Source organism: Malaya genurostris, chromosome 3 (assembly GCF_030247185.1).
Source record: "Malaya genurostris strain Urasoe2022 chromosome 3, Malgen_1.1, whole genome shotgun sequence".
In the NCBI taxonomy this organism is placed as follows: Eukaryota; Metazoa; Arthropoda; class Insecta; order Diptera; family Culicidae; genus Malaya; species Malaya genurostris.
The window spans coordinates 297195753-297484110 of record NC_080572.1 but is presented as its reverse complement, the minus strand read 5'-3'; the positions used below and the strand labels follow the sequence as shown (position 1 = coordinate 297484110).

General features: G+C 37.8%; 4 protein-coding genes across 13 annotated transcripts in view; 3 read left to right on the top strand and 1 right to left on the bottom strand.

The window, feature by feature from the left end:
- Positions 1–15653, top strand: part of LOC131434392 (Bardet-Biedl syndrome 1 protein homolog) — a 17885-nt gene extending 2232 nt beyond the window's left edge. Inside the window, exons 2-4 of the mRNA XM_058601059.1 lie at positions 9213–9626; positions 9689–11151; positions 15461–15653. Coding sequence (XP_058457042.1) covers positions 9213–9626; positions 9689–11151; positions 15461–15529 — 1946 coding nt within the window. The 3' untranslated portion in view covers positions 15530–15653. The remainder of the gene's footprint in view (positions 1–9212; positions 9627–9688; positions 11152–15460) is intronic.
- Positions 15654–26153: 10500 nt separating this feature from the next.
- Positions 26154–52941, top strand: LOC131435804 (acyl-CoA-binding protein homolog). Of its 2 annotated transcripts, none has more exons than XM_058604014.1 (3): positions 26154–26298; positions 39499–39554; positions 52504–52941. In XM_058604014.1, the coding sequence occupies exons 2-3, from the start codon at positions 39540–39542 to the stop codon at positions 52750–52752; spliced, it is 264 nt and encodes an 87-aa protein (XP_058459997.1). In that variant the 5' UTR covers positions 26154–26298; positions 39499–39539; the 3' UTR covers positions 52753–52941. The 2 variants fall into 2 exon arrangements, with proteins under 2 accessions (XP_058459997.1, XP_058459998.1); XM_058604015.1 differs by having other exon boundaries at positions 26222–26335.
- A 7083-nt stretch (positions 52942–60024) lies between these two features.
- On the top strand, positions 60025–92641 carry LOC131435523 (protein melted). 2 transcript variants are annotated; one of them, XM_058603515.1, is made up of 9 exons: positions 60025–60331; positions 74398–75018; positions 81998–82246; positions 82315–83396; positions 89657–89829; positions 89887–91061; positions 91356–91529; positions 91609–91791; positions 91854–92641. In XM_058603515.1, exons 2-9 carry the CDS (start codon positions 74914–74916, stop codon positions 91926–91928), a joined length of 3216 nt encoding a protein of 1071 aa, XP_058459498.1. In that variant the 5' UTR covers positions 60025–60331; positions 74398–74913; the 3' UTR covers positions 91929–92641. The 2 variants fall into 2 exon arrangements, with proteins under 2 accessions (XP_058459498.1, XP_058459497.1); XM_058603514.1 differs by having other exon boundaries at positions 60025–60547.
- A 16184-nt stretch (positions 92642–108825) lies between these two features.
- Positions 108826–287920, bottom strand: LOC131436870 (talin-2). 8 transcript variants are annotated; one of them, XM_058605828.1, is made up of 13 exons: positions 278532–278603; positions 277796–278179; positions 243599–243853; positions 164562–165421; positions 163999–164502; positions 158570–158661; positions 157665–157753; positions 156601–157264; positions 152513–156547; positions 152244–152434; positions 128428–129072; positions 126867–128026; positions 108826–110776 (listed from the first exon to the last, which is right to left on the bottom strand). In XM_058605828.1, the coding sequence occupies exons 4-13, from the start codon at positions 165371–165373 to the stop codon at positions 110236–110238; spliced, it is 8733 nt and encodes a 2910-aa protein (XP_058461811.1). In that variant the 5' UTR covers positions 165374–165421; positions 243599–243853; positions 277796–278179; positions 278532–278603; the 3' UTR covers positions 108826–110235. The 8 variants fall into 8 exon arrangements, with proteins under 8 accessions (XP_058461811.1, XP_058461810.1, XP_058461812.1 ...); XM_058605827.1 differs by lacking the exons at positions 277796–278179; positions 278532–278603 and adding an exon at positions 287763–287920; XM_058605829.1 differs by lacking the exons at positions 243599–243853; positions 277796–278179; positions 278532–278603 and adding exons at positions 224134–224490; positions 231999–232321.
- Positions 287921–288358: the final 438 nt, after the last annotated feature.

The following is a 288358-nucleotide window of genomic DNA, read 5'->3' as shown; positions in this document are numbered from 1 at the left end:
GTCTTCACGCTGGAAAAAATTCTGGAACTTGCTGTTAAAGATCAGCTGATAAACTATTTGAACTCTAACAGTTTGCTAATACCGGAACAATCGGGATACCGTAAGGGTCACTTATGTGAAACCGCTTTGAACCTAGTACTGGCAAAATGGACGGAGAAAATCGAAGCCAAAGAGAGTGTTTTTGCTGTGTTCTTGGATCTGAAGAGAGCCTTTGAAACAATTTCAAGACCTTTATTGTTGCAGACTTTACAGCGTTTTGGCATCGGGGGAATGGCACATGAATAGTTTGAAAACTATTTATGTGGTAGATCTCAAAAGACTGTTTTCAACGATGTAGTGTCTAGTTGCCTCGGTAATTCACTTGGTGTGCCTCAGGGAAGTGTGTTAGGTCCTATTCTATTTATTATGTATATTAATGATATGAAGCGAGTCTTACGTGTCTGTGATATAAATTTGTTTGCTGATGATACTGTTCTGTTCATTACGGCTAAATATTTCAATGAAGCTGTTGCACATTTAAACGAGGATCTAAGTTCGCTGGTTCGATGGTTAAAAATTAAGCAACTGAAACTAAACGTCGCGAAAACTAAATATGTATATGGTTATTTCTTTTGTTACCACCGGTCATGACGCCAATGTGGAAATTGATGGTGAAACTATTGATCGCGTTAGAAAAATGAAGTATCTTGGAGTAATAATTGATGAAAAGTTAACATTCAAATCTCATATCAATAACGTCATCAAGATTGCCAAAAAGTATGGTGTATTATGTCGTTTGAGAAATGACTTAATGACCCATAGTAAGATTTTTTTGTATAAAACAGTCATTTCACCACACATTGACTTTTGCCCATCCATTCTGTTTCTTGCTAATAACACACAAATCTCGAGATTATAGCGACTGCAGAATAAGATCATGCGATTAATTCTAAAATGTAGTAGATATACCTCGTCAGGTTTTCTACTGAACGCATTACAATGGCTTTCAGTGAAACAGAGAATTTCTACTTAACCATGGTATTTATTTTCAAGATATTAAACGGCATGCTGCTTCGATATTTGTGTGATCGAATTGAAAGAGGAACTGTTTTGCATAGGTACAATACTAGATACGCATCTGATGCTAGAACACAAAGCTTTCTGTTAGCCAGATCGCAAAACTTATTATTGTACAAGGGAATGAGTTTTTTCAATTCGATGCCAAGAGAAATCAAACGCGCAGCGACATTGGTGGAGTTCAAAAAATTATGTATTTCACACATAAAGTTCGCTTTGTAAGCAAATATTTAGTTAGTTAGTTCAATTTTTTGAGATTTTTTTTTTACGTATTACGAAGATTGTATTTTCTTTTTGTTTGACGAATTAAGTTACTGTGTTCGGTATGATGATGATGGATTTTTAGTTTGTTTGAGAGTTAAAAATAATGAGCAGTCTACAAACGTTTGAGTCTCGCGCGCGAAGCAGGTAGTGACTATTTGGAAAGCGAACAGGACTGGCCGAAGAGCCTTAGCATTCAGTGTGTTAAGTTTGCTCTTGACCTTGATCGCAAGGTTTGATTAATATTTTAAGGAATAGATTCGGGAAACCAATTGGGATCGACAGTTGTTGATGGAATTGGGCTTGGCTCTGCTCATCCGCAGTCTCGTTACTCCATCGTAGCTGATGTGTGTAGCGATGAACTGGTCCGGCGGGAGGGGCCAGGTGAATTACTGTCTGATACTGGTAAAGATATCGGGTTCGATTCCTGATGTGATCAAGGATCTTCCCGGGTTGGAAATTTTCTTGATTAACCCTGGATAATAAATCCTAAATATTTGAATGTTATTTTGTGGTCAGTCGTTCTTTTGAAGAAGACTCAATACCTGCTAGATTAATCAGATCGTTTTCCTTTGTTTGCTGGTTAAGATATGTGCAAAAATATTAATTATCATTTAGATAACTCTTTCTGCTCACACCTTTGTAGGGGTATGAGGTGGGACCATCATCATCATCTTTTATAACGGATGTATTGAAGCCGTCAAGTTGTCCACGTGTTGCATATCACCAATTATGCCAGGTAATATAAAAGTTTAGCTAGCAAATACGAAAAGATTTGGAACAATCGAAGCTTCAAAAGCCCTTAGACGAAAAAAGGTTTACATGTTAACTAAGAAGTTTGATAATTTACAGACAAATTTGCAGACAAGGCATCTTTGCACATCATTGACAATTTTTCGCGATTTGTCGAAAAAAATTAAATGCCGGTAACCGAAATCGGTAGACATTTTGATAATGTCTAGAAAAATTTCGGTTGCGACAATTTTGATAGCATCCGGTATTAAATCACGAAACAGATCGATTTCACTTCCTAAATAATCAATCCACTCACCTTTTCGATTGTTGCTATTCAATTTATGATACCATAAAAAAAGTCATAAAAAACTTTTGTGTTGATTTTCACACAATTTAAAATTTGTTTTATGCGCAGCAAAAAGTACAAGCGTCTGTTTGTCTGTTTATTTGTCGGAATGACGCTATCTGCTTTTTGTCAAAAGTTACGGTGGGGTGCCGGCAACCGAACATCTTCCCCTATGTATCTAAACTTCATGTACGTTTAGCCATCAGATGGCATGTATCCATTTGGACCACTAGCTCCTCGATAACCTAAGGCCAATGTTTTATTACGCATTACTAGTGTTGTTTCCACATACTGTGTTAGCATATATCAATAAAGAATTCCAACTACGTAAATATTTGAACTCTTAGTGCAAAATCTAGCTGTACCCAAAGGAAACTTCTTGGTTCCTTGTGGAACAAGTGTAAGAACTGCTAAAAAATATTCAGGCAAAAATATAGTAAACGATATAAACGATATAAACGATATAAACGATATAAACGATATAAACGATATACACGATATACACGATATAAACGATATAAACGATATAAACGATATAAACGATATAAAAGATATACACGATATAAACGATATGAAATATATAAACGATATAAATGATATAAACGATATAAACGATATACACGATATAAACGATATACACGATATACACGATATAAACGATATAAACGATACAAACGATTATTAAATGTCATGAAAACGGTAGAACAGATAAAAACGATAGTGCTTAAGTTTTTTCATCTATTTTTACATTTTTATTGTTTCAATCGTTAAAATCGTTTTTATCGTTATTTGAGTAGTTTTGCACTGTTCTTCGAGCAGTTTTTTCAAGCAAATTTTTCATCGTTTCTCGAGCAGTTTTTAATCGTTTTTTAAGCAGAATCTGCTAGAAAAACTGCACGGGAACGATAAAAACACTGCTAGAGAAAAATGCCCGAAAAACAGTAAAAAACAATTGAAAAACGATTAGAAAATTGCAGATTTTTATAGTTTTCGAATTAAAACGATAGTTTTTTAATCGTTTTCGAGCAGATTATTAACATTTAACTGCAGTTTTGATTTGTGTTCAAGTAGTTTTTCTAATATTTTCATCGATTTCGAGTAGTTTTACCTTTCTCTATAGAAAGGTATTAGAATTGCTGGAAAAACCGACTTTCGAACGGAGCCTCGGAGACCCATAGTGTTATATACCATTCGACTCAGTTCGACGAGATCGGAAAATGTCTGTGTGTGTGCACTTTTCGAAGATATTTGAACGCGCTCAATTTTCTCAGAGATGGCTGAACCGATTTTAACAAACTTGGACTCGTTTGAAAGCTACTGTCGGGCCAATGATCAAGTTCGAAGATCAAAAGGCTGTGACTTTTGGTACCAGATAGATGATGGTATATGTGACGTAACCGACAAAACACATTGATTTTTACTGCTCTTATATATAAGGGTGCCAAAATTTTGGGATCAACTCTATTTTCGTAAAGTTCTAGTGCTAAAAAGTTTAAGCACCTCGAAAAAAGCCTTCATGCAAAATTTGACCTAAATCGGACATGCTTAAGGGGTGCTGCCCGGTGGTAAAGGTTTGACAATTTTCGATCTTGAAAAAGCACCATAAGGGGAGTACATGAAATTTCCAAAATCGAAATTTTTTTTTGATGCCGAAACTCTTAAAACTGCATGAAACATCGAAATTTAGTGTCATCTCAAAAAAAAACTTTCTGGGACTTAGAAAAATTTTCATATTTTTTTTAAGTCACAAAAAGTGGACTTTTCATAAAATTTTTTTTCGAGATGACTAGTGTGGCATCAAAATTTTTTTATCGATTTCGAAAATTTCATGTACTCCCCCCTATGGTGATTTTTCAAGATATATGAAAATTTCACTAAGTTGACTAAGAAGGCTTTTTTTAGATTAGCATCACTGTTCTCATACAAATAGGCAACGCAAATGTCAAGCACTAGTTTGGAAAAATGATGCTGACTGTGTGACATAAACACTGAAGCATGCTTTTGCGAACTACTCGAAACAATCTGAATCAATTGGTGTCAAAATTAGTATCCAAAATTATTTAATAAAAGTATGAAACATATTTTCATGAGACTGTTATGAAAGAAGAGAAAGGTATTATCACACCCTAGGTGGATTAAGAAGGGTTTTTTCACTTTCAAGCAGCTTTTAGAGTAGTACATTGCTCGACGTTTCATGCAATTCTAAGCCTTTTGGCATCAAAATTTTTTTATCGATTTCGAAAATTTCATGTACTCCCCCCTATGGTGATTTTTCAAGATATATGAAAATTTCACTAAGTTGACTAAGAAGGCTTTTTTTAGATTAGCATCACTGTTCTCATACAAATAGGCAACGCAAATGTCAAGCACTAGTTTGGAAAAATGATGCTGACTGTGTGACATAAACACTGAAGCATGCTTTTGCGAACTACTCGAAACAATCTGAATCAATTGGTGTCAAAATTAGTATCCAAAATTATTTAATAAAAGTATGAAACATATTTTCATGAGACTGTTATGAAAGAAGAGAAAGGTATTATCACACCCTAGGTGGATTAAGAAGGGTTTTTTCACTTTCAAGCAGCTTTTAGAGTAGTACATTGCTCGAAGAAACTGTTTGAGGAATGGTGACAAAATGATCGAAATGGCTTATGGCCGGGTAGGGTCTAACACATTTGAAAAATCATTTATTTTTTTCTTTATATTTTCTTATAGTAAAACATTTCAAGAATATTCTGTGAAATTTTTAAGCCTTTCGGAACAAAACTCAGCAGGTTACGGGCCTTTATCTTTGCTTATATCATACTGCGAAGAAGCAAGAGCTCGGCACACAGGTCCAAGATTTCTGCTTCGATTGACTTAAAAACTTGACAAAACATTCTTGAAATGTTTCATTATAACAAATTATAAAAGGAGAAATATGATTTTTTGAGAATGTTAGACCCTACGGGCTCCCTTTGGCAACAAATTGTTATCATTGATTTTATAGACAAAAAACTTTGACCGCGCTTTTCTCGAAAGCAAGTTTTGAAAGTCCGTGTCCATCGTCATTCAAAAACTGCTGCACCAATTTTTATAAAATTTTGCACACACTACATATAAAAAAACAGACCCCAACGTTTCCATTCTGTTGTTTGTTACTTTGGGAAGGTTTTATAGCTACAGAACAACGACCAAAAATTTTAAAAAAAAAATTAAAAAATCAAATAGAAACGTTGAGGTCTAGAAAAACTTCTACTCTAACTATGCTGCTTTGATTTGTTAACTTCTCATTAGTCTGCGCTGAGATACAGTGGACACCGTAAATCATGATTTTCAAAAATACTTCTTCTCCGACTTATTTCTCAATATTTTTCCACGAAAAAATTACAAAATGTTGTTCGAATGACGCTTTGTATTACGCTAAATGTTTGAGATTATTTTGTTGAACGACAGTTTTCAAAAAAAAATCGAAAAAATGTGTATTTTTTCATCATTTACGAAACGGTTACGGATGTCTGCTACTAGTGTGTGATATTAAAAAAAAACGATAAAAATTTTAGCTATTTTATGATAAGTGGGACCGAAACAACAAAAGATTGTAAAGTCGGGGTAAAAAAAATGATATAGTAAATGTAAATGTCGTTTCATGTTGGTTGCTGGCAAACGAATTAACTTCGACTATTCCGGTTTTGAAAAGAACTTGAAATGGTGATTAAAAACCGCACATCACTCCGAACAAATTTTCCTACTTCTATTCAATGAACAGTTGTTCTTGTGCATTCCATGGTAATATTTATGGTGTTATGAGCAATATGAGAAAGGCAGCATTACACCACTAGGTGGATTGAAACAGTTTTTTTCTGCATGCCATCATAAATATAATCATTATTTTTGACAAAATTTTCAATTGTATGACACAACTACAAATGATTCAAAAATTAAGTTTGCTGAAATTTTTCGTATCAAATAATGACACGGTTGTATCTGTTTTCCAGTATCCAAAATTCAGATACTGAATACTGTTTCAGGTTCAGGTTGTTATCGTGACATGACGGGTTTCATGGAAATTTGAATTAAACAAAGGGGTCGTCAAATGTTGGTTTGATGTCAAATTTCAAATTTGATGTCTTTTGAAAGGTCATCAAATTAAATTAAATGGTATAATTTAAAATTATTACCTTTATTAGTAAGTAATTTTTTCCAATAGATAAATAAGAAATCTGTGAAAAAATGGGGGGGGGGGGGGGTTGAGCCCGAAACCCTTTCCCCCTCTTTCGGACAGGCCTAATTCTAACTCATATTGTAGTCGTTTATATAAAAGACTAATGTCGTTTTCGCTTGAGAAAACCGAAACTGTGTTGATTTCGCACTCAGCAACGTGGGTTTGAGCAAACCTGATATAACAACCAGGTTCGAAACTGACTCGGTTTCCAGTTCAACAATATTAAAACTAGGTTCGAAACTAGCTTCAAACAAACGGTTTGACAGCAGTTAGGGTGGAAACTGGGATAGGTTTGGCATCAAGCGAAAACGACATAAATGATACGGAAGAGAAAAAAAATGTTTGCTCTAGCCAATGCCTACTAAGACTGTGAACGAATAATTTGAATTTTTGGTTAAAGTCGGACAAGTCAGTAGTTGTTTTTTTTTCTTCAGTAGTGTTATTAGCTATTGAAAAGCATGTTTTTAGCAGTTCGATCGTTATATTCAGATACTGAAACTGCACAAAATAAATCCAAAAACCTTTCCTTGAATCAAATTTTTGAATGAGTCATAGTTTTAGTTAATTTTAATTACTCGATAAAAAATATCTACAGTAATGTCAAATATCAGACAAAAGTTTTTCAGTTCACAAAATGGTTTGGTAGTTTTTCTCTTGCATTGATATGTTTTCCATGATACGGAATTTAATTTCGATCTACCGCTAAACGAAAACAGATTATGCCTTATGCATGACGCTAATGTTTATACTGTACCGTTCTGTTAGCTTCGTCAGAAGATTCAAAACATAACATTTTCTTCATGCCCCGCTGGAAAACCAGTTTTCCATCGTAAACACTTTCCTGCTCCGGTAGACCAGCTGACGGCCGTGGCGGTAAAAAGACATCGACAGTAACATATTGAAAACCGCAAATACCCTACCTTCTCCGGTGCGCATCAAATCATGCGCATCATCAACAAATGGTAAATGCAACAGGTTCACCCTTTTCGCGTTACCACTGGCAACCAGATGCAGTCAAACAAAACAGAAAGTTAATTTTCCATACTGGTTTCTAGTTCAATAAAAGATATTTGTGTAGAAGTATAGCAAGAGTTTAGATTCAGTCCGTCCAAGAATAACGCGGTTAAGCCGGCATTATTGACTTAGTTTACGAAGTGGTACAAATCGACAAATTCGCTACCAACGGTCGGGTATCGATCATGTTTCTGAGGTAGGTTACTGGCACCTGGGAAAGATTTTCAGCTTCGACACCTCAGCTGACGGCAGAGAGACCGGGTGGATGGAATCTTTTGCGTGAGGGGCTAAATTGGATTCGTTACGCAACTGCAATATGGTGGCAACCGGCTGCTGTTAGTTATTAATAAACGGTGAAGCCTTTTCTTTGCTCTGCTCGATTGGATGCTTTCTGTTTTGGCACACGGATGGTCATTACGGTGCAAAGTTTACTGTTTTCGAGCGGGAGACTACCGTCCAGGAAAGAAAGTGAATCGCTGTGTGTGCCTGCTAGTGACGGTTGTTGGGTCGTTTGCCCTTCGGGTAAAGAGGAAGCTGTATGAGTGGGACTAAATCACTGTCACCTAGATCTCGTTACTGTTTAACAGTATGCGTGTTTGTGATCGTTCCGAATCCAAGATGGCCTTTTCCTGCCTATTGAAATTCCTTGAAAATACTTACAATACAAATATTTACAGAACAGATTTAGTGTGTAGATACAAAAAAAAAATGTTTGTAGTCATTTTGAAATTCAAGATAGCTTGTTTTGAAAACTCTTATAATTGAGATACATGCAAGAAAATAATGTTTGAGGTTGTTCCGAAATCTAAGCTAACGACTTTCGGTTTAACGATATTTCTGGAAAACCCTTACGATACAGAACCATGATCAATGAATTTTAGTTGGCAAATCTTGAAGATATGGATGTGGACGAAATGTGGTTTCAACAGGATGGTGCCACTTGTCATACTGTAGCCAAAACAATCGACTTATTATTGTAAGAACATTTCAACTATAACATTATTTCGAGGAATGGAACGGTGAATTGGTTTTGACGTTACTCGATTACGTGAAGCCATTGGTTTGTATGAGTAAAACAGCATCGATTGATGTTTTTACAATCAACACTCAACGTGTCATTGCTGAAATACGCCCTCAAATGCTTGAAAAAGTGGTCGAAAATTGGACGAAAAATAGTCGTGGGCCATATGCCCGAAAGCCAAGAAATTATCTATCAAATAAAAAAAATTGGCCGTTTTATAATTTGGTATGCGTTTAATTGAAATTTCAAATCAGCAAGTTATGGAAATGTTTTGTTGTGAAACCGCGAAACAGTCGTTTTCGTTTGATGCCAAACCTAACCCACTCTAACTGCTGTCAAACCGTTCGTTTGAAGCCAGTTTTGAACCTAGGTTGTTGAACTGAAAATCGAATCAGTTTCGAACCTGGTTTTCATATCAGGTTTGCTCGAACCCTCGTTGCTAAGTGCGAAGTTTCATGAAAAGTGTTTGTTTGATGAAACTACCCTGGGTTAGATTCAGTTTACTCAAGCGAAAACGACATTAGATCTCGAATTCAAAGTTATGGTATCATAGTAGGCTGATTTCTGTACCATAGCTGTCAGTAGAACGCCTAGCTCAATAGCCTCAAGGTCGATCAGTTTTACGAACTGCTTTTCGTCTAAAATTCGAAACGAAATTGACAATTATAGTCTAAAGTTTTCTAACATTGGTTGGATCGATTTTCCTCATTTTTTCTTCAGCAAAACCAAAATAACCGAGAAATGGTTGGACGCTCAGAGCGATGGGACGGCTGCGCTTCACACACTCCCGTCCTGTATGTCGTTGTGTGATCTGAAAAACGACAACTACTACCAGTTGGTGGTGGTTGACATTCCACTGTCCGATTTCGACTCCAAACCGAAACTGAAAGTCTACAAAGGAACAAACCTGACCAGTGAACACAATCTCCCCGGAATACCGTCCGCCGTGGAAAGTCTCTACATCAACGATCAGGAACCTAGAACTCCTAGTATCTTACACAGTAAATTCTTAATAGGCTATGGAAATTCTCAACGGTATCTTTCTTTCCAGTAATTGCCGTAGCCATAGGGCCCTCGGTGCTGTTCTACCGGAACATGAAACCCTACTACAAGTACACTATTCCCGGATTGAGCATCGATCCGGTAGAAATTGACCTGTGGAAAAAGTTACCAGCCGAACGTCCGGAAAATGTAGATAAACTGATCGATAATCTACGAACTCTGAACTTCAGTCAATTGACCGAACTGTCGCAAGAGTTACTCGTAATGACAGAAGACAAACGGGACGGCTTCATCCGGGAAAACGCCGATCGTCAACTGGAACGTCTGTCTGTGATCACCGCAATGGCCTCGTTGAAAAAGGCAACCAATGAAAGTAAATCCGTCTGTTGTCTTATTCTGGCTACGGAAGCAGGTGACATCTTGATCCTGGACACGCAAGCATTCGGAGTTCTCCACCAGGCTCGTGCTTGCTCTTTTCAGGGAACCCCGAGTATCATATCGGCCAGTGGTCAGTATGATATCGACTTCCGAATGGTGATCGCCACTCGGGAAGGGTCCCTCTGTCTACTGCGCAAAGGTTGGCTGGTTGGTCAGCACATTGTGAAACTGGAACACTCTGCTTCCGGTTTAACACTGTTGCCAATTGATCAGACAATCGTCGTAGTTTGCATGAACAACAGTTTGCTTTGCTACTCCAAGAAGGGCAGGAAGCTCTGGTCGGTGACGTTGTCACAGCCGGCGGTTTGCATGACTCCGGTTTGTCTGCCGCATCTCGGTATTACTCTGGTTTGTGTGGCACTTCGTGGAGGTCTCGTGCAGTTTTACTGTCAGAAGAAGCTAGTCGATCAGTTTTACGCTCCGGAGACGGTTTCGGCGTTGACTTTTGGACGACTCGGTCAAGAAGAACATGTACTGATTCTTGTGACATCTGACGGGTCGTTGATTGTGAAGATTCTGAAGCGCACGGCCGAATTCGCAACTACGGAAGATCCCTACGAAATCAAATCGGCGAATGAAGAAGCCTCCGGAAACCTGCAGATTCCGAAGAAGACGAAGGTTTTTGTCGAACAAACCTTACGGGAGAAAGAACACGCCGCAGCGATTCACAACTCTTTTCAATCCGAACTGTGGAGGATGCGGCTGACAGCAGCACGCGCAACGGTGGACGTGATCAGTTCAGCCGACAGTAACATTTCGGGAGACGTTGGGCTGGCAGCGATCAAGCTGGCCGCCGAAGTACTGGGATTGGGACCGGTGTTCAAGTTATTCCTAATACTGGAAAACATATCGACCCGGAAGGAAGCTAGCGGGTTGAACATGTTGATACAAGCGGACCATCGTCATTACCAAGTGGAAAGACCGTACTTGCGGCTACCAATGCTGGTACCGGCGGCACCGTTGAAGCTGGACTTCAAGGTGACAGTCGTTATCGATCCCAGCGATGGTCTGGCGCCGATTGATTTGACCCCGGAAAACTCCTTCGTTCGGGTGCTGGTCTTCAAAACTGGACATGTAAGTGTGATTTTTAGATTGATGAATTAGTTTTATGTTTTGAGTTTTAAGATAGGTTCGAAAACTATTCCCTCGGTTCAGTGTTGGTGATTGCCGAAAAATTGACAGAAGCAGCGGTATTGCTATCTATATTGTATACAACATTTTCAATCCGGTAGAAGATGCTACAAGAACTCGTGTCTCTCAATGCATGAACCTTGAGAGAATTTTGCTATATTTCATACTCTGAGTATTTCACGCCCTTAAAAAAAATTTACAGTCTGATAATGATCGTTTCTGTGTGCAATTTCCCAAGAGAGAATCGCAAGTTGACAATTATCGCAGAAAATCGAATCGATGATTCGACTTGATGATTCTCATACTAGGTGGCAATATTTCAAAACTCTTGTGTGGAGCATTCACAGACATTTTCATAGACACAACTTATACAATTGATTGATTCCATTGCAATTATCAACTGCCCATACAGAATCGGATCGCGGAACAAGAATAAGCGACCGTTTGTTGTTTCAGAGAGGAGCACAGCAGCGAACTAACCTTTGATTCTCAGAAATGTCATCGAGAGAAATTCGCTCTCGCACTGGTGTCGATTCTATGTTAAATGAGCCATGCCGGGTTTTTGTTGTTGCGATGATATCCGTCTCTCTTTGATGGCACTGATTCAATCGTGTGAAGAGTTGCAGAGTTCACTAAAAATCATGAAACTTCAATAATTTATTCCAACGCTTGATATATCTATCTATCTATATATATATATATATATATATATATATATATATATATATATATATATATATATATATATATATATATATATATATATATATATATATATATATATATATATATATATATATATATATATATATATATATATATATATATATATATATATATATATATATATATATATATATATATATATATATAAATGCAGAGATCATTCTTTGTAATCGCATCACTTGAGAACGGATGGACGAATTTACACGATTCTTTTTTTGTTTGATCAGTTTTTACCCTCACCGGGTTCGTATATCAAAAAAATTAGGAAAACTTGCCAGAAAAGTGGGAAAAATCTATAAAGTTGTTTTGTATGGACAAAGGAATTTTCCGTTGAAAATGTCGTCTATGCTTGCTAGATCTTCGAACGGATGTTTGACCGTCGAAGAAAAGAATACTAGATCGTTGAAAAAATCGTTTGGCGCGCAGCGAGTAGTTTTGTGTGGAGATTTCACATGCATACTTGATCCATTCATTATTTCGAGCCACGTGCTTAATTGTGTATCAAAATTATTGCTTCTCAATCTACCGAATCAATAATTCTTGAAGAGAAACTCTTCAACATTGTGTTAGGTTTATCAATACAAAATTCTGGTTAGTGAGCTTTTTTATCGATTATCGAAAGCAAGAATCACATCTGGAAGAGAAAACGTTGCACCTTATATCCATTATGTCGAAGCCATTAGAGTGGAATCTCTGTTCAGTGCTTTGATTCAAAGGATGAGATGATAATCTGTACATTTGTTCAATTTTTGTTTAACAGAAGTATTTCACATTTTCACATTAATTTTTGGTGATATTTCGTTTTGAGCTAAAGTGAATGTGTGTCGAATTCCATTGATTTTAGGTTAAGTAATCAGAAAAATAATGGAGAGAAACGTTAACAACTTAGCCGGTTGACAATTCTGCTGTCCGAAAACATAAATTTGAATAAATATTTTTTGGGCGAGACGAATTTCGATGGGTCAGCTAGTTATAAATAGATTTATATAACAGCAGTATTTTTTGTTATGCATGTTATAAATATTCTGATTTCACTTATCATAAAGCCGTTAATTTAAATTTTACTGACACCGACTTCAGTTACAAAAGTCTGGCCCTTGTTTCTGTGATTTTTATTGTCGACCCCGCAAACTATTGAAAATAACCTTGAAGGTACAGAAATGTTCAGGATCGTATAGTGGTTTCTGAAAAGTGGAGAAAAAATGTTATAAAATCAAGTACTATTGAACAGTGGCAGCCCTTTCCTACTCTATGGAAGGATGATAATAAAGTTTACAATACCCTATCTTTGAGAGGATATGGATAGATTTTTTTTTATTCAAATATTTTTATACTTCAACTGTAATCCTTCAGTTATCTGGGAATTCAAAAAAATTAATACAGTGATTAATACAGTGATGGAAAAAATGAATTTATTTTTTGGATTTTTGCCACCATGGCATCACTGTGCGATGCTCTGGTGATTTCAGCTCTCGCATCCTGGTTTTAAAAATATCAATGCACACGTGATCAGCACAAAAAAAATTGTTTTGCTCAATCAATAGCAATTCAAATGGTATTATTTTAGACGATATGGAAAATAGTAAGTTTTTGATCTTTTGCAAATTTTATGGTTTTTGGTTAAAGTTATTGTTATTGTTATTGTTATTGAAACAATAAGAATTGAAGAATTTGGAACATTTCCAGCGAGCATATGGTGGCTCAATATGCAAAATGTGTAAACTTTTTGACTATAATTTGGACATTTTCAGTAAATGTAGAGTGGCTCAATATTATAGAAAGATTTTTTTTTTTTACTTTTGAAAATTTGATGTTCTATTGATTGGTGAGTCAATTCCAGATCGACTTGGACAATTTTAGACATTTTCAAAGAGCGTTGAGTGGTGCAATTTCAAAATAGTAAAAATAGTTGTTTGTTGGATCAATAGTAGTTCGAATTGAATAATTTTAGGCATTTTCGATGTTTCACTTAATAGTGAATTAATAAGATTTACAAATTGTTAATTTTTGACATTTTCAGGGACTATAGGGTGGTTCTACCTGTAAAATTGTAAAGTTTTGATTAATGTCAATTCGATGCTCTAATGGTTGGTGAATCAATAGCAGTTCAAATAAGATAATGTTGAACATTTTCAGCGATCGTTTAATTCAATTGATGAGCGAATCAGTAGCATTTAGAATTGAACGATTTTGGACGTTTTTAGCGAGAGGTTAAGGGTGGTTCAATTTGAAAAATGATGAACATTTTAACTTTTGCATGTTCGATGCTATATTCATTAGTGCATTAATTGTAATTAAAATTTTTAATTTTGGATATTCTCATCGAGCGCTGGATGGTTTGATATAGACACTCGTAATTTTTATACTATTTCCAATTCGATGCCAGTGGTGGTTTCCCCTGAACACCAATATTTTGTACATATTTGTTCAGAAATATTTTCCTAGCAAAAATATGCGAAAGCTGTTCATTCGGTTTACGGTAAAGTTCGCGTGCTGTTCGTCGAAGCAATATGTTCTAAACCATTCAGTTGGCAGACCATCGGCGAAGGTCAATTGAGCTCTATTCGATGCGTAGTTTTATTATTTATGGTCCGATGACATGCCGACCTACAGCATCAAAACTAAAATTCTATTTCGGTTGATGAGCAAAGCAATAGCACGTTAAAACTACAGTCAAAATCACAGGCACTTCGACGATTTGTATTTTTAAATCCAATGGTTCACCACCACTACTATTGAAAAAAATAATCAATATAGCATCCAATTTGCCAAAACAATTCACAATTTCTCATATAAAGCTGCCTCACCACCGAACAAAATGTTTAAAGTTCTAATATTCCAATTGCTATCAATTAAACATTGAATTAGCAAAAGGTAAAATATTCCCTATTCTTAATTCAGGCCACGCTACGCCCATTGAAAATGTCCAAAATTATCCTATTCGAATTTAATTCATTCACCTATCAATAAAGCACCGGATCGGCAAATTCAAACGAAACGTAAACATAATTCAGACGAAACGTAAACATATCAAAATATGCCGTATGCGGTTATGTGCCCTAGCAGAAAATTTGGCTAACCCCTGAATGACCCTACGGTTGCTGAACATGTTCAAAATTGTTAAATTTTAATTGCTTTTGATTCAATGTTTAATGAAACATCAAATTAGTAAAAGTCAAAATATTTACACTTTTTAATATTGCGCCATCCTTTGCTCTTTTAAAATGTTAAAAATGTCCAATACAATCACCAATCAATAGAGCATCGAAATGACATTAGTCAAAAAAAAATCTATTTTCCATATACAGGCACCCTACGCTCGTTGGAAATGCCCAAAATTACTGATTTTTAATTGCTATTCACTCACCAATTTATTCAACATCGAATTAAGGGAGATCCTCGTTGTACGTTTTGTTTTTCTTACAGGGAGCTAACGCTCTTCCACTTATAAGCTTTGTGCTAGAGCGTTTCCGCCATGTCCATGCCTACTTTTAGGCTCATTCGTTATTGTGTTTTCTCGTTTCAGACTAAGCCCCTGATAGCTTCAACCGTGGTGATGCCTCAACCGGAACCGCAACTACTGAACACTTTTTAATCGGAGCAATCGATTTGTCGCGGCGTTCTTCTGATTATTTTACTGCAAAACTACATTTTTTCAAGACAGGCGATTTTTATGTATTAGATATAGGTATATATGGTAAGTGCGTCCAGACAAATAAACTTGGGTGAATGAATTATTACACATCGTTTTATATTTCTTTCAAGATTCGTATCGAGATCCACCCAAAAACAGAAACTCATTTTTTTCATTCTATATTTCAAATCTAATTAAAATAATCAGCACAATGGATATGTTTAATTTCAGACTATATTGGTCTGATTTTCATCTACTTAGCTTTGTGTGGCGAAAGATATTTATTTTCAACCTCGCGAACAATTGAAAACAAAAACTTCAAACAATTCTGAAGAGATTATTTCTTATACTAAAATTAACATCGCTGTCATCCATCCTGCGTAGCTGCCCGGTATGGTGCACCGACAAAATTAAGAAGAACAAATTTTCTATTACGACAATAATTCGGCTAGTTTTCTTTTTCGCAAAGCTAAGCGATTTACTGCCATAATAGCAGAATCAGCCTACTTAGCATGCGTCTCGCGGTAACTGAAACCAGAACTGCCAGCGTCAGTGGTGTCTCTATGGTAACAGTTAAATAACTTCATCCGCTTTCTAGTCGTCGGTGGTGATCCAGTTTCAAGTGTTACGGCAACGCTGTCCTTTCGAAAGTTTTTACTCAATTAGTTCTTGTATAGGCAGTGGTATGCGTAAAATAGCAGTTGGTATAAGCATACCTAATGTACGATATATTCAACATAATATTTATCTATAGTACATCTAATGAGCACATCGAGATTTGATCAAATATTCTCGTAGCATCAAGCTTAATAATTTCTGACGAACACTAAAAATAGACACAGTTCATAATCACTTGACCTTTGGCAACAACAAAATAAAAATTTGTTTTACGATGTGGCTTTATTTAAGTTTCATGATCACTTATCGCCTTTTTATTTACCATACTGCTTTCCTAGGAGGGCCTTAGGGTGCCCTTTTTGTGACACAGCTGGGAGTACCGAAAGCAATTTGGACTTGGTGTACTCAACAGTTCACCTCGTTCATGAACGGCAGCTAGTTTACTAACTATCCGAGGTTGTTTCGTTAAAACCATTTATCACCAATGACGACACTCGTCTCTAGTACCTACGCCACTTAAGAAGACATAAGGCGTAATGTGTAATGAGTACTTTACGCGGTTTATCTCATCACGGATCAGTATGGACGTCATATGCTCGGAGAGACCGTGATTGTCGGAATGGATGATGTAAGACCGTACGAAGGTCTTGGCGATTTATAATCCGGGCGTGAAGTCAGTTTGATCATTGTTTAGATTTGACTAGTTTTTTTTAATACGGTTTAGTCCTAGTAGATTGAACAATTTCAGTATAGTGATCGGTATAGGTGAGTCCGTTCCATATTGGGATACTAGTATTACATGCTGTTTGGATTTTATTAAAAATCCTTGTTGTCTGGACGCAGCTATCAAAATAAGCCAATCAGAAACTGGAACACTTCGACATAAAACTGGATCAAAACCAGCCTTTACAGTTGTCTCCATCTTACACTCTGAGTGTTTCACACTGTGTGGAATTGAGCATTTAGAGAGAATCGCAATAACAAACAACGATCAAAATAATAACAAATGTTACCATCATATCTTGTCTTGATGTTTCTGTGCTGTCATAGCGATACTTGATATTTTCTTCATATCTCACCGCAGGAATCAAGAAATTGTACAATATCAGTTTTGCATCAAAATTAGTTATACTATATCTTACTTCGTTATTGAAGAGTTTGACGTCAATTGATCCATTAGCTTCATCTTCAAATAAAACACTCTAGAATAAACTACATCAGCATCGGATAAGATGAATGCTTATACCAATTAACTGAAAAGTTCGTCTTCTATAAATATTTCGTTCTTGCTTTGTTATTGCAATGACAAAATTTTATATTTTGTTGCTATTTTCTCATGCAGACTTTGTTATCATTTTTGATATTTTAACTCTTATTTCAAACTAAATAATGTTAATTTCTGCCATAGACATGTTTGGGTTTAATAATAAAAATTTGTTGTTGGTTTTCGATTGGATTACTTCTACCCGGGATCTTGACAGTTATTGCAGAAGATTGAATCGATGATTCGACTTGATGATTCTTGATACTAGGTTCCAATATTTCGAAATCCGTGTGAGGAACGTTCACACAAGCATATTCATAGACACAACTTATACATGGTATACTAATACTTATACTTATACTTATACTTATACTTATACCTATACTTATACTTATACTTATACTTATACTTATACTTATACTTATACTTATACTTATACTTATACTTATACTTATACTTATACTTATACTTATACTTATACTTATACTTATACTTATACTTATACTTATACTTATACTTATACTTATACTTATACTTATACTTATACTTATACTTATACTTATACTTATACTTATACTTATACTTATACTTATACTTATACTTATACTTATACTTATACTTATACTTATACTTATACTTATACTTATACTTATACTTATACTTATACTTATACTTATACTTATACTTATACTTATACTTATACTTATACTTATACTTATACTTATACTTATACTTATACTTATACTTATACTTATACTTATACTTATACTTATACTTATACTTATACTTATACTTATACTTATACTTATACTTATACTTATACTTATACTTATACTTATACTTATACTTATACTTATACTTATACTTATACTTATACTTATACTTATACTTATACTTATACTTATACTTATACTTATACTTATACTTATACTTATACTTATACTTATACTTATACTTATACTTATACTTATACTTATACTTATACTTATACTTATACTTATACTTATACTTATACTTATACTTATACTTATACTTATACTTATACTTATACTTATACTTATACTTATACTTATACTTATACTTATACTTATACTTATACTTATACTTATACTTATACTTATACTTATACTTATACTTATACTTATACTTATACTTATACTTATACTTATACTTATACTTATACTTATACTTATACTTATACTTATACTTATACTTATACTTATACTTATACTTATACTTATACTTATACTTATACTTATACTTATACTTATACTTATACTTATACTTATACTTATACTTATACTTATACTTATACTTATACTTATACTTATACTTATACTTATACTTATACTTATACTTATACTTATACTTATACTTATACTTATACTTATACTTATACTTATACTTATACTTATACTTATACTTATACTTATACTTATACTTATACTTATACTTATACTTATACTTATACTTATACTTATACTTATACTTATACTTACTTTGGGCCCAAATAATTTCCAATCGATAGGCTCCGTTAGTTGATGGCCAAATGTATCCATTCCGGCTATAGCAGTCCCCGACTTCCGGTTCCTAAAACACCGGAAATAGTGATCACAAACTCTAAAATGAAACGAATTCAGCGATGGCTTGGTCGATTTTAACAAACTTAGGAAAAAAATGAAGGACTCATGATTTTATACATAATTGCTGAGTTTTATCCGGATCAGACTTCTGGCTCCGAAATTAGAAGGTGCGTCCAAAATTTCAAACCTTCTTATAATGTGCACCAGTTCTACATGCGGTAGAACAAAGCATAATACCGTCTCTACGAACGAAGTACGTTGTGTGTAGTGTTCGATTTCGAACGCGCAGTAAAAAAAAAAAAAAACCAACACCGAAGCTCGATTTTGAAAACACAAGCGAGTCCATCGGCACCGAGAACACTTGAGTCCGGCTTCTTGCAACCGTTTTGAAGGAAACAGAATCAGCAGGGCGGGACACGTATTGAATTCTGATAGCAGATCTATACTCGATATTTCAGTTGGGTGTTGATCAGCTTCAACTGTATAATTTTATTTTATTATTCGAAATCAATGCTACATCATTGTACCTACAATTTTGAGTATTTTATCTTGCCTTGGCGCTTTGGTTTTTAAACCGATAATATAAACACTTTCAAACTCAATTTGCTGGTAATGTTTCTAACGATATGTTCCTGATTCAATCAAAGGAGAAAGTATAATAAGAAATATTTGCTAGTGTGATTCGTATAATATAAACTGTCACTGTCACAACCTTTTGGCGCTACTTCATTTCTAGGGTGACCAAGAGCGATTATTGTGACAGTATGTCTGTTACCGGTGTGTGATTTTTGTTGAGTACGGTGCTGAGGTAGAGCCAAATCATAGCTACCTTACGCAATATGCCCCCGAAAAAAAGAAAGAATTTCAATAGATTCAAGTTTATTTGAAAGGATATTTGCATCGGAGCTGCATGCGATCAATGAAAACTGTAAATAATATTTATTTACATGTGTGATTAATTATCCTATCACAAAGTGGTATTATGCAACAAATTTAAAAATAATACCCTGTTTCGCTACAATTTCATATACAAAAGAAACTGATGTGCAGAATTTCACTTGGTTCGTTTATTATCGAATAATTGTTTTTATCGAAAATCAAACAACTGGAATTAAAACAAGAACTTTGTTTCTTTAATCAACATTCAGAATGAATTATTGAATAACAATAACAATTTTACAATCACTTTTAGTGCCTTTTTGTCTTTCTCATATAGAAAGGTTATGCAATCACTTGAAAAACCGAGTAGTAAAAATTGGCCCGGAGGGCCAAGTGTCTTATATCACTCGACTCAGTTCATCGAGCTTAAAAAAAAAATTAAAATAGAACAGCACAATATTATACATGAGAAAGGCATCATTACACCACTTGTCAGTTATCGAAAGGCGCAGAAAGGTGCTTATGAGACCACTCACATATGAAACTACTTCAAAAGGGCATTCATACCGTGGTTAAGTTACTCGTCTGCGATCGTTTGCAGGCGAGATATGTTCTTTTCAAATATTCTTATTCCGCCACTATGATGATAATAATTTAATAACGAACGAAAAGATACTCGCATATCGGTCCCATCGTAGCATGCTATGCGTGAGACAGCTATGCGATTACTTTCCATAAGGGACAGACCCGACTTGATATTTTTTTTCAAATTTTACTGAACTAACCCCAAATTATTTTTGCGATTTCTGAAAGTAGGGCTAACTCAAAAGAGGCCAAAACCCCAGTAAAGTCCATGGCGAGTATGGGGAGTAAAGTCGCCGTTTTATCTCTCTCGCCTGATAAAATTTTAATGCTGATTCCCACTGAATTGTCATGTTTCCAAACTCTTTGCTTTGTTAAATGTATAAGCAAGAGAGAAACAATTCGACAAGATCGTTATCGCAATTTATCACTGAATTAATGAAAGAGCTCCGGCGTAACAACACAGAATATTGACATGACACAAAACAACAACGATATTTACATTGCTTCTTCGGGATAGAGGAAATTACAATGTACATCTAAACAGGAAGTATTTAATTTATTGGAATTTAAATATGATGAAACATTCATCTACATAAGTTTGAAATCCAACTCATGGATTCTGTTTTTTTAACCCTTCTACAATACCTCAAATACCAGAAGTACATAAGTGAATATAATAAGGATTAGCCTAGATGCAATATAGAATATAGTAGACTTTTATTGGAAAAACAGCTTCAGAAATTGTTTATTATTTATTGGAGATCTCTTGAGTTGACCAACTACTAGTACTTACTCAAAAGGGCGCAAAACCTCCTCATATTTTAGTACCAACAGATAAGGAGTGTATCGAAAAGTAGTTAGCAACATTGATTATTGAATAAAAAAGCGAAAAAAAAACATATTTTGACATCAGTTTTCGATATATTGTAGAAAAATTACATTTTTATGCATTTCACTGATTATATTGACGAAAATTCTAGTTTCTGTGAAACGCTCGCACTTTGGACTTGATATTCTTAATTAAATTCTGCACAGTTACATTTGTGACTTTCTTGGTGGCAGCTGTCCAGTTTTTTTTTTGAACTCCTGTATGTTTTGGGACACTGTACCTTCCTTCCGAAAGTGCGCTTGACAATTGCCCAATACCTTTCAATTGGCCGAAGATCCGGGCACATCGGTGGGTTGATGTCCTTTTCCACGAATTGTACATTATTTTTTGACAACCACTGTAGAACGGAGTTGGCGTTGTGGGCTGAAGCCAAATCCAGCCAGAAGAGATGAGGAGCCTTATGCTTTCTGTACAGTGGCAGTGGCCTCTTCTTCAAACATTCTTCCTCGTACACCTTGGCGTTAATTGTGCCCTTCGTGAAGAAAATCGACGACCGCACACCACAGGTACAAATTGTTTGCCAGACCAACACCTTCTGCCCAAACTTTTTCATCGCCACCGTAGTGTCAGCGTCGTCCAGGTCCTGGTACACCGATTTCGTATAATATTGCGGTCCGGGCAGCGCTCGAGAGTCTTCCTTGGCGTAGGTTTCGTCGTCGATCAGGATGCATCCGTCTTTATTCTGTAGAATCCGGTTATACAGTTTTCGCGCTCTTGTTTTGGCCTGATCTTGCTGTACCAGGGACTTGTTCGGCACCTTCTGTTTCTTGTACGTTTTCAGGGAGTTCCGAACTTTGATCCGTTGAATCATCCCGATGCTGGTGTTGAACTGCTTGGTCAAATCCCGCGTCGACGCCGATGGGTTTTTCCTGATGTACTGAAACCAGGCCGGGCTGGCTGGGGCCCGTTTTCCTACCGGATCGGGGCAAATCCTTCATGGAAAGGGTTTTACCGAACTTCTCGATAATATTTTTGACACTGGTGTGGTGCACCTTCACCCGTTTTGCAATTCAGCACCAAGTGTGCAGAATTTTCTTTCGCGTTTCCGGATCAATTCGACTCATCATTGAAACGAGGAAACATGTCACCGCAAAACACACTGCAAAAAGTTAAGTCATTTCAGAGTAATAACTGTTTGAATGTTTCTAACTACTTATCGATACACTCCTTAATACAAAATCCAAATGATACACTTTAGTTAAAACTAATACAAGCTATACTTAACATACAAACATGAACTACATTACATTGCATAAACGTTTGAGAGTGACACGAGATAGATTAAAATCGAATATTGTATAACACCGATTAATATGCGAGCCATACCAGACAGAGGTTCATTCTTCGCGTAATTTGTTCTAGTAAACTGGATGACGAGGAAAGAGTTGCTCCGGCGAGTTCTGCGTCGGATGTTTATATCCATTTGTCCGTGAAGATCAGGACAGTCTACATGACCAAGTATCAAATCGGAAATAAACATTGCTTTAGGGACGTTGCGTGGATCGCTAAGAAGCTCAAGTCCAATTAGATTACATCTGTGTTAATATCTAGGAAGATTTTAATGGTCTCTCCAAGACAGTTGATGTGGAGCAAACCGGACAAATTTATGCTGCACTGGTTCAATGCATTGTACTCCATTACGGTAATAAGGTGACCCGACTGCTGCCGAGAACTCGAGTACATAGCGAACAAAGGCTAACTAATAATGCTTTTAAGCAGTTGATGTTTCTGTACGACTTCATCATTCGGAAGATAAAACCGAGTTGCTTGTATATTCGTCTACGTATGAGAGCTTAGAGCACTTCAACGTGAGATTTACGTCATTAATGTAAATTAGAAACATAGGGGGTTCAAAGTGACTTCCTTGTGGTACGTCAGATGTAATAGCAAAGGATTGAGAAGTGATGTCTCCAATTTTTACCGACACTTCGCGGCCAATCAGATACGACTTTATCCAGTCAAGGAACAATCCCTGGAAACCGATACGCTCAAGTTTTGCTAGGATGCAAATGCAGCTGATAAATCAGTATAAATAGCATCTATTTGATGAGTTTTTTTTTCATTTCACTGATGATAAATGATGTATAACGTACTAGGAACAATTCTAAGAGAAAGTTAGCAAGCTCGACTTCTATCTTTGACGTACGATTTTTCATGCTTTCCCATCCCCACTCATCATCTAAAGGTTTTCTTAGGGCACTGATTGATAGCTAAGCGTCTCTCGTTGAAACGATATGAATCTTCAAAAGTCACCGGTAGTCCGGCAGCTACTACTTGGCCCGACACTGCCAGGTGGTAAGCCTAAGTACAACCCTAATAATCTATATCACACTTTTTGATTTCAATCTCTCTCTCTCTCTCTCTCTCTCTCTCTCTCACGGTAACTTTGAGCTATCATAGCTCAGTTGTTACTTGACCAATTTCTATAAATTATATACCATCAATTTTCGTATTTGTAGATTATTTTGAGTATATCATTATTGACGATCGATTAGGAAAAACTAATGAAAATCTGATTTTTCCCGTTCCAAGTTTTTTTTCAAGCTCAAAATATGCCCTATCTGCAATTATGCGGTATCTGCATCGTGAATCGGATATTGACAACTTCAACTTTACCGAGTTATAACTTTGTTGTTAGTCAACCGATTTTCGAAATTTGTTCACCATTGGAAAGGTATTACTTCCATAAATAGAATGCACTGAAAAAACCCGAAAAATAGGGTTGTCTACCCAAAGTTATAATTAAAAATGTAGATAGATGACCTCAGAAAAGGTGAGACTTTTTTACAATGATCGTAAATATTTCGAAATTCAAAGCGATGACCTATATATTTTTACACATCATTCGATTGCTAGTGATTTTTTTTTCATAAATACGTTAATTTCAGAGGCAATATAGATAAGTTTTTCTTTGCCGTGGCATCCACAATACATAGTACTTTAAACCTAATACATTTCGAATATCATATTAGTATGTTGGTATTCATTAGTTAATCTAAACACTGTTTTTATCAAACTAGTTGCTATTATAAATTACATTAAATGAAATACATTTATTTTGTGCATGATCTTATACCTATTTCAGGTTTGTTTGTATCAGTTCATCACTTTTATTCAATATAAGATAGCTGGCTATTGGTTGAACTCATGGAAGAGAAAACAGTCTAACATAAAATAAAATTTGAATCGGAACTCCAATGGACTAAATGGAATGATAAAGAAGTTTCATATAAGGAATGTCTCGAACTGGAACATTGGATAGTCTGCCTTGGGTACGCAAGGAATTTATTAGTTGAGATGTCGCATGTCCAATCAACATGGTCAATTTCGCGGTAACCTTCGCCACAAGCACAATGATTAATCTCGGAAAGTCCAATTCGAAGGAGATGTGCATCTAACGTGTAGTGATTGGACATGAGTCTGGACATCACACGAACGAAGTCCCTACTCACATCCAGTCCCCTAAACCATGCCTTTGTCGATATTTTAGGAATAATTGAGTGCATCCACCGACCTAGATCATCTTTATCCCAAGAAGCTTGCCAGCTGGCAAGTGTTCTTTGGCGGGACGCGCTATAGAATTCGTTGAAAGCAATCGGTCTCTCATAAATTTCACCCTCAATAGCACCACGTTTGGCTAAACTATCGGCTCTTTCATTGCCTGGAATTGCCTGGAATTGTCGGTTTTTTTCAGTGCATTCTATTTATGGAAGTAGTACCTTTCCAATGGTGAACAAATTTTGAAGATCGGTTGACTAACAACAAAGTTATAATTCGGTAAAGTTGAAGTTGTCAATATTCGATTCGCGATGCAGATGTCGCATAAATGCAGATAGGGAATATTTTGAGCTTGAAAAAAAACCTGGAACGGGAAAAATCAAATTTTCATTTATTTTCCTTTACCAATCGTCTCCTACAAAGTTTTTGAATCAATCTACGAACTTCACAAAATTCGAGGGTGTAAAATTTATTGAGATTCCTTGAAAAATAGCTGAGCTATGACAGCTAGAAGTTATCGTTCCAACTTATTTTCAGGCTTGGTATTTGGAGTGTTATTGTACTCATATACTTTTCACATGACCATGAATTATAATCAAATTCGATTTTATTTAAATTCAAGCATGTCCTTGTGTTCATGCTTCTGCAACGAGGCTTTTTTGTTTTCATACAGCATCTACGAGAAAGTGAAGGAAATCAAGTTCCTTACGGGGTCGAAAAAAGAATTAAACCAAGCTTCACGCCATGGCATTGGGAATCAACGGTGAAAGTACAAAAGCCGTCGTAACATTCGGTGTGAAGTTTAATATTTTTCTGCTTCTGTACATTCGAATTAGAGTAGGGATCCATCTCAATGATTGCTTTCCATTCAAAAGTGAACTATTTTCAAGACCAATAAAATTAAACTGCGGGTTCCGGCTTCCCAGCGTTTGCCGAAACAAGAAGAAATTCCGATTAAAATTCACTCAATTACGTAAGCAACGGTCCAACCATTTAGAGGTCATCATTCCGGTATCATGCCGCTGTTCTCGTGCAGCGCAAAGAACACGATGGCACGGTGGCCTGATTTCCCTCTCGTTTACTGATATGAGCGCGCACCGTTCAGGTATTGTTACTTAACTTACTTAGAGCATTGCGGATTGAGCGAGAGCATTTCGTATCGCGCACAGCAGCAGCACGATTACTGATAACGGTGTTACGGTCGGTTTCGCGGTGTCCCCGGATATTGCACCGGCTAATGGCTAGATTGGTTTGGTTCTGTATGTACACAAACACAAGTTCAATCAGTAGCAATCAGCCATACGCTCAGACTTCAGTGACCTGGCGTTTACCCGCGGGAAACACTAGCCCCAGTTGCTAGTGGTCTGACAGGCCGAGACCGATTCAGTTCAGCTCAGTACATCGGTCAGTGAAGGTGCGTTTTTTGTTTTGTCTCTTCTTTTTCTACCGAGGTGCAATTATTGTTTCCAAATGTCTAATCATATTCATTACCAGCAATCAATCGATGGTTGGTTATCTCCGATCACTTTACGCACCGATGGCTAGTGCAATTTTTTCCGTTTTGGCCATTATGTCAGTGTGAATTATGTGTACTTTTTGTGTATTGTTTCGAGACGAGTACTGGTGGTGCCGAGGTTTTTAAATTAAATAAAGAGCCATGCGTTTGATGAGTTCTCGGTCGGAGAGCCCGATGATGGTGGGGTAGAATATTCAAATTTAAAAGCGGAAAGGTTACGAGATTCGGACGTCCGAATGAGTATGATCAATCACTTTTGATGTTGTTTAATGACGGTTAATAACGTGCGTATTTCGTTACCTTAACACAAAAATTAGTCCTGTGAGAATGGCATAAACAGTATCTAGACTAGTGTGATTCGTTTCTTGTGGAAAAACAAGAAACTGTGTGTGGTAACAAAAACCTATCAAATTTGTTATTAAAGTTATTTATAAAGTAAAAACTAAATTTTATGTTGAAACGAAATGAAATTCATTCTCAGCAGAACTGCTTAACACAAGAAGTTCAAGTTCGATTTTTTCTGTTAAGTCGCGATTCAGTTGGCATTCATCTCCATACGTGCTCTCAATGGCAAACATCCTGTTTTTTCAGTTAACAATATAATTAACGTTGATGACAAAAAAAAATGTTACCTAACTGTTGAACTAAAAAAAGTGCCCTAAGTAACGAAGACCAGTAAAATAAGACATAAGGTTCTACGCTTGGTGGCGAAGTGATGATTATTGTGACGTAAACAATTTTTTTCCTATCGTTAAGACAGCAATTCATGTCAGAATTAAGTAATCGGATTTAGCCTTCGAGCACTTATCGTTGGCCGCTGCCGTTAACTTTTTGTTTTCGTCTCGTTTATTGATCATGATGTTTCACATTGTTCGATTGACCTCTGCATGCTCTCAATACATGAGAACAATAAACATTAGATGCTTTGTAACAATTGCGAATGTTAAAAACTAAAGCATAGATCATAAAAAATGCAATGAGCTATACCTGATATTGACTAGAACGGTGATTCAAAACTGGTCCCTAGTCCCTACGCAAATAGTGGGTTTCGACACTTAAGGAGTGTATCGAAAATGAGCTATCCACAAATTTTTCATTCAAATTATGATAAAAAACGACATTTCAATCAAACTAAAAATTGATCCTTTATTGTACGAGGCTAAACTTGAGCATAATGGAAACCGGATGAAATTTAAGTTATTCCTTCACGAATTTTCGAACTTTTAATCGAACGCTCTTCATCAAGTTCCGGACAAGTGTTGCATTGCACCCAAGTAGCATGTTAAGTTGCTGTCCTGAATTTTTCTACAGATTGTGCAATTTATCAAATTAGTTTATATTACTATTTTAGTAACTGTTGTGTTATGGAAAAAAAAGCACAATTTTTTCTGTGTTGTGCAACATATCATTAAGTTCTTCCGTTGTAACGAACATTTTCTCAATTATTGTGCAACTGATACCTAAACTCATCCATCGATCCCATTACAAATGCTGCAATTAAATCAGCGAAAAACGATTGTGAATCTCATGGAAACTACTAAGTAATGTAAACAAGAATTGAATTGATGTTTACAAAAATATAGCAAACATAATTCCTAATGAATAAGTTTCACATTTGATTTTCAATACAACTGCCCGTAACACAAATATGGAACTTTAAAAATATTCTGCACATAAATAAATTGAAATTGTAGAATTGAACTTTTATGTTTTAGTAAATAAAAAATCGACAACGAACTGCCTTTTTATGGTGAAACATGTCTTCGTATGCCTGAAATTTTCAAGCGCCTTTGAATGTACGTGTTTTGATGGTTGCACATCAATTTCTATGAAAATAACAATCTATTCTTTTCAATGAATAGTGTTCAAAATATGTAAAGGTTGATTTTTTAAGAGCTTGAGAACTTTTTTAAACAATAAAACGCATAAAATTTGCAAAATCTCATCGGTTCTTTATTTTAAACGTTAGATTGGTACATGACATTTACTTTTTGAAGATAATTTCATTTAAATGTTGACCGCGGCTGCGTCTTAGGTGGTCCATTCGGAAAATCCGCTTTTTTATCGACAAATTTTGTTCAGCGATGAGGCTCATTTCTGGTTGAATGGCTACGTAAATAAGCAAAATTGCCGCATTTGGAGTGAAGAGCAACCAGAAGCCGTTCAAGAACTGCCCATGCATCCCGAAAAATGCACTGTTTGGTGTGGTTTGTACGCTGGTGGAATCATTGGACCGTATTTTTTCAAAGATGCTGTTGGACGCAACGTTACAGTGAATGGCGATCGCTATCGTTCGATGCTAACAAACTTTTTGTTGCCAAAAATGGAAGAACTGAACTTGGTTGACATGTGGTTTCAACAAGATGGCGCTACATGCCACACAGCTCGCGATTCTATGGCCATTTTGAGGGAAAACTTCGGAGAACAATTCATCTCAAGAAATGGACCGGTAAGTTGGCCACCAAGATCATGCGATTTGACGCCTTTAGACTATTTTTGTGGGGCTACGTCAAGTCTAAAGTCTACAGAAATAAGCCAGTAACTATTCCAGCTTTGGAAGACAACATTTCCGAAGAAATTCGGGCTATTCCGGCCGAAATGCTCGAAAAAGTTGCCCAAAATTGGACTTTCCGAATGGACCACCTAAGACGCAGCCGCGGTCAACATTTAAATGAAATTATCTTCAAAAAGTAAATGTCATGTACCAATCTAACGTTTAAAATAAAGAACCGATGAGATTTTGCAAATTTTATGCGTTTTATTGTTTAAAAAAGTTCTCAAGCTCTTAAAAAATCACCCTTTATAAGAAAGCTATCAAACATTCATACACCTTTTCAGACGATTTTAATCATGTTGATGTTTCAATTAATTTGAAAAATCTTGAAATTAAGGCCCTTATTCTGCGAGTCGAGTGACGTGACTCGACAAATCTCACCTCACTGTCACATGACTGTAGTCACCCTATTCTAGGAGTCGACTCGGGTGACGTGACAGGTTCATTCTATGGTGAGTGAGATGGTGAACCTCAAGTGACGAACGATTCATTTTCCCAAACGTCAAAACGAGTGGGAAATGTTGCCGGTTGTGAGGTTAATTTTGGAAATGTTGCCGGTTGTGAGGTTTAAATTTTCTCGATATAAATCTTTAGTGTTGAATTTGTTTTCGGATTCCGGTTCGTTTTTTTTTTAATCACGAGTTCCGTTGCCGTTAGTTAGTATGAATTGCCGTTAGTTGGTATGAATAATTAATGTCGATAATCCTGGAAATCGCTACAAGTTACTGGCCTCAATATATTTCTGAATCGTTTGCAACGATCGGTCTTATTTGCAAAGTACGCTTCTGAGGAGCGAAATATCAACTGTATGATTTGTTTATTTGATTTAAATTAGGTATTAAGTTTACCTACATTGCAGTCCAGACCACTGTCACTCATTCGAATAAAATGCTTACCGGTGAACAAAGACCCGTTGTAACATTCTTGTTCAAGTTGAAAGGATCGTACAGGATTCCTAATTGTATTCTTCCCAGCTAACCTCTCAACAATATCGAGTAGTTAATAATGGCTGTGGTTTAGGCAAAAACGAGTCCAATTGAAGTGTTGGTTTGATTATGGTACAGTGTGCTGGTATTAGAGTCTTCATGAGGCACAGATGCCCTGAGTATAATTTTCTATCTCGTTATCTGAACATCCTTCCTCTCACAAAATAATTCATACCAAGCCACTATGCTGAAGATTGAATATTTAGTTTTCGACTGACTGATGATTGACTTTTAACGGTCAAATGTTTCTGAGAGTTTCGAATGACTTTGGGCCACATAAACTGTTGCATATCATTTATTTAATTCGTGTCAAATTAATACTGGGTAAGAATTCTTAGTTACACTTAAATATTATATATAGTAGCAGGAGCACAGAATAAGCGATGGCGATTTGGCGATCTCAGAAAATACTGCAAACAAACTAGCACTTTGTCTGCTAGCTACTCGAGAGAAATCAGCTCCTGCACTCCTGTTACTTCTACAAAATCAAATTTCTGCTAAATAACTTTTAGTTCGAATCGAAATCGAAATAGTGCATGAGACTAAATCAACAGTCTGGATGAAAAATAAATATATAATGATTAATATTGAGCATGGAATATTTTGTACATTTTTGCAAATTTAGATTTTAATAAAAAGTTTTATGGTCTGCCGTTGACTTTTTTTTATGTCACTTCGGGTTCTAGAACAACAGGGCAAGTGTGTTTAAAATGTATTCCGCCATGTAGAGCAAAATGCAAAAAAAGACAAACTTCTGTAAACTTGCCTTAAAGCTTTTTATAAATTATATAGGTTGTGCTATATGCTTAAACAACTTTCCTTGTTCAAAATTCAAAGCTTTTTTTCCTTAGTAACATTTATGAAAACATGAGTTATATGAGAAAAGCATCATTACACCACATTATGTGGGTTAAAACAGTTTTTTTTACAATAATCTGTGCTTTCGCGCATTTTGTGAGTATTAGTCCTTTCATCCCAAAGTATTATGAGCCTAGTCCATCGTGCTCATAAAGTTGTATATAATAATTTTACAGCTCAATCTCTCTTCTAATTCTCTGGAAGTATACATTTATCCTAATGTATGAGAATTGAATTGTTCATAGGAAATCTAAAAAGTAACAACATAATTGGTACAATTAATTTTGTTGTTTAATAACAACATCAAACCATGTTAAAAAATTCAAAGATTCGAAATTATCTAAGATTTTTCGGTTAATATTCCTCCTGTCACTTGCTTTACCGGTACCGACTTTAAAACTCACTGCGTAGTGACTCTTGTTACCAAGATTCGACTGCAAGAATACGGTGAGTGTTCATCGAAATTCACCCTGGTGACTTTTGTCACTTCATTCGACTGTCAGAATCGCGTGACTCGGGTGACTCGACTTATCTCACCTCACTCGACTCGCAGAATAAGGGCCTAAGTTTTCTTCAATATTTTCCAATATGGCATCGAAGGTAACAGTGTGTTGAAAAGAAAATGGTTTACGTAACGTAATGATTTATTTTATCTAAATAAAAGGAAATATAAACATGTAAAAATTGAAAAGAGAAATTTTTGTTTTTATTTTTATCAAACCAGTTGACTTAATCAACAATACAGTTTAGTCATTCATCGTAGTGAACCCGACTTGTGTGATACGCACTGTAGGTATTATTTTGGTGAGCTCATGTGCTGTAGTTGCAAAAACAAGTTACTCAAGCGGTAATATATAACTATGAGAGTAACTATGATGAACTTAACATTTCGTTCAAAATCTTTAAAAAGTGATGTCAGGTCTGTTCATTTTTCTCGCGAGATGAAACCCGAATACAAATTATCTGATTGATTTTTGTTTTCATTGCATATGTAATGCTGTATTTCTGAAACTTTTATAATAAGATTTTCATATCGGTAAGTTTTGCGTTTTTTTCAAGCAGATAAATCTGGTACAACTTATTTGTAAGCTTCGAATTATTTTTTTTTAAATGAAGAAAACTGTTCACACTGACCTAAAATAGTCTTTACAGTGAGGTTTTCAATTCGACTTATCATTTTTTGCCTTGCGGAGAGCATAGTTTCACTATTTTTTCTCCTTCACATGAGATATAACCAGCCATTTCGGCATATATTGAGTCCGATACAATTATGACAGCCACTTGGAAAATTTTTGATAAGTTGAACAATTGTTTTCGTTACTTCGTTTTTACATGACGATGTGAAAATTTTTGCAGAGCTTCTATAACTGCTAGTGCAACGTGGACAAGTTGGTGATTTGCTGCACAATTGTTTTAGATGTACCTTAAATTGCAGTGATTTTTCGGTAGTATTGTAAAACTTAACAGTGATAAGTTGCACAACCGATTTCAATATATTTAAAAATCTTTTTGAACATATCTAACATCAAAAAACAATTCTAAAACAATTGTACAACATCTTGAAATTTCAATAAGTTACATTTGCTACTTGGGCATTTTTTGGACGCTTGAGCTCAAAATTTGTTTGAACTCCTTCATGTCCCCAGCTGCCTTACTTCACGATTGTCCAGTAACGTTCGATGGGGGTAATTTGGTGGATTGATATTTTTCTCAACGAAATTTATACCCTTTTCCGCAAACCAATTGAGAGTGGTTTTTCGCATAGTGAGCCGACGCTAAATCCGGCCAAAATAGTAGAGGTGTACTATGCTTCTTATACAAAGGCAGCAATCTGTTCTGCATTTATAGTTCCGGTAGTGTATAAAATGGTTGACTTAAAACCACAGGAACATATTGCTTGCCATACCAGTACCTTTCGACCGAATTTCACCACTTGAATCGACCTGTCCGCATAGCTCACATCCTCCCCAACGGCGACAGTAAAGTATTGTGGACCTGGAAGGGTTTTTGAGTCCTCCTTTACATAAATCTCATCGTCCATCAAAACGCATGCATCCGGACACTACAAAAAAAGCGAATACAATATCCGGGTTCATGTTGCTGCTCGCTTCTTCTGTTTTAAACTTTGTTTCGAGATTTTCTGCTTCTTGTTGGTCTTCAGGTGATTTCGCCTCTTGATACGCTGGATCATTCCGACACTTGTTCCTGCTTTTTGGCCAAATCACGTATTGAGATTGATTTGTTCTTCATGATTAGAGATACCACTTTCTGGTCCAGTTTCGGGTTGGAAGAACCGGATTTTCTGCCTCTTCCTGGTAGCTCATCCAAAGAATAGTGTTCCCCAAACTTATTAATGATAGTTTTAACACTGGAATGTTGAATTCCAAACGGATTCGTTAATTTTCGCATAGTAATACCCTTCTCACTTAGCCATGTGTTTAGAACCTTAATTTTCACTTTCTTTTCAACGTTTATTTCAACGCAGAATTTCAACCGCACAAACAAGTAAACAAATAAAAGCTGACAGCCAAACGCACAGCATGCTGTGATCTGAGCATAAAAACCATCACAAATACATACGCACAACACAAATGTATGTGGATAGCTTATTTCCGATACACTCCTTAAACAGTCTTTCTGCGAAAGGCCCTGAGTGAAATGTATGCATGACAAGTTCATATCGACATGTGGGTAAAGTTAAAACGTTTAAAATCGTCTAAAGGAGCTGCGTTGAAAAAATATTCTACGCGTGAACTACGTACACATCAACTTCTCTGACGCTTAGAAAATTTTCGATGTAAAATTTTTTCTGGACGTTTTATGCATTTACAAGACATTTTAAATCAACCAAAATTTCTTCATTTTTTCGTTTTTTTTCTATCGCTTTTCGTTTCGATTTCCATGTCGTTTTTTTTATCAAAAAAAACTATTTTAGAGATTTCACAAAATCTGGACGTTTCATGGATTTCTAAGACATTTGACATCAAAAAAATTGCTTTAGTTTTGCATTTTTTTCTACGCGGATTTCCTAAGTTATCCGAATTTCTTGTTATGTTTTAGAAGTGCATGAAACGTCGAGATGTGGTGTTTTCTCAATTTTTTTTTCAAATCGATTCTGACACTTAGAAAATATTCGATTTAATTTTTTTTTTGATTACATAAGATCTGGACGTTTTATGCATTTCTGAGACATTTGAAATCAAAACAAAAAAATGCTTCAATTTTGCGGTACTTTTTTGCGCCAATTTCCGATGTTACCTGGTCTCAAATTCTCTGTTCTGAAGATGTTTTGTTTCAAAATTTTTGACATAAAAATGCCTTACTCTTTTCTATACAAGGATAAGTGTCAACTTAAAAAATGCAAAATTATCCGCTTAACCTTTTTCTGTAATAATTTTGAACGCTTATAACTCAGTCATTTGTTGATGAATTTATATAATTTAACAACCACACATTTAATTTAAACTTTTAGGATAACGTCGTTTAGGTATTTCAATTGCATGTTATTGCAAAATTAGCTTGAATCGACCTATGTTTTCACGAGCCAATCACAGTAGCATCGCGTGAATGATGTCGTCCTCTCGTCCGATTTGCGAAGTATGAACTATCGCACAAAAGGGAATCTATAAATATATGCCCGAATACATATCTGCTTTAGTTAACCCCTGGCAGTGAGCGAGCATTCCTCGTGGGCCGGTGAAGGTGTTTGAGTAGTGATTGGTTGGAAGTCACATCCATTCGCTCGCTTGATAGTCGCTTTTGTATATGTGCGGTGTGTTGATACCGAATTCACTGTAGTATTGAATACAAGTTAGCAGATTTTTAATTCTCCGGTAACTAGCAGGCCAATTTAGGATGATCGGCGATAGATTTTTCGAACCTAATTTGAAGCGCTTGTATCGTGATGATTTGTTGATGGATTTACCTCATTTAACTTGAATTGAAAAAGTTTAAAAATGCTATAATTTGTCATACTGAAATCTCCATTTACATACGAACAACAAGGTGGCGTGCGAATAGATTCAGTATAAAGTTGTGTTATGATGATAATAATAGATACTTATTTTCCATTAAATGTGACTAAACAGAATGAACAATCGCTTAGCATAATTCCTCAGGCCCTATTATTGAACCAAACAATAATCGTGTAAGATAATTGCATTGTTAGAATTTGATTTAGTTATAAGACTAATAAAATTTTGGTCTAGTCTTGCTTCCAAAAATCTCATAGAAGGGATCCAGAGTAAATGTAGCAAAAACAATACAATGCAAATTGTTATGCAGTATCAATTTGAACAAGTTGTTATCCCACCAGGAATCAAACGCTTCAAAAGATTCAGAGCTTCATCGAAGATAAACTCAAGCGTCTTATCACTGCATGCGTTGTAACTATGACAATATTCGTTCATGTTTCAATAATATCAAGCTAAAATATGAACAATATAAGGGATTTAGTTGTGGTTCCTAATATGCGTAAGTGAAAATCAATAAAAGTAACAAAATACTTTGTGAGGATCGTAATGGATCTTTTAAGTCACTTTGAAATCATCATAATTGACTTCCATTTAAAGGATATTTTTCAAAATCTATAAAATGTGAAACAATCTAATGGTCAATTTTATAAATCACAAAAAATCTAATCGATTAAAGTAGAGTATCTACCAAAATTTTACTGATCCTTTGAGTTCTTTTATAAATGGTAGTACATGTACCTTATTTTTTAGAGCATTCAAGTTCATTTACTTATTTGCAAGTAATCATTCGTAGGAGCTTTAAAAAATCTGGATGGATAGCTAAAAAACTTCTACCAATAATAGATGATAGCAAAATAAGAAGCGAGTCCAAACATTAAGGATCAAGTGTAAACCAAGTTTACTGGTGTTAGTTAATTGTATATCATGTACTTTATGTTTAGGCTGTGAACCATTTTGTGGTTAATTTCAACTTTTAGTTAAAATGTGACACTTGAGTGGTTATTTTGTGTCGAGTAGTTAAATTTAACTAAAATTGCGGCCCATTTCAAAATTTGACGGACGGAAAGTTATTTGGGTTTATTTTCCACTGGAAGTAATTTCAACTAAAGATTAAATATTAGTTCATGTACTATCATACACCTGAACAAAAGCGTTCAGAATCGTTTTATAATAAAGGTACAGCCATCAATTGATGACTTCAGTGGTGTGATACTTTGTTTTCCATTACAGCATAGGACGCTAACACTCATGTGATTCAATCGGCACTTCACCTACTGATTCTGCCGAATTTATATGTTCAGTGCAATCAGTTTGTCAAAGGCGCGTGCACAATTAAATATAAAACATTTTGAACTATTTCTTCAATAGTGTATGCTGTATTTGGGTTAAAATACAAATTTGGATCATTGTTTTATGAAAATCTGCACACATTTTGTTACCTATTAGGAAGTTGAGCAACACTGCTTCAGTGCATTTGTATTAGAATGTTTTATACAGAAAACAAATAAAAGAAATATATTTTGTAATAAGATCCGAATAGTTGTCCGAAAGAATGAAGAATTCTTCGACAACAAGTCGTGCCAATTGCCTTTGCCTTCTTGAAGCAAAGGTTTCTATTTCGCTGGAATAATACATAATATATGTAAATCTTTATTTTGCAACCAAATATGCAGGAAAAAATTCATATTGAAATGTGTTAGTAGTAGAAGGAGTGTGTTAGTCCGTGGAAAATGTAACCAAAATATCATTCACAAGTAGTTTTTAGCAAACTGAAAAGGTTTCGTCAAACATTTCTACTTTTTCTAAATTGCAATAGATCCGTGTTATTTGATCAAATCTGGAAAAAGACGATGGAACTTGTTTTACGCACTCATTGTTCACTTGCAAAGTGTCTTGTTCCTTAAATGCAGTAAGCGTTACTCCTCGAAGCCTTCGTACTACAAACGATTTAAAATTATACTCAACATTCGTTGGAACCAGTAATACATTTCCGCTTGCTTGTGATATATTTCCCCGCAGTAGTACAGCAAATAGAACAAAACGATTATCTATGTTTCTACAGCTATTTTTTTTACTTACTTACTTTACTTACTTTTTACTTCTACTACAGTGATTTTCATTGTTAGTTTGTTTTTAATCGTTTCGAAAAGTAAATGGTAAAAGACTTTAACCTTCACTTTCTGACATATCAGAGACTCGGATGATTTGCATCGATGAGATGCCTAAGCTCGACTCCTCTGGTAGAAGGTAAAAGTTTAGTGACTCTCGTCACGTTTCACCTTTCCGTGCTTTATCTACACATTTCTGCTCACCCTTGAGTGCTATGACTTTATAATTTTCATATTCTTTCTCCTCTTACAGTCTCTAGTTAGTTTGGTATCTACTGCTCATTTTTCGGAATGCCTTGTTTCGCTATATTTTTGATGATAGATAATGCTACAAAAGTGTGCCTCTACGGTAACAATAGTTTGCATTCAATGAAACTATTCACCGTTTACGACTCATTTTATTGTCCACTGAACTGAATGAAATACATCAAATACAAAGCGTCTATCCAGTCCAGATCAGTTCTTGGGTGGTCTCCTCGAACGGACGTGTTGAATAATTACAGTTTGTTTTTATTGATTGATGGTTCGTGTAGAAGGTTTTCGTTTTATAGCATGAAGGGTATTTATGTAAAATTAAACAGATCATTTACCACGTCCTAGCAGCACGAAAATACTATTAAAGTCAAATCTTATCAGGCGGAACTAACCCACCCTGTTTTTCCATCATCAATCAACTAGGGTAACAGAGGTATTTTGGCCACTTCATATATTTTGGCCCACCTTGCAAACTTTATGGATTTAATCGATGTTAAGTAACCCATGTTGCATCAATTTGAAGCTAATCACATCAAATTACCTATTGCGGAAGGGGTTCTCAAAGATATTACAATATTTGGTGGATATTTTTACAAAGTGGGCCAAAATAAAATTAATCCTAAAGTGGGCCAAAATACCTCTGTTACCCTACTGCTGCATCGACCATGGGCGTTATTAAAAAAAAAGTAGTGTTTGACCGCCAGTGTAGCAAAATCCGTTTTCAAATCGAACTTTAGCTTCTGCTTGCCGTGCATATTAATGACTGTATTATTTTGAAAGTCACTATCAGGTCCCCGGTTTTTTTTTTATCCTATCCGTCTTTGAATGCAAAACCGGCTAATGCCATTCATGAAACTTTTTTTTTGGTTCGGCAAAAGTCATTGAATCGTACGATTTTGAAGATCCAACCGTCGCACGTAAATCAAATGACCCCTAGTTCATAAATCTGACTATGACGTACGATTTGTTGATATGGGAAAAGCGCAGCTACCTACGATCGGCGTAAATTAACCTGTCAGTGTGTAGTCAGCAATCTACAGCCGTGTGGACTTTGTTGTGAACCACAATAACTACGCCCCATGATGGCAACCGTAGATTAGTTATTCTAATCATCTGCAAAGAGCCGAGTGCTAGGAACTGTCAAGGTTTTGTTTGTTTCTTTTGTTTTGAACCGGGTGAATATCGGAAACGGGTAAACTGGGTAAACTTGAAAGACTTACTCAGCCGTTGCGTGTGGCGTGAAAAACAAAAACCAAAGTAACCGGCGTGTATGTTTTAATTTGGTCCGCTCGCAGCAACCGGTCCGTTGATGCTCGCGCTTCCACTTATTATAACATATAGCATGACATACTTTGACAGGTCAGCGTTAGGCCAAAGTCAGGCGATTGGGGTCTTTCGAGTGTGCAATTCAAAACGAACATGCGGAAATTTGATAAAGTGTAAAGCTTGTAACTCACCTTCTGTAATTGGAATAAATACTAGTTTCAAATCCGAATTGAACGGTTTTGAAAACAAGAAACATTTGATGAAAAGATTACAATAAAAGGCCAACGAGAGATAACGTCACTGCGCCAGGGTTAGCCAATGTTTGAATATTAACACAACCACAGGAAATTTACACTCGATTGTAATGACGACAATTCCACTGATGGGAATTTAAAATTTGTTTTGGAGAAGGTTGATTTGATTTATTCAAATATCAAATTGCGTTTACATCTCATGGTTTCAAGTTACAAGTTTGTACCCGACCTTATAAGTACCAATCATCTGTCAATCTGAAATGTTTTCAAAATATATCAAACGAGGATAGCGGAGCCAGTTACGTAATCGGTACCGGTTGCGCGTCAAATATTTATTAATTCGCTTATTTAAAACGGCTCCAATTTCTACAAGTTATACCGAACTAGATTAACGCGATCTTATGAATGAGTGTTACTAGATTCCTTCTCTGGTTTGGCTCTATGACTTTCTCATTATTATTCAACCAGAGATGATTGGCAGTTAGTTCACAGATCGCATCTTCGTCCGTTTCTTTTTTTTGTCGTCGACTAACGTGGGTTTATTTTTCTAGGGGTTGGAGTCGATTTGAACTCTAGTAGACATGATAATGGATTGCAACCTACCTTTTTCGGAGGTTGCAATATCAGTTGCATATTTGATCTGAATCGGAGAACGGCAAATATTATTGGTTTACAAGAGTCCTGCCTTACTACTGAAACAAAGCCAAAATTATAACAGATTGATGCAATGACTTGATATTTGAAACCATCCGTTTAGTTATATGATTGCTGTCACAATTCATTCACAAATCATCAAAACCAAAATTTCATTTACGCTCTTATGACGTTACTTTTCTATTCCAGATTCGAAACAATTTGCAACTCCAAAATCCTCTTGCTCAAAAATGTCTCTGGATCAGGTAGGTTATCAATTATTGAATGTAAACATTTCCAATTGCTGATTGAATACAGGAATCGCCACTATAATTTGTGAAATCCGTTTTTTGAAAAAAAAATTTCTGCAGAAAGGTCGGTTAGAAACTTCGGATGGCAAATTCGGTCCGAAATTTTGCTGTATAAAATTATTCACTGGGCTTCGAATTGTGTTGAAACATATTTGAAAGGGGGGCTTCGCTAACTTCATTTGAATTCAGCGAACGACTCAAAAAAATCTAAAATAAATTTAGCAACAAATTCAAAATTACCGTAACTTATTAGTAAGTTATTAGCAACTAATTAGCAACAAATTATTCACTGGGCTTCGATTTGGTTTGAAGCATATTTTAGAGAGGGGCTTCGCTAACTTCATTTGAACTCAGCGAAGTACTCAAAAAAATTTAAAATAAATTTAGCAACAAATTCAAAATTACCCTAACTTATTAGCAACTAATTAGCAATAAATAGCAAAGTTCTCAAAAAAATTTCAAATAAATTTAGCAACATATTCTAAATTACCGTAACTTATTAGCAACTAATTAGTAATAAATAATTAATTGGTCTTCGATTTGTTTCGAAGCATATTTGGAAGGGGGCTACGCTAACTTCATTTGAACTCAGCGAAGTACTAAAAAAAATTTGAAATAAATTTAGCAACAAATTCAAAATTACCGTAACTTATTAACAACAAATTATTCACTGGGCTTCGATTTGTTTTGAAGCATATTTAAGAGGGAACCTTCGCAGATTTCATATGAACTCAGCGAAGTACTCAAATAAGAAATTAAAAAAAATGAGCATCAAATTCACAATTACAGTAACTAAATAGCAACTAATTAGCAACGAATTAGCAACAAATTATTAACTGGGCTTCGAATTGTTTTGAACCTTATTTGGAAGTGGGGCTTCGCATGAACTTATGAACTTACTGAGGTACACAAAAAAATAAAAGAAAAACTTCGTCAACAAATTCAAAATTACCGTAACTAATTAGCAACAAATTATTCACCTATTTTCGTTATCATCGGCGAGCGATGCCTAGCTAAGCTCATGTTCATCATTTTTGTCGTTAATAAGACTTACTTTACTATGGAGCGCCTTTTAAAAATTTACGCTCTGAGAGAGTGATAAGTTTTTGATCGTTGATAGCTTTTGTATCTCTACCGTATCAACACAATTTTTGCTACATGGCATCGGAAATATGATCATCAATTTATGATCACTTTTTCAGTTGTGTGGCAGCCTTCCTCGTACCCGAGTGAAAATTTTACGAATCAGCCCTTTCAAGGGCTGTAAATGTTAACAACAGAACTCTTAAAATTACTTACCTGTTGAAATAAAAATGGAAGTAACGTGGAAGTCAGTATAAACGTTTTAGTGCACCGTTCACAGTGCGAGCTTTGCACCAAAGGGACGCGAAGAAAGTCAGCATTTGACTGCTTCGCGTTCGGGAAAGATGTTTCCAACAATCGGCGCTTCTGAAAACCAGAAATGAGTCCCCCGTACAGCATTTGGTTAGTTTCTTTTACGGAAATATGCAGATGAAATAATCAACATCCAAATTCAGTCTTTTACTATTTTGCGTGCTGCTAGGGTAGCCGATTTGTGAAAAAGCTGCAAACAAAATCACGTAGAAAGAAAATCCTTTCACAAAAGATGCTTCGGTATTGAATCAATCCAGAACAGGAATCAGTTTTGCTGCGGGACGTTTGGAGTGCGAGTTTCGCTTCAACCAATAGCGATTGCGTCGTTCTACGAATCAGCTCTTTTGAGGGCTTCAGATGTTTACAAAAGAACTATTCGAATTACTTATTTGTTGAAATATGAAAATAGGAAGTGAAAATAACCAGTTTAGCGAAGGTTTACAGTCTGATAGATTCTAGTGAAATTACTTATCTGTTGAAATATGAAAATAGGAAGTGAAAATAACCAGTCTAGCGAAGGTTTACAGTCTGATAGATTCTAGTGAAAAGATTTTCGCATACTTTTCGTGGCTTTTTTGAATTGGATTGGAGTTTTTGGATTGAAAACCGACTTTTGAACCGAGGCCCGGAGGGCCGAGTGTCATATACCATTAGACTCAGTTCCTCGAGTACGCAAAATGTCTGTACGTGTGTGTGTGTGTGTGTGTGTATGTAACATTTTTTGCACTCATTTTTCTCAGAGATGGCTGAACCGATTTTCACAAACTTAGATTCAAATGAAAGGTATGAACGTCTCATACAAAGTTCCTGAATTTCATTTTAATCCGACTTCCACTTCTGGAATTACAGGGTGAGTAGTATAAAAATTACAATTTTATATTATTTAATCACTTTTCTCAGAGATGGTGTGACAGATTTTCAAAATGACGTTCAACTGAAAGGTCTCATAATCCTTTACAAAACTCCAAAGTTTCATCCGGATGCGACTTTCGGTTCCGGAATTATAGGGTAAAGTGTGTTAAAAATTTGATACCCTCATTTGAAGTGGTGGAACAAAAAACATAAAAGAATTTTAAACTGACTATTCCAATCGGTAGCAATTATCAGTGGACAAATAAAATAAACCGATTATGGCTATCCTGATTCCCGGTATCCGTTATCCAGAAGCATCGGAAATAGTGGTCATATATTTCAAAATGGATCTCACTCACTTTTCTCAGCGATGGTTTGACCGATTTTCACAAATGAATATAGGTTGAAATGAAAGGTCATCCGGTTGCAGAATTACAGGGTGAAGATTATTAAAATATTTATACCGTTACTAAAAGTGGTAAGTAAGCCACGTAAACTAATTTCTAAACTTACCTCAAAACTATTCCAATCGGTAGTCATTGTCAGTAGACGGCCAAACTTTTCTCGAACCAACTTCGATTGTACCGGTTACCGGATTCCGATTTCGGAAGTACCTGCAAGTCTGTAGGTTATACTAGTTGATGGAATCAAACAAAATTATTTTGCGAAAATCCACACATTTATATATGAGACTGTGAGAGATATGAGAAAGGCATCATTACACTACTAGGTGGATTAAAACAGGTTTTTGTGTAATAGTTTAAATACGTTTTGTTGACTTGAGCGTTCATTGCATCTGCATTAAATTAGAGGAAATTTTTCGAACGACATTGAATAAGGAAGTTTTGGGACGTGTCTTCTTTTTTTTCTTCCCGAACATTTGTATATGATGGTAAACAGGATCCATTAGAAAATATCGGCTTTGTACGCAGAAAAACCTAAATAATAATGAATGTGTTTTTTATATATTGCTGGTGTACTTTTTTAACTTGAGTAAGAAATACATAGTGCCGATGTAGCGATTCCTCATTCTGGCTAGACTATTCATTGGAAGTGTTTGCTAACCATCGCAAAAGGAAGAGACAGATGCCTCCAAAGGAACCTATAGAAGACGAGCCGAGTTGTTTTTGGAGACCAGTGCATTTTTAGCCACTTGCAACAAAAAAACTTACGCTTCGCAATTGTTCAATGTCTCTTGATTGAGTAAAATTTGGGGTTATTGTGTTTGCTTATGTTAAACATAGGTTTTTACCAACGTAGTTTCATAATTATTGTCAAAATTTAAGGGAACACTTGATAGTCAACTATCTGCTGGTTATTTTCTAGTTCTATCTCATAGTAGTCCTACTTGTTTCTCTTCCGTGAGAAACCCCTCTGCGATTGATCTGCTTCTAGCAGATGAAAGTCACATTTGTAGTGAACCGATTACTCATGCTGACTTTGACTCAGATAATCTTCCTGTAACATTCACACTTTCCAACGAAGCTATAGCTAATCCAATTAGTTCTATATTCAACTATCATAGAGCTAATTGGTTCGAATACAGATCTCACATTGAAAATCATGTGGATCATGAAATTATTTTAGAAAATTCTTCGGGCATCGACGCAGCAATAGATCATTTGAATCATTACATTATCAAAGCAAGAAATCTTTCAGTTCCCAAATCTCAAACTAAATTAAATTCTCCTATCATCGATGACAATCTTCAACTGCTCATTCGGTTGAAGAATGTTCGTCGACGACAATATCAACGTTCTCGTGATCCTGCTATGAAAAACATAGTTAAGGATTTACAAAAAGAAATTAAACATAGATTTACTCTTTTGCGAAATGAAAATTTCGCTAATGAAGTTGAACAAATTAAACCATATTCTAAACCTTACTAGAAACTTTCTATGGTTCTTAAGAAACCTCAAAAACCAATTCCTGCTCTCAAGGAAGGAAATCAAATACTTCTTACAAATGACGAAAAAGCTCAAAACCTTGCTCAGCAGTTCGAGAGTGTCCACAATTTTAATTTGAACGTTGTGAATCCTATTGAAAATGAAGTCTCACTGAAATATGATCATATTTCAACTCAAGTGTGAATACAAGATGACATTATTGAGACGAATTTTGATGAAATTAAATCAATTATTAGGAAACTTAAAAACATGAAGGCTCCTGGTAATGATGGAATTTTTAATATTCTTATTAAAAATCATCCCGATGTTGCCTTGAGACTCCTGGTTAAAATTTTCAACAAGTGTTTTTCATTAGCTTACTTCCCAAAAAGATGGAAAAACGCTAAAGTAATTCCTATCCTCAAACCTGATAAAAACCCAGCAGAAGCATCAAGTTATGATGTCTCATATAAATGAAAAAACCGGAGCATTAGCATTCAACCTAAGATAAACTTAGGATGGAGTGGTCTGCGATATCTTATGTATCATTTTCGAATAGGATCCCTCGATGAGTTTTGAAGCAAAACAACAAGCGTCTGATCGCTAGATGCGTCGTAACTATGACAAAGATTGCTTCTGTTTGAAACCATATCGATTTACAGTTTGAATCATATTGATCGAATTCAAATTGATGATTCCACAAAACAAGAAAGTTAAAACTACTTACTATTGCTTAGAATTTATTTACTTTGTTATTGCTCATCCCACGAAGCATTAAAGTCAAATGAAGTAATAAGAAGCTTAACATTTTCAGTATTATTCCGTCAAAATGGAAAATTGCACCAAATGCCACAAAAATGCAGTTTATTATCTTCCCTCACGTTATCAAATTGAATGGCTTGGAATTGACACGGTTTGATCAAGCAAAATTCTTAGATTTAACGTATGACAAAAAACTCACTTTCAAGGATCACATTGCAGGAATCCAGGCAAAGTGTAATAAATATATTAAATGTTTATATCCTCTTATAAACAAAAAATCTAAGCTCTGTCTAAAAAACAAATTGTTATTTTTATAAACAAATTTTCAGACCAGCCATGCTTTATGCAGTACCAATTTGGTCAAGTTGTTGTTCCACCAGGAAGAAAACGCTTCAAAGGATTCAGAATAAAATTCTGAAAATGATTTTGAAGCGTCCTCCCTGGTTTAGTACAAATGAATTACACAGACTCACAAATATAGAACCATTAGATGTAATGCCACATAATATTATAAGCAAATTCCGACAAAAATCGATGTAATCTTCAATTGAATCGATTCGCTCTCTGTATTAGTTAGTAAGTTAGTATATAAGATTCTTTTCCTTCATAAAACATAACAAGTATTAAAAAATTCACAGAATTGCGGAAGCACCAGATGTGACTGAACCAACTGACCCAACTGACCCAATTTACAATTTAATTTTAACTCATGTAACACATTTAAAAGAAATTACAGGGAATTTCAATTTAAAATTCAACCAATCCTGCTAGACAACATAGTTTCATTTGGTATCTATACTCAACGAAAGATAGATATGAAAAAGATGGATGATTGAAATTTCGAAAGTAAAAATTTGCGAAAAAACTGTTCCAGATAAGAATTTATTAAGAATTTTCTCCACCCCATGAAATTGTTCATTTGAAGTGCTACACGAAGAAACACATTTTATTTCCTTTTGTTTGTCCGGTGAAGACAATTTAGAATCATGGTATCTCTTTGATGCTTGAATCAGCAGCAATTTGTTTGTCATTTAGGGGTTTGGTACTTCATATGTACCGGTTTGTGCTAAAGAGCACATGACCATTTTTAATTTTTACGTTTCGAGTAAAGACACGTTCCCAAAAAAAAACATTTTTTAAAGACTTAACAGAATAAACGTTAACCGGAATCCATTCCGTTTCGGAAGAGGCCTTTTTGTAAATGTTTGTAAAGGCAACACTACGAGAAAAACATGTAAATTTACGTCCCAATTTACTTAAATTTACGACCAAAAGCATATACAAATTTACCAAGTCACTAAATTAACTTACAACTTTTAATTTGCCAGTATCGGATGAATACAATTATATTTAGAAATGCAGTTTAAGTATGTATATTTAAATAAAGAAACCGACTTTAAACTTAATATTACAAAAATCGTTTAGAAAACGTCTATAAATCTTATCCACGCTGCGCTCCGGAATGACAGGCGGCCCAAAAGTAATCGCATAATGGCATTTGTTTCGGAAGAACCAGCTTATCAAAAGTTATAAACAATTTTTTGTCGTGAATACGACTTACTTTACTATGGGGTGCCTTTCCAAAATTAGCCATATGGAAGAATGGGCAGAACTTAATCGTGAATATCTCGATTTGTATTAAAGGCAGCAACATAATTCTTTCACCATTTCATCAAAAATATGATCAGGAATTTAGGATAATATTTTGAAAAGTGTGAGATAACCACAAACAACTCAAATATTAAGTTTTCTCAAATTTTGAAAACAACGCGGAAAACTCTTTACTTTTGCTTGGCTTTTTCGCGCAAGGACGACGATTTTGAGGTAGTCAGGCACATATCTTCAACTGACTGCGTATTAAAGGGGAACCGTGGTCGAAATTCGATCATTTCTAGTTGTGCGTTGGATGCAAGCAGACGTCGCGGGACCAGCAGCTTCGGAGAGTGCACCTTCTGCGTGGTTAAAAACCTCAAACGCTCAGGTCGCAACTCTCATTTGGACTTCAGTCGTCAGGTGGAGCTGTCGGCAATGAAAGCAGACTTTTTGCGTTGTATAAAGCCTCAAACGCTTAGGTCGTGCTTTCATTTGAACTTCAATCGTCGGGAGCAGCGGTCGTCAATAATGAGAGCAGACCTTTAGCGTGGTGCCAAACCTCAAACGCTCAGGTCGTGCTCTCATTTGGACTTCAGTCGTCAGGTGGAGCAGTCGTCAATGAAAGCAGACCTTTTGCGTGGTATAAAGCCTCAAACGCTCAGGTGGTGCTCTCATTTGGACTTCAACCGTCAGGTGGAGCAGTCGTCAATGAAAGCAGAACTTCTGTTTTTGGTTCTAAATTTAGTTCTTGAACTCAGGTCTAGTTCCTTATTCTAGAATTCTATTCGGTTCTTTTTAGAACCATAATAATACTCTCAAAGAATTATGCGAAATTTTGCTTTACTGTACTCTATACGGCCCATTTTTATTATAAAGAACTATCTAGTTATTTCATTATATTTAATTGCGTTTCAGAATGATTAATGTAACTAATCTATAATTTAGTCTAGGCGCATCGTTTGAAATTCTAGTAGTGAAAAAGGGGAAAGTTGCACAATTCACACAATCGATCAACTACTAATTCGAATTCGGAAGTATAAAGAAAGTGTGTCAGTTTTATTCGTATTCACGACATCCAGTTATGTCTCTGACATTACACACCCGTACTTTTTTTGTCCGGTTCTAGAAATGAAGAAATTTTCCAACAATTTTGTGCACTAAACATACGATCCGAGTCTGTTTTTACATCCAATGCTTTTATCCGGTGTTTGTATTCAAAAATATTTAAACGAAAATATAACAGAAAAGATGATTTATAGGAAAAAGATACGCCCAGAGACAGGACTTATAAATTCTTATAATAAGAGTGTTTTTCATAAGTGACCGTGAGCTGCGATTTCTATGAATTCTTGAAACATTTCACAATCCATTGCATAGTGGGAAAAAACCCAGGAAACCCGCAAAGAAATCGGGAACCATGAAAAAAGGCGACAAACAAGAATGTTTTTTATGTAAAAAAATCCAAAAAATGGTTTTTAATGGCCGCACGAATCGCCATCCAGCACGTTTTACCTTAAATACCCTGCCGTTTTAGGGTTTTCTGTAGTATTTGTTCTGTAACTTGAAAAGAAATCAAGTGCGGTTTACTGAAATAGCTTGATTTTATGTAAAAATGTCTGGAAAATCGAATGAAAGAGTGTTCATTGACAGCACGAAACGTTTTGGTGGCTAAAGTAACTCCCATCCCCAAACCCGATAAAAACCTAGCAGAAACATCAAGTTATCGACCAATTAGTTTACTTTCTTCTATCAGTGAACTTTTTGAAAAAAATGTCTTGTTAAGGATGATGTCTCATATGAATGAGAATTCAATTTTGTTACCAGATAAGTTTGGATTTCATCATGAGCGTTCAACCAAAGTTAAACTTAAGATGGAGTGGTTTGCGATTTCTTATGTATCATTTTTGAATAGGACCCCTCGATAAGTTCAGTTCACTGTCCGTTTCAGTCTCCTAAAGCAAAGCAACAAGCGTCTGATTGCTGGATGCGTCGTTACTATCACAATGATTGTTTGTGTTGGAAACAATATCAAGTTACAGTACGAACGATATTGAGCAATTTTGCTTCACATCCAGTGATTCTTAAAATAAGAAAGTAAAAACTACTTAGAACTATTGCTTAGATTTTCTTTAGTTTATTAGTGACTCATTAAGCATTAAAGTCAATTGAAGCAATATGAAAGCAGGATGTTAGTATATTTGCTTCCTTCCTAACTTATATTGTTGCCATGGCATTTTTTTTCCGAAACTAGTCCTCGCCGCTTACTAACGAAAGGTCAATCAATTACATTGTTACTGAGCCAACCGGTTCACGATTACTGATCACTGAACCAAATCATGTATAAAATGGGGCTGAAAAGTCATCACTTATGACTGAATTTCTAACTGAAATATTCACATCTTAAATTTAACTGAACAACAAACAAGTAACCCAATTTAGAGGGAATTACAATGCCAAATTCAACCTATCCTACTAGAAAAATTTATTTGACTGTTTCTGTTATGATGTGAAGCCGTATTCACTATGTTTGAAATTTCGAACATAAAAATTGTTCCGGAGAAGAATAACCCAACCCGGTAAACTTTCTCCTCTCCGTGAAATTGTTCATTTGAAGTGCTACACGAGGAAAAAACATTTTGATTTCTTTTCGTTTGTCCGGTAAAGACAATTGAGAATCATGGTATCTCTTCGAACATCAATTTGTCTGTGTTTAGGATCATCAAAAAAAACCTAGTGTTGCTTTTAATAAGTCCCAAATCTGTTAAAGCCTTTGCGGTAACTAATGAGAATTATTCAAAGAAACGAAGTTTACGATCATGTATGATGGGTAAATTTCTAACTGCACTGAACCAGCCATCATGGAGTATTCAGACTCGATCGTTGACTGTATTCGTGAGAAAGCTGGCATTTCACACGCAGAGAAAAATATTGTAAATGTAACGGAACTTGGATTTCACACAACGATTTATTTTATTGAAACAGTGACAAGAGAACATTTAGTTTAATATAGCAAATATTATTTGTTCAAGCTACAAAACTGGATATTGGATTTTTCTTAGTGGATAAGTTTGTTTCAATAAATATTTTGATAAAACTGACAAACATTTTACTTGTGCGTTTCTGTCAATTTCTTGGCAAAACAGTTTCACAGTAAACTCAATTCGCCAAATCAGTTTAAAATGAACTAACTTGAGATACAGGTAATATTCGTAATGCTTTGATTTCATAAATTTGGCGGTTGAAATAAATGATAAAATGTTAACTTAAAAAGATTAGTACTTCAAATTACGCTTTTGTTTGTTAAATTGATTTTTTTTGTTTTGTTGTTAATAGTAAAATGATTTCTTTTGTATTAATTTGAAGGCTTGCTTTTGGAACATTTTTCTTCGATTAATATATTTGTGAACAATTTCAATTACATTTATAATATTCAAAACAGCTGGCAAGAGTGGTGTATTTTTGTATTATCGAATGATTCGGTGCCCTTTCAGTCCAGTTAAGACTGAGATAACATGCATCATATATTTGTGGTGAAGAAAACGTTTTATGGTATGCTACTCTTAATTGTTGAAACGCCCCAAGAAAAATAAATAAGCTGAAAATTTCACTTTTGAAACGATTAAAAAACTTTTCTGTTCATTCACGGTTGAAAAAACAGCTCCGGTGTTCAAGATACAAAACTGATACGGTTCAATTGAACAATAAATTTTGTTGCATAATTACACAAATAAGACAACAGATAAAATGAATCATTCAACTCTACTTTTGTTGATATTTCATCGATAATATCAGCTGATACGGTTCAATTGAATTTATTTTCTTCGTTTAACAAGACCGAAATTTTTATTCACAATAAACAGAGATCATTGTTGATGTTGAAGGCGAAAAATTGTTCGACAGAATCATATTCTAGCTTGAAGTTAACATGAAACCTACTAACTGATTTGTTATTTTAAACCAGCTCCATTTCTCTGCAGGCACTAGAGTGATAAACGAGTGTGTAAGTTTAATGCCTACACTGGGGATGTAACCGACGAACATAGCACAAAAAGAAATGCATACTGGAGCACAGGAGTGTCGACAGATTTTGAGTGTGCGCTTGCGGATAGAGAATCGTTCTCACGTGTGAGCGAACAGTTTTGTGATTTGTATAAATTTATAGAGAGTAGAGTTGGAAGAAAAAACAAAATTCAATGATGAATCACATTTTTGCTGAATATGCAAGCCCCACGCTTTTCTTATGCGAATCGTACACCAGAATTCACACCGCGTGTACACTTGGGTGAAATCCGCGTGTACACCGGTCAATAACTCGAAAAATACATATTTGTGCGGCACAGCAATCCACAAGGCTAGTAATAATGCTACACCCAAACCTCCGTTCACGTAAACTTTTTCTACGTTACCTCTTTTTACGTAACTCTTTTTACGACAAAAATCCCAAATAACGTAATCTTTTTTCACGTTGTAAATTTTAAATAACGTAAACTTTTTTTACGAACCTTCTTCGTAAAAACAGGTTTTTGCATACAATGAAAATCGTTTCCGGCTCATTTATATCCCATGGAAATCCCACAATATTGGTGTTTTTGGAACGGGTTTGATGAGTACATGCTGGAAAACGATGTTTGAGTGTAACGATATGAAGAGGAACTGTTAGTTGCTAATTCAGCTCTGTGAAAAAGTCACCAAAATCATTTTAAAATCTAATTGTTTGACTCATTAGTTTTTTTGTGATTTACCGGAATGAAATTATGAGGAAACTAATCAACAGTTCATGGATTGAAATCAGTCAACGAAAACGAAAATAACAGTTTTAACAGCAGTTCTAAACTTGAATCTATTCAAATAAATCATATATACCACAGTACTAAAAATTAAATATTAACATTTCTTTTACCAAAGAATGAAAGTTAAAATATTTACATCGAAGCATTTTTTTTTATGTATTTGTTTGACAATTCGATTGTAAGTGTCAAGCAAATATTATGTTGAATTTGGAATAAAGTTCCTGAAGTTTATTTGAAACAACTTTCTTCCTAATATTGACACGTAAAATTCATTCCGAAAGTAACATTATTATAAAGTATTCGACAGTAAGTCATAATGACTCAAACAACGTTTACTAAGAACTGTTCTTTAAACCCGTTCCGAAAACATTCGTTTTGCTACGGGTTTCGAGAAACACCATCTTAGATTTTGAAATGACTTCAAATCCGTTCCGAAAATACCCATATTGTAAGGAAGTTGCCATCTTGGAAATTGATGCTGCTTAGAACATCCTTCTCCTGTAAATATTCATATGTATTAACTTCCAGATCATCTGTATACATAACATTAGAGAGATCATTCATGAATAACACAAAAAGTAGTGGTCTCAGATGGCTTCCTAGTAACTTTCTAGGTAACTAAACCAGGATCTATAAGAAAAGTGGAGGGAAAACAACTCGATTTTTCCAGTTGTCTGGCCACTCTACGTATTACTACTTATAAAAGCGATATCTGGTAGTAGAAAAACTATCATAATGAGTAACAAAATGTGACTCTATGCATTTGTGTACGTAGTCAAGGTGCAGCAATAGGAAGTGATCAGTGTGTATTATCTGAATAGATTGATACTTTACCATACTGTTAGTATATTACACGTGAAGCGCGAAAGTTCAATCAACAGAAAACAAACGTAACACCTAGAGTAGCCGTACCCATAAGCTTCTCCTTTTATCTCATTCATTTAAACAGTTTTTTAAGGTGAGATATGCTATCTCTGTTCAATGTATTGAACTTTGTAACTTTGAACTTTGTTCTTCAAAACCACGAATTCACAATTCTCAATCGGTTTGAGGTATAAGATTGACACTTGGTACATTTGCCCTAGACTTTTGAAGTGGCCACTCGTTGGCAGGTAATATCAATCATCCTGAAGGCATTGATGCGTTTTGATGAGTGTCTGTCAGTATAATAAGTAATGGCAACGTTTGTTTGGTTAACAATATCACATGACATTGACATTGATAGTCATTTCCGTACAAATACACTGCTAGAAAGTATGCAGTTGCAGTACAACAAAATTTATTACTTGTGATTATCCGAACGTAGTTAGACTTTGACTAGCTTGAATCATCGCGATAAATCAGAATAGAAATAATACTGATAGCGTACACTTTGACCGAAGCGATAACAATTCATCAAACACTTTATGCCTAGTCCATTGAAGTAGATTATTAACTCATAACGGAAAGCAGCTGATAAGACTGCGACAACGTGTTCGGTTCGACGGTTGATACGACAGAAAACCGGCCGCTGCACTGCACTTTGACAGTAGTTCATAAATTGATAAATTGCCATCGGCGCTTTTTGGTTTGATAAGCGGACTTGTTGCCATGCACTAATCACATCCGATATTTTTTTTCCAACAGAAATTCGACGAAGCCGCCCTGAAGGTAAAAACGTTCACCAAACGTCCCACCGACCAGGAGCTGCTGGAAGTGTATGCCCTGTTCAAGCAGGCCACCGTAGGGGACAATGACACCGACAAACCCGGACTGCTGGACCTGAAGGGAAAGGCCAAGTGGCAGGCGTGGCTTGACAAGAAGGGAACCTCGAAGGATGCTGCCAAGGAGGCCTACATCAAACTGGTGGACGAGATGGCAGTGAAATATCTGTGAGAGTCCTGCTCTTTTTTTCCTGCACCAACCAGAGCCAAATCCAAAGAGGCATCCAATTATAAAATAAATACAACTACCGAAACAACGATGGGTGAATTGTGATGCTCAGCTCAATCATCAAAGCTTTAAAATGTTTCTTCCGTGAGTTTTACGTAAAATATGACAGGGATAAAGTTTTTTATTACATAAGTTTTGTTAATTTGTTATCCGAATCAACTCCTGGGAAAACAATGTTGCTTGTTTATTCATTTGGAGCTTAGTTCATTTACTTGAATCATGATAAAAGAGGTGTCAAAAAATAAATGAATTTAAATTTGGTCACTCGCCGTTTTTGTTACTCTTACAGATCCCTTGCATGCCTCTACCATTTGTTAGATCTGTTCATAATTTGTTCTAGTTCAACTAGGGTAAGGGCTCCCTATTTCATCTCATTTGTAAGAACGTCGCCTCAAAACCTCGATTTAGCCACTAAAATCACTACAACTATTTCATATTACTGCTTCATTCGCCTTGCTCCACGTTAAGAATTGATTCACATTTCTTGAAAATTTACCTAATATTAATAAAACAGCTAAAAACACTTATGATGTCTTCACTACTCTGCTCCTAATATCATCTCAAAGGTTTTATATTCATCCTATCGTTGGTCCTTTATTCACCCCATGAATTAGTAATGGCGACAGCAATCAAAACAAAATATTTCACTATTACACTCTCAGGTTCAAAATGTCGGAATTGTCCTTAAAAACGGCCTAATGCCAACTATGAGACAACACACGATATTTTTAGAACCAGTTTGAAATCATTTCAACGTTTAAAAATTTTTCGGTCGTTTCCGTTACCTGATTTAAATCAATGTACAGATTTTATATAGATTTCCTAAATTTAATGCAGATTTGTACAGGTTCATAAAAAGTGAGAAATAAAAAATTAGACTTTTCTCTCTGAGTATCTATTAGTATTTGATTGCAGTGATTCTTTAAAAGTTTAATAATCAACGGACAAATCGCATGTTAAAGTGGAAATCTTTCATGCAGATAATTGATTATGATTAACACCATTTTATTAGTGAAAACAGATAGAGCAAATATAGACTTTCCATGCAAAGTAATACAAATTTTCTATGAAAATATCTGGCATCTCTGTGCACAGCCGATGATACACACACACTTCACAGCGTTATGTTGACGTATAGCGGAATGAAACCAGTGCTACTAGATTTGCCGCAATGGTTATTTCAACAGTATTTAACACGCTCTTTCTGGTAGTATTCAAAGCCGAAACAGTTTTAATGAAATATTAATATCAATAATATAATTAAACTAAAGTCACGGATACCAAAAACATACTTTTTGATGATAATTTGAAAAAGAAAAACAATTTTTGTTTTGTAACATTATGAGATAACTTGGCAACTTTGCGAAACCAAATGAGATGAAAACAAAGCGCAATCAAGTGAACTAAGTTTCAGGCATATTGACTCTGAGAAAATGTTTTACACGGACGGATCGCGAATTGAAGTTGCGACAGGGTTTGGTATGTTCAACAATAATGTTTCGGTTTCATTCAAGCTTCAAGAACCTGCATCTGGTTATAAAGCAGAGTTAGCAGCAGCTCATTATAGCTTGAATGTAATCGTCACATTATCTCCAAACCATTATTTCCTCTTCACAGATAGTCTGAGTGCAATTGAAGCCATTCGCTCAAACATGACTGGCAAGACTGAACCGTTTTTCCTGGGCACAATAAAACAGTGCCTGAACGACATATTGAACAATAATTATCTAACCACTATAGTCTGGGTCCCGGCTCATTGCTCCATTCCTGGCAATGAAAGAGCCGATATTTTAGCCAAACGTGGTGCTATTGAGGGTGAAATTTATGAGAGACCAATTGCTTTCAACGAATTCTATAGCGCAACTCGCCAAAGAATACTTGCCAGCTGGCAACTTCTTGGGATAGAGATGATCTGGGACGGTGGATGCACTCAATTATTCCGAAAATATCGACAAAGGCATGGTTCAGGGGACTGGATGTGAGTAGGGATTTCATTCGTGTCATGTCCAGACTCATGTCCAATCACTACACGTTAGATGCACATCTCCTTCGAATTGGGCTCTCCGAGACTAATCATTGTGCTTGTGGCGAAGGTTATCGGGATATTGATCATGTCGTTTGGACATGCGTGGAGTATCGTGATGTCAGATCTCAACTAATAAATTCTTTGCGTACCCACGGTAGACTATCCAATGTCCCAGTTCGAGACATTCTTGCTTGTCGTGACCTTCTATACATAGAACTTATTTATCATTTCATAAAGAAAATTGGAGTTTCAATTTAGTAAAGGCCCCTTTTAAGACTTAGTTCTGATTCCAGCAGCGTCTATGAGTTCAACCAATAGCTTAAATTAGAATAGAAATTATGTAATGATACAAACAAACTCAAAACAGTTTATGAAATTATCAACAAAATTTCTGAAAATAACAGCTTATTTTATAATTTATAGAAGTTAATCGTTTGGTTCAAATAATATTTCCAAGTAGATTTCATAATTAATGACGAGTTACATAAGATGATATTTAAGTAATAAGAGGAATATGTTTTAATAAATTCAAATCGTTGTGACTATGTTAGAATTAAATTAGGATAAGAATTTTATGTAAAAGTGATGCTACGGCGAAGAAAAACTTATGTAAACTGCCTTAAGAAATAAACGTATTTATGAAAAAAAAGTGAACTAAGTGAAAAACTTTCATCTCATATTTTTGAAGACTTTTCTGCTTGTCGGGTTATTTTAATCGTTAACTAAACAAGTGGCAAGTAAACATTACTAATTATGAAGTCATCCAGCATTCAATAGTAGTGTAATTGTGAGAAATAGTGATCATGTTTTGAGACGAATCGATTAGTATATAATCAGAAACATGACGAACTGTAATCTTGAGACGAAAATGTGTCTTAAATTGAAACGTGAGTTTATTTTCAATGAAAAAAACGATCACCGAAGAATTTAAAACCATTTCTTTCGATGGGAAAGTGTGACAATAGCTTTTATAATAATTTTAAAACATTTCACAGTTTGGTTCAGGTAGGTTGTAAAATATTATTCATGTTCAAAGTAATGAGTTGAAGGGATAAGATGGAAATATGAGCTCAGATGAAATAGGGAGCCGTTACCATACTACCCGAAGAATGAGTAGAAATTAGCAAGCTGTTACTCCATGTTAATAAAAAACTACTTATTTCCAACATTTAGGGGTACGTTGGTGTGTGAAAAAATCACATATTTTGTTTCGATTTCTTCGCCTGTGCAATATTATTCAAGTGTTGCATAAATAGTACAAACTTTGCGTCTGCTTAGTGGTTTAAATTGAACTACTAGGCGGACATGGCAGCTCAATTTGAACTGCTTTTATGCACTGAGAAGATTCTTACCTCCCGAGGAATGCGCATAAATGACTTTGCTTGTGGGTTCTCCCATCTAAATTTGCCTTTCTGTAAAGCCAATCACTACTAATGCCTTAAACTGCTGGTGGTTTTGCACAAAATTTGATAATCTCTTATTCTTTCTGACAGATAACGATATTGTATCGTCGATTCAAAGATACAAAAAAAAAACGAAACAGCACTACACGGACTTTGAGTACTGCTCCGCGTAATTATTGTTGCTAATGAATTAGAAAATAGTTGTTTCGAAGGGAATAATCCATAACCGAGAGACCCTTTGTGTGCAAGAAACGAAGTATTCAAGCATTTTAGTTAAAATTAAGCAAAATTAAATGAAATTCTCAAAAGTGCTGGTTAAGATCGATAGTTGAATTTAGCTAAAATCAGCAGAAAAATTGCTAAACCGAAGAGTGATTATTGCCAAAATCAAGTGTCAATATAAGTTCAAATTAAACAAATCTAAAATCAACTGTCAATAGCAGTTGAAATGAATAAATATATTTTTGAGCTCAGGCCCGGCAAGGATTTGTAATCGAGTTTCACGTAGGTTTCGTCGTCCATGATTATGCCGTTCAAATTTCCAGCAAGAATCGTATTGTACAGCTTTCGAACCCTCGGCCTGATCGATGCTTCTTGTTTCGGACTACGTTTTGGTTGTTTCTGTTTCTTATAGGTTCGAAGATTCAAACGTTCTTTAGCACAAAGCACATTTGACTTCGAAGTGCCCACTTTTTTGGCCACATCCCGAACTGAAACCTGAAACTCTTTTGCTCGAACGCCTTCAGTATACGTTTATCCAACAAGGGTTAGCGGGACCTTTTTTTATCCTCAAAGGTGTTATCCTCATCGAACTTCCTGATTGCATTTCGCACGGCTTTTTCACTTACTCCCTCCATTTTGTCTCCCTCCATTTTTTCTCAGTGACACAATTTTGCGACGTTGTTCTGCTGAATGTCCACTCATTTCGAAACAAACTAATGAAAACGAATAAACAACTGCACAAGTGGTTGGAGAAGAGTGTAAGCAACAGGACACAGCCATAAAAATTGACAGATTCTGAACCATTGCGAAATGGCAGCGGATTTTGGTTGCGTCCATACTTTCTGGGACAGTCTTTATACTAATTTTTGATTTTCACAAAATCAGTCAAATTTTTCAAACATGTTTTATTTTAATATGAAAAATTTACAGTGTCTTTTTATCCAAAACTAAACTAAACTAAAAGTCACTTTCAACCACCAAGAGTTCAATGAATCGTGAGCATATTTTACAGATAATTCATCAGTAATGAACCAGATAAAGTTTTAGCTAAAAACACTTTTTGTTCCTAAAACTACCCGCCTTACAATAGATGGACGGTTGGACGGGAACATAATAACCTGTTACCTTGGGACAAAGTTTCGTTGAATTCGTTTATTTTTTGTAAATTGACTTTAAATTTTGAAAACCGTTTTTTTTTCTTAGTGTAGGATTCGAATAGACCACTTTGCTCATTTTATTTTTTTTTAAATTGATCTAGACTGTCTTTTGAAGAGGACTAGACTATTGTTTGCAAATAATAGAAGTAAAAATCACAAATCCTTCAAAAAATTACAAATTACAAATTACAAGAAAACGCCATTCTCTATTTGAATGAAAATTTTTCCCGATATCCATAATTATGTTTCCTGCCAACCTTTTATATATTGTAAGATGGACGATTTGAAAGAAAAAACCTTTTTTAATCCACCTAGTGGTGTAATGATGTCTTTCTCATATTACTTATATTTTCAAAAATATCACTAGAAGATTCTTTTTTTTAAATTTTGAATAAAATAAGTAACTTTCTTTGTCTATAAACTAACATAACTTTTTCAATTTGTAAACAGTTATGTCAAGTTAATAAGATTTTTTCTATATTTTGCATCGTCGCACTGAATGATTAAACACACTTTACCCTATAGTTCTAGAACCGGAAGTCGGATTCGAATTAAATTAAACAGCAACCCATGAGACTATAAGTACTTTTATTTGAGCCTATTTGTGGAAATCGATCGAATCATCTTTGAGAAAACTAGAGTGAGTCTCGTTTTGAACTTTTTGACAACTGAAAAATTTAAATTTTTATGTGGCAACCCTGCACGCTCTACGAAATTGAGCAAAGCATGCTGCGAACGGAGCAAAGTCGCACGTACCGTCGCGTACTAGTTTTGCATCGTCATTTTGAATGTCGATTTAAATGTTTTGATACTGATCGCCCTATAATTTCGGAACCGGAAGTAGGATCTTGATGAAATTGCACAATATATTTAAAGACAATGAGAGCTTAAATTTGAATCATGATTCGTGAAAATCGACTTAACCGTTGGTGAGAAATCTAAGTGCGTTCCGTTTTTGGAGATTTCCTTCACGATTATCGGTGCTTTCGGAAGCGGAAACCGAGGACTAGTATTCCCAAATTAGTTTTATGTATTCACTAACTAACAAGATCAACCAACTTGTGCACCTCGTTTCTCTATCGCTTGTGAAAAATACTCATGAAATTGAAAATTTTTACTGTAATATCGGAACCGGAAGTCGGATCTGGATGAACTTTTCGGGGACTTTTTTAGGAATTTTAAGATCTTTTATTCGCTTCCTAATTTGTGAAAATCGGTTAAGAAATTACCGAGAAAATTGAGTGCGCATTTTTTAATAAGTTTGAACACATTTCCTTGTAAATCCGGGACCAGAAGTCGGATCCATATGAAATTCAAGAAAATTGTATGAGGCCATAAGACCTTTCATTTGAATCTAAGTTTGTGAAAATCGATTCAGCTTTATCTTAGAAAATTGAGTGACATTATTTGACACACACACACACACACACACTTTTCTTCCTTGAAATATTGAATGATTGTGACTTTCAGTTTATTTAGTTTAAAAAAAAGACACTGGATAAAAAAAAATCAGTTTGGACAAGAAATAGTTTTTTTTGAAAAACTTTTTTCCATAAATGTGCCCATCTTGCAATATATGATCGTTTGAGAACTTAGTTACCTATCTTGGGAAAAAATTCTATCAAAATCAAAAATGTTTTTGTGTATCCAAATCGATTTTAAATTTCAAAATCAATTCATTTTTGTGTGGAACTCGATAAAGATTTTATTGACTGATTTTGTGAAAATCACTAGTATAACACTTTTTTGTAGGACTCATCATTCGCAACAATAGCTCTTTGAAAATAATTAGTTAAAAATCTTTAGCCCTTTGCAAAAGACAGTCTCGATCAATTTTGAAAAAACAGTTTGAAATGTGTCTTTTTGGGGCAACAAATCGAGTTTAGTCATATTTAGAGAGAAGAGTTTTCATAAAATTATTTTTTTAAGTTACGGGAGGGTTTTGAACCCCTAAAACTACGCGCTTGCAAGAGATCATTTCTATTACTGATGATTTTGTGAGAAAATACCATACAAAATTGCACCATATAAACCACTTTACGGGAGTACGCAATAATGGCCGTACTCAAAAACAGGTAGGTTTCTGATGCGTGTAAGTTTTGTAAGACCAAATGACTGGAAACGCCCAAATGTATACACCTAATAAATGCCATCGCTGATTATGAATGAGTGAGCTTTCAGGTCGGAAAACAAAATAATGAATGAATTAGCCCAAACACGTGCACCGGACGTGAGCTTACGCTCTCACGGGACCAGTTCGGAAAGCATTCATGCAACAAGCAATGCGATGAGAGAGAGATCTGAGCAACACCGGGACGGATCGCACAGGTGTGTGCGAATCCATTCGAAACGGCGTGTGGCTTTCACACCAGACAGCGGCGCAACATCGCTTCATTCGTGCTGCAAATCTCGCCCCAGTGACAGCTCCGGAGTAGTCACTGTCGAGTCCGTCGCGTTGTTCGTCGTCGTCGTGTTGGTCGGTCGGTCGGTCGGATCGCTCATCCTCATGTAAAAGTGCGTGCAAAAAGGTGCCAAAATATTGTTCCTAATTCGCAATCTGGCCTAGTTCGACCGGGAATGGCAATGAATCGGTGCCAAAGTGAATCCCTTTCAGGGCGAATCATCCAAGTTTGAAGATGCAAATCGGATAGAGAAGGTCCCGTTAAAGAGCGAAGAAAAAGAAGTGTATTTTTTTTCTTTCATACGAAGTTGAGGTGTGTAGAGCAAAGCCAGAGGTTGTTTTGGTGTGTGCGTGCGATCTGATACTCACCTGTCAACTTTCTATACACATCGCACGGCACTGCACTGCTGCTGCTGTGAGAATGGTCTAGGAGGCGCACTGTTGTCATATCGAGAAGCTTTTCGTCGTGGGAGCAACTGGCAACATACTGGCCGTGCCTGGATATGCATGCCCGTGGCCAATGCATGAAGTAAGCGCAAGTTGCTTTCCGCAGAATCGGTTTATTATGCCTGTTTGTGTAGGTGTGCCAGCGAATGTTTTGCTGTTTTCATTTTGGCTTAGCTCAGTCAGACCATTCGCGACCGGGGGATGTCTCTAAAACGCTATTCCGCGAGAAGTTTTGGTTCGTTTTAAACCTATAAGTTCTGGAATTTCAATTGATTGATCAATGTGAAATGTTTTTGATGATTGTTAAACAAAAAGTGAGATTGGTATAATTTAAGCATGAATCATATGTGATGAAGTTGTAACGGTACCAACAAAAATGTACATCGAAATCAGTGGTTCCGATGTCATCAGTATTCAAATTGGGAAGTAAGCGGTGAGGCAACTTCAACTATCGCTGCTCCAACCTACATTCTAAATCGCGGCTAGTAGGCTGCTCACGACGAGCCACGTAAATATCAAAGGCGCAACCGTTAAAAACCGGTCCTGCTAGTTTCCCAACAAATTTCCACAGTTTCTACTTCCAGGGTTGTTACGGTCGCGCGGATTTCGCGTTTTTCGCGAATTTCGCGATTTTCGCGGATTTGGCGCGGTTTCTGCTAAGGTTTTGATGCTATGGCGCGGATTTCGCGCGAATTTAAAAAACTTAAAAATCCACATTTGTGAAATATTTGTTCGAATAATAAAAGTTCTTTGCAAATTTTTTAAGCTTGTGAGTTTCATGAAACCCTAAAAAGTTGAAGATGGGCGATCGTTTCAGCAATTGGTCGAGCTGGACAAATTGGTGAATTTTCACCTTGATAAAGCCAAAATCTACTAGAAGGCGGTTCTAGTAAATGTTTTCTTTAGTGGACAAAATTTGGATTTTATGCTCTTCGATTTCGAGTGGTACAAATTTCTATTTCAACAGGAATTACAAAAACGTTTCGATATATGTGATTGCGTTTCCCTATTCCAATGCAGAAATAGAAAGAATATTTTCGCACTCAAAGATATTGATGTCTGATGGAAGATATCGTCTCAGTGAAAACACATTCAATAATGCAAATAACGTAATAAATGGAATGCTATTCTTCAATAATATGGTTACCAATTTTGTGTAGGATCGCATTCTTAAAGCAAAATTTGCATGACAGGCTTACGAAGCGAAGTTGGACAAGAAACGAAACGAAGAAGTTCTGAGATTCCATCCGTGGTGATAGGAAACTGTTCTAATTGTTTGTTAGTTCCTCTATCCAACATTTTCAATTGTTCTATGCGTTCTGGAATTTTTCCTGAAATATGGAAGAAATCCTATGTGAACAAGGGTATAGTATCCAACTACCGTGTAATAGCTGCTTTGTGCGCTGTATCGAAGCTGTTTGAAATTATAGTTCTGGATTTTATAACACATAGTTGCTCTGACTACATCTCTTAGACTCAGCATGGATTCATGCCAAAGCCTTCAACTTCCCCAAATTTAATAACCTACACTTCCATAATCATACGTTCTTTACAAGCACGTTTACAAGTAGATTCTAACAGATCGGCTGAAAAGTTCGTATCGTTTCTATGAGAGGGCGCCACTAGAATTAAATCCATACCATTTTCAGTTAGTACCAACCTTCAAAAGATACGTGTATAAATTTGACAGCTGTCTGATTATTAGTTTGTGAGATATTGCATTTTGAGTGAAGCTACTTTTGTTATTGTGAAAAAAATGGAAAAAAAGGAATTTCGTGTGTTGATGAAACACTACCTTTTGATGAAAAAAAGTGCCGCCGATACCAAAAAAAGGCTTGATGAGTGTTATCCAGACTCTGCACCGGACGAAGCAACAATTCGTAAGTGGTTTGCGAAATTTCGTACTGGTCATATGAGCACCGAAGACGATGAACGCAGTGGACGTCCAAAAGAGGCTGTTACCGATGAAAACGTGAAAAAAATCCACAAAATGATTTTCAATGACCGTAAAGTAAAGAGATAGCTGACACCCTAAAGATATCAAAGGAACGTGTTGGACATATTATTCACGAATATTTGGATATGAGAAAGCTTTGTGCAAAATGGGTGCCGCGTGAGCTCACAATCGATCAAAAACAACAACGAATTGATGATTCTGAGCAGTGTTTGGAGCTGTTATATCGAAATAAAACCGATTTTTTTCGTCAATATATAACAATGGACGAAACATGGCTCCATCACTTCACTCCGGAGTCCAATCGACAGTCAGCTGAGTGTACTGCACTTGATGAACCGAACCCAAAGCGTGGAAAGACTCAACAATCGGCCGGTAAGGTTATGGCGTCTGTATTTTGGGATTCGCATGGTATAATTTTCATCGACTACCTAGAAAAGGGAAAAACCATCAACAGTGACTATTATATAGCGTTATTAGAGCGTTTGAAGGACGAAATTTCGAAAAAAAACGGCCTCATTTGAAGAAGAAAAAAGTTTTGTTTCATCAAGACAATGTACCGTGTCACAAGTCGATGAAAACCATGCTGAAATTGAACGAATTGGGCTTCGAATTGCTCCCTCATCCACCGTATTATCCAGATTTGGCCCCCAGTGATTTTTTCCTGTTCTCAGACCTCAAGAGAATGCTCGCTGTTAAAAAATTTAGAAGCAATGAAGAGGTAATCGCTGAAACTGAGGCCTATTTTGAGGCAAAGGACAAATCGTACTACAAAAATGGTATCGAAAAGTTGGAAGATCGCTATAATCGCTGTATCGCCTCTGATGGCAATTATGTTGAATAATAAAAACGAATTTTGGCAAAAAAATGTGTGTTTCTATTTACTAATTTACTAATTTATTTACTAATATACATAATCAACAGACAAAATATGGTCCTAATGATTATTTCTAAGTATATTTAAAAAACTAGTTTTAATTCGACTGCGCGGGACATGGAAATCGAAACCCGTCGAAACAGCATTGAAAGAACGATGCAATCCAATGATGGCGCCATTGATTCCATAATTAGTGCGGCGTAAAGGCATTCTGAGGAGGTTGTTGTTGCGAAGAGCTCGTGCGCGAACATTTATGTTTATTTGACAAAGAAGTGCTGAACAATCGACATTGTTCAACAAAACATCGGCGATTAGCAATGCACGGGACAGATCACGTCGCACCTTCAGTGTATCGAGTCCGATAAGCAGTCCGCGGCTTTCATAACTCGGCAACTGATGAGGATTATTCCATGGTAACTGGCGAAGAGCGAAACGAACAAATCTGCGCTGTATTGATTCGATTCTGATATTCCCATTATGGTAAAGCGGGTTCCATACCGCCGAACAGTATTCGAGCGTTGAACGTACAAGCGAGCAGTAGAGAGACTTCAAACAGTAGATATCTGTGAAGTGCTTAGCAGTTCTCATTACAAATCCCAGGCAACGTGAAGCTTTTGCAACAATGTACGAGATATGTTGCTTGTAGTTCAGTTGTTCGTCAAGAAAAACCCCAAGATCCTTGGCACATGTGACTCTATCTATCGTAGATCCTCGGAGACAATAGTCGAAACGTATAGGTGTTCTTTTCCGTGTGAACGTGATGATCGAGCATTTACTGATATTTAATGTCATTCGATTAATCTCGCACCACTCCGAAAAAATTTCTAGTTGACTCTGGAGAGAAATGGCATCCTCAGTTGTCTTAATAATTTTGAATAACTCAAGGTCGTCGGCAAATGATAATCGTGGGACACTCAGTAAAAAGTTCACGTCATTGAAGTACAGGAGGAAAATCAGTGGTCCGAGATGACTGCCTTGTGGAATGCCAGAAAAAGCAAAAAAATCATTAGATAGATTATCACCGATCTTAACCGCCAACCGTCGATTGCAGAGGTACGATTCAGTCCACTGAAGAATACAGGAACCGAAACCAAGTCGGTCCAGTTTGGCGATAGTAATAGCGTGATTTATTTTGTCAAAAGCAGCGGAGAGGTCCGTATATAAAACATCTGTTTGAAAACCGTTTGACATAGCATCTGTTATAAACGTCGTAAAGCTTAATAGATTAGTAGCAGTTGAGCGTTTCGGCATGAATCCGTGCTGAGTTTCTACGATATACTGCTTGCAGTGATTGAAAATGGGTTCCAGAACAACCAGTTCGAACAGCTTAGGAATTGCACTAAGTAAGGTAATGCCGCGATAGTTGTCGATATTCTTCCTGTCTCCTTTTTTGTGCACTGGGAACATATAAGAAGATTTCCAAACAACAGGAAATACTCCAGTCGTGAGTGACTGTTGAAACAGTTGACATAAGGGTGTTGCAATACCGCTGGAACATTTCTTCAAGACGACAGCGGGGATGCCATCGGGTCCAGGAGAATATGAAGACTTCATTTTAACGATAGCCTTTTGGACAGAGCTAATATCAACATTGATGAAATTCAACGATTGACTCAAAACAGGAACGTTCCGTGCTGCCTGGGAGATTTGATCCGTTGATAAAAAATCTCTAGAAAAAACCCCAGAGAATTTCTTCATAAACATGTCGCAGATTTCTTGCAAGCTAGAAGTCGGTTGATCGTTGTAGTACATAGACGAAGGAAGATCTGGCTCTTTCCTTTGCTCATTAACGTGCTTCCAGAACGACTTAGGGTTAGATTTTAATTTCCTCTGCACACTTCGCAAATAGTTGGCATAACATCGTTTGGCTGTTTTTTTATAAACTTTATTTATTTCCAAATAGTTTTGCCTAAGCAAAAAACCACCTTTCTTGGAATATTTCCTTAGAGCTGTTCTTTTCAAACTTTTTAATTTTCGTAACTCAGCGGATTGCCACGGTGCTTGTTTGGAAAGCTGGCTGATTTGCTTTGGCACATATTGGTCAATTGCATAAATCAGAACGTTGGAAAAGGTTTGCGCTGCAAAATTTATATCATCATTGTCAAGAATTTCAGTCCAGTCCACGTTTGAAAGAAATGCAACAATACTGTTGTAGTCGGCTCTTTTAAAATTGTATCTGACGGTTTGAGGAACTTTACAGTTATCCAACGTTTGATTTGATTCAAGTACAATGTGCAGGGGAGGATGATATCTAACGGATTTCACTATAGGAATTGCTGCTTCGGAAATTCTGGGTGCAAAATCGGATTTACTTGAAAAGCAAAGATCGAGAATTCGGTTGTGCTCATTTTCGACGTGATTCACTTGACGCAATAGGTTAAGACTGTAACGGTCAAGCAGATGGACGATACCGGTGTGAAAAGAAGAATTCATTGGGTCAGCGAACATAAAGCCGTTGGAAGCAGGGTACCATTTCAGGCCGGGGAAGTTGAAATCACCAACAATTAGAATATCATCTGCCGGTTTCATGTGAACTGAAACTACTTTTTCTAGCGTCTGAATGTGCGAGTCAATCAGTGACAAATCACGTGTACGATCCGGTGGAAAATAAACCACACAAAGAAAAAAGGAACATGTGTTCAGGCAAATTTGAACCCATACCTGCTCGACACTGCTACCAGAAACGTTTGTTATAAGTTGCGCTTTTAAACGTCGGTGAATAGCCGCAAGCACGCCTCCACCGCTTTTCTTCGAACTGTTGCGGGAATCACGATCGCAACGGAACACATCATAGTTCGCACCAAATGCTTGCAAAGACAAAGTACTTTCACTCAACCAAGTCTCTGTCAAGGCGATGATATCGAAACATTCATCCGAACTTGACAACAGGTAGTCATCCAGACATGTATTCATACCACCGACGTTTTGGTAATACAATTGAATATGCGATGACCTTGCCAGAGTGAAAGAATTCGAGCTAGAAACGGGGAAGCAGTCAGTGCATGAATTGTCCACGTTGTTTGTATACTTGCCGACAGCGGCGGGTTGGAAGACCTCTTCGCCACTCGCGCACACAGGACCGGGACGACTGGTGAGCGCTGGCTGCATTGGCACGACTGTGGCGGGGTGCTCAGAGGCTATTAAACGATACGAACTTTTCAGCCGAACTGTTATATACACCGATTTTACTGCTGCGTTCGACAAAATTAATCATCACGATCTTCAAATTAAGTAGACTGGGATTAAACGGACCATTTTTAAATTGCCTTCGATCATATCTAATTGGTTATGAAATGATAGTGAAAATAGGAGACTGTACCGCCTCACCATTTGCTGTTACATCTGGAGTTCCTCAAGGAAGTCACCTTGGACCGTTTATAATTTTATTGTATATCAACGATCTAATTTTTCGATCCAGTGTATGAAGCCATCGCTCGCCGATGACTTTCATATTTCATATTTCAAAATGGGTTTAAATGCCACTCAATTCTCCGTCATCTCTTTAAGTAGCAAAAAGTCTGTATTCAAGTTCGACTATAATATTCCACAAACTGTTCTCGAACGAATCGTCTGTTAAGGACCTGGGTGTTCTTCTGGAATGCCAAGTTAAATTTTAAAGAGCAGATAGAGCTAAGATATTAGGATTTATTTTCCGCGTTATTAAAAAATTCTCTGATGTAGATTGCTTGTAAGCTCTGTATTGCGCATCAGTTCGCTCAACGCTCGAATAAGCTGCTGTTATCTGGTCACCTTATTACCAAAACGAAATCCAACGCATTGAAGCGATTCAACGCTAATTTCTCCGATTCGCTCTCCGACGTCTTCCATGGAGATATCCTTTAAACTTATCATGTTACCATGACCGCTGCAAACTGATTGGTCTCGAATTATTATCTGTCCGTCGCGATGTTTGTAAGGTTAGTTTTGTGGCAGACATACTTCAGTCACAGATCGATTGCTCCGAGCAATTGCAATTGTTACAATTTGACATTCGACGTCGTAATCTTCGATTCTATTTTTTTCTTCGAATTCCCTATGTTAGAACTTATTTTGGATATAACAAGCCCATTGCTAGCATGTGGAGCATATTTAACAAATGTTTCAATACTTTCGGCTTTCATTTATCACGTAATGTTATCAAGAAATCTTTTCTTATGTTACTGTCTCATTAGATTTAGCTACTATAGAAGCACTATATTTAAGGAAATGTATCATTTGAATGATTTTAATCTATTTATACAAAGGATGAGGAGGTTTTATGCCTGCTGGAGAACAAGTTTGACAGAAACTAACTCCATTGGACATTCAGAGTAAACTCTGACAACAGGAGAAGGCGCTATTATGATTGAAACTGAAAATAAAAAGAGTAAATCAGATCATCTTTATGTGGTCTACCTTGTAATTCTTCTTACTAAAAAGGAAATGCTTATCGAGCAAGAAAATGTTGAAGCAAAAAAAAGTCTTCGCTGAAATCTGAACTTTTTTCAAAATCGCAATTGTAAGCATTTTTATTTTTACTGTAACATTTTCCGTACATCAGAGAATATTAATTAACTAAGAACATCCATCTTTTTGGAGAATAAAAATGAAATCGTTTTCATGGAGTTTCTCAAAGTGTCGTGTTATATGCAGACTTATTTATTGTGTTTATATAAAAAAATTTATGCAGATTTTCAAATTATATTTAAGTGAGTTTTCAAGTTCTGCGCAAAGTATCACCTGCATTAAAATAGTGGTGTAATGCTTCGCTCAAATATCGCGCGTTTCAGTTTCCAACTTCGCGCGGATTTCGCGCGATTTAGTTTTTGGCTTCGCGCGGATTTCGCGCGTTTTTATTTTGAAATTTTTTGTAACAACCCTGTACTTCTGTATCTCCTGTCTGCAGTTCTGTAGTAATACTTTATGCGTCGTGTGTTTACAAACCGCGCTTGAACGCGGAGGCCCGGTTCAAAAGAGCCTAGAAGCTGATCCATCAATTGTAGGAATTCCGTGCTGATGTGATTAGCGATATTCAACAGTAATGTATTTTTGTGATCTTTCAAAATTATCCCGAAAAATAATGGGACGACATAACGGGAGTTTTTTTAGGAGGTTTGTTTTTTTTCAATGGGAATTACTCTATTGTCTGAAAATTGTTTTGACAGTGTAAAGTGACGTCTCTACTCAGTATTGTTTGGAAAATCATCATGACCTACAAATCATTAACCTACTCCAGAACAATGCTTCCAAATCGTGGAAAATTATTTTCAAAATTAGTATTCAATTTATAGATTAAATCAAGCTAGTGTCGAAGAAAACGATAATTTATCGATTTGTCGTCGTACGCCGTGGGTTGGATGGCATACAAAATTCAATTGGTGCAAGAATTGAAGTCACACAACCATCGTATGCGCCGTGAATTCAGTAATTGGTCGCTTAATCAATTGGGCATAGATCCGCTGTTTTTCCGTAAAATTCTCCTCAGTGTTGAGGCGCATTTTGGGTTGAATGGATACGTCAACCAGCAAAATTTCCGTATTTTGAATAAAGATAATCCGCACGCCGTTCAAGAATTACCTATGCATCTCGATAAATGTACTGTTTGGTGCGGTGTATGAGCTGGTGGAATCATCGGTTCTTATTTCTTTGAAAGTGAGGAAGGACGACGAGTTATCGAGTGAATGGAACTCGGAATTTTTGTTGCCAAATCTTCCAGATATGGATGTTGACGAAATGTGGTTTCAACAGGATGGTGCCACTTGTCATACTGCGACTGAAACAATCGAATTATTGAAAGATCGTTTCAACGACAACATTATTTCGAGAAAAGGAGCATCCGAACTGTTTATAGCCTAGAAATTTCCAGAGCGCATCGATTAGTCAGAGGTTGCCATCTTGGATTTCGAATTGACCACAAATTTCGGCAATTTCTACAAACAGTTGTAATCCACCCAGTTGTGTAGCGTCTCATAAACGCCAATATTATTGTGACACTTTTTGAAACACCTACTCTAGACTCGCAAATGGTACCAGTCCTAAGTTTGTTTGGGCATCAATTAACTAGACTTCTGCAGGTTTCCTACGTTTTGCCTTTCTCATACAGAAAGCTTATGCAATCACTGTGAAAACCGACTTTTTAACCGAGTTGAAAATCACGGTCTTTTGTAAAAGAAATTCAAATGGAAATAATTGTCGAAGAGATTCTACTGCTGAAAAATTTTTTCCGACCGTATACGTCGAACAACCCACAAACGTTTGCGGGAACACCTTTTCGAAGACTTGTTGTTTGACGTTCCTTTCAGAATGGAAAGCAGCAGTCACTTATTCACTCCGCGAGTCAAACTGCTTTTGTTTCATCAACCCACCGAATCTCAACCAGCGAAGTGACGTGATGTGTTTGCTCTTCTCCAAATTGAAATCATATTCTCGGTTAAAATTAGTCACGTTCTTTTCGGTATTCTGTTCATGAAGCTAGTGTTTTTTTCACATCTCACAAATGGTTACTTCAATCAATCGTGGAAGCGAAAACGAACTAAGCATCCATCTACCGATCGGTTCTCCCAAAAAAGTACATTCAAGAATCATTTGTTCTTTGTTTTGTCCACCGCTGAGAAGTGCTGTTTTAAAATTTGTTGAATGTCATGTACAACAATAGAAATTTGTTCCCAATTTGTTCAGTACGGGCACCGTTTCAAAATTTCCCTCCACATACTTGGATTCCAATTACAAGTTTTATACTCCTAAAGCCTGCTATCAAATTCTAACCGGAAATCGGAACCAGGATAGCTGGAATTAATTTGATAGGTCGTCAACTAACAATGACTAACGATTGGACTAGTTTCGAGCCCAGTTTAGAATTATTTTTAGGTTTTTTGCATCGAGAATCTAAGTTTATGAAAATGAGTCACGCAATACATCTGAGGAAAGTAAGTAATCCGAAATTGAAATATAAAAGCCATATACACTTGTCAACCTTTAATTTTCGAAACCGGACTTTGATATTCTAAAATTTTCTATGGCACCTTAACACCTTTTATTTGAATCCAAGTTTGTGAAAATCGGTTTAGCCATCTCCAAGAAAAAAGATTGCACAAAAATGTGCATACACACACACACAAATTTTGCCCACTCACCGAACTGATTCGAATAGTATATGATACTCGCACAGATCGGTTTTCACAGTGATTGTGTAATCTTTCATTCTGAATATTGATTATAGAGACAAATACTTTACATAAATTCCAATTGCTTCTCTATTCTTTGCGTCTCGTCTTCAAGTTGTCAGTGCAAAGCAGTTCAAATTGAACTGCTTGGTGCAAAAACTTAGACAGTTCTATTTGAACCGCTAAGCAGACGTAAAGTTGACGCTATTTGCGAAACACTTTTTTATATTGCGCCGAAGCGTCTTTTCTGAGGTCCCGAGGGAAACGAATAGGCGACTATACCTTTTTATGTGGTTTTCGGTCAAGATACAAGAATTCCGTGCAAATCACTTGTTACCAATGACAATCAGATAGCCACATGTTAATATTGCCAAAAAGCTGTTCACTACGGAACCACACCAAAGGACAACGGTGTTTCCTTCACACCAAGCAACCCCAGTGACACCTGTGACCAGTGTTGGTGATCGCCGAAAATTTGACAGAAGCTGCTATATTGCTATCTATATTGTATACAACATTTTCAATCCGGTAGAAGATGCTACAAGAACTCGAGTCTCTCAATGCATGAACCGTGAGAGAATTTTGCTACATTTCTTCGCTCCACTTCATACTCTGAGTATTTCACGCCCTTAAACAAAATTTACAGTCTGATAATGATCGTTGCTGTGTGGAATTTCCCAAGAGAGAATCGCAAGTTGACAATTATCGCAGAAAATCGAATCGATGATTCAACTTTATGATTCTCATACTAGGTTGCAATATTTCAAAACCCTTGTGTGGAGACTTCACAGACATTTTCATACACAACTTATACAAAGGTTATATGCACATAGTTAGAATAAGCGGCAATAAAAAAAATGATTCTATCGCAATTGTCAACTGTCTGTATAGAATCGGATCGCGAAACGAAAATAAGCGACCGTTTGTTACTTCAGAGAGGATCCCCATAGCAGCGTGCTAACCTTTGATTCTCAGAAATGTCATCGAGAGAAATTCGCTCTCGCACTGGTGTCGATTCTATGTTAAATGAGTCATGCCGGGTTTTTGTTGTTGCGATGATATCCGTCCGTATAGAGTTGTCAGTGAACGTTCTTTGATACAATAAAAGCCATCCTTGCCTGTGACAGCCACCAATAACAATGAAGCATCCCCTTCAACGAAACCATCAGTATCCCCTATAGAACAAAGTACACCAGCTACAGTTAACAACTTACCCTCCAACCAACCAGCAACTGCAATCAATGTACAACAAGGTGCATCTACAGCAACTAGAAACGAAAAGAAGACGGAAATCGACAACAATACCATCGATGCGCAATGGATGACGAGACGAACCACGAACCACAATCCTCGCAGGAGGAAAATGGAAGCTCCTCTTCTCCTAGAAAAAGGGTGACAATGAGATCCAACTCAAAAAAATCATTTATTTTAAAAATCGGCTCAATCGGCCACGTTAAGCTTGTACGCAAATAGGCCTGAATAAAAATATCTTTTAAATTTTGAACATTGATCTAATTGCCACTTATTATGTGCGCTTAGTGTAAACGCTGTACTACGCTTTTAAGAGTTTTAAAAAATGTGGACGGGTATAATATCACACTTTAAAAAAATAAATCATTCGGAAAACCATGCGTCCCCATCAAATTGTCATATCCGATAGAGACGCATGGTATTTAATCCTAAAATCATATGTCACATGCCTTAGAACTAAATACCATGCGTTTCCATCTACAACTTGAGTTCAGTCTTCTTGAAGACCCTCTTCACGATTGCCCAGTAAAATTCGATGGGTCGAAGCTGCGGGCAATTATGTGATGTGGATTGATATATTTTTCAACGAAATTTATACCCTTTTCCGCAAGCCAATTGAGAGTGGTTTTAGCATAGTGAGCCGACGCTAAATCCTACCAAAACAGTAGAGGTGTACTATGCTTCTTATATAAAGGCAGTAATCTCTTCTGGAGACACTCTGATCGATAGATTTCTGCATTTATAGTTCCGGTAATGTAAAACATGGTTGACTTCAAACCACAGGAACATATTGCTTGCCAAACCAGTACCTTTCGACCGAATTTCTCCGCTTGAATCGACCTGTCCGCATAGCTCACATCCCAACGACGACAGTAAAGTATTGTGAACCTGAAAGGGTTTTTGAGTCCTCCTTTGCATAAATTTCATCGTCCATCAAAACGCATGCATCCGGATACTGCACAAAACGCGAATACAATTTCCGGGCCCTTGTTGCTGCTCGCTTCTTCTGTTCTACACTTTGTTTCGAGATTTTCTGCTTCTTGTAGGCCTTCAGGTGAATTCGCCTCTTGATACGCTGGATCATTCCGACACTCGTTCCTGCTTTTTTGGCCAAATCACGTATTGACATTGATTTGTTCTTCATGATTGCAGATACCACTTTTTGTTCAGTTTCGGGTTGGAAGAACCGGAGTTTCGGCCTCTTCCTGGTAGCTCATCCAAAGAATAGTGTTCCCCAAACTTATTAATGATGGCATGATGAATTCCAAACCGCTTCGCCAATTTTCGCATAGTAATACCCTTCTCACTTAGCCATGTGTCCAGAACTTTATTTTTACTTGCTCTTCAATACGCGACATTTTGAAAACGCAGAATTTCAACCGCACAAACAAGTAAACAAACGAAAGCTGACAGCGAAACGCACAGCCATGTTGTGATCTGAGCATAAAAAAAACCATCACAAGTAAAAAACTCAAAACTCGACTCGATGAAATTCGACGGCCTTGGTTGATAAGTTTTGATTTTCACCCGTTTTTCATTGACCAATCTTTCGTTACGGGAAAGGTGAAATACGTATCACCTGCAGTACAGCCGAATCATTTAGGAAAATTCATTTCGATAACGTTCGAAAACGAATTCGTCACTCGTCTCAATATCTCCCACTAAATGAGTTTGGTTTCATTGAGTGCCCCTTTTTATTAAAACGTCTTCCATCAGCCTGAAAATGAGCCGTAGCGACTGCCTGGTGATGCTTATCTTTATCAACCACGAAAGTGATGAACTGGAAGATTGGGCTGGCGGACTTTGTAGGCAATTACAGCCAGCGGTCAGTCGGTTCTTCGGGGTGAAAGCGAACAGCAATAAACGAGAGAAACAGTTTTCGATCCGCGAGGGAGATTGGAATCAATCGACAATGCTAATGATGTTGTTCCGATTGGACCGCAATGGCATTCCGTGGCTCGAAAGAAAAAAATACGCCCAACTTGTTTTCGTGCGTTGTGCGGATTGATCGTGAAAAAATTTCTCCGCAAAGTTAGTTTGTTTTGCTTCGATTGATTGCAATAAATGCAATTGCAATTTATTGGGATACGGTTTTAGTCACCATTCTACACAGCTTATCGATGCGGTTTTGGTTTTGTAGCTTGCAGCACTAATTCTGTGTTTGTATAATTGAATCCGGACATAAAAATAACCTTGTTATACAGAAAATTTGTAGTGACTTATAACCAACGTGTTTCAATTTCTTCCGTACGTTATTGATCTAGAGATAAAACGTCAACACTGGCAAGGCCTACTAATGTTTGAATAAGCTTACAAATTCTGTATTCTGAAAGACCAGAGTGGCCAGATCTACATACTTTTTATATAATATAATAAACAAGTTTAACAAGCGCAAACTGGTCACTCTGTGGCAGACAGCACCGTACGAGAAGATGTCACATTTTTCACGCAAACATTTCACTCGGTAACGGTAACGCGTGCGTATTGCCGGTATTACTACACAAAATCCGATGCAATGGAATGCCACCGACTGCTGTCGGTCGTGTCGAGATGTTCCTTCGTTACGACCGCGGTAATCGTTCCCCCCCCCCAAAATTCCCATTTCCCAGAGAGCTGCTATAATTAGCCGTGTGCCCGACGGGCCCAAGTGTGCCATCTATCTTCGAAATCTAATAGACTTTTTTCTCCCCTCTCTATTCCGTTTGCAGATTTCGGAACTGTCAGGCCAGGATTGAAAACAGAACAGACAGAAAACTGTACAGCCGACTGGACGCCAGTTCGAATCGCGGGATGTGTTGGATCGGGTTGCTGTGATCGGCACTCCATTAATTTTCTGTCAGTGCTCCGTCGAACGCGCGAAGTGTGAAAAATGCGCTCGGAAAAACAACATCGACGCTGCAGTCTTGCCAGTTGAAATAGTTTCCAGGTTGTAGGGCTTGGTAGAAAAAAAAAGTGAGAAAAGGCAGAAGTATGTGACGAGTTAGACTAGATGATTTCAAATCACGCCCGAGGGCTTGGCTTAGGGATGTTGTTGAGTGAGCTTGAATCAAAAATAAACTCATTTCGATTAGTGGAACTGTGAGAAATCAAAACAAAAAATATTCGGTGGTGAAATTTGTTCAACAGAGAAACATATTTGCATTTTTCGTTGCATTCTGCCGGTTCAGATCGATCATTGGATCATTCGTCGGTGTGAGATGTGACTTCCACCAGAGGCACTAACAATGCACGACTTGTTCACAACGGTTCTATCAAAGCGCGATTTATCGCGGGCCGGTGAACTGTTTTCCGTGGCCGATGTTGAAATTGTCAACGATTTGGGTGAAGTGGTAAGTAGAAAATGTTACAATTTATCTGTTTTTGATTATTTGAAAATTTAGTAATTAAAAGTGTGTTTGCTTGTGTGTCAATTGAATAGAAAAGTAATGGACAATGTTGAAAGTTGTGATTCCCATCTCTCAGACGAATTAAATTTTCAAATAATATTGCTATATTTGCGATCGAATATGAAACATCTCATTCTCTCGTCGTTTTTGGAGTTAAACAGAAAACATGGAATATGACATGAAAGATACAATGAAACTGTTTTCATTCATGAAAATGATCGGCTGAAAGCAAAAATTGGATAAGTGCAACTTAGTTTGGAAAACCCGTTTAAGTATTTTTCAATGCAAAAACCGGATAAAAACATTGAGCGCAAAAACCGGACATGGACTTTGCAATGCACGAATCGTTTAAAAACATCATTTTGCGAGAACCGGGCAAAAACTTAACCGGTTCTTTCAAAACAAACGTATTTATCCGGTTTTTGCATTAAAAGTTTTTACAAACTGCCGCTGTGGGAACGCAGCATAGATCAAGTTGCCCATAACAAACAAGCAAACCATGCTTCGTCCACTGCGACTGTCGGTAAAAACTTTGAATGCAAAAACCGGATAAATACATTTGTTTTGGAAGAACCGGTTAAGTTTTTGTCCGGTTTTTGCACTCAAAGTTTTTCTGTCCGGTTCATGCAAAAAAATGTCTTTAAACGATTTTTGCATTGCAAAATCCAAGTCCGGTTTGTGGTTCATCCGGTTTGTGGTTTTATCCGGTTTGTGATTCAAAAATACTTAAACGGGTTTTCCAAACTAAGCTGCACTTATCCGACTTTTGCATTCAGTCGTTCAAATGAGATTACTTGTTGATTCCGTTCTGGAAATTTTCATGTCATACACCTCGCATAGGCAGACCCGTCGTCAAAAGTGTCGGTAAAATCACAAAGATTGATTGACAGGTTTGAATCATTTGCACTAAACTGTATTCAAAATGAAACTTGATGCTTGTATGCCACTAATGAACACAAAAAAGAGTTTTCGAGCAGTTTTTGAAGCAATTTTTGAGCAGTTATTTAAACAGTTTTAGAGTAATTTTCAATCAGTTATTCGGGCAGTTTGTAGCAGTTTTTCGAGAAGTTTTAGGAATAGTTTTTGGAGCAATTATTCGAGCAGGTTTTTCGAATAGTTTTTGGAGCAGTTTTCGGCAGTTTTGCGAGTAGTTCTTCAAACGGCTTTAGAGTTGTTTTTGAGCAGTTTTTCGAGCAGTTCTTGGAGCAGTTATTCGAATGGAATAACTGCTCGAAATCTGCTCCAAGAATTGCTCGAAAAACTGCTAAAAAACAACTCTAAAGCCGTTTGAAGAACTACTCGCAAAATTGACGAAAACAGCTCCAAAAACTATTCGAACCAGTTTTTGGAGCAGATATTCGAGCAGTTTTCGGCAGCTTATCGAGCAGTTATTTAAACAGTGCTGGAGTAGTTTTCGAGCAGTTTTTGGGGTAGTTTCCGAGCAGATATTCGAGCAGTCTTCGAACAGTATTTTTAAGCAGTTTTTGTAACAGTTTTCGAGCAGTTTTTTTTATAGTTTTAGGAGCAGTTATTAAACGGTTTTAGAGTAGTTTTTGAGCAGTTTTTCGAGCAGTTCTTGGAGCAGTTTTCGGCAGCTTATCGAGCAGTTATTTAAACAGTGCTGGAGTAGTTTTCGAGCAGTTTTTGGGGTAGTTTCCGAGCAGATATTCGAGCAGTCTTCGAACAGTATTTTTAAGCAGTTTTTGTAACAGTTTTCGAGCAGTTTTTTTTATAGTTTTAGGAGCAGTTATTAAACGGTTTTAGAGTAGTTTTTGAGCAGTTTTTCGAGCAGTTCTTGGAGCAGTTTTCGGCAGCTTATCGAGCAGTTATTTAAACAGTTTCGGAGTAGTTTTTGGAGTAGTTTTCGAGCAATTATTTGAGCAATCTTTGAACAGTATTTTCAAACAGTTTTTGTGGCGGTTTTAGAGCAGTTTTTAACAGTTTTAGGAGCAGTTTTCAGGCAGTTATTCGAGCAGTTCTAGGAATAGTTTTTGGAGTAGTTATTCGAGCAGGTTTTTCGAATAGTTTTTGAAGCAGTTATTTGAGCAGTTTACGGCAGCTTATCGAGCAGTTTTCAACAGCTTATCGAGCAGTTATTTAAACAGTTTTTGGGGTAGTTTCCGAGCAGTTTTCGACAAACATTTTAAAATAGTTTTTGTGAAAGTTTTCGAACAGTTTCTAACAGTTTTAGGAGCAGTTTTCAGGCAGTTATTCGAGCTGTTTTCGGAGCAGTTTTCGAGCACTTCTAGAGTGGTTTTCAAGCAATTTTCTTAGTAGTTTTCGAGCAGTTATCCGGACAGTTTTTGTCTCAATTTTTGAGTTTTTGGAGCAGCATCGAATAGTAATTCGAGCAGCTATCGGCAGTTTTTCGAGCAGTTATTTGAACAATTTTAGAGTAGTATGCAAGCAGTTATTCGGGTAGTTTTTGGGCAATTTTTCGAGCAGTTATTTAAACAGTTTTGGAGTAGTATTCTAGCAGTTTTTGGAGTAGTTTTCGAGCAGTTTTTATAGTAGTTTTCAAGCAGATTTTGTTGCAGTTTTTAAACAGTTTTAAGAGCAGTTTTCAGGCAGTTATTCGAGCAGTTTTTTGGTAGTCTTCAAGAAGTTTTTGGAGCAGTTTTCAAGCAATTCTTCCAGTTTTCAAGCAATTCTTCCAGTAGTTTTCGGCAGTTTTTCGAGCAGTTTTTTAAACAACTTTAGAGTAGTTGGCGTGCAGTTATTCGGCAATTTTTGTTGCAATTTTCGAGCTATTTTTGGAGCAGCTTTCGATAAGTTATTCGAGCAGTTTTCAAATCGTTCTTCGAGCAGTTTTTGGCAGTTTTTCTAGCAGTTATTGAAACAATTTTGAAGTAGTATGCAAGCAGTTATTCGGGCAGTTTTAGGCAGTTTTTAGAAGAGTTTTTGAGTAGTTTTTTTCGACCAATTTCGGGGTTGATTTTGGAGCAGTGATCGGCAGCTTATCGAGCAGTTATTTAAACTGTTTTGGAATAGTTTTCGAGCAGTTTTTATAGTAGTTTTCAAGCAGTTTTTGGAGTAGTTTTCGAGTAGTTATTCGAGTAGTTTTTTAACAGTATTTTTAAACAGTTTTTGTAGCAGTTTTCAGGCAGTTATTCGAGCAGTTTTTGGGGTAGTCTTCGAGCAGTTTTTGGAGCAGTTTTCGAGCAGTTATTCGAGCAGTTTTCGAGCAGTTTTCAAGCAATTCTTCGAGCAATTTTTTTATCAGTTTTTTCGCGCAGTTATTTAAACAACTTTTAAGTAGTTGGCGAGCAGTTATTCGGGCAGTTTTTCGAGCAGTCTGGAGTAGTTTTTGAAGCAGTTATTCGATCTGTTTTTGAGTAGTTTTTTCGTGCAATTTCTGGGTTGGTTTTCGAACAGTTATTTGAGCAGTTCTCGAGTGGTTTTGTCAAGCAGTTTTTGAGCAACTTTTTGAACAGTTTTCGGGCAGTTTTCAAGCAATTTTTGAGCAGTTATTTGAACAGTTTCAGAGTAGTTTTCGATCAGTTATTCGGGCAGTTTTCGAACAGTTTTCAAGCAATTCTTCGTGCAGTTTTCGGCAGTTTTTCGAGCAGTTATTTAAACAACTTTGGAGTAGTTGGCGAGCAGTTATTCGGGCAGTTTTTTTAGCAGTCTGTAGAGTAGTTTTTGAAGCAGTTATTCGAGCAGTTTTTGAGTAGTTTTTTCGTTCAATTTCTGGGTTGGTTTTCGAACAGTTATTTGAGCAGTTTTCAAGCGGTTTTTTCACGGAGTTTTTGAGCAGCTTTTGGAACAGTTTTCGTGCAGTTTTCAAGCAGTTTTTGGAGCAATTTTTGAGCAGTTATTTAAACAGTTTCAGAGTAGTTTTCGATCAGTTATTCGGGCAGTTTTTAAGCAGTTTTTGGAGTAGCTTTTAAAACAGTTATTTTAGCAGTTTCCTAGCAGTTCTTGCATCAGTTATTCGAGCAGCTTTCGGCAGTTTTTCGAATAGTCATTTAAACAGTTTTAGAGTAGTTTTTCTAGTAGTTCTTGGAGCAGTTTTCGAGCAGTTATTCGGGCAGTTTTCAAGTAGTTTTTGATCAATTTTGGAGTAGTTTTAGAGTAGTTTTAGAGTAGTTTTTCTAGCAGTTTTCGAGCAGATATTCGAGCAATTTTCAAGCAATTTTTGAAAAAATTTTTGAGCAGTTTTCTAATCAATTTTAGAGTAGTTTTTCGAGCATTTTTTGAGTAGTTAAACAGTTCTAGAGTTGGTTTTGAGCAGTTATACGAGCTGTTTTTAGCAGTTTTTCGAGCAGTTTCAGGAATAGTTTTTGAAGCAGTTATTCAATCAGGTTTTTCGAATAGCTTTCGGAGCAGTTATTCAAGCAGTTTCCGGCAGTTTATCAAGCAGTTATTTAAACGGTTTTAGAGTTGTTTTTGAGCAGTTATTCGAGCAGCTTTCGGCAGCTTATTGAGCAGTTATTTAAACACTTTTGGAGTAGTTTTCGAGCAGTTTTTGGAGTAGTTTTTGGAGTAGTTTTTGATTTGGAGTTATTCGAGCAGTTTTTGAACAGTATTTTCAAACAGTTTTTGTAGCAGTTTTTTAACAGCAGTTATTTGGGCAATTTTTGTTGCAATTTTCGAGCAGTTTTTTGAGCAGCTTTCGAGTAGTTATTCGAGCTTTTTTCCGAGCAAGTTTCAAGCAGTTTTTTGAGCAGTTTTCGGCAGTTTTTCGATCAGTTATTTAAATGACTTTGGGGTAGTTCGCGAGCAGTTTTTCGGGCAGTTTGTGAAGCAGTTATTCGATCAATTTTTTAGCAGCTATTTAAACAATTTTAGAGTAGTTTTCGAGCATTCAAAAAAATGAAATAACAATATATTTTTGTATGTGGCAACTTACTTTATAAAACTTGGCACATGCACGTCGAGCATATCTGTCATAGATGCCATCAATAAAACCACTTCGACGTTGCGAATGAGATAGCCAAGGATGTCAGATATTTTTTTTAATTCGAACCAAAAATCAGTCTGAGCAAAAAAAAGTCGCTCTGTTGGGAACTTAGTTTTCCCTAGCAATTTGAAGATTTTTAGGGGCTCCTTGTCAGTCTGTGATTGATTTCAGAAATCTGTATCATTTTTAAAATTTGTGCAGCATATTCAGAATGTGTGGAAAACACATGCATCAACATGCATAAAAAATCTACCCTGACAATGTCTAGATAATTAAGTTTAGATGCGATTACTGCATACAAACATAGGTATGGTCGCTATAGAAATGAAGCGTATGTAATTTTTGTGAAAGAAAGTCGATTTCCATGCATCCTCCATTTTATCTGCTTCCGTTTTCTGGTATCGTCATGAAAAACGTAAGTTAATTCGAAGTTTGAAGTGTTTTCGGTATTTTACTTTGAATCAAAATTTTGTAATTATATAGGGCTGACTACGACACAAAACTGTTGTGGAGATGATCGAACTGTTGACGTAGGACTACCTAACTATGGAATTTTAATGTTGATCGTAAAACAGGTTTTAAAACTTTCTTCAATTTTGTACCATTTCGAAATAAATTTAACGCAGGGGTAGACTGGTTCTTCATTTTGCTTTATAAACCTTATGAAGAGCTGCCCATTTTGCTTCAATATGATATAATAATATCTAATAATTATATCAATAAGTATTTACTAAAATTGAAAATTTTACTTGAGATAACCTTAGAGAAAAAAGAAATAATGTGTGTTCGTCTTTATGGTGTTTGTTAAAAAATTGGTAGGGGCGATTATTTTTGAGTTTGCCTCGGGCGCCAGAAATGTTCACTACGGTTCTGCATCAGCCTACTGTGGATTTCTATGCGCCGTTCGCCTCGCATGAGAGGCAATGATTTTCGTCGGAATTCCGCTGATTTTCCCATTCGAAATGCTGAACGACCACGATCATCGAGTGCTGAATGATTTTAATCAGGGGTGACACTATGCATCCAAGTAGAATCGACTTGTCCGTACTAAGTGAAGCAAAGTCTTGGCAGTACATTCCTTTTGTGGAATTTGGCCTTTCTGTTTCAACCGTCGAAATAACACCAGATCTCGACATTTTATGCAATTCTAAGACATTTGGCATCAGAAAAGAAAATTCGATGTCGGAGAACCAGAGTCGATTTTTTCCAAAGAATCGATTTTAAGATTAATTTTTGTACATCAAATTAGTTCTCGATTCCAAGACATTTGTCGTAAACAATGTTTCGATTTTGGAAATCTCAAAAATTATTCGAAGTTCCATTGTCGATTTTTTTTTATTTTTTTTTTCGAGATGACACTAAAAATTATTTTTCGATATCAGAAATCTCAAAAATTTTCTATGTTCTAGAGTTGATTTTTTTTTTAAATTTAGAAATTATAGGTCTCGATTCGGCAATTTTTTTCAATTTTTTGATTCCGAAGTTCTAAGATATATATTTTTGATGCCTTCGAAATGTCTGAAACGACGAGATCTAGAGTCCATTTATTTAAAAAGAAGTGGACTGAGAATTTTGAGTTTAACAAGATCGTAAATTTATTTTTGATGCCAAATATCTGAAACCACCGGCCCTGGTCCTCAGTCGGTGAAACGTGTTAAGTCCAGGGGGATTATAATACCGTCCGAAGGCAACCCACTGTTTCAAAGTATTCCTCAATTTTAATGGAAATATTATTTTAATAAGACATTATATATTTTTAGAACGATGTTATTTGTCGTGAATTTTTGGTTTTGATTTGAAACCACTAAAAAGAATTAAAATCTAACTCGAGCCACTATGCAGACTATACATTTTTTACATATCCGGAGTAGCTCAATTAGTAGAGCAGTTTCACCTATTCAATAAGGTATTCAAGATCTCGTGTAAAAGTAAATCAACATTTGGAAATACTATCTCGTAACAATAAATCACAATGTCTGACATCTGAACACTGAATTCGATCATCTTTCTTTCCCACAGCTCGAGGAAATTGCCACCATCATCAGTCACGAAGACTACCTCCAGAACAGTAACGATCAGTCGGTGATCGAGATCTGTATAAACCGCGTGACATCATGCATCAAAAAGTCCAACACCATCGAAAAACACTGCGCCGGGTTGGTGAGTCTTCTCGAGACCTGCCTGAATTACAATCTGAAGCCGTCCAGCAAAGAAACCGATCCGCCACACGCAAAGATTTCCTCCGATATTATTTCCAGTATTTTTCTGGTAAGTCAACGCGTTGAATTAGGCAAATGAATTATTCTAATTTAACAACATGATCACATCTTTTACAGAACTACAACAAAAAGCATGTGATGGAAGTTACACTACCAGTAGCGGTGAAATTTCTCAACAAAGGAAACTTAGAGCTATCCCGAAACCTGGCCAGTTACCTCTCGTCGGCGGCAATCGAGTATTCGTATCTGCTGTCGCCTCACGTCCAACTGATTCTGGAATCACTGCTGAACGGCAACTACGGCCTGTGTCACGTGCTGTCGCAAATCTACGATGCTGCCTCGGATCCGATCAACGCGGAAGCGAAAAGATTCGTAGAAATCATTCCTAAGTGCGAACACCAGGAGCAGATAGTGATCCTGCAGCTGCTGGTTTCGATCGCTAAAACCAAGCCATCCTCCCTGCTCGATAGCATTCCTCAGTTGTTCGAACTAGCCCATAAGCCAACAATCTCCGCGGCCGTAATGCTGGTGATCCTGAAGCTAGCCGAATTCAAACCAATCAAGATGAGTGAATACACGGAATCCGTGAAAATCGTGGCACAAGTGATACCTCCGACGGTTGGTTTCGCAGCACAAATTCTCTCAGCCATTGGAAAATCCAGTAAAGATCGAGCGCAGGTCGCTCTGGATTTTGTGCTGGAGTACCTTCCGAAAGCAGACCGTCCACTGCAAACAATTCTGCTGAACGAAGCTACCAAACTGTGCACCAAGTATCCAGTTCTATTCACCGATAAGGTCACATCCGTAGTCCGGCAACGGCAACTGAACAACAGCAATCAGATCAAGCAAACCGCAGCAGGGGTTACAATAGTCAATCTAAACTCATCCGCATCGATCCCCGTCACGGCGGTATCACCGTCGGCGGTGATTTCCACCCCGGTAACGCTCGATACCCGGTCTATCATTTCCAAAACACCGAACGTGGCCGTCATTAGCAGCAACGGCAGTAGCACCTCGAATGGGGCCAATGCTGGCAGCAGTCTCGTATCGACCACCGTCATAAATACCTCAAACGGAACGACCACTTCAACCATCCATCCGGCGCTGCTGACCAATTTTATGAACTCGGCCAACGGCATACCGACGGTGAACGGTGGTGGCACCAATCCCATCGTTCCGCCGACTCCGCCCCATACCGGGTAAGTTCTAGAGTCAGTCATTTAGATTTCAGGTTCTTATCGCAATGAGATTATAACAAGATTTTGTCCGAGGCATTTTGTGTCGGTTCCAAAGGCTTACAAAAATGCTCTTCGATTGTCTCAGCGAAATGTATCTAGTCTCCATGAAACTAGCAAATTAAATAATTTACTTCCGAAATCGAAGGACTTTCATATCGGTTTCTTAATAACTTCAAATGGTTAAGGTGGTGATGTACTTTCCAGGATGTATGGAGCCATCACTGACAACTGTTCCTGAGACCTTTTCTTGGGCCCTTGCTCGAAGCGTTGTGAGGATTGAATCGGTCAAATGGGCAGTTGAGAGTTTTGCTCCGTACAAGTCTCCTGGAAAGGATGGAGTTTTCCCAGTGTTACTGCAGAAAGGGTATGAACATTTCAAACATGTTTTGAAGAAAATACTTACTTTTAGTCTTGCGACTGGATATATTCCAAGAGCCTGGCAGGAAATAATTGTCAAATTTATTCCCAAAGGCGGTCGCGACACTTATGAGGAAGCGAAGAGTTTCAGGCCTATCAGTTGCTTAGTTCTTAGTTCTTAGCTCATTTCTTCTTAAAACAGTGGAACGCATAGTCGATCACTATATCAGGAATGTTAGTTTGGGCGTGCATCCGCTACATGAAATTTAACACCAGCTTGAAAGGTCCACTACAACCCTGTTACATGATGTTGTGTACAACATTGAAAAAGCTTTCTCACAAAAACAATCTTGCTTGGGAGTTTTCCTAGATTTTCCTAGATATCAATTCTGGAAGCAGCCCGTGATCATGACATACCTTCAAGTATCACAATTTGAATACACGCAATGCTTAGCAATCGACTTCTTTGTTCATCGCTTCGGCAAGCAGAGATTAGAAAGCTGAGTGTCTGTGGGTGTCCTCAAGGAGGTGTACTATCCCCACTTTTATGAAACCTAGTCGCTGATGGTCTGTTCAGGAAACTAAATATCTTTGGATTTCCGACTTACCTTTTTGCCAACTATTATCATATATTGCTGACCGGTATAAGCAATACCACTCTCTCAGATTTAATGCAGCAAGCCCTGCGATCTGTTGAACAATGGTGTTGTCAGGTTGGATTATCTGTAAATCCGGGCAAAACGACAATGGTCATCGTAGAATTATCACAAGAACTCGTCCGTTACAGTTATTTGGTTCAGAGGTTGTTGTGGTTGATCAAGTTTAAAGTTAACAACAATACTGAATTTTTTCAAGTTTAATGAAATGAATATTCGCAGCGGAGCGAAAACAGAAACATCCATATTCCATTACGGACAATATCGTCGTTTTGTACAACCTGATCAGGTCTCCTGGGTGAGAGCCCCACCAAGTTCCGGTTATTGTACGAAGGAAATTGATTCGCTGTAGGCACTTACGTTTCAGATACCTAATGTGACATTCCCAGGTGCCTTTGGAGTCGAACCAGACCCCGAGATATTTAAATGAGAAAACCTGAGCTATGGTTTCACCCCTTAGTTGAAGCTGTAGTTGTGCTGGTTCTCGCTTCCTTGAAAATACAACCAGCTTAGTTTTCTCCGTAGAGAACTCGATACCCATTTGAAGAGCCCATGTTGACAAGTTGTCGATGGTATCTTGTAATGGTCCTTGGAGATCGGCAGCTCTGGGTCCTATAATAGACGCAACGCTGTCGTCGGCAAGTTGTCTTAGCGTGCAAGATGTGTTGATACATTCATCAATGTTATTTACGTAAAAGTTGTATAAAAGCCATGCTCAAAATGCATGTGTTTCTCGGACAATAGATTATAGAAAAAGTTGTTCAAAACTGGTGAAAGACCATGCTGATGCAACTTCTCAGATAGAACTGATGCCATTTGTTCTTTACGAGCAAATGCCATTTGAATTTCTGTTGAGAGCAACGCTAGACAATCGTTCGTTCCTTTGCCCCTGCGGAACCCAAATTGTGTACCTGAAAGCAATCCATTTATCTCGACCCAATTGTCTAGACGGAAGAGAATCATTTTCTCCAACAATTTCCGAATACAGGAAAGCATAGCAATCGGTCGATACGAATTGTGATCGGAGGCTGGTTTCCCAGGTTTTAGAATGGTGATAACTCTCACGTCTCTCCATTCGTGTGGAACAATATTACCCACGAGGAACTTGTTGAATAAATTCAACAAGCGCCTTTTGGCAGAGTCAGGCAAATTTTTCAACAAGTTGAATTTAATTCTGTCTAACCCCGGGGATCTATTGTTACACGACAAGAGCGCAAGTGAGAACTCTACCATCGAAAACGGTGTTTCGTTTGTATTCGAAGTCGCGACGCGGGATTTCTTCTGTTCCGGAACAGAATCAGGACATACTTTTTTAGCGAAATCGAAAATCCAGCGGTTAGAATATTCCTCGCTTTCGTTCGCGTGATTTCGATTGCGCATGCGACGGGCCGTATTCCAAAGAGAGCTCATTGCTGTTTCTCTCGTTAATCCGTCAACAAACCTTCGCCAGTAACCGCGTTTCTTAGCTTTAATCAGACTTTTCATTTGAAATTCTAACGCCGCGTATTTTCGATAATTATCTGGGGTTCCGTTCCTTCTAAACGAGATGAAGGCTGAAGCTTTTTTCGTTTTCAGCTCTGAGCACTCTCTGTCCCACCATGGGTTGGGAGAACGTATACTAGTCTGCGCGCTGGGTACTCGTTTTGTCTGAGCTTGAATTGCGGTGTCAAGAATCAAGCCAGCCAAAAATGTATACTCTTCCTCCGGAGGAAGCTCCTGTGATGTTTCTAGTTTCTCAGATATCGAGCGCGAGTAACTTTTCCAATGAATGTTTCGTGTGAAATTGTACGAAACATTGATTGTTTCCGATGGTCTTACACGGTTGGTGATAGAAACTATGATCGGCAAGTGATCGCTACCGTGAGGATCACAGATCACCTTCCACTTGCAATCTAACTGTAGCGAAGTCGAGCAAAGGGATAAATCCAGCGCACTTGGTTGTGCTGGCGGTCTAGGGTTCCGTGTCATTTCTCCCGTGTTTAGAATTGTCAAATTGAAGTTGTCACACAGATCTTGGATTAAGGAAGAACGGTTATCATCATATAAGCAGCCTAATCCTGTACCATGCGAGTTAAAGTCCCCTAAAACCAACCGCGGTGAAGGAAGAAGTTCTATGATGTCTGCAAGCCGACGATGCCTTATCGAGACTCTGGGAGGAATGTAGATAGAAGCTATACATAGATCTTTGCCTTTAATATTAATTTGGCAAGCAACAACTTCAATTCCCGGTGTCGAGGGGAGGTTAATACGATAAAATGAATAGTACTTTTTAATCCCTAAAAGTACCCCTCCATAAGAGTCTTCTCGATCCAGGCGGATTATGTTGAAATTATGGAAGTCGAGGTTGATGTTAGAAGTAAGCCAAGTTTCACTCAAGGAGAATACATCGCAATTATGAGTATGTATTAAGTGTTTGAAAGAATCAAATTTTGGGATGATACTTCTGCAATTCCACTGAAGCCAGTGATCATATTTTCGATTCTCATTGGTAAATTATCCATCAAAAGATACAATCGCTGCAAGGAGGGTCCATTGTTCAGTCAACTGGCAGTAGAGCATTTAGGAGGCTTTTTAGAGGATCAGTAATATTGAAGGCTGCTAATATCCAGTCCACCATATCAGAAAATTTCAATAATCCAGCGTTTGTTTGTTTTTCTGGTTGTGATTTGCGGTCATTCGGGTTTTTTGATGCACCTGAAACCAGGAGGTGTTTGCTTCGGTTTTGAGTCAGCACTTTTCGTTTTTGTTTGATCATTTTGTAACGAAGAGGACATTCTGAGGCCTTTACGAGGAAGCTTAGGAGAAGCCAGATTTTGTCTTTTCCTGCTTCCTTCAACCTGCGTGTTAGAAGGTCCTTCGCCTGGGTCGTCAGAGGTATTCTCTTCAACTGGCAAGAGTGCAAACGGGTTCTCAGGGTTCGATAGAGTGGTTCGTTTTAGGATTTCCGCGTAGGAACGTTAAGAGCGTTCTTTCACGGATCGCTTCAATTTCTCCGCACGCTGTATGTACGTAGGACACTCCGACAGACCATGAGGATTCTCCCCGCAGTAGCAACACTTTTCCGCTGTTCTTCAGCAGAGATCGTCCTGATGGGTCTCTCCACATTTGCCGCATCGTAGTTTGTTGCAACCATAGGTTGCCGTATGCCCTAGCTGTTTGCAGCTTGTACAATGCCTTACCCGCGGTACATACAGCCGAACAGGTAGACGAACTCCTCACTACCAAATAATTTGGAAGTGCAGATCCGGCAAAAGTCACGCGAAATGAGTCCGATTGGTAAAATTTACCATCAATCGATTTGGAGTGCAATTGCTTGCACTCCAAAATTTTCACTGGCTGAAGGTCGGGGTTTTTGAAACGGCCTACCCCGTCCTTCACCAGATCTTCGATCGTCAGACTTTCGTCACGGACCACACCGTCGATCTCAACCACATGAGACGGGACGTACACGCGGTACTCCTTCGTGAACGACTCGCTGGTAGCAATCCCGTTTGCTTGCTTCAGGTCGGACACAACAACGCGTAACTTGTTTGGCGGAACCTTCTCGATAGAGTTTATTGCCGAGTAATGTTTTGTCAGGTTCCGGGCAATATTCAGGACTCTGAGAGGCTTTGATTTGGGTGATTTGGGCTGGAAATATACCACCCACGGACCCCCCGAGCCATCGTCTTGGTAAACTTTTCGACGAGGTGGCAATATCTCAGAGGGAGATGGAGGCATCGGAGAGGGGGATGGTATCGGAGGGGGAGATGGCGGCATCTCGGATTCAGACTCGGTTTCTAAACGTTCTTCGTTTATTGAAACTTCGCCTTCTTCCGAGATAACCCCATTGTCATCAATATCCATATTTTAAGTACGGGAGAAAAGAGTCTCCCGCACTTGTAATAAGAATTAAAAACAGTGAAAAAGAAAATATATAAATAGAAAAAGTAAAAAGAAAAAGTTTGAAAAAATACTTAACAGTATGGCCCGGCAATCTGTTAGGTGAGTTGATCTTTCACTCCTCCGTTGTGGCTCAGTGTGACCTTGACTCAGGATTGTACGACTGCGATGCGGGTAGCAAACAATGGATGGGTGTCCGCTGCTGCCCGAGTATTGCACAATAGCGTCCACTGTCGATACCGTCGGTGCACAGGTAGAACTCACTTGCGGGGATGCTGCTTTTTATCACTTTTATTTAATGCCTATACTACAGCCTTTGCTGTGATAGGCACCTTCGTTTTGCCGATGTCGATTGTAAGAAAAACGCGTGTGTTCACTTCGAACATTCGGCTACGAATGGGTTGTCTTCTTGTCCAGTTTATCACATGGCTTACCGTAGTGAACAGCTTCTCGGCAATATTGACATGTGGCCATCTGATTGTCATAGGTAACAAGTGATTTGCACGGTATTCTTGTATCTTGACCGAAAATCACATAAGAAGGTATAGGCTTCTTCAATTGTATGCGTAACAAACGTACGCCATTTAGAATACCGGGGAAAAAATTCTTCCACTTTTCTTTTTCGATAGAGAGAATCTCTCCGTATTGGGACATAGTTTTGCGAATATAAGCACTATCTTCCATATATACTGGAATGTTGTACTTAATGTTCTTGTGCTGCACATTGTTATTGTCATTTGCGAATTGAATTGCATCCAACTCTTTATAAAACTGGATGTAAACAACATTAATCGTCTTATTACATTGGAGTAAATGCACACGTTTAATGTCAAGATGCATTTGCTCCCTTAGCAAACCTTCAAGTTCTCGTATCGAAGGTCGAATTTTGCACTGCCTGAAGTCAACATCAGTTGTATTCTTTCGTGTCGGCGGTAGCTTTTGTTCGTTTGGTTCACTCATTTCGAGGTCGTTCTATTGTTCACTACACAATATTGTACTTGGTTTCTTCTGTCCCGAACGTAAGTGATTGTGTTTTATCGACTGACTTGGATGAGATGTGAAAGCGAACTGTGATTGTCCTTGTTTGAAACGAAACTCACACTGCGAACGGCGCACAAAACAAACTCGTCCTGTAGCACAACTGAATGCTTGATTCTGTGTTTGGAACTGAATTCTGAACCAGAAATTATATTCAATTTGGCTGTCAATTACCGGAATAGCTCTGTGAAACAACATTTCAATAAATTCCTGGGACTCGATCAGTTCCAAAAGTTCAAACATACCTCAGAACAATGGTTTTTAACTTTTTCGTATTCTTGGTTTCAGTTACACGCGCCGTGCGAAGCTGGGTGATTCCCGGAGTACCGGCCGGTTACACTCCGGCGGAGGTGGAAACAAAAGCATGACTAGGTTGAACATTGCCGGCGGATCGGTAGGCGGTCTGCACAAATCAATGACGAGACTCAGTTCGTCGCAACTGATTGGTCAGTACAATGGCGGTGAGTGCTTGATCCGATTGTGTCTGGAATTCGATCTGTAATCAAATTCTATTTCAGACATGGTAACGCTGGATGAATCCGGGAAGCCCTTGAACAGTGCGAGTGGTGTCAGCGGAGGTGCTGGCACAAGCAGCGGAGTCAGTGGAGGCGGTGGCATCGATGGAAGCAGCGCTGGCGGTGGTTCCAACTCGAACAGTAATATTCTGAACAGTCATTCCAGTGGCAACGTAGCAATCGCGTTTGCCAACAACAACAACAACAACAAGAACAACAGTACCCAAAACTTCTCCTCACCGGTTCCACCTCCTCTTAGTCAACATGTGACCATTACGGGTGAGAACAAATGGGGCATCCCGCAAACGAAGATCACATCGGGCGGAGTGACGGTAACAACATCGCCAACCCGTGGTCAGAGACCGTATTCGCAAGGTCCCAGCACACTGATGGGTTCTACCGGTGCACTGGGTAAGAATTCCCTGGGCGGACTGAACCAATCCACCGGTTCCATCGGAATGGTTCACGTGCATCACGCTTCACCTGCCTCACCGACTTTGTTCAACAACCATTCCCAACAGACATCACCACAACTGACGACGCTGTCGCTCAACTCGAATGACGATGCCAACAATCAGGTTAGTGTCTCGGGACCAGCCACGGTCACATCACGGCGGAACGACAATCGCAGTGTAACGCTGCTAAATGCCAGCAATCAGCGTGTGAGCGTTTTCGAGCCGTACCCGATGCGTGACACGATCCAGCACTTTTGCGAGAAACATCTGGACAAGATCAAGGCTTTCACGGAAAGTGTTGCCCAGCGAATACCTCCACCGGCGAAATGCATTATCGAAGAACGGCGGGCAAAAAAAACGGCTAAACTGCACTTTGCCTGTCAGGTCCGGGGACCGCATTGTCTCTACTCGAGGACTATGTTCACCATGCGAACACGCAACCCTCGCACTTGGATCCATCTGATGTTCTTGGATCTGCAGGCCAGAGCACCACAGAATGCTCTCAGCAGTTGGGATCCAAGTGTCAGCCGGTTGAAACATTGCTGGGATACGTTGAAATGTGAGAACAAGACTTTCATCACGCTAGTCACCAGTGCGTTCCCGAACTGCAAGGAACAGGAAGCGTTGGTCAATGAACTGCGGAATGCCGGATTCTTCGATGTGTTTGAACTGGGTGCCGTTAGTACACCGGAAGGGGCAAGTAGCGAGGATTTACAGTTTCAAGTGAGTGATTGTTTTTTTTTTATTTTTAATGTTGTCCGCTGCGTTATTGGTCCCGGGTTGGCGGTTCAATGCATAGGACGCTGGTCTTACAAGCCAGTTGTCGTATGTTCGAGCCCCGACCTGGAAGGATTCTTAGTGTCGGTAGGATCCATAGTACTAGCCATGCAATGAATCTGTACACTAAGAATCGGCTGCGAAGTCTGATGAAACAGAAAGGCCAAATTCCACAAAAGGAATGTAATGCCAGGACTTTGCTTTGCGTTATTCAATTCGGTTACTTTTTTTCGATTCCAGTGGGGTTGTTTCCTCTGTAACCATCCGGAGAAGGCGATGGGATTTCTGCACGGCAATAATCAACCGGTCATCGAAGGTCAACTTAAGGAGAAGAAAGGTAAATGGCGCCTGTTTCGTCGGTGGCGCACACGATACTTCACACTGTCGGGAGCTCATCTGTCCTGCAAGGGTTCGGTTAGTAGTTCGCTCGGTTTTTCGGATCTTTCCCAAAACACAACGTTTGTTGATCGTTTGTTTTTGTTTTGTTTTCCAGACCGGTGGCGAAAGTATCGACGTCAACCAGATTCGTTCCGTGAAGGTCTCGCGGGGGGCGAGAAACATTCCGAAAGCATTTGAAATTTTCACCGGTGATCAGACGTTGATTCTGAAACCGAAGGACGGTAACAAAGCGGAAGAATGGGTCCAATGTCTGAGCATTGTGCTGGCACATTCACAGGTTGGTTTGAATCTCCGGAACGAAACTGTACTACTTTCATGAATAAATTTCATTCCACGCAGGCACGCGATAGTCCAACCGCTCGTACCAATAGTTTACCGGCGCGAAGTATCGGCAACAGTCGGACTGTATTCTGAACATATCACACACACACACACACACATCAGTACTTTAAACGTAAAATCTAAAAGACTTAAAATTTTATGGAATATCATGTACTTAAAACAAACACTACGAGAGATAGATTCCATATTGTTTAGACTACATACTGATAGATGAAGGCAAACCCCTTAAAAATGCATGTTGTATCGACAATCGTCTTGATTAGGTGATAAAAAAACATAAGAAACAATATATTTCTAGTAGCTAGTAGCAATAATCGGCCAAACTCAATCAAACAATGTGTCAATTTTAAATTGATTTCAAGTGACAAGTGACAAATCGCATATCAAACTGACAGAACGGAATGAGCTTCGGTTTTCCAATCGAGGGAAGCTCGTTAGTTTTTTTTTTATCTCGAGTATACTTTTAATCGAAATGAAGAGACTATTCGTTGCCTATTTTTACTCTTGAACGTCGTGAACTGAAAACAAGCAAAACTCAGAGAAATCGCTCATCATTTTGCGCTCCACCACCCTTCCAGCTATTGACTAGTCTGTAAGTTATATGAACACAAACATTTATATATATACTAATGATTAAGATTCAATTTTGTTATGTTTTTACATATCTATACTACTGTTGTCTAGAAGCGGGCGACAGAACGCGCGCCGGACAGAATATTTACGATTATTTATTGATGAAAGTGAAAATATATTAATCCTATGAAATAAATGTTTTCCACGTGTGACTGGTTAGTGTATTTTCGTCGGTGAAGAGAAATCCTTTCTCTAATACGGTCGGTATTAAGAGACTTACGCGACATTAACAAAACAGTTTTAAGTCGGCAATGTCAGATACGTAACCGCGAGATTGATATAGGACTATCTTACTATTTTCCATTCCATTCATTAGGTGAAATAAAGAAAATACTTAAACAGGGAACAAGCTATTAGTTTGATAAAACGCTCTGCAAGAGTGAAATTTTGAAAATCCACCCAGTTGAATATAGAGAGGACCGCCAGTTTCTGGAAATTCTGGAAAACTGGTGGGAGAATTTCGTCGACTTTGGTAAACTAAATATTATTACTGGAGATTTTAATATTGATTGGCTCAGTGGTCAAAGTTCGAATCAATTGAAACAGTCAGCAGAATTCTCCAATTTGAAGCAAACTGTGAATTATTTGACATTAATTTCGAGATACAGTAGAACATTGATAGATCACTTGTATTCTAATTTCGACGGTGTTTATTGAAATGTGGAATCCGATTGGAAGATTTCAAATCATGAAACAATTGTAAAACGAGTATCCCTAGAAATGAAGAAGGTACGGTGAAAATGAAGCACTCTTTTACAGTATTCATGGACCCCTGGTTATTTCATCCTATGCAACTTCCTGCACGGCCGGCAGCCATCATTATTCATTGAACTACCTAGCCTGTATGATCGTTCGTCTGTAATAAAGCTGGTGAATAATAAAATCTGGTATAATATAAAATATTGAAACATGGTGTCAGAAGCTGACGCAGGCTTCTAAGTGTTTTCGGCGTCATTGGAAGAAATCGCGAAAATATTACCGAAAAAAATGTGAAGAAAACTTTTGCAACTGTACAGTCGGGAAGGCGGCCATTTTGAAAAAGTGAAGAAAAGTTATCCGAATATCCTCATCGACATGGATGGAAATCAATTTAAGATGTTTTTGGAACATCAAATGAATATTTTTACGCAACTGATGCAAACAGTCACATCGGCAACTCGAGATTATACCAGATCACCTCGAGAACAACCGCAAGCTAGTACGTCTGGTGTTTCCGTTCCACAACCGTCTCCGCTGGCATTAGAAGGGGACATGTCAGAGAACTTTGAGTTTTTCGTGCGAAGATGGGAGAATTACTCAAAAGCAATCGGTATGGACAAGTGGCCGGTAACTGACAACGAGAGAAAAGTGAGTTTTTCATTGTCCGTCATAGGGGAAGCTGCAAGAAAAAAGTTCTATAACTTTGAACTAACGGCGCAACAGCTCCGCGATCCGGTAGCAGCATTGGTTGCAATCAAGGACAAGGTCATCGCAAAAAGGAATATCATTATAGATCGGCTTGACTTTTTCTGTTCCGGACAATCTACTAACGAATCGATAGATGACTTCAGTTGCAGATTAAAGGCGCTTGCTAAAGTAGCTAAGCTAGGAGAGTTAGAGAAAGAGCTATTGACGTACAAGATTGTTACTGCCAATAACTGGCCTCGGCTTCGAACGAAAATGTTGACGATTTCGGACATTATGTTCGAGAAGGCAATTGATGTAGGGGCAGAAGAAATTGCCGCTAAACGATCACAGGAACTTGGAGTGTGCCCGGAAGTGAACAAAATGACAAAAATAAGAGGCTCGTCGAAGAGCAGACCGCCGCGTTGTAAATTCTGTAGTGATCAACACGATTTCGCGAAGGGTATTTGTCCTGCCTTGGGCAAGCGTTGCCACAAATGCAAGGGGAAAAATCACTTCGAAAAGGTATGCAGATTCGCCACTAGATCGAAAAAAACAAAATCAAACGAAAGTCAAGGAAGTAAAGGAAGATGAAGGTGAAACTGATCCGGATTATAGTGGTGAAGTTGATACCCCAAGCAACCAGAAGTTCCACAATTACTTAAAAAGCCCACTTTCTTGCTGCTTAAAAGTACACGTGGAACTTTTGAGAACTTGAAAGTACAGATCAAGTTAAGCGTGAACTTTCTCGCTGCTTAAGAGTGCACGTGGTACTTTTAGCAACTTGAAAGTACAGAACAAGTTCCGCGTGATCTTTTTCGCTGCATAGAAGCTAAACAATGTATTCTAGAAGCAGCTTAGAAGTTCGTTCTGCTGCGTCTCGCGAACTTTCAAGTGTAGATAATTACTTAAAAAATGGGCTGCTTAGAATGCTATTGAATAACTTTGAGAGCTGCTTAAGCCAAATCAGTCCCTTTTATCCGAACTTTTGGTTAGTTGGGACGTCGTCAGAAGAATCTGACAAAGAGTACGAAATCGGTAAGATTTTTGACGATTCGAGTAGTGGAGGTAGTGTTATGGCAGAAGTAAAACTAAAATTTAATGAAACGTGGAAAAACATTTTGTGCGTATTGGATACCGGTGCAAATACCAGCCTCATCGCATACTCAACGCTAGTCAAGTTGTCGGGAGATCAGAAACCACAATTACTATCATCGAAATACCGTTTGCAGAGTTTCGGAGGCAACCCGATAAACGTTCTAGGACAAGTAAAAGAAATTCCTTCTGGTGTTGCAAGTGGTACACGTTGATCATTGCCCATTGTTGTCGGCACGAGCCTCCCGAGAGCTAGGCCTTGTAAAGTTTTGCAACACCGTGACATTCGTCAAACAAGAACCGAATACTCAAATTACTGATTCGAATAGGCTGTTAAACATTTATTGTGTCAAGGCACATGAGATCATCGAACGTCACGAAGAGATATTTGCAGGTTACGGAAAACTCTCAGGTGAAGTATCTTTGGAGCTTGATGACACCGTAAAACCGATAATCCAACCACCGCGTCGTGTACCAATTGCAATGAGAAGCAAACTCAAGGACGAGTTAGAAGTGTGGCATAGGTACTTACAAAAGAAACAAATCACACCGATTGGATTAGCAACATTATCATTGTTCAAAAAAGCGGAAAAGACACAGGAGTTTGGACCCGATTCATCTAAATAAGGCACTCCGACGACCAAATCTTCAATTTGTGACTTTAGATGAAATACTGCCAGAACTGGGGAAGGCGAGAGTCTTTTCTACAATGGACTCTAAAAAAGGGTTCTGGCATGTACTGTTAGACGAGCAAAGCAGCAAATTGACCACTTTCTGGACACCGTTTGGGCGATATTGATGGACACGTCTTCCATTTGGGATCGCTTCGGCTCCAGAGATGTTCCAAATTAAGCTACAAGAGGTTATTGACGGTAAAATTACTAGTGTCCGACATGTTCGGGGATTGAGGACAAAAATCGACGAGATCTTTCTAACGACGAGTGACTGTAACTTTGATGTCATCTTTTTGACCGAGACCGGACTGGATAGCCGAATAAACTCTCAGCAGTTGTTTGGAAATTCCTTTAATGTTTTTCGCTGTGACCGCAGCTCAGCTAATAGTGACAAAGCATCATTTGGTGGAGTTTTGATTGCCATTTCACGCAAACACGTCAGCTCTATCATTGAAACGGTGAATGGTCAGTGTCTTGAACAAGTGTGTGCAAGTGCTACAGTGTGGGGTAGAAAGTTACTGCTATGCGGTGTGTACATTCCCCCTGATAAAAGCCAAAACGTTGATGTGATCGATGCGCACATTTCAACTGTTTCGGAACTGTGCAGTAAAGGTTCTGTGAATGATATTGTTCTGGTGTGTGGTGATTTCTTCTTCTTCTTCTTCCTTTCTGGTTGGCGTCACCTCACTTGAGATGACGCCGAATTGATGGCACAGCAACTAAGGCTATATTGCCAGTTAATTTTCGTTTATAGTCCAGTGGACTTTCTTTTCACTTGACTACAAGCGAAAATCTCGCTGTGTGGCTGCGTCGAATCGTCAAAGTACGGCTGAAAATCCTTTCTTTCTTGCGAAATACTCGAATTTTCCCCGGACTAACACGATGCAACGTGCTCACCCGTTGAGAGTTTCACCGGAAGTGGTGTGGTGATTTCAACCAGCCCCGCATTGTGTGGAATCAACGGCATGAAGAAACACAACCCGCTTGTTCTTTGTTGCCATCCGCTGCTGGTGCAGCGCTGATCGATGGTATGGATTTTTTAAATCTACATCAAGCAAACCAGTGCAGAAATCATCTTGGGCGATTGCTCGATTTGGTCTTTTGTTCTTCGGAGCATCAATTAATAGTTGATTGTAGTGTTACTCCACTGCTACCTGTCGACCCGCATCATCCGCCTTTAGTTATCTCGTTGGCTGCTGACTGCGAAAACAATTCCCGCAACATGGACTCCACGAATGAATCAAGGCCACTAAATTATAGAAAAATTGATTTTGGTGCTTTACTTGAATTCTTGCAAAACGTTAACTGGAGTGCTTTGCAAGATATCGACAACGCAAATGAAATGGCATCTTTTTTCTGTAATAAAATAACTCAGTGGTTAAGTTCAAATTTGCCTTTTGTAAAACGGCCAATAAGTCCTCCTTGGAGCACAGCTTTGCTTCGTAAATTGAAACGAATTCGAAATGCTTGGCAGCGCAAACATCGTCGCTGGAAAAGCGCTGAAATAAAACAAATGTTCAAAAGTTCCAGTGAAAACTATCGCAAATTAAACGCGGGGTTGTACAAATCCTACGTTATGCGGGTTCAAACTGATCTTCGTCGGAATCCCAAACATTTCTGGACTTTTGTAAACTCGAAACGTAAATGCTCATCAATTCCTTCGAAAGTTTGTCTCGATGGTGTTGAATCCAGGTCATCCTTGGAGTCATGTGATCTGTTTGCAAAGTTCTTTGCTTCGGTGTTTGCAGAAAAAACAGCCTCCGGTATCGATGCGGAGACCGCCGCGGTGGATGTTCCTGAGAATTTAGTGCACATTGACACATTTTTGGTTACTCCCGATATGATTGTTGCCGCAGCGAAGAAGTTGAAACGATCGTTCTCGGCCGGACCAGATGGCATACCTGCAGCGGTGTACAGTCATTGCGCTTCTGCTTTAGCTGATCCTTTGTGCACTATATTTAACAAATCATTTGAGCAAGGTATTTTTCCGATGACTTGGAAGCAATCTTTCATGTTTCCTGTATACAAGAGCGGTGATCGTACAAATGTTAGAAATTATCGAGGCATAACCAATTTATCAGCTGCATCTAAACTGTTCGAAATAATTGTGAGCACTGAGGTACTTTTTCGTACTAAAAATTACATCTCTATTGATCTGCATGGATTTATGCCTGGTCGTTCAGTCAGCACGAATCTCTTAGATCTCTTCGAGATCACGAATCTCTTAGAGATCACGAATCTCTTCCAGTTGTTTTTCGAGTTCGGAGAATAAAGTACAAATTGATGCAGTATACACTGATCTGAAAGCAGCTTTCGACCGAATTGACCACCGAATACTCTTGCGCAAGATGTTGCGGCTGGGCGCCACACAAAAGTTTACTGACTGGCTACGCTCTTACTTATGTGGTAGAGTCCTGCGAATTAAGCTCGGCTCTTGTGTATCATCTTCGTTCTCAAATTTATCAGGAGTTCCTCAAGGCAGCAATATGGGTCCACTTTTGTTTTTGCTGTTCTTCAACGATGCTGTTTCGGTGCTTGGAGTTGGCTGCAGATTAGTATATGCCGATGATTTGAAATTATATCTTGAAGTTCGTTCTATTGACGACTGCATCCGGCTTCAAAAATTTCTAGATACATTTGTCGCCTGGTGTCGTAGAAACTGGTTGATTGTCAGCATTTCAAAATGCCAGTTCATAACGTTTCACCGTATACTGAACCCAATTCGATTCGACTATGCAATTGATGGACAAACGCTCCAGAGAGTTGACCATGTTGATGACCTTGGTGTTTTGTTAGATGCCAAACTTACCTTCAATCTGCATCGTTCATCTATAATTTCAAAAGCAACACGGCAACTAGGTTTTATTGCAAAGATCGGGCGGGACTTCAAAGATCCGTATTGTTTGAAGGCGTTATATTGCTCTTTGGTTAGTCCAATACTGGAAAATGCTAGCGTATTTGGAGTCCTTATCAACTTACATGGAACTTATGGATTGAGCGCGTTCAGAAACGATTTGTTCGTCTTGCTCTAAGAACCCTTCCCTGGCAGAACCCGCTTGAGCTTCCACCATACCACGATCGCTGTCGACTGATCGGACTCGACTCATTGGAACGACGCAGGAAAATTCAGCAAACTACTTTCGTGGCAAAACTGATCAACGGGGATATCGACTCACCGAAGATTTTGTCTCAACTGGATTTTCGTGCTTCACAACGATCACTGCGCTCTACCAGTTTATTTCAGCCGAGATTTCATCGAACGACGTTCGGGTATTACGAACCGATAACATCATGCTTAAGGACATTTAGCACCGTTGAACACCTTTTTGAATTTGATGAACCATCACACAAATTCGTGCAGAAAGTACAGCGATCTACAATTTTATGACTTGACTAAACATATTCATTAAGACCATTTTATTGTCAGATGAATAAATTTAATAATAAATAAATAAATAAATAAAAACACTACGTTATTATGACATGAACCAACCAGTCACCAACGAATGCGATGCTAGTTGTATCGGTCTTGGAGTTTCAGTATTCCAAAGAGATGCGATCATTGGATATGCTTCGAGAACGCTCATTTCAACGGAAAAACTACAAGGATCAGCCCCATGGGGTTGTTCGAGCCGTTGATGTGGAACAAGGCAACCAAAATTTCGAATGATCTACAATCAAACAGTTCAATCAATCGTCACACTTTTGAATTCGCAAATGCACGAGAGTCTGCTTAGATTAAACCTTATTAGGAACCAAAACCGAACACGCGAACCCAGAATATAGACTTTATTTGTCGTGATTTGTATTTGTTTTGTAGCCGACGAAATTACACAAATAGCCCAAATGTATGCAATTATATGTTTGTACACGATAAGGATATTCTCTTCGTCAAGCTTGTGTTCAAGTTTTGTATGCAAGCAGTTATTTTTATAGCGTTTCTCTACCATTACAACCATTCTGTGCTTTCGGTTGAAGCGATAAACTTTTTCTTATTATCAATCGAGTTCATCATATATAAATTGGAAATTAATCTTATGCACTCCAAATTTACCCTGGGATAGTTGTCAATTCCTCAGGCGAAACGACATACATAACATGGAATTTCATCCGAACTTGCATGACACACGATCAGAGCATACCAATTAAAGTTTCAAATCGTTTTATGGCACTTTTTGTCTTGCTGTCTAGTAACAACCTACCTCTAGCATGCTACGTGTAGGACTGAAACGTTAGCTATAATTTTGCTTATATTTATAGCTTCGCGTGCTTCCAACAGCTTCGCTTTAGCATCGATTGATCAATCAGCGCGATGCTTTCCCCTTGATATATCGCTTACTCCTTCAAAACCGTCGACTATGGCAGGGAAATCCGGTAAGCCGGAGATTTTTTGCATGGAAAATAGGACACTGCTAGCTATTAATCAACATTTCAATGATATACAATTAGAAATACATGGCTATGAACATTCAAATTAATACGTAGAAATATTTCCAATCAAATGGTGATATAATATTAATAATTCATGCAAAATTGACTGAGCTGTAATTGTTCAAAACCTGACCACATTTCTACGTTTAATTTGCACACCTATATAGAAAACAAAAATGTGTTCCACATTAAAATGCGTCGACCGGTAGACGTGATTTTAGAAATCGAATGATAAACGAAATGTAGGATACAAAATTTGTAGAGGTAGATCGCTTAGGCAAAAATCCGTGTTGCGTTTCAGATATGTAGTCGTTGCAATAGTGGGTTAAAAAATAACTTGGATACAGCGCAAAGTGAAGCTATTCCATGATAATTAGTTAGGTCGGATTTGTTGCCTTTATAAAACACTGGGAAAAGGAATGATTTCTTCAAGAATTCGTGTAGAAAAGTATTGTCAGTGGCGTTGGGAGGCTGTTCAGGAGACTGTTTTCAATACTATTGAAGAAATATCATCTGGTCCTGTGTTACTTGGGACAAGCCGTAATAATCAAATGTTTATGTAATACACAATATTGACAATAATCTTACTACCCTTTCAAATCGTTTAGTGAAACAATTGAAGAAAATACTTAAACGAGGAAAAAATTTCAATTTGATTGTTATGGAAAAAAGTACATTCACTCTCACTAGAGGCGCTGTCAGTGTCTCAGACAGTGGGAAATCTAGGGCAGCTACCAGGCAGCATAAATCAAATAAACATAGATTTCCCACTGTACGGTGACACTAACAGCACCTCTAGTGAGAAACGGGTGTACTTTTTTCCATTAGCTACTGAGATTGTGTTAAATGTGCAGGCAACTTTATGCATGCATTTTAGGAGCATTTACGCACCCATTCTCCACCAGACGGTGCTGTTGCCACAGACTAACAGACAGGACACTCAAATTAGATTCTTCAATCATTTTAACGGTCATTTCGAATATTCCTTTATTTGGGACAGTACTCACATGTGTCATGATGGCGCCACGTTACCCTATCAAAAACATCCTGTCTGTCATCTAGACTGTGTTTATTTTTTTCATTTACCAACAGAGTTGCCATTCATACAGAATTACCTGTAATGTATTGATTTGTATACGTCCATGCGAATTTCATGCAGGATACAGATTTAATACATATTGCCAAAACTATATACATAATTGTGCCTACTTCTCATCCTCCAACGCAATTCAAAATCGAACCCGTTTTGTTACAATATTTACTTGCTTCTGGTCTGCCGCCACTTAATTTCGGGTGAAAACTACCAAAACAATAAAAAATAGTCTAGATGAACAACGTTGAGTCAAATAAATGGTTACCTTCAAACATCGCGAAAAAGTTAAATATATTATCAACGTAATCCAATAATTTATTGTGACGATTCATTTTCAAATATTTTGATGAAATCAGGCATCCCTGCAAGCAGCTGATCGGTGTTGACAAACGAGGGGAAACCAACTAGTAAAAAAACTTTTACATAACACAAGGGGTGTACAGATAGTAAATAGTTCGCGCAGTACAATATAGGTGGAGCTAGTGCATCACGAAAAATTATTTTATATAAGAATTTACTCATACTGTCATGTCTGTTAGTCTGTGCTGTTGCTGTCACGGGTTGCTCAACTACATTACTATTACACTTGGAAATCTATGTTTATTTGATGTATGCAGGCAGCAAGCGTCACGTTAAGGGCATGTTCAGGAGTGTTCTAGTTCTAGATGCATAATTTATGACAGTTTTAAAATTTAAATCTAGAATTTATAACAAAATAAACTTACAGCCCCAGCAGCGTTTTATCTGTGTTTCAAATATAGAAAAAATCGTAGACCAGTTTTAAATTTGAGAGTTGAACTGTTCGAATAAATAACACTAAAACGGCTTGCTGGGGATACGTTTGTTTCAGTTTCAGTTATGCTATAGACCACCCATATAAATCTTGCAGCTGCTGAATTTGCTCTAAGCGATGCAAAACATTTGGATGCTCTTTTTTTTTTTCATAAATACGTTTATTTCTTAAGGCAGTTTACATAAGTTTTTCTTCGCCGTAGCATCACTTTTACATAATATTCTTATCCTAATTTAATTCTAACATAGTCACAACGTTTTGCATTTATTAAAACATATTCTCTTATTACTTAAATATCATCTTAGGTAACTCGTCATTAATTATGAAATCTACTCGGAAATATTATTTGAACCAAACGATTAACTTCTATAAATTATAAAATAAGCTGTTATTTTCAGACATTTTGTTAATAATTTCATAAACTGTTTCGAGTTTGTTTGTATCATTACATTATTTTTATTCTAATTTAGCTATTGGTTGAACTCATGGACGCAGCTGGGATCAGAACTAAGTCTTGAAAGGGGCCTTTATTAAATTGAAACTCCAGTTTTCTTTATGAAATGATAAATAAGTTTCATGTATGAAAGGTCACGACAAGCAAGAATGTCTCGAACTGGGACATTGGATAGTCTACCTTGGGTACGCAAAGAATTTATTAGTTGAGATCTGACATCACGATACTCCACGCATGTCCAAACGACATGATCAATATCTCGATAACCTTCGCCACAAGCACAATGATTAGTCTCGGAGAGCCCAATTCGAAGGAGATGTGCATCTAACGTGTAGTGATTGGACATGAGTCTGGACATCACACGAATGAAATCTCTACTCACATCCAGTCCCCTGAACCATGCCTTTGTCGATATTTTCGGAATAATTGAGTGCATCCACCGACCCAGATCATCTTTATCCCAAGAAGCTTGCCAGCTGGCAAGTGTTCTTTGGCGAGACGAGCTATAGAATTCGTTGAAAGCAATTGGTCTCTCATAAATTTCACCCTCAATAGCACCACGTTTGGCTAAAATATCGGCTCTTTCATTGCCAGGAATGGAGCAATGAGCCGGGACCCAGACTATAGTGATTAGATAATTATTGTTCAATATGTCGTTCAGGCACTGTTTTATTTTGCCCAGGAAAAACGGTTCAGTCTTGCCAGACATGTTTGAGCGAATGGCTTCAATTGCACTCAGACTATCTGTGAAGAGGAAATAATGGTTTGGAATTAATGTGACGATTACACTCAAACTATATTGAACTGCTGCTAGCTCTGCTATATAAACAGATGCAGGTTCTTGAAGCCTAAATGAGGCCGAAACATTATTGTTGAACATACCAAACCCTGTCGCTTCTTCAATTCGCGATCCGTCCGTGTAAAACATTTTCTCAGAGTCAATATGCCTGAACTTACTTGAAAATATTTTTGGGATTTCCGTCGAACGTAGATGATCCGGGATTCCACGCACTTCGCGCTGCATGGATGTATCGAAAAATAAAGTTGAGTCAGGGACATTTAGGAGGCTGACACGGATAGGAATATATCTTGAAGGGTTGATTTCCTGTGACATATGGTTAAAATATACTGTCATGAATTTTGTTTGAGATCGAAGCTCGACTAGTCGTTCGAAATTATTAATTACCATGGGATTCAGCACCTCACATCTTATTAGCAGGCGTGATGAAAGCTCCCAAAATCGATCTTTTAATGGAAAAACTCCCGCCAGAACTTCAAGACTCATTGTATGTGTCGAATGCATGCACCCTAAAGCAATTCGCAAACAACGATACTGAATTCGCTCCAGTTTGATAATATGAGAGTTTGCAGCGGAACGAAAGCAAACGCATCCATATTCCATCACTGAAAGTATCGTTGTCTGATACAATTTTATTAGATCTTCCGGATGAGCACCCCACCAAGATCCTGTTATTGTTCGAAGAAAATTTACTCTTTGTTGGCATTTTGTTATCAGAAACCTAATGTGTCCTCCCCACGTGCATTTGGAATCGAACCACACCCCGAGGTATTTAAAAGTTAAAACCTGTTGGATCATTCTTCCCATCATATGAAGCTGAAGCTGCGCGGGATCATGCTTTCTTGAAAAGACGACCAGCTCTGTTTTTTCCGCAGAGAATTCGATACCAAGATGAACAGCCCAATCGGACAAGTTATCTAAGGTATCTTGCAATGGTTTATGCAGATCAATAGCTTTGGGTCCAGTAACTGAAACCACGCCATCATCTGCCAATTGTCTTAGTGTACATGGGGTTACTAGACAGCTGTCAATGTCATTTACGTAAAAATTATAGAGGAGCGGACTGAGGCATGAGCCTTGCGGGAGACCCATGTAACTATTTCTGAGTGTTGCCAAATCGCCATGTGAAAAATGCATGTGTTTCTCTGACAAAAGGTTGTGCAAATAATTATTTATAACCGCTGGGAGTCCATTTTGGTGAAGCTTGTCTGAAAGAACATCAATGGAAACTGAATCAAATGTTCCTTTAATATCTAAAAATACAGATGCCATTTGTTGCTTTTGAGCGAAGGCAATTTGGATGTCAGACGAAAGTAATGCAAGGCAATCATTCGTCCCTTTATTTCTACGGAAGCCAAACTGAGTATCTGACAACAAACCGTTCGTCTCGACCCAAGTGTCGAGACGTCGTAGAATAATTTTTTCGAACAATTTTCTGATGCAGGACAACATCGCAATGGGTCTATATGAGTTGTGATTGGAAGCTGGTTTCCCCGGCTTTTGAATGGCGATAACTTTCACTTGTCTCCAGTCAGGTGGAACAATATTTTGCTCAAGAAACTTGTTGAACAATTCCAACAAACGTCTTTTTGCGAGGTCGGGCAGATTCTTCACCAAGTTGAATTTAATTCTGTCCAACCCAGGGGCGTTATTGTTACAAGACAAGAGTGCTATAGAAAATTCCATCATTGAAAATGGGTTATTAATAAAACCATTATTTGGAGGAGATTCCCGTATAATGCTCTGCGTAGGAACAGAATCTGGGCAAACTTTCCTAGCAAAGTCAAATATCCATCGGTTCGAGTATTCATCACTCTCATTGCCCACGGTACGATTCCTCATTCGTCTGGCCGTGTTCCAAAGAGTGCTCATTGAGGTATCTCTTGACAAACCTTCGACAAAATGTCTCCAATAGCTACATTTTTTGGCTCGAAGTATGCTCTTGTACTTGGTTTCTAAAACCATAAGTTTTTCAAAATTCTGAGGAGTTCCTCCTCCCCGTTTTAGAAACGTCTTGCAAGCATTTTGTTTTGCGAGTTTAGCCTCTGAGCACTCTTTGTCCCACCAGGGATTGGGAGGCCTTCTGTTAGTCGTTGGCCCAGGAAAGCGTTTAGTTTGGGATTGTTCTGCGGCCTCCAGAATCGAACAAACGAGGAAGTCATATTCTTCAAGTGGGGGGAGCTCTTCCATTGAATTCAAAATACTAGAGATTTTACTTTGGTATTTAATCCAGTCGATATTTTTTGTCAAATCATATGGAATACTAGCTGAATTAGCAATACATTTGTTACAGCTAATTGAGATGATGATTGGTAAATGATCGCTACCGTGTAAATCAGGCAATATTTTCCAGGTGCAATCTAGTCGAATTGATGTTGAGCAAAGAGATAGATCTAATGCACTTGGGCGTGCAGGAGGTCTTGGGATCCGTGTCATGCTACCCATATTTAATACCGTCATGCTAAAATTGTCACAAATGTTTTGTATTAAAGATGATCTGCTATCATTGTAAACGGAACCCCACATCATTCCGTGCGAATTTAAATCCCCCAGAATCAATCGTGGAGCAGGAAGGGCTTCAACCATTTCATTAAGCTGTCGCTGTCCAACTTGTGCTTTTGGAGGAATATAAACCGAAGCTATGCAAATATCTTTGCCTTTAATGTTTATTTGGCAAGCAATAACTTCTATACTAGAAGTTGAAGGGATGTTTAATCTATAAAAGGAATAGCATTTCTTAATTCCCAAAAGCACTCCACCATACGGAGAGTCTCTATCGAGACGTATAATGTTAAAATCATTAAAATTTAAAGCTATGTTTGAAGTAAGCCATGTTTCGCATAAAGCAAATACATCACATTTTTGACTATGCAATAAAATTTTAAATGAATCAAGTTTTGGCATGATGCTTCGACAATTCCACTGCAGGACAGTGATTGTATCATTTGCGGCGGGTGATAAATTATCCATCAAAAGATACAAAACCTGAGACAATTGGCCATTGAGCTGATAACTGCTTCAAAAAATTTCTAGCTATTGGAAGGAATGCCATTATGAGGGTCTTTAAGGGTTCAGATATATTGAATGCTGAGAAAATCCATTCAACAATTTCCGAAAACTTCGGTAATCCTGTTGGTGGCTGTGAAATGGAGCCCACAGGATTATTACCTTTTTCTGTGCTAGATCCTGGATTGGTTTGTGAATTTGACAAACCAGGAGGCACAGTCTTTGGTTTTGACTTTTTTTGTTTAACACGGGGATCTTTTTTTGAAGATGAAACTTTAGGTGTCTTTTTTGGTAATTTGGAAGAAGACTTCTTTCTCTTAACTGACCCTTGAGTAGTGATAAACGAATTACCTTCACTATTTTCGTCAGAGTCAGAGTCCTCTGTTTCCTCTAGATTTGAAAACCCGTTTTCGGTTTCCAAAGGGGGGACATCAATGACCGTTTTAAGCATTTCTGCATATGTGCGCTTAGACCGTGCTTTTAAAGAAAGCTTAATTTTGTCTTTGTGCACTTTAAATGCAGTGCATACTGAAATATCCTCATGAGGACTTTCCCCACAATAAATACATTTTTCAATTTCCTTGTTGCAATCATTATCTTTATGAGGCCCTTCACACTTAATACATTTTGGTTTATTACTACAGTAAGTAGCTGTATGTCCGAATTTTTTGCAGTTCGTACAATTCATTACATTTGGAACAAAAAGCCGAACAGGGAGGCGAATTTTATCGACATAGACATGGGACGGCAACGCAGATCCGGCAAATGTCACTCGAAACGAGTCTGATGGGCGATAAACTTTTTTTCCCTCTTCATAAACTACTGAGTACAGTTGTTTGCACTCCAGTATTTTCACACCCTCAAGCATAGAGTTCTTGAAACGACCAACACCATGCTTGAGTAAATCATCTACCGAAAGACTCGCTTCGGTAACAACACCGTCAATTTCGACATCTTTGGAGGGTATGTAAACTTTATACTCTTTATTGAAATGTTCCGAAGAGACAATATCATTCGCGTGTTTCAAATTATTTACCACAACACGAATTTTATCGTTATTTACTTTTATGATCTCTTTGATTGAAGAGAATCGTGATGTCAAACCTTTAGAAATTTGGTAAATGTTTAATGGCTTTGATATACGTCTAAAAAAGACTATCCAAGGCCCAGAAGAGCTCTCCTGATATTTTTTCGTTCGTGGGGGTATCGGATTCATGCTAGGATTTACGTCCATGGATTCATCCATCACATTAAAATTTTTAATCAAACTTTAAATAAAAAATGAAACCAACACTACACAGTACTCAATCAAAAGGAAAAGAAAAAACTTCTACCTTGAAATTGTTGTCTATCTCCGTTACACTGCCGTGTAGATCCTCGTTGCTCTAGATGTTCTTGTTGGATGCTGATTGTTGGATGTGATGCTACTGCTACCTGACATCCAGCACCACTCGATTTCCGATTTACTTTTGTCTTCGCCAGCTGCAACCAGCGCAGGTCACCGGTGTATACCTGCGTGTTGTATGGCAGTGGAAAGACCGAGTTGTCTTGTCTCCTTCTTCCTAGTGCTCCGCACCGATATGCTTCTGCACCGAAGTGCCTTCGCACCGGTGTGCCTTTGCACTCTCCTGCTTCTGTGTGCCTTTGCACACTTCTTCTTCAATGTGCCTTTGCACTCTCCTGCTCAGCACTTGTGGCTGTATATTGTGGCCTGGGTAGAGCTTGGGAAACGCCCTTTGTTGTTTCCTTCACCAGCTTGGCCCAGCACTAGGGCTCTCTTATGCAGCACGATTTTACGTTTTAACGGCTGTTGCCAACAGGTCTCTACCTGTAGTTCAACCGTTGTCGTATTTAACGCGTGTAAACTAACCAGCGTTATTAAACTGTACGCTTCTATACACAACCTTCTCGGTTGAACGGCTATTACTGAATGATTTGGATGCTCTGGCAGGCTTGCTTTGATCAAATCTCGGTTGATTTTTCATTAGGGCGTATAAGCAAGTGACAGTTTCTCTTTTATCACTCTCTCTTTCGATTATTGTGATGTGATTGAAAAGATTTTCTTTGATATCACTATTCTGTTTGAAAGTCGAAAGTTTCGGGTATCATTTCATGCAAAGAGTTCAGTGATAAACGTAGAAACCGCTTGGTAATTAATAGAAGAGAAAGTAAACTTACCTCTTGTGTCCAAGTTTTAGACGTAATTCATGAAAACCAAAATTAAATTCATCTTTTCCACCAAAACGATTCTGTTTCCGTTTTTCGCTTGATGCCAAACCTAACCCAGTTTTCTCCTTAACTGCTGTCAAACCGTTTGTTTGATGCTAGTTTCGAACCTAGTTTCAACGTTGTTGAACTGAAAATCGAGGTTTTCATATCAGGTTTGCTCAAACCCCCGTTGCTAAGTGTGAACCCAATACAGTTTCGTGAAAAGTGTTTGTGCTTGATGGATCAGTTTAAGTTTGAAACTGTTTGAATTGGGTAAACCGGAAAAACGCAAGCACGTAGACAGATGTGGTTTACCGGAGAGCCTACTGGAAACGACCAAAGCACCCATGCCGTGATATTATCCTACACAGTACTTCACGCAAACTCTGGTACGCAACTCTTGTTTTTTTGGACTAAAGCACTTTATTGGTTAAAATTTACTCGTATTGTATTATACTGCGTTGCTTTGCGTTTTTCTCTTTAGCGATTAGGTGAAACATGTACGGGTATTGAAAAATAAATTGTTACTCTGCTCTGTACCGTTCGATCGGTTCGATCATTCGGTTACAGTTAAATGTTAAAATAAAATAAAATACTCATCTACTTCCGTTTCGTTATTCTTTATGCTTCATGCTATTACTATATGTAGTTACTTTTCTTCTGCTGCGTTGGCTTGAATCGGTTAAAGTTTTTTTTTTCTAAAATTGCTTTTGCTTGTTTTTGTAAAATAAAAAACGAACGGTCGCGAGCTCGCTGCACTATTTTACACGCTGTCAAATTTGGCTTTGTTGTTATTTAACAAACAGTATATAGTTTTTGTTTTGTTTATAAAAGTACTATACAGTTTTGTTTTGATTGCAATAAATTAGTTCTCTTCGTTAGCAGCAGTTTCTGAAACCCGGCAAATGCTACTTAGTAATGTATTTTGTAAAAAATAAATGTGCGTTTTTTTTTCTTCTTCATCGTCGTATTTCTATAAAATTTCTTCAAAACGCACACAAACGAAGAGAATGGCACTCATTTCATGTTGGCATTTAATATAGTTATCGGAAAAAAACTTTCGCGTCTTTCGCGGTTTTTTTTTTATTTTAATTTTTCAATGTTTTGTTATTTCAAGAAAGGCAAACGGTGTTTAGTTTAGTTTCAATTTTTAATAATGGTATACTTTTGATTTGAGAAACATTTTCGGTTTTTCGATTTCGGAAGAGGCACGTTAGTGGTGTAGAAACTCGGCACTGCGAAAACATTTGCATTCAAACCTAGTTAAATTTGGATGGTTCCACGCAAATTATTTACTAATCGAAAACTCGAAAACCAAAAAAAAAACTGTGATTTTTGTGGCACTTTGTGTGATTTTGTTCCTATTCCTGGACAAAACGGCGGTTTTCATTTGCAATGAATAATAACATTTTTGACACTAAGACGCAAGGAGGCACTACTATTTTTCCATTTGTTTTTTATTCTCCCTTCGCCTAGGAGTAAGTTTTAAGTCTATGCTTCTAAGTTAGGTCGTCGAGCTTACGGCGAAGCTCGATTAATGTTTGCGTTCTCTTTCCCAAATGAAAAAATGAAATTTACAATTGTTAAAACTTTCTTTTTTTTTCCCCGACGCAATGGAAGCTATCGATTTGAACCATTTCTAGTTTTACTAATACAATATAATTAATCCGACAATACAACAGGCACATTTGGGGCATTAATATTTATCCCGATCGCGGTTTTTTTTTCGGTCGCTCAGCTATACATCTAGTAACGGATTTTCACCACAAAAAATTACAACAAACTACCGGTTTTATCTCAACTTGAACTTTTACTTCCATCCACTGGAACTGCTGCTGCTCGTGGTTTTCATCGTCGACGAGGACGTGGTCATGTGAATCTTTTTGGTTATGACCTGTTGTTGTTGTTGCTGATGTTGTTGCTGCGTGGACTGACTGGAGGAGGCAATCCGCTGTTCCAGTTTGCTGTTACTGTTACTGCTGTCGAGTAGATTAAGTGTACCATTGTTACTACTAGTTGGTAGATGATGGTTATTACTACTGCCACTAATGGGTACTGATGCGGTGCTGGTGTTTAGTGGGCTGGTGCGATATTGCTGATTGTGATTACTAAAACTACTGCTGCTACTGAATTGTTGTTGTAGGAGGTGCTGCTGTTGCTGTTGTTGCTGTTGTTGCTGTTGTTGCAGTTGTTGCAGTTGATGTTGCGGAGGGTACAAGTGTTGCTGCAATTGCTGCTGCTGCTGTTGCTGGTGATTCTCTAGGTTTAGTTTAGCGAACTGCTGCTCGACATTGATTAGGGTATTAGGGGCTGGATTAGTAGAGGCAGTTGGGAATACACGGGTTTCGTATCTGTTACAGAGAAAGAGAACAGAAAAAAATTATGGTTTTTTTTAGTACTGCTAGTGTCGTGATTGCCGGTTTGTCGACCAACACCCGGATGGATGGATGATTTTATTTTACGAACCAAGAAATGTTAAACATGCTGTATTTGTGTAGAGAAAATTCACATTCTAAGTGATACTTTGACCAAATACAAATTATAATACCCCTAAGTCCCATACAAACGAACCGCCAATGTTTGGTTCACAGCCTGAACAAGTAAGCCTAGCAAATTACTCCCTTTTATTGCGATAGTTTGAAAATGTGCAAGGAGATCGTTTCTGGCAACGCTTTATGCTAGTTGCTACGGTGCAAAACAAACTTGTTTGTTTATGTTTATCGTTGCTGTATTAAACTGCAACAATCAGTCTAAATATCACCGGCACTAGCACAAAAGATGAAAAATGAACACAAACACCCACGAATCTACAAATATCAATACAGCTAGTAGTATATTCATGGTGGCTTTACCATTCTAGATTATTGTTTAACTTACATTTCGCTTGTGATCTTGATTATCAGATACGTAAATTATAAATTGCAAAAATTTGGTAGAGATTATTCATCGATAATTTATTGTCAAGTTTTCGTAAAAAAAGTTTCAAACAATTGGATATTGAAAATTGGGTATTAAAAATTGGAAAATGAAAAATGAAAAATTAAAAAGGGGAAATGGAAAATGGAAAATGGAAAATGGAAAATGGAAAATGGAAAATGGAAAATGGAAAATGGAAAATGGAAAATGGAAAATGGAAAATGGTAAATGGAAAAATGAAAAAATAGGAAACCAGAAAATTTAAAAAATCTACAATTCCATAATGTAGAAACCAAAATTCTTATATTTCAAGAATCCGAAAATACGAAAATCTTTAGATCCAGCAATCCCAATCGAGAAACGAGAAAAATAAATCCACATACCATAAAAATATATCTTGTTCCAAGTGGCAATTTACAAAATCGCCCCAAAATTCTGGAAAGCCATTGTGCGCTTTAAGGAACTCATTCTGCTAGTTCCCGAATACACAGAATCGGAATTTAGATCTAGAATCCAGATCCAGTTCCAAAATTCAGGACCGGAACTCGGAAACTAAATTCTAGACCAGGATTCTGCAATTTGAATACCGTTCCACCACAAGGTGGAAATTCTTGAAAAAACTGTTATTCAGTTGATTTTCTAGTTTTGGTTTCGACGAAATGACGAACTTCTCTCGCCCGTACCTCACAACTTCTTATGGATAGCTTCAACGACCATTTTATCCGATAACGTGTTCTGTCCTTCTCAGTTTACGCTAAATTTCGCTAGATCGGGAAAAAATTACTCGTAAATAGCTCTTTTCGGATGAAATCCGAACACCACTGAACTGCCTCTCGATTGCTGTGGCAATAAGCCAAATTCACCCAAAATTTTACAAACCATTAAAGAAATTTAAGTGTTTTCAAACTCTTATCCTTTCAGTTCTAGTTCCCGAATTCAGACCCAGAGTTCTAGTAGACCAGCATATTGAACCTGAACTTTTGAACAGAATTTGGGGATTTATTTTCAGATTTGAATTTTATAATTGAATTCAAAGTCTGATTCATAGTACTGAATACTGGGGTTTTGGTTTCAGGAACAGAACCTTAAGGCCAGTGGCATACCGAGGAAACTTGGCACCCGGGGCAAAATATTTGCCGCCTCTATCGTTGATTTACTGAGCAAATCAAAAACAAAACTGAACTCCATCTCCGGAAACATGACTTGGGCAAGCAAAAAAAAAGACAATCCCAAAGATTGGTTCGCCGCCCCCCTAAAAACGTTGCGCCAGGGGCGAATGCCCCTTTCGCCCCCCTAGATACGCCCTTGCTTAAGGCTGACTCTGATTCTCAGATTTCACATTTCAGTGTTCGGAATTTAGCATATTTCAGGTCTAGAATTCAGCTCCCGTGTCCGGGTCTAGGATTTAATCTAAGAATTTAGAGCCAAAGTTCTCGAACTGAATGCGGAGCCGAAATTTTGAAACTGAGCTCTTGACTTGGATTTGAATACATAAATCAGGAGGTGAGATTCAGAATCAGACTGCATGTTCCAGAATTAAGGTTGAAAATCCAGTTCCAGAAACCAGACACTCATTATTCAGTTTTATAAATCAGGCTGAGAGTTCAGTTTCAAAATTCTGGTCTGGAATACAATTCCGAATTTCAGTTCAAGAATGCAGATCTCAAATTTATTTTAGAATTCAGTTCCAGAATAGAAGTTCAGAACTCATTTCAAGCTCTGAAATGAATACTATAATCGGGTTCAGAGTACAATCGAGGTCCAGAATTCAGTTATGAAAATCAGGTTCAAGAGATCATTATTAGAATTTAGTTTCACAAGCCATTGCTAAATTTTTTGATAGGCAGAAAATGTAAAAATTTGTTGCTTCATTCATTCTAGTCTGCGTAGTTGATTCGTTGAGTTCTGACCAGATTCCAGGGCCAGAATTGAATTCTAGAGTTCAGTTCTGAAATTCAGTTTCAGAAACAAATGCAATATATTTTCCAGTATACAGATATACAATTCAGTTCCTCGTCCAGAATCCAAGGCCAGACTAGAGTTTCGGAACTTAAATTTATCTATTATATTAATTTAAAATCTGAATTTTGGAACTAACGGAAATTTCGGAATACAGTTAAAAAATTCGTCCCGGAATTTAGTTACCGAATTTCGGTTCAGAATTCAATTCAAGAATGCAGATCTAGAATTTGGTTCTAAAACTCAGTTCTACAATTCCAGAGCCTAACTGAATTCTGGAATTAGATCCAGATGATATTTGAACTATGTTCCGGACCTGTAATCAAAATTCTGCTGCAGACTCCAAAGCGCACTGCTAGGATTCATGGTCTTGAATTCAGTTCCAGAACATAGGTTCAGTGATCAGTTCAATGATCCTGATCCAGAATTCAGTTTTCGAGTACAAGATCAGAATTCAGTTCCAGAATCAAGCATCAAAATGGCATTCGACTCCAAAATACAGTTCTAGAGTTCAGGTTTTTTAACATCAAAGAAATCCATTTTATTAGTATTCACGTCACCCAGCTGTGTCTCTGATATTACCCACCCATCTTTCTAAGAGCTATTCTTAATTCCAATGCAAATCCGAATCTCGGTTCTGTGTGGGTGCAAACGAGTTTATAATAACTAATGTATAGTATGCCATGACAAATTGCGGTAGACATCATTGCACCAGGTCAAGCGAGCTGTAACAGAATTGCTTTGGACATTTCACCACGAACAACCTTACAGGTAAGAAGTGTACCGCTCTGGGTGATTCCGTTTCCGATTAATAGTTATAAAATGCACAATGGCGATCCTGCCAGGAGTTGCAATTCAAATAGCATAGTTATTCAAAACGGAAACGGAATCACCTAAAGCAACAGAAAATTATTCAAATATTTGGCACAAAGGTTTTCATTTTCAAATGAAAAAAAAAGAAGCGTCGGTGGAGATTACGTAACGTTGAAAATAACTGGAACAAGCGGATCATTATGGTCGCGCATCATAAGCGGACCAGGAAGGTCGCGCATCATAAGCGGACCAAGAAGGTCGCGCATCAAAGCGGACCAGGAAGGTCGCGCATCATAAGCGGACCAAGAAGGTCGCGCATCAAAGCGGACCAGGAAGGTCGAGCATCAAAGCGGACCAGGAAGGTCGCGCATCAAAGCGGACCAAGAAGGTCGCGCATTAAAATACATTTAAAAAAATGTTGACGATTTTTTTTAATTGAAAAAGGTGGATTCATAAAATCGCGCATCACATAGCGGATCTGGAAGGTCGCGCAAATATTTAAATATAAACGAGCGAACCGAAAACGTCGCGCATAAACGGAGCAAGCAACGTGGCCGTGCAAATGAAAAAAAAAAGAAAATTAATGAGCGGATTTTCAATAATTGCGCATCGTAAAGCGGATCGTTAGATCGCGTACATTTCAGTTATAAGTTATCTCACGCATATATTTTTGTGTATAATTCCAGACCACAAAAAGGCGTTAAACTAAAGTAATATGGCAAACGACGGAAAATATGTCCGATTGGGCAACTCAAAATATATACCAATATTCGGCTACAATCGTACTATCTGGTACGCAGATTTTCTCGTTCAATTGTGAAACGAAAATGGCCGAAGAGAAAATGAAATGAATGAAAAAGCGGATCACTATGGTCGCGCATTATAAGCGGACCAGGAAGGTCGCGCAATTTTAATAAAAATGGCAGATTCTCGAAATCGCGCATCACAGAGCGGACCAGGAAGGTCGCGCAAATATTTAAATTTAAATAAGCGGACCGGAAACGTCGCGCACAAAATGAAGCAGGCAACGTGGCCGTGCAAATAAAAAAAACGGATTTGAATAATCGTGCATTGCAAAGCGGATTTTGAGATCGCGCACATTTGCTTCGTAAGTAATCTTACGCGCATATTTTTGCGTGCAATTCCAGACCACAAAAAAAAGTGTTAAAAGCAAGATATATGGAGAATAACGGAAAATATGTCCGATGGGTCAGCGGTACGAGCAATGCAGAGAATCAGACGACATTTGACGCATCTGTTGATCAGACTGACGAGGAGTCAACGATTTCAGTAACGCCGTGCAATTTGAGCATGTTATGCTTCAGGTAGTGAAATCGAACTCGAAAACATGTTGATAATGATTTAGAAAATGTACAAACAAATAATGTAGGAGTTTCGCTTCGCCATCATGATACACCACACACACAAAAAAAATTGTATTTTACAGGTGTACTCATAAAGACCTGGAAAATTTCATTTGTAATGGCTTATTTTTTTTTCCATAAGTACGTTTATTTAATAGGCAATATGCTTAAGTTTTTCTTCGCCGTGGCATCCACAATATATAGTTATAAAATGCACACTAACTTCTTCAGACACTGAACCAATTTTTCCAGGCGATGTTTGACACATTGTCGCAAATCTGAATTACCGGTAGAGATACCTGCCAATGAAAAATGGAACCAAGAAAAGGAGGATTCGTCCGAAAATTTTCATATCGGTAGTAGTGATTTGAGCGAATGGCTTCAATTGCACTCAGACTATCTGTGAAAAGAAAATAATGGTTTGGAGATAATGTGACGATTACACTCAAACTATAATGAACTGCTGCTAACTCTGCTATATAAACAGATGCAGGTTCTTGAAGCCTAAATGAGGCCGAAACATTATTGTTGAACATACCAAACCCTGTCGCTTTTTCAATTCGCGATCCGTCCGTGTAAAACATTTTCTCAGAGTCAATAGGACTGAATTTACTTGAACATATGAGTCAGGGACATTTAGGAGGCTGTGACGGATAGGAATATATCTTGAAGAGTCGATTTCGTGTAACATATGGATAAAATATACTGTCATGAATCTTGTTTGAGATTGAAACTCAACTAGCCTTTCGAAGTTATTAATAACTAAGGGATTCAGTACCTCACATGCTATTAGCAGTCGCGATGAAAGCTCCTAAAAACGATCTTTCAATGGAAGAACTCCTGCCAGAACTTCAAGACTCATTGTATGTGTCGAATGCATCCAGCCTAAGGCAATTCGCAAACAACGGTACTGAATTCGCTCAAGTTTGATAATATGAGAGTTTGCAGGGGAACGAAAACAAACGCATCCATATTCCATCACTGAAAGTATCGTTGTTTGATACAATTTTATCAGATCTTGCGGATGAGCACCCCACCAAAATCCTGTTTTTTTTTCGAAGAAAATTTACTTTTTGTTGGCATTTTGTTATCAGATACCTAATGTGTCCTCCCCACGTGCATTTGGAATCAAACCACACTCCGAGGTATTTGAAAGTCAAAACCTGTTGGATAATTCTTCCCATCATATGAAGCTGAAGCTGCGCGGGATCATGCTTTCTTGAAAATACGACCAGCTCCGTTTTTTCCGCAGAGAATTCGATACCCAGATGAACAGCCCAAACGGACAAGTGATCTAAGGTATCTTGCAATGGTTTTTGCAGTTGTCTTATGGCGTTTTCGTTTTTAGTTTGCACTACACCGGTGCAGTGCTACACTGAGGCATGAATAAACGAACAAAAATGACGAAAACATAAACAGTAACCATTGACTACAATGAACGATTCCATTGCACAGAGCTACACCAAACTTTTGATGAGTGCTACACCAGTGGTATCGGTGCAGAAAAAGTGTAGCACTGGTGTAGTGCAATTGGTAAAAACGAACGGTTTAGGTGCAGCTTTCGCTACACCGGTGTAGTGCAATTTAAAAACGAAAACGACATTAGTGTACATGGGGTTAGCTGTCAATGTCATTTACGTAACAATTATAGAGGAGCGGACAGAAGCAAAATCAAATATCCATCTGTTCGAGTATTCCTCACTCTCATGTCCTACGTAACGATTCCTCATTCGACTGGTCGTATTGACAAACCTTCGACAAAATGTCTCCAATAGCTGCATTTCTTGGCTCGAAGTATGTTCTTGTACTTGGTTTCTAAAACAAGAATTTTTCAAAGTTCTGAAGAGTTCCTCATCCTCGTTTTAAAAACGTTTTGAAAGCATTTTTTTTCGCGTGTTTAGCACCTGAGCACTCTTTGTCCCACCAAGGGCTTGGAGGCTTCTTCTGCGGCCTCCAAATAATGGCTTAATATTTTACTAGTTTGATGGTAGTGCATGAATTTTACTAGTTTGATTGTAGTGTGCATTCGGCTAGCGGGTTAGACTGTATGAATACAGATGTGTTCTTCTGTTGCTCAGTCGATCAATGGACGTACTTTGTAATCCGATTATTCTCAGTTCAAGTCACAGCGGTCGCAATCATAACCTTCTTTTTATTTCAATGAATTTCATGTCATGGAATTTTAGCTATAATATTGAATGTTCTTGCACGTAAAATTGCTCCATTAATGTGCATTTGATAAAATATAAAATCACAGGATTTTTTCGAAGTGTGCAGTGTTAATTCTACATCGTGGATCCGAGCGATATACCACTCGATACACCCAGGGATGCCAAAGGTTAAAAAAAATCTGTGCATTGCGAAAAATCTGAAAACTTGAGTGAAACTGTATGATTACACTGAAACGTTATTCCTTCTCTGACATAAATTCTCGTATATCGACCTATAAGATTATTTTATTTGTTTTTATTTTGATTTATTAGAAGTAAAGCTAAGAGAACTAGTATTTCATTTTTTTTTTTGAGAAGAGGGTGGATGTGTGGGTGCAAACGAGTTTATAATAACTAATGTATAGTATGCCATGACAAATTGCGGTAGACATCATTGCACCAGGTCAAGCGAGCTGTAACAGAATTGCTTTGGACATTTCACCACGAACAACCTTACAGGTAAGAAGTGTACCGCTCTGGGTGATTCCGTTTCCGATTAATAGTTATAAAATGCACAGGTTCCAAATCCCGAAAACTCATTTTCAATGTCAATGTCAATCCATCAGCGTTAAATTCTAGCGCGGTTCTAATCCAAAGCCACCAATTCCAATATGAATTCAAATATCAATCCCAGGATTAAAGGGGTGTTCCTGACAGACACCATAACCTAAATTATGGACCAGGATTTAGGAAAAAGCAAAGTCCTGGCATTACATTCCTTTTGTGGAAGACTTCGCAGCCGATTCTTAGTGTACAGAATCATTGCATGGCTAGTACTATGGATCCTACTAACACAAAGAATCCTTCCAGCTCGGGGCTCTAACATACGACAACTGGCTTGTAAGACCAGCGTCCTATGCATTGAACCGCCAACTCGGGCATTAGGAACAGGAACTAAATTCCAGAACTAAGTTCGGAACCTAGGCCAGGCTCAGAATTTGGTCTTAGAAATCTGGAACTGAACTCAATACCGAATTTAGTTCTAGAGCTGAATTCTGAAATTGAATACCGAACTTGGATAATGAAATTGAATTCAGTGTCAAATTCTGAACTGGAAAATTCTCGAAATTCAGGAATTTAATTATAAAATTGAATTTTAATTCAGTAGTCAAAAACGCAGGTTAGGGTTGTCAAAAGGTGAGATAACTAAATGCTCACAAGTTCTATGTATCTATGATGACATTTGGTCAATACAACGGCGTCGACTGGGTGCTATCACCTTCTGCGTTAGTAGCAGAAAGAGAGGGTGTGAATTGGTTTGTATGTTCATTAGAAAAGCGAAAATCATGGAAAACCCTTCAAACAGGTCAAGAATTTCGCTTTGTTTTCGGGGAAACCGTTTGTAGCATTCCTTCAAATTCATAAATTAGCATTTGGCATACCATTTTTATATAATTTGACGCATAAAGCAAAATTAGGACGAAAGAATAACTTTGTGTGTTTGAAAAATAATACAAGAGTGTTTTATACAAAAGCGTCTGTAGAAAAAAAATATTCAGAAGTGTACAATATCCTATTATGTTTCAAGGGTGTAATTGTCTGGTTCAGAAGACTGAAGATTTTTAAAGGTTTCGATAGGGTAAGAAACGAACGAAGCAACAGAAAACATCCGCTGTGAACACTTCGCTTGACATAACTCTCAGGCACAGTAAACACATGAACTAAGCAATCCATGGCAATGCAATGAAATAAAGGGTTCGCTCTCGTTAGTACTGTACGAAAATGAAGAACTTTGCTTCACGGCTTGCTACGGGACGCGAAGCATGCTCATACAGGCATTGTTTACGGTGTTTTTAGGTACATAATGTTCGCACTCAAATACCAAATTTGAACACATTTCAAAAATATTTCAAACATGGTGCAGGATAAATTTTTCATTGGAGGTCATTTTCAAAACGATCGACTTGTTTCTTGGGAATTTACACTGTGTATATATTTTAGAAATGCTAAGAGCAATGTTCTTTAAATTAATATTCATCGGAACCAAAAGTTATGAATCTAGTTTTCTCATAGGTATTTTCAATATGAGAACCATCCATCAAATGCTAACCTCATGAAGTATAATCATCAGCTGGCGCACATCTTCATGAACTAATGAACGAACGAAGCAGCTCTCCTTGCTTGGGTTGTGCTGTGAATTTTACCCGACATTCAAATGTGTGTGAATCGTACAGAGGGTGAAACTCTTTTGTTAATATTCGTGCGATTCAAAATTGTTCAAGTTTAGTTTCCCTACGAAACTAGTTCTGAATCAAAAATTAACAATTTTGAAACACACTATGTCGGATTTCTCGATTGGCATAATCGAAACTAGAAATCATCAATCATGATTATGGCTTTCAAACCAAGATCTAGAATCTGCTATGGGAAACGAGTTTGAAAATGCAACGTCTATTCGAATGTAGGATCAAATTCGCTTGAGTAAATATCAACTTGAGTAATTCTGGAGAAGAACTCTACTTCGGAATCCAGGTTGCAATTTTCATTCTAGAACTGTGTTCAGAACTTGAGCTCTGGAATTAAATTTAAATTCCGAAACTAAATTCAGAAATTAGATTCTTGTTTTTAAGGGAATTCAAAATTCTGATCCGGTGTTCAGATCTAAACTTCCGTTTCAGAATCCACATATAAAATTAATTTCTTGAATATTATTCCGGAATACTGAAGTTGAATTACGAATATCGAACACTAAATTCAGAAACCAGTTCTAAAAATCTACTTCCAGAATCTAGAATAAGGATTCAGTTACATGCAAATTTGCGATTTGTTTTGAAAGCGAATATTTTATGTTTAGTTTGACAATTTTTCAATGCGATTTCCCAAAGTTATGCGGTTTTCATGTTAATTTAAAATTTTCAAAGCCTTGCCATGCCTATTTTCATATTTGTGCGGGTTTTTATGCGAATTTTCAAAGATGTGAAATATCCTCTTCGTGAGGAATGGTTGTCTGGTTTTCTGAAACGACAACATGATGAGCACATATTTTCTTATACGGACGGTTCTCTGTTGAATGGTCGTGCTGGTGCTGGTGTCTACTGTTGTGAAATGAGGCTGGAGCAGTCTCATTCACTTGGTAAATACTGTGCTGTGTTCCAAGCAGAAATCTATTCGATTCTTTGTGGGATACAATTGGCACTTCAGCAGAGAATCTGTGGTGAACGAATTTATTTTTGTTCCGACAGTCAGGCAGCCTTGAAAGAACTCAGTTCGAATGACTCACGGTCGAATCTAGTGATCGCATGTCGAACTCAAATTGAAGGCCTCAGCATTTCAAATGCTGTTTACTTCTTATGGGTACCCGGCCATTCTGGTATTACTGGAAATGAATGGGCTGATGAGTTGGCTAGAGCTGGTGCAACGAATGATTTCGTTGGTCCTGAACCAGCTTTACCACTTTCAACTAGTTGGATAAAGCACAAGATTCGTTCTTGGCTGCATCCAAACATGCCGGCTACTGGCGCAGCTTGCAAACTTGCGCTCAGACAAAGGCATCTTTACCAGATTTGAATCTGGAAATGTCAAAGTGTCTACTGCATTTTTCCTAGCATCATAGTAGTATTCTGATCAGAGCGCTGACTGGACATTTCAAACTCAACTATCACAGCGTGCTGAGTATTATTCGTGTGATTTGTGTGAATGCGATTACGGATTTGCATATCATAAACTGTCCCGCATTGACGCAACTACGTACCCGGGTTTTTGGTTCTCCATTCTTGGTTGAGTCTGTGTATGAGTAGCTAAAATTAAAGGATATTCTATCGTTTCTCACCCAATGTGCCAAGTAGCTATAGTCAGAGGGGTTCATCGTTCTTTCTGTAGTAAATGAATCCTTTCTGTATTGACCTTAAATAGGGTTTTAGCAGATTGTTAGGCATCTCTTCTGCTCATGCACACTGCGAATTGTTTTGCATTCTTCCGGGAATGCAAATAAGTGTCGCTTTTGTAAAATTTCTGTAAAAGTTTTGTTAAATGTGCATTCTGGCACCAGCAAAACGATCAGCATCCTTTCGGGGATGCAGAATGATTTATTTCTTGTTTTTTTTCCAAAGTGCTGTCATAATTATATATACTTAAATGGGGAAAACTCTATTTAGCGAAGAAAAAAGGCGGGTGGGTAATGTCAGAGAGGACGGAATATGAGGACGTGAATATGAACAAAACTGACATGCTTCTTTCACACCTCCGAATATCAATAATTGTTCATTTTAGTTGATTGATTGTGTGAATTATATCCAGAACATGAAACTGTCTCCGAATTTAGTAGGAAAACTCAGGTTCAAAATTCAGATCTAGGATTCAGTTCAGTAATTTAGTTTTAGAATTCTGAAACTGAACCCATTTTCAGAATTCAGGTTGCGAATTTAATTCTAAAACTGAATTCCGAACCTGACTTCAAGCACTGAATCCGGAACTGGAAATCCAGCTCCAGAACGAAAGTTCCCAATTCGATTCCAGCATGCTTAATCTAAATTATGGATATGATTTCAGAAACTGGAATCAAGTATTAAATTCAAGTTCAGCAATCAGTTCTAATTCTAATTTAGATCTTAAATTGTGTTCCAAAATCGAGATCTAAAATTCATAACTTGCATATTGTTTCGGAATTCTGAATTTTTGTTCCAGAATGAGAATTCTGGATACGAATTTCGAAGTCAAATGTAGGTACTAATTTCAATTTCAAAATCTAGTCAAGGAATCAGTTCCAAAAATCTAGCTTCAGAATCTAGAATTAGGATTCAGTTTTCGAGTTTTAGTTTTAACTTTTGAACCCGTATTCTGAAACTAAATTCTAAAACTAAGATTGAGTTCAAAATTCAGGTGGAAATTATTTCCAAAACTGAGTTTTAAGCTGTGAACCATGAATTCGCAAGTAATTTTAACTTTTGGTTAAAAAAAATAAAAATTCCATTCCAAAATTTGACGGACGGAAAGTTATTCGGGTTTATTTTCCACTGGAAATAATTTCAACTAAAGAATTGATATTAGAATTTTCATTGCAAGATTTTTTTCAGTGTCGGAAAATAACTATCGATCTGTCAAAAATAACCAATGTTCTTTAAATTAATATTCATCGGAACCAAAAGTTATGAATCTAGTTTTCTCATAGGTATTTTCAATATGAGAACCATCCATCAAATGCTAACCTCATGAAGTATAATCATCAGCTGGCGCACATCTTCATGAACTAATGAACGAACGAAGCAGCTCTCCTTGCTTGGGTTGTGCTGTGAATTTTACCCGACATTCAAATGTGTGTGAATCGTACAGAGGGTGAAACTCTTTTGTTAATATTCGTGCGATTCAAAATTGTTCAAGTTTAGTTTCCCTACGAAACTAGTTCTGAATCAAAAATTAACAATTTTGAAACACACTATGTCGGATTTCTCGATTGGCATAATCGAAACTAGAAATCATCAATCATGATTATGGCTTTCAAACCAAGATCTAGAATCTGCTATGGGAAACGAGTTTGAAAATGCAACGTCTATTCGAATGTAGGATCAAATTCGCTTGAGTAAATATCAACTTGAGTAATTCTGGAGAAGAACTCTACTTCGGAATCCAGGTTGCAATTTTCATTCTAGAACTGTGTTCAGAACTTGAGCTCTGGAATTAAATTTAAATTCCGAAACTAAATTCAGAAATTAGATTCTTGTTTTTAAGGGAATTCAAAATTCTGATCCGGTGTTCAGATCTAAACTTCCGTTTCAGAATCCACATATAAAATTAATTTCTTGAATATTATTCCGGAATACTGAAGTTGAATTACGAATATCGAACACTAAATTCAGAAACCAGTTCTAAAAATCTACTTCCAGAATCTAGAATAAGGATTCAGTTACATGCAAATTTGCGATTTGTTTTGAAAGCGAATATTTTATGTTTAGTTTGACAATTTTTCAATGCGATTTCCCAAAGTTATGCGGTTTTCATGTTAATTTAAAATTTTCAAAGCCTTGCCATGCCTATTTTCATATTTGTGCGGGTTTTTATGCGAATTTTCAAAGATGTGAAATATCCTCTTCGTGAGGAATGGTTGTCTGGTTTTCTGAAACGACAACATGATGAGCACATATTTTCTTATACGGACGGTTCTCTGTTGAATGGTCGTGCTGGTGCTGGTGTCTACTGTTGTGAAATGAGGCTGGAGCAGTCTCATTCACTTGGTAAATACTGTGCTGTGTTCCAAGCAGAAATCTATTCGATTCTTTGTGGGATACAATTGGCACTTCAGCAGAGAATCTGTGGTGAACGAATTTATTTTTGTTCCGACAGTCAGGCAGCCTTGAAAGAACTCAGTTCGAATGACTCACGGTCGAATCTAGTGATCGCATGTCGAACTCAAATTGAAGGCCTCAGCATTTCAAATGCTGTTTACTTCTTATGGGTACCCGGCCATTCTGGTATTACTGGAAATGAATGGGCTGATGAGTTGGCTAGAGCTGGTGCAACGAATGATTTCGTTGGTCCTGAACCAGCTTTACCACTTTCAACTAGTTGGATAAAGCACAAGATTCGTTCTTGGCTGCATCCAAACATGCCGGCTACTGGCGCAGCTTGCAAACTTGCGCTCAGACAAAGGCATCTTTACCAGATTTGAATCTGGAAATGTCAAAGTGTCTACTGCATTTTTCCTAGCATCATAGTAGTATTCTGATCAGAGCGCTGACTGGACATTTCAAACTCAACTATCACAGCGTGCTGAGTATTATTCGTGTGATTTGTGTGAATGCGATTACGGATTTGCATATCATAAACTGTCCCGCATTGACGCAACTACGTACCCGGGTTTTTGGTTCTCCATTCTTGGTTGAGTCTGTGTATGAGTAGCTAAAATTAAAGGATATTCTATCGTTTCTCACCCAATGTGCCAAGTAGCTATAGTCAGAGGGGTTCATCGTTCTTTCTGTAGTAAATGAATCCTTTCTGTATTGACCTTAAATAGGGTTTTAGCAGATTGTTAGGCATCTCTTCTGCTCATGCACACTGCGAATTGTTTTGCATTCTTCCGGGAATGCAAATAAGTGTCGCTTTTGTAAAATTTCTGTAAAAGTTTTGTTAAATGTGCATTCTGGCACCAGCAAAACGATCAGCATCCTTTCGGGGATGCAGAATGATTTATTTCTTGTTTTTTTTCCAAAGTGCTGTCATAATTATATATACTTAAATGGGGAAAACTCTATTTAGCGAAGAAAAAAGGCGGGTGGGTAATGTCAGAGAGGACGGAATATGAGGACGTGAATATGAACAAAACTGACATGCTTCTTTCACACCTCCGAATATCAATAATTGTTCATTTTAGTTGATTGATTGTGTGAATTATATCCAGAACATGAAACTGTCTCCGAATTTAGTAGGAAAACTCAGGTTCAAAATTCAGATCTAGGATTCAGTTCAGTAATTTAGTTTTAGAATTCTGAAACTGAACCCATTTTCAGAATTCAGGTTGCGAATTTAATTCTAAAACTGAATTCCGAACCTGACTTCAAGCACTGAATCCGGAACTGGAAATCCAGCTCCAGAACGAAAGTTCCCAATTCGATTCCAGCATGCTTAATCTAAATTATGGATATGATTTCAGAAACTGGAATCAAGTATTAAATTCAAGTTCAGCAATCAGTTCTAATTCTAATTTAGATCTTAAATTGTGTTCCAAAATCGAGATCTAAAATTCATAACTTGCATATTGTTTCGGAATTCTGAATTTTTGTTCCAGAATGAGAATTCTGGATACGAATTTCGAAGTCAAATGTAGGTACTAATTTCAATTTCAAAATCTAGTCAAGGAATCAGTTCCAAAAATCTAGCTTCAGAATCTAGAATTAGGATTCAGTTTTCGAGTTTTAGTTTTAACTTTTGAACCCGTATTCTGAAACTAAATTCTAAAACTAAGATTGAGTTCAAAATTCAGGTGGAAATTATTTCCAAAACTGAGTTTTAAGCTGTGAACCATGAATTCGCAAGTAATTTTAACTTTTGGTTAAAAAAAATAAAAATTCCATTCCAAAATTTGACGGACGGAAAGTTATTCGGGTTTATTTTCCACTGGAAATAATTTCAACTAAAGAATTGATATTAGAATTTTCATTGCAAGATTTTTTTCAGTGTCGGAAAATAACTATCGATCTGTCAAAAATAACCATGCAGGGTTATTTTTGACAACATCAAATTAACCGCTCGAGTGTCAGATTTTAACCATAAGTTTAAATTAACCGCGAAATGGTTCACAGCCTTAAGCAGCCCTTACACGAGACAATATTATTGTCAATACAAGGAGTATTGACAATACTTTTGATCGTGTAATGGAAACTTCATTGGATTGACGAAAATATTGTCAAAAAATTAAAACTGCTCATCAATCCAACAATACTTTCTCTCCAGAGAGAAACTGTTAAATATGTGCAATAATCTCTTCTCTCTATATTTTAATATTCATTTGCAATATTTGAAGCTCCAAACGCTTGATTTTCTCGAAAAATGCGGACTCAAGTTACCAAGTCAATTGGATTGACGGTATTGACAATACTTTGGATTGACAATAATATTGTCACGTGTAAGGGCGGCTTTAGAATTCAGTTCCAGTATCCAGAATTCAAATTAGTCGAATAATAGCGCAACCGGAGCATTTGAGACTTTTACCACACAGGAGGTCTGTTTAGGCTGCTGATTGAAGGAGACTGCTCATTTCGCCTGAGACTACCTGAAAACCGTCGTCCCAGAGCGAAAAAGCGTGATCAGTTTTCCTAATTGTTTCCAAAAGTTTGAGAAAACGTTGTTTTTGAGTTATTTATGGTTATCTCACACTGTTGAAAATTTGAACACAAATTCCTGATCATATTTCCGATAGTTTGTAGAAAGAATTATGTCGTTGGGTTAAGTACAATGTGAGATTTTCACGATTGAAATCTATCCATTCTTGAACAGAATAAATTTTGAAAAGGGGCCCCATGGTATAGTAAGTCGTATTTACGACAAAAATGTTGATTGATTTGATTTGTTAAGTGTGTGTGTGTGTCTAGTTGTTATCTACGACCATGCTACATTTAACCATTCCCTAGTTTTGTTAGAATCCATTCTAGTTTTACAAAGAAACTATCAGGTGATCTACGACTTGGACGATGTTGATTCCTTGGATCATACCAACATTGAAGGTTGAGCTTTTCAAAAGAAAGAATTACCTTGAAGTAAATCCTTCGTAGTTCTGTGGTGCCGCTGCTGTTCCATTGCTTGTGACAGTTGTGCTAGTAGATCCGATGGTGCCGTAGTTGGTTTGCTGCTGTTGCATCTGATTCGGTGATCCACGGAACGTGCTCAACGGTTGGACCTTGTTCTGCAGGTCCTGTACGGTGGAATCGAACTGTGCTCGGTTGAATTTGCTTGCGTTCAGGTTGGAATTTTCCACCCGGGTGGTTTCGTACGATCGATTCAGGATCGACGGTGACACCAGTGCCGTCGGTGATTTGAGACTGTCCGACTGGTACGGTTTTGGTACGGCATTGGCCGTCAGTAGCGGTGATCTTTGGAAGGTTGTGCCGCTTGTGTTTGTGCCCGCGGCAGATTGAGAATGCTGTTGACGAGGAAACGTTCCGGTGGCAGACGGTTGAGCACCCGCAACCGGTGACGGTGAGTAGGAACCTGGTTTTGGTAAGGTGTGTGGCTTCGGAGAAGGAGTTTGATAACCGGTAAAGGTAGGTGGTTGGATGCCACCCTCATCGCTGCTGTCGGTGGTGAAACCACCGGCTAGTTTCTGTCGATACTTGGCATGACGAATGGCGATCAGTTTGTTCTTTGCTTCCTCCAACTGTCGTTCGCGCATTAAAATCTCGGACCGGGCGTTAATTTCCTGTGCCATTCCATCAACCATATTTCTGTTCAATCTAAGAGTGTGTTCCTCTTCCCCTTCAATCGCTTGCTGTGCCGCTTGTACCAACTTATCGGTCGATTTGATAACAGCATTTCCGGCCGCCTGTAGCCGTCGCCCAGTTTCTGAATTGGGATCAGATTTAACTTTACACGCGATCAACAGCTGGGCAGTAGAACTGGCTACTTGTTTGGCTGTCGAAATCAACATCTCTTCAGTGCCAGTTCCCTGTACGAAGTGCTGTGCAGCTTCCACCAAGCTGTGAGTGGCCGCCGCCACCAACCGAGCGGCTGATATCAATCCTTCCGACCATTGGCCATCGTCCGACGATGTCAGCGGACGGCGGGCAACCTTTCCCTGATCGACCAGTTCGCGTTGGGCAGCGTTCGCTGCCCTAACCAATGCCGACGAGGCAGCCATGATTCCCTTGGCCGCCTCCAGAATCATCTCGTCAAAGTTCAGGTTCTCGTCCGTTTCCTAGATGAAAAAATAACACGAAGCTTTCATTAGTTTCGAACCAACCAGGTTACAATTTCAACTAACTTAAGTAAACCAAAACAATGCTAAATTCTACGGTTTAGTATGAAAACGTTTGAAATTTTACCATTGGTTATTTTGCGCCTGCGTTTCATGAAGATCAATGATGATCACAGTAATAATATGTTTGATTCCTGGGTGATAATATGAAATTTAACAACCAAGAATATCAAACATATCTTACCGGAATCACCCTCCACCAGAATAGATACAGAAGATACTCCAAGAAATAGAATCATGAATTTCAAGACAAGACCGACCCAATTACCAACTACTGCACTATCCCTTTTCGTACCAACTAAACTAGTTACAAATGAGAGAGTAGGGAATTAGGAACTCACCTTAACTTCAGCCTGCCGGCGAGGTCGCAAACTGGCCAGCTTTTTGGCAGCGGCTTCGATGGAGGCAGCCGCTCCGAGCAGTTCGTTTTCGGCAATCACCGTCGGATCTTCGGGATCCACCCAGTCCGATCCTTTCAGCAGTTGTGCCATGCCGACCAAATCCGTAACACATTTGGCAACGCGCCTCGACAGATGCATCCGTTCGTCGGCGTTACAGTGCGCAAGTACTCCCTCCAGCAAATCCCGATAGGCGATGGCAACGGCCGATCCGGCATCGAGCGTTCTCTGGCGAAGTTCCTGTGTTTCGGCACAGGACCAAGCGACCGATTTGCACACGGCCAACATGTCGGAGATGGTTTTGCGTCCGAGATTGGCCGCCGCCGCAATGTCCGCCTGTAGATTGGAGGCACCGGCCGCCACTGCTTTGGCCGTGGCCGCCGTGACGTGCTTCGTAACCGTGATCAGATCTTCCGGTCGTGCCAGTTGCTGCATGCTGGCCCGGTGCATATCCGGAGCGTACTGCATGCCGCGGATCTCCTGGGAAATGGCATCGACGGTAGCTTCCATTGCGCGGGTACCCCGCGTGTGTTCGTCCTCGACCGCCTTAACAGTTTTCAGCAACGAGGTGACGTTCATCACCATGACCTGAGGGTTCGTGGTTTGCAAAAAAAAAAATAAAAATAAATATTATTGGTTGTCGTTTCGTATCGATCCGATTATACTGGGAGAAGGAATTGATCGGAAATGAAATTATAACGCTTGACAAAGTATTCTAAAACGAGTTCAAGACTGCGAATAACGGAAGAATTATCGGTTGAATAGATTTAGAAATTTAATACATCTATTACAAATGAAAATTTGATAACATTAGAAAAGATTCTAAAAGCGAATGGTAGTTTCTCTTTGTTTCAGAACAATTTGGCTCAAATGGCACGTTCCCCTTGATATTTGGAGATTTGTGCCTCTTCTCTTTGTTTACTCTCTATTTCTAATCTTACGGCACTATCGGTAGTCCTACTCTCTAATTTCTGATATAGAATAATGATTTAAGCCCTCCACTGTCGAACTCCAATTTCGCACTGAAGAAAAAACTACAAGGATCAGCCCCATGGGGTTGTTCGAGCCATTGATGTGGAACAAGGCAACCAAAATTTCTAATGATCTACAATCAAATAGTTCAATCAATCGTCATACAAATACGTCATACAAATGCACGAGAGTCTGCTTAGATTAAACTTTATTAGGAACCAAAACCGAACACGCGAACCCAGAATATAGACTCTATTTGTCGTGACTTGTATTTGTTTTGTAGCCGACGAAATTACACCAATAGCCCAAATGTATGCAATTATATGTTTGTACACGCTTGCGAGACGGATATACCCTGGGGTAGTTGTCAATTTCTCAGGCGAAACGACATAACATGGAATTTCATCCGAACTTGCATGACACAAGATCAGAGCATACCAATTAAAGCTTCAAATCGCTTTATGGCACTTTCTGTTTTACTGTCTAACAACCAGTGATGCCAGAAGTTAGTAGTGCCATTTCCGTAGATTGATTTTTCTCGGAAATTCTCCCGGTGGAAAGCTTTTTGTTTTGCTCGCCAGACAAGACTAGTTCCCGTAGTTCTCTATTGATAAATTCAAATTTCCGTAGGAAAAATCCAATTTCCGTAGATTTTGTCTACGGATCCATAGGTCCGTAGAATATCTTCGAATCCGTAGAACTACGAAAATTTCCGTAGATCTGACATCACTGCTAACAACAACCTACCTCTAGCATGCTACGAGTATCAGGAATCAGGAATCAGAACAAATTGGCTCAAATGGCACGTTCCCCTTGATATTTGGAGATTTGTGCCTTGCCATCAATTTGTTTTTAGCATCATTTTCCCGATATATAAGAGGGAAGGATTGAAAGGAAATGGTAAGGGTTGGACTAGGAGGATGGGAAAAATTGACGACACAAAAACACATAAAAGCAGAAGTAAATTCTGCACCCCTAAGGGATGCCGAACAATCTGCTGAGGATCACATTTAGTGGAAGCAGAAGTAAATTCTGAACCTCTACGAGGTCCCGAACAGTCCGCTGTTAATAAAACCTCCAACCCCCGAGAGGATTTGAAGATCTTACAAAAGCGACACCATTCTGCACTCCCGGAAGAATGCAGAACGATTCGCAGTTTGTACGAGCAGAAGTAAATTCGGCACCCCCTAAAAGATGCCAAACAATCTGCTAAACCCTATTTAAGGTAAATACAGAAGGGATTCATTCACTCCAGGAAGAACGATGAACCCTTCTGACTATAGCTCCTTACCACATTGGGTAAGAAACGAGAGAATATCCTTCAATTTTAGCTCCGCATACACAGACTCAACCATGTATGGAGAACCAAAAACCCGGATACGTAGCTGCGTCAATGCGGGACAGTTACATATCAGATGATATGAAGTACCATAATCGCATTCACACAAATCACACGAATAATACTCAGCACGTTGAATAGTAGCCATGTGATAATTGAGTTTGCAATGTCCAGTCAGAGCTCTGACCAGAATACTGCAATGATGCTTGGAGAAATGCAGTAGACACTTTGACATTTTCAGATTTAAATCTGGTAGAAATGCTTTTGTCTGAGCGCAAGTTTGCAAGCTGCGCCAGTAGCTGGCATGTTTGGATACAGCCCAAGAACGAATCTTGTGCTTTATCCAACTAGTTGAAAGTGGTAAAGCTGGTTCAGGACCAACGAAATCATTCGTTGCACCAGCTCTAGCCAACTCATCAGCCCATTCATTTCCAGTAATACCAGAATGGCCGGGTACCCATAAGAAGTAAACAGCATTTGAAATGCTGAGGTCTTCAATTTGAGTTCGACATGCGATCACTAGATTCGACCGTGAGTCATTCGAACTGAGTGCTTTTAACGCTGCCTGACTGTCGGAACAAAAATAAATTCGCTTACCACAGATCCTCTGCTGAAGTGCCGATTGTACTCCACACAGAATCGCGTAGATTTCTGCTTGAAACACAGTACAGTATCTACCAAGTGAATGAGACTGCTCCAGCCTCATTTCACGACAGTAGACACCAGCACCAGCACGACCATTCAACAGAGAACCGTCCGTATAACAAACTATGTGTTCATCAAGTTGTCGTTCCAGACAACCAGACAACCATTCCTCACGAAAAGGATAGCTCACATTGAATGTTTTGAAAGGAAAACTGCATGTGAGAGTTAGGTCACTAGGAGCGAGTAAATACTCATCCCACGTAACCATTTGAGACCACAAGCGAGTGTGGCTGGTAGCATAATCTAATGGGTTACTGTTCCAAAGCCCTGTAACCTTAAGACGATATGCACAAGATAATGCTTCTTGTTTTAGGAACACATGTAGTGGTTTAATGCACAGTAGCGCCTCTAGAGCAGCAGTAGGAGTTGTCGTGAATGCTCCTGTCATCGCCATTAGGACCATCCTTTGGAGATGATTTAGCTTTGACTGAACTGTCGCGACTTCTCCTTTCTGCCACCATACAAGACATCCATATGCTAAAATTGGTCTAACAATAGTTGTGTAGATCCAATGAATATATCTGGGTTTGAGTCCCCATGATTTTCCAAAAGCTCGTCTGCATTGGCCGAAAGCCATACAAGCTCTCTTAATCCTGAAGTCAATGTGAGCAGACCAATTCAGTTTTGAGTCAAGAATAACCCCAACGTATTTAACGTGATCGACCACAGTGACCTCTGAACCGAAGAACTGTAACGGACGAGCTCCTGTGATTATCCTACGATGAGTGAAAAGCACCATTGATGTTTTGCCCGGATTTACAGACAATCCACCCTGACAACACCATTGTTCAACAGATCGCAGGGTTTGTTGCATTATATCAAAGAGAGTGTTAATGCTTATACCGGTCATCAATATATGATAATCGTCGGCAAAACCATAAGTCGGAAATCCAAGGTTATTAAGTTTCCTTAACAAACCATCAGCGACAAGGTTCCATAAAAGTGGGGATAGTACACCACCTTGAGGACACTCACAGACACTTAGCTTTCTAATCTCTGCTTGCCGAAGCGATGAACAAAGAAGTCGATTGCTAAGCATTGCGTGTATCCAATTTGTGATACTTGAAGGTATGCCATGACCACGGGCTGCTTCCAGAATTGAATTGAAAGACACGTTATCAAAGGCACCTTCAATATCTAGGAAAACTCCCAAGCAAGATTGCTTTTGTGAGAAAGCTTTTTCAATGTTGTACACAACATCATGTAACAGGGTTGTAGTGGACTTTCCACGCTGGTAAGCATGTTGCATTCCATGTAGCGGATGCAGGCCCAAACTAACATTTCTGATATAGTGATCGACTATGCGTTCCACTGTTTTAAGAAGAAATGAGCTTAGACTGATAGGCCTGAAACTCTTCGCTTCCTCATAAGTGTCGCGACCGCCTTTGGGAATAAATTTGACAATTATTTCCTGCCAGGCTCTTGGAATATATCCTGTCGCAAGACTAAAAGTAAGTATTTTCTTCAAAACATGTTTGAAATGTTCATACCCTTTCTGCAGTAACACTGGGAAAACTCCATCCTTTCCCGGAGACTTGTACGAAGCAAAACTCTCAACTGCCCATTTGACCGATTCAATCGTCACAACGCTTCGAGCAAGGGCCCAAGAATCGTAACTACCTGAAAAAGTCTCGGGAAGAGCTGTCGGTGATGGATCCATACATCCTGGAAAGTGAGTGTTAAAAAGATAGTGAAGTACATCACCTTCATCAGACAAGTGTTCACCATCTGAAGTTCTTAAGAAACTGACATTAAAGTCCTTAGACTTCGAAAGTAACTTATTTAATCTGCTAGCCTCGTTGAGACTAGAGACATTTGTGCAGAGGCTTTTCCAACCACTTCGCTCAGACGATCGAAGAGCATTTTTGTAAGCCCTTCGAGCCAACACGAATGCCTCCGACCCATTTCTGCGACGGTGGTTCCAAGCTCTTCTGCATAGTTTCCTTAGTCTAGCAAGTTCAGCATTCCACCAAGGAGTTCCTCTAGTAGCTCGCACAATCCGAAGTGGACAAGCCTCTTCATATGCTGCAACTATGAGTGAGTTTGTCTCGTCGACAACATTTTCCAAATCAATTGGGGTTTCAATTGTTGGTTGGTACCCGTAAAATCTAGTCGCCAAGCCCTCTTCATAGAGGTCCCAGTTTGTAGATTTGGGATTACGATATGTGATAATATCAAATTTAACGTTTGAATGATCAAAGAATATGTACTTATGATCAGACAACGAAGGTTCGAGCTCATCGGAGACGAGCCAATTCACCAACTCATGCGCAATTCTATCAGAGCAGAGAGTTACGTCCAAAACCTCCTCTCTACCTGATCTCGCAAAAGTTGGACGGTTTCCTGCATTGACTATGTGCAGGTTTGTACTGCTCACAAATTCCATCATATCAGAGCCTCTCGAATTAATATCTGTGCTGCCCCAAATGATATGGTGAGCATTTATGTCACTGCCGATTACAAGCGGTAAATCACTTTTGCAGCAGTATGATACAACCTTTTTGAAGTCATCGCTTGGCGAAGGTTGGTTATGCGGCAAATATGCCGAACAATAGACATATTTCCTGTCTATGCCATCAGTAGTCATACCAACTGTGACAGCACAAATATCCCGAGTTGTGAGCTCTGATATGAGAGAGACATCGAGAGCACTATTTGCAAGTATGCATGCTCGAGGCATTTCACGTGGATAAAATAGGAAAAATCCAATTTCCGTAGATTTTGTCTACGGATCCATAGGTCCGTAGAATATCTTCGAATCCGTAGAACTACGAAAATTTCCGTAGATCTGACATCACTGCTAACAACAACCTACCTCTAGCATGCTACGTGTAGGACTGAAACGTTAGCTATAATTTTGCTTATATTTATAGCTTCGCGTGCTTCCAACAGCTTCGCTTTAGCATCGATTGACCAATCAGAGCGATGCTTTCCCTTTGATATATCGCTTACTCCTTCAAAACCGTCGACTATGGTAGGGAAATCCGGTATGCCGGAGATTTTTTGCAGATAAAATAGGACACTGCTAACTAACTAACAGTATAATGATATACAATTAAAAATACATGGCTATGAACATTCAAATCAATACGTAGAAATATTTCCAATCAAATGGTGACATAATATTAATAATTGATACAAAATTGACTGAGCTGTAATTGTTCAAAACCTGACCACATTTCTACGTGTGTTTTTCCTGATTTTCTAATTTGCACCACTATATAGAAAACAAAAATGTGTTCCACATTAACACTGGGAAAATACAGGAATATACCGTAATAACTGAATGAGATAGTTGTGACAGCGGAGTTCAGGCATCCCTCTGTGATCAAGCCAAAAACCTGTCTGTGAAAATTTGTGCACGTTTCCCGTACCATAACAGCTGATCAGAATCATTTTAGTTAGCCAAAAAAAAAAACCCCAACCGCTTTGTACCTTTTTACTCATTTACTCAACCGCTCTGTACTTTTTGGTGTTAAACTGTGATCGTCTTTAAAAATCTGGGAAAATCTGTGATCATTATCAGAAATCTGTGAAAATCTGTGCCATTTTTAAAATCTGTGCAGAAAGTTTATAAATTTATGAAACACAGATTAATCTGTGAACCTGGGATGAATGCGAGAACGCAGATGTCGAGTCCCTCGGCGTGTTGCATCGAGAGCAGACAACGTATCCCTCGGTGTGTGAAAAAGTATAATGTCATTATTACACGTGATCGTTGAAATAAAATACAGATTGGAATCCGTCGAGTTTAACATTTCAAAAAAATTTTGAATGAATCAATGAAAAGATTGTGCTGTAGAAGCACTAAGGTCAAACTGGGCGATTTTCCTTGCAATTTTCTTTCTAATGATTTAGATTAGACTAAGCGCACACAATAAGTGACAATTAGATATCAATGATTAGTTGATAGTTCAAGATGATTACCATAATGGATTGAAACTGTGAAGAATGTTCAAACTGGTAGGATCAATATCAAAATAAAATTTAAGCGTCGATTTTCCGCAAAAAAAGTTCCACAGTACATGAAAAATATCCACTTTAACGCTCTAAAGTACGCGTGGCACATTTTAGCAACTTGAACATACAGAATAAGTTCTGAGAAAACTTTCTCGCTGCTTAAAAACTGTACAAGGAATTGCTTCAAAGTTTGTTATGTTGCGTCGGGTGAACATTCAAGTGTGAGTAATTCCTTAAAAACGGACTGTTCAGAACGCTTTGTATGCTGTTTAAGACAAATCTTTTTTACGAACTTTTGGTTACTTGGGCTAAATATAAATTGTAAATATATCCTACTCTACCGAATGAACAACTCTAGAAATTCTTCCACATTGTGCTAAGTTTATCAATACAACGTTATAGTTAGTGAGCTTTTATATCGTTTGCCTGAAGTAAGAGTCACATCTGGAACGGAAAACGTGGCACTTTATATCCATTATGTTGAAGGCCATTTGAGAGAGATCTCCGGTCAGTGCATTGAATCAAAGGATGAGAGTCGGTGAGGCTGATCATTTGCTCTATTTTTACTTAACACAAGTTTTCCACATTTTCACATTTTTGGGCTAAAGCGAATGTGTGTCGAATTCGATTGATAGTATATTAAGTAATTAGAAAAATAATGGAGAAAAACGTTAACCACTTAGTCATAGGTTGACAATTCTGCTATCCAAAACCAGAAATTCGAACAAATAATTTTTGGTCGAGACGAAGTTCGACGGGTCAGCTAGTTGTTTATATTTCCTTTTTTCTGGAACGTTGGGGACCAAACTTTGTTCAAAATACGTTAACGGTTTCCTATTTCATCGGATTTGTAAGGACGTTAACTAAAAAACCTGGTTTAGAAACTAAAATCAATGTGTTTATTTCATATTTCTGCTTAATTCACCGTGCTTCACATTGAGAATCGATTTACTTCTCTTGGAAATTAAGCTTCTAATCCAAAAACACTTCTCAAATGTTCACTACTCTTTTCTAAATTTCATCTCAATGGATTTTTATGGAATCCATTGAGATGAAATAGCAATTAATGAGCAAATGCGAAAGCAATCAGAAAAAAATATTGCACTATTACACTCCCAGGTTTAAAATGTCAGAATTCTGCTTTAATGAACCTAATGCCAACTGTGAGACAACACACGATATTTTTAGAACCAGTTTGGAATCAATTCGACTTTTAAAAATTATTGAATCGTTTTCGTTTCCTTTTGTTCATTTGAAAAAATTTAAAATTTTACTGTAATGGTAATCTGTACACAGTTAATTGCTTATTCGATGTTTGGTAAAATTTAGTGCTAATCCATCCGTCAAAACTAGTATTTTGCCATACAGTATGCTTTTTCGAATATTTAAACCGTATTCAGTTAATAGAAAGACAAAAAATTAGCACTTGTTCGAAAGATACAATACAATGTTATTTTTGTACTGATTTGATCAGCTAACTAGACTGTATTTGCTGCTGTCAAATTGTTCGGTAAAATAAATGCTGAGCCTGCAGCTAGCATTTTTATTTTGCGGAATGTTCGTTCTTATTTGCCGAATTTTTGTAAACTTGTGTAAACGTGTATCAAATGTGAAGTTAAGTGCAAGTGTTCAACCCGCCATTGGCTGGGTTAAACATGAATAACATCACCATTTAATTATTTGAAAAAAAAACATGGATTCTGCGATTGACGTAATTTGTAAAAGATGCTGATTTGGTCAGTAATGGTTATGTTATATTACATACCTAATTTACCAAAAAATATTGCTAAAAAGTACTGATCAGTCGCCATCGAAACAAATTAGTCGGTAAAATTTAAAAGATGGAAAAAACCGAACACTTTTATTGACATACATTTTTCAACAATATAATTAAACTAATGTGACGAATACCAAAAAAAACACTTGCTGATGGTAATTGAAATATGAAAAAAAAAATATTTTCCATAACCTTGCGATTCGAAATGAGATGAAAACAAAGCGCAATGAAATGAAATAAGTGCAAACTTTCATTTAATATTCTTAAAGATTTTTACTGTCTAGTGGATAATTTAAGAAGTTTTCAGTCGTTGCTTAAATAAGTGAAAAGTCAACATTACTAATTATGAAATCATCCAATATTGAATAGTGGTGGAATTATGTGATATTGACTTTTCTGACAGCTCCCTTACAACCACAAATGCAAATGAGATTGGGTTGTTTACGTCAGAAAATGCCTTCATTAAACACGATGCAGACGATCAATCAACTTCGGTCGACGTCAAGATTAAATTAATATTTTTTTAGCCGAATATTACTCACGTACCCAGCGTCAAAATGTGCCGTGAACTTGACGTTGTGTTCCTTCATATGAATTGCTTACAATTAATGTTGTTATCCCGTAATCGTTTCATGCCGGAGATATGTCACGATGTCACGTGTGAATCGCTTTTACATATTGTTTTGTTTTCATCAGGAAATATATTGGCCACCTATTTTCCACTAGGGTCGTCGTTCATTTTTCACCGGGCATAGAAACCTCAATAGTGATCATGTTTTTTTTTGACGAATCAATTAGTAAATATTCAGAAACATGACGAAATGTATTTTGTAATTTATGGTATTGACTGACCTTTTCGGTTTTTAACGATATCAAACTTACTAGAGATTGTGAGAGGAGAAAGAATATGAAATTATAGAACCATAGTACTCAAGGAAAAGCAAGGATGTGAAGAAAAAGTGCGGAAAAGTGAGACGGGACAAGGGGGTAATTAAACAAGCGGAAAGGCTTCTCGTATCTAAACGTTTCTTTATCCTCTCGCAATCTCTAAATAGTTTGATATTGTTTAAAACCGAAAACTTATTTTTTAATGGAACAAAATCGATCGCTGACGGATTCAAACCCATTTTTTAATGAGAAAGTGTGACAAAAACTAAAAAAAAAAACATTTTAAAACATTTAACAGTTTGGTTCAGGTACGTTGAAATATATGAATCATTTTCAAAGTTATAAGATGAAGGGATGAGATGGAATTAGGAGCCCAGATGAAATAGGGAGTCGTTACCCTATACGCCCTCACTTTCAACATATTTGGTTCATCTCTTGGTAAAAAAAATGTTCACCTTCCATTTAATTTCGTAAATAATCGGAAGTTAGAAAGTGTTGGTCAGTCAGATAATCAGAAGGAGCCAGAACCGCTGAATAGACTAACTATTTAACTATTTTTCGTTATCAGTTACAAATTCGATGCAAAATGCTTCTTCTTTCAAAGCGTAAAACGAGCATTACGAACTGAGGTTTTCGTTCAGTTTGTGAGGAACCCATTTACTAACCTTCCGATTTTCCCCATGACTGTCAGAGGATCGGAAAACGGATTGCCAAGAGACATTCAACTGCTCCGCCATTGTATGTTGTGTTTGAGCCTTCTTCGTTCGATAATGAATGCAGTTCGTCATCTCGAAACTTTTTCGGTATATTTTCGCGTTATTTATCAATAACATTAAAAAATTCTGACGGAAAGACCAAAACCGCCACAAGTCTCAACAAGAATTCTATGGCTTTCCGATGCCTTTTTATTTTTAAATGAACAAATAATCAAATACTACATATGCTCCTCATTTAACTTGAAATTTTACCGTGAACACTTTTTTATTTTTCAGTATAATCTTGATACACATGACCCATCGCACAATGGGGAAAAAACGATCAAAAACGCGACTTTGCTCAATAATTTTATAAAAACATGAGCAAATATTTTCAAAATTAGTATTTCTTATGCAAATTTTTCTGTAGAATCGATTTATGATAGTTAGAAGATCCGCAAAATTCACTATCATGCCCGTTTTGCTCCAATTCCTCTTTTTTAAGACTTTACTTTGAAAACTAACTGTGAAACTCAGGAAAAAATTCAATTCCACCAATCGGAAGGTATTCCTGACATGCTCAAAAGTTTAAGTAAGATTGACAACAACTGTATTCTGCTTTTCCCCCGGGCATCTTCTTCCGTGAATTTACCGAAAAAAAAGTTCTACTGATCGGTGTTTGGACCAATTTTGGTTAAACAAGACAGTTCTATGTTTCGCATATAACTTCAAATAATAATTTACAGATAGTGTTCATGATCGCATGCTTCGTGCTATATCGTTTTACCCCAATTTTTCCACAAATATAATTTTATGTTGAATTCAGATTTACAATCCCGAAGGAGATCCAATATGACCTACCAATATTGGTTCATATTACGTGCAAAATATCTGTGATCCAATTAAACACAATGGGAATGATATTACGAAGAAAGACCTGAAAATAGGATTACAAATGAATTCAATGTGGAGCAAAATCGTAAGACTCAGTTAAAGGATAAATTGGGATAAAACGGTATAACAAGATTCGTGCGGTCATTGAATTTATTTGTAATCCTATTTTCAGGTCTTTCTTCGTAATATCAATCGATTTTCATCAACCGCAATCAGCCTGCTTTCGGCATGCGAGAGAAAGTTTAACCAGAAATACGACTTTTGATATAAATTGGGGTAAACCGGGTAAAACAGGCTAGTACTGTCATTCCCATTGTGTTTAATTGGATCACAGATGTTTTGCACGTATTATGAATAAATATCGTTAGATCGTATTGGATCTGCTTTTGGATTGTAGATCATATTTCAACTGAATATTATAACTAGAAAAGAAATAGGGTAAAACGGTGCAACGAGCTTTCTGCTGTCAATAAAACTATATGCAATCGATTTGTTAGACTTTTTTACATCAGAAACACTCTATTCGCTCTTCTGGAAGTTCTTCGGTTTCATGTTATATAGTTAAACTTGAATACAATGCAGTATAAAAAGGGAACTAGGGGTAAAATGAACATGATAGCGTTTCGTGCGGTCCTTCTTGGTCCATTTTTCCCCACTGTGCATCGGTTCTCCAACATTTTGATGCCCTTTGAAAAAATATTTGTCAAGGCCTTCAAAATAGGCTTCCGTTTCTGCAATGATCTCAGAATTCGACGAAAATTTCTTTCCCTGGAGAAACCTTTTCCGATTTGGAAATAGATAATAGTCGCTAGGGGCTAGGTCTGGTGAATACGGTGGACCAATCCGTACCGCAAATCATTCATCTTCACCGTTGCTTCTATGCATTAATGCGCTGGTGCGACTTTTTCCATAGCTTGAGGAAAACTAGAACTCGTCTGATACGATCAGCTGCTATTCGAACACTAGTGGAGGGATTGTCAGAAAATTTGATTTCGAAATTTTTCAACTTGAACGTGCATTGCAACAACATTGAAGTATTTCAATAGTACACTATTGAAAAGCTTGTCTGATTTAACCCATGTCGGCACCAGCCGCGTTCTGAGTACGAGAACAAAATATCAGAGCAAAGCTTGTCGAAGCGAGACATACGGGAGAGAAACATCGCAGATCTCTCGCTTTTGGAATGAAGCGAGCGCCGAACAGGAGAATTGTGTCGACGCCGGGCCAAAGCCAGTCAGTGGGAGTCGTCAGTAGCGATGTCAGATCTACGCATCTGTTTCATTTTCTTTGGAATCCAATTGAAAATCACAATGAGTTCCTAGTCAAATGTCGGACGAGTTTACCGAGTGTACACGCCTAGACCCATCTCAGTTCTGTCTAAAGGCGGATCCTGTTGGTCGTGACAATTCAAGGCACTTTTCAGTCCAACAGATCATCATTTACAATTAAGTGAATTTTCTCCATTTCCTACCAAAAGCACGAGTTTTATCAAAATGGAAATTGGAAAAAGTTTGCGCCGCCACTAACCCATTCATTTACGATGGGAAACGCTCTTACTCAATGCAATAGTGAAAGCATTGATGGAGAACACATCTTTATACTAGGGTAACAGAGGTATTTTGGCCACTTCATATATTTTGGCCCACCTTATAAACTTTATGGATTTAATCGATGTTAAGTAACTCATGCTGCATCAATTTGAAGCTAATCACATTAAACTACCTATTGCGGAAGGGTTTTTCAAAAATATTGCAACATTTGGTGGATAATTTTACAAAGTGGGCCAAAATAAAATCAATCCTAAAGTGGGCCAAAATACCTCTGTTACCCTAGTATGGGTGTCGTTTCGAAATATGCTCTGCGAAACAGGGTGGCCATATATACAGATTAATCTGTATTTTATTTCTCCCGAAAAATACAGATTTAAATGTGTCGAAAGAAAAGAATTTCTTAATACCGCTAAAATCCACATTTTTTTTAAAGTGTTTGGAGTGAGCGTGATTCAAAATCCGGTTTTGATTGGAAGCCGACATGGTTATTATTATTATTATTATTATTATTATTATTATTATTATTATTATTATTATTATTATTATTATTATTATTATTATTATTATTATTATTATTATTATTATTATTATTATTATTATTATTATTATTATTATTATTATTATTATTATTATTATTATTATTATTATTATTATTATTATTATTATTATTATTATTATTAATATTATTATTATTATTATTATTATTATTATTATTATTATTATTATTATTATTATCATCATTAAAATTGCATAACCAAGATCGTCGATACATTTTAGAGCAGGCCATTGCAATTACGGATAGTTTTCAAAAATAAATAAACTGCAATTTTGTTGTACCTAGCCTACATAGAGAAACTAAACAGGAATTGTTTCAAATTTAGAATATACAGATTTGAAATAGTGGCTGTTTTATGTAACTAATCCAAACTTTAGTGTAGTTTCATCGTTTCAAATTCTAGTAGTGAAAAAGGGGAAAGCTTGTACAATTCACACAATCGATCAACCAATTCGATATTCGGAAGTATGAAGGAAGTGGTGCCAGTTTTTTTTTTCGTATTCACGACATCCAGTTATGTCTCTGACATTATCCACCCGCCTTTTTTCAATGAGGCACATTCGCCCTTATTCTGAATAACGACGTATTGGTTTTTCGATCGAATATGGCTCGGTCGAATCCTAGCTACCTTTGATTTTGCTAGCGTTATTACGAATACGAATGAAATACGATCGAAAAAACGATACGTCGTTATTCAGAATAAGGATGATTATTCTGATCAAAGTCCGTCAGTAAACTATGTTGCGATAACAACTTCAACATTGAAACTTCATTTCCGATCAATTCTCAACAAAGGTGAAAACACTCACACATACGCAATAGTACAGGTACTGAACAAAAAAAGAATTATAATTTACCTATTCGGTCGCTGCATTTTGCTTACTAAACCCGTTGCTGTCTACGCTAATCGCTATTTTTTTTCGTGCTCTTGAACATAGATGTGCATTGGGAGGGCGCTAACGTGGGGGGGAAGTTAAATTAAGGAAGCCAGGAGGGCTCAAACAGTGAAACAGATTCCAAACACGGAACGCGTGACTGAAGCTTTTGGTATTGAATTTAATGATAAGCAGCTTGTTTAGTGACAATACGTGTACTGTGTACTTTGACCATTCAAAATATTGGAGTAAGACTTACGCTAGACATTTAATGACAGAAATGTATTATTGATAATAATAAAAGTTTTTAATACTAATTATATGAAGAGAAAAAAAATCTCTGATTTCATGAATATGGCACTTGGATCAAGACAGTAACTGGTAGGCAGCACTAAGCCACATCGAACGCACATTGGCCTAAAATACTCCGTCGAACAGCGTCGGTGCGGTTGAGAGGACGCGCAAAAATTCCTCTTCCTGATCGGACAGCCACCAAGCGGTACCCGCCCTATACGCCAGTGCATCCTGCAATGCCGCCTGAATAGAACACACGGAAATCATTGGTCACTGCTTAGGGGTGTGCGTGCATCTTCTAGTACTTGTTAGCAGAGCATTTACTAGGGTCGTAATCGAAAACCAGTTGTTGCATGTAGGTTACGTAAGTTGGAAAACACGAACACAAACAACAGACGATGGTCCGGAAAAAACGATTCTTTCACTACTTTCTAACACTAGTGTAAGTGGACGAACTTTGACAGCTCTCTTGGTACTCGGATACCTGAGAGAGACAAAGCCTACTTATCATCTGTGAAAAAAAAACCAATGGGAAAATTACAGCTATAAAAACCGGTTGCTACGGTCGGCGTGTGGATTGGTAAAAGAGTTGTAGAAGGACAAGTATCCAACGTACCCGCGATAGAAGGCATTCCACCGGTTAAAAGATACCATAGGTGCTAGAAGGTAATGCAGAAACCTTTTTCGACCTCTCCTCTGTTCGGCACTAGGTACTACCTCTCAGATCACCTCAGATCACTAAAACTTCACTACTTACTGGGATGCGGTTAGATCTAAACGTTCATATACGGAAGTAACGTTGATGTTAGGTGGTAATAATAGTACTAATAATAATAATAATAATAGCAATAATAATAGTAATAATAACAGTAATATATAAATATTTGCATTGAAATCAGCGAACTGTACAGCATGCACTGGCGCACCATTCCTCGCATCGGCAAACAAGACACCATTCTTCCCCATCCGAATCCGAATTCCAGAACGATGAACGCGCAAGCAATTTTTAGTGTCAGTAAAGAACGGACATGCATCTAATACAGTCTAGAAACATCAGTGTCTGTCAAAAACGCACCCATCCCATGTGCACATGCTGTTGCTGCTGCCCCTAGTGCTAGTTCGAAACGGAGCATAAGTGGCCATCATTGTTGCTCAGATGTATGTACTATGCTAAACGCAAATGCCATATTCCGTGTATGCAAAGATTTGATTACAGTTACTTAACTCAAAAGTTTAGAAATAAATATCTGCGTAAGTTCTCTCTGATCAAATATTGGGTTTTTATTCTGATCTCAAGAAATTCTGATAAAATAGCAGGCTGTGGAATTTTCAACAAATAATAACAAGATGGCTTACAAGATGCCTCGGTCATGTTAAGTGTGTTATCGTCAACAGAAAACAGAAGAAAAAGACGGGTTGGTAATGTCAGAGATATAATTGGTGGACGTGAATACGAACAAAACTGATCGTGTGAATTTTCCATCTTTACTAAAATGACGACAAATATTGTACCACACTTCCAAATCAGGTGGAACAAACGAGAGCAAAAAATATATTATTGATATCTACTTGCCAGCGTGGATTATCGGAAACAGAGCTTAAAATTGTCTCGCATTCTCAATGAAAGAATCCAATCCAACAGTCTCATTTTCAATATTACACTGTCTCATTCGAAAATGACCGACACCAAAGCAAACGAAGAGAGACGAAGCATTTTCGTTTCGCATTAAAAAATGAGAGAGAATAATTGCCAACGTCACACTTTCCTCTATGACAAGACGAAACCAAACTAACGTCTGCAGGGAGCATCAGCAGAATTTCCATTCTCATTCTTTCATCGATGTATTGAAAATCTGTAACGCTTGGCTATAAATAGTGAATAAAATAAGACAAATTGAAGTAATTACATCCCAGAACCTCTTTGGAAATCGAAGCTACTACAAAGTCGAGCACCAACAGGTAAAAGTAATTGTGAAACCTTTTTCTGTCATTTTCGATTCTCACAGCTTCGATTGAATATCGGTTCTGCATACTATGGGATTTTCACTGAAAACTGCAAATGACTGAAAGGGCAAATGAAAGAAAAAACACAATTTTGAAACTACTCTACCGCTTATGTCATTGACTGGACTTGGATTTCGTTCTCATAGTTTGCAGGCGAACCTGAGAATGACAGTAATTTCTCGTCATGATTTTTATTAGCTATGATCGGAACTATAAAAAGACATGGTAATTTTATTCCTATTTTCCGTTCACCAGTTATTCATCCATGAATATTAATTTAATATTGAAAAAAGATCCGATTTGTGAAATTCATCCGATGTTTACAATTGTTGAGTACTTTTTTTCTATTATTTATTTATCTACACCAGAACTGCTACTGAATTTAAGAAATGAAATCGGAAACTTCCACCAAATTAGAACTCAGTTGCAAAATTTAGTTACAATTCAGCTCTAAGAATCTGGAACTGAACTCATTTTTCGGATTCCAGGTTCCGAATTTAGATCTAGAACTAAATTCAGATCTTGAATTCCGAACATTAATTAACCAAAATTTAGTTTCAAAATCCAAATTCTGAAAATAAATTTAGGGGATCATGATAGTTTCGCCGAATGCCGTTTCGCCGAAAGGGTCATTGCGTTTTATTAGTCTTAATATCGTGATTGGAATTGATAAAAAAGATAAATAAATACTAACACTTCTGAAATGATCCTGGATGGAACGTGGAGACGGCGTATGAATCACGAATTGCAACTGCTGCTAGGAGAACCACCCATCGTACGGACAGTTAAAATCGGACGTCTACGATGGGCTGGGCATGTCATAAGGATGTCGGACGACAGCCCAATGAAAATGGTTCTTGAATCTAATCCGACTGGTACAAGAAGAAGAGGAGCGCAGCGAGCAAGGTGGATCGATCAATGATTGATTGAGTGGCTGGCGACGAGCAGCCATGGACCGAGTTATGTGGAGACGTATTCTTGATACAGCAAAGGACACCCCAGGCCTATAGCTGTTAGGTAAGAAGGTAAGGTAAGTCTGAAATGATCCAGAGACTTGAATATTTTTTATAGGTTTATTCATGATCCTCAGAACGGAACTCCCAGAAAAACTTGTTGACTTAATTAGTACACCTATCAGGCAACTGTTTGCGGTATTTTCCGATAACTGAGTGTAGATGAAAAAATATCTAATGTGGCATCGCACATCGTTTTGTTCTTATGCTATCCGACCTCGGTACCGCTCGTTTGGACCTAGCTTTCGTAAAATATGACTCTTTCGGAAAAATGACCCTTTCGGCGAAGTGACCCTTTCGGCGAAACGACTTTCGGTGAAATGGCATTCGGCGAATCGACTTTCGGCGAAATGACCCGCTCCCAAAATAAGGAATTAAATTTTGAAACCGAGTTCAGAAATTGAATACTGGTTCAGAAGTCAGTCCGAAATTCCGGTTCGGAGTTCATATCTAAAAATTAGTTCCAGAATCCAATCCAAAATTCAGTGACCGAATCTAGATCCAGCATCCAGAAGCTGAATGCGTTTACTGATAATATGTGCTGCTACTGGTTGAGAAGGCGAATGCTCGCCACGCCCTCCAAATAGTGAATGAGGGCTAGACCTGAGCGTTTGAAACTTTACTCTACGCTGGTCTGTCTAACGCATAAAAAGAAATAACCGATCTACCATACTTTACTATTTAAACTAGTCCAGTTGAACACTGATTTTTGACTGACTACCTCTAAGAGTTCGAAAAGGGCAAGCAAGTGTAATGAGTTTTCCTCATTGTTTCTAAAAGTTTGAGAAAATGTAATATTTTGAGCTATTTATGGCTATCGCACATTGTCGATTTTTTTTACAAAACTGCTGATCATATTTCTTACGGCATAGAGAAAGAATTAAGTTGTTGCGTTTAGTACAACTCGAAATATTCACGATTGAGTTCTACTCATTCTTCCACGGGGCGAATTTCGAAAAGGCGTCCCATAGTGACGTAAAACGTATTCACGTCAAAATTGTTTGCCATCATTCCTTAAGTAACCAAGTAGGTCAAGACAATCGTTGATGATGCTACAAGCTTTTAGGTCGAAGATGGCGTGGAAAAAAGAGCAAGTGAGAAAAGCAAGTTTATAAATACAGATTTGTCAATGAGAAAACTTTTTTTTCCTACAAACATCGTCTGTAGCCTTTCAAAATCATTAGCTACACGTTTGACAACAGCCAGGAGGAAGGCAAAAACGAATCCCAGGAAGTACCAGAAGGACGCGAAGGTGACACAAATATCACAGAAGAGACCAGATCTTTCAGTACGTACTGTGACTAGAAAAATAAAAATGTGTTCAACTTTCGAGCAAACTTCCAAGCATCGGCAAAGTATGAAATCGTTCAGGATAAAAACTGTATCAAACCGTTATGATAAATGGAATGTGACGATTAAAACCCGGACTCGCATGTTGTATCGCGAATATTTGACAAACTTCTCTTGCGTGATAATTTGATTTGAAATTTATCTTCGATTAAAATAAAATTATCGCACAGACTATTACTATATAACTACTCTCATAAACTTAACATAAATATTTTTATTTTAAATGCGTCTTTGTTCAATGTTCATTGTCACATCCATAGGATTATTTTGACCGTACTGTGTTCGTCGAAGAAAGTCTGTTCTCCGCGATTATCTTCCAGGAATATTGAAATGCAGTCTCTCCAAAAGCGTTGGGCAATCGATGTTATTCGGAAGCAAGACGAAAAGATTATTACTCCGTATTCCAAAATACTGCATACTAACACAAACGAATTTCCAGACATGACAGTCACGATCTTTTTTTGATGCACATCCACGGTCCTCCATGAAACTGGCAACAATGGGGAAAAACTGGTTGCACTGTTGAGTTCCCATCATCACAATTTTCGGTTAATTTTTCACAACGCCGTATAAGCAAGTGACAGTTTCTCTTTGTTTACTTTCTCTTCTATTAATTACCAAGCTATTTCCACGTTTATCACTCAACTCTTTGCATGAAATGACACCCGAAACTTTCGACTTTCAAACAGAATAGTGATATCAAAGAAAATCTTTTTAATCACATCACAATAATCGAAAGAGAGAGAGTGATTAAAGAGAAACTGTCACTTGCTTATACCCCCTAATGAAAAATCAACCGAGAATGATAACTTATATACTTTTCGCGTTGGAAGTAAAGGTAGCGGAAAGCTCGGAATTCCAAGTGCTAACACAGTAGACTTCCGACGTTCCATTATGTACTACGAAAAAGTCAGAGTAGATTGCATAAATGTTAAAAATTCAAAATGAGCATGATGTCCTGGTTTTGGATGCCCATTTTTCGTGCTTTTTCGTTTTGCTTATCTTCTTGGTTATTTTTAACAATTGTCTTTTTTATTATGGCATCGAAATGAGTGACAATGTTGACATTTGATTCTGCCTTACTCATGGCACACTTTAATCGAAATGATAACAATGAAAATAATCTCGCGCTCCACCAAGCGGTGAGTGCGATCATTTTAGAAAGTACCGGGTACGAACCAGATTTTTTTAAATTATTGTTGGCACATACATGTCTTTATTATTTATCTTTGATGCTAATGCGACGTGAACTGTCTTTAGGCAATTCAGATAATCAAAGTTCCTGGTGTTGCGTTCGATTAATCCCAAAACTGCATGAACCTCTTTGACTCGGGGGTGTTTTCCGTGGACCCATACGGACAAGCATACGGCCACTACCATTGAGAAGCAACGTCACCAGTAAAACATGCGAGGCCAGCACCTACACAATCCTAATTATTAGAAAATGCCTTTGGCATCATAGAGCTAACGCATTGTGTCTTAATAAATATAGGCACAGCGATCCACAAGGCTAGTAATGAGGCGACTTCAGGTGACGATAATTATCTGTATAGGTCATTCCCGAACAATACAAAAAGTAGTGGTCCCAGATGGCTTCCTTGTGGAACACCTGACGTAATGTTGAAAGGATCAAAAAGAATAGATCCTACACGAACCGAGGCCATGCGATTTGTGAGATACGAATCAATCCAGTCAGTCAGCCAGTGAGGGAAACCACTGATGGGGAACACAATCGAAAGCTTTCGAAAAAGCGACGTACAACGCACCAACTTGTTGTCGTTTTTCGAGTTTGCCAATCAGTGTAGAAACGAAGCTCATCATATAAGTCGTTGTTGATCGTTTTCTGACAGTGTTTATAATGTGCTTTACTGTGGGATAGAGATACTCCCACAGCATACGTTCGGAAATTTTCGGTAAGCAACTCAGAATGGAAATGGCCTCTGTAGTTCTTTTATAAATGAAGGTGGCAACCGTGCGTTTTATTTTGAAGATAAGACCAAAACTGTTTTGGATCAGATTTGAAATTACTTTCCAGTCGATTAATATAAATCTGAAAACACGATGCATTGAATGAATCGAACTATCAATCATTTTCACATTTTGTTCGAAAAACCGATTTCGAGTTTTCTTAGTCGGTTCCGAAGGTTCTACCAAGGTTGCCTGTTATTTGAGTGTCGTTTCCGAGGAACGAGATGTTGAAAAATAGAATCTAACTCACGGTTAAACTTTTAAACTTTTCATGGTAAAACTCTTAAACTATCTAATGTTTCATGCGTCAGTATATCAACCCAATTTATACGTAAAATTTCAGTATTCAATTCATGGTTACAACAATTGAAATTAAGAAGCGAGTCTTCCGCGACATCCATAAGGAGTGTATCGAAAATAAGCTATCCACATACATTTGTGTTGTACGCATGTATTTGTGATGATTTTTTATGCTCAGATCACAGCATGCTGTGCGTTTGGCTGTCAGCTTTCGTTTGTTTACTTGTTTGTGCGGTTGAAATTCTGCGTATTCAAAATGTCGCGTATTGAAAAGGAAGAGAAAATTAAGGTTCTGGACACATGGCTAAGTGAGAAGGGTATCACTATGCGAAAATTGGCGAAGCGGTTTGGAATTCATCATGCCAGTGTTAAAACCATCATTAATAAGTTTGGGGAACACTATTCTTCGGATGAGCTACCAAGAACAGACAGAAAATCCGGTTCTTACAACTCGAAACTGGACCAGAAAGTGGTATCTCTAATCATGAAGAACAAATCAATGTCAATACGTGATTTGGCCAAAAAAGTAGGAACGAGTGTCGGAATGATCCAGCGTATCAAGAGGGGAAATCACCTGAAGACCTACAAGAAGCTCGAAACACAGATTAGAACAGAAGAAGCGAGCAGCAACAAGGCCCGGAAATTGTATTCGCGTCTTTTGTAGTGTCCGGATGCATACGTTTTGGTGAACGACGAGAACTATGTAAAAGAGGACTCAAAAATCATTCCAGGCCCACAATACTTTACTGTCGCAGTTGGGAAGGATATGAGCGATGCGGACAGGTCGTTTCAAGTGGAGAAATTCGGTCGAAAGGTACTGGTATGGCAAGCAATATGTTCCTGTGGTTTGAAGTCAACCATTTTTTACACTACCGGATCTATAAATGCAGAAATCTATCGATCTGAGTGTCACCAGAACAGAAAACTGCCTTTATATAAGAAGCATAGTACACCTTCACTGTTTTGGCCAAATTTAGCGTCGGCTCACTATGCCAAAACCACTCTCGATTGGCTTGCAGAAAAGGGTATAAATTTCGTTGAGAGAAATAGCAATCCACCAAATTGCCCTCAGCATCGACCCATCGAAAGTTACTGGGCAATCGTGAATAGGGTCTTCAAGAAGACAGCTGGGAACATGTAGGAGTTCAAAAAAATTTGATCTCAAGCGTCCAAAAATGCGATGCAACACTTGTCCGGAACTTGATGAAGAGCGTTCGATCAAAAGTTCGAAAATTCGTGAAGGAATAACTTAAATTTCATCCCGTTTTCATTATGCTCAAGTTTAACTTCGTACAATAAAGGATCAATGTTTAGTTAGAATAAAATATCGTTTTCTATCATAATTTGAATGAAAAATTTGTGGATAGCTTATTTTTGATAAACTACTTATGCGAGAAATGTGAGATTTCAATTGTTAATACGAAGGGTGGATGATGGCGATCCAATTTCAACAGAGACGAAGAGGGTACGAAATTTTCACAATCACTGGCACAGCTAACTAATGCAAGGTCAAGGAGTTAGCCAGTCTGTTTTGTCAAAGAATTTATGTGTTGCAAACCAGAAACGATCTTAATTTCAACGAATAAAATTTCATTCTGGATGATGAAACTTATGTACTGGAAACCTTCTGTCTTTTTTTATTGCCATGCAACGGAACGGCGTATTTGAGGACGAAGACAGACGAATAATCGATTTGGCAGGCAATATGTGGCTGTGGTCGAGCAAGCCAAAGCATCATCATTACCGAAAAAGTTGTTTTCAAAATTTCAAAAACTTTGTAGTTTTTTCATGTAGCCAAATTAGGTAACTTTAATTAGACTTAAGATAATTAATACTGCACAATTAAATGAGTAGAAAATGCATCTTGGATAGAACTAACAGCAAATTGCTTTTCATTCCAAATATAATCTGTACAGATTTTGTTGCAAACTACATAATTTTAAACCCATAAAATATGACTATGACTCGGCGACTGATACTCGTACAATTACGAATTGAATATGTATAAAACGTGTTTTCTGTTACAATAAAACAAACCATTTAATCGCAGTCTTGAACCATTTTCGAATGAAAGTGAAAAACAAATCCCCGTTGGTTAAAGCCGTTAATGACGTTATTCGTTCTACGGTTACTGAGCAATAGCCAATTATTGCAGTACAAGCACGTGAAGCATTAGCCAATTCGATTTTGTTATTGTTTTAAAACTGGTTAAGTACTATATTGAATTTCGAGTCAACGAACAAAAGAAAAACAATTAACGGAGTATTATTTGTTGATTAGAATAAATGTAACTTGCGGTTATCAACCTGCTCACAACCAAGTGACCACCAAGTATTAAAACGTATAGATTAAACACGGAACATCGGAACAGCGGAACAACGTTTTCGTCTAAATAAGTACCTATGCATTGTAGTAAACACTATCACAGAAATTTGGTGAGCGATTCAAGAAAGTATTAAATGACGGAGGAAAGAGAATAGAAGTTGGAAGGGGAAAAATTAATTTCGGAACATTAGAAAAAAAAGCACCAGGTGGCTGGAGAGAGGAAAAAGAAAAGAGAGCAGGGACGAAGGACGGAAACAAAACAGAACAGAAAAACGGATACAAAAAACAACATACCTTAGCGCTATCTTTCAAATCATTCATAGCCGGGTCGTTAATGGGTTTACCGGATGCAAGCTTAGTAGCGTTTATTAGCTCACCGAGTGCAGCAGCGACATCTTTCACCGCATTCATCACCATCACTTGCGAGTCGGGTTGGTTGGAACCGAGCGAGGCGGCACCGTGCTTGACCGCTTCCGCCAGTTGTACTGCGAAAATAAAAAAAAACGATATCAAAAGTGATTCCACGGAGATAATCGGAAAGGAAAAAGAGGGACGATACTCACAAATAGTCGTAACAGCATTCTGTGCCGCGGCCGCTAGCTGATCCTGGGTGCCAGCCGCACCGGCAACCAAAATCTTGGTGTCCTCCACCAAAGCCTTGGCCGTCTTCAGGATGTGCTCTCGATGGTCGGAAAATTTCTCGTCATCCTCGGAGTGTAGTGTTCCGGCCGTGGCGAACATGATCGTCGTATCCAGATCACTGATGATGGCCGAAACGGTACTGGACGCGTTGATACAGGCCTGAGTGCCACGGGAACCGGCCTGCAGGGCTGCCAGCACTTGCGATACTTTCTCCGAAACATCACGAGCACCACGGGAAATTTCCACCAGACCGGAACTGTCATCTTTGCGGATGCCGGCTGTCGACTGGATCAGAACATTAACGGACCGGCCCAAATCCTGTACGGTACTGCGAATCCGGATCGCTACATCCGGCGATGTCGTTAAAGCCGAAGCACCAATCGAATCCTGAGCTAGCTGTGTGTAATGATGCGTCATCTCGACGGACAGCTGAGCCAACTTGGAAGGATCTACGGCGGCCTTAGCATTGATTTCGTTTGCGTAGCGTGCAATTTCCTTGGCGGATTGAACCATGCGTGTCTGATAGTCAACGTAGGTTTCGTTCAGCGAAGCTCCCAGGAACGACTGACGTTTGTCGGTGATGCGGGACATTGAACGGGAGATCTGCTCCATCAGCCCGGTGACGACTCCATTTTCGGTGGAAAGACGCTCGACGGTCGCATTGAGTTCCTGAATAGCTTCGCGAGTTGATTCAACGGCTTCGTCCAGCTCGGGATGTAAATGTGAAGCACGTGGATTTCCTCCGGCATTTTTGGCAACTTGCACCAACTGAGAACAGCACTCGATCACCGATTTTACCTGATCGATCATAATTGTTTGCTGTCCGGAGTGGACAACGTGCGAACAAGCCCCAGTAACTCCGTTGGTCAGTGGAACCGCATGTTTGGCTATCTGATTTACGGCATGACCCAAACTCTCAGCGTTTTTCTTAGCCGACGACTTAACGGGTTCCAAACGATCAATCAATTCCGAAGCGGCGTTCAAAGATTGATTTGTGAATCCTTGCAAATTGTTCTCTTTACGCTGCGGAAGACCATCGACGCCCACAGCCAGTGCCGCCGAGTTAAGATCTCTGGCGCATGCCTTCAACGTTTCCAGGACCTGATCACACTGCAGTTGTCCAGGAGCTTTCTCGCGGATACTGGAAGCTAATTTCTTAATACTTTCGGATACATTTCTGCTGTGAATGGCAAGCTGTTGCCAAACGGGAGGATCGGTCGGAGTCATAGCTAGTACCTTGGCTGTTTTTACCATGTCAATAGCTCCATCCAGGATACCACGACCGGCCAGTAGAATTGGTTCCTGGGCTTTCCTTCCTTCCGCTGAGATACGAGCCGGTATGGAAATGAACTCAGCAGAATTAGCAAACTGACAAAGGGACGAAACTGCGTCCAACAGAGGTTCGGTAGCGACTGCACAACGGGATCTGGAAACCGGACTGTAATCCTTGTCCAGAGCTTTGATTTCTCGAACCAAATCCGCAGTTGAGTTGGCAACTTCCTTAGCTGCCTGAACGAAATGACGCTTGGCCACCGGATTGGTAGTCGTCGAGCTGGCATTGCGGCAGGCATTACACAAAACCGAAGTATGTTTCGCGATGATTGTGGCAGCGGAAAGGACTTGCTGCTGGGAGGACGCTGGTCCTCGCAGTACCTCACAGCTCTGACGAATTGCTTGCGATGCACGAGCAAACTGTGTTTGATCCACCAATCCCTGACGACCTCCAACGCTAGTCGGATTGGAAATACCAACCAAATATGCCGCTTGACCCGCAGATTCAATCAATCCACGTATTGAATCGGAAACGGAATCTACCGAATGTCCAAATTCGGCATGCTTCGATAACTTGGCATTGTTCGCTATCCCCGTCATGCCATCGCCCAAAGTTCTTGATTTCTCCATGACCGTATCCAAACAATCGAAATAACCCTGATCGGTCAATGGTTCCTGAGCTGACTCCAGCAATGGTCTAAGCGATTCAATGCTTCGGATTGCACTGTCACATTCCTTCTGTCCGGGTGCCGCTTGAGTGCACACATCCACCAGACGATTGATGCTTTCGGTAACCATCCGAGCTGCCGAGGAAAGTTCATTCTTGGCGTTCGGTCGATCCGGATCGCCCGCCACGAACTTCGCCGTTCCAAGCAAGCTTATCGACTGATTCGAAACACCTCTCAAAGAGTTTACGATTTCTTCGCGAGCCCGGTCTTCCGGTGTCTGTCCTGCCATTTCCAGCGTAACGGTCAGTAGTTCCTTGTACGAATGGTAGAAGTGTTGGCTGGTGTTGGCCAACTTTATAGAACTGTCGTACGACTGGGCAACCTGACCTCCCGAAGAGTTCAACTTTTCGGCTGCACTTTTCAGTTCGTTCTGTAACTGCCCAAAAGCCCGGCTTGACGGTGGATATTCTCCAGTATCCAAAATCGCACGTAAATCAGCCATATTTTCGTATGCATCGTTGATATCCTTCACCCCCGGGAAACAGTCAATAGTTCTACCAAGTGAACTCTTGGTTCTTTTAATCGCCTGAACCAATTGATCCTGGTTGCCCAAGTTCTGCAAGGTACGTTGAGCTTCCTCGATAACATGCATGGAATCTACGATAACCTCGTCGGCACAGTCGACCACAACCGGGTTCTTGGTGGTAGCAACCACTCCACGGACACTCTTCGTGTACTCTCCCAGGGCCAACGCGGTATCTCGTCCAGCAACTCCGGCGTAAGTACGATTACCCTGCTGAACTGCCGACATCAACTGGTAGAGCGAAGATTCCACACTGTTACTGGCAGCGGCTAGCTGTTTGAAGCAACTGTCGGCCGTCTCTCCGGGAAGAGGTCTCAGATTACCTTCCTGTCCGGCACGGCGCGTATCATTCAAAACGCTGCGTAAGTTACGAACCGCTTCCAGTGCAGTGTCCAGTTCATTTCCGCCGCAAGCTTCCCTAGCTCGGTGAGCAGCGGATCGAAGATCATGAATCGAATGGGACAAATTCAGTGCACATCGGGAAAGTTGTTGTGACGCGGCCTGATCCATAACGGTCGGCTGTAGATCTCTAGCCGATTGGGCAACCTGAGCACCCGGTTCCAGAAACATTTCGGCCGCATCAATCAAACCCAGCTGAGCGTTCGGATCATCCGGACGGGAAAGAGTGTTCTTTACACCGGCAACCAACCGGGGAATCTGATCCGCTACGGCCTGACAATCCTGCAGCAGTATTTCCTTCGTCTGGACATCGTTACTGTGGATTAGGGCATTCTGGGCAGCGGTGATGCACTGAGTAGCGGCGGAAGCTGCCTGTTTGGAACACTGTTCCAGACGGTTGATCAGCTTACGCTTGATGGCCGGAGTGTTGGCGGTGGTTGTTGTGATAACTCTCAGCTCTTCAGCTGCAACCCGCAGTGATTCCTGATGTCCGGAATCGTGGGGATTTCCTGCACACAGGCGGGCCGCTTCAACCATACGGGCAGTTGCATCCGCCAATTGTTTCGCCGCTTCCAACAATTTCCGTTGCATGTTGGAATCATCCTGCCGTTCGGCTTCTCCCTTGATACTTTGAATCAGTTGGGCAGTGGCTTTTCCCAACTGTTGTGCCTGCCGGATCATCTCCTGCGGATCGGTAGAAGACACTAGAATATCTGTTGCGACCAGTACATCTTCGACCGGATTTTCGTCAACCCGTCGAGCTTTTTCGCGGGAACTCAGCTTGATGTGTTCGAGCAGTTCGGCCAACGTTTTCGAAACATCGTGAGCTGCGGCCATCAGATCTCCACGAAGTTGCGGATTGTCGGTTGCTTCATTGCATGCCTCCACCAGATGAGCGACTGCCTTGGCCACTTCCCGTGCCGCTGCTTCCAGCTGTTCACGACAAGCGGGACTTTGAATTGTCGGAGCGACGACTCGGGCACATGCCACCAGTTGACTCGTAGCCAGTGCACACTGACTTGCGGCTGAAATGACTGAAAAATGGGATAGAATGATTTAAAAATTGAATAAGATACGAGAATATTACCTTTATTTCTAGTTCCTTCATCTTCGGTAACGGCCGCAATGGATTTGGCCTTGAGCACCAACGCCGCCGTTGTGTTGGCAACGGCTTTGGCCAACCCCAGTAGCATATCGTGCAGTTCTCGATTCTCGATGGTCTCCTCTCCCATGGTACTGAGTACCTGTCCACTGGCTTCCCCGACACGACTAGCAGCGTTCAGCAAGTTCTGTCGTGGTTCCTTACTTTCCGGTTCGGCCGATTTCAGTAGATCACTGAACGCAGCGCACAGTTTCCTGGTTGCCTCCAGCAGCTTATCGCCGGTGCAATCATCGTCCATCAGTGCCGCAATCAAGCGTACTTCCTTGGTCACTTCCGGAATGCTCTGGGTGATTTGCGAAACGGCAGCACCCACGGCATCGTGATCGATTTCATCCGGTTGCGATGCGGTCACAACCTGAGCCGTAGCCGCATTCATCGTGGCCAAATGGGTCGTGACCGTCTGCTTGGATGTGTCGAGGGTTTCTTCACGCCATTGCAACGAACCAGGATCCGTTCCCAGTGGAGGCAGATGGGCTTTGCTTTCCAGATCTTTCTCTGCCTTGTTGATCGCATCCTGACCGGCCGAAATATAACCGACCAGGGCACGCTGGGGCTCCGAAAGAACCGAACTGATGCGAGTTTGCTGTAACTGAAGAGGGGAGGGAAACGAAAGGACACTCATTAGAACCGGATTATTCCCAGTGGAACTGGTATTACTTTGTCGGTGTTTAGTCAATTGGCTTGGCGCTAGTAATTTCTTGGGTTTTTTTTTCTTATTGGCGTGCCAATTACTATTCTGTGACAAGCCTACTGAGTTTAGAGTATGAGAAATGTCAATTCACCTACGCCTGTGCAGTGACGGTTGCGTTAGTCGGTTTGTTGGTTAGTTTCAAGGCAGCATGTAAAGTAAACAGTTTACTGTGTAAATTTCAATGAAAAGTTCCAACTTGTTTTGTTTAACGGATTACATCAAAGATCGTATATATTTATAAGAACAAAGCTATTCTTAAGAAAACTAAGGAAAGAAAAAAAACTCAAATTCGTCTCACCATGGGTGGTTGATGCGCCAGATTGACCTGTCCCACAATAGCACCGTATTGCATGGACTGCATCTCTCCGGTTCCGTAAGGACGCTCGCCTGCAAACATCGATCCGGACCCACGTCAAATTCAGCCAGAGCAAACCAAAAGTAAAATAAACGGCAACATAGGAGGAAATGATAGAATATCAAATCAGATAAAAATCACGCAAAATCAAATAAAGAATGGTGCTGAAAACTGCGAAAGAAATCTAGATAACGACGTAATGAAACGAGCAAAACATGTGAACACGTACACGGTCGCCCGTGTGTTATCCGGTTTCAAACCAACTACGGAGCGGTTCAAGAAGAATTAAAGCCCTTATAATCCGCATTGTGTCGCGGCACAAGATAACACATGGTCGACGCTGACTGGACGGAAGAAAGGATGTCAGCATGAAGGCCCTGTGAGTGTGTTTGATGGACGGCTAACATCCTTTCCACGATGTATCAGGATCCAGTCCGCACCCCCACCCCTTTTCAGAAGAGTTGAAGCTGAACGGGTGAAACAACGTGGAACGAATCGGAATGACGTCGGTTTGACACTGGTCATGGTTGAGTGATGAAAGCTGCTGCGACACCGGCAACCATACCGGGGGAGGAATCCGCACGACTATCTGAACTATTGTTCCTTATGATGGAATTCATTGTGGGGAAAAGATTGAAGAAAAAAAAATGTTCTGTCATTCCCTCGATGCATATGGAAATTAAATTGAAAAAACACGTGGGTCTTGAATTTTTTTTTCTTCTTCACGCCGTTCAGCTTTAGTTGGCCATGAACATTTCTGTCGCTCAGTTACCCGCAACCGGAGGCCAGATTCAACTCTTCTGGAAAGAAGGGTCAACAGAATAATTGTTCACCGAAACAACACATACCGTCGTATCCGCGCATGATGGCCGGTTTGGCAATCGATTGTGTTTCCACCTTGCCCGATGGAGTCGTTTCTTCATGCTGCAAAAATGTTGCCCTGGAAAGGAAGAAACAAGAGAGCAGGTTTAGCAAAGCTATAGTGTGTGTTTTATTTTCAGTACATTTTCTAAATGAACTAGGCTAGGCTGACATGTCAGTTTATGTCTATTTTAGGTTTTACATCATGAGACTCCTTTTTCAGAAATATTGCTTCAAATGAGAGATACTGCGCCTCCATCAGATGTAGAAATTGAGTTAATTAGTTTTTCGGTGCATTCAGTGTTCAGTCAATCAATTAGTCAGAGTCAAAAACAAATTTGAATACTATGATCTTGCAGATTACACCGTGAGATTGAGTTTTTGAGAGTTTTGTGGTGGTCGAAACTCCACCCCACCGATGAAGCACGCGCAGATCTAACGATGGACAAAACAGTTCATTTCAAAGAAACGTTCAGAACTTGATAGTTTTTTTTCCGAAAGAACTGGTTCTCCGGAACCGTTCATTCGTTCTACAGAAATTTCGAATGTTTCTGTAAGAACTATACGACAGCAAATAATCATATTTCGTTGGTAACAATTGCATGCATTTAAAGTAGCAATCGTTCGCTTTTGTGCACTTTTCAGAGGTCGCCAAAATATACAATTTCAACTGCATTCTTGAAAACTACGACCGTTTCGAAATATACAGTTTTCAATACATTTTCTTATAGAATTCAATCTCTTTTATTTAGTTTGAAAAGATTAGAAAACTATCTTTCTTCAACAAACAACTGTTGTTCACTCATTCTTCCAAAAGACTTCACTCATTCTTCCAAACTAGTTCTTTTGAACCGTTCCCGAACGGATTGCTCATCACCATTAAGGAGCAAGTCTCTTTGCTAGCGTATGAGGAATGTCATCAATGTGTGCGTAAAAACAAATTCCGGCGCATCTTTTCCTGATTTTATTCTATGAATCTTCCATATGGTTGAAAAATAAACCAATCAGTTCATTATGCTTAAAATTGCAATTCAAGAAAAGCAAAAATCTTAGTCTAAAACTCTTCAGTTTTCTTTACCTTTAATTTAACAGACGAAAGGCAATGGATATGGAATTCTGTCGTAAAACTATATATTTTTCCGGAAAACTGCTTTTGCAATAAAAAATATTCAGTTTTGTTTATTTTGTGTAGCGCAATCTACTACAAATGCATTGAAACAGTGTTGCTAACTTTTTTTATTTGGGGATTAAAATCTACATGCATACACAAATTACCAACACAAGTTAACTTGGTTCACTCTTGATCCTTAATTTAGGACTAAAAATTCGAGTGCCTAGAAGGGCCGCTCAATGAATCGAAAAGATTACGTTTTCTGAGATTATCATGGTATACGGAAGATAACCTCAAAACAAACCAAACCTAAAGGCATCAACTGATGTGAGTTTCATTTTCAAATTTGAGACTTCGACTTCCGGAACCTGATACTGAAACCAGTATAGCCAAAGTAAGTTACTACTACAAGGAATAAGAAATCCAGGACCCAACATAAAAAAGTCGATTTTATACCGTGAAAACATTTTTATTCTTCAGTATATTTTCCATTTAGAGCAATACACTTAACCCACCAGTCCTCCAACATTTTGATTCCCTTAAAAAAAAAAAAGATTTGTCAAGGCTTTCAAAATAGGCATCCGTTTCTGCTATGACCTTAGCATTCCCTGGAGAAATCTTTTCAGGTTTGAAAAAAGATAACAGTTGCTGAGAGCCAGGTCTGGAAAATACGGGGGATGGTGGGCCAATCCGTACCACAAATCATTCAATTTTAACGTTGCTTTTATGCTAAGCGCTGAAACTCGTCTTTTCCATAGCTTGATAAAAACTAGAACTCTTTGGTATTGAGCCATCTAGAGGCTTGTTCTCAACAAAAATGTACACGGCTCGAAACTATGCATGTCTATTTAATGAGAAACCCGGGACTTTTCATTACGTGTAGTATCTAAGAAATCGGTGTTAGTTTCATTCCAACGTATTTGATCGTTTTTTCCGGTGCTTCCGGAACTGGTAAAGTCAAAGTAAATGTATTCGGCAAATAACTAACAAAAATCTCAAACTGATAATTTACTGAATAGTTTTAATGTATGTGATTTTTTTTCTGCATCGTCACTTATAAAACACTTTTTTTTTTAAATTGATGGTTTTGAACAGGCCGTCGAGAGAAAACTCGGACCCGAAGGACTTCAATATTACTGGTTCTTATGAGAATAGAAAAAAATGCATTTGACGTGCATGTCAGTGGTTCAGAGAGCAAAGTGCTGGTCAAACAAACCAGATGCTGTATGTTCAAGCCCTGATCTGAAGAGATGTCCGTTACTCCTGCGCAGTCTGTTGAAGCAGAAGGTCAAGTTTCGATTAGAATGTTGAACTATCGAACAAGATTCCTGGATCAGAATACTGAATCTGAATCTAGATTCTTGAAAAAGATTCATTATCCGAATATGGATTCTGAACTTCAAATAGAATTCACTACTTATATTCGGAACATGGATCTGGATTCTTGATCCGGAGTTAGTTTGACTGACAGAGATTCCGAAACTAAACTTTGAACCTATTGTGCACTCGAACTGTGAGGCGGAATTGGATTCTGGACCTGAGTTCTCTAGGATTGCTAAATTCTAAACTTGATCCTAAATTATTGACAGAGATTCTAAACCTAGACCAGGATTCTGAGCCAGGATTCTGGAGTTGGATATCCGACAAGGTTTCTGAATCTGAATACTGAATCTGGACACGGTTTTTGAACCTGAATTATGCTAGAGATTCTGAGCCTGAAGCAGAAATCTACACTTGGATACTGAGCATGGATTTGGATGCTAGACCTGGCCCTAATTTCTTGGCTTGAGCTCTCGATGAAGGTTTCGGGTCTAAATCTGGAGCAGGATTCTGGAGCTGGATTCAGGATTCCAAACAAGATTTTTAGTTAAAAAATTTAACAGAGATACTGGAAATGCACCAGAATCGTGAACCTGGAACTTGATTCTGATTTTTTATTGTGAACCTGAAGCTGAATTTGGAGACATAACTCTGGTCTTGGATTCTGGGCCAAAATTTGGAAGCATGATTAAGGACCTGGTTTTTGGATCTGACCTTGGATCCTGATTCTGTATTCTGAAACTGATACAGAATTGTTTATTTGGATTGGCTTGACGGTTCAATGCATAGGACGCTGGTCTTACAAGCCAGCTGTCGTATGTTCGAGCCCCGACCTGGAAGGATTCTTAGTGTCCGTAGGATCCATAGCACTAGCCATGCGATGATTCTGTACGCTAAGAATCGGCTGCGAAGTCTGTTGAAACAGAAAGGCCAAATTCCACGGAAGGAATGTAATGCTAAGACTTTGCTTACATGGATTCTAAGCCAAGATCTGAATTCCAGACCAGGATTCTGTACTATAACCTGGACTTGGACTTTGGTTCTGGGCCAGAATTCTGACCCCAAATCAGCTCCTGACAGAGTTTTTGAACTTGAAACTAGATCCTGAACCTTGACTCTTCACCTGAACTCTGGACTTGAATGCTGGACCTAGTTTAAGAACATGGAAGTTTGCATTTTGGTCCTGAGTTATAAACCTGTACTCCTGACAGGAGTACATAGGTTTTCGTGTGTTTTGGATATAATTTCTTAACCCAGGCCTAGATTCTTGCTCTGAATTCACTTAGAGAGGTGAAGCAAAAAACGAAAAAAAAATTCTAGACTAATCCCAAAACTACTCCATTCGATGGTCATTATCAGTAGACGGCAAAACAAACTGATTTTGGCTATCCTGGTTCTCAGTTTCCGAATCCGGAGGCACAGAAAATAGTGGGCATATTTTCTCAAATGGATCTCACTCACTTTTCTCAGTGATGGTTAGAGAAATTTTCACAAACTTAGATTTTAATGGAGCGTCCTGTGGTTTTGTACGGAATTTCCGAATTGAATCCGGATCCGAAATCTGGCTCCGGAATCATAGAGTAGAGTGTGTTAAATATTTCATACCTTCACGCGGGCGAAACAGAAAACGTGAAAAATTTTAAATAAGCAAAAAAAAAACTACTCCAATTGGTAGTCATTATCAGATTCAGCAGAAATATAGTTATTTCAAGAATCGAAGAAATCTATTTTGAAGAATACCGTAGTATATATGATAGTATGTTTGATATGAGAAAGGCATCATTACACCACTAGGTGGATTAAAACAGGTTTCTTTAGAATCCAATTCGCATAGCTTGCTATGGTTGTTTAGCTGGTGGGCGGGTTTTCTTCCAATAAACAGAAGTTTGCTAATAAATCGACATTTTTCAGAAATTTCTGTTCTTTGCCAAAAAATTTAATTCTCTAAATGTTATTTAGAACATTTTTATAGATATTTTTTTATTACAATGCACAGTGGTTCTAAAGCCACTTTGATCCAGTTTTTTTGTGGCTCTTCCAAAAAACATGAAAATTTGTAAATATCGTTTATGGTTTTTTGGGCTCAAAAGTTCCCCGACCTTTGCTCTCGAGAGACTGTTAGTGTATTATTTTATTTTGTTTTTCGATCTGATCCGTACATCCGTGCTTTGAAAGAAGACCGTTTTTGACAAAACTCGAACATCGGTTCCAGATCCATTTTGAAAACTGCTAAATTTTATTTGTTCAAATGATAATTTTTGTGTTAAATACGAATGAGTGTCATTTTTCTAGTACGTATCAATTGGAGTTTCGTTTAAATTATTTAAAGCGTTGAGAACTTACAAAACTAAATGAAAATGACCAAAATACTTTAATGAGCAGTGCAATTGTAGTCAGAGTAAACGACTTAAGTTGTATAAATATCCAATCAATACGTAGTCATAATAAAATGTTATTGGATCAAACGAGGAAACCATTGCTGTTTTGTGAAAGTAAGGTATATTATATTGTAATTTATATATCAAAATGAGAAATTTAAAGTGTAAAGGTTTAATACATTATTTTACGGTTTCACAAAGGCGTTATTTAAGATTATTTAACTAACCTCTCGAAAAAATCAAGTAGTCTATTGTCATTGCCTAAAAATAAAAATAGCAAAGCTTCTATTCTGTCACCCAACTGCACTCCAACAGAACTAGAAGCTTTGCTATTTTTATTTTTAGGCAATGACAATAGACTACTTGATTTTTTCGAGAGGTTAGTTAAATAATCTTAAATAACGGCTTTGTGAAACCGTAAAATAATGTATTAAACCTTTACACTTTAAATTTCTCATTTTGATATAGCCTTTAATTTGCTTTGTTTGTTTGGTTTCTTGAATTCACTATTATCGTTATCGAAATTCTCGATCTTGACTTCGAGATCATTTCGAACATCTTCATAAGCAACCTGATAAATAATGCAAAGAAATATTTCTATACTCACTTCGATGGTGCCACGCTCTCTTCCACCATGGTCGATCCTTCGTCCCCTTCGATCCCGAAATGATCCTTGGCTTGTTTCTTCTTCAGAATAATGTCGATGTAGCCGGCGATCAGCTGCACGATCTGTTCCGCTTCGGTCGTCTGCACCGAATAGTACTGATCGGCATAGTCACCGAAATCCAGTGTGAACGTGTTCGGTGAAGCACCCCAGCGACGAACCGTGGTCAGTGGCCAGGTTTTCAAGATTTCCTTCGTATGTTCATCCAACCGGAGCACGGAACTTTTGGTGACACCCAGCAACCGTGGTACTAGCTTGTTCTTGCCGGTCATTTTTTCCTTGACCAGGAAGAACGTTACACCGTAGGTTGGCAATTCTCGGGCGGTTTTCGTGTACAGATATTTGGCATCCAAGTCGGACAGGCTGACGTGACGTCGATGTTCGGCGAAAATTTTCTTCTCGATGTTCTTAACTCGTACGTACGAATTGGGCAGAAATTCACGCAGGCTGTTGAATATCATATTATTTAGCATATACTAACAGAAAATCTGGAAAAAAATACTCACTCTAAAAATCCTGGCTTATGCTTCGCTTCGTTGTGATCACCGAACTGAATCTGCACCTGAATACCGGCAAATTCGCAGGCCTTGTCGTGCGTAACCGGATGGGTACCGTCCAGAATAGCGTCTCTGGCCTGGACGTAGAGCAAATTCAGTTGAACCGGATCCCTCGAATCGATATTCTGATCGGAGTAGAAAAATTTCCTCCTCAGTAAAACCGTTTCCCCTTCGTCGATTCCTTGCTCCCTGAGCGTCTTGCCGACATCGACCCAATTTATCTCGTCGTCCGTGCGGAGTTTCTTCCTCAAACTTTCCATCTTGGTGTCACGTTCCTTCTCGGCATTCTTCCGACGAAGCGTCAACGTTCCCATGTTCGATTTGTTATCCGGAAGATTTTCGTTCTGCGATTCCGGATCCTCACGGACCAAGCCATATTCCTCGTGGTTTGTGATACCGATCTTGGTGCAAATGACCACCATCAGCTGCGACACGGGCTGGGAATCATCCACCAGGATCGTCTTGATTGCACCATCCAGCATCCGAACGCGCAGGTTCCGATGTTTCCGTCTGTATTCCAGCAGATCATGATTCCTCAGCAGATAGTAGCCTAGGTTCCGGGCCGGTTCCAACCACACTCCCTGTCGGGTATCTTCATCCGCCAGAAACAGCCCGAATTCCTGTGCCTGTCCCTGAACCGCTTCGGCAAATTTATCCTTGATGATCCGGCACGCATCGAACACGGTCGTGTTCGGATCGAACTGGATGGTTTTTGTGACGCGTCCTCCCTCGAGGCTGATTCGCAACGACAGCGTCGACATCCTGCCCTGGTGACGGCAACGGCAGACAGCGACGGTACGCGAGTGGCACTGCAAAAAAGAGACAGGAAAACCAGGGAAACGAAAGAAATTAGATTATGAGTGAAAATCAATATTTTTTTCTTCTTTCTCCGTATTCTGGACTGGAATTTCATTTCATGTTTTAGAATGGGAACAAATTAGGCGTGAGCATCGAAAGCTAGTCCTAATGACTGTGCCCGTACCGGAATGAAGCGAAATGGTGAAGGAGGAGGAGGAGGAGGAAGAGATGGTGGACAAGGTATGAATGATGAGAATGGTACGGGGAAGGGGGAAGTGTGTCCCAATAAATCATTATTTTTATCTTTCGTTCTACTCATCGTCTGTCATTATAATGGCCGATAACGAAGAATGGAGTTGACCGAAAATTTCATGGCATGCTGAGATTGGTGGGGGGTTGAAACAAATTTCTGCTCGAATGTAGATCAAAACTGCTTCATGCAGCACATTTAAACAAGTACATAGCCTACTACTTCTGTATAGTTTCTATGGTATTGATGATGCGATTTGGGGATGACAAAATGAAACATCTTCAAGTTTTCTATTTGCAAATGACATATTTTCTTTGGTTAGTTTAAATTTGGTCAATTGATAATTGTTGCATAGGTTTTATTGTGCTCCGGTTTTAACCATTATGGTTTTAAGTTCAACTAACTTTTTACAAATGTTAATAGCTTTCGATCTGCACTAAAAAATTTGTGGTAAAATACAGAAATATGCCGTTAGCGTTGTGAGAAAGCGAACAAATAGAAACGGTCCATTGAACATAGGACAATTTCTAATGTTCCTCGAGATTTAAGCGTAAAACTTTTCTCTCTCTCTTAATGTTGCTTCATGAAAAACGGAAAACCTATCATGAGACGGGAAGTACTACTTTATAATGCAGAAATGACCTTCTGTCTCGAAGTTCTGATTGTGGTTGTGCGTGCATTTGGATTTTAATTATGATAAATGAGGGTTTAATAATCAATTCACTAAAAACTACCTGTCTCATAGAAGCTTTAATAAATGTCAAGCTACATTTTTTGCTTCAGTGTAGTTCGGAAATGATGAAATAAGATTAAAAATGCTAAGAGCTGCTAATATGTATGGCGTTTATGCCAGATTTTAACTGTATAATTTTTAACGAAACGAAGTTTAATTAATACCTAAATAGCGATGAAGTTTTGCAAAAGCCGCATTTATGTTCCAGTGATCAGCTTTAACTATCATTACATTATCGATAAAAATCAAATCGCATGTCTTTTTATAATGAAAATTAAGAAAATAAAAAGTCGTATGAAATTTCTAAGACATTCTTTCATCAGTATCATCTTTTGGAAACGAAATGACAACAAAAGTATTCTGAAAATGACAGTTTATTCACAGCGGATTTCAATTCATTCGAACACATTTATTGTTGACCGAAAATCTGGTTACTAAATTTTCTTAAAACCTAACACACAGGTTTGTGATGGTTCTTAATATTATTCTTTTGACGAACTTCGCGCCTTCTCAGATTAGAATGAAAAGTTCTGGACATACTTTGTTTTTTTTTTTCAAAATGAATTTAGGCTGTCTTTTGAAAGGGGCCAAACTTTTTTTATCTATTTTTTTTTTCAATAGTTATAGTGGAAAAATGACAAATCCTACAAAAAAGTGTCGTACTAGCGATTATTACAAAGCCAGTCGTTTTTGAAAAAAAAATACTGAAAAACAATCTAATCGAGTCCTACTCTGAAAAAATTTACTTAATAAATTTTAAATTGATTTTCGATTTTGATTTTCACAAAAAATTTTCCTCAAGATAGATGATTATGTTCCCTACCAGTCATACATTGCAAGATTGGCATTTTAGGGAAAAAAAATTTTTTTTCTTACAAAAATACTTCTTGTTCAAAGTAATTTTTTTTTCAGTGTCATTTTTATCGAAAACAAAACTAAGCTGAAAAACTGTTTTTCCCTTAAAAATGCCCATCTTACTACATATGGAAGGTTGACAGGGAACATAATTATCTATGATGGGACAAAATTTCGTTCGTAAAAAAGGTGTTTTTTGCATCAAATTTTCATTGTCGATTTTTCAGTGTAGAAATACCCAGATAAGTTTCATTAAAATATGAGAGAGTGTTGCAAACTGCGAATACTATTTGGCACGGAATTTGTCATTCGGAAAATGGTTCACTTGGCTGGAATACTTAAAGGTTTAATTCTGAAATTGTGAAGTAACACTAAAGACAGCTAGAAGTATATATTGAAAATGAAAATGCTACTTGGGCTGGAATCTGAAAGCATTGCTTGTTAGTCGTGGAAGCACTCGGCGTAGTTTGCTATCAGTATCAGAGATAGACGGTACACAAGATAATCAAGCAGAAGATTCATAGATGGCTAAAACGCTGTCTGAAAACATCATTAGATAAGAAACTCATCATTCTTTTTGCGTCACTGAAATATTGAAAATATTGTTACAATTAGAAAAAATCTCAGAACGCAAAGCTACCTTTACAGTTAAATAAATCACTTAAGATTTTTAACAAAATTCGAAATGAAATTCATTTCCAAGGCAACTAAATTAAAACACATCATGTTCTAGGATAAAACGTACATGAACCTTCACTAGATGGCAGCGAAGCGACAGCAAATAAATCTCAGATGTCACGATCCGTCGAAAGATAGAAATAAAAAGGCCCGATGAAAATGTTCACGATTTTTCGAGCAATCGGCTAGAACTGAATTCTGGATCTGAATTCTGAAACTCAATTTTAATGTAGATTCTGGAACTGAACTTGAATTCTGAAACTAAATTCTACAACGGAGCACTGGATTTGTATTGTTGAACTGATCACTGGAATCTGTGTTCTGGAACTAGAGTTTTGAACCGAGTTCGAGACCAGAATTTCTGAACCTGAATTCTCGCACTGAAATCACTCTGGACCTGGATTCTGATCTGAAGATGAATTTTAGATACTGATACCGGTTCAGCAATTAGTTTTCAAATTTAAACTCAGAATTCGGCTCCGAAATTCTGTTCTTGAATCCAAATCCGGAATTTGGTTCAGATATCTAGTTCCTGCATTCTTGAACATTCTGAACCAGGATTCTGGAATGCATTTTAGAACTGAATTTTTGAAAAATAACTGAATTTTGAATCTGAATTCTGGTCCTGCATTTCGGTCAGAAGTTCCAGTACTTAAGGTTCAGAACTCAGTTTCAAAATATTGAACCTGAATTCCGAACAGAAATTTTGGATCTGAATTCTGGTCTAAACCTCAGGTTTTATAAATTCAAAATTTCAAAATTCAGATCCCAGTCCAATTTATTTTTTCGAAATTTAGTTCTAAAGTCCAGATCTATTATAAAGATCCTGAACTCAATTCCAAGGTTTAAGCTCTAAGATTCGGCTTCTGTTCCAGTGCTCTAGAACTCGATTCTGGTTTAGTTTCTTCAATATTGAAGAATGTGGATTCTGGAACCGGTTTTCTGAGCCGAATGCTAGAACTAAGATCTGAAACTCGATTTTAATGTAGATTCTGGAACTGAACTCTGAATCGAAACTCTTGAACTGAGTTCTGAAACTTAATTCTACAACGGAGTACTGCATTTGGATTATTGAACTGGTCACTGAATCTGTGATCAGGACCCAAATTATTGAACTGAATTCGAGACCAGGATTCTGGTGGCGACACTGAATTCTGAACCTGAATTCTCGCACTGAACTTTGGACCTGGATTCTGATCTGCAGATGAATTTTAGATACTGATTCCGGTTCAGCATTTAGTTTTTAAATTCAAACCCAGAATCCAGTTCCGAAATTCTGTTCTAGAATTCGGTTCAGACATCTTGAAAATGCTGCACTCTTGGACATTTTGATCCTGTATTCTGGAATGCATTTTAGAACTACATTCTTGACGAACAACTGAATTTTGAATTTGAATTCTGGTCCTGAATTTCGGCCTAAAGTTGCAGCACTTAAGGCTCAGAACTCAGTTCCAGAACACTGAAGCTGAATTCCGAACAGGAATTTTTGATCTGCATTCTGGTTTGAAACTCAATGTTTGGTCCAGAATTCAGTTTCAAAATTCAGATCCTAGTCCAGAATTCATTTTCGAAAATTAGTTCCAAAGTCCAGATCTATAATCAAGATCCTGATTTCAATTAAAAGGTTTAAGTTCTGAGATTCGGCTTCTGTACCAGTGCTCTAGAACTCGATTCTGGCCTTATATTCTAGTTTAGTTTCTTCAATGTTGAAGAATCTGAACTCTGGAACCGATTTTTTGAACTGAGTTCGAGACCAGAAATTCTGAACCTGGATTCTGATCTGCAGATGAATTTTAGATATTGATTCCGACTCAGCATTTAGTTTTCAAATTCAAACCCAGAATTCAGTTCCGAAGTTCTGTTCTTGAATCCCGATCCGGAACTTGGTTCAGAAATCTTCAAAATCTAGTTGCTGTATTCTTAAACCTTCTGAATCTGGATTCTGGCATGCATTGTAAAACTGAATTATGAAAAAACAACTGAATTTCGGATGTGAATTCTGGTCCTGAATTTCGACCTGAAGTTCCAGTACTTAAGGTTCAGAACTTAGTTTCAGAACACTGAACCTGAATTCTGAAACTGAGTTCCGAACAGAAATTTTTGATCTGAATTCTGGTTTGAACCTCGATTTTTGTTCTTGAATTCAGTTTCAAAATTCAGATCAAAGCCCAGAATTCATTTCCGAAATTAAGATCCAAGGTCCAGATCTAGAATCAAGATCCTGATCTCAATTCCAGATTTCAGTTTTTAAAACCGAGAATTAGATTCATGTTCTGAGATTCGGTTTCTGTTCCAGAATTCTGGAGTTCGATTCTGGCTTTGGATTCTGGACGAGGAGCTAAATTTTAGATCTGAAACTTGGAAAAAATCTGGTCTTAGATTCAACTGAATTTCAAAACTAGATTCTGGACATGGATTCTGGACGAGTCAACTGGCATGAATGAGGCATCAAATTTTTACCTTCTTCATTTATCAAACATTTTAGGAACATTTAATTCCGAGTTATTTGTGGCTATTTCATGCTACCGAAAATTCTATCACAAATTGCTGATCATATCTCCAATGACGAGGAGCAAAAATTATGTTGATACGCTAAATAAAACAAGAGATATTCATTATAAAAAACGTATCACTGATAGGGGTCTCATAGTAAAGTAAGACGTATTTACGTAAAAAGTTATTCGGTTATCAAATGTCAAAGTTATAGAATGTTATAATACCGACATAAGAAATTGTGTACCCTGTCTGTTAATCTTCTTCATCCGAGAATTGGAATTGAATTGAAATTGGAATTAAAAATATCAATATGTACGTGTTTTCCGCAAGTATATCTTTGGCTGAAATTGGACGATCACATTGAATCTACCCAAATATTCTGTGTCCCTATTGTAGATAGGGAGGTACATGGAATTGAAGGAAAACATCGTTAGACAACAAGATTTACCATCCCTCGCCCGGCAGTAGTTTTGGAGAAAAAGATCGTGCTATTGAGGAGAGTTGCTTAATTCAACTTTTCTTGTTATGCCGCAAATATCACACAACCGTTGTGGTGTAATAAATGATGCTAGAAATGTACTTGAGCATTCATTACACCATATTATTTTATTACCATATTATTTGGGACATGCGCATGATTTTGTCTGAGTGGGCTAATTATGGTCTTGACAACAAATTTTCATCCGATGGGTAATCAGATTTCCAGAGACATTTCTCAACTAATCAAAAGTTGTGAGAAAAGGGACTGCTTTGGCTTAAACAGCTTACGAATTTCTTGAATAGCATTCTGAGTAATCCATTTTTTAGTAATTATCCACACTTGATGCAACCGAACGAATCACCAAGCTGCTTCTGAAACTGTTTTAAGTAAATGTGGAGCTTCTGGTTGCTTGCGTTAGCTCTCGAATTATGAGTTCTGATTTCTCATCAGATCGGTAGATTGATATAATTTGTTACTCATTGAAACATTGACCGAATATTCCAATCCATCCGAGAAAGAAAGATTAGCCCAAATGTGAACCAAGTATGTTGTACTTCATTTTAATAAAATAACTCAAAACCAATCATCTTTATTTCAACAGGTTTTGAAAACCATAATATTTTTCTTTCAATGAATCATCCCACAATCTTTACTAAATGCTAAAACATTCTCGTATATGGACTGTAAATCATCGTCTCCTTTTTAGAGAAGATTACCTGCAGTAAACTATAAACCAGAGGTGGAATAAGCAATTTCGTTGATTCACAGTAAATAAAAAAAGTCAGTATTATCTTTCCCTATCACATATTTATTGTAGATATTATGATGAATTTGGAAACGAATGATTTTTAATAAGATACATTTTGGGTTTTACTTTGAATTTAACAGTGTATTCGTCGTTATCAGTATCACTGTCTGATTCAGAATCAACATTTCAATAAAGTTAGGCTCTTTTTAATGCTACTCTTCGCTCATTAAACAGGGTTGAAGTTAAAATGGCGGTCACTTACGGCTTCGGTGTTATTGAGGTTTCTATGCCCGGTGAAAAATAAACGGTGCCTCTAGTGCAAAATGAGTGACTAATATATTTCCCGATGACAACAAAACAATACGTAAGAGCAATTCACACGTGGCATCAGACGACTATCACCGGCATGAAACGGTTACGGAACAACAACACTAATTGTAAGCAATTCATATGAAGGGACACAACGTCAAGTTCGCGGAACATTTTGACGTCGGATACGTGAGTAATATTCGGTTAAAATAATTAATAAATTAATGACGTTGACCGATGTTGATTGATCGTCTGAATCGTATTTTATACAGGCGTTTCCTGATGAATACAAACCAATATCATTTGCATTTATGGTTGTAAGTGAGCTGTCAGAAAAGTCAACAATGCTATAAGTGACGTAAACGTCAAAACTGATTACCACTCTATTTTCTCGGATATGGATTATCCGATATTAATTCGTGATGTTTTTGAAATTTATTCAGCAATACCGCGATGGAGTAGTAACTAAAAAAATTATTATACATGCTGCGATGAATAATTATGATGCCAAGAAATACATTTCCAATCGCAAAGCGTGCTATGCAACTGATTAATATTACCCTATTTAGCTTGAATATCATACACAGAAGTAACAGGAGTGCAGGATTTTGCTATGTCAATTCGAACGCACCATTCAAACGCTGCGCCAAATTCTGCGCTCCTGTTACTTCTATAAATCAAATTCATGTGAAATCGTTCTGTTTTCAGTGCTAATTGAATATATTTTTCAATTTCAATCATTTCATTTCATCATTTGGTTTGGTATCGAAATAAAAACCGTCACAAATGACGACGTTATGAATTTATTGCCCACTATGAGTAAGACTGTCGCATGCGACTTTCATCTGTGTGAACCGCGCGACATTCATATGACTGCCCGGATAGCAGGCAACGTGAAAATTTCCAGCACACGACATTAAAAAAAATGTCATCAGTTTCCTGCACTGGTTGCGATGCCTATTTTCATGCGACTGAAGCACTCTAACCTCGTTCTTGCATAAATGCGCTGAGTACGTACGAAGCGTTGTATATGCATTTCTGCCGCGGTTAAATGCGCGAACGAGTTCCCACAACTTTAAACATAATCACAATTTTAGTTTTGTTACCCAATTTTTTAATTCACGGTATTCGGGTTTTGATTCACAATCGGAAATTTTGATTCACATTTTCGTGTGCAAAACGGACTTATTTCCACCTCTGCTATAAACTACTAAATAATGCATCCCTTTTGATATAAAGAGATACTAGTAAGATTAAACTTACAACTACGAGATATATAAATAAACGACGCCCTATTTAATCGGCTTGTTTGCTGAGACGTGTTATTGGCATCCCAGGATAGTTAAAATAGTAGAACTATTCCAATGAATAAAGAAAAATTGCATGCTCGAGTCCTGTCTCTGGAGAAAACAACCTCCTTAAACTGCGTTAAAAATATTGCATTCATTCATCTTCATTCACTTTAAACATTGTCCGACGCTTCATCATGCTTCGTGTTGCAAATTACTTTATGCCACCAAAAAAAAAATCGATTATTTTAGTTGACTGAATACATTGGAAAAATTGCTTAACTGAAATAAAGTAAACAAGTGGCAACGAGAAAGCTTGCTAGATTAGGGTAATTTAATACCCCCCGGAATCGTCGAAAATGTTCCATCAATTTTCCTTGAAACACACAGCCTACTTTTATCAGCACCCTAATTCAAAATGTCGTCCTCCTGATAGAATACAATGTCAAAAGTGGCAGCCACGGTGTGACGGAACGGTAAAGCTTCAGCGGGAGTCGGATGTGTAATCAAAACTCATTACGATCATCGACGGAAGACAGACACCAACCAACCCTCGGTGTTCTCGGATGGTGAAAATGGAACCGGAGGCAGTAACAGCTTTTCTCACCGTCTCACAGCATAAAGGAAAAGGTTCGAAAAAGCAATTTCTCTTGCGCAAAAGGAAAAACACGAATAGGTACATATTTTCCACCTAGCAAAATTGATCCGACTGCTTGTCATTCATCCGTTCTTATCACGAGTATCGGATTGATTGTATCGTACCGATCAAAAATGGAAATTGAAACAATTCAACAAAGCTGGGAAATTCGGAACTCAAAGGTAGCCCAATTTGTCCCGAAAAATAAAAATAAAAATCCTCTGTTGTAGCTCTGAATGGAAGCAGCACAGCATCAATCATGTCAGATCAAATGAATGATTTTTCCACATCCGGTCAACTGTCGCGATTCATGACATTTCACATATCCACATCAGAAAAACGCGATGATGAATTGTGGGCCACTTTTGTACACATTCGCATACATGACGGTCTCCACCAACCTCTCGCAGCCGGTGCGTGTTTGACCGAAGATTAAGGACGTCAATCCTAGTGACAAAAGGCGCGTCAAAATAACCAGTTTTCCAAACCTCCATGACAAGAGCACCTAACCAGCTAACCCTTGAATGGCCTCGTGACGGATGCGAAAAAAAAATCATCTAACATCTACCCCCCCGGTTGATGATGATGCCAACCAAAGCCTGGGAACAGTCGTAAATCATCGGTTTTATTGTCGGTGCATCCGTTTGGCGTAGGTGTGTGTGTGTGTGTGTGGGGTACGACGGTCATTGGACATTCGACAAACGCACTGCGATAAACAACCGAAACAGTGCCATTTCACTGAATATTTTAGCATGGAATTGACGGTTTACGTTCAGTTCCAGAAGTGGGGAGTGTATGTGTGTGTGTGCGTGTGTGTATGTGGACAGGAGGCAATAACAAGCATAAACATATCATTCTCACGCACCATTGGAGGATATCGCACGGTACTGTCGCAGTGATACTCATCTCCAGTGGGCGAACACGGAGGACCGGAATCAGGAACTCGACGCCATGACCGAGAGGCGCCACGCGTTTCGTGATGTTACTGGCCTAAATTGCTACAGTTTTCGCAGAGTTGTGTGTGCGGTCGATCTGAACCGGGTCCGTCAGTCCAGTCCTCGTTAATTAATATTCCCGCCATCCGAGCGACCGTGACAGACGAGAATGGTGCGGAACCCGATATGTGCTAAACTTGTTGACTGTGCTCGATCATGCCCGATAGCAAATGGTCTAATCTGGGGTTGTAGCCGATTCCGGGTCGATCCGGTCACGAATAGGAAATCGTAGAGGATTCTCTCATGCACTTGAAACAGTATATTTCTGTTAAGAATGTTAGATTTAATGACTCGTGTCAATAGCTTCCACGCATTTGTCAGAAATATTGCGTTGCTGAATTTTCACATTTCTTACGTAATAGCTTGATATTGGTATTTTATGTTGCCAATTTTTGTGAAGTATTTTGAAATTGCTAAGATAAGGATCAAATTAAAATTATAGCGGAATCTCCTCAAGCAACCAAAAGTTTTACTTTCTAGCTGCTTTAAAATAGACGAGGAATTTTTGGGACAGTTCGCTTTCACATCTCATCCAAGTCAGTCGATAAAACAAAACCGCTTACGTTGAGGACAGAAGAAACCAAGTACAGTATTGTGTAGTGAACAATAGACCTCGAAAATTAGTGAACCAAACGAACAAAAGCTACCGCCGACACGAAAGAATACAATTATTGTTGACTTCCAGCAGTGCAAAACTCGACCTTCGATACGAGAACTTGAAGGTTTGCTTAAGGAGCAAATGCATCTCGACATTAAACGTGTGCATTTACTTCAATGCAATAAGACGAATAATGTTGTTTACATCCAGTTTTATAAAGAGTTGGATGCAATTCAACTCGCAAAAGACAATAACAATGTGCATTATGTGGAGCACGAGAACATTAATTACAACATTCCAATATATATGGAAGATAGTGCTATAGAAGTGCGTGTGCATGATCTTCCCTCAAGCGTCATCGATTCTTATATTCGCAAAACTATGTCCCAATACGGAGAGATTCTCTCTATCGAGAAAGAAAAGTGAAAGAACTTTTTCCCCGGTATTCTAAATGGCGTACGTTTGTTACCCATGCGCTTGAGGGGGCCTATACCTTCTTATGTGACATTCGGTCAGGATACAAGAATCCCGTGCAAATCACTTGTTACCTATGACAATCAGATGGCCACATGTCAATATTGCCAAAAAGCTGTTCACTATGGTAAGCCATGTGATAAACTGGACAAAGAGACAACCCCACCAAAGGACAACGGTGCTTCCTTCACACCAACCCCAAGCAACCCCAGTACACCTGTGACAGCCACCAACAACAATGAAGCATCCCCTTCAAAGAAACCATCAGTATCCTCTATAAAACAAAGTACACCAGCTACAGTTAACAACTTACCTTGCAACCAACCAGCAACTGCAATCAATGTACAACAAGGCGCATCTACAGCAACTAGCAACAAAATCAACAACAATACCACCGATGCGGCAATGGATGACGAGACGAACCGCGAACAAACTGCCCCTAAATCATCGCAGGACGGAAATGGAAGCTCCTCTCCCCCTAGAAAAAGGGTGACAACGAGATCCAATACAAAAATTTTTTTATGTAAAAACTCAGCTCAATCGGCCACGTAAAGCTTGTACGCAAATAGGCCTTTATTATTATTAAATTATCTTTCAAATAAAATTTTTTTTTTGGCGACAAGTTGTGAGCTAACTTTCTTGCTACGCTGAGCTAAAGTTCGTTCAGTTGCGTTCGATAAATTTTATAACTGTGGATAATTACTTGAAAACAGACGGCTTAGAATACTTGGAACCAGGACCGGTGAAACATGTTATGCCCAGGTGTGTAATTTTCCGTACCGGGAGGAACAATATTATTGAAATAATATTTATCCCTTAAAAGCGTAAGGTCGATTTTTTAATGTTTTGTTTCGACATAACTTTACTCGTAAATCGCGTAAATTAGAAGTTTGAAGCGTTTTCCGTACTTTGTTTTGAAACAAAATTGCGTATTTAAGGGCAAAATACGACATAAAACTATTGTGGGGTTGTTCGAACTGTTGACGTAGAACTACCCAGCTAGTTTCAAAATCACTGCCAATATTTGTTTTGAATATTAAGGCAGCAGTCTTTTGTATTCCGCAAAAACTTATTTGTGTCTGCGAATTTTCGAAAATTATTCTTTGAGAATTTTCGATCAAAATGCTCGAGAATCGAACGGCGCACAAAACAAATCTACAAATAACCGCTGATATCTATAACACATTGTTCAAAACTGACTTCCGGGACTGAGCCAGAGATGACGTTTGTAATGTCAAACTAACCTCATTTTTCGAAAGTACCAACCTACAGATGACATATGGGAAATTTTCTCGTCAATCGTACCTACCGACATATGTGTGTTGGTAAAACATTGCTTTGTAAAAGGAGAAAACCGTGCCAGCCCAGAAATGGTTTGAGAAATGTTACCCGGATCCACTGAAAATAAAGATTTGTGGTATCCTGATTTGGAACGTGGCGAAATAAAACATTCATTTGGAAAAAAATAAGAAAATCGTCATAAATGAACGCAAAATCAAAGTTTGTGAGATTAGATGGTGCCTCGTTCGCTCACAATCGAATAAAAGCAACAACACATCGAGGATTCAGAGAGCTGATCCGGCACTGTTTAGTCGCAATGAAAAAGAATTTCGTGCGTTGGTGTTAAACAGTGTACGAAACATGGATCCATCGTTTTTCGGAGTCATAGCAGCATTCAGACGGGGAAAGCAAGCCGAGAATATAACATGTAGCTAGAACAATCATGACGTCAGTTTTTAGATGATGATCGAGGTATAATTAACATCGACTATCAGGATAAGGAAAGCATCATCAAAAATTTTGAAGCCATGGGCAAATCATTCTATAAGTATGGTATCGAAAAGTACAAGAACGATTCAATTGCATTTTGCTCAAAAAATGATGTTTATCTGGACTTTTTGATCGATGCGTTAACATCCTTCTCTACGGCAGTATCGAACCGCACAGAGTGTAAGTCGATTCGATACTGAATCTGAAAATGCAAATTGAATTGATCTTTTATTCACCAATTACCTGAAATATATGGATTTATCTACTCGAATCGATGCGTAGAAATATTTCCATGTAAAATATATCAAAAATCAGTTAAATAATGGTTGAGATGTAAACAATAAAAAATCTGACCACTGTTTGTACGGTTTTATTTCCTGTATTTTGAATTTGCACTCCGGTTTCGAAAACAAAGGCGTAGACCTACGTCAAAAGATGTTGAGTGATTTTATTTATGCGAAGATATAAAATGGAAAAATGATACGTTACAAGGTTCATTTGAGCAAGCAGAAATCTTTTAGTAACTAAACTTTCACATTCTACCATAGGAGACGAACGTATAGCTATAAGGAGATAGATAAAAATATCCATACAGTGAAGAACTCATTGTGTATGAGAATGCCGTCGCAAACAGAAAGTGACAACTTCTGGTAACTTTTCTTTTGCCGGTCCGGATAGTAAATGCTTAAGAAGGTACTTTCCGGCATACCAGATACTCGAGTGATTTGCATTGATGAGATGCTGAAGCTAAACTACTCTGGCTGAAGGTTTCTAAAAGATTTCTGGTTGCTCAAATAGCTCTTTTCACGTCTCACCTTTCTATTGAATATCTTTACATCCTTGCTCCACCTTGAGTACAAGCATTCTATAAATTTGATTTTATTTATTCTTAGTTAAAATAAAAATATGCTTGACTTGATAAATAATAACAATATTACCATTGTTTTTTGCTCGAAATTTCAGGGGGGTAATTACCCACCTTAAACATTTTCGGGTGTGAAGTACTACCCACCGTACGCACCTCTTTCACCGGGCCTGCTTAGAACTAACTAACTTAGAAAGTAACTTTAGACAAATTATTCATTTGGATATTCTGTAATCTGCTGGTACAAAGGATGTGGAGGTTGTATGCCTACTGGAGATTGTGATAGATTGATAATAACTTATCTCCAGTAGGCTTTTCTCTGCTCCAGAAATAAAGAAAATAAAGAGAGAACATGATATCTTAAAATTGTTAGTTGCGAGATCTACTGTCTCTTTTCAATGCATTGGCTCAAAAGAAAAGACGACAACTGGTATATTAACTCCACAGTGTCGCATTTTTCTGTTATCGATTTTTAGAAGCAAACTTATAGCCGTTCTCTAATTGTAGACGGAGTACTCAGCAAAATAATGTGGTGACTCAATCAATGATATGACTACACTGGGGTTTCTTTTTACGCGGTTCTTTTTTATGCGGTTTCCTTTTACGCGCCTTTTTTTACGTGGATTTCCGAAGTTAGGCGTTATTTTACGCGGATTTCCAAAGTTATGCGTTTTTTTTTCGGTACCAAAAAAATGTTTGCCTTTCTCATATAGAAAGGTCACTGTGAAAACCGACTTTTGAACCGAGACCCGGAGGGCCGAGTGTCATATACCAACGTTTTTTTGAACTAACTTTTCTGGGAGATGGCTGAACCGATTTTCACAAACTTAGATTCAAATGAAAGATCTTGAGGTCCCATACAAAATTCCTGAATATTATTTGGATCCGACTTCCGGTTCGGGAGTTGTGGGGTAAAATGTGCAAAAAAAAGAAAATATATGTTCTAACTTTTCTCATAGATGGCGTGACCGATTTTCACAAACTTAGGTTCAAATGAAAGGTCCTGTGGTCCCATACGTGATTCCTAAATTTCATGCGAATCCGACTTCCGGATCCGGAAAAATAGGGTAAAGTGGGTTAAAAATTGTATACCATCACTGAAAATGGGGCAAAACCTTAAAAAAATTTCTAAACCGACCTCAAATGTTTTCCAATTGATAGCTTTTATCAGTAGACAACAAACTGATTTCGGTTATTCTTTTAAGAATCGAAGAAAATTATTTTGTAGAATACCACAGTATTATATATGATAGTATGATTGATATGAGAAAGGCATCATTACACCACTAGGTGGATTAAAACAGGGTTTTTCGATTTTGGAAGTCTCAATTTTAGGCGAGACGAAGTTCGACGGGTCAGCTAGTAACATTGTATAACTTTGACATTTGACAACCGATTAACTTTTCACGTGAATACACTGAGGTCTTTTTTTACACGGCTTCTTTTTGCGCGGATTTCCGAACTTATGCGTTTTTTTCTGATTTCTGAAATTAATATGTTTTTCAACGCGGACTTCCGAAGTTACGCGGTTTTAAATTCAAAATCCCAAAGTCGATTCTTTAAAAAAAATTGTTTAAATTACACCAGATCTGGACGTTTCATACATTTCTAAGACATTTCATATAGAAAAAAGTCTTCAATTTAGCGATTTAAGGTCTGAGGACAGAAGGTCACGTGTTGAGTTTTAAATCGACCACGTAGCTCGCTCAATTCCCTTTGCGCATCGTATTTCTCTTGTACTCTCTCGTATATGAGCAAACTGTACCGGGTTGCCAGCATACATTTTATTATTTTGATGAGAAGTTTTATCACAGTAATCTATCGTATGGGTTGGACATTACATGGATTCCAATGAACAATGAAAAAATATTCAACTTTCACAAAGATTGAATGTCTGTGTGTTTGGCAGCCTTGTCGAGCCAATTTTATTTCTCTCTCCTTTTTCAGAATGCTATCAGGAAACCAAAGCGAAAAAAATGGCGGATGCATTGAAACTGACTTTGTTTCACAGAAAAATGCAAGACTTTATTATATGTTAAAGCGATAACATATATGTTTTTATGTACTAATCGCATCTAAACTAAATTATCTAGACTTTGTTACGGTAGATTTATGATACAAGCCTTCAAAGCCGAGATATTCGATGAACAAGTAGAGGTATGCATTTCCGAGCGTTCCAATTTTCAGTAGTTCTTCAGTCAGAAAAAAATACAACACGAACGCTAAACTCAATGAATCATTCTGAAAATTTCACAGAATATTCTTAACTAAATTTCGAAGACATTGTCAGGTGGGTTTTTCTATATTCTGCACCGTTTCCAAAAAAAATTAATTTGAAACGGGAAAATAGCAAAAAACCTACCACTTTACGGTACTGTCCTCAGCCCTTAAAAAGAGACCTCAGTTTACGTCATACTTTACTATGAGGCGCCTTTTCAAAATTTATCAAATGGCTGAGTGATAAATTTTTAACAATGAATATCTCTTATTTTGCTCCTCGTCATTGGAGATATTATCAGCAAGTTGTGATAGAACCTTCGGTAGCATGAAACAGCTTGATAAGTAAAGAAGGTTAATTTAAGTTCAGACCAGAATCCAGGTCTAGAATCCAACTCTAGAGTCCAATTCTGAAATACAGATTCAGCATATGAATCCAGATTTTTTTAAAATTCTGGGTTTTGAAACCTGGAGTTGAGATCAGGATCTTGATTCTAGATCTGGACCTTGGATCTAAATTTCGAAAATGAATGCGGGGCTTCGATCTGAATTTTGAAACTGAGTTCTAGAACAAAAATCGAGGTTCAGACCAGAATTCAGATCAAAAATTTCTGTTCGGAACTCAGTATCTGAATTCAGGTTCAGTGTTCTGAAACTGAGCTCTGAACCTTAAGTACTGGAACTTCAGGTCGGAATTCAGGACCAGAATTCACATCCGAAATTCAGTTGTTTTTTTTTATAATAAAGTACTAAAATGCATTCCAGAATGCAGGTTCAAAATGTTGAGGAATACAGGAACTAGAGTTTGAAGATTTCTGAACCAAATTCTTCCAAGCCTCTGGATGTCCCAATGCCAAATTTCATGATAATCTATCCACTAGTGTTTGAATAACAGCTGATCGTGTCAGACGAGTTCTAGTTTTCATCAAGCTATGGAAAAAGACGAGTTTCGTGTCCTGGTAAAACGGCAACGGTGAAATTGAATGATTTGCGGTACGGATCCATCCCCCGTATTCTCCAGATTTAGCCCCCAGCGACTATTATCTAATTTCAAACCTGAAAAGGTTTCTCCAGTGAAAGAAATTTTCGTCGAATGCTGCGGTCATCGCAGAAACGGAAGCCTATTTGAAGGCGTTCACAAATCTTTTTTTAATTTTTTAAAGGGTATCAAAATGTTGGAGGACAGGTAGGTTAAGTTTTTACATTCAGAAAAAGCATCAAACTCGTAACTAAAATCTAATATATTCATTCTGATTTCATCCTAAATCGACATGACAGTTTTTGGTTTATTAATTGCGGAGTTCATTCCATCCGAATAAATTTTATGTTGATCTTAAAGCTGGTTTTCTTGAATTTCATGAACCATTTCGAAAAAGATTTAACGCAGGATCATGCTAATTCTTCACTCTGCTTTATAGTAGCTGCCAGTAGGTTTTCGTGGAGTTTAAACTTTCAATATAAGATCTATGATGTAGCATTGAAGACAGTTACAAGCAGTGTTGGTGATTGCCGAAAATTTGACAGAAGCTGCTCGATATCTCTCTATATTGTATACAACATTTTCAATCCGGTAGAAGATGCTACAAGAACTCGAGTCTCTCAATGCATCAACCGCGAGAGAATTTTTCTACATTTCTTCGTTCCACTTCATACTCTGAGTATTTCACGGCCCTTAAAGCAAAATAACAGTCTGATAATGATCGGTGCTGTGTGGAATTTACCAAGAGAGAATCGCAAGTTGACAATTATCGCAGAAAACCGAATCGATGATACGACTTGATGATTCTCATACTAGGTTGCAATATTTCAACACCCTTGTATGGAGCATTCACAGACATTTTCATAGACACAACTTATACAAAGGTTATATGCACATAGTTAGAATAAGCGACAATAGTGAAATGATTCTATCGCAATTATCAACTGCCTGTATAGAATCGGATCGCGAAACGAGAATAAGCGACCGTTTGTTGCTTCAGAGAAGATCCCCACAGCAGCGTGCTAACCTTTGATTCTCAGAAATGTCATCCCGAGAAATTCGCTCTCGAACTGGCTTCTATTCTATGTTAAATGAGCTATGCCGGGTTTTTGTTGTTGCAATGATATACGTCTCTCTTTGATGGTACTGATTGAATCGTGTGAAGAGTTGCTGGTGAGTGTTCTTTGATACGATAAAAGCCATCCTTGGTTACAATATTTATTCATATTAAAATATTTATGAATCAAATATTGTTTATTTTCTGCAATTCACTTTGTTGCGTTGATCTTCTGTATGGGAGCTGGCATCACTGATTGAGTCAAGGACAACCTTTGCAAACCATGCACGTACAGAAACAGCATCAATTTATGGTCTTTGTTTGCCCCAGAATAGAGTTAATCAAAAATCCAATTGTCTGAAAATTGCTTAAACACCGACGGTGCAGGAGAGATGATACGACACCGGAAGACAGATCGGAATATGATAACAGAGAGTTCGACAATAGCTCAGCTCCAGGCGAAAGCCATTGACCTCTGCACCGGGCTTCAAGTACGTAAATCCCATCCGATTCCCAACCACCGAGAGCAGCGATATCATACCGAGGCAAAAGGCAAGAGCAAATTAATGGCGGCGCTTATATGGCTTTTTAATGAGTTTAGAACTTAATTAATTTCACTTTCTAATCCGACAGTCGTATCGCTTTGGCTGGCTTTCGGTAACCGTTTACAGGACGGCTAAACTACAAACTGGTGGCTAGGTTCAAGGATCAAGGTAATTACTCATCCGTATAAAACCAGTGGATATTATCTTTACATATACCGAAGCCAAACGGTAAAATGGGGCCGAATGGGGGGAAAAAAGGGGGTACACTGTTTCGTAAGGAAAGGATGCTCACTCACGAACATACCTACAAACGCCCGGTAGCGACCATGAACTGCCTTACGGAAAGCGGGAACCACTCGCCACTTGGCACCGGAGTGATAATCCTTTCCGAAGCTGGAAAAGCACGATTCATTGCAGTTACGATGTGTCGAAGCTATTATGGGATAGACAATTGAGAAAACGGTATCGATCCCACAAAACAGTAGCAGCAGCAGCAGCAGCCGTCGTCAGTGGAAAGTGTCGTCGGTGGTGTAATCTAATAAATGGACTCTTGGGGCTTGATTGGATCCTCTACACATACGGGAAAAAACCGTGTAATAATTATACCAGTATTTTTCATCATGGGTTAAGATTCAACCATTGGACACATGGAACGGTTTGAAAACAACAATAACGACTTGCAGCTGATAGAGAAATGTTCAGCGAAAGATAGTCTTTCATCGGAATAATCGACACCGACGAGGGGGAGGGGATAAAAACAGTGTGACAGTTTTTCACCCTCCTAAAATTGCTTCCGTCTTGACGTTCAGATAAGGTATGGAAAACGAAACGCACACAAACACGTCTGAGCTACTGACTCGAGCACATATTGATGGAACGACAAAAGAATCCGACAGGCTGAAGACGCTCAACCGGGACTTGAAATCCGGAAAATCGAATCTCTATACATCAGCCATGGTGATGGAAATGTGACATAGAAAGTTGGTTGCGAGCGAGGGTGGATTACTAAGATGGAGGGGGAAAGGCGCACGATATTCTGGCGACGACCAGCAGGCTTCGCCAGTCAGTTGTCAACGTTACGACGGCGTTAGGAAAATTTACGTGTTGATATCCATTTTTTTTGTGCTGTATTCGTCGTTGATCGATGTCGATTTTGATAGTGTGTATCGGTATGAAATCTATTATAAAGTGAAATCAGAGCTTGAAAAATAAGGATACTATAAATAGAAAAAAAGGAGAGCGGTGCAGGAAAACTGCTCATAGGTATGCTGCGTGTGGTTTCCAAACTAGAGCTTGGAAATGAAAAACGATAAGAGTATTATCAGTCGAACTAGCCGAAAACAGTTTCACTGTTTGGAATGTCTTCAAGCTAACTATGAGGTCTTTCGAATTCAGTGATTTCCTACATTTGCTCATTTTTAGTAAGCAGTAAATTCAAAATAGGCGGGCTTCACCAATAAAAAAAATCTATCTGAGAAAGGCTCAGAGCTAATGTATTCATGATAGGTTTATGTAGACACGTGGGAAACTTTTCAATAAATCATTGCTAAATCGAATCCAGTATCAAGCCAATCTATTAGTTGCAAATACGATGTAAATCATTCAATTGTTGTGATATCAATAAGAAAGAAAATATAAATGAGCTGATAAAAACAATTGGTGAAATAGTTCATATGTTTTAGCAAAAATTCAAAACCTGTCTACATTTCAAGTTCAGTTCATGCAGAATACAGAACAAATATTAGCTCATGCTTTTCTAGCAAATGCGAATATCCGCCAGTTTGCATGCTTTAGAATACTTGTACTGCTAGAAATTTGAAGCAGAAATATCGGTTGATGAATACGGCCGCGAACTATTAGAATATTGCTGTCTAGGAACCTGTTAAAAATCTGAAAGTCTTGATGTGGATTTCAACACCCTGTACCCAATTCTAGACTATATCAGCTTCTTCAGACTCAAGAAAACATGCCAGATTTTAAGTTCGATACACGGGTGTAGACGACATTTCCTAGGGTAGAGAAGCTGGGGTTCCGCATGTCAAAAGCCACTCTTTATGACGATTATCCGACATCCGGACTTGAATTTCCATCCGATCTGGACTTACAAAAATTCTCCGAATACTTTTATTAACCAGTGTATCGAAAATAAGCTATCCACATACATTTGTGTTGTACGCATATATTTGTGATGGTTTTTCATGCTCAAATCACAGCATGCTGTGCGTTTGGCTGTCAGCTTTCGTTTGTTTACTTGTTTGTGCGGTTGAAATTCTGCGTTTTCAAAATGTCGCGTATTGAAAAGGAAGTGAAAATTAAGGTTCTGGACACATGGCTAAGCGAAAAGGGTATTACTATACGAAAATTGGCGAAGCGGTTTCAAAATTCATCATGCCAGTGTTAAAACCATCATTAATAAGTTTGGTGAATACTATTCTTTGGATGAGCTAACAGGAAGAGGCAGAAAACCCCGCTCTTCCAACCCGAAACTGGACAAGAAAGTGGTATCTCTAATCATGAAGAACAAATCAATGTCAATACGTGATTTGGCCAAAAAAGCAGAAACAAGTGTCGGAATGATCCAGCGAATCAAGAGGCGAATTTCACCTTAAGACCTACAAGAAGCAGAAAATCTCGAAACAAAGTGTAGAACAGAAGAAGCGAGCAGCAACAAGAGACCGGAAATTGTATTCGCGTCTTTTGCAGTGTCCGGATGCATGCGTTTTAATGGACGATGAGACTTATGTAAAGGAGGACTCAAAAACCCTTCCAGGTCCACAATACTTTACTGTCGTCGTTGGGAATGATGTGAGCGATGCGGACAGGTCGATTCAAGTGGAGAAATTCGGTCGAAAGGGACTGGATCAATTTTTAGTTTGAATAAAATATCGTTTTTTATCATAATTTGAAAGAAAAATGTGTGGATAGCTTATTTTCGATACACTCCTTACTAGAGAAAAGAAAACAAACGTTAGTCCAGGTGCTCCGGGACATAAATTTTTTGTTTGATGATTTAAATGGCGCTCATCAAGCCATCGGAACAGATGGCACGAGATATTTCTGTAGCTCAAGATATTTGAAATTCTCTTCCAGGTAGCCGTTGAATATTTCTGTTCGAAAAGGTTTTTAAAATAAACGTTCTTTGTATACTTTTATTGCAGTTAGTTGTGGCTCATTAATCAATTTCGACTGCTTTGCGTGCGAGTAGTTCGATTTCGCGATGAGCGAGCAAAATTATGATTTTAACAACCGAGAATCAAATATCAAAATAAACAGTTTTTATCAGCACATCATTTTTATTAAAATTTTTCTTTGGACGAACTAATGGACGCAGTAGGAGCCATAACTAAGACTCAAAAGATGTCTTGATGAAATGATAAAGAAGTTTCATGTAAGAAAGGTCACGACAAGCAAGAATGTCTCGAGCTGGGACATTGGATGGTCTACCTTGGGTACGCAAGGAATTTATTAGTTGAGATCTGACATCACGATACTCCACGCATGTCCAAGCACAATGATTAGTCTCGGAAAGTCCAATTCGAAGGAGATGTGCATCTAACGTGTAGTGATTGGACATGAGTCTGGACATCACACGAATAAAGTTCCTACTCACATGCAGCCCCCTGAACCATGCTTTTGTCGATATTTTAGGAATAGTTGAGTGCATCCACCGACCCAGATCATTTTTATCCCAAGAAGCTTGCCTGCTGGCAAGTGTTCTTTAGCGAGTCGCGCTATAGTCGTTGAAAGCAATCGGTTTCTCATAAAATTCACCCTCAATAGCGTTTGGCTAAACTATCGGCTCTTTCATTGCCTGAAATGGAGCAATGAGCCGAGACCCAAACAAAATTAAACAGTAGACATGATGTTTGAAGATGTCGTAAGCGACATAGTGTAGTCTAACTACGTAAGTCAACTTTCAATTCCTGCGCAATCAATGTAATTAAGACAAAACCTTTTGAGTTTCACATGCAAACTTTTGAAGTTTGAACGCAAAAGTTAAACAATCTCCGTATCTCTTCCAACGCCAGGCTAAAGATGGACATCGCCAAGAACACTGCACGCATTTAGGATTCTCTCAGAAGGACTGCATTTTGAGATTTGACAATATCTTAAATATAGATGTCCTTCGTTAATATGTGGGGATAATTGTTGATAAAAATCTTCATCTATAAATCGGATCAATTATGAAATCAAAATTATGCAACGTTTGCACCACGGAATTTGCAAATCTAAGCTACTGATTTTTTCGGATGATGTGGAACTGTCAGCTATTATTGTCTCAGTGCTATACCAAATTTTCACCTTCACACATCCAAGCTTGGAGGAATTTTCCAAAGAAAAAGCAGAATTAATAATAAAATGAAAATAACGAAATACGAAACCTAGCGACGTCAATTTTCAAAGACAGTTCCTAATTCGAAACTTTCTCCAATCTGGGAAAATTGTTCTACCAATTGAACTACTCTGGATGTGATGAAACACAACTTAGAGGACCCCTTGATTAAAAAACGAAGTTCAAATATTAGTCTTTTTAAATTTGTGTATTTAAAAATGAAATTCATGTTTTGCCAAAAATGTAAGAAAATGCTATCTTCAATACTAATTGAGTTAGTAACAAATCGAAACAAAATTTACTACAATGCAAAGGCATTCATAGAAAAAATATTGTTGGCAGCATGAAATAAAATTTTAAAATAAATTCACTTTCCATTTACGTTCGAAATCCAGCTCGAAACGGTATGTCATAATGAGAAAGTTTGAAAAGCCTCGCGTGGGTGTCAAACGATTTCCACCGGGCAAAATATGCAATCAGAAATATTTTTTTCCGTAACCATATAACTCAACATCGGCCGCTTTAAGCTTCTCTAAGATCCCACTCGAACAACCCGTCATTCAACATATCACGTATCTATCACGAATCTCTCAACACCCCCCCCCTCAACATCTGTGTGTGTATGTGTGTGGATTCGGCTACAATTTCCTTTATTGACATATTTGTCATCACTGTTTCTCTTCTGATGTAAACGATATTTTACTACGGAACACCGGACGCACCCTCCGAGGATTACAGTGTAAGGGTTTCAGCGTATCAATCTGACCTTAATGTCACGGATATGTGGGATCAACCCTCCCCCCCCTCCCTTATTGTATCGATTGATGTCCTGTGTGACCCATTTTTTTGCTTCTCTCATCCAGAATAATACCGCTACCGTTTTGTGTGCAGATTATCGCACTTTCGAGCTCACGGATCCCCCCCCCCATTAGTGCACTAGGAGCTCTCGTTTGATCTGTAGGTGTTGGGGTGGTTGCCTACCGTTAAGGCAGTCGAAAATAAAAAAAACGAGCAGCACTGCAAATTAAATGGGAATGTGCCGAGCAGAACCTCATAAATCACATGCGAACAAAGGAACAGAAAAAAAGAGCGAAAACAGACGGAAAATAAGGTTGCCTGGAATTATCATAATTGGAAACGTCACAGGAAAAGAACAATTTCACCCGAATGGTTGAAATGCAAAGAAACTTTCTTTTTTTTTTCGCCTTGGTTTGTGACCATTAGCACGGAAACAAAAGTTGCCCCCGTTAATGTTATGTTATGCTCACGTTTGTCACTCCATTCTGGTGGAGATAATAGTCTGCCTGTCTGCCTTTTATGATGTTGATAATGGCAATCACTGTTCTCCTGTTGGGGCGCCATGAGTCCGGAGGAGAATGAAGATGAAATGAGGATACACTAGAGAGATAAAAAAACGCACAAACAAACCACGTCTAATCTAGCTTCTATTCAAAGCCGCATACTACTACTTTTGTCAAAAAAGGCTCCGATGCCTTCTAGCCACTACGGGAGCGGTACTTCCTCCAATTGGTCACCTTGGACGATTGGCTGACATCCTCCCATTCCTCAAATCCACCAGCATCGAGGTCCAGTTCGAGTTCACTATCAAACCTATCATCTGACGCCACATTAGCGGATTTCTGTCGAAACAGCCAACTGCTAGACTGGCGCCGCAAATCTGGGACACTTCGACGACGGCGCCGGGCTGTCCGAAACAGGAAAAGGGGGCCACAATCGGAGCAAGGACAAAGTGCCCGTGCCAAATTTTCCATCGGTGCCGTTGCATGAACACCAAACATCCTGCCAAAAGCACTCACTTTTTTTCACCAATAATGCAATGTCCTCCAAAAAAAACGGTCTGTCGTTTTCACCAGTTTTGCTTTACACTTTTCCGGACTAACAGTCATCCCAAGCATGGCACATCACCGACTGAGCAGATCCCTTTTGGCCTGCTACTGTGGAACAGCCTCTCGGTCAGGATCTAGTAGGCGACGTTTCTGCACAGACTCCGCACTTCGGCTAAATTTTACCACACACACAAATACAAACACAAACACCCTTGTATGAGAGTTATCTGCCATCACAAACACAACCCCGTCCGAAAGCTTCTGGTGAGTGAGATTGTGAGAGGAAAATGCATTTTCACCATTTGATAATTCGACGACGAGGAAGCTGCACATGCGGTATCTCACCAACACTACCAGCCTTGGCCTGGCCTGGCGAAGGAAACACAAATAACTCACTAACCGAGTCAAATGGAAAGAAAAAGAAGATGTATCTCATACCTCTATGTTTACGCCATTCATGGTAGGATTAACATTTTCTCTTACAGTTTAGACTTTGACATTCTAACCCCTAACGGTAGCGCTATCGAATCCAATCTCTTCGGTGAAAAGAAGAAAACCGAGCGCCATCGAATGCCACACTCGGCGAGTGTGAGAATACCGTATCGAGAAAACACCTATTTACCGACACAAAGGAGTCACTTTTCCCAAGTAGATCTTCTTTTGCACGTTTTTTCTTTTGTTCCGTCAAGAGGACGTATGTAATATAACAGTCGTCATAACAGCCATCATCCCCTACAGTAGGCGATTGATTTTCAGCTCATCACGAATTGCATACCCTGCAGGCGGGGGGACGGGATCACGCCTGCAAGATGCACTGCACCGAAACATTTGAAGTCAATAAATTAACTTTCTTTCTTTCTTTTTTGGATTTCAATATAACTGCTTGCTCTACGCCACCGAAAAGGATTGCGAAACAACAATATTTATCATGCCGACATCAGCAATGGCTGATGGGGGAGCCACAGATTTCGGCACAGATTCAGTGCGCCATCTGTCGCAGGCAGGAATTACATTTTCGGTCTCTCAAGAAATGTGCCAGCAGTCAGCCAGCCAGCCGGTAGACAGTGAATCTCACGAAGCGCAACGTGAAAAGTGCATAAACATTACTCATTTGGCGTTGGGCGGAGGGATTGGTGAAGGATTTAAAGAGCCCGACCCGACCAGTGCGGGGTGAACAGAGAACATGCCGGAAACAGGCGCCACTTGAAGTTAAACGACATTTGTCCCCGGCGGTGCTAGTGGCGAACAGAAACACTTGAAGGCGGGTTTCGATAGAGCTAATAAAGCTTAATGATTTACGCCTAAGTGAACTTAATTGCATCAATCAATTAACTAGGCGAAGGGGGGGTGGGCATGGGGAGTGCGGCAGGGTCGGCGATCGATGCTTGTCAGTCAGTTGTAGAATTATGCGTTTATGCAACGTTTCAAGTGAATTAGAATTAGTTACGGCCGATCGTAAAAGTAACAGTTTATGCGGTCCTTATGAATCAGGTTGTTTTGGATCGGATGTTGGGTATAGCGTTAGCGGAAGCTGAATTGAAAATGCAGAAAAAAAGAACATTTTGGACGATATGAAAATGAAAAAAACGAAGTTGCCGTTTGGTGCCACGTATGATGATTTAAAACGAGAAACATTAACGCGAGCGTACTTCGGAAGCGTGTTTGTTTTCGTTTATTCGGAAACGGATGGCCTTTTGGCGTTATTTGGATTCATTATTACATACCGAGGGTCAAAAAGTATAAAAATGTCTTACAAAAGTGTGTCGCCTGTAGATTCCAACTTAAACTTTATAGAATGTATTAATTTAAAACTGTGTTTCTTCGATACTGATACTGAAAGTTTAGCTAAATTGAGCACTGCTCAACGTGATGAAAAATGATTTGAAATTATACTTTAATTACAATTCGATTCTTCATCGTGGAGTAATGAGACTGCAGACTTCACTAGCCACTAATTACTCACTAATCAAGTTGAGAAAGGAGTTTTAAAAAAAATATGGTAACAGAGTCTCAAACAAAAGTAAAATTTATTTACTTATCTCACAATAGAGACAGCCAGAAATTGTGTGAAGTATATAAACGCTCAATTGCAAAATGAGGCCATTGATGGAAACACGAAAAAATAACCGTGTCAACCGCGCATAGCGTACATGTACAGCACTCTATTCAAACGTGTCGCTTCGAGGTATGCTTAAGGTAGGGTCTAACGGATGAAAAATGACACTATTTTTGAGAATTTTTTTAAAGCTACCGTTCCAAAAAATAAATTTAAATGTTTTGCATAAGAAAACGCATCATTGGAGAAACATTTAGTAATAATGTTAGTAACCATTGTTCGTGGAAAAATACTAATGAAATTTGTAATTTTCCACTAATCACGCTTTAGTTCCGGAACCGGAAGTCGGATCCAGATAAAATGTTCTACAATTTTTTTAGGAAACTATAATACCTTTCATGAATCTTAGCTTGCTAAAATCGGTTACGCCATTTCATTATTTGATTTTTTTGTCACCATTCCTCAAACAGTTTCTTCGAGCAATGTACTACTCTAAAAGCTGCTTGAAAGTGGAAAAAAAACTACCCGAAATCGATGGAAATGTTAGAAAAACTGCTTGAACACAAATCAAAACTGCAGTTAAACGGTAATAATCTGCTTGAAAACGATTTAAAAACTGTCGTTTTAATTCGCAAACTATAAAAATCTGCAGTTTTCTAATCGTTTTTGAATTGTTTTTCACTGTTCTTCGGACACTTTTTTCCTAACAGTGTTTTTATCGTTCTCGTGCAGTTTTTCTAGCCGATTCTGCTTAAAAACGATTAAAAAATGCTCGAGAAACGATGAAAAAATAGCTTGAAAAAACTGCTCGAAGAACAGTGCAAAACTACTCAAATAATGATAAAAACGATTTTAACTATTGAAACAATAGAAATATGAAAAATCGATGAAAAAACTTTATCTGTTCTACCGTTTTCATCACATTCAACAATCATATCATATATCGTGTTTATATCGTTCATATAGTTTATGTCGTTTATATCGTTTATATCGATATCGTTTATATTGTTTACGATTATATGGATTATATCGCTTATATCGTTTATACCGTTTATATCGTTTATATCGTTTATATCGTTTATATTGTTTATGTCGTTTATACCGTTTATATCGCTCATATCGTTTATATCGTTTATATTGTTTATATCGTTTATATCGTTTATATCGATATCGTTTATATCGTTTACGATTATATTTTTTATATCGCTTATATCGTTACGGTATAAACGATATAAGCGATATATCGTTTACATTGTTTACATCGTTTATATCTTTTATATCGTTTCTATCGTTTCTATCGATTATATCGTTTATATCGTTTATATCGTTTATATCGTTTATATCGTTAATATCGTTTATATCATTTATATCGTTTATATATTTTATATCGTTTATATAGTTCATATCGTTTATATCGTTTATATCGTTTATATCGTTTTTATCGTTTATATCGTTTATATAGTTTATATCGTATATGATGTTTTTGTCTGAATATTTTAGAACAGTTCTTACACTTGTTCCACAAGGAATCGAGAAGTTTCCTTTGGGTATAGCTAGATTTTGCTCTAAGAATAAAAATAATAATGTAGTTTTCGGAATTCTTTATGGGTATATGCTAAGTCCATCTGCGAAAACATGACCAGTAATGCGTAATAAAACAGTGGCCTTAGGTTATCGAGGAGCTAGTGGTCCAAATGGATACATGCCATCTGATGGCTAAACGTACATGAAGTTTAGATACAGATGCCGGCACTCCACCGTAACTTTTGACAGAAAGCAGATAGCGTCATTCCGATAAATGTCATGTGTGTGTGTAATAGCAGCACGTTTTTTTTGTGCCAAATACCAAAGCAAACAGACGCTTGTACTTTTTGTTGCGTTTAAAACAAATTTTAAATTGCGTGAAAATCAACACAGAAGTTTTTTATGACTTTTTCATGGTATCATAAATTGAAAAGCAACAATCGAAAAGGTGAGTGGATTGATTATTTATGAAGTGATATCGATCTGTTTCATGATTTAATACCGGATGCTATCAAAATTTTCGCTACCGATGTTTTTTTCGTCATTTTCAGAATGTCTACCGATTTCGGTTACCGGCATTTAATTTTTTTCGACAAATCGCGAACAATTGTCAATGATATGCAGAGGTGCCTAGTCTGCAAATTTGTCTGTAAATTATCAAATTTCTTAGTTAACATGTAAACCTTTTTTCGTCTAAAGACTTTTGAAGCTTCGATTGTTTGCAGACATTCGTCAGAAATTATAGACTTTTGAAAATTGGCGCGATCTTTTCGTTTTTGCTAGCTAAACTTATTGTATTACCTGGCATAACTGGTGATGTGCAACACGTGGACAACTTGACGGCTTCAATACATCCGTTATATAAGTAAAAACTTTGGTTATCTGGTTCTGTTAGCCATGGCGACTTCAAGCAAATCGTCCAAGTCAAGGAAAATTAACTTTAATGCACTGTTTAGTGTCATTAAACGTTGCTTAGGGGATAAGAAACCAATAAATTCGACTGCAGCAACATATTCAATGACGCGAAGCCCGTGGAAGACCGGCCAAATCGACACCAAAGGCGGCACCATCCAAGTCATCACAGTCAAGAGAGCCAAGACGAAGTCACCATCAGACAATGAAGACTTTTGTCCTAAACGCTTCCGAAAAGAATAAATTCCATTTTTTCTTCGAAGAATTGCAGTCTTTACCTATATTTTTTCCATTTTTATCGGAATTTCGTGAGGTGCCGGTAACCGAACACCTTTTTTGAAATGGCCAAAATTTATCACTTTACTAAATTGACAATAAATTTTTTTAATCAAATGAATCAACTTAGTTTCTCAATCAGTTGTTAGCTAGGAACTTTAGCTTTCCATTGATGTATATATGTCCGCATAATGTGCACTTAGTCAGAAGTTATAAGCTTAAAACAAAAGGGTGCCGGTAATCGTACGCTCTCCCCTAATGTTTTCGGGAAAAAATATTGAGAATTAAGGCGGCGAAGAAGTATTTCTAAAAACGCTTCTTAGAAATCATGTTTTGCGGTGTCCACTGTATCTCAGTGGAGACCAATCAGAAGTGAACAAAACAAATCAGAGCAGTTTTAATGGATGTTTTCCTAGGTTCCAAAGAATTCATTTACTTTTTTTTGAAAAATCAGTATGAAGTCAAATTAGTCTCTCTCTCCCTACAAATCCAATGCACAATGGTCCGAAATAGGAAATTATAATACTTTTGTTATAAACATTACTTTTCTGTTGTTTGTCATCAACTAATCAAATGACTATGACTTCTAGTTTCGGAGATATGATGGTATGAGTGACGTAACCGACCAAACGATTTGTTTTTTTTTTTTCAATTGCTTTTTCCTCGAAGATAACCAAACCGATTTGAACAATCTTAGAATCGTTTCAAAGCTATTATTGGACCATTGATCAAGTTCAAAAATAAATTGTCTGTGACTTCTAGCTGCGTAGATATGATGCTATAAGTGACGTAATCGACAAAACGCGATGTATTTTTACCGCGCAATTTTCTCGGAGATGACTGAACCGATTGTAACAAGCTTAGACTCATTTGAAAGCTACTGTTAGGTTATTAATCAAGTTCAAAGATCAAATGGCTGTGAGTTCTGGTTCCGGAGATATGATGGTATAAGTGACGTAACCAACAAAACGAGTTGTTTTCGAACCGCGCGATTTTCTAAGGATCGCTGAACCGATTTTAACAAACCTAGACTCATTTGAAAACTACTGTTGGGTCATTGATCAAGTTCAAAGATAAAATCAACAATCCCACCACAAAAGGGCCTAACAACAAATGAGAGTCTCTCTTTGTTTACATTCTCTTCTGATTATTACGGAGCCATTACTGCAACTTCTTGAGAGTTTCCAATATAAATCGAAAGCTTGTGGTTTCAACTTGAAAGTTTTGCGAATAGTAAGGTATCGAATATAAAATCAATTCCGTAAATCGTGAAAGAAAAAGTAAACAACGAAAAACTGTCATTTTTACAGTTAGGCTCTTTTGTCGTGAGACTGCCGAAGTGTCTGTGACTTCTAGTTCCGTAGATATGATGGTATAAGTGACGTAACCGACAAAACGCGTTGTTTTTCACCGCTTTAATACATATGTAGGTGCCAATATTTTGGGGTCATCTCTAATTTCGTAAAGCGGTGGTGCTCAAAAGTTTAAGCACCTCGAAAAAAGTCCCCATGCAAAATTGTAGCTAAATCGGATATGGGTATGGGGTGCTGCCCGGCGGTTAAGGTTTGATAATTTGACTTGACTTTCTGGGAGATTTCCGAAATCGAAAAAAAAATTCATTTCAAATGCTATTTTTGAAGAAATCGACTGGCTGGGACTTAAAAAATGTACACACTAAAAACTTAATGTTTATCTCAGCGAAAAAAAAAAGCTGAAAACGAACGGCAAAGCGATATTTTACTGAAATTTCGGCTAAAAAAGCTCCGATTTTTCGGCAATTCAAAATGTTTTACTGACATTCGGTTTTGTAAATTACCGTGTTTACCAGCAATTGGTCATTTTACCGAAATCAGCAAATTAATGATATCAACTTACCGAAATCTCGGTAAACAACTTTTAGACAACCGAAGTTCGGTGATTCATCAATCTCGGTGAAAGCAAAATACCGAGAATTTCAGTGGTTTCCATGTTTGCCGAGATGATTGCCAAGCACTCGGCTGTTCAAACCTCGGCAAAGTTTTGTCGAGATTCGGGAAATAAATCTAAGTGTGTAATTATGAGGGTATTCAAATTTTTGATCTTGAAAAGTCACCATAGGGGGAAGTACATGAAACTTTCAATTTTTTTTAATGTCTTAGAATTATAGAAAATTCAACGAAGTCTCGAAAAATTTTATTTTTTGAAAAAATCGAGTCACAGAAGCACTTTTTACAAGAAAAAATTTTTTTTTGACTCATACGCTTTAGGTAAAGTGTAATTCGCATTAAGGAAAATTTAATGTCCGCCATTTTGATGTTCTGCCGTTGCATTTATTGACATCAAATAAAGTTCCAAATACAAAAACAAAGTAGGAAATACGATTGACTTTTATGTTTCACTTTCAGAACGCTTGCAACGTAGCTGATTTACATCAAAATAACGATAAATAAAAAGAAATGTATTATTCATTAATCTTATTTTTATCTATGCATTCATGATAAAAATGAAAGCTGCCTAATTCTAGAAAAACCTTACGACTTTGAGGTTATATTCTTACTATGGAATTTTTCCGAGTAATTTCAATGTTGATCGTAAAGCAGGTTTTAAAACTTTCTTGAGTTTTTAATCATTTCGATTTAATGCAGGTTTATGCTGGCTCTTCATTTTGCTTCATAAACCTTATGACGAACTGTCCACTTGGTTGAAATATAATCTTATAGTGGTTTTCAGAAGCCCTTTTGTGGAGTTTACAGTTTCAATGCGAGATTCAATATGTAACACTCAAGTACACACAAAAACAGAAACTATTACTTTAGATAACCTTACAAAAAAATTAAGTAATGTGTGTTCGTTTTCATGATATTTGTTAAAAAAAATGGCGAGGGTGACTATTTTTGAGTTCGCCTCGGGTGCCAAAAATACTCACTACGGCTCTGGCCGGATTCGTTTGAAACACGCTTTGGTCATGGATTGCTCAGTTTTTGCAGTTTACAGCTGTTCGAAATGGACTATACCACGTGGTATGGAAATTGATAGTTGTTAGGAGGAATGGTGGAGTCTAATGGCGTTTTTCATTGAGAAACACTGGTGGCGTGGATTGCTCTGGTTTTGCACCTTCGAGCAGAAATGGCAATGAAACACCGTCAAAATATTGCATTTCTGCTCGAAAGTGCAAAATCAGAGCAATCCACGCCACCAGTGTTTTTCAATGAAAAACGACATAAGCTTGCGTTGATTGAGTGGTTCGATAGTTGTATTAAAATACACACAATTTTTGAAGATAGGGTAAATAGCAAACTGTGCGTATTATTAGAAATTCCAAATCATAAAAGACGAGGTATCGCAGTCTTTGAAAAGTGCCATGCCGAAAATAACAAAAATCGGATATAAAACGATCTTATTTCAATAAAATAATAGTATACCAGTAACATTAGCTGATATCCGACTGCAAATGCTAACTAAATGTTTAAAAACATACGAATCTTCAATCAATGCAGTGAACGATAGTTCTCAAATGAAAAAAAAATACTGCTTCTATAACCAATTGCATCCTGCACTGACCCCGCTATCAATCAAATCAATTGCTCAAATAAACTTTAAATTTGTTCGATTGAGAGCGGCTACTTTTCTGCAGCTGGTACTTGGAATAAATTGAAACCACCCTAACGAAGCCCGGTAAGCTCGGAATAGCCATCGACTATGGCTTCCGCAGATTTACTTCTTGGCCGTACCATCCCCAATTACCATTATTGAGTGTGCTGTGCGGACACTCCGGGAGATTGAACCAAAAAATCTCACATGTCAAAACATTTCCCGGGCACAAAAAAAAAAGAAATCTAGCAGAACTAGCTGGATGCAGCTATCGTGCAGATTTGCCACACAGCAGCAGCAGCAGTGCCAGTGCCTCGGAACAGAAGGCTCCACTTGTCTGGTCAACGTGGTGGTTTCATGCTTTGCACAGTCTGTCCTGTGCGTGTATTTGTGGGTGTGTGTGTATACTTTTCCGCATGTATAACTGGGTGAAAGGATTGCGATGTTCAACGACCCGAACCGAAAATGGAACATAACAACCCTGGCAGGCAACAAACGCGCGAAAGTGTATGCCAGTCTCATTATCATTATTGTCCAACCACCCCCATCTACTTACGGTGACGGCTAACATAGCACATGGCAATACCCGTGATGTCCCTCCCGGCATCTGGCTTCGGTTGGCTATATTCAACCATTCCCCAGCTACCAACCCGTTCTCCTAGTCCGTCAACGAGTACGAGGAAATCATGTTCTGTTTGCCAAATCGGTGATTGAAAATGTACGGTATTTGCAGGTTTGGTGATGCTGTGGTGTGCAGTGGTCCAGTGATGCTTAATGTGGAGCGTGTGCCGAAAATGTTAACCTTGCTGGATGAAAAGTTCGATAGCTAATTCATCCATCACTTGATTTGGTAATTTATCAAATTTAGTATATTCCACGCAGTGTGTACACAGATTCCAGATGTTTAAGTTATATTATCGCTTTTTGTAAAAAATGAAACTGTCGATTTGAAAATTCATTCAGATTATCGAAAGCGGTATTTCCGGAACTGCTTTCCAGGAACCGGTGTCGAATGTCGAAGTCGGTTCGTATGGCCAGCAACTTATATGATTTACACATTGGCATAGTCTCGAGCTCAATTTAAAAGAATTTTTCCCTGTTTTACACCAAATTCAGAAACTTTGTAAAGTACCGTAAGACCATTCATTTGAATCCTAGTTTGTGGAAATCGGTTGAGCCATCTCGGAGAAAAGTGAGTCCCGTTTCGGAAGTTTTGACCACTATTTCCGGTATTTGTGGAATCGTATTACATTATTTCGAGAAACGGAGCAAATCTTTACAGACTCTTCTATAAAAGCTAGACACTATCAGTGCAGTAAAACTTCATTCAATTCAATTGGAACCGAATGTGAAACACACTGATGAAACTCAACTACTGCAGCAAGCTTCACACTCTGACACACACACAACGTTCACTGACGTACCGCGAACCAGCAGCATTCGGTTCTTCAATCGATTCTCTTCAAATCAAAGCTCAGTTTAACCACTGTCAGTTGTTCTCTTGAAGTAACAAAATATCTCTTTCAGTAGTGTGAGAGGGGCCTTCAAATGAGGTTCATGTAATCATTCGAATTGGTGCAAGATAATAGAACAAATTCAAGTAACTGAAATATCAATCACAGAATACACATAAATTTCATTTTCATCTGATATCATTCGATTGCAAATGAAATTTTACCGCACTGGTCATGACACCATACGAGTGGGTGCATGAAATTTCTGAAATCGAAATTATTTTTTATGCAAAATGCCTTTAAATTGTCTGAAACTTTGAAATCAGAAATTTGAAAATTAATTTGTTTTAAATTGACTCTGGAACATTTCTGATTTCCAAAACGAACATGTTTTTTTATATGATAAATGTCTCATAGTTTAAAACTTCGGAATCTAAATGTTTCATTTTTTTTACCTTTTTTATATATATAAAAAATAGGTATAGAATTCGCTCAAACTTTAGAAAAATTTTCCGAGGCCCGGAGGGCCGAATGTCATATACCAATCGATTCAGCTCGACGAAATGAACAAATGTCTGTGTGTGTGTGTGTGTGTGTCTGTATGTGTGTTGTCAACTAAGAGGTCGAGATCTCAGAGATGGCTAGACCGATTTTGATCAAACTAGTCGCAAATGAAAGGTCTCCTCGTCACCCAGAACGCTATTGAATGGTTTTGAGATCGGATGTTTACTTTTTGAATTATACGAAGTTTTATGTCAAAATTTTTGGTTTTTTGACAGTATCTGTCACACTTGACCTTGAAAACAGAATATTTTTCTATAGTTAGATTCCGCACGGTAATAGCTCTCCAACAAGCCATAGATTGTTAAAATCCGTCCACTTTTAACGGAAATATCGATATTTTTGTGTAAGCGACTTTTCCCCCTATTCCATCAGTAGAAATTTTGAGCGTTGTATGACAAAGCAATGTTTGGGAGCAACGTGGAACCCGATTTTTTATACTGCTACATACAATTGTTTCTACGTATCGAAAAGACTGTGTACAGCATCCTTTTTCAAGACATTTTGCCTTGGACCGATTCTAGCACGGTTCGTTTTTGGCAACATAATCGTTCGAATATGACATATGTAAACCAGATGATGGTAGCATTTTAGAGTAGAAGCGATTCCATAGTTATATTGATTTAAACTACTTACATCAATAAATGTTGGAAGAACATAACACCCATATACCATTCGAATCAGTTCGTCGAGATCAGCAATTGCTTGTGTGACAAACTTAATTTCGAGATCAGTAATTGCTTGTGTGACTCAATTTTCTCGGAGATGACTTAACCGTTTTCTACAAACACAGATTCATATAAAAAGTCGTATGCTCCAAAACAAGGTTCCTGAATTATGTTTGGGGTCAATCGTTTTCTCAAAAAAGCGCAAATCGAATGCCAAAAACAAAAATTCAAATTAAAGGATTTATGGCCCCATACAAAATTAATGAATTATGTCCAATTCTGGAATTACAATCGATTGTAACACGTTTAAATTCGATCCGATATGCAGTTTCGACATGACACGGTAATGTCGGAATGACTGAAATCTCGAACTGCGTCTTAAAACGACGGTCATTAAGATAATGTCATGAGAACTAAAACACCAAAGAATATTCATGCAATAAACACATGCGGATTGATAAAAAAAGGTATCATCTCACTGCAAGGTGGATTAAGCACGTTTTAATTTTAATTTTAATCTCGGAAATCTTAAAACTCACAGAGTCGATTTTTTTCAAAAATATTTTTTTCGAGATGACACTAGATCTCGAAGTTTAAAGAAATTTCAAAGAGCATTTCCGATTTCTGAAATTTCAAAATTTGCTACAGTTCCTGAGAATCGATTTAAATCGATGTTTGATGATATGATGAAAGGCCAAATTCCACAAAAGGAATGCAATTCCAAGACTTTGCTTGGATTTGTACGGACAAGTCGATTCTACTTGGATGCATAATGTCACACCCGGATTAAAATCATTCGGCACTCAATGATCGAGGTCGTTCGGCATTTCGAATGGGAAAAATCAGCGGATCTCCGACAAAAGCCATTACCTCTCATGCAAGGTGAACGGCGCGTAAAAATCTACAGAAGACTAATGCGCATAGAATCCTTTTTCACGGCACAAACGAACCACACAGAATGCAAGTCGATGCGGTGAAGAGGCTCAGTTTAAATAGTCGCGTCCATTCTATGCGAAATGTAAAGAGATTTACTGTATACGAAATTGTCGTCTCTGTTAGAGAAAGCTATGAGTACGGCGTGTCGCTGAATGGCGGTTCTGTTTTAAAGATAAATGTAGAATTGCATTTTGTAGCAATATACTGCCCATACTCGCATATCAGTCCTATATCGATTTTCGCCAATACTGAGTTAGCTAGAGGAATGAAATCTATTCTCAATGTACTCTCAGAAAATGCAATAAAAGTCGAGGGTTTGTTCAGTAAATGTGAAAAAAATATCAACTCATGTCTGTCCCATATGCAAAATACTCGCATATCAGTCCCATTCAGTGCTAATTTCAATACTTTTATTTGTTACAATATTAGAATAGCAATTTGAATACCGATATTGCATGTAATAATACCATGATTTAGCATTAGGTAGTACAATAAATCAAAAGATTCGGAAATAAAATTTTGATCGTCTTTTTCTCGACATGCTGATTTTCTATATGGGACTGATTCGCAAGTACGGGCAGTATAATACTAATCTGAAACTTTATCTAATTTAAATAGTTTTCCGGGAAACCCGCAAGAAATTATTGTTTTCATAAACTACATTATACAACAAATTTTGACCAATTCCATTATGGCACAAATCTCCAAATATCAAGGGGAACGTGCCATTTGAGCCAATTTGTTCTGATTCCACCCTCACTACGGCACTGAGTCCGACAATCATTTCGCGCTTGATGTTTAATAGTGGGTACACTTCGAGAAAAAACATAAACACGAGTTTCCGAAGTGTTGCCTCTCAAATCCGAAGTGTTACCTGGCTTACGGATTTCTGCTCGAATCGGGATATCAGCCAAAAATTTAATAGTTTCTAGTGCTAAAGTTTTCAAAAACTGTTTTGTTTCTGCGTTACACTACCCAAGTAAATACGTAAAGTACGTTTAAATGAACTGCATCTGCGAGGCCAACTCGAGACAATGTAATCAGCAAGCTCCGTTTTTTAGATCCGTTGATAAATTTGATACAAACTACTGATTCGGCAAGGAATTCATTAACGCTGACGCAGAGTTTAGGTAGATTGCATTTAATTTACAAAAATAGGTAAGGTAATAGTTGTGTTTAGTCTACAAACTAGTTTTGCTTTTATAAAGACGTGAGGATTACTATCTCGAGACAAACAAATCTTCTTTTCATACGGAGGTGGGAGCGAGAATTAGGGTTTAACCAAATTATTGTAATTACTGGAAAACAAGGAACATTTACGAATAATACTTACAATTGTTGTATAAACTAGTAGATAGATTGTGGTTTAACGTACCTGAAAATAAAAAAAAAGAAACAATTAGGTTGGAATTTTAACATAAAATTTTGGAAATCTTTTCATAACTTAAGGGCCCGCAAATGTTTCCAAAATTGGACTCACATAAAAGGTTAACAATTTCACGACGCCTATTTAAATTCGTTACTTCGGATCACATTTTGAGACTCAAAAAGAGGATGAAAATTAAACATCTAACATTTTAGAAATATATACCAAAAAAGTTATGAATTGCTCATTTGCAGGAAAAAAAAAAGATAGCAGAAACATAGCAGAGATTAAAAGACACTGAAGCCTCGATTCATTTGATGAAATTCAATTGGTCTTAATTTCGAAATTTTTCTTGAAAATTTTTCTAGCATGTTGCTGGTCTGGCAAAGCTTCTGCAGTTGCGGTCGAAACACTCCCATTCTTCATCACGGTGAAATCTTTAAAAGAACAAATCTAGCGGAAGTAATGACTTTAAGAAAGAATTTTATCATTCATGAAGTCAAGAAGCTAAAAACCTTCCAGTCAAGAAGCAAAAAAAAAACATGAAGTCAAGAATCTAAGAAAACTACAATCCCACGAATACTAAAAATTCTTTTTTTTTTTTTTTTTTTTTTTTTAAATAACTATTCATTGGAATATGAGTTAAAATTAAATTAATAAGATTTAAATTGGGTGTTCAGCCACAAGTGGTGACTTTTCAGCCCTGTTATATATATATATGATTTGGTTATTACCATGAAGACATTATTTGCTTCCGCAATTCTGAGATTTTTGTGTAGGGAAAATTCTAAACCTACTTGTATTGTGTAATGGGGAAAAGGAACTTATATACTAACTTACTAACTAATACAGAGAGCGAATCGATTCAATTGAAGATTGCATCGATTTTTGTCGGAATTTGCTTATAATATTATGTGACATTACATCTAATGGTTCTATATTTGTGAGTCTGTGTAACTCATTTGTGCTAAACCAGGGAGGACGCTTCAAAATCATTTTCAGAATTTTATTCTGAATCCTTTGAAGCGTTTTCTTCCTGGTGGAACAACAACTTGACCAAATTGGTACCGCATAAAGCATGGCTGGTCTGAAAATTTGTTTATAAATTAACAGTTTGTTTTTTAGACAGAGCTTAGAATTTCTGTTTATAAGAGGATATAAACATTTAATATATTTATTACACTTTGCCTGGATTCCTTCAATGTGATCCTTGAAAGTGAGTTTTTTGTCATACGTTAAACCTAAGTATTTAGCTTGATCAGACCATGTCAATTCCAAGCCATTCAATTTAAGAATGTGATTATTGTTTGGTTTAAGAAAAGAAGCTCTTGGCTTGTGAGGAAAGATAATTAATTGCGTTTTTGCTGCATTTGGTTTAATTTTCCATTTTGACAGATAATCACTGAAAATATTTAAACTTCTTTGTAGGCGACTGCAGATCACTCTTAGATTTCTACCTTTGGCTAACAGACTTGTGTCGTCACAGAATAGCGATTTCTGACAACCAACGGGTAGATTTGGAAGATCAGAAGTGAAAATATTATACAAGATTGGAGCTACGCTCGAACCCTGCGGAACACCGGCTCGTACGGGTAGCAATTCAGATTTACAGTTCTGATAGCTAACCTGAAGAGTACGATCAGTTAGATAATTCTGAATCATTTTGATCAAATAAATAGGAAACTGGAAATCGGACATTTTTGCTATTAAACCTTTGTGCCAAACACTGTCGAATGCTTTTTCTATGTCTAGAAGAGCAACTCCAGTGGATAACCCAGAAGATTTATTTGATTTTAGCATGTTCGTTACTCTGACAAGCTGATGAGTAGTTGAATGTTCATGACGAAATCCAAACTGCTCTGATAAAAAATTGAATTCTCATTTATATGAGTCATCATTCTTAACAAGATAATTTTTTCAAAAAGTTTACTGATAGAAGAAAGTAAGCTAATTGGGCGATAACTTGATGTTTCTGCTGGGTTTTTATCAGGTTTTAGGATAGGAATTACTTTAGCGTTTTTCCATCTTTTTGGGAAGTAAGCTAATGAAAAACACTTGTTGAAAATTTTAACCAGGAGTCTCAAGGCAACATCGGGAAGATTTTTAATAAGAATATTAAAAATTCCATCATTACCAGGAGCCTTCATGTTTTTGAGTTTCCTAATAATTGATTTAATTTCATCAAAATTCGTCTCAATAATGTCATCGTGTGATAACACTTGGGTTGAAATATGATCATATTTCAGTGAGACTTCATTTTCAATGGGACTCACAACGTTTAAATTAAAATTGTGAACACTCTCGAACTGCTGAGCAAGTTTTTGAGCTTTTTCACCATTTGTAAGAAGTATTTGATTTCCTTCCTTGAGAGCAGGAATTGGTTTCTGAGGTTTCTTAAGAACCTTAGAAAGTTTCCAGAAAGGTTTAGAATATGGTTTAATTTGTTCAACTTCTTTAGCGAAATTTTCATTTCGCAAAAGAGTAAATCTATGTTTAATTTCTTTTTGTAAATCCTTAACTATGTTTTTCATAGCAGGATCACGAGAACGTTGATATTGTCGTCGACGAACATTCTTCAACCGAATGAGCAGTTGAAGATTGTCATCGATGATAGGAGAATTTAATTTAGTTTGAGCTTTGGGAACTGAAAGATTTCTAGCTTCGATAATATAATGATTCAAATTGTCAATTGCTGTGTCGATGTCCGCAGAATTTTCTAAAATAGTTTCATGATCCACATGATTTTCAATGTGAGATCTGTAATCCAACCAATTAGCTCTATGATAGTTGAAAATAGAACTAATTGGATTAATTATAGCTTCGTTGGAAAGTCTGAATGTTACTGGAAGATGATCTGAGTCAAAGTCAGCATGAGTAATCGGTTCACTACAAATGTGACTTTGATCTGTTAGAACCAGATCAATTGTAGACGGGTTTTTCACGGAAGAGAAACAAGTCGGATTACTGGGATGAAGAACTGTGAAGTAACCAGCTGAGAGTTGATTATGAAGTATTTTACCATTACTGTTATTTTGCCTACAATTCCACTGGACATGCTTAGCATTTAAGTCCCCTATTACGAAAAATTTCGATCGATATCTTGTAAGTTTTTGCAAATCGCCTTTAAAGAAATTTAATTGTTCGCCGGTGCATTGGAATGGCAAATATGCTCCAGCGATGAAATAAATTCCATGAATGGTTTCAACTTCGATTCCCAAGCTTTCAATAACTTTAGTATTGAAAGAAGGTAAAATTCGATGTTTGATTTGCCGTTGGACAAAAATGGCAACTCCACCACCCATTCCAGTAAACCTGTCAAATCGATGAACCACATAATGTGGATTACTTTTCAATTTTACATTTGGTTTAAGAAAAGTTTCTGTCACAATGGCAATATGAATTTTGTGAACTTTGAGAAAATTATAAAATTCATCTTCACTCGATTTCAAAGATCGAGCATTCCAATTTAAAATATTCAAATAATTATTTAACATCACTGTTAAATTTTAAATTCATTATAATATTATTTGCAAATTTCCATCCGATTTGAAATGCTTCAAAAAGTGATGAAGTTGAATTCATTTGGATGATCATTTGAAAAAGTTGATCTTGTAGGTAGATCATTTTATTTTCAGTTATATCGCCTAAATCGACTTCATTTAAAGAAGCGAATGGCATTGAAGGAATATTTGTAGGTAGACTGCCATTAGAAGAAGATGATTTGGCCGGTCTACCTATTAACAAATTGTTTTCGTTAGAAGAAGAACTGCAAGGCGGTCCTGTGTTTTGATTATTTACATTAGAAGAAATAGGTGATAGATTTCTACCTAATATACCAGCATAACTGACATTAGAAGAAGATGATGACGAGGTCGATCTACCTGGCAATAAATTGTTTTCGTTAGAAGACGAATTGACAGGCGTACCTGTTTTTTGTTTCGAAGAAATCAGTGCCGAATTAGGCGTGGCATTTGTAACGGTTTTCTGATTTTCAGGTATGTTCTGTAAATTTAAGGTCGTTGATTTGACTTGTTGTCGAAGCGAACGAGCGTTTAAAATTTTTTCCCTGACAGGACATTTCAAATAATTGGATTTATGATTTCCATTGCAATTTGAACATGAAAATTTATCAGTGGTTTCATTCGTTGGACAATCGTCTTTCGAATGCGATTTACCACAATTCAAACACCGTATATCCATATGACAATTTTTGGTTCCATGACCGAAGCCTTGGCAACGACGACATTGCGTTAAGTTTGCAATATGATTATGCCGTTTATAATGTTCCCAATGAATTTTAATGTGGGAAATGAAACGTACTTTTTCTAAAGTTTTCAAATTGTTTACATCACTTCGATTGAAGTGTATTAGGTAAAGTTCATGGGAAATTCCAGAGCGTGGTTTAGAAGTACCATTCGCTCTTTTTTTCATAAGTATTACTTGGGAAGGGGCAAAACCAAGCAATTCTTTTAGTTCATTTTTAATTTCATCAATACTTTGATCATTTGATAATCCTTTCAAGACAGCCTTGAAGGGTCTGTCTGATTTTATATCATATGAATAAAATTTATGAAGTTTCTCGGACAAATATCGAATAAGACGTTCGTAATCTTCCAATCCATCCACCAAGACTCGACATTCTCCTCTTCGTCCGATTTGAAATGAGACTTTTACTTCCGGGAGAAAAGTAGAAAGCTCAGTACGGAATGCTTTGAAGTCGGAAATCATCACCGTCACTGGTGGCATAGATTGATGTTTCTTCCCAGAACGACAAGCGTCCATTTTGGGAATTTTTGAAGAATTTTCTTCTATGTCGCTACAATCGGATTCAGGAAGAATCTCGTAAATATTGTTAGACGGCATAGAATCAACGGAAGGGAAATCCGCCCGTTGTCTTTTATTTTTACATTCAGATTCTATAAGATCGTGAATGTTATTAGAAAAATGTTGAATAACGGATTGTGATTTATTCCGTATTGAATTATTTTTAGCCTTAGGCTTGTTGCCTTTCCGGTTGGACGCAGGCATTTTTGAAATAAATGAAATTTTAAATTAAATTAACTAGGCTAAATTAGTCTTCGATTAGACTCCTAGCTAGCCTTAAAAAAGGCTGATTAATTTCTTAGTCACTCTAATATCACTCTTTGTATCACTTAGTCACTCTAATATCACTCTTTGTATCACTTAGTCACTTAGTTAGTGATTCAGGTAGTCTTGAAAAAGACTGAAGCCTTGAATCAATGAAACTCTAGGTAGCCAGAAAAAAATTCCAGGAGCCAAGAGCTATACGCGTGCGGTGCGAACGACTGTTCAACACCGACTGTACTAAAAATTCTTCCAAGACACGAACATGCGATAACTGGCTCGCAAGACCTACGCTTCATACTCTTATCAAGTCACAATGTGTTGTTATTCAAGTATTGGCAAAATTTTGTGCACTCTTATTATACTAGAAAGGAGTGACTGTGGAATGGAAATAGAGTTGATTGACGTGGATGTGTACAAGGCACGACCGATCATGATGACGTTCAAAATGCAATTTTAAAACTCTTCTATCAACAGATTTAAATTTGAAAAATTGTCAAATAATTGCGAAACACTATCTAAGATTCAAAAGCTAATTTTAGGAAGTTATAACCTTCAGTTACTAATATATCAGCGTCAAGTACGTCCAATAAATATTTATAATAATAATAATAATAATAGCAAAAGTTTCTTTTTGCAAAATTCCGCTTCCGTTAGTAAATAGAGATTTCTGTTCACGATAAGCACCACCGGTGATTTGTATGCTATGCTTGATTCATGTTATTAAGTAACGTTGAATAATGGTCCCGGGTTGGCGGTTCAATGCATAGGGCGCTGGTCTTACAAACCAGTTGTCGTATGTTCGAGCCCCGACCTGGAAGGATTTGTAGTGTCAGTAGAATCGTACCACCAGCCATGTAATGGTTCTGTACACTCCTAATCGGCTGCGAAGTCTGTTGAAACATAAGGTCAAATTCCACTACAGGAATGTAATACCAAGGCTTTGAATAATGTTCGTACGTGAAGTCCACAAAAAATTTAAATTGAGAACTATTTAATCATCATCATACAATTTTTGAATTCCAAATGAAAGAAATTTGTTCCTCTCCGGTTTTTCTTATCAGAAATCTACACTCTAATTGACACCAATATCTACTTTCAGATAAACTGCATTTACCCCTTAGAGATAAGTAGGACATGACAAACCATTTTATTCATCTGTATTTTTCGGGTATATTTCGATTTAATACAAATTGGCGTCAGAAAAAAAACTGGAATCACTGATTCCGTACGATATTCGAAGCGATATTTAAGCTACTCTGTTTGGTTTAAACGAAAGAGTCGTTTCATTCCGACTTCTAATAGCAAAACTAACGGTGGAAAATGTCAGAAACAATAGTGCAGGGTCGACGTGGTGCATTGACCTGCTAGCTCCTGTAGAACCAACAGCTGATCGGTATTCAATATACTCAAACGAACACGATGTGTATCATAAGGAAAAAGACATCCACACACAAACGCAACTATAAAGTGAACGAATGGATAGAACTCAGTTTTGTCATCTACTCACTACACAAGCTACGTGTGAAGCGACTGAAGACCGGTATGGTAAAATGGCATATATTTATAGATTCCAAGCAAAGCCTTGGTATTACATTCCTGTAGTGGAATTTGACCTTCTGTTTCAACAGACTTCGCAGCCGATTAGGAGTGTACAGAACCATTACATGGCTGGTGGTACGATTCTACTGACACTACGAATTAGAGATGAGCAAAACAGTTCATTTTAAAGAACCGTTCAGTGATTCAGAGCTCTTTTAAAAGAACTGCCGAGAGCCGTTAGTTCGTTATTTTCATAGTTAGTTTACTTGTTGAAAGACTAACCGAGACACCAGATTCTTCGGAGTCTAGCGTTCTCCAAAAAGATTGAGCGAGCAAAAAAAAACAAACAAAAAGGTCCACGACTTTGAACTAAAGAACTACTGTTCTCAAGAAAAAGAACTATTGGTCATTCATTCTTTCAAAAGAACTAGTTCTTTTGAACCGTTCGCGAACGAATTGCCTATCTCTACTACGAATCCTTCCAGGTCGGGGCTCGATGATACGCCCACTGGTTTGTTAGACCAGTGCCCTATGCATTGAACCGCCAACCCGGGTACAGTTTTTATTTATTCTCCATTTATGCTAAATTTCATACTAAGCAGAATGATGCGGTGTTTTTTTATGCATGACGCAAAACCTTCCTATAGCAAACGAAGCAGAAGCTACTATATGAAATGTAAACTAACGATCGAAACCGAAAAATCAAGGAATGACATCATTTGCCCTACTGTGACTGGTTCGTGAAAATAAAGGTCGATTAAAAGCACTTTTTCAATAGTATGGTATTGAAATGGTAGTTGGTAGTTAAATTATATAAATCCATCCACAGATCACGGAGTTATTGGCGTTCAATGACAAAAAATCTAATGCAGCTAGTTTTATAATTTTTTATTGACACCCTGTCCCATATAGTGAAGAGTAAGGCAGTTTTAATGCCAAAAGTGAAAAAATTTAAAGCACTGATCAATGAAAACTGACGAGTAACGGAAAAGTGACAAAGAACGTGTCTTCAACGCCCGAACATGCGATAAATGGAAACCATTATCTTCTAATAACATACTCTTCCTAAATAAATAAGTGTAATTAGTTCGTGAACACAAAACCTACGGGGGTTTCTCGATAAGTTTTGAAATGGGATAACAATTATTCCAATACATCAAATCAGACATCAGCATCGAATGCGGGAGGGTGTTCTAAGCGGTACGCGTGCTCAGAACACTTTGTCATTTGAGTCTACGTTTGCTATTTATGGCAAGTTTCAAATTTCGATTTGGCAGAAATTGAAGTTATCTCTAGAAGTTTATTGTGCTAACATTTTTTTGCGACTTGCGTCGTAATTTATCACAACAGCAGTGTATCGATAAACTCGTTTTTATTTTTGGGTGATGAAGAACTGTCGTGGAACACGGCGTTTCAATGATTTGCAAGCGTTTGATACCGTATAATGATGACAAATGATCGAAAAAGACTCGGATCGATTGATCAACCGAAATGCTGAGAGAATTTAATCACATTGCTTCGAAACACGTCTGTACTACATGGTATGAGAAGTTCTGGGTCTAACAAAAAAAGTCGATTTTTAACCGTGAAACCATTATAAATCTTCAGTAACATTTTGATGTCCTTCGAAGAAAAAAAAAAAGATTTATCAAGGCCTTCAAAACAGGCTTCTGTTTCTGCAATGACCTTAGCATTCGACGAAAATTTCCTTCCCTGGAGAAACATTTTCAGGTTTGGAAATAGATAATAGTCACTGGGGGCCAGGTCTAGAGAATATGGTGGATCAATCCGTAGCGTCAATCATCGTTGCTATTTTATCAGGACACGAAACTCGTCTTTTTCCATAGCTTGATGAAAACTAGAACTCGTCTGACACGATCAGCTGTTATTCAAACACTAGTGGATAAATTGTCAAGAAATTGGGCCATTTTGAGGCTTGTTCACAACAAAAAAAAATACGGTTCAAAACTATACACATCGCGCCAATCAAATGGTTTCTTGACGCTCAAAACATAGAACTAACGAGTAATCCGCCGTAATGCCCTGATTCAGCCCCTCCCGACTTTTCTTATTCTCACATCGGTCAATATTTCCTTAAAGAACTGAACTGTATTTTGAATGTTCAACCAGCGAGAATAGATCAAAGTAAATGAGTTAAGCATTAGTCAAATAAAAACACAATTGTTTTCAGTAGTTCTTTCGAGTGTAAATATTTGAATTACTAAGAAAAACAACCTCGCACTACCAATCTCGGCAGCCTTCAATCCAACTTGCTACAATCAGTGAAAAAACGGATCTTCACTATGTTACCATGATTAGCAAAATACAGCTAATTCCATTGCCTAATACTTTTCAGCTTAGTTCAGTAAATTTGTCGTCCGTCTTGTACTTCTACCCGGTTCCGAATTTCCACCGGAGAAAAACAAACTTCTGTAATCACACTCTCGACCTCGGGTATCTGTTTCTTGTCGCCCAGCATGGAGCTCGAAATGAAACTTTTTATTTTGTTTCCTAATCTTATGTTGGCACCTTGAGTTCCATCTCCCGCATCCGAAATGGGTGGGGGGAGGGGGTCACCCGGTCGCACAGTTTCGTACCCGTGGAGCCGCCGATGTCACACTGATTAAAGTAAATTCAATTTTAAGCTAAACTTAATGGAAAAATAATCCTTTTAAAATCAATTCACCCCAAAAACCCGTCGTCCGGGTGTTGTTTGATGGTGCGTCGGCCTAGCGACGAACAAACACAACAAGAAAAGAGCGAAGGTCTCGTCGTGGCATCCTTTGATGAGCTGGACGCCAATTTTTCGACTGATTCGATGAGTTCTGTGAATAACAAAAGCTTAGTCATGAAGCTCTCATAAAAATTGATGAGAAATTTTTAATTGATTAGAAACGAAGTATTTTTTTAACAGAAAAAAATGTTCGACAAACAAACGCTTCAAATTATCAACGCATAATCATTGCGTTGGTGCAACCTCCGCCATCATCGGAATCGCCGCCTACTAGCTAACAGCAACACCAATCTTTTGCTTCTGTTTGGTTTCTCTTGGTAGCCTGGTGACATTTTGCTTTTCCCTGTCAATCTTGATTGATCCAGGAATCAAGTTTCCGGCGATTGTTTTTTTACGGGTGGAAAGAATAAAGGAGGGAATGAAAGACGGTACTCTGCTCACTGTTCTCATCTTCCCCAATTAGCTCGGTTCAGTCTCCTCAGCTTGAGACGAGTTAGTTACGTATCTGGATATTATCACACTGCTGGAGATTCGTTAATTACAGCATTCCCTCGTGGGTCAATCAGCCGTCAATCGGACGGCAGAAAATGACACGTGTCATCACTATGGTGAGATATTGATTCAACGCGCATTCAATCGGCTAATTAGTGTTAGCTTTTTTCTTCCTCTATTGACCGAACGAACAACAAAACAGATCAACTTTGGGGCAATGTGTGGAGTGGAAGGCTGTTTGGTGATACTAATCTACTGTGATTGCAATATAATCTCGACTTCTTCATAAATGACACTGACAAGCATGCTCTAAAATTACATCTCAACTAAATTAGATCCAAGCAAGCGCAGGCACGTAATTAAGTACAGAAAATACCACAATTATAGGGGTTTTCAAGAAGACACATCGCTTTCAGTCGCACACTCTTATAATAGAGCCGATGAAAAGTGTGCTTTCGAGAATTCACTTTCCACTGTTCGGTCTTTCGAAAGGGGGGGGGAGGGGGCCAAGAAAGTTCTACGCGGACTGATCTGAAGTGTTATCGAGTGGTCAGATAGTGTACATGAAGCGAAAGAGGATGATGGTGGCACAGACAAAGTCATTTACTCAGGGGAACATAAATAATGACAGTCAGTGGCAAAAGGATTATGTGCGAAGTGAGTGGAAAACGGCTCGGAAAAACACACCCGAAAGGCAAACACTAACGCCAGTCTGTTTTGGATTTATGCGCTGCAAAGCCACAGGAGACGGGCAAAAAGTCACTGCGAAACAGTGTGGCCAGGGGGGGGAAGTGGAGCTTTAAGCGGTTTTGGGGTCGGAAAATCACCGTTCACTGGAACTCGAACAGTCGAGGTTTTTTTCTTTCTTTAAAATTATTACCGATTATAGAGTAGCAACAGAATCGTTGAGTAGGTCATTAATTGTTTTCGTATGATCAAAGTTAGAACTTCACTATCAGAAACGAAAATTTAGTTGTCATAAAATTGGGCTTCGATTGAGATCGATTTGTTCTGACCACGTGTTAATTCATTTTTTGCAAATAAATTCTCTGACCAACAAGATCAGCGAACTGCGGTTGAGGAAGTTAACAATACTCAATTTTAACGACTAATTTTATCTTCAAGAAACATGTAGAACATGTCATACTATCTTGATCAAAAAGTTCCCGGAATTTATTCAGAAAATTAAAAGATTGTTCATCAAAATCGATTTCGTTCCCTTCAAAGTACTCCCCGCGTTCCACGGAGCGGTTTTTTAAGTCGACCGAATAGGAAAAAGTCGCACGGAGTCAAATCAGGTGAATTCGGTGGTTACTGAATGGTATTCGTTTCGTTTTTAGCCAAATGTTCACGGATAACGATGGCATTGTGTGACGGTGCGATATCGTGGTTCAAGATCCACGAGTTGCTTGCAGAGATGTCCATCTCCTCTGTGTGACGAAGATTAAACGAAATTTCTTTCCTCGCACTGACAACTTCAACTTCTCTTTTACATCACCGTTGTATAAAGTGTGCACGTATCATGAGTTCGCGTATTTTTTTTTTTACCTCTATCACTGAATCGCACCAAAGTGCTTGAGCAGAGCTATCGAGTTCTTTGAGGTGGAGGTGATCACTCTGGTGTATGGTTTGCGTATAAGAAGCATGGGACACGCAAAATCAGCAAAAAAAACCTGTTTTAATCCACCTAGTAGTGTAATGGTGCCTTTCTCATATCAATCATACTATCATATATAATACTGTGGTATTCTTCAAAATAATTCCCTGCTATTCTTGAAAGAATAACCGAAATCGGTTTGTTTGACCGTTTACTGATAAAAACTATCAATTGGAAAAGATTTGAGGTCGATTTAGAATTTTTTTAAAGGTTTTTCCACATTTTCAGTGATGGTATACAATTTTTAACACACTTTACCCTATATTTCCGGATCCGAAAGTCGGATCCGCATGAAATTCAGGAATTACGCATGGGACCACAGGACCTTTCATTTGAATCTAAGTTTGTCAAAATCGGTCGCGCCATCTATGAGAAAAATTAGAACACATATTTTCATTGTTTTTGCACATTTTACCCCATAGCTCCCGAACCAGAAGTCGGATCCAAATAATATTCAGGAATTTTGTATGGGACCTCAAGACATTTCATTTGAACCTAAGTTTGTGAAAATCGGTTCAGCCATCTCTGAGAAAAGTTAGTGCACTTATTTTCACAATTTTTTGCATATTTTACCCCATAATTCCGGAACCGGAAGTCGGATCCAAATAATATTCAGGAATTTTGTATGGGACCATAAGACCTTTCATTTGAATCTAAGTTTGTGAAAATCGGTTCAGCCATCTCCGAGAAAAGTTAGTGCAAAAAACGTAACATACACACATACGCACATACACACACACATACATACACACACACAGACATTTTCCGTACTCGACGAACTGAGTCGAATGGTATATGACACTCGGCTCTCCGGGCCTCAGCTCAAAAGTTGGTTATGTTATATGAGTTAAGGCAAAAACAATTTATCGTTGAATTTTCGTTTTTCCTTGCAAGCTTTACACGACAATGCCAGATATACTCTCTATTCGTTGAAGTTCACAGAAGTGTTCGCTCACCATCACGCGCCAGTGATCACTTGGGAGTATTTAGGCGAGAGCACATGAGAGCGATTCATGCGAAGAGAATGTGGTTCTCTCGCACCGGCTTCGTTCAATACGAGCACACACTCAAAGTCTGTCTAATGGACACTGAGAAGAAGTGCGCTTTCCTTTTTGGGTGGAGTCCACCGACTGCATCCGCAGTGTAGAAATGAAACTTACACATTGGTGTATCACTCTAGTGAAATGCCATCACTGGTTGTTTGCCCACAAATTTGGTCTTTTTCGGGGACTTGCTTCATGCAAACCTCTCATGACTCCTCTGCCATCTCTCTTACAGTTAATAGTCAATATTTTCGTCAGTTTTCGATGTCGATGGCCTACCGCTTCTCTCATCATCATTCACAGACCCACGGCCACTTCTGAAACGTTCGTGCCACGGATAAACGATTGTTTTCTACAGAGTATCGTTGCCGAAACGATAGAAATGAAATTGTTATTTGAATTCTGTAATTCATAAATGACGCGAAATCATGTCCACCTTTTCAGTTGAACCTTCAAATGTTCAAAATTACGTCACCTGAGTTGGAATACTTTTAAAAATTAACTGTTAAGGACTGAGGCCAGTAGGTCGCATATTACCACGTGGTTCGCTCTGCGTATTACATTTCCCTCCATTTTCTCTCGCAAATATGCTAAATGACTCTCGATGTGGCCGGGTTGCCAAAGAAAGTTTTGATATTTTCGGTTACAAGTTTGACTACATCACATAAAATCCAATAAAGCTACCGCTTGTTTGGCAGCCTTTCTGAGCCGATTTTATTTCTCTCTCATGTTTCGTTACGTTACTAGGAAACAAGAGCAGAAAAATGGCGCGAACATAGAAATCGACTAACCTTCACAAGAATAACATTCACTTCATTTTTATCGCGTCAACATATCTGTTTTTATGCACTAATCGCATCTAAATTAAATTATCTAGACATTGTAAGGATAGATTTTTGATCCATGCTTGAGAAAAAAGACTTTCCTGACCGCTAAAGTCAATGAATCAGTCTGAAATTTTCACAGAATAATGTAAACTAATTTTCTTAAAGATTACAAGTTGGGTTTTTTTTTTATTTGTCACCGTTTCTTGGAAAATCATATTTGAAGCGTGAAAATAGCCCTCTAAAACGCCCGAAAACACACTGACCTCAGACCTTAAGTGTTGTGATTCATAAATGGATTTCGCGTCCCGCTGCTGAAAAACTTTTCTTTTGCATGAAATGTATGCTAATTTATTGCGTTTGATAGGGCTTTGTTTCTGGTAAACTGATAACCGATGTTGATAGCACTCTCTCATATTCGAATCAAACTTTCTCGACATATAAGCTTTATCGCCACTATGCATACTTTGTATTTTCCAAATTGATCTAAGTCATTGTCTAAGCTGTCTTTTGAAAATGTTACCGATTATAGAGTAGAAACAGAATCGTTGAGTTGAGTTGGTAACCTTCTACCATTTACTTTTACTTTTAGTTTAGAGAAAGTTTCATTCAAATCTGAGAGGGTGCTGCCGAATCCGAATAGATTCGGCACAAAATTCGTCTATTCGAATCCTACACAGAAAGAAACGAAGTCGTTTCACAAAAATCATCATTTTCGAATCCAATGAAATTTTGTCCCTAGTTAGGTAATTACGTTTCCTTCCAACCGTCCACGTATTGAAAGTTGGGCAGTTTTAGGAAAACAGTATTTCTAACTGAAACTTTTTCTTGTCCTTTACTGATGTGTTTTGCGAACATCGGGAAACTAGCTATAGAGTATTTTTTGAAAACTCCTCACAAATTGAACTTCATTGGATTCTTGGACGGCCAAGACCTTCAGTTTAAATTAGTTTTCGATAAGAAAAAACTGAAAAAAGTGAGTTTAGACAAAAAAAACATTTTTTCTTGAAAGTTTTGGTTGGTGGATAACTTAATTAGCTATCTTGGGACAATGTTCTATTCAAACCTGAGAGAGTGCTGCCAAACGGCCGAATACGATTTAGCGTGAAATTCGTCAACGCCAAAACGTATAATCGAACAATAAGAAAACATAAACGTGCTTTTCGAAATGTGAATCGCAGTAGCCGTGTAAGGGCTGCTTACACCAACATCTGAACACTTGAAGATGAACATTGGAAAAGGTCCCAAGTGCAAATGACAGTTTCTCTTTGTTTACTTTTTTTTCATCGAGTATTACGGTCCAATCAGCGATCCTTCATCTAACACTTCACATAGGATAATAGCAAAAACCATCAACTTTCGATATGCGCTATAGATATTGTTGGAAGTTACTGGAATTTGTCGTAATAATTGAAATAGAAAGTAAACCATGAGAAACTGTCATTTGCACTTGGGACCTTTTCTAATGTTCATCGAGACTTTTCAAGAATTGTTACACAGACAAATACACACGGAAAGGAATGAAATTGATATTTAAATTCCGTAATTTATAAATGAAGCAAAATCATGACCAACGGTTCGGCTAAATTTACAGTTTTAAATCTTAACTGTTGTTGTTGTGATTCATAAATGAAAAGATCAACTAACTGCTGAAAGGAAAAATAAATGAATGCGATAGCGAGCACGATTTTTCAAGCCAAAACCAAATATGCTAGGAAAAGGGAATTGATTTTATAGAAAAATCCACAGTTTTTGTGATAGAAAAAGATAAATCTAAAGTTGAATTACGAACCTTCAAAGCACAATCCTCTTCAAACTGAAATGTAAAACAACAAAAAGCAGTAGAGCAATTACAGCAAATTTTTCATCAGAAAAAAAGTTAAAACCAGGATCAACTTGCTCCGATTTGGACGAAACTTTGACCTTGCGGTTAGTATTACTAACCATTGGGTTCGCAATTATGAAGAGACAAATTCGATTGAGAGTAAAAACCGGACATGGATTTTGCAATGGAAGAATCGTTTAAAAACGTCTTTCCTGCAAGAACCGGACAAAATAACTTTGAATGCAAAAACCGGACAAAAACTTAACCGGTTCTTCTAAAACAAATGTATTTATCCGGTTTTTGCATTCAAAGCTTTTACAAACTGCCGCTGTGGGAACGCAGCATGAATCAAGTTGCTCTTAACAAACAAGCAAACCATATGTATGTTGTAATCTCTCCTGTATAGAGTAGATTCGTCAGTAAAAAAAAACTTCTGCTGTCCCTTCCTACACAATATCTTATACCGTTATTTAAAAAAAAGACCTAAACCTTTTATTTGGGCCACAATCAAATCGTTTCGTCAAAAATGAAAAAAACGGTTCCTTGCCTCTTGTTTGACGGTGTCTCCAACCTTGATATAATCCTTTAAACATTGAGAACAAAACCCGGACAATGATTTTGCAACGCAAGAATCGTTTTAAACAACTTTTTTTTAGAAAACCAAGCCTCTAGATGGCTCAATACCAAATTTCACGACAATCGATCCTCTAGTGTTTGAATAACGGAATCAAGCTATGAAAAAAGACGAGTTTTGTGTCCTGATTAAACAGCAACGGTGAAATTGAATGATTTGCGGTACGGATTGGTCCACCATCCCCCGTATTCTCTAAACCTGGCCCCCAGTGACTATTATCTATTTCCAAATCTGAAAAGGTTTTTCCCATAAAGGAATTTTCGTCGAATGTTGAGTTCATTGCATAAACGCAAGCCTATTTTGAAGGCCTTGACAAATCTTTTTTCTTTTCAAATGGTATCAAAATTTTGGAGGACCGATGGGTCAAGTGTATCGCTCTAGATGAAGATTATACTGAAGACGGAAAAAAGATTTCACGATAAAAAATCAACTTTTTCTTTGTTAGGCCCGGAACTTCTCATTCCATGTAGTATTGCATAAATATGTTCAGAAAAATACAAAATTTACTGTACGTAGAGAAGTGGCTGTGAAATATGGTCGAATCTTCACACTACTTTTTGGGCCAAATGTTTGTTTTTTATAATGCCACACTTTGGCAAAAGTTCAAAAATACTTCTACTAAGTAGCTACTCCTTGAACACAAAATTTACCGATAAAGAACATGAAATTGTTACTTATTGTGACCGGTTTACTTCGACTGGAATAATATTAGGCCAGCTTTAATGCATACCTGAGTTACGAACATTGTTTTTTTTATTTCTGGCTTATGTACAAAATGAATACCAGCTTTGAGAGTAGTTCTAACAAATGATTTTCACATCATAAAAAACAGCGCTATCTTAAGACTATTTTAAATATATCGTTCATTTTCATCCGGCTTCAACTTAATTATGGTCGTTCGCCAGGTATCTAAAGTATTAAAAGTGATTTGAAATATCCAGAAGTAGGTTTTCAGTGCCCTACAAAAGATGGCACCCCCAGTAGATCTCGGACAGTACCCTAAGGTACGCGGGGGATACGTACCGCGTAAATGAAACCGCGCAAAAAACCCGCGTAGCTTCGAAAATCCGGGTAAAAAACCGCGTTGCTTCGGAAATCCTCAAAATTGTAGAATTTCTTTTTGTTGCCAAATGTCTTAGAAATATGAAATGTAGAAATCTTGTGCAATCTGAAAAAAATTTATTTGAAAAAATCGAACTTGGGACCGCGTAACTACGGAAATCGTCGTAGAAAAAAACCGCAAAACGGAGAACATTTTTTTTTGTATGAATGAATAAGAAATGCATGAAACGTCCAGATTTGGTATAATCTAAAAAGTTTTGTTTTTAAATCGATTTAGATCTCCGAAATCGATTTTTTTAAATTTAAATTTAAATTCGATTGAGAGTAAAAACCGGACATGGATTTTGCAATGGAAGAATCGTTTAAAAACGTCTTTCCTGCAAGAACCGGACAAAATAACTTTGAATGCAAAAACCGGACAAAAACTTAACCGGTTCTTCTAAAACAAATGTATTTATCCGGTTTTTGCATTCAAAGCTTTTACAAACTGCCGCTGTGGGAACGCAGCATGAATCAAGTTGCTCTTAACAAACAAGCAAACCATATGTATGTTGTAATCTCTCCTGTATAGAGTAGATTCGTCAGTAAAAAAAAACTTCTGCTGTCCCTTCCTACACAATATCTTATACCGTTATTTAAAAAAAAGACCTAAACCTTTTATTTGGGCCACAATCAAATCGTTTCGTCAAAAATGAAAAAAACGGTTCCTTGCCTCTTGTTTGACGGTGTCTCCAACCTTGATATAATCCTTTAAACATTGAGAACAAAACCCGGACAATGATTTTGCAACGCAAGAATCGTTTTAAACAACTTTTTTTTAGAAAACCAAGCCTCTAGATGGCTCAATACCAAATTTCACGACAATCGATCCTCTAGTGTTTGAATAACGGAATCAAGCTATGAAAAAAGACGAGTTTTGTGTCCTGATTAAACAGCAACGGTGAAATTGAATGATTTGCGGTACGGATTGGTCCACCATCCCCCGTATTCTCTAAACCTGGCCCCCAGTGACTATTATCTATTTCCAAATCTGAAAAGGTTTTTCCCATAAAGGAATTTTCGTCGAATGTTGAGTTCATTGCATAAACGCAAGCCTATTTTGAAGGCCTTGACAAATCTTTTTTCTTTTCAAATGGTATCAAAATTTTGGAGGACCGATGGGTCAAGTGTATCGCTCTAGATGAAGATTATACTGAAGACGGAAAAAAGATTTCACGATAAAAAATCAACTTTTTCTTTGTTAGGCCCGGAACTTCTCATTCCATGTAGTATTGCATAAATATGTTCAGAAAAATACAAAATTTACTGTACGTAGAGAAGTGGCTGTGAAATATGGTCGAATCTTCACACTACTTTTTGGGCCAAATGTTTGTTTTTTATAATGCCACACTTTGGCAAAAGTTCAAAAATACTTCTACTAAGTAGCTACTCCTTGAACACAAAATTTACCGATAAAGAACATGAAATTGTTACTTATTGTGACCGGTTTACTTCGACTGGAATAATATTAGGCCAGCTTTAATGCATACCTGAGTTACGAACATTGTTTTTTTTATTTCTGGCTTATGTACAAAATGAATACCAGCTTTGAGAGTAGTTCTAACAAATGATTTTCACATCATAAAAAACAGCGCTATCTTAAGACTATTTTAAATATATCGTTCATTTTCATCCGGCTTCAACTTAATTATGGTCGTTCGCCAGGTATCTAAAGTATTAAAAGTGATTTGAAATATCCAGAAGTAGGTTTTCAGTGCCCTACAAAAGATGGCACCCCCAGTAGATCTCGGACAGTACCCTAAGGTACGCGGGGGATACGTACCGCGTAAATGAAACCGCGCAAAAAACCCGCGTAGCTTCGAAAATCCGGGTAAAAAACCGCGTTGCTTCGGAAATCCTCAAAATTGTAGAATTTCTTTTTGTTGCCAAATGTCTTAGAAATATGAAATGTAGAAATCTTGTGCAATCTGAAAAAAATTTATTTGAAAAAATCGAACTTGGGACCGCGTAACTACGGAAATCGTCGTAGAAAAAAACCGCAAAACGGAGAACATTTTTTTTTGTATGAATGAATAAGAAATGCATGAAACGTCCAGATTTGGTATAATCTAAAAAGTTTTGTTTTTAAATCGATTTAGATCTCCGAAATCGATTTTTTTAAATTTAAATAAGTGTCAGAATTGATTTGAAAAAAAATTCAGATAACACCTGATCTCGATGCTTCATGCATTTCTAAGACAAAACAAGAGAACCGCGTAACTACGGAAAAAGCCGTGTAAAGAAAACCGCATAAAAACCCGCTGAAAAGAGACCTCAGTGTAATGTCGAGTTAGATTTATATTTGACATAAATCGAATTCCGATTAATTTCACTATATTTGTAATATTGTGTTGGAATTAAATGGAATTGATTTTTTATTTTTAAATCAATTCAGTACAATTCATTAACCGCTTAAAAAAGTAATTCCTGACATTGAATAATTATCTTCGAATTTTTTCTATCGGTGTCGAATACCATGGCTTGTTATGAGCCAAATAAGAATTATTTGCGGAAAAGGCGAGATTTACATTTTTTTTATCATTAAAAGTGCTTCGGAGGCCCATCATTTTGGGAGAATCCTAAGCAGTTAATATGACTCAAAGGTTGGTGGTTTCGACGTTGATGACAAGGAGCGCTCTGGAAGACCGTAATAGAAGAAATTGCCAAGTTTACTGCATGCGAATCTGTACCAAATCCAATAAAGAGCTTTCAGCTGATAAACATTGTACGTGACGTAGGAAGCCAATTTGAGCGGTTAAAAGCATTGAGGTTCATCCAAAAAGTTTTGAAATTTTGCAGCACGCACGAGGTGAACCCAAGAGATCTTACGAAGGAATATTGTATGATCGAAATGTTGATGAAGCGTGATTATAAGATGAAGCGGCGTCTAAAAAAGGAATTTTTTATAACAATCTTAAACGCAAAAAATACTAGTCTTCAAGGAAACCGGAAATTCAAAGAGTCAACTTTTTTTTGCGTTCTTCGTAGCAAAACCAAATATCGAAAATGGAAACGAATTTGGTATGCGAATAATTTGGTTAAAATAGTGTATTTAAAAATCTTTTCATTCGATGATATACCCATGGTCACAATGTTTTATAATTCTCATGTTTTGGGGCCCGTAATATTGCAGTCCTCCTGGGCCCGAAAAGTCTCTCGGCGACCCTGATGGTACTCTTATCGTACTCTCGATTTTCGAGTACCTTTCCGAAAGGATTCTAAGTGTCAATAGGCACGTACCATTAGCCATGCACTGGCTCTGTACGTAAAGAATTGGTTGCAAAATTTATTGAATGGTCAAATTCCACAAGAAGAGTGTATTAGCAAGATTCGCATTAAAATATTACGTTCCCCGAGCTTGACGAACAATTCAAATCAACATTAACATATTTTCATGAAAGGATCACAAGGGAATTTAATACAACTGACATCTAACCATTGTAAAGAACCCAATTACCAAGTTTGACATGAGCCAAAAAAAATGTCAGAATATACTACAATGCAGAGGCTATGGTAAAAATAAACTATTTGGATAACAATTGATTGAAAATCTTATTGCATCCTCACCCGTTATACAGATCGGGTTTGGCACCTTCCGATTACAATTTGTTTCAATCGATGTAGGACGCAGTCAGTCAAGAAAACTAGAAAAAGGATTCAAAAGACTACACATTTTTCGGCTCCGAATCCATAAATTTCCTGAAAAGAACAATATTGTTCGTAAGGTATGGAGCCACAAAAAATCGAAACAAAAACGCCGGGCCGAAATGCATTGGAATGGTATCTAACCATCCGACTGTCCTCCTCTTCACCAGCGGTAGAACGCAAGTCACTGATTAGATTATAAGGATTGGTATGCGATTAAGGTCACAACAGTTCAGCCCAGGTCCAACACTCCGTCAATCCGTTTCCAAATCCGTAACCCTTACCGGTAGCATTGTTACCGCAGTACTAAAATAAAAAAAAAGATAAACGATGTGTGAATTCCCTCCGGTCACATAACGCCTCGAATAACAAGTAGGGTAACCGTACCCATATTCTAGATATGTTATCTCGGCATGAACTTTACGTATTTTCCCTAATGATACTGTAGAATAAATCATAAAGCGAGCTTTGAAAAAACAACTGTACTAAGGGGCGCCTAACGAGACGTAAACAGGCACCGTCACCCTAGCCTGTTATTGTCCGAGGTTTCAACGACTTCGCATCAATAAACGATCAATAGCAAATACCTACATATTCTCGTCCGGGGGGGGGGGGGGTGGGGGGGGGTAAATTCCGTAGGAAACGTGTTTCGCCACACTTACCGGCAATAGAAGCAACTCCGCTGAACTCCGCCATCGTTGCGCTGGGCCACTGCCGTGAGGTGGAAACCCACTTCCTTCCCGTACACAAAAAGCTTTGCCGTCACGTGGTAGTGTGCGTGTGTGTGTGTGTGCTGCCTGAACCCGCCGTTTGGCTTTTTATTGCATCTTCCGGTTTCCGACTGTCGTCTCCCCCATCTAACCCATGCTTAACCTATTTATTTACACCCTGTCTTCACCCTGGTCGCATGACGAAAACAGCGTGCTTTGGAAGAAGAAGTTTAACGATTTACGCAAAAATGTAACATAAGGCACTCTGCAGTATTTGTAACGTTGATCCTGTCGACAAACATTCCTAACCTGTGAATGTAACAAACGACGGAAGAGAATGATAGATATATCGAGGTAGAAGAAAAAAAAAACGATGGGAAATCAAACAAACAGGAATGACAAAGAAAGGATGTCGAAGTTTAGCGCAAACTGTTTTTTTCCGTTTGTTCTGTTCGAACGAGGAGGAGACAGCAAAAAACCAGAAAAGTGTAAGCCGCCCACAAAAGGTTCGTTGTGTGGAAAGTTGTTTAATTTTGCGACTTTGTAGGAGAATTCGATCTCACCCGGCTTGGTTCACTTGTGACTGTGGAAAACTGTCTTGAGAGCAAGAGAATGATTTTTTGTTTGGGTTTTAAAACCTTCAACGCAGTAGGCCTGTTGAAGTCTGTGTGTTCGAATGGAAAACCAAAGATGAGAATGATGACAGTCTTTGAACTTCAATGGATTTTTCAGCGCTGCTACGAGGGCCGATCGAAGTAGCCCGCAGGAAGGTGAATTTAGGATGTTTGGAGTGCACGATAATAATATTGAGCAAAGAATCGATTCAAATTCCGGGTTTCGCAATTACAATATAGAAAGTTGTTTCATTATTTTCTGAAACTTTTAAAAAATTATCCAAACAATAGACAATTGAAAGAACACTAAACAAATTAGTTGCCAGTGCTTTCATAGTTTGATAAATTTATTGAACGTTATTTTTGGTAAATTTCTTTGAAAATTTAGAATAATTTTCTATTGACTTGTGCAAAATTCAATTGGAAAATTTGTAACCAAATTCGAATTAAATTTTTAAACTCGTCATAAATGATCTTCGTCAGTATTCGAATACTGATGAAGGTCATAAGTAGTGACCGAAATAAACAACTGTATACGTACAATGTGGGATTTAACTCATTATTATGTGAAAAGTGCACAAACTGTCGAAACAATCATATCTTTAAGCGTTTAAAACCCAGTTAAAACGATTCTACGAACAAAATTTTAGAAAAATTTGAACAAGTTTTGTATAATTTATAAGCAAACTTTACGAACAATTTTTTAAATTCATTCGACGCAAAATATGATATTATATTAAACAAATCTTCAATTAATTTCGAATTGATTTTAAATTAATGTCGAACAAATTCTGACCAAAAGTTTCGAGAGGCACATGAATAAACATTGGAAATGTTTTCAACAAATTGAGAATAATGTATCACAATTAGATGATTATTGCATAACTTGGACAAAAAAAAAAGTTTAGATTAATAAGAATTGAATTATTTTCAGTGTTTCGTCAGCTTTTTGGGCTTCATATTTTTTTCCAAATACAGAAGAATCATCTTTAATCTTCTTTGCAAATATCTAAATTCTAAGGTTCCAAAGTGAAAACAGACGAAATGTTAATATTCGGAACTTATTTTCCCACTACTTTTGAGATATTCAAAACAAAGTTTTGACATTCATCGGCGTAATTTGCGGTTTAATCCTTTTCTCAGAATTCCTCGTGCTAGAACTAACTATGGCTGTAATGAATTGTTTTCGAGTATGTGTCGCGTATTCAATACTTGCTCCGATGAATTTGATTTCAATTTATCTCGCAACACCATTAAAGCCCGTTTTCTCCTAATCTTTTCCCGCTAGTTCAATTGAGATAATTAGACGATATCTATAGTTGTTAGTTAGCTTAGTAGTTTAGATGAGGATGATTTAGGATTTCGTTATGTATCATTTGGACAAATGTTATCTGTTGATACAAAAGATGAGTAGGTTTTATGCCTGCTGGAGAAGGAGAACAAAAAGCAAGGCTTTTTCCTTGCTCCTAAAAAAACAAATGCTGAACAGATTAAATTGGATAAATTTCAATTGAATAGTAAAAAAAAATCACAAAAGGCCAATTCGAATGAACAAACTGTGATCAAACACTGGTCATATTCAAAAAAGCATTGAATAAATTTTGAAATAAATGTTCAATAATTTAAGAGTATTTGACTAAACGTCGGCTTCGACTGGCCTCGGCATCAGAGAGCTTAAGCAGTGTGCCTTATAAATTATATTGTATTATATTGTCCAATAAAAAAAACGTAAAAAAAATTTAAGTGATTTTAGGTTAACTAATTTTTTAACAAATTTTCGTTAAATCCCGATCGTCAACCCGAACCAAGTTTACTATAAAAAGCAATTTTCTTAACAAATGCTGATAGTCTGATCTCGTTCATAATTTTACTTAAGGTCTGAGGACAGAGGGCTACGTGTTGAGTTTTAAATCAACCACGTGGCTCGCTCAATTCCCTTTGCGCATCGTATTTCTCTTGTACTCTCTCGTATATGAGCAAACTGTACCGGGTTGCCAGCATACATTTTATTATTTTGATGAGAAGTTTTATCACATTAATCTATCGTATGGGTTGGACATTACATGGATTCCAATGAACAATGAAAAAATATTCAGCTTTCACAAAGATTGAATGTCTGTGTGTTTGGCAGCCTTTTTCAGAATGCTATCAGGAAACCAAAGCGAAAAAAATGGCGGATGCATTGAAACTGACTTTGTTTCACAGAAAAATACAAGACTTTATTTTTATCGCGATAACATATATGTTTTTATGTACTAATCGCATCTAAACTAAATTATCTAGACTTTGTCACGGTAGATTTATGATACAAGTCTTCAAAGCCGAAATATTTGATGAACAAGTAGAGGTATGCATTTCCGAGCGTTCCAATTTTCAGCAGTTCTTCAGTCAGAAAAAAATACAACACGACCGCTAAACTCAATGAATCATTCTGAAAATTTCACAGAATATTCTCAACTAAATTCCGAAGACATTGTCAGGTGGGTTTTTCTATATTCTGCACCGTTTCCAAGAATATATAATTTGAAACGGGAAAATAGCAAAAAACCTACAACTTAACGGTACTGTCCTCAGCCCTTAATGGATGTTTGTTTTTTCAATTTCTAAAAATTGTCCGATTTGGCCCCGGTCTTCCCTATATTATGAAAACACCTCCCGAAATTTGTTTCTGGATACGCGTCTGATAGTCAGTATTATCTTCTCATATCACATATTTATAGTACACATTATAATGAATTTTGAAACGAATGATTTTTGATTATTTTGGGTTTTAATCAAAACTTAAAAATATCGACATCGTTATCAGTATCATATTTCAACTCGGAATCAACATTTCAACAAAGTTAGGTTTGTTTTAATGTTACTATTAAACAGGCTTGAAGTTCAAATGGCTATCACTTACGGTTCCGGTGATATAACGTCAAAACTGACTACCGCTCAATTCTCTCGGATATGAATTATTCGATATCAATAAATTCAGGCTCGTTAGGTGAGCTTATTACGTCGGTCGCATCGAGATTCCATGTTTTGTGATATATTTGAAATTTATTCAGCAATACCATTGTGGTGGAATAATATCATCAATTAAAACAGCTAATAATATTAATATCCATGCTGCGATGAATAATAATTATAATGACAAGAAAAGTATGTCCAATCACAAAGCGTGCTATGATGCAGTTGATTAATATTACCCTATTTAGCTTGAATATCATACCCAGAAGAGAAACAGGAGTGCAGGATTTTGCTACGCTAATTCAAACGCACTATTAACCACGCTGCGCTCATGTTACTTCTATAAATCAAATTCATGTCAAATAGCGTTTTATTGGGCCTTATCTAAAAACCGGCTGGAAGTAAAACAAAAAATTTTTTTTTCGCTATAATCACTATTCGATGTGGTATTTTTTTTACTAATTTTGCATTGCATACTGCTATTGCGCAGTGAAAACTGATTATTGAACATTATGAATGTGATTACGATCCAAACTGATTATTTTTATATATATATATATATATATATATATATATATATATATATATATATATATATATATATATATATATATATATATATATATATATATATATATATTAATATATATATATATATATATATATATATATATATATATATATATATATATATATATATATATATATATATATATATATATATATATATTAATATATATATATATATATATATATATATATATATATATATATATATATATATATATATATATATATATATTAATATATATATATATATATATATATATATATATATATATATATATATATATATATTAATATATATATATATATATATATATATATATATATATATATATATATATATATATATATATATATATATATATATATATATATATATATATATATATATATATATGTGATTCTGTTTATAAATTCGACATTGAAGGTAATTTGAAATGTATGTGTGGAACCAGTTTTGAAGACTTATAACCTTTTTGTGTTTTAGGTTTTTTGTGGTATTTTTCCGATCCGGAGAGTTGAATTACCATTAGGAAAAAAGCTTCATAGTTCTGGAATATCAGAATCGGAAGTTGGATCAGAATGAAACTAAATTCATAATAACTTTTTTTTTAAATAGATCAATACCAGTTTCATTCTGGAGTTATAGACCACTATAATTCTAGATGTTTTTTACATCGTGATTGAAATGAGCGGCAATAAAACATGACTTCGCGTAATTTTAATGTCCCGCATATATTCCAATGAAAAGTTTTTAATGATTTTGAAAAATAAGATATTTTATGCATTTTTCAATGCATTCAGCGAGTATTTGTTCGTAATTATATGAAATAATTGAAGGTAGTCATACATGATACTCTTAAGTGTTATTCTTTATAGTTAAGATATAGAAATATTTCCATAGAGGGTCGTTTTATCCCATCTACCCCTTACTTCAATCTGTTCAATTGCTCTCAATGTTCAATTGTTGTACCTCTCTGCTCTTTTAGTAAGCACTTGATTTCAATGAAAGTAGAATTTGTCAAACCTATCAAAATCATTGTACAAATAAAGACCAGTAAAGACTGTCCCGGAAAGTATGGACGCAACCAAAAACCGCTGCCATTTCGCAATGGTTCCGAATCTGTCAATTTTTATGGCTGCGTCCTGTTGTTTACACTCTTCTCCAACCACTTGTGCAGTTGTTTATTCGTTTTCATTAGTTTTTTTTCGAAATGCGTGGACTTTCAGCAGAACTACGTCGAAAAATAGTGTACAAATGGTGCACAGAACGCGGACTGTCACTGAGAAAGATAGCAAAAATGGAAGGAGTAAGTGAAAAAACCGTGCGAAATGCAATCAGGAAGTTCGGTGAGGATAACACCTTTGAGGATAAACCGAAAACGGGTCGAAAGAAAGGTCCTGCTAACTCTCAGTTGGATAAACGTATACTGAAGGCGTTCGAGCAAAAGAAGGAGGTTTCAGTTCGGGATGTGGCCAAAAAAGTGGGCACTTCGAAGTCAAATGTTCTTCGTGCTAAAGAACGTTTGAATCTTCGAACCTATAAGAAGCAGAAACAACCAAAACGTAGTCCGAAACAAGAAGCATCGATCAGGCCGAGGGTTCGAAAGATGTACAATGCGATTCTTGCTGGAAATTTGAACTGCATAATCATGGACGCCGAAACCTACGTGAAACTTGATTACAAATCCTTGCCGAGACCACAATATTATACGGTGCGAGAAGGGCAAGTGTTAAACCAGTCCGAGACATCGATTGAAGTCGAAAAATTTGGTAATAAAGCTCTGGGTCTGGCAAGCAATTTGTAGTTGCGGTAAGATTTCGAAACCCTTCATCAACATTGCTTCAATGAACAGCGAAATAAACATCAAGGAATGTTTACAAAAACGACTTCTACCCATGACTCGAAGCCACAAGGATCCTGTTGTCTTCTGGCCAGATCTTGCTTCTTGCCACTACTCGAAATCAACGGTAGAATGGTATACTACCAAAAATGTCACTTTCGTCCCAAAAGACATGAATCCACCAAATTGCCCACAACTTCGACCCATTGAAGAATTTTGGGCATTAACGAAGGCACATCTTAGGAAACATGTCTCGACAGCCGAAATCATTTAACAGTTCGAAAAAGATTGGAAAAAAGTGTCAAAACTTGTCGCCAAGAAGTCTGTACGGAATTTAATGAGGAACGTTCGCAAGAAGGTGCGCCAGCTAGTCTACAATGGCTAAGTAGCAAATGTTGAGAATAATATTCTGTTGTAGTCTAATATTACCAGTATATCGAATAAAATTTGAATATCTTGTAAATTATTTACAGCAAAATCATAGTGCGTCCATACTTTCTGGGCCAGTCTATAATCAATCAATTCTTCATTGATCAGAGTGTGAAAGGAAAACGATTATCAAGTGCTGAGTGTGTTCAAAAAAGGAAAAAACAATTCTAAACTCTGTAGAATGTTGTTAGCGAAAAGTTTAGTTTGAATTCCTTTAGTAAATCGAGCAAAATTGCACATTTGAGTGAAGCATGAACGAGAGTGAGCCAATTAGACCGTATTGACATGGAACGACAATCACTAGAATCAAAAGGGAAGTACGTTAGTAACCGCACAGAGTTCATAATGGTTTTTTTTCAGGAAGGTTTCTACAAAAGATACAGTCTTAAACACTTTTTGTTGTCCAGCAGTTTTGGGCTCATAGACTTTCTCAAATATTTTACACGGATTGTAAGTATTGGATTAAATTTTCATATTAGTTTTAAGCAATCAGCTCTTGTTACAAAGACACTGGGAAACCCCGTTTTTGTTTCCTAGTCAAACCAGATTTAACACACAACGAATATTTACTCTCTAGAAAAATGTCAACGATTCACAAACCATCGGTCGGTCGGCACATTCTCTGGATTGCTCTCGTACCAACACACAAAGACAGTTTCATCCCCAATACAGTTTCGCTCAAGCTTCGGAGAATCGTCACTGTTTGTTTCGGCTCTACTCGAACCCAATTTTTACCCCGTCCAAGAAATGGAACCGCACCGAAAAGTACGTAAAGTTTTAATAAATTTTGTAAATTAGTTTTGAAGCATTTTATTTCTCTTTGTCCATGCACTCACTCACATCGGATGGATCGGGTGGATGAGTCCAGAAATTAACCACCATCACCGTCATCACCCTCCCCCCCACACTAGAAGAGAGATGTATGATTTACTAACGGAAGGCTAAATACAAAAAAAATCGCCACTTGCTGCGTGGAAGCAAAGTTTCCGCTACATGCTCCAAAAATGGGTTTTCGGTAATGTGGGTACAAAGTTTTCGCGCCCCCCCCCATCGCTCTCGATGGTATCATTTATCTTGGGGAGCAACTTTTTCCACGTTACAGTGGCCAGCAAAAAAAAACCAGCAAACCCACGAAAGCAATTTTCCCATCCGAACCCGGAGTACACGAACAATTGACATCAAGCGACTGAAACTGAAGGACCTGGGTGCTTGAAATAAAATCCCGAGAACAATCAATTTCCACATGGATGAATCTTAATTTGAACCGTTTTTAACTTGTCCCTTTTGTAGGCGATGAATGGAAAATGGATGGCCACTTCTCCCGCAGAGGTAGGTAGGCCTGACGGAATGGAGTACAGAAGAAAAGAGAAAAAAAAAACTAAAGAAGAATCACCGGAAAATCACTCACTTGTATAACAGTAAACTATGAAGAGGAATTTAACATTAAGTACACTTGAGGGCTTTACTCTAGGCATCGTGAAAACTTGAACTGTCATTTGCTTTTAGCAACTTGCAACTAAAAAGTGAAAACGACTGGGCACTTTTGGTTAAATTTACAACGTTTGACCTTTCCTTGCACTAACCGCACACTGTCTGGCACTTGGCAGCCTCAAAACTGATTCACTGAACTTAGTTGAACTTGGCTCGAAGAGCGACCCTCCGAACGAAACCCTGAATGGGAATCCAGGGATAAATTAGAATGTCCTCTCGGGACAACGGTTAGGCCTAGAATGACGGTAGTCTAGGGATGCTGACGAAGGGCTCACGTTTTTCCGATTCTTTTCCCGAATGTGTTCCTTCCTATCTATCGTCTATTTACTTGACTGTTACGAAAATACAGACGCACTTTTAAGGTTCCAATTCACGTTTGCATTACATTCCCATTCGGTACCAACACCACCGGCTGTAGCACGCTCACCAACACAAACGCACAACACTGGACTCCCTCCTGCGAGCCTCCGATCAAATGTCATGTGAGTCCAGATTTAGAAAGTAATCTAAACTTCATCTCTTATCTGAACGAGTCAAATATGATACCGGGCCAGCGACACCAACACAGTCGGCAGTCGATACATCCAGTTGCATCCTACTCAGACACATACACAAAAGCCGATCTAACTAGTCACCCTTCAGTAGGGAAGCACATTTTCCACGGGATATCTCTGTCCCACACTCGCATCCTCCTTTGCCAGATCGACCGACCGACCGATGTGTGTAATGCCGTTACATACACAAACGGATTCGTCATTCCCCTAATCGACCCTTCAGGTTCGGTATCCGACTGTGGAAAAATTGGGGTGAAAGCACTCACTCACCAACACAGAGAAACAGTTTCCGTTTTTGCTGACGGCGGTGAAAAAAAAAGAAGGAAAATCCCATTAGCCACTCACACACGCGTAGACTCATCCCACACCCCACCGAAACCACCCGTCTCCGGATTGTCATCCAGGAAACCCCTCGTGGGTGGTGTTGGTGGATATTTTTTTTCCGCCTGCCGTGCTGGAAGCATCAATTTCGGTTCGCTTTTCAGCAGTCGCCTTATAGTCAAAATATGATAATGCATTTTTGTATCCCCTCTTGCTTGGTGGCTCCTCCTGGCCACGATCTTTCAATTCATCAGAGCCTCGGTAGCAGGGTACGGAGCGATGTTTGTTCTCACTTTTGTAGCCACAAAACACAACGATTGATATGGTTGTCATGCCTCCCAACCGGCCGGGGTCTCAGCGAGAACGCACTTTTGTTTTCCATCCGGTACGAAATTATCAACCTCCAATACCTGCTGAAAACTGCTGAACTGTTTTAACCTGAAAACGATATTTTTTGTTGCTGTGCTAAACACGTGAAATGTGCTGCACTCGTGAAAAAATTGACACTTACACATGACGCAAATCAAAGCATGCCGTATTTTTCGAAGTGACCCGCATAGCGTTTTGGCTACCTGGGCAGCCATGGCCACCAGACGGCTACCAAAATTGATTCAGTGACGGTTGTCAAATCATATTTGACAAAACAATGTCGCCTGTATCTAAGTTAGCCGAGCGTTTTTATCTTCTCACCTTCGCTGAAAATGTCAAAGATTTCAATGTGGAAAAATCCTGGTGGATACGGTTGTATCGTTTGAGTTGTATAACTGCCAGCGGTGAGGCAGTCGGTCACCAGAATGTCTGCCAGCTATATTTTTCCAGCTGGCAGCGTTTAGTCAGCCGTCTGGCAGCCATGCGTATGCGGGGATGACTCGATATCACACGATTTGACACTTAAATCTCGCTGAACATTAGAAAAGGTCCCAAGTGCAAATGACAGTTTGCTTTCTCTTCAAACTATTATTTTTCCAACAATTTCTCAACTCACACACTTCGAAAAAAAACCCTGTGATTTTACTTTTTTTTAGATGCACATAAATGTAGCGTCGCAGCTTACGCGAATTTACGTGGAAGAACATTCAATACTGTGTCTTAAATTCCATTACATACACGCATGGAAACAGAACACATTGGATTCTAATATATTGAGTTTTTAAGTCAGTTCTAAACATTTGTTAGAATCAAATAGAGCTGTATTTGCATCATAAGAAACTCTCTTTGAACTAAATTTAGTGTAATAATGTATATTAGATTTAAATATATTAATATATGGATTTAAAATAATTTTTTTTATTAAAATATCTTATTGAATTACATCGTCGTATAGATTCAAATTTTAAATTATGTCCAAGGTAATTTGTAAACAATTTCAACTTGAATTCAAATATACTGAGTCTTAGCATCAAATTTATGGATGATGTATAAAATATCTCGTTCTTGAATCAAGTTCTAGAGAATTTTGATTCCAAAATATTGTCATTAAATCGCCAAGAATAATAAAAACGAACGCGTTCGAGGAAGTAACAAGTTCCGAAACAGTTGATGATTTTGAGCTGTCTGCACTACTGGAATCGTTCGAATTGCGTAATATAACAGTAGAACTTATATTTGTATTCATTTCAGAAAACGGTTCCACTGTAAATTTATTGAAAATGTAGAGGATGTAGAGAAGTTAATACCACAGGCAATGTTAACTTCTCACCCATACTTGGCTGAGCGTGAAAAACGCATTGATGGCATTGAGAATTTGAGGAACAAAGTTCAAATAAACAAAATTTTATTTTATCCTGGATCTACCACTTTTGAATGAATCGGGAGCGGGTCATTGCGCCGAAAGACATTTCGCCGAAAGTCGTTTCGCCGAAAGTCGTTTCGCCGAAAGTCGTTTCGCCGAAAGTCGTTTCGCCGAAAGCCGACCCGCCGTCGGAAGCGGCGGCCTCTTGCATACAAACCTGTAACCGCCTCGTTTGCCCGGTCTACTCAAAGCTAGGTTTCTTTGCTTTAGTTAGGTCCGAACGAGCGGTAGCGAGGTCGGACAACACACGAATCAAATCGATGTGGCGAAGCCGCATTAGATATTTTTTTATTTAGTAAACGGACAATACCACATAGGTGCATGCAACCGCACAAACAAGTAAACAAACGAAAGCCAAACGCACAGCATGCTGTGATCTGATCATTAAAAACCATCACAAATGCATGCGTACAACACAGATGTATGTGGATAGCTTATTTTCGATGCACTCCTTACTTTATTCTGAACGCCAGAATATAAAGTAACTGAAAATCGTCTTCTATAAATATTTTGTTCTTGGTTTGATATTACAATGACAGAGTTTTATATTTTGTTGCTATTCTTGCTTGCAGGCTTCGTTATGATTTATGTTATTTCAACTCTTATTTCAAACTAAATCATGTTAATTTCTACCATTGAAATGTTTGGTTTTTATAATACAATTTGTTATTGGTTTGCAAATCACTTCGACCCGGGTTGTTTGCTTTGACTAGGTTTGATGGTGTAAGAAGCTCTCTTAGTATTTTTACGGATGTCGGTGAAGCTTTACTGACTTTCAAACAGCTGAACATTCAGTAATCAGTAGTAGTTTTTTGGAAAAATGTATGAAAATACGCATACTCTCCAAAGATAATAACTCTCGATTGCTATCGTTAGCGTTGCAATTTCTGTAGAATGTGATATCATCAATCATATTATTAAAGGTGAAATAAAAAGCTGTACAAGGCTTTTTGAATATATTCATCCAAAGAAAACTCACCGTCAAAAATCAGTATTATCTATTTTTCGCACAGTAATAAATTTGCACCACTATGTTTTCTCTATGAATACCGAAATTTTCTCATCATCACTTCCGAAAATGATGTAATTTAACTGATCTGTATATCTTCTGAATATATAGTGATTATTCATTATTTTTAAATTGGTTTACTAAAAATTTGTGAAACTTTTACTGATTTTGGCTGAAAATGACATTTCTTAGTTAGTAATTTTTACATAGGATTTGCCGATATTCAGTAGTTCTTTTACAGATGCCAGTATGTTGACAAAATTTTACTTATCTTTTTTTCTCGGATGTTTATGAACCAATTATTCCAAGAAGTGATCGATGATCAAGTTCAAATGAATTATTGGCGATCCATTTGGTTTGAGAAGTGTGTTCGATTATGTGACATGAGCGCTGAAACATGTTTTGATTAACTACCCTAATCAATCCGTGTCAAAAAGTGACCCCAAATTTGTGTCAGAAATTGTCGTAATATAAAACAGCCAAAACACACATTATAAAATAATAAATAACATGTGTCGAACATTTAATTCAATAATGTGTATGATTTTTGCTTACAGAACGAACCCTTCATCCAACGAGCTCTCAAAAAAAGACAAAAGTGGTGTCAATGTGCCAGTTGCCACTGCCTTCACATGTTTAAAAACAAAAACGTCCTAGAAAATGAGTACATTGCATGCATTTATCATGCACTTAACAAAAAAAAACCTGTTTTAATCCACCTAGTGGTGTAATGATGCCTTTCTCATGCACATATAATATTGTGGTATTCTATTCAAAAGTTTCTCTTCGATTTTTGAAAGAAACCAAGTGATTGTTTATGCATAACATACAGAATATAACAGTGCTTTGATTGCGTAAGCCATCCTTAAGAGAACGAAATGGGTTTACTATTATATGCACTTCCGGCACCGCAACCTGAGAACCGGTATAATCGAAGTCGGTTCGTACGGCCACCAACTAACATGACAAACAAACTCTTCTAGTACGCACCCTATAACTCCGGATTCGGAAGTCGGATCCGGATGAAATTCAGGAATTCCGTATGGGACCAAGAGACCTTTCAATTGAATCTAAGTTTGTGGAAATCGGTCAAACCACCGCTGAGAAAAGTGAGTGAGATCCATTTTGGTATATATGACCACTATTTCTGGTACTTCCGGAACCGGAAACTGGGAGCCAGGATAGCCGGAATCGGTTCGTTTAGTTGTCTACTGATAATGACTATCGATTTGGGTAGTTTTGAGACCAGTTTAGAAAAATTTTCACGTTTTTTGTTTCGCCGGTTTAAGTGACGGTGTACAATATTGAACACACTTTACCCTATAATTCCGGAACCGGAAGTCGGATCCAGATGAAAATCAGGAATTCCTTATGGGACCGGAAGACCTTTCATTTGAATCTAAGTTTGTGGAAATCGGTCAAACCATCGCTGAGAAAAGTGAGTGAGATCCATTTTGGTATATATGACCACTATTTCTGGTACTTCCGGAACCGGATACTGGGAACCAGGATAGCCGGAATCGGTTTGTTTAGTTGCCTACTGATAATGACTATCGATTTGTGTAGTTTTGAGACCAGTTTAGAAAAATTTTCACGTTTTTTGCTTTGCCGGTTTAAGTGACGGTGTACAATATTGAACACACTTTACCCTATAATTCCGGAACCGGAAGTCGGATCCGGAAGAAATTCAGGAATTCCTTGTGGGACCGGGAGACCTTTCATTTGAATCTAAGTTTGTGGAAATCGGTCAAACCATCGCTGAGAAAAGTGAGTGAGATCCATTTTGGTATATATGACCACTATTTCCGGTACTTCCGGAACCGGATAACGGAAACCAGGATAGCTTGAATTGGTTTGTTTAGTTGCCTACTGATAATGACTATCGGTTTGTGTAGTTTTGAGATCAGTTTAGAAAATTTTTTAAGTTTTTTGTTTCGCCGATTTAAGTGACGGTGTACAATATCGAACATACTTTACCCTATAATTCCGGAACCGGAAGTCGGATCTGGATGAAATTCAGGAATTTCGTATGGGACCACGAGACCTTTCATTTGAATTCTAGTTTGTCAAAATCGGTTCAGCCATCTCCGAGAAAACCTAGTGAGATTATTTGACACATACACACACACACATACATACACACACCCAGACATTGCTCAGTTCGATGAACTGAGTCGAATGGTATATGACACTTGGCCCTCCGGGCCAATTTTCACTAGTCGGTTTTTCAAGTGATTGCATAACCTTTCTATATGAGAAAGGCAAAAAGATTTGAATAATTTCTTCTATGATGATTACATGGCTACTTTGATTAAAAAATGTATTCGACGCAAGCTTGTCAATTGACAATAGTCGAAAATGACGGAAAATTAAAAATGTTCATTTTTATTCAACTATTCAGTGCTACAAGTATATATTTTGTACTAGTGTTTAATTCGTGATCGGAGGTGTAAAAGAAAAAGTACGTTTGTAACATCCGGAAAATGAGAAAAAACAGGTGCTTCTCCTAGATCTGAATGATGTTACCGTTTCACGCTAATTGTCAATGTTTCGAAGGTTTTTTGCTTCAAAAGGTTAGCCATTCAAGCGAAATAAATATTTTTGAGCAACAAGTAAGTCATACCTTAATACAAATAAATGGTTGTACCAATTCCCAGTTTTGTTTAATTATGATTAAATGGCTACTTTGATGAAAAACTGCTGTTGTTGAACAGCTTGTTGATTGACATAGTCGAAAAGTGACATAAAATGCTAGCAGGGTTGTGCTTGAGTAACAATTATATCATATTATTTAGGGAAAACATGTTTCACTGTGACGTTTCTGAATATGAAATAACGCAAAAGTAAAACATGTTATTTAACTTAAAACATGAAATCGTAGTTAAAACTAGTTTTAACTCGTTGTGTGAACATAGTATCAAACACGGTTTTCAATCGTGTTGTATGGAATTAATTCTGAGCATCCTTTTTCATGACGTTTTGCCTCGTTTCGATTTTGAGACGGTTGGTTTTTGGCAACATAATCGTTCGAATATGACATATATATTAGAAAAATGGCAGTGTTTTCGAGTTCACAATAATTTCATATTTATATTGCTTTAAACTGCTTACAGCAATAGTTGCTGAACGAGCATAACTTCTTCACCCATACACCATTCGAATTAGTTCGTCGAGATCAGCAAAAGTGTGTGTGAAATTATTTATCATTTTATTTTGCGGATATGGCATGTTTTCGATTTTCTCCTTCTAAGATTTAATTGCAAAGACTTAAGAACTCATAAAAACTGCTTGTTTTTATTCAGGTCCAATTTCCAATGTTGTTTCACGTCCTGCTGGTTTCAAATAAAATGTTGTTGATTCAACTAACATATCTGTTGATTTTGTCATAACCATCCAGGTAAACAAAATTACTGTATTCAAATGCTGTCACTTGGCGGTGAACGAAGACAGCAAAGCGCAGAACAAAAATCCTCTTCATTTCACCAGAAACGTTTCAAATTGAAAATTTTCAATGAAAAATGAACGTCATTTATGTCAGTTACGTAGTGGCCGTTTCATGGAAGTGAAAGTATGCAGAAGAATATTAAAACAAGTTTCCATGTATAGAATAGATATTCCTACAGTATAAATGTTTTAATCTCATCTGCGAGTAATCATTTTTCGGACAGTTTATGTCAATACAATTAAAAACGCTTAACGCTTAAAATTTTGCTGTTAAAGTGAAGTGGTACTATTTTTATTTTCTTGAACGTGCATAAGGCTTATCAGCAACATTCTTGATAATGGAATTAAAAAGGCTCTTCCAGCGAGCCATTCTGCAAGTGGAGGAAAAAATTCTTAATGTCCTGTGAACATTTTGCTGGTGAATTCCTTCTTGGGAATTTTAACCTTTTGTTGCATTTCTATATCATCTATGAGTTTAGTGATAAAGCTATAAGCAGCTACTTAGGCAAACTTCAAGCGGTAAACGATTAGCTGCCCCCCTAGCAGTAGAAATATTAATCTTAAGGCATCTTAAGCTCAAATTACTGATTAATTGATGGAAACAACTGAGACTTTTGCTTTCATGCATTCAGGTAACTTTGCTGGGATTGTGTCATTGATCAGTTGCACGAATGACACCTTATTGAAACGATTCATTTTCTGCTTAGGATGTATGTCATTGCTCAACTGCAACGTTTCATTATTCGTTTGTGATGCGTGTCTCTGCTGGGTGTCATGGCTGAACTGCCAGCATGATAAATAAAAAATGACGGTTTAGTTAAAACAACAATCGATTAGTTGTATCAAATTTTCACCGATTAAATTCAGAAAAAAACAACTAATATTTTAGTTGCTTTGCGATCGTTGGCTTAACCGTGTAGTGCAGGAAAAGTAACAACTGATTAGTTGTACTGAACTTCAACACTCAGCTTTTAATCTGGATTCAATGTTTAGTATTTTTTGTATTCAGTTACGTTCAACATTTTTAATTGGGTGTATTGACAAAATCAATACTAAAATTGAAAATCTGATTTCAATGGAAAATATTTTCTAGTTTATGAATACCTTCTGTTGAATTGAACCATTCACATAAGTTGAGAACAACATTTTATTTGGTTGATTCAACTAAAACATTAGTTGAATGAAAATTGAGTGTGTCTTTGCTAAGAAATGACAGCATATTTAATGGTTAAATTCAGCTAAAAAATCAGCCGTTTTAACTAATATTTTAGTTTTTTTAAGGGAATGAGAATAACAAATCCAAAATAGCATTACAGGATGGACCATTTCGGGCAACCGAATAACTTTTGACAAAATGGTCAGATTCTCAGAACTTCTCAATTGTGAAAACGAAACGTGCGTTTCGTTTGAAAAACCGATTAAGCAGAATTTTCGGTTCAATGCCACTGAAAACCCTCAGTTAAATGAAGAACTGCTATTATACGCACAAAAAGTTATAGTTTGATGTGATGTTTGTGCAGCGGATATGGTGATTGACCCCTATTTTCTCCAAGGCGTTGATGGAACAACGAAAACTGTTAATGGCGCTCGTTATCGAGCCATGATAATTGAGTTTGTGATGCCCTCTGTCCGTGAAAATGGTTTGAATGGCTACTGGCTTCAACAGGACGGTGCAACATGTCATACAGTTCGACTAACAATCGATTGTTGATGATGATTTTGGTTGACTCATCCGATTTGACGTCACCAGACTTTTTTTTGTGGGACTATTCCAAAGTATACGCTGATAATCCAATAACCATAGCTCAACTCAAAGACTACATACCACGTGAAATAGCCGCCATATCGGCAGATACATTGGCCATACGATGGAAAACGCCGAAAAAAGAGTACGTTTTATACTCAAGGCCAAAGGTGACCATTTACGCAATACTATTTATCAACCCGCATGTGTTTTTTGCATGAAGTTTCTTCGGTGTTTTAGTTATCATAACCATCGTTTTAAGTGGCAGTTTAAGGTTTTAATTACTCATCACCCCATAGTGTCGGAGTGATAATTGATTGAACATTCCATGAGAATTCGTCATTATTTAAGGTATATCCAGAGCCGCTATTCGGGAACCAGAATAACCAAAAACGCTTCGTATGGTCATAAATTTATATGATGAATAAATTAAAATAATTTTGAGCCTAACTTTGAAGCCTTTTAGGTATTGTCATTTTAAAATAAAGCTGTATCATCGACAAAGAGCCTTGGAGTTAAGATTCAAATTGCCTAAATCATTTATGTGTAAGAGAAATAATAAAGGTCCTATAGTACTACCTTGTGGTTCACCAATTTTCATAGGAGCCAGATTGCTACGTTCACCATCAATGGATACAAATTGTTGCCTATTCGTCAAGTAACTACGAATAACGTTGTTGGCAATGCCTCTGATACCATATCATTCGAGCTTTTCCCATGAAATCGTGTGGTTTAACGTGTCAAAAGTTTTTTAAGATCAGTAAATAAGGCACCGACCATCTTCTTACGATCTATTTCACTCAACTAGTTCCATATTAGCAGTTTGTGTACCAGAACCTTGTCTGAAACCGTATTGAAATTGGTAGAAAACGTTTCTGAAATACTGGAAAATTCGTGATTGATTTGATGACGTTTAATGATTTTTTTATCAGTAAAAATTGGATCCTTCTCAGCGAAAGCTCAACAGACGGTAATACTTGAGAATGATCACTAAGTTTATTAAACATAATTGATCGGAAGTCGGAATCAGTTAAAATTACCCAATTTTGTATGGAACTATAAGTCTTTTAATTTGAGTTTTTGTTAATGAAATTCGATCTGGCCTTTTTTAAGAAAACGATTGAGCTTTGTGAAACGATTCGAAACCGTAACCGGAATTCGAAAATCGGTGTGAGCGAAGTCAGTTGAATTCACTTAAGGAGTAGTAGTAGTTTACATCTAATTTAAAATTTTTAAAATTCATTGTAGACATTTTTAAGAAATCGTTACATGAATACCGAATACCGCTAAAACTGAAATGAGTTTATTTGGTTATCGAGTATCCAAATTTTCCAAACCGATAAACCTGATTGATTTATTTTTATACTAAACCGGAAGTCGGATCATACTAAAAAGCAAGATGTTTTATAGAATCTTATGACCTTTCATTTGAATCTTAGATCGGTTCAGCCATCTACGAATTACATTATTTTAATTTCGTTTCACATATCATCCTGTAATTCCGGAACCAGAAGTCGGATCCAAATTAAATTTAGGATCCTTGTTCGGGAGTATACGACATTTCATATGAATCTGAGTTTGTAGAAAACGGTTCAGATGTCAGTGTCTGAGAAAAATGAGTAAAATTATTTCTCACACACGCATTTGTTGATCACGGCGAACCGATTCGAATGGTACCTGGGTGTTGTGTTGTTCAAGCATTTATTGTTTGTAAGTAGTTTAAATCAATATAATTATGGAATTGTTTTCAACTCGAAAAGTCTGCCAGCTTTGTCATCATCTGGTTTACAAATGTCACGATTATGTTGCCAAAAATGAACCGTGCTAAAATCGATCCGGGACAAAATGTCATAGAAAAGCTATAATATAAGTGATTCCGAAACATTTTGTACGAAATTAATCAAGTTTCAATACATTAGGTTAATCTTTGGTACAATGAAATCTAAGTCATAGAACCAGAAACAATTTCTGCTGGCGCGCATTTTCAATAACCTGCCCAAAAAGTGTATATTTTTACACCGCTTCTAACCCGCCGTTGCTTTCTTCCGAAGGCTAGGAGGCAACGTTCGTCCACATGGAAACCACTCTTCGCAAACAACTCCATCCCGTAGTGGCACATTCCGTTAGACCGACCCGAGCCACCGGGGGATACACGGATGCTTGATGCCTCAGCTACTACTAGGATGCCACCGGAGTAGCATCGTTTATTCTACAGAGCGGCAGCGCGTCTCTGAAAAACCGCTCTCGGAAGCTGTGTGTCGCGACCGCGTGGCGCCTGACATCACCGACCGACCGACCGACCAGAGCCCTAGGATCCAGGAGCCCAGGAATTCACGCTCCACTAGCTATAAGTAGAGATACGACCGACGTCATGCACGCCACAAAGACGAACCTCACAAAAAAAATTAAAAAATAAAAAACCTAAAAGACACGGGAAATACATTCTCTCATCCGACGTTCCTTGACAGGGTGAGCAAAGAGCATGTAGGTGGAAAAGTTGAAGGAAAATCAAACTATCAGTCAGTGGTTGGGCGGTTAGATGGTGCTTCAGTTCCTGGCTGCCGGCTGCTGGAACCCGTGGAAAACGAAACGAAAGACGTCGTCTTCGAGTTGTTCGTTGCCCAAAAAGTATGGCAAATACAATTCCACTTACCTTGGGAAAATGTAATAACTTTATCTACTGCCGATCGGGAGCCGCGTCGTCTTCTTCCAGTTATTACTGTGTGTTTTGTTTGCCTCCTATTGCTTGGGAAAAGTTTCGAGTTTTGTGCGATCTCGTATTGTTTTGTATTCGCGTTCTTGTTCTTGTTGTTGTTGTATGTGTTTGTGTGTTTTTGCTATTGTTTTTTTTTTGCTTATTGGTTGCTTTCTCTTAGGAAGACGTTTGACGTGAAGGTTCGTGGAGTTTCTGTAATGAACGGAAAAATAGTTTTGTGGTTAGAAAAGAAGAATTCTATCGAATGGTAATGAATGAATGAATGAGAGATAATGTATGCACAAAACTTGAACACTACAAATTATCGTTCACATCTTATTCTTGATATCTTAATGCAGACGGAAAAAATTGCTACTTATTACGTAAAGAAAATCGCAGTAGGAAATAATTCTGGAACCGCCAGTGGAAAGCTCTTGGCTCTTATTGCCACGTGACGGTTAGATTAGTCCCAACAGTCAAGCAGTTCTACCAAAGCTACAAAGTGAATGCATTTACGCAGTTTTTCCTTCAAACAAATAAAAAAACTGGCACTATCGCAATGCTGCTGCTGACTTCTCCCATGCGGAGAATGGAATGGAAAAACAGAGTATTATGCCCTTCCGATGGCCCCCCCAGTAATCCAACCGCCGACGCAGCGCTTCGAACAGCAACACACATCCGACACAGATTCCAGGATGGCGTAGCAACTATCTGGCGTCCGTCTGGCTGGCGCCAACATATACGGCATCTCCCGGTATCCAACGACACCCAGCAAAGCAACCCAACCCCACCGACGACCGAACCCCCACCCGGAATGGCAAGGTCTATTTTTCCAGCAGAGCTTTTAATGTGATTTTCGGCTGCCTGCTTTTACTGGTCGTGCTGGTTGCCACCCTACCGCTGCTGTTGTGGGTGAATATTTATGTCCTTTCGTTCTGTTCTGTTTTGTTCTCCTACTTGAAAAGAAACAACCGGATAGAAGTGCTGTGTTGTTGTTGTTGCAAACGATTGTTTATATCCGATTGCTTATCAAAATCAAATTTATTCGTTTCTTATCTTTGAAGAATCGTGTCGCCGTTTCTGGAGAATCTATCCACTTTAAACGGTGGACGGAGTGGCCCATTTGGCGCTATTTTATCTCTCTCTCGCTTCAACTATTGTTGTTTGCTATTTATTATTCATAATTATAGCAATAGAAGATAAACATAGTTGTTATGTTAGACTTAACCTTAGGTTGAAGAAATGCGAGTATCTTTTTTTTGTAAAGGGTGATTTTTTAAGAGCTTGAGAACTTTTTTAAACAATAAAACGCATAAAATTTGCAAAATCTCATCGGTTCTTTATTTTAAACGTTAGATTGGTACATGACATTTACTTTTTGAAGATAATTTCATTTAAATGTTGACCGCGGCTGCGTCTTAGGTGGTCCATTCGGAAAATCCGCTTTTTTATCGACAAATTTTGTTCAGCGATGAGGCTCATTTCTGGTTGAATGGCTACGTAAATAAGCAAAATTGCCGCATTTGGAGTGAAGAGCAACCAGAAGCCGTTCAAGAACTGCCCATGCATCCCGAAAAATGCACTGTTTGGTGTGGTTTGTACGCTGGTGGAATCATTGGACCGTATTTTTTCAAAGATGCTGTTGGACGCAACGTTACAGTGAATGGCGATCGCTATCGTTCGATGCTAACAAACTTTTTGTTGCCAAAAATGGAAGAACTGAACTTGGTTGACATGTGGTTTCAACAAGATGGCGCTACATGCCACACAGCTCGCGATTCTATGGGCATTTTGAGGGAAAACTTCGGAGAACAATTCATCTCAAGAAATGGACCGGTAAGTTGGCCACCAAGATCATGCGATTTGACGCCTTTAGACTATTTTTTGTGGGGCTACGTCAAGTCTAAAGTCTACAGAAATAAGCCAGTAACTATTCCAGCTTTGGAAGACAACATTTCCGAAGAAATTCGGGCTATTCCGGCCGAAATGCTCGAAAAAGTTGCCCAAAATTGGACTTTCCGAATGGACCACCTAAGACGCAGCCGCGGTCAACATTTAAATGAAATTATCTTCAAAAAGTAAATGTCATGTACCAATCTAACGTTTAAAATAAAGAACCGATGAGATTTTGCAAATTTTATGCGTTTTATTGTTTAAAAAAGTTCTCAAGCTCTTAAAAAATCACCCTTTATAAAACTTAAGTTTAAAACTTTAAGTCTTTTTGAAGTAAACTGTTTTTAAACCAGAGTTGCACTGAGTCGTGTTCATCATTCACACGTCAAAGCTACGAGATAGTTCTGTCACGAACCCAAATGATCGTCATTCAAAGATGATTGAATTGATGCAGCGTACGGCGAACAGGCACATCAGTGACGCGAGAGTGGCAACACGCTGAGAGTAAAATGATTCGAATGATAGAAGAGATCGGTTATTCTCTGTTTGTTTTATAGTTCTGTACAGTTTTTTGAAATATAAATTGAAAATGGAATGATTAGCAATCATTGGATTGCTCGTAAAGACTTTTTGCCGTAGCAATGGTAGTATTAAGGAGTGTATTGATAAGTAGTTAGCAACATTCAAACAGTTATTACTCTGAAATGGCTTAATTTTTTGCAGCGTGTTCTGCGGTGACATGTTTGTTCACATGTCAATAACAGCTGCGCAATCGATTGGTTTCGGTACGATTTATCGTTTCAATGATGATCTGGAAACACAAAAGAAAATTCTGCACAGTTGGTGCTCAGAAAGTGGTGTCACGTACAACGAAATTGCAAAACGGGTGAAAGTGCACCACACCAGTATCAAAAATATTATCGAGAAGTTCGGTAAGACCCTTTCCATGAAGGATTTGCCCCGATCCGGTAGGAAAACGGGTCCCAGCCAGCCCGGCCGGGACTTAAGTGGTTGAGTACATCAGGAAAAACCCATCGGCGTCGACGCGGGATTTGGCCAAGCAGGTGCCGAAAAAGTCCCTGGTGCAGCAAGTTCAAGCCAAAACAAGAGCGCGAAAACTGTTTAACCGGATTCTACAGAATAAAGACGGATGCATCCTGATCGACGACGAAACCTACGCCAAGGAAGACTCTCGAGCGCTGCCCAAACCGCAATATTATACGAAACCGGTGTACCAGGACCTGGACGACGCTGACACCACGATGGCGATGGAAAAGTTTGGACAGAAGGTATTGGTCTGGCAAGCAATTTGTACCTGTGGTTTGCGATCGTCGATTTTATTCACGAAGGGCACAATTAACTCCAAGGTGTACGAGGAAGAATGTTTGAAGAAGAGAATGCTGCCACTGTACAGAAAGCATAAAGCTCCTCCTCTCTTCTGGCCGGATTTGACTTCAGCCCACTACGCCAACTCCGTTCTTCAGTGATTGTCAAAAAATAATGTACAATTCGTGAAAAAGGACATCAATCCACCGAACTGCCCGGATCTTCGGCCAATTGAAAGGTATTGGGCAATTGTCAAGCGGCAGTTTCGAAAGGAAGGTACAGTGTCCCAAAACATGCAGGAGTTCAAAAAAACTGGACAGCTGCCACCAAGAAAGTCACAAAAGTAACTATGCAGAATTTAATGAAGAATGTCAAGTCCAAAGTGCGAGCGTTTCACAGAAACTAGGATTTTCTTCAATGTAATCAGTGAAATGCATAGAAATGTAATTTTTCTACAATATATCGAAAACAATGTTGCTAACTACTTATCGATACACTCCTTAGCTACTCCAGTAAGTCAAATATCAGTGTAACGTACATTCCAGTTCAATTTAGATTTGATATCAACTGATTTTCAGACAGGTATCTTTGAAGAAGTTTTGGAGGACCTTTTTCTCGCTAAAATAAATCATCAGTTGTTTAAAAATACTCTCCCCACACTGTATGATTGGAAAAATTTCAACAATCAGAGATTTTCTACTACAACATATCCACAACAATTAACATATTACATAACGCACTGCAGTATGAATTTCATTTCATGTAGTATCTAGATGTACCTCCCGTAGTATCTAGATATGTAATTCCTGCGCTTGTCAAATCGGTAAACTTTTATTCTGTCAACATTGGCAACACTTTCATACACATTCTGTCAAATTTTGACGCATATCGTACGATTAGTTTTTGTTTGGCGTCTATACAAAGAAATTGAAAAATTTTCGTGTGGCGATTGTTATAATGGATGAAAATTTAGAACAACGTGCGTGCATCAAATTTTGTGTTGCAAATGGATTTAAGTGTTCCGAAACGTTGAAAATGTTAGAAAAGGCCTTTGGTGAATCGTGTCTAGGAAAAACACAGGCATACGAGTGGTATAAACGACTCAAAGGTGGTCGTACAAACTTGGATCATCCAAAGCTTGGTCGCTCCAAAATCAAAGTTATGCTGACTGTTTTTTTCGATATTCGTGGTGTGGTGCACTATGAATTCCTTCCGGACGGTAAAACGGTTAATAAGAAATATTATTTGGCCGTTATGCGTTGTTTGCGTGAGGCCATTTGCAAAAAATTTGCCAGACTTATGGAAGGAAAACTCATGGATTTTACATCACGATAATGCGCCGGCTCATACAGCGTTGGTTGTGTCGCAATTTTTGGACAAAAACTCAACCAATATCATCAACCAAGCACCGTACTCTCCAGATATTGCCCCGTGTGACTTTTTCCTCTTCCCCAGACTCAAATTGCCATTGCGAAGAACGCCTTTTGAGACCGTAGAGAATATAAAAGAGAATTCGCTGCGTGAACTAAAGGCCATTTTGCGTTTTTTAATAAAATTCCGGTTCTTTTTTTATCATAAGGTACATTTTCCACTTTAGTTGAACTTTGAAGACATGAAATAAACGAAGCAATTTGAATGCAACTGATCACGTACAGTTATTGTATATACATATGAAGTGTTCTTCCCAGGCGCGTATACAGACGGGTGTTTTAGGGGTTGAAACCCCCTCCGAAACTCAAAAATTATTATATTAGAATACTTTTCTCTTTAAATATTGAAGTCAATTATAAAATGATTAATATTCAACAAACGACTTTTTACCCCAAAATTTTTCATATGATCATATACATATTTCTATTCGTATTGATCAACATGTTTTTAAACACCCCCCGAAAAAAATTTCTGGGTACGCGCCTGGTTCTTCCTTTTCTTTTTCTTAAAACTATGCAGAGAAAAATGATTAAACTGAAAGTTTCGGATTCTTAAATATGTATTCATGTTACATCACCTAACTTGCATTGAAAGAAATCCATCAATAATGCACTATTCGATTTCTATCGAGACAAAAGTGTTTTGTTTTCATTTATTTTTAGCTGGAACTGCCTACTACGACTAAAAATGTCATCGTAACACGATCTCGTAAAGAGAGGTGGGATTTTTAGAGCAAATTCAGCAGCTGCAAGATTCATATGGGTGGTCTATAATGCAAATGAAACTGAAACAAACGTATCCCCAGCAATCCGTTATAGTTTTATTTATTCGACCAGTTCTACTGTCAAATTTAAAACTGGTATACTCTGCCGTTCTATTTTTTCTATATTTGAAACACAGATAAAACGCTGCTGGGGCTGCCAGTTTATTTTGTTATAATTTCTAGATTTAAATTTTAAAACTGACATAAATTATGCATCTAGAACTAGAACACTCCTGAATATGCCCTTACACTACAAAAGCTATAAAACAGCCAGTTATTAATCGTTGTAATGAAGCCTACTGTGATGTTCATAATCATTTTCTGACATCACCTATCGTACAAGATGATGCAAGTCTGGTGTTGATATCATTTTCTTAGTAAATCTTCGGTAATGTTAAAATTCTAAGAATTTTATATTATGATCGCAGGTATGAAAATCGGTTTGCTTCAATTTTCATTGGATTACGAATGCATTATTTATTTTCCTTCTATGAACCAAATTGAATCGAGAACGTTGTCACTCTGAGACTCCCATCATATTGATTCGTCTCCAAGTGAGCATCAGACTGAACTGACGGAATATATCTCTCAGTGAAACGCATACATTATTAATGACAATATGTGCAGCTTTTCAGTGAGAGAGCATGCAAGAGAAACGATTTTTTTTGGAACGCTTTTGTCCAGTGTTGATGATTGCCGAAAATTTGACAGAAGCTACTATATTGCTATCTATATTGTATACAACATTTTCAATACGGTAGAAGAACTCGAGTTTCTCAATGCATGAACCGCGAGAGAATGTTTCTACATTTCTTCGCCCCACTTCATACTCTGAGTATTTCACGACCCTTAAAAAATTTACAGTCTGGTAATGAACGGTGCTGTGTGGAATTCCCCAAGAGAGAATCGCAAGTTGACAATTATCGAAGAAAATCGAATCGATGATTCAACTTGATGATTCTCATACTAGGTTACAATATTTCAAAACACTTGTGTGGAGCATTCACAGACATTTTCATAGACACAACTTATACAAAGGTTATATGCACATAGTTAGAATAAGCGACAATAGTAAAATGGTTCTATCGCAATTATCAACTGCCCATATAGAATCGGATCGCGAAACGAGAAAAAGCGACCGTTTGTTGCTTCTGAGAGGATCCCCACAGCAGCGTGCTAACCTTTGATTCTCAGAAATGTCATCGAGAGAAATTCGCTCTCGCACTGGTGTCGATTCTATGTTAAATGAGCCATGCCGGGTTTTTGTTGTTGCGATGATATCAGTCTCTCTTTGATGGCACTGATCAGAAATTTTGAAATTTTTTTTTCCACTGATATCCTATTTCCATGTCGTAAAAGGTCACAACTACAGAAGTTTTTCTTCTTGTATCCGGTTCCGGAACTAAAGTGTGATAAGTAGAAAATCCCCAATTTCATTAGTATTTTTTCACGAACGATGGTCAAAAAGAGGTACAAATAGGACATATATAAAAACAACACCGGTACGTAGTGGTACGGTGGGAGCAGAAAACACAAAACGAACGATGCGTGCTTTGTTCTATTTTGGACACGCTATAAAGAAAACGAAACGGTTACGGATGTCTGCTACTAGTGTGTGATATTGGTAAAAGACGGTGCTGTGGTTGATCAAATTTTTAGCTATTTTATGGTAAGTACGATCAAAAGAATAAGAGAATGGAAAGCCGGAGTAAAATAAATGATATAAAAAAATGTCAATTAATTGAAATTTATTTGAAGACATATGCAATCTTCACGGCCGATGTCCAGCCAGCGACTGACACCATTAAAGAAGGTGACAAGCGATAATAAATACACTCTCCTACTCAATGCTTGAGCGAAAAAATAAGTACAAAGCGAGAAGATTAGTGTTTGATGGACAGATAAGTTGTTTGGATGTAAGGTATTGGTCGGGTGACGGCCAGGATGTAGACCATGTTTGATGTACCTTCTGCCATGTCTGACTGGCATTTTAGAGTGACTAAACCAAGATTCAGAGTGGCGAAATGATAGCGCGTATGCACGGAATGCATAAGAACGCAGGTTCGAGTCCTGTCTCTGAGCGTATCTTTTTCCAATAAATCATCTTTTCTGTTATTTTTTCATTCACTTGGCCTCTCCAATATATGTTTCCGCTCAGTCATTGCAACAACTCAACATAAATGGTTGAATTGGCTTCTGCAATTTGAAGCTATATGGCGCACTGTCACCGAAAAACCTTTAACGCCGTAATGACTACTAGCCACTAGATGGCACACTACTACTGAAAAGAATTTTTCAGTCGTGGTTGTCTTTTCTATATTGGCAGATATAACTACGATGTTGTATTGGAGAAAAAGACATAAACGAAACATAAACTACTATTTCAATTTTTTTCTTCTAAAACGCTGTTTTCTTCATTCGACTTCGCCGAATCGACTCTCTCACTGAAAACTTTGAGCACCCAGAAAACAAAAACCGAATACCGACGATGTAGCCCGGAAAGTTGGAAGATACTAAAAACTTCGTTTGACATATACAATTAGAGTGCGACATTCGAAACTCACTTCACTGTTCCGCGTAAAAACATTACTACGAACAATCGCTTCAAATGCGCACAAATTCTGAATAAATACGCTTTCCACTAAGAGTTTACGTGATTTTTACTTATCGGTTTAGAAATTTATGTATGGATACATCGTAACACATGCGAAAAACATCAAAACAATTTGCAAGCAGTTTCAAAAGACTGTCCTTTTTAGCTTTTTAATGGATTGTTTTTCTTTGACACTTCTCATGAGTTTTTGGCTAATAAACTTGTTAATAAAACCAATTTCATTTTTGTTCTCTTTGTGCTGTCTTTCAGCAATGATGGTGACAGATAAATAGAAACAAATTTTCTGATTTTAATAACAAAATTAGTTGTTAATAAGAATTTCGTGTTGGATTGAAATTTTGCTGGTTTGTGTCCAGGATATTCGCCAACTAAACACATTCTCTAAAAATAAGAGTCTTTTTCCAGCAAAGTGAATTCTCAATTTTAACTCTAATTTCATAGTAATTTTGTAAATTTGGTTGCTAAAATCAACTAATTCAAAAACAATAATACGAATTAGGCGCAGAGCTAATTTCGGTCGTTCCGTGATAAATAATATATAACAAAACAATCGATGAAAGTGTCGGATTTCGGGAGGAGCCAGAGCCCCTCAGACCCCCCTCCAGGTACGTACCTGGCTTAAACATTTACATATCGAACTAAACAAAACAAACAAACTGTATTATTTTATTTCTGAACCACTCGATGAGCGATCGTAGCAAGCGTGTGCCAAAGTTTTGGTAGAAGTGAAAAAAAATACATCGCAAACTTTTCAAGACACCGTCTGGTCATATGCGAGAAAGGCCAAACCATAAATCATTAGACACGTCCAAAATTGGATCTTGGATGCGTGACAGTTTACGTCTGGTTTGGCGACGGTAGCTTGAAACGCCAACCTCACTCAGTTGCGCAGGTTATGAGCATATCTATTTTCAAAACGGTTCAGTTAAAACTAAAACTCTGCCAAATTTCCGAGTCGAGACGCTAGTGAATCGGAAATTTATTTTCGGTTTTGTGTAGGAGTTACCTATGTTGCTAAACTCGGGGCAGTATAATTATGCTCCGAGAGAAACATAACCATGTGCTCCATTTCTTTACTGTTTCGATTCAGCTAATTGCCTATTTTTCATTTCGAATGATCAACAGCCGCGTTACAACAACAAGATTTTCACTGTCTTTCCGGCTCCCGTTTTTTGATGATTTCCATTTGTGATAGAACAGAGAACAGTCCCCGTTTGGTGAATACGCACTTGAAGCTGGCATCGCACACATTCCAGCGTGGGGATTGCTTCTATTGAACACTCGCAATGTGCTTACTGTCGACACCTCCTGCGGAGTGCATCAGCAGTTTACTTTGTGTTTAAAGTGATTTACCCCTTTTTCAGCCACAGCAAATGCCTCCTGCGATCATCGTCTTCGTTATTCGCAGCACGCCCTCTTTTGCGCACGAGTTAAGTTGAACCAGGTCCGGAGGTACTGATTTTCCCGTTTGGACTGAAAGGATGTGCCAATGCCAATGACGGCAAAAACAATGAACCAGATCGTAAAATTGAATGTGTGAAAACCGCGCCGCAAATTCACAGACATATGTTACACTAACAGCATTCGCAAGCTCGGTTCACTAACTGAGTTCAAAACATACTGGCTAGAAGTTGTGACACACTTAACATCCTTACACGGAACGACCGAAATCAGCATTTTCGCGAAAAATTTAGTTGATTTGTTGATTTTAGTTAGTTATTTTTTGAGACAACTAAAAAATTCTTACTTTTGCTAATTTAGATTTTTTATTCTCATTCCCTTAATAATAATAAAACATTTGTTGAAATGATTATTTTTTTTAGTTGAATTCACAGATTAAACGTGCTGTCATTTCTTAGCTAAGGCACATTTCATTTCCATTCAACTAATTTTTTAGTTGAATCAAAGAAATAAAATATTGTTTTCAACCAATATGAATGGTTGAATTGGCTTCTGCAATCTGCAGCTATATGGCGCCCTGTCACCGAAACGGTAACATCGTAATGACTACTAGCCACTAGATGGCACACTACTGCCGAAAAAATTTCAGACGCGGTTGTCTTTTCCATATTGGCAGGTATAAATACGATGTTGTATTGGAGAAAAAGACATAAACGAAACATAAACATCTTTTTGAATTTTTTCTTCTAAATCACTGTTTTCTTCATTCTCACTGAAAACTTTGAGCACTCGGAAAACAAAAACCGAATACAAGTAGTACACCGGACGGCGCAGCTCGGAAGGTTTGAAGATACAAAAAAACTTCATCACAATTAGAGTGAAACATTCGAAATTCACTTCACTGTTCCGCGTAAAAACATTATTACGCACAATCGCTTCAAGTGCGCACAAATTCTGAATAAATACGATTTCCACTAACAGTTTACGACATTTTTACATATCGGTTTAGAAATTTAAATAAAGATATATCGAACACATGCGAAAAACATCAAAACAATTTTCAAGCAGTTTCAATAAGACTGTCCTTTTTAGCTTTTTAATGGATTGTTTTGCTTTGACACTTCTCATGAGTTTTTGGCTAATAAACTTGTTAATAATACCCATTTCAGTTTTGTTTTCTTTGTGCTGTCCTTCAGTAATGATGGTGATAGATAAATAGAAACAAATTTTCTGATTTTAATAACAAAATTAGTTGTCAATGAGAATTTCGTGTTGGATTGAAATATTGCTGGTTTGTGTCCAGGATATTCACCAACTAAACACATTCTCTAAAAATAAGAGTTTTTTCAGCAAAGTAAAATCTCAATTTTAACTAATTTTATAGTTAATTTGGAAATTTTGTTGTTAAAATCAACTAATTAAAAAACAGTAATACGAATTAGGCGCAGAGCTAATTTCGGTCGTTCCGTGTACTGTTTCAAAAGTTGCGAATAGTTACGTGCGGTTTTCACAATTCTGCTGACCCGAACTGATACTTCATTAGAGCTCTTGAAAATCGGTACTCATTTCAGCCAATCATCTATCCATCAGTTAAGCTGTTTACCCGGTTCCGATTAGAAATTAGATTTCTTCCCTCGATGGAATCGAATATCTGCAGTAACAATAACATGTGCAACAATACCCCCCATTCAAGTGGGACACTTGATACCTTTCATCTAAGTAGTAAACAAGCATTGTGCAGATGTACTTTTCGACACAAATCTGATCCTTGACGACCATGGCTGTGCGCTATCGCTTTCAAATGGAAGTTCGGAGCTTGTCCAGCGGTTATTATTGTTAACCTAAAAGGAATTGTCGCATCGTCAGTCGGATGCATGATTCAGAGATTTAAATGTCAAATGATCATGTGTACAGCGTATTCAACGAAACTCAGTTGAATGTTCATTGTTCATTTCATTCAAATTGCAATCAATTTTGTCCCAATTTTAACCCTTAGTCTAAACGCAATGCATCGTTTATTCATATCAAAATCACTTTGTTGATTCGAATGATTTCTTTCGACAGGGTATGAAGTCGTTCAAGTTCAAAACTGTACCGTAATAATGAACCGAATGTGACGGCTAAAACCCGGGCTCGTAAATTGCATCACAAAGTTTTCCTGCGTGATAATGGACGATGAAAACTTTGTGCTGGAAGACTTTAAGTAACTTCTCGGATAATTTTTTTATACTACCATGCAAAAGTACGGTGTAGAGGAGCATTTCAAGACGAAGAAAAAGGCCAAGCTTCCCAAAAAATATTTGGTTTGGCCTGGAAATATGCAGCTGTGTTTGAACAAGCCACTAGCTTCATCACTACCGGAACAGTAAACAAGGAAATATAACAGATCGGCTAAAAAGTTCGTATCGTTTCTATGAGAGGGCGCCACAGAATTAAATCCATACCATTTCCAGTTAGTACCAACCTTCAAAAGATACGTGTATAAATTAGTTTGTGAGATATTGCATTTTGAGTGTAGCTACTTTTGTTATTGTGAAAAAAATGGAAAAAAAGGAATTTCGTGTGTTGATGAAACACTACTTTTTTATGAAAAAAAAGTGCCGCCGATACCAAAAAATGGCTTGATGAGTGTTATCCAGACTCTGCACCGGGCGAAGCAACAATTCGTAAGTGGTTTGCAAAATTTCGTACTGGTCATATGAGCACCGAAGACGATGAACGCAGTGGACGTCCAAAAGAGGCTGTTACCGATGAAAACGTGAAAAAATCCAAAAAATGATTTTCAATGACCGTAAAGTGAAGTTGATCGAAATAGCTGACACCCTAAAGATATCAAAGGAACGTGTTGGACATATTATTCACGAATATTTGGATATGAGAAAGCTTTGTGCAAAATGGGTGCCGCGTGAGCTCACAATCGATCAAAAACAACAACGAATTGATGATTCTGAGCAGTGTTTGGAGCTGTTATATCGAAATAAAACCGATTTTTTCGTCGATATATAACAATGGACGAAACATGGCTCCATCACTTCACTCCGGAGTCCAATCGACAGTCAGCTGAGTGGACTGCACGCGATGAACCGAACCCAAAGCGTGGAAAGACTCAACAATCGGCCAGTAAGGTTATGGCGTCTGTATTTGGGGATTCGCATGGTATAATTTTCATCGACTACATTGAAAAGGGAAAAACCATCAACAGTGACTATTATATAGCGTTATTAGAGTGTTTGAAGGACGAAATTTCAAAAAAACGGCCTCATTTGAAGAAGAAAAAAGTTTTGTTTCATCAAGACAATGCACCGTGTCCCAAGTCGATGAAAACCATGCTGAAATTGAACGAATTGGGCTTCGAATTGCTCCCTCATCCACCGTATTCTCCAGATTTGGCCCCCAGTGACTTTTTCCTGTTCTCAGACCTCAAGAGAATGCTCGCTGGTAAAAAAATTAGAAGCAATGAAGAGGTAATCGCTGAAACTGAGGCCTATTTTGAGGCAAAGGACAAATCGTACTACAAAAATGGTATCGAAAAGTTGGAAGATCGCTATAATCGCTGTATCGCCTCTGATGGCAATTATGTTGAATAATAAAAACGAATTTTGGCAAAAAAATGTGTGTTTCTATTAAACGATACGAACTTTTCAGCCGAACTGTTATACTTTGAAGAATGCTTGAAGCGATTGTTACCATTCCTACGCAGCCATGACGCTCTCTCGCTGTTTTGGCTAGAATTGGCCTTTTGTCACTACGTCAAAGATGTTTTGGAATAGTATGAAGCGAATGGAGTTCATGTTGTACCGAAAGAGGAGAAGGTTTATTCGCGGTTTTTTTTCTTAAAAATGCATGAAACATTGAGATCTGGTGTTACCCCGATTATTTTAAGTCAACTCTCTAACACTTGGAAAACTGTCGATCTCGGCATGCCAAAAAAATTTCCTTTAATTTTGTGATTTTTTTATTCTTGCGCGGATTTCCAACATTACGCGGTTCCTTTATTCTCAAAGTCACAAAGTCCTCTTTTTCAAAAAAAAACTTTCTGCGTGTACACCATATATACGTTTCATGCTTTTCTAAGACATTTAACATAAAAAAAATTCGATTTCGAAAATCCGGTATTACCGGTATAAAGTCCAAAAATCGATTTATTTGAAAATATTTTTTGTTGAGTTTACATCATATCTGGACGTTTCATGCATATCTGAGATATTTAGGCGGTTTTTTGCGCCTTTTTTTATCCCCTGCGAGAACAGAGACCTGAGTGTAGTTTAAAGATGACTAATAATGCACAATTGAATGAATAAAAAATACATCTTGGAGTGAACTAGCAGAAAATTTGTTTTGTTCTAAATTTAATCTGCCTGTCATAAATATAAGCGAACCTTATTTGTCCCAGATGTAAGTGGAGTTTCAAGCTTTTATTGAGAGTGACACAAACAAGTATTTTTTCTGCACTCAAAAATATTCCCTTATAATGATCAATTAATTGATTTTTCTGCGTCGCTCACATTTCGGTGTATTTTTCTCGAAAACGAACGACCAGCAGTTGGATGATGGCTCAATTGCTTATATGTTTCAATATTTCTTTTATCTCAATATTTCAGTGGAAGAAACTATTGAAATGCTGTGCAAGATTCATTTTTTGCAGCAAACTTGCAGAATTCTGTAGGAAGAACCAAATTGTAGAATTGTAGCAACAAATAGTATTTTGATGTTGATTATGTCGTTTCGGATTTGCATATTTCAGTGAATGAAACTATCAAAATGCTACCGGGGTTCATTTCCGACATTCAGAAGGATAAAATTGTAGAATTCTCTACGATAGTAAACACTGTTCGTAACATTTTTCTCGAACCTGATGCAGCAAAATGATAGCTAACGTTCGTTTGGTGGAAATTTCGAATAGAGAAAAGTTGCAAATTTGAAATTATTCGAGATTTGCACGGAACGGCTGATTTTGTATAATGTTCCCCATCGTTGTCCACTTTTCGTTTTCACACTGCGAATGTCCAACAGCAGATATGCTCACAGGAGAACTAGTTGTTGTTTTTTTCTGAGTTTGGCCTTGAGGAACGGAACCTCATATTCGCCATTGACTGGAGCACCAGTTGATTAATGTCGGGTGTAGTTCCACTGTTTTGGTGTAGATGGCAGACTGCGCACTCGATGTTTCTCCGTCGATGGATTATCATAGACTGAAGCTAGCAAACGTGCAACAGAGTCTATTAATAGATTAGGTTGATTTTGATGTTTCGTGTTTGGACAAAGTTTTGTCGTGAATACGACTTACTTTACTATGGGGTGCCTTTTCAAAATTTACCCTCTGAGAGAGTGATAAGTTTTTGATCGTGAATATCTCTTGTTGTATCTAACGAATCAACATAATTTTTGCTACATGCCATCGGAAATATGATCACAATTTTATGATAAAATTTTCAGTTGTGTGACATAATCTCAAATAGTTCAAAATTAAACGAGTATCAAAGAGGATAATTCATAAGGCGCGTTTGCCTTTCTCGTATTTTGAAAGCTCATAGCTCAGTGATCTGTGGAAGGATTTATATAATCGAGCTACCAATAGAATCGAAATTTTTCAATTCAAACGTGTATAGCAAAAGCATTGAAGTATTTCAATAGTAGACTATTGAAAAACCTATCTCATTTGACCCATGTCAACACCAGCCTGAGGAAGAGAACAAAATATCTGCTGCTGTACAACAAATCATTCGAGAAAAATGTTCCGAAAAGTGGTGAAAATCGTAGTGAGTTCCTCAATTTGGTCCTTTTGAATGCTAGAAACGAATCCCTACAGCGTATTGATAGTTTCTTTCAATAAATTATGCAAATCCGAAATGAAATAATCGACATTAAAATTCTGTATGAGGCTATTTTTATAGCCGTTAGGACCGCCCATTAGTGAAAAAGCTACAAACGAAATCACGTAAAAGAAAGCTCCAAACAAAAATTGAATCAGTTTGGATTCTATCGCCACTGCTAGCAGATGTGTTTTGTGTTGTTTGCACAGCTAGTTTTGCTTCCGACAAGAGCGATTACGTCACAGCTGCCAGTCATTTGCATGGATGAAAAAGCAACGGTGGAGAGCATTACACCAAATCAGCCGTTCTAATGGCTCTAAAAGTTTTCTGAAGAACTATTAGAATTTGTTGTTCGCAAATCGAAAGGAAATATCCTCAGTTTAGTGCAAATCTAGAACAGTTTGGTTAGATTTTTGCACTTTTCGCTGTGTGAAATTCACAGTAATCGAAATCAAGTGAAGCCTTTTTTGTTTTTGCGAAAAATGTGGAAAAGGGGAATGCTTGAATAATTCAGACAATTGATCAACTAATTGATATTCGGAAGTGTTAAGGAACATGTCAGTTGTTTTCGTATTCACGACATCCAGTTATGTCTCTGACATTACCCACCCGTCTTTTTTTACTATTCAAACAATCTTTTCGTAATAAACGTTGTATTAACAATAATCTTACATCTCTTTCCATTCGTTTCATGAAAGAATTAGAAAGAATACTCAATCATTGAAAAAGTTATTAAGAAATCCCTTTCGAGTCGTGAAATGTTGAAAATGCACCCAGGTGAGCATAGTAAAGAAAGACGTAGTCCTACGTCAAAAATACCGGAGCTTGCCCTTCATAATGGGCCAGATTTTTTTTTTATTGGGCAATGTTTCTGTGGGCTTGGTGGATTTGCCTTCCCCGGCTCACAAATGGCTCGTTCCAACTTCATACTTTTGGTCGTTGACGGTGCTGGTCGCATGCTACACCGAGTACTTCTTGCTAAATTTATCGATGGTCTTTTTTTCAGAATTTCTCCGGAACATCCAGGTGAGATTTGCTGACGAAACGCTTCAATTTGCGGGGTTTGTTTGGTGCCCGCTGACGTCTCGTCGTCCATTACAAACTTTAGTTAGGCGTATGGTATACTAAATTCGTTTAGCTTTAGTTTCTTAGGATAGTTTTGTGTGAAATGTCCGTGCTTTCCATAAACATGCACTTCAATTTACAGCTATTCAGCAAATTCAGATTGCAAAAGCATTCCTGTGATAAATCTGAGCCACAAAGCAATCGATGCGCAATTCAAATCGGTCTTATCGATTTCCAGGTATGTTTGATATCCAAAAAAAACTGGGACGCATAGCAGCAGGCCGTGAATAACGAATTTGCAAAACGGTCGTAACCATGGCACCACACAGCGCTAATGACCTGCTTTGTTTGAATATCAAATTCAACCGAACTTGGAATAAAAACGATAAACCTGTTCGGACATCTCGCATTCTTCAACGTATTTGATTTGAATGCAAATACCATAGGAGCAAGAACAAATAAAACGTTATATGAGGGCAAGCTCGGTTCGAATCGAAGAGCAGAAAATAACAAAAAAAAAACGAGAACCGGACATCTGTGACTGTTGGAGTGTATTTTATGACGCTTATTTTATCCATTTGCGCCAATGACGATAAGCGTGCTCAGCACGACAACACAGAGTTTTTTTTCTGGTGTTTGTCGTTTTAGACCTTTTGAAAATTTTTGCTGGTCGTTTGGTTGTCACCGATGTCATGGTCGATAATGAAGAGTTTGCCGATACTACGTGCTACTTTGTTGCATTGTGTCAAAATCCTTGAATTGCTGTCTAATAACAACTCGGTTGTCATGGTTGGTTACACAATTACTGACGGCATGTAGTCACTGTTTGTGCATGAAATCATCACTCTTAGCCAATTATCCTCTCTCCGACCATTAAAATTATGCATCTCTTTGATGCCAGAAAGTTGCCAAATCGCACATCATCCGTTACTCAAACGCATACGAATAACTGCGTCTCGGTTGCGAATTTTCGTTTTATGTCGTTTTGTTTCATATTAACTGTCGGAGAAAATTCAGGTGTAAACGAAATTAATACAGTGTCGGCCACCAGACACAGTCAGTAATTGGACGGATTAATTGACCAAGTACATGCCAAGTGGACTGCCTACGCAACGAGAAGTGGGTCGATCCCCGGATCGTAAGCAGTTACGATCCCTGGTCGACAAAATGTGCTGACATCCGATCTATCCACTGTAAGGTTTATTCACTGGCACATTGCTTGTCATCGAAGAACCGGTTCCGTATTGTAACGTCACCATGGAACAGAAACAAACGACCTTGCGCGGTTCACTTGGACCTGTACGTAGGTGCTGATGTTAGATTTTTTATGGCCTGTACCCTTAAATAGTATCAGAGTGCCATCAGTCGGTCGGTCAGTTAACAAGATATTCAACAATGTTTGCTTAACCTTCGATAATTATTACTGTACTTAATTAAACGCTGCCATATTGGCCTATTCACTAAAGTAAGGTAGGACGCCACGAAAGGATGACCAGTTAAAAGTATTTTTTTGTCATGGGACCTTTTTTTTCGCTCACCTTTTCTACTACTTATGTAGAAGAGATATTGATACCGATATGATACAGATAGATTTTTGCGCCGACTACATATTTTTGGAAAAATGACCTGGCAACGCAGATAGGTACAACCATTTTTCTTAGTGTGAACAGTGCGGCTTTAACTTTATATTACTATCGTTAAAACATGTTATTTTCGGCCAGTGTGATACCACGTTCACACTACGAGTTAAAACGAGTTTTAACTCTGATTTCATGTTTTAAGCGAAATAACATGTTTTTCTTCCGTGTTATTCCATATTCAGAAACGTCACATTAAAACATGTTTTCCCAAAATAACATGATATAATGATCAGTCAAGCACAACCCTGCTAGCATTTTCCGTTATTTTTCGACTATGTCAATTGACAAGCTTTTATCGAAACAGTTTTTCATCAGAGTAGCCATGACAAAACAAAACAAGAAACTTGTACAACCATGCTTGTTTTTTATGTTTAAAGACATGACTTTTTTGGTCATTTATTGCTGAAAATATTTATTTCGCGTAAATGGCCAAAGTTTCGAAGCAAATACTCTTCGAAACGTTGACAGCTAACGTGATATAAACATTTAAAACCAACAAACGGCCAAAAACGACTTTTTAATACGTAGAAGAAAACTTTCTGAGTGAAGAAGTGGAAAAATTGATGCGATTGACATAATATTTTTACCAATTTTTCGACACATTGTGAAATGTGTCATGCTTCTTGAAATTGGGAATGCAATCTTCAATTTTTTCACTGTAGATTTTCCTATTCCGAAGAACTACAAACTATTCTATGAGAATTCCTGAATCCAGTAAAGTTCCACAGTAATTTATCTTCGTAACAAGTGTTGTTTATAAACAAGCAATATGTCATGCGTATAACATAATACAAGTGTGAACAGTTAGGTTTTAACTTTATATTACTACCGTTAAAACGTGTTATTTTCTGCAGGTGTGAACATAGTATGAACATAGTATAATTAACATGATATAATCGACGACACGACCTGCCACTCGCCTATCAAAACTGTATCGCAAATTTAACTACCCCTCAGTAACTGGTAATGTCAAAATGAAATTATCTGAAAAACTATTAAAACTAGCAACACAAGTTGATCAATTATTAGTTTTGAATAACAAAACTAACCAAAACCTTGGTTACTGCATGTTGAAGACTTGAAGAAAGTAAACAAAACAAACTGCCTCGAGAGGAAGATCCTTATTTCGCGGCAAGTTGCAAATTCTGGATCATCATTACGCGTTAGATTAGTAGATTGATTAGCTTAGCTAGGGCTCGAGCATACGAAAAATTTCTTGAAATACCAGCGTAATCAGGTTGCCGTATGCGACCGAGAACTTTTGTATTGGGTACTGCGTTGTTGGTATGACGCAACGTTTCCATATCCACCGATGCTATTTAAATAGTTTAACGTAATCAGACATAGATCTTACAGTTACGAGTTACAAAATGGTAACAAACTTTGCAATCATTAAATTCGTCAGTGAGAAACTTTTTATCATCAAAATTTAGAAACGGAATATGAATGATATAGCTGAGTCGATCTGGTATATCAGTGCTATAGTCCAATCCACGTGCGAATGTGTTGGTGTGGCTATTCTCAGCAGTTGAAAAGTTAATGCTAGTGTGAGTATGTCGAAATAACCCAGTGAATTTTGTCGAGCCGCATCGTGTCAATTATTGAAGACATATATGCAATAAAAAACACTGCAATGCCAAGAGAACAGTTGAGAAAGACAAAAAATCGTTCATGAAACTCTATATCACGTAATGGAACTGTCTTCTACTTGGTTCATTAGTTCATAGCTTACGAAATTCAATATGCATTTTTCGCAGTGTATGATTATGAATCAAAAATGTTTTACCTCAGTGTAAAATTGAACCCACAACAAACTTTGACTTCGGCTCGCACACATTCTAATTTCGTATATGAATAGATCCGCGCACTCTGCATCGGTGTGAGTAACAAAGACGTCAAATTGCTCAATTGTACGAAATGCAAGAAACTCATTTGCAGCAAATCAAAGATACTTGAATATTCGAACTTTATTTTTTGATCCATGCCAAAATCGCACTTCATATGCAGGTACGAATATATTTATAAACAAAATTTATATTTATTCTTTTCTAATGACTTCCTAAACTAAAAATATTTCAATTGTTCCCCGATTCATTGTATATTCGTTACTTCTGAATTTGTTTCAAATTATTCAACTCTCGTTGCTAATCAGTGTACATGTTGTAAAACAATACGCCGTCATATTTTGGACAGTCGAGAAACTCCTCTACATCTACTCTCAGTGATTTTAAGTTCTTCGCAAAACGGATGGTAAAATTTGATGAACATGAAAGACATTTGTAAAGCTCGGGGATCAACTTTCTTAGGATATGGAATCTGATCGTAAAACAAGTTTCCTTCAAATAATTTGATAATCGATTCTCAAGCAGAGAATATACAGTAACTACAATCTCCCGAAAGACGTCTGGAACCTGAAAGTAATCGAGTGTCAAGAATGTCGGATACAATTCAACAAAGTTTTATCTTCGTTTCGTGCATACTGGACATGAAATTCCGAATTTGTTGTCAGTATATCAAGCAACCATCATGTGTTTCGGAAAGTCGAATGGATATTCCTGTCTGTGGCAAAAATACACCTAGTGTCAGATTTGACATTGTGCTTCCAGTTCCGGTCACCGTAAATCCATAAAAAACGGTGTAACATTAGCTTGATAGTATCTTACATTTTTTTTAAATTTGTTCCAATACATGATAAACTGTTGAACCTGGCTTTGGTGCAGGATAATTCTGCAATTCGGAATAAATGAATTCAGTAAGCCAAATTTTATTCCTCGTGCCTAGCGTGTTGTGAAAGCGTCTAACTTCGTCATATTTAATAATTCCATTTCATGGGCATCTGTTTATATTTTAGAAGTAAATGTTAAACGAGAGCCGGAATATAACCAATGAAATGGTCCCCCTAGGGGAATATAACTTCCCCTAGGGGGACCATTTCACTGCCGATGGTTCGTACAGCTTTCACAATCTCGATTTCTTCACAATAATTTTAAGTTTTTTAATTTCGTTCTGATGGCACAAAATTTAAATTAATAAAAGTGTTTCAACGTTTTCTCAAATGGTTTGTTTATTTATTATGGGTCTCCGTGGAAACTAGTTCGTAGCAACTTAAACAGTGTTGCGCAAGAAGATTATTTTTATCATTATCAAGGGGTCGCTATATTTATGATAACTGGTGGTAAATCACTCACGAACACTTTTAATTCCTATCTTCCTTCGGAGTGCCTGGTCGTGTCGTCGATATAATTGTCAGTACAGCACAACCCTGCTAGCATTTTCCGTCACTTTTCGACTATGTCAATTGACAAGCTGTTCCATAACAGCAGTTTTCCATCAAAGTAGCCATGTAATCATAATAAAACAAAACTGGAAACTGGCACAACCATTTTTGTTTTTTTTTTTGTATTAAGAGATGACTTTTTTGGTCATTCAGGCATTATTGAAGTTTGTTTCTAAACAAACACAATAACAAGTAATATGTCATGCGTATAACATAAACCTAGTGTGAACAGTGCGGTTTTGACTTCATATTACTATCGTTAAAACATGTTATTTTCTGCAGGTGTGAACATAGTATAATTCTGATGTAAAAAATACCGACTAGGTAAGTTGAATTTGAATGTGCAGTTAATCCTAAACGGTCTTCAACTGAGAATCGGAAACAGAGAATCGTCTCAAATCGGCCGCTTGTTGAAACTCTTGACGATGGCGATAGCGCACAGGTCTTGCTCAAACTACCTCAACATAAATATTGTTTCAGACTTGGCCAAAAGTAAACACTCACGTCATTCATTCGATGCCTGCGGACTACGACTGCTACTGTTTCATATGAACCAACAAACCAAGCTGTCACACAGAGCATAGTTTCCACACTAGGGCACTGCCAGCTGGAGCACGAATCCATCCGAGATTGCGTCGGTTCAAACGTCAGTAGCAGCAGCAGCAGCTTCCGTCGAAAGGCCGAGATCACCGCAAGCTTTAAAAATAGACTACATTCTGTCAGACCTGGATGCGAAGTGTCGTCTGTCTTCCTGCCCCTTTTCACGACCCCGTAGAGACACGTTTTGTGAGAATCAAAAAAAAAAGTCACGCAAATAATGTTACGACTTCCTGCTACCTTCACCCACAGACTCACAGCTCAATGGCAGTTCTATAGATTAACGCCATCAGCTGGCCGCGTGTGGGCAGGTTTGAGGTCCCCACTTCAACCGATTCCGAACACACGAACCGAGCAGAGTCGCGAGCCAAGTGATGCAATTTGTGCGCATTATGTGGTTTATTTTATAATATTTTTGTTTTTATTTCGATGTTCGTCGTTGGCCGACGTCAGGTCAGATCTAAATTTCAGCTGGCGTCGCAAACCTCATCAGTGGCTGTGAACTACTGATTTATTGCATCAAGTCAAACAATTCGTCGATGAGTAGTAGTTGATTTTCACCAGCGATTGTGAATTCATCTGACTGAAATTTGTTCCGAGAAAAGTAACCGTGACGTCATTATAAACGTGTACTGGCTGAGTAATGAGCTGGTTCAAAGAACCGAAAAAGAAAAAGAAAATACAATTAATGATTCATCACCTTAAGCGAAACTGAATAAGTCCTCCGTTTTTTGACCGAGAGCCAACAGTATTGAACGCCGCAGTCTGCCGTCGACTCTCGCGTTTCGGTTCACTATTTATAGTGTATCCAAATGAATTTGGCTATGTTTATCAAAACCGTCGGTAAACAATAAAACAATAGCTCCAAGTGTCCATTGATCAATTGACGACTCAATAAAGGGGGACGCTATTGTTAAATGCCGTGAATGATTAATTTATGATCGCACTTTCAATTGGCAACAATGCGATAGCTACACGGATGACGGCACGAAGATACTGCGAGAAAGGAAATCGAATTGTCAACACTAGCGCCACGCCTTGCAACAAAGCAGGCCATTCAACCATTTTTATTTTGTGTTTGCTTTTCACATTACGATGACGGCACGCGGAATAGTTTAACAGTTGTCGTCAGTTTTCTGTGTAGTTATCGCAGCAATATCCGGGGTGTTATTAATTGGCCATAATCGCTCCCGGTCGCTGATATGGTATCGTAAGCGTTAGCCATGTTATTTGAGTTCACACTCTTTTAGAAAATAGAACGTGTATCAAAATAACACACGATCACAGAAAACATTATTATCAATATCGTTTATTTATACCCGGATTTAACATATTGTTGTCGTTCGTCGGGATCACAGAAAACAGTTTTACAATACAACTAGAATTGACATGGTCTGATCAAGCAAAATACTTAGGTTCAACGTATGACAAAAAAACTCACTTTGAAGGATCACATAGAAGGAACTCAGCCAAAATGTAATGAATATATTAAATGTTTATAAGGAGTGTATCGAAAACAAGCTATCCAGAAACTTTTCTTTAAAATTCTCATAAAAAACGATATTATATTCAAACTAAAAATTGATCCTTTATTGTATGAGGATATACTTAAGTATAATGAAAACAAGATGGAATTTAAGTGATTCCTTCACGAATTTTCGAACTATTGATCGAAGGCTCTTTATCAAGTTCCGAACAAGTGTTGCATCGCATTTTTGGACGCTTGTACAGTGGAGGTGTACTATGCTTCTTATATAAAGGCAGCAATTTCTTCTGGAGACACTCAGATCGATAGATTTCTGCATTTATAGTTCCGGTAGCGTATAAAATGGTTGACTTAAAACCACAGGAACATATTGCTCGCCATACCAGCACCTTTCGACCGAATTTCTCCACTTGAATCGACCTTTCCCCATCGCTCACATCCTCCCCAACGACGACAATAAAGTATTGTGGACCTGGAAGGGTTTTTGAGTCCTCCTTTACATAAGTCTCATCGTCCATCAAAACGCATGCATCCGGACATTGCAAAAGACGCGAATACAATTTCCGGGCCCTTGTTGCTGCTCGCTTCTTCTGTTCTACACTTTGTTGCGAGATTTTCTGACACTCGTTCCTGCTTTTTTGGCCAAATCACGTACGTGCCTCTTCCTGGTAGCTCATCCAAAGAATAGTGTTCCCCAAACTTATTAATGATAGTTTTAACACTGGCATGATGAATTCCAAACCGCTTTGCCAATTTTCGTATGGTGATACCCTTCTCACTTAGCCATGTGTCCAGAACCATAATTTTCACTTCCTTTTCAATACGCGACATTTCGAGGGCGCAGAATTTCAACCGCACAAACAAGTAAACAAACGAAAGATGACAGCCAAACGCACAACATGCTGTGATCTGTGCATAAAAACCATCACAAATACATGCGTACAACACAAATGTATGTGGATAGCTTATTTTCGATACACTCCTTAATGAAAAAAATCTGAACTGAGCTCTACACAAAAAATACATATATTTGAAAAATTTAAACCGATTTACAAGAAACGCTATTTTTTATATGGATAATGTTACATCCATAAGAAATTGGTATTTCTGTACTATATTTCATACACGTAGAGGAATTTGCCTAGCTGGAAACAACTATTTATATGGTTGAAGTTTAAACTCGTGCTTTTATTGAATCAATATTTAAAATATGTTCCAAACCAATGACTGAAGTTGATCGAAATGTATTTTTCAATCGGTTATCAGTTATTTTGAGTGAAACTGAAACTGTGGAAAGTCCGTGTTGATTAGTGAAAAGTGTTAACAGTGTTATTTTTAACTGAGAATATACCACTCAACAGTACACGATGTTAACCGATCGGAGCGCCATCTGCCTATCATTGTCGGTGTTATCATATTCAAACATAACGAAAATTGATGGTGGTCGTTGTGCAAAGACAGCAAAATATGGAGAAGATTTAATAGAAAGTTCATATGGAAAGTGTGAAAATTTTCAAATCAATCAAGGGATACTAGCTGAAAATCTAAAATTGGTTTGCAGCAAACCTATCCGCGAGTTATTTTATTTTGTTAAGTAGTGATGTGTCATCTCAAGGTCACCATGTTTTGTTTACAGCAATGCGAATAGGGGGAACAGGATGCTTATATTTTTTTCCTTTTTCGTATTTACAATGCCCTATTATATTTCTCCTTACTACAAATAGGGCCAAACTAAACTCCGTCGATTATTCGGGGAACGTTTGATCAATGGATCTATTTTTCTTCGGGTTAAACGCCAAGTGCAAGACGCGCGCGTGAAGTTTATAGCCGTGCCGATATTCCTTACGGCCGTGCTAAACTGGGCCGTATGTAAATATAGTTTAGACTTCGATCCATTTGATATTTTATTATTTTGGCAAGGAAGTAGATATCGAACATTACTTCGTATGGTGTAAGGCACTATTGTTCAATTGATGATGATCGAGTGATACCTAACTAGTATTACGGCTGTCTATAAAAAAAAAGAACACAATGAATTAAATGTATGAATTGATAGCGACTGATTAGACGATGATTAGATGTGGGCATTGATCCCGACAGTCGGTTGTCCGAAGTTTAACGAATATCGGAAGGAATTTCGTATTTTACTAAGAAGCTGAAGTCTTTTTGTACGCGGTTTTGTTTATGCGTTTTTTTTTTCGCGGCTTTTTTTCGAAGTTATTCGGTTCTTTTTTACGCGGATTTCCGACATTACACGGTATTCACGCGGATTTTCAAGGGAACGCGGTTCTTTTACGCGGATTTCTGAAATTATTCGGTTTTTATGCGGATTTTCGATGTTACTCGGATTTCCGAAGTAACGCGGTTTTTTTTAACACGGATTTTCGTAGGTACGCGGTTCTTTTTTACGCAGATTTCCGAAGTTACGCAAAAAAACTTTGCGTTGGTTTTCGAAGTTACGCGTTTATTTCACGCGAAATTCCTACATTATGCGTTTTTTGCGCGCTTTTTAGGCAGTTTTATACACGGTTTTTTTTAACGCGGATTTTCGATAATACGCGATTCTTTTTTTTCGGATTTCCAAAGTTGCGCGGTTTTTTACGCATAGGTTTATTTTCACTCAGACTTTCGAAATTACGCGTTTTTTGTCGCGGATTTCTGAGGTTCCGAAGCTTCGCGGTTGCTTTCACGCAAATTTTCAAAGTTATCCGGTATTCTTGTTTTGTCTTAGAAATGCATCAAACTTCAAAATCTGGTGTTGCCCTGATTTTTTTTTAAATCAACTCACTGACAAAATATATTTTTCGAGATTACACCAGATCTTATTGTTTCAAGCTTTTTAAAGACATTTGCCATAGAAATAATTCGATTTCGGAAATCTCAAAATTGAAAGTTTCAGAATCATTTTTTTAGATTACACCAGATGTAGACGTTTCGTGCATTTCTAAGGCATTTGGCATCAAAAAAAAAATTTCCTCAGTTTTACGATTATTTCTACGCTGATTTCCGAAGTTACGCGGTTTTTTTTAACGAAGATTTCCAAAGTAACGCATTTGTTTAACGCGGGAGGTGCGCAGTTCTTTTTTGTGTGGTTTTCCAAAATTACGCGTTTTTTAGCGGTTTTTTATGCAATTTTTTTACGCGTTTTTTTACACAGATTTTCGAAATTACGCGGATTTCCGAATTTACGCCGTTTTTTTACGTGGATGTCCGAAGTTATGCGGTAATTTTTGCACGTTTTTTCCGAAGCCGTTTTTTACACGTTTTTACGGTTCTTGTTTTACGCGGATTTCCGAGGTTACGTAGATTTCCAATTTACGCGGTTTTTGTTTACGCGAATTTTCGAAATTACGCGTTTTTTTTTTCGCGGATTTACAAAGTTACACGGATTTCGGAAGGTTCGAAGTTCTTTTTTGTGCGGATTTCCGAAGGTACGCGGTTGCTTTCACGAAAATTTTCAAAGTTATCTGGTATTCTTGTTTTGTCTTAGAAATGCATGAAATGTCGAAATATGGTGTTTTTTCCCGTTTTCTTTTTAAATCAACAAAGATATTTTTGTGATTACACCAGATCTGGACGTTTCATCGATTTCTAAGACATTTGGCATAAAAAAATTCGTTACTTTAGCCGTTTTTCCTACATCCCAAAGTCCCGAACTCGATTTTTTTCAAATTTGTTTTTCAGATTACACCAGATCTATACGTTTCGTGCATTTCTAAGGCTTGTGGCATCAAAGAAAAACCACACATTTTATAAACAATTGCAAGATGCTCCGATGGGTAATTCTCTGTCCTCGTTTTTATGCGAACTGTTCACGGCAAATCTTGAGGAAAGTTTAGAAAAACAGGAATTATTACCTAATCGCTGGTGGAAATACGTTAATGATATTTTCTGCATCATCAAACGTGATTGTTTAACAAGTTTTTTGGAAATTATTAACAACCTTCATAGAAACATTAAATTCACTTGTGAAACAGAAAAAGAGAATAGTCAATGAAACAATGATGAAGGATTCAAAAAACATACCGAAATACTAGTGTCTGTCAGTACTTTGTGACATTGGTGGCGAAATAGTAAAGAGTTTTTTTTCTAATATAGTGCAATTAAATGGAATTTATTTTCTTTAAAAGTGACTCATTTCATTCCACCAGGTCCGGTAAAAATTTATTTTTGATTGAAAAAAATCAATTAAGAAAAATAATAACTCAACAATCGAGCCTAAAGTATCTTCACATGTCTTAGAATCACTGACTAAGTAAATACGTGGACTTCGTAGAGTTCATACACGGATCCGTAGTTCCTTGATTGTAAGGGGTTTTAAGGAATATCATTATGCCGAAATTGATCGCCACGAAACATAACACACCTTAACTTTTACCATTTAAGTGTCATAGTGCTATGGGAAAAAATGTCATGCAAGAAGATTCTTGCTTTCCTGTAGCTCACCAATACCAACTGGAAACCCATCGTTTTCCGCTGACACAGGCAAGAAAATTGAAACACGTTGGTTCGACAAACCAAAGCCCTTTGGCACTTGAGATGTACTCCGCTAGATAGAAGCATATTTAGCACGTAGAGCACCATCTCTTTTCTCCACACAACGTGCAGTCAATCAGTCACTCGGGGCAATCAGACAGCCCCTTTCGTAATGTGATAGTATGTTTATCTTTTTGCCATTAAGTAAATATGTGGATCAAGCAAACTCGGGCCCGTTCACTGACTTATTGTGCCGCGTTCGATGGGCCCTGCAGCACATCAGAATCGGAAAAAGTAAGTTAACAGAAAAATAAATACACTCTGCGCGGTCCGATCGTTGCTTTGAAATATGGAAATCTCCGGACGTGTTAGTTCTTCAATGATAAAATATGAGCTTCAGTTGAGTATGAACTATGAAGTGGCGTCCCTCGTTCGTTCAGTGCGATGCAATTTATGTCGACCCGAGATATTAATGCCGCACATAACCCAAGGAATTAAGATAGCACGATTAGTACGGCACCGGTCACTGGACGGATAACCGTTATCAGCATGTTTCCGATAAGTATTTGTTGCGACTAGAATTTATGTGCCCATTAGATTTGGTGCCATATTTGGTATAGTGAACAGTAGATAAATGGCTAACAATAATTCGTTCAATATATTTCGGTATTTCTGACAGTAAACACAATCTTCTTCGAACCGATAAACAGTTGAAAACTTAAATTACACTTAGTTCGAAAGGAAAACCCGCCTTTTCCGGTTTCCAAGAAACAGTTGGTTTGAATTTGCACCAGGCTGAATAACAGAGGCATAAATAGAACACATTCATTCAAAACTTGGTCGGGCACTACCGAGTAGGTGATATCACCTTTGCATATTTCCAGTCACAAACCATCTCATTCATAACTAACTCGTACACGGTGGGTCCCAACGTAGTTCGCCTCTGCGCAAAACTCCGCAAAGGGGGCGATCGATCGCATCTTGCAGCAGCACCAGCAGCATTCGAAACGCAAAATTGTCAATCGATCGCAACCCACGACGAAAAAGGTCGGTGGACGGCGGCTGCTCCAATCCAGTCAATTGAGAAATATCAACAGGCCTCTTGGACAAGTATCCAAAGCATGTAGGCCCTTGACTTGAACCCAGTGCACACAAACATGAAAACCAATCGAATCACCGCGAGTAGGAGAGTTTATTTTTTTGTGTGTTTCAGCGGAACCGAGACTATTTTCAGGAAATTTATTTCCGATCGAATTATAATTCTAGTCCGAGCTGCTCATCAAGTCAAGCTTATAAATATTCTACCCATCATCATCATCGTCATCGTCATCTCACCGCGTTTCGATGTCAGATCGAACAGACCCGGGCAAGTCTCAGTAGGCGATGACGATGGACGCGAATGAAAGTGAAATCGAACCAAGGGGTTTTTCACTGGTTAGTGTGAAATTTTAGAAATACAAACTTAATGCAACACTAATTTGCGGTTTTCTGTTTTCAGAAAATGACGAATGAAATAAAAATGAAATAAGGTTATTAATCGGGTTAAATTTCAAGAAATTGTATATTTCTTTAATAATTTGCCTAGACATATGACATTAGCTGGGAAACCAATAAATATTGTATGTAAATAAAATCCATGAGCACTATGTATTCCTACCATATCTCGTTTATTTTTACTACCATCCAATGCCATTTGAGGAATGGAATGTACAATTTTTGGTGATGCTACAAGCTTTTAGATCGAAGCTTCTTATACTGCCATGCAACGGAACGGCGTAGAAGAGCATTTCAAGACGAAGAAAAATGCCAAATTTCCAAAAAAAAAACATTTGTTTTGACAAGCAATATGCAGGTGTGGTCGAGAAAGTTTGGCTTTGGCTTTATCACTATCGAAACGATAAACAACAAGAAAGTATACCATGAATAATGCCTGAAGAAGCGATTGTTACTATTCCTACGCAGTCATGAATCTTTTTCAACTTTCTGGCTTGATTTGGCTTCATTACACCAAAAACATTTAGGAATGGTATAAAGCGCATGGAGACCATGTTGAACCGACGAATCCACCTAATTGCCCGGAGTTTCGACCTATCTAGCGGTATTGGACTCACGTGAAGAGCTACAACTATAGAACAAATTCAAAAAAGGGCACTGAATCGGTTGCAGAGAAGTCTGCACAGACATTAACGGATGTAGTAAACTCAAAAGCTCTTAGTTTCTTCATGAAGCCTATTCAAGTAACTGTAATTAGTTCTAAGATGTATAATTAAAAGAATTAAAAACGCATCTTGGATTGATCCAACAGCAAATTTGTTTTATTACAAATTTAATCGATCCAGATTTTGTCGCAAACAAGCCTTAGTATTTCGATTGATCAACAATCAGTAAAGGCAATAATTTTTCCACAAGCATCGGGTCGTTTTGCGGTCTTTGAAGAAAGGTTTCCTTTCACAATTTCCTAACCGATAAGGGGTACGAATTAGGATACTGAATTCTTATTGGAAAAGGTAAGTGTTATTCTATGTAAAATATAGTTCCAGCGATTGAGCTGAAATCACATGGTTATTGTATGATTCATAAGTCCTCCCTAAAGCATACTGGAACGATTACAGTGTATTTTTTTTACCCTATTGAAAAAAAAATCCCTCATAACCGATTCTAGTCCAGAACTTTTCGGGTCGATGAAATGTATTTTTACTGTTATTCGCATACAAACGACCAGCAGCTGAATGATGTAATTGCGGGGTTCGTTTCAGGCTTTCAGAGGGTTCGGAGCATTTTTCTCAAATGCGAAGCAGCGAAATGCTGGATTTACTTGCACTCGTTTGGTGCGAATTTGCGAAAAATTGTGAAAAGTGTACAAAGCTTGTCAAATTATTCTAGATTAGCACTAAACTGATGATTTCTTCCTTCGATTTGCAAAGAAGTAATTTTAATAGTTCTTTAGATAACAATTAGAGCTATTAGAACGGCTGATTTTGTATAATGTTCCCCATCGTTGTCTTTTTCTCCAATGCAAACGACCAGAAACTGAATGACGCAAATACTATTATTTGAAGCGAATTTCCAACAGTAGATATGCACACAGAAGAACTAGTTATTTTTGTGCGTTTAGTCTTGAGAAACAGAACATTATATTCGCCATTGACTGAAGCACCAGTTGCATTATGCCGGATGCAGTTTCACTGCCTTGATGTAGATGGCGGTCTGCGCACTCGATGTGTCTTCGTTCCTGGATTATCATATACTAAAGCTAACAAAACAAAGCAAAGTAAAGTCTTGGAATTACATTCCTTTAGTGGAATTTGGCCTTTCTGTTTCAACAGACTTCGCAGCCGACTCGTAGCGTATGGAATCATTACATGGATAGTACTACGATCCTACTGACACCAATAATCATTCCAGGTCGAGGTTCGAAAATACGACAACTGGCTTGTAAGACCAGCGCCTTATGCATTGAACCGCCAAACCGGGTCAAACAAACGTCTAACAGGGTCTACGTAATAAACATGATAGTAATAACAATCTTACACCTTCTACCATTCGTTACGTGAAAGAATTAGGGAAATACTCAAACAGGGAAAAACATATTAAGAAATCAAATCTGAAGCAATTTCGTTACACGTTCGTGTTGTGGAATTTCGAAAATGCGCCTAGGTGAGCATAGTAAAGAAAGACGTAGTCCTACGTCAAAAAAGTTTTCATCGAAATACGAACCTCGAACTCAACCATCGGATTTCATTTTGGATCGAGTTTTGGATTGAAATGCCGAAATCTCCAATTGATGACTAGTGCTACTACTAGAGCGTATGGAAAATTGGGGAATTTGTCCTTCTGTGTTTCAACAGACTTCGCAGCCAATTTATAGCGCCTAGAAACGTTGCATGGCTGGTGCTACGATTCTACTGACACTAAGAATTCTTTTTCAGACCGGGGCTCGAAAATACGACAACTGGCCTACAATTAAAAACACGACTCATGGTTATTATATTTTGCATAAAAATAGGAAGAAGTGCTCAAGTTCTTAAAGTACCCTGTCTCTTCACCATCTCGATGGCAACTAATTAGATCTCTGTCGTTTTCAGACATTTAGCTCCCGCATCCCCTTTTTACCACGTTTTCCACAATATTTACTTCTCTTTCATTCTCTTCGGCAATATCATCATCACCGCCCACGGAAGACCGCTCCAGTCGAAAACCAGCATGCGGGCCACCCGCCGGGCCTTCGCAGCCTGGGGGTGTTTCCCGCTGACCCCCACGGACCAACGCCAGCTGGAAGACTCATGCAACACTCAATTCATTGACCACTGCCGATCGCCTGCTGAAAGCTGGACGGAACCACCCGCGATCCCATTTCAACCAGAATATTAGTTGATTTTCTGAATTCGATTGGTTAAAATTTGGTACAACTAATCGATTGTTGTTTTAACTAAACTGTCATTTTTGTTTTTCGATTAGCAGAAGCGATGGTTGGAACAACTAATTTAACTGTTTAAAAAAAAATGCTGTCAATTAGTGAGGACACATACCTTTCAATTTCAACCAATATTTTAGTTGAAATAACTGGCGTTGTTATTGAAACAAAATTCTGTTAGTTGAAAAATAAATCGGTTTTATTTGTTTTAGACATTGCAAATAGTTGAATCAACTCGAACAATGTTATTGATTTGCGAAAATAATCGAAATATACTCACTGATACACGTCATGATCTATTTGAAATAAGTTCGGTATGTTGAGATTCATGAAATAAATTTCGTTGTTAAAATATAAACAGTATTTTATATTGACATGTAATAACATTAGGGCTGGGAAAACTACCGATCACTGCTGATTTCAAGTGATCTTAACCAAGGAATAAATTATCATTACGAAATCAGAACTGATCTGATCTCTAAGTGATTTTGATTTTTGTATGATCATGATCATGTCAAGTCGAGATCAGTAAAGATCTAAATTCTAAAAAAAAACTTCTGATTCGATCGGAAATGATTGATGTAGAAAAACGTTTATAATCAGCAAAAGTACCCGAAAGGGCGAGTAAATTAGCGAAATTATTAAATTTACCTAAAATGAGTATTGAAAGATGATGCCTTGAAACGGTTGAACTAAAGTTATGCACTGATAATTTTAGTCAATTTATATGAGCTTGGGTGCATCAACCGCTGGGAATTGGAATTTTGCGACGCAATTCAAACGCGCCATTCAATCGCAGCGCGTTCTGTGTGTTTGAAACCCTTCGCTCCTGTTACTTTTATAAATTAAATTCATGTCAAAAAGCGTTTTATTGCTAATGCATGAACATCATCATCGGTATCAAACAGCTGGAAGTAAAACAGTCTGCTGGAAGTAAATCAATGATCGAATTTGAAGCATAAAATTTTTGCGCATACCTGAAAGATTACGAGATGGTCATTCATTAACATTTTCTAATTTGTCACCAAATCTTTTTCATCTTAAACAAGGTTAACTTTATCACAACACCGCTGTTAGATAAACACTTGTTATCATAAATTTTTCAAATCAAATGAACACAATTACTCCAAACGCTTTAACCATCGATTGTTTGTTTTCATTGACATTTTGAAGCGACGCGAACAGATTTCAACTAAAAAAGTTCTTGATTTTGCATTGCGATTATTGTTTTGCTTTCAACTGTCTCCGGCATTTGACAGCATACAAAACAACATATTTTTTAACTACTTGAATATATGCAAATCAAAAACCATATTGGTTGAATCAAAAAGAAATTAGTTAAATCAACTATCGCAAAAATCAAAAACTGCAATATCGCAATTTTATGATCGAAGGGTTCTCCTTTTGGATTTACAAGAACCCGAGATGACATAGTCTAATGATACTATTCTACTTTTAAGTTAGTCGTTAATTAAGATTAGAAAATACCCTTGGCATCTTAGAGCTTAGGCAGTGTGCCTAAAATTATATTACATTATTGAATAAAAAAAAAGTTCTTAAAGTGACGCAAAAGTTCTAATCCACGCCTCCTCAAATTTTTGACCGCTGAATTGTGCGACCATTCCATCAGATTCTTGGTTTTTTGTAAAGTCTTGATCAAAACAACAAGGCAACGGAAATGCATCCGCGTACCCCCCATTCGTATAAACAAATGGAGCACGGAAAATGCACCAAATCGATCGAACGATTGAACCCATGCATCAAAGTATGCCGGGGGAAGTGAAAAAACCGGTAGCCCAATGCGGGTTATCTGGAATGCTGTGGAAAGAAGAGGGAAAAAAAGACGGTCGAGCTAATGGAGAACTCGTAACGACACGGAAAATCGATAATTTCCATACCGCAGGCGGTTGGTAGTTTTGAACCATCCCAAAAACACAGAAGCTGAAATCGGTAACTTACTCGTTTGTTATTTTTTTTTCAAATCGGTTAGGGATGAAATTTTCCGCTGTTTTGGTTCGATTCAATTTTAATCGCAGTCACGGCACGCCAATCCGATCACCTTCGGATGCGTGGTAGGATCTCCGGATCGGAGTTCTCGGCAGATACGACGGTGTTTTACGTGGGTAACCTCGCCGGCCCGAGTGTGCCCGATTTGTGTAGGAGGTGTTTTGATTTGTGTCGATCTACTCCTGCACAGAATTTATTCCACGTTTATTTTTAATTTTTAAATTTGCTCTCACTAAATTCACTGAAGGTTAAAAATTTTCTATCACCTCTAACTCTGGTTAACAATGTATCACTTCCACACACACACACAATTTGAATTCGATCAACGTCGGAAACCTGCAAATTTCAAAATACCCACAAAAACACAAAAATGACGTCACCGTTTCAAATAGCAAATATAGCACTAAACAACGATATCTGACTGATATGAAGCTCCAAAACACGTCATTCACAACACGATTTTCATCGAGCTCAAGGACACAATTTACTGAGGTCAACTCGAAGGAAAAACTGTTAATTTGCCGACGCCTCCATTATCGCACAGCACCATACTCCATAAGTGCACCACGATTGCTTCACTGTACTGAGACGCGTACGTCTAGAACGGAAGGGGTTGTAGGACTAATTACGGTGTATGTGTGGGCGGATGTGCGGTCGTACAAACAAACCAAAAAAAAATAAACATTACCGAGTTTGTGCGGAGCAGCGAAAATCGCGCGCGACTTACTGTACGTGCTGGCAGTTACTGAGCGCGGTTCCGATCGCACTCCGCTGACTTACTGGCGGTGGCGGTTTGGCATTGAGTCGATGACGATGACGGCGATGACTTAGCGCGTGGTTGCTGAGTAGTAGTAGTAGTAGTAGTAGTAGCCTAGGATGAGACCAGCTGTCACTGTGAGTTTGAGAATTTAAGTCTTTGGAACGTTCTTGGAAGCGTTCACCATAGCGCACGGCTGCCCACCTGGGTTATCTCTGGGCATTATATCGTTATCTTTTTTGGTGAAACATAGGTAATCTCTAAACGAATGAAAATAAAAGGTTTCTAGTTGACATTCCGAGCCGGATGAATATCACGCACAGATTGAATAGCAATCATTGGAAACTTCAGAATCGAACACGTAAAGTCACACGATCCTGTACGATCGCGCGCAAAAATGTTGAGTGTACTACATTCCTTCATAATCTGATATATGATATCATCGCGTGGCGTCTGTACGCTTCTACGACCACCGGCTTGAACGCACCCAAGAATTCCGTTTGCACTTATGACGCCGCGACAAAAACAATCAACCGCCCGGCCCGGCTTTGCATTCTCGGGCTGTCTGTGAGCTGTGGCAGCTTCCTGCTACAAGCGCTTGCAAATGTGACTTAATCAACGCGACGCCGAACCCGATGGAATTCTTTCGAATCAAGATATTGACAGCTCCACCGAAAGGCGTTTCCTACAGCCGAAAGGTTCGGCGGAAAGCGTGGGATTTCATATGTGCTGACTCCCCCCAACCAAAAAAAAAACTCGTATCCCCTATCCGTATCCAATCATCCAAAAGACGTCACCGGAGGAATTTGATTTCGCTCCATATCAATAGAAGAAACGATTTTCTCGAGAAATTCCACTCGGCTAGTCGCGCAAATTAGTTTCTACCACGGAGCATTAACTGAGTAGGCCGGTTATCGCGATTGGATCAATATCCTACACACACACACACACTTCAGTGTACGCGTGTTGCCAAAGGAACAAGTGCAAGTTCGCGAGAAGTACGGTTACGGAATCTAACACCACCCTGTGCTAGCCGGCACATCGGTTTCGCGATCGCATCTTGCCCCCTCGGCAAATGGGGTCGACTCTGGGCTGTACAGAGGGAAAAAGTGCTCCATTCATAACCGATCTACAAACTCTCGCGCACACTCACACACACACGCGTCGGTCATAAAGTCAGTCTGTGCGTCTGTGCAAAGCATGTTCCATATGGCGATGGAAAGTTGTCCATGTGGCCATATGAGTTCATAAACTAAGGCGAAAACATATGCATCGTTGTTGCAACTGGTCCGCTGTTTGGCCCTGACAAGGCGAACCGGTCTGTGTCCGTTTTTCGCGAAAAAAGTGATAGTTTCATCCCGGTTTCGGGTGAGATCTGGAGTGACGGATAGCGGTCAAAAATCGGTCAAGCTTTTGATTCAGTCCATCGACTATTGGTCATTGTTATCGGTTGCTAGTGGTTTGATCAGGACTTGAAGATTTTATTCTAGTTCTGCTGTTTGAATTTTTCTATTTTTACGATACTATTTCAACAGCAGATCATAAATTAGTTATGTTTCAGCTGCATCTGTTATATTTTATTAGAAATTTTTGTTATTTTTATCACTAGGAAGACATTGTCATCAAAATTGGCATCAGTTATAAACATTGTATTGCTTGCTCATCGGATAACAAAGCAAGTTCAAAAATATAGTCAAGTAAAACCTTTACTTTGAAGTTGACAAACCATTTTATCGATCCTCTCTTTGGATTGAATTCAGTGTGGTAATGCATATCAGATTTAAATATATTGAGATATGGATTCAAACCGGAAAATTTTATTATATCAAATCAAAAATTTGTTTGATTCCAATGCTTGTTACTGTACGTTAAATGTATTTGAATCAAATAAGTTTTTTTATTCAAATACATATTATACGAGGTTATACGATATATCTATCTCTATATATAAAAATGCAGAGGTAATTCTTTGTAATCGCATCACGTAAGAAAGGATGAACGTATTTACATGATTCTTTTTTTACTGGGTCAGTTTTTATCCCCACCGGGTTCGAACATCAAAAAAATTAGGAAAACTTGCCGGGAAAGTGGAAAAAAATCATAAAGTTGTTTTGTATGGACAATAAAATTTTCCACTGAAAATGTCGCCAATGATTGCTAGACCTACGATTGATGTTTTATGCAACGAGTTGCATAAGTGCTTTGCCGTCGAAGGAAAGAATACTAGATCGTTGAAAAAATTGTTTGACGCGCAACGAGTTTTTTTGTGTGAAGTTTTCACATGCATACTTGATTCATGTGATTCGTCATTCCGAGCCAGGTGCTCAATTGGGTATCGAAATTATTGCTTGAAAAATTACCGGATGGCGGAATGCACAAGACTGTTTCAACTAACCCAGGATAGTTTCATCAAACAGACACTTTTCACGAAACTGTGTTGGGTCCACACTTAGTAACGGGGGTTTGAGCAAACCTGATATAAAAACCAGGTTCGAAACTGACTTGATTTTCAGTTCAACAACGTTGAAACTAGGTTCGAAACTGACTTTAAATAAACGGTTTAACAAAAGTTGGGGTGGAAACTGGTTTAGGTTTGAAATCAAGTGAATACGACATAAATGAATTAATGGCCGAATGCATATGGCTGTATGACCGCTGTACTGCCCATGCTTGCATATCAGTCCCATATGAAAAAAGACGATAAAAATTTTATTTCCATTTTTTTATTTATTGCGCTACCTAATGCTAAATCATGGTATCATCACATCAAATATTGGTAATAAACCTTTGTTATTCCAATATTTCAACAAATAAAATTATTGAAATTTGCACTGAATGGGAATGATATGAGTTAATATTTTTTCACATTTTACTGAACAAACCTTCAACTTTTATTGCAATTTCTGAGAGTTTATTGAGAATAAATTGCATTCCTAAAGCTAACTCAAAATTGGCGAAAATCGATATGCGAGTATGGGCAGTCTAGGCAAAAGAAAAAGTTCTTCACTCAGTCGTTTTACAATTCTGATGTACGAAAACATAAATTCGAACAAATTTTGGGGCGAGACGAAGTTCGACGGGTCAGCTAGTCTCTATATATAAAAATGCAGAGGTCATTCTTTGTAATCGAATCACGTAAGAACGGATGGACTGATTTACATGATTCTTTTTTCGCTTGGTTAGTTTCTATCGCCGCCGGGTTCGTACATCAAAAAAATTAGGAAAATTTGCTGGAAAAGTGATAAAAATCCAAAAAGTTGTTTTGTATGGGAAATGGAATTTTCCGTTGAAATCGTCGTCAAAGATTGCTAAATCATCGATAGGTATTTGGCGCATAACGAATTGCTGTTGTGTTTGGCCGTCGAAGAAAAGAAGACTAGATCGTTGAAAAAATTGTTTGGCGCACAACGAGTTGTTTTGTGTGGATATTTCACATGCATACTTGATTCGTGTGATTCTTCATTTCGAGCCTCGTGCTTATTTCAAATTTATTGTTAATAATTAAAAAATGCGAAATGCATATGACTGTTCTAGAGATACCGTTGTAGGTAGAAGAATGAGTTCTTCAGTTGATCTATTGTATGTTATGGAGACGGATGAATAATATTGGTCATTGTGAACGTAAGCTTAACAAAATTATAATTTTTTTAATGAATCAATGAAAAGATTGTGCTGTAATGGCGCTAAGATTAAACTAAGAGATTTTCCTTGCATTTTGCTATCGAATGATTTAATGTCGTTTTCGCTTGAGAAAACTGGAACTGACCCAGGATAGTTTCTGCAAAAAAAAACACTTTTCAAGAAACTGCGGTGGGTTCGAACTTAGAAACGGGTACTTGAGTAAACCTGATTCAAAATCCAAGTTCGAAACTGACTCGATTTTCAGTTTAACAATGATAAAACTAGGTTCGAAACTAGCTTCAAACAAATGGTTTGACAGCAGTTAGGGTGGAAACTGGGTTAGGTTTGCCATCAAGCGAAAACGACATAAGTGACGTTTCTCCAAGCAACCAAAATTTCCACAATACCTGTAAAATATCCATTTTATTAGAGCTATAAAGTACGTGTGGCACTTTTTGGCAACTTGAACATACAGAAAAAGTTCCGAGAAACGTTCTCGCTGCTTGAAAGCTGTACAGCGGGTGAACATTCAAGTATGAGTAATTCATAAAAAACGGACTGTTCAGAATGCTTTCTGGTTAGTGAGCTTTTTCTCGATTACCGGAAGCAAGATTCATATCTGGAACAGATAACATGGCATCTTATATTCATTATATCGAAGCCATTAGAGAGAAATCGCTGTTCAGTGCATTGACTCAAAGGAAGCGGTGACAATTTGTATAATTGCTCAATTTTTGCTTAACAGAAGTATTTAACATTTTCACATTAATTTTTGGTGATATTTCTTTTTTGGGCTAAAGCGAATGTGTGTCGAATTCCGTTCATTGTAGGTTGAGTATTCAGAAAAATAAAGGAGAGAAACGTTAACCACTTAATCGTTTGACGATTTTACTTTCCGAAAACATAAATTCGAACAAATAATTTTTTGGCGAGACGAGGTTCGACGGGTCAGCTAGTATATATATATATATATATATATATATATATATATATATATATATATATATATATATATATATATATATATATATATATATATATATATATATATATATATAAAAGGAGATCATTCTTTGTAATCGCATCCCGTAAGAACGGATGGACGGATTTACATGATTTTTTTTTCGTATGAACAGTTTTTACCCCCACCGGGTTCGTACATAAAAAAAAATTAAGAAAACTTGCCGGAAAAGTGGGAAAAATCCATATAATTGTTTTGTATGGACAATGGAATTTTCCGTTGATAAAGTCACCAATGCTTGCTAGATCATCGGAAGGTGTTTGGCGCATAACAAATTGCATAAGTGTTTGGCAGTCGAAGAAAGGAATACTAGATCGTTGAAGGAACTTTTGTGGCGCGCAACGACTTGTTTTGTGTGAAGTTTTCACATGCATACTTGATTCATGTGATTCGCCATTCCGAGCCACGTGCTTAACTGGGTATCAACATTATTGCTTGCCAAATGATTTAACGATGGAACGCATATGAGTGTTCTAGCTATACCGTAAACAGGATCAAAAGTTATGATATTGTTTACCAGAAGATGCATTGTGATTAATGTTGACCATCGTAGGCGTGAGTTGAACAAATCACATTATAGAACGATTTTTGTACGAATTAAAGATAGGATTCTGCTGTTGATCAAACAAAATTGTTTGTCTTGCATTTAGCATGCTGAAGTTCGTTCAATCGCATCGGGTAAATTCTGGTGGATTGAAAACCATTAGTTGTGAGATTTTATGCATTGACTCGAACGATAAGCTGAATACTGGTACAATCACTCCGTTCATTTTCATACAAAACTTTCTGATATAGATTCTCAGTACCGAACTCCACCATTCTATAACTGTAGGTGGGGTACTAAACAAAATGATGTGGTGTCGACTAATGCGACGACTATTGATACAACTATTAAACGAATGCAGTGTTCATGTAAAAGTTAATGGACACAATATTTAAAAGAATAGTAACTTGAACTTTCGATTGTCCAAAAATTACTCATTTTATCTTTCGGTTTTTTTTAACAATATCAAACTGCCTAGATGTTGTGAGAAGAGAAAGAATATGGAAAATGTAGAGCCATAGTACTCAAGGAAGAGTAGGGATTTGAAGATAAAGTTTGAAAAAATTCGGCGTAGCAAGGTTTATTTAAGTAAGAAGAAAGTTTATCGCATCGAAACTTTTACCTTCTACCAAAGGATTCGAACTTAGCGATGCGAATCATCCGAGTCTCTGATATATCAGTAATTTACTAAATAATTACTGACTGACCAGAAGTCATAATGTCATAGTCATAATGCAATGCGAAAAAGCAATCGGAACTTTACTAACCATACTACTGGCCGAAGTCCAAGTAGAGATCCAGATCTTGGAAATTGGATCAGATCTTCCCGTATTATTAGATCTGGACCTGGAAATTTAGAACTGATTTTTAAGCACTGAATTCAGGAGCTGAGTTCCGAATCTGAATTCTGGAATCTGTTCAGGACATTGATTCAGGACCTGGGTTCTGAAGTTGAATTCTGTAACCGGAGCTAAGTTCTGGAACTGAATTCGGAACATAAATTTGAAAGTTGAATTTTTTAAATAAATTTTGGGTCTGGATACTGCAATTGAATTTTGGAACTGAATTCTGAATCTGAATTCTAAAACTTTATCCTGGATTTTGAAACGTGGGAATGATCGAAGTCGGTTTACGAGTAAGAAAAAGACATAATTTTGGAGCTGAATATTGAAACTGAATTATAGCCCTGAATTCTGAAACGGGATTTTGGAGCAGAATTGAATAAATTGAATTCCGAGTTTTTGATTATAATTTTGACATTGAATTTGGTAACTGTAACTGAACACTGCATTTGAATTCTGAACCTGAATTCTGAATCTGAATTTTGGATTTTGGAATGCAAGAATAATCGAAACTGTCGACGAATATAAGCGGGACAAATAAATTTGTGAACTGAATTTTTGTCCTGAGTTTTCAAATGAAAACTCCTTAACTGTACCTAATTCTGTAAATGAATACTGCTTCTGGATTTTGGAACTAATCCCTAGATTCTGAAACTCGGGAGTGTTCAAAATCATCGCCGAAGCTTGCGACGCGTTTCTCTACTTGATGCTCATTGATTCCCAAAATTATAAAAGACTTAAATTTTGACGATTTATTATTTTTAGTTGGTTTGACGTAAAATTACCATAAATAAGTTCAAGTTTTCAAAGAGTGGAAAAATATATTGAATTTTTCGAATGAATGAGAAACTCACAGAAAAGATGACTTTCTGGAAAATGATACACTCATAGGCAGGAATCGAACCTGCGTTCTTATGCAATCCGTGCATACGCGTTTACCATTTCTGCCGCCCTGAGCTATGGTAGACACAGTTCTACAACAGCACCGAGTTGGTAAGCTTACATCGAACAATGATCTAAATCCTAGCCGCCTCACGACCGGTACCATATATTCAAACATCTTCTCTGTTCACCAGACAATAAACAACCTGTGAGCGAATCTTTTTTGTCAAAAAAAGCTTAAATTTTAAGTCATTTATTTTATTTTTTCTATACTACTAATGATTTTATCATAAATTGCTGTTCATATTTCCGGTACATTGTCGTCGATGGGCTATCCAAAAAAAATCCTGTTTTACCAAACTAAGTTGAAATTGTTCGAAACTCTAGTTCCAGATGTTAATACAAAGTAGTTCTACGTTGCTGGATGCAATAGTAAAAATAGCAACACTAATAAAAATAACAATGATTTATTCCGTTTCCTGACAGTCCGCTACCGACAAGCAAACACTCAATTATCATATCGAAGCTGACGGAAAGATGAAATCGTAAGTATTGGAAACACGAGCGAATATATTTCTAGCACAGCATACCGCCAGTCAGGCCCGTGCGCAGGGGAGGGTTTTGGGGGTTAAAACCCCCCCCATGAAAAATTTTTCAAAATAAGTTCCATGAACAATAGAGTACTTTTTATTTAAAAGTGCAAGTAACTTGAGTTTTCTTTCAAATTTTTGCACCTTCCCCACCTTTTGAACCCCTTTCCCTCCCTTGAAACTCCACCCCTCTTGAAACGCCCCTCACCTCCTCCCCCATTTGACCATTTCCATTGAACCCTCCCTTGAACCCCTCCCTTGAATGATTTCGACGCACGGGCCTGCCGCCAGTATTGCACTAAAATGAGCAGCCAGTGTCGATTTTGCCGACCCTCTGTCAAAAATAGCACTACATGATTTCATATTTGGCTAAATTTAGCAATGCTTAAGTACAATATCGTACAACACTACCTACCATGAGAACAACCTCATCACGGTGTTGTAGCACGTCAACGGAGATGTTTCATTCAGGTCTGTGTTTTTTTTTTTATTCTCGTCATTCGCCGTAACCAACGCCAAGCTGCCAGGAAAGCGTTATTTTCCGATCTCAAGCTTGACTCAAATACCAAACGCGCAACGCAAGCGCGCATATCGATATACAGCGAGTTCTATTTGTAGGCCGAAATATCGCCTTCTGTAAACATTGAATACAATAGATGCAAATGACTACGAGAGAAATGTAATCCGATGGAAAAACAGAAAGGAACAGAAAGCTTAAATTACTGAATAGTTCTGAAATACGGAAAACTTCTTTTCCATCCGGACATCAAACTTGAACAGCTACTGTAAAGTCCAAATAATCCTTCAGCTTAAGACTCTTAAGTCACAGGAACGATTATTCGAATCGTACAGACGGAGCCGAAGCAGCCGACGACTCATCCTGGCATAGCGCGCAATTATGCTTATACTGTATAGTTTTTTTTCAACTCTTCATTTTAGTCGTGTGCCACGATGTTTTTTTTTTTTATCATCACGCCCTTCATGACGCTGATTATAATATGAATCACTTAATTTCCGCTTGCCTCACAAAACAAACGAGCATACTGAATCCCTTCCCATGTCGACAAAACAAATTTCTTATTGGAATTGAGAGCGGATGCTTCAGACGTCCTTGAGTGAAATGATTGAGATTCTTATTTTTTTTATTAGTTTCACTGGCAATACACCTTTCAGTGTATTCAAACAAATCGATTCACATTACAGGTAGGAACTATGACGAAACTCAAACCCAACTCACGGTAGCTCACGTCTCGATTACCAAATAAGGAACCTATTGGAGATTTACCGTAAATTGACATCTTTACGAATAGAAACATTTACCGTGCAAAGTGCCAACGCCAAAAATCCGAGAGTTAGGAAATTACATTATTCGTATATTTGCGCTTTGGCACGTATCATCAAATATTAGTTTTTTCTTATAATTAGCACCATTATCATGAATTTTATCGCAGCAAAAATTTGCTTTTCGCAAGTGTAAAAAGAACCTCAACAAATACACATCGAAACCGAAAGATAGGAAAAAATGGCGGATGATGTTACTTCAGTCTCGGTTGGGCCCAACCAGATGCAAAATTTCCGGCAAATTTAACGCAATTTTTCACGATTCTCGATCGATTGATCACTCCGTTTGCTGATATCTCATCTTCAATTATGATAACATACCTTTTTCAGCAAGCCATCAGGTTTTTTTCGCAGGAAAAACACGGAAAAAGGTAGCACTTTGACACAAAACGCCCTAAAACTGGCATACACAACTATACACACAGGCTGGTTTCAATCCTTCATTCGTTTTTTTTCTTTTCGTTCCACACAACCAGCACAACGTGAATGGCTGTGATGTTTACTTTTTTTCCATTCAATACACACGGGCCGAAAGAGAGGCAAGCATAAACGTAATCACGTATATTTGCGACTCTGCTGCGGTAGTGTACGCACCGTACCGACAAGCATGCGCCGACTGCCCGCAATTTGCGGTGGTGTTAGTGTCAGCTCGAAATTATGAATAAAGTGCAAAGGGAGAGAACGTCAAAATCGATACAGAGTATGCTGACAGACTACAGGAGAAACGTCAAAGAGGCGTACGCCAAAAGCACGGCTGTATTAGGGTTTAGGTGAATATGAAAAACGTTCAGCTAAGGCTACACTAACCACCGGAGACGATTTTCTGTCATCAAAGGTTGGGTTTTCTCGTTGTTAGTAATTTGAACAATTTATTCACGCAGAATTACGTAAGTTTGTTCAACTGTTGCGAGATAACA

What these genes read in the sequence shown, in the direction of transcription:
- LOC131435523 (XM_058603515.1), top strand. Translation starts at nt 74,914, where the DNA reads ATGCACGACTTGTTCACAACGGTTCTATCAAAGCGCGATTTATCGCGG. An exon ending in TTATTTCCAGTATTTTTCTG is followed by an intron (nt 82,247 to 82,314) that starts GTAAGTCAACGC and finishes CATCTTTTACAG; the next exon opens with AACTACAACAAAAAGCATGT. An exon ending in CCGACTCCGCCCCATACCGG is followed by an intron (nt 83,397 to 89,656) that starts GTAAGTTCTAGA and finishes TCTTGGTTTCAG; the next exon opens with TTACACGCGCCGTGCGAAGC.
- LOC131436870 (XM_058605826.1), bottom strand. Translation starts at nt 189,491, where the DNA reads ATGGAAAATTTGGCACGGGCACTTTGTCCTTGCTCCGATTGTGGCCCC. An exon ending in GAGAGCGTGGCACCATCGAA is followed by an intron (nt 158,662 to 163,998) that starts GTGAGTATAGAA and finishes CTTCCTTTCCAG; the next exon opens with GGCAACATTTTTGCAGCATG. An exon ending in TACGAAGGATTTACTTCAAG is followed by an intron (nt 110,777 to 126,866) that starts GTAATTCTTTCT and finishes TCTCTGTAACAG; the next exon opens with ATACGAAACCCGTGTATTCC.